This window comes from Balaenoptera ricei, chromosome 2, assembly GCF_028023285.1.
Source record: "Balaenoptera ricei isolate mBalRic1 chromosome 2, mBalRic1.hap2, whole genome shotgun sequence".
In the NCBI taxonomy this organism is placed as follows: domain Eukaryota; kingdom Metazoa; phylum Chordata; class Mammalia; order Artiodactyla; family Balaenopteridae; genus Balaenoptera; species Balaenoptera ricei.
Genome location: NC_082640.1, coordinates 178,596,108 through 178,884,465, shown reverse-complemented (window position 1 = coordinate 178,884,465; position 288,358 = coordinate 178,596,108). Strand labels below are relative to the sequence as shown.

Here is a 288,358-nt window from a genome sequence, read left to right as displayed (position 1 = left end):
GAACTTTCTAGGATGATGGAACTATTCTCCATCGTGAGTGGGGTCATGATCACTCAGGTACCTACTTTGTCAAAACTCATCAAACTGTATATTTGATTGCATGAAAAGGATATTTCAGTAAAATTGATTTAAAGTAACAGAGTAAAGGCGAAGGAAGGATTGGGAGTTTGGGATTAGCAAATACAAACTATTATATATAGGATAGATAAACAGCAAGGTCCTACTGTATAGCACAGGGAACTATATTCAATATCTTGTGATAAACCATAATGGAAAAGAATATGAGAAAGAATATATATGTGTATAAGTGAGTCACTTTGCTGTACAGCAGAAATTAACATAACACTGTAAATCAACTATATGTCAATAAAATTTAAAAAAACAAAGTAAAAAGTCATATTCGTATAAATATTGGGGTTTGGGGAAATGCCAATTAATCATACCTCTTTTCTCTTGTGTTCAGAAACAATTGAGAAATAGATCCAGGAACCAGACAGACGGAGTTTTTTAAAATGCCAGGTTTATTACTGAAATGGCCAGATTAAAGAAGGCAGCTAAGCCATGTGACCACAGCTGGGGTCCCTAATCCCCTGCCTAAGAAGGCAAAGCAGATACACTCGAATCATACCATACATCCATCACACTCCAGCACTGGGCACAGAGAGATGGGGTCTTAATTTGGAATCTCTGATGGCAGATCTTGAGACATGGACTTAGGTGAAGGCAGTTTATTTGGGAGGTGATCCAGGGAAGCAGGGATGAGGAGACGGTGGGGAGAGTGAGGCAGGATGGAGGAGGAGCCCCCGTGTCGGCAGGGTTGGTTTCCTCTGAGGCCTCTCACCTGGGCTTGCAGACGGCCGTCTTCCCCCTGTGTGTTCACATGGTCTCCCCATGTGTGTCTGTGTCCTAATCTCCTTTCCTTATAAGGGCACCTGCCAGACTAGATTAGGGTACATCCTTGGGACCTCATTTTAACTCCATCACCTCTTTAAAGGCCCTATCTCCAAATACAGTCACCTTGTGAGGTCCTGGCAGATGGGATTTCAGCATATGAATTTAGGGGAATGCAGTCTGGTCCCTAATACCAACTTTGAATCTGTTATGAAGAGTGGGCTGGTTGTTCATTTGGTTTGGGGGTTCACCAGATGGAGAAAGGCCTACATGGGAGCCTCTGGGACGGGCAGTCTCTCCCACAGCACTTCCTTCGCTCCACTGCTCTGAGCTGAGAGTGACCTGAACTCACAGTGGGGTTTTAAAATTTAAATCCCCTTGCAGAATATTAATCCCGCCCACCTCTTTTTCCTATTTGGGATCCCAAAGGGCTTGACAGTCATTGAGACCCGGCCATTCAATCTCCTCACAGGCGAGCTTGGGTTCCCAAGGTGTAGATGGTTTGGAGGGGCTTTTATTTGTGTTTTAATGTGTTCAAACTCCAGAGCATTGCCCCGGAGCACTGGCGGGGCCTGAGCTCTTTCTGTTCCACCTGCCCTTGTCCCTGGGCTGTGGGGAGGGGTCACCCACACCACTTCATCCCCCCGCAGCCACAAAAGGCCCAACACGAGGTGGGGATCAAAACAAGCTAGGCCCAGCACTGCCAAGCCAAACACAGAGGAAACAGGGTGTGAGCCCAGCAGAGAAGCCAGATTCCCCTGGAAATCGCTGCTCCCCTGCTTGTCTGGAAGGCCGACTCCCATAAAGTGGCTCAGGAAGGCCCGAAGGACCCTCATGGCCCTCGTCTTGATGGAGATGCCAATAAAAATCTCAGAACATCCAGCCTGCAGGCCCCGAGGCTCTGCCCTGGGGCCGTAAACCAGGATATGAGCAGCTGGGGAGCTGGGAGGGAAGAGGCCTGTCCCGAGAAGGCCCACCAGCCAGCCGCCCACAGGCCAGAAAGTAATGGAGACACCGTTAGGGAAAGAGGCCAAGGTCAGCGAGCAGGAGGGGAAGCCGCCTGCCCTGCCCAGGCCCTGCTCCAAAACCAGACCAGAGCCGTAAAATCCAGGGGAACTTCAGGAAGGAGTAAAGACCGCCCAGCAACTGCAGGTTCTTGGAGAAACTTGGGAGGAACTGGCCTCAGGAAGCAACCAGAGACCCCATGGTTGTAAACTCAACTCTGAGGACACCCTGGGGACCCAAATGCGCTCAGCGACAGAGGAGGATGAAATGTGTGTGTGTGTGTGTGTGCACGTGCAAATCTGAATCCACGGGCACTGGACCTACCAGTCCTATGTGTACGTGAGCACATATTTGCATACACAGAGTGGGTGTTTTTGTGTGCAGAGTCACAAGCACAAATGTGTGTATGTATGTGTACATAGCGTTACCAGAGTTAGCAAATAAATATATAGAATGCTCACTTACATTTGAAATTTAGACAGTAAATGAAGACTTTTGTGGTATAAGTATTCCCAAGTGTTGCATGGGACATGCTTAGACTAAAATTATTCATTGTTTACCTGCAATTCAAATATAAGTAAGTGTCCTGTATTTTATCTGGCAGCCCTATGTGTCCATGAGTGTTCAAATTTAGGGTAGCACAAGACATTTGAGACTACAGAAGGGGGTCTTTGGTAATGAGGCCAAAAATATACATTAAATTATATTATATTATATTATATTATATTATATTATATTATGCTGTTATGCTATGTTATGTTATGTTATATTACATTATTAGCATGATCGTCCTCATAAGTTCTCCTAACAGGCAGTTGGTTACTCTTTGTAAGAGGAAGATTGTTTGCCTTGTATGGTGCAGCTGTAACCTAATACATTTAACTTGCAAATTAATCTACAGGGCCTTGCAGAGAGAGAAGTAACACGTGTAAATGGCATGTTTGTGTTTCCTGCAATTCCACCTAGTGAACCGGACCTCGCATAAGTGAGTTCTGGTTGGGAGACATAAATCTGTGCTCCCTCCACCATCTCAGCCCTGCCACCCCTCCTGGTGGGAGCGCTGGTCATCCAGGGGTCCTCTAGGGTTTAAATACATCTATTTCTCTGCCCTGTGACGCTGAAACGTAAGCCAGCTCCTTTATTCTCGGCTTACCAGGGATACAGACACTTGTTTGAAGGGAAATGGGGGAAAGCTGATTTGTACCCTCTGGAGTCCAGAGAAACTGACTGTCTAATTCAAAGACTTTTTTTTCCCCTTTGAAAATGGTCTCAGCTGGCAAACTCCCAATCACTGAGCGTATCCCCAGATAATGTATTTAGTGCCATGGCTACACCCCGGCAAACATTTCCTGAGCCCTTCTGTAGCCTGGTCCTGGGTGTGGGTAGGAACGGTGGGCTTCATACCCACACCCAGGCCTGGGCACGCGGGAGAAGGGTGAGGCTTCACCTGGCGGTGGGTGTCAACCCAGACTGGCCCTACGAATCTAGTTGAGGGGTCTCACACTGGCAGCCTACGGACCAAGTCTGGCTGGTCAGCAGCTCACAGTAGTTTTTAGATGTTTGAATTTGAATGCTCGTGGGCAGGGCATGTGCCCTCCTGATTTTCATCCCATGCCCTCTACCCCCTAAGATCTTAGGATCAGCGGATTCTCTTACGTAGGTTACCTGCCTGCTCCTACTCAAGACTGACTCCCTGGAGAGGGCACTGGGTCCCAGAGAGACGGGGGCCCACAGCAAGGTCAAGGCTGGGACCCGGGTCTCCCGACTCCCAGGCCAGGGCGGGACTCTGTTTCCCTCTCCACTCCGCAGCCCCTGGGCTATGCAGGAGTGAGTCCCACTGGCTCAGGAGTGCCCAGGTGGGACAGGATCCACCCGCCCATGTCACCTTGGGAAACCTCCCCAGCAGGTAAAGACCTGGGATGACACTACCCTAGGCTCCGATTAGGTGGAAATCAAAGAATTATCCAGCTGTTTATAGATCTTTACCTAGTTCCTTCACTTAAATTCACTGCTTGGAATTTTTGCTTTGCAAAACAAACTCCTTTTTTGGTATATAGGGATCTCATGAGAGGTCATTGTTAAATTTTAGGAATTTTGAGATTGTTGATACAATCTCAAAATACAATAAAAATTAAGTTTATAAGCTTATAATTATATTAAAATATTGGTAACAGATACTCAAAACATCATTTTCTGATTATTTCACTACATTTTACTATGCTCTTGGGGTTAGTTTATTGTAGGTGTATGGTGGTGATATTATGTAATCGTGTGCTACTCACATCACTTCCAACTTCAGGTTCAATCAAGTCACTCATGTTCTGAGCTTGAGATCATCACTGTAGGAGCATTTACACCATGGAAATCAGTAAGTGCTAAAAATGAGAGTCTGAATTATTGCTTTATTCATGGTCTAGACATAAGAAAGTGGTGGAGAGACTGTTAATAATATTGTTACAAGGTGATTTTCCAAAAAAAATAAAATCATGACTCTCATCTAGATATAAAATAAATACAAGTGAAATATTTTACCTAACTCATTAATTAGTGAAGAAATAGTAAGAAGTTACTATTACTGGTTCACATGAAGATTTGCATTACAGTGATTTATATTTTCTACCTAACAAAATTTATTTGCATAGCCATGGACATAAAACATTTGCATTACTCTCCATTTTCTACAGGTTAATGTATCTGCCGAGTCGTAAAATACAAACAAAGGCACATACCTCTGTATGATGAGACAATCCCTGGAGGGTCCAGAGTTCCGTTAAAAGAATATCCAATCATCTCTTTTACCCATTTTAAAATCTCCCACAATTTTTCCTGACAAGATTAAAAGTGCATTTCATCTCTGGCTGTTACATTGTGAACAGCACAAAACAACTGAGAAAATGCCTTTCTGGAATTTGAAAACTATTATCCATTTCCGCAAAGGAGAGGCTTACATCATTGATGAATGAGTTAAGTTCTGACACGGCCTCGTTGTTTTATTTTTGTTTTACTAATTAAGGTAAATGAAAATATCAACCAACATTCATATCGGAACTATACTACTTCATTAGTGATGTGAGCCACTTCTTCGCTGAACTGCATAACACTCAAACATTTACCTGTGATCTGTTTCGTCAAATTATGATTGAAATGTAACCATACATTGGTTACAGGTACAAAAGTTCAGCCAACATTAACAGGAATATTCTGTGGGAATCTAGTGGCTATACAGAATTTACAATAAGGGTTATTATATACTTTCTTATTTGTAAATTGTGTGCTACACATCCTTTGTATCAGTAAAATGTAAAATAAACTTATATATATATAAATGTTTGCATACTTTTTTTTCCTAGAGAGCCAGTTGTTAAAAATTTACCAGCACGCCATTGATGGAGGACATCCAGACTTCCATCTAGATCATAGGGTTTTAATTTATGTAAGTAAGAATATTTTATAACAGGAAGTAGTGCATACACACACACACACACACACACACAAACGATCACACCTAAAACAGCGTATTCTATTCTATTCTATTCCATTCCATTCTTTAAAATATCTACCATTTTATCATGACCTATTACTGATTTCAGGAAGATCCCAACCTGCAGTTTGAAAACTTCTTACTAAACTCACCTTTAGCCCCACCCCCTCCCAATCCTCTTCTTGTTCACACATCACACTCACTCCTATTTGAATTTTAAGACCCAGCTCAGGGGGGAATTCCCTGGTGGCGCAGTGGTTAAGAATCCGCCTGCTAATGCAGGGGACACGGATTTGATCCCTGGTTGGGGAAGATCCCACATGCCGCGGAGCAACTAAGCCCATGCGCCACAACTACTGAGCCTATGCTCTAGAGCCCGCGAGCCACAACTACTGAGCCCGCAAGTCACAACTACTGTAAGCCCACGTGCCTAGAGCCTGTGCTCCGCAACAAGAGAAGCCACCGCAATGAGAAGCCCGGCACCGCAACGAAGAGTAGCCCCCGCTCGCCACAACTAGAGAAAGCCAGCGCGCAGCAACAAAGACCCAACGCAGCCAAAAATAAAAGACCCAGCTCCAATGCCTTCTTCCCCACCACTATTCAGCCTGACCTTGAAGAGATTAGTTCTCTCTCCACAGGGTTCCATCATTTTCTACACAACTGACTATCACAGTATTTCTCACACTGCTGCAATTTTATGGTCTGGCCCTCCCGACTTCAACTACACAAAGATGGGAATGCTCTGGTACTCACCTTTGTAGCTTCAGCACTTGGCCCAGATGAGGAACCTAAAAAGTGTAAGATGAATGAGCCATTGAATGAATGAAAATGACAGTGCACTGACTCTGATGGAAAGACAGTCTTCAGTCATGTGATCACTTGTGATCAGCCCCACAGAAACTTGTGGAAACCAGCCAGAATTATGACACCCAATTTACTAGACAAAAAAACTGAGGCACCAAGGAGGAGGAGAGTGACTCAGAGGGGCAAATACAGGCAGCCTCATCCTTTGGCAATCCTGTCAGCAGAAAAGGAAGGGGAAACAGTGGTTATGATTATTTTGCAGAAGAAACCAGCAAATTCCTTCCACGCTGGCTGAAACAGGAAATAAAGCGGACTGCTGATTGGTATAGCTGTTGGAAATAAAGATGCATCACTTGGAACTCTAGAAATTAGTAGGGTCAAAAGACAAACAAAATAACCAAACACACACACACACACGCATTTAGTTTCTTAGGTGATGGTACCAATAAAACAGATGCTAATCCGAATCACATCTATTATTTTAGCTTTTAATTATCCTGATGAAAAATTCCAGCCAACAACTTTCCACACTGTTGATTAAGCTGACATGGCTCTGGTTTTGGTGTGAACCGTGTTAGCTATGGTTACTTGCATTTTATTTTTAATTGCATTTAATTGCACTTGCATTTTATTTAATTATTAATAAAATGCTATTACTTATTGAGGATCAACTATTATATGTCAACTCTATAGTCTCTGGTAAATCTCACATCAACTATATGAGACAGTTACTATCGTTAAGTCCATTTTACAGAGAGGAGACTGGATCCAAAGAGGTCCTTCAGCCAGAAACTGGAAAGCTGGGATTTGAGCTCAGCATTCCAAAACCAGGGTTTCTTCCAGAACACGAATGCCTAGAGCAACAACACGTGTGCTGAACTCAGCAGTAAATATTAAAGGGGTGTGTAGGAAAGAGGCTACACTGTCTGCTCCGCCCCACGTGTGTGTACAGAGGTCAAGGGGAGGTACAGGCACAGAGGGAGCTCCAGGTGACGTTCTAAGCAGCCATCCTGACCTGTGGCCTGGCTGGTGACCTTAACCGTGACCCCCCGCTCACTGTCTGCTCACTGTGATCGCAGGTGGTTGGGGTCAAGGGCAGCCTATCCCACGGGGGGTGTGATGGGAAAAGCACGGGCTTTGAAGACAAACAGAGCTGGGTCTGAATCCTGACTTTATTATATATTCACCAACGCAGCCTTCGAGCTGGGACTACCTCTCCCTAAACCACTGAATCCTTGTTATAAAGTGTGGGTACATAAGACCTTCCTGCCAGATGTACTGTGAGATTAAATGAGATGGGGTGGGGTGGGGCACGTGGGCGATGCTAGTTCCCTTCTGCGCCCCAGCCCCGAGGAGGGCGTAAGCACACGAGTGCAGCCCTCCTCCCTGAGACAGGGGACCGACCGGCTGCACAGAGGTTGTCACAGGTGTGCGGGGACGAGGGACCAAGCCTTTCACCTGCCCCACGCTGCGGGATTGTTACCCATCCTCATGGCCCAGGAGGGAACTGGTCGTTATTTCCCTTTTCATAGGAGGCAGCTGAACCTGCAGCTGCGGGATGGAGCACAGCGCCTTCTCCTCTGACGGCTCCAAACCCCAGGCCTTCCTGGACGCTTGGCATGAACTCGCCACTTCTGTCTATCAGCCAGGCTGCTATTTACTAAATATTTTCCTTTAAGTCTACCTGGCGACTTTACTAAAATTCACCTTCGGAGGAAACTTTACTACTGTGAAAAGACTGCAGCCCTAACAAAGTATCGATGACAGGAAGCCGAGGTTATTAAATTGCAACCTGACGAGCCATCACCTGCCCATGGCTCTGAACTTGGGCCTGCCCGCTCCCAGAGGGAGATAAGTGAAGGTCAAAGAAGTGTTCGGGACAGAGCATCACCCAGCAGAGACTCTCTCCTTGACTTAACCAGAGGTTTGAAAGCAAACTCAAAGGGGAAAAATTATTTCGTGTTGTGGTCTGGTGTTATTTAAAGCGACAGTTCCTGTGCCACCAAAGTCACCTCTGGGCTTCCAGAGTCAGCCCACTCTTTGGGAACCGCTGACAGACACGTTCATATTTAGGACCTGGGACGCTGAGTGGCCTGCCCCGTGGCACACAGTTGGAGGGCAGAGAAACAGCATTTGTGGCTGGCCTCTGATGCTAAGCCCAGCTAACCCTGATGCCCACGGGGTCTGCAAATGCTCAGGGAAAGATGCAGAGGGCTTCGATTGCCCAGGAATTCTGTTTCCGGCTGTGGCAGATACAAATTTTCTCCCACGGATCATCCCGTAAGTGGGGAGATCCGGAGCCCTGGTGGTTTAGCAGTGACCATCTCCTACAGCGGAGATGCTTCAGCCCTCATGGCTGCTAATTTAGACCAGCGTTTCTCAACCTCGGCATTACTGGCATTTGAGACCAGATAATCCTTTGTTGTTGGGAGGCTGTCCTGTGCATTGTAGGATGTTTAACAGCATCCCGGCCTCTACCCACCAGATGACCTCTACCCATCCATCCAATTGTGACAACAATAAATGCCTCCTGGTGGGGCAAACACTCCCCACCCCTTTTGAGAATACTGCTTTTGATTGAATGAATATAGTTTTTAGTTCCTGGGGGAAATTCTAATATTAGTGAGGTTTTTAAAACCTTTTAAGAAAAAAGATGAGAAATTTGCAAGTAGTATTTATCATTCTTACCACCTGAAAGTAATCTGCCTAAAGACTGATAAGCACAGGGTGGGGGAGGGAGTCATTTATTATTTATGTCACTTGAGGCAAACTAAAAGTTAAGAGAATGGACCAGAGGCAGAAGAGAGGGGGAGGGGAAATAAGGAGGGAGGGAGGGAGGGAAAGGAGCGGACATTTATGGAACATCCACTGTGTGCCGGAGGCTGGACGCACCTGGTCTCCTTTAACCGTCGTGAAAATCCCCAGGGGAAGGATGAGGAAGGGAGACTGGAAAGGTGGAGCAGGCGAGGGCCAGAGCTGGGATCCTCTGGTGCTGGGAAACCCACGCTCGCTGCCCCGAGTGGAGAGAAGAGGAAAGTGTCAGTCCCAGGACTTGGAGGGACTTGATGTCTGGCTAGTCCAAGCTCCCCAAGCTCAGAGCAGTGATGGGACGTCCTGGCAGCCATCAGCTGATGTGACTAGAGCTGAGTTTGTCATCAAGAGAGCAGAGAGGTCCACTTAGTGAATGCTCTATGCCTCCCTGAAGCTTCGCACACCCCATGAGACAGACACTCTCCTTACTCAATTAAGGGAAGAGGAAGTCATTACATACACTGAGCTAGTCACAGCGCCGGGAGGGGGCAAAGCAGGCTGCAACCCACATGGTCCATCTCTTTGTCCTCTGCTCCAGACTGCGGCTCAACAAGATAGTCCTTCCCTGAAGTTATGCACAGATGGGGATGGACCTGGAATGAGGGCATCTGAAACCACTGGATCCCTCATCTTCTCTCCCCATCTCCTTTCAACTTAGCAACTCACTGACTGATCGCAGACAGAAGCTGATGTCTGATGGAGCAGCCCTTTGGACCTGGAAAACCATAGACCACGTGCAAGTCACTCCTCGGGTCAGGAGAGCCCATAGTGTTTCTAGCCATGTTGGGTGATAGAGTCTGGCTGCCAGAGTGAGGACCACATTTGCTTGTTTCATTAAACAGCAGGAGAGGAGTCAAGGCTCCTTCCTGACTGGCCGTCCTGACATCAGAGCAAGTGGACCAGGAGTCCCATTACTGCCCTCGCCTTCTGTGGAAATGCCCAGGGGACTAGAGAAGGTCACCATTTCTAGTGAAATTCTACCTGGGTGGACACCTGCCCTTCTCGAGGCTTCTCTGAGTGCTGCTGGATGCCTAGGCTCAGGTCTGCTCCATGACGAGCTTATTAAATATTGGCTGAAAGAGACTTGAAGAAAGACGAACACTACCCCTTTCTGTGATGGAAGAACTTCTCAGCAGACGAGCCTGTGCCCAGACCCCTGCCCGGTGCCCGTGGAGGCCATTGCTCTGCCTACTACATAGAGCCAATGGGTCAGATGATAGCAGATTTCTCTACTTTTGTTCTCAAGAGGAGAGATGCTGGCATTAAGTTAGAGAAACGGGAGAATGAACCGGGTTGAACCAAGAAAGGCAGTCCTTGGCAGGATGTGGCTCCTCCGGCCGACACAAAAGGATTCACCTGGGAAAGGGGCCAGCTCAGGAAGACCTTTGTGAGCGGCTCCTTGGCTGGAAGGATCTGCCAAGCCAGCCAGTGGAGGTGCCAGCCAGGCCCGGGTCACTCCTGCAGCGGCACCAGCCATGCCAAGGTGGCTGGGCGCCCCCTCCAACTCTGCAGACTGTCCAGGAGGGGGCACTGTGGCCGCCACACTGGCGGAGCTCAAACACCTGCCTCTGTGTGGGCTCTGCCCCTGCACTCCCCAGGGGTGGGGCCCTGTCTCCAGCCCTGCAGCAGGCTCAGGGAGCTGGTGCTTGCAGGCTGCCCAGCCCAGGCCTCCCTAGCAGCCCTGCATCCTTAGGGCTGATAACAGTAATCATCATTACAGCAGCTGTTTACTGAGCACCTATTGTGTGCCAGGCGCTTTAACTGTGTTACTTCACCAAAACTTCACAGGAAGCCTCTGGGTTAGGTATAATTACGCCCATTTTACAGATGTGAAAGGCAAGGCTCAGAGGCCACACAGTACAATGAGCATCAGAGCTGGGGTTCTGTATCCCAGGTCCCGGCTCCTTCCACTGACCCGCACAGCCTCATATCCTGTCATTCCAGCTGGGCTGTCTCTCCTCTAGGATCCACGGTTTCCTTGACCAGCTGGCCCAGCCTTCAACAGCACCCCCAAATACAGTCATGTAGATTCTGGGCCCTACTGGGGAGAGGCCAGGTTCTAAGTGGCAGCATGACCTTGGGCAAGTCATGCCCCATCTCTGACGGAGCTTCAAATCCCCCATCTGCAAAATTCATCTCCAAGGATTGTTGGGATGCCAGGGAGATGATGTCTGGAAGCACAGAGGAAGGACTTTAACTTCGCCTAAAGAATCCAGGTGGCTTCCTGGAGGGGGTGATGCCTCACCTTGGACCTCAGGACCCACTAGAGTCTGGCCTGGAGAAGTCACTTGGTGAATACCTGCAGAATTTGGTTCTTGTGTGAATGCTTATTGAGTGTTTCCAATCTGAAGGTGAGGTCCCTGTGATCATGCCACCTGCCGTCCCCAGCAGAGCCTTGGGTGCAGGTAGGCACTGCCTTCTCCTCACCTGCTCTGATAGGCAGAGGAGAGAACATCATCTTCTGCTCCGGGAAACATATGGCAATGTCTGGGCACATTTTTGATTGTCACAAATGGCAGGGGTAGAGGGTACTGCTGGCATCTAGTGGGTAGAGGCCAGGGATGCTGTTCAACATCCTACAATGCACAGCACAGTACCCACCACAAAGAACGACCTGGCCTTTGTACTTGAACTAAGATGCCCATCTTGCTGAGGGTGAGAAGCCCATGCTAGTCCAGCACTTCTGCCTCCTAATATTTTACTGATGGGGAAACTGAAGCTTAGAGGGGGAGATGCCTGACCTGGCTATGTTGAGGCCCACATGTGTCACAGTTCTGAGAGTCCCCATATAACCTGGGCAACGAAGCCGTGACCAGGAGCCCATGTTCCTGGCCCTGCGTGCAGGCTGGGCATGTGTTATCTCATTTAATCCTCACAGGCAGCTTGTGAAGTAGGTACTAATATAAACCAAGCACAGAGAGGTTAGACAACCAGCCCAGGGTCACACAGCTATAGCAAACAGAGCAGGGAGTTGAATCTAGGACTTTGGATTCAAAGCCCACATTCTCTGCATTACCTGGCCTGCCTCAGGCAGAGCTCCCATCAGAAACACAGCAGCCTTGTTTTCTAAAACAAGGGAAAGTATCCTTCCGGGATCTTCATCTCCATTGCTCTTAGGGTCATAATCATTGCGCTCCCGTCGTTTGGGGACTTTCCAGTCCTTCTTAGAATCAGCCGCCCTCATTTGGCCTTGGCCAAGCGCTCTGGCGTCTCTGAGCCTCAACTTCCCCACCTAAAAACCGACTCCAAGGCCAGTGCCTGCAGGACCTCTCTAAGGAATGAGATCACACGTGCGTGGTCCCGCCCCAGCCGAAGACTAACCCGGCTCTGTCCCCTCTTCCCAGCACTCCTTGGTAGCGGCAGTTCTGGTTCTGGTTCTGGGGTGAGCGGGTGGGTTTTATCCACAGCCAGGGTGAGGGAGTCTTTGCATATTTGTGTGGGCGGCTGAGTAGCTGCCCCGCGTTTGCTCCTGAACAAAGAATCCTCATAGCTCCTCGCTCTCCACCCGCCTCCAGGGCGCTCGGAGCCGGCTCAATGGAGCGCCTGTGGCCCTGCGAGCGCGCATTGTGCATTGTCCGAGGCCAGACGCAGCCACTGTGGGTCCGCGATCAAGGTCATGCCTGGGGCGCGCGTTTGTCTCAGGCCCTGGGCAGTGGGGACTTCCACAAAGAAAGCCTTCCCGGGCCCCTCGCCGGCCCTCATTAAGGCACCCATCGCTGGCTGACTGTTCTCAAACAGAGAGGGCAACCCTTCCCAGCACAGGCAAAACCCCACATTCCTTAACGGAGCCCTGAACTGAAATGACCCAGGAAACCAAGGCGGAAGGAACCCCCCGCTGAGGCCAAATGTTTGCTTTTCACTGAACCGGAACAGCACTTGCGAGCTTTCCAAAGTCATTCACTGGGAATGTTTGTGCATTTGTTTATCCGTCGAATAAATACTGGCCACTGTCCTGTGGCTCAGACCCAGTTCAAGGCATGGGGGTTACCTAAGCAGGGAGTAAGACGTGACGTCTGCGTCAAGTTATCACGGCAGTGTAAACAGATATGATGACATATTGCAAGACACAGCGGCCACGTCCACACTCCTAAGTGCAAGGGCAGCGCCTGGTTCAGTGTGTTCAGTGGAGAAAGGCAGGTGGAGGAAGCTTCGAGAAAAGGAGAGAGGGAGGGAGGCGGGCACCCTAATAGAGTGTGACCAAGTGCTAGAGGAACAGAACGGGGAGGCCTGCTCACTCTCCTGGCAATCTCAACCTGAAGCAAATGCGCATTTCATCTCCTTGAACTGCAGGGAAGTACATAATATGAGAATGGTAAGAGAAGCTGTTGAGTTTTCAAAGGTCCGGAAGCTATCCCGAGCAGAGGGCCTGGTGGTGGTTCATTAGTTCATCCGCTAATTCATCCACCATTCTTCCATTCAGCCAGCATTTAGGGAGCGCCCTAAGCCAAAATCTGTTGAGTCTTAACCCCAAGCCCTTCCAGTGTCCATAGCAATGCAAAAGCAACTCCTAGGGAAGCAATTCAGGCCTTGAGGCTCAAAGAGCTGGGTTCAAATCTCACAGCAAGTGACTGGAATAAGAAATTTATTTGAGGGCTTCCCTGGTGGCGCAGTGGTTGAGAATCTGCCTGCCAATGCGGGGCACACGGGTTCGAGCCCTGGTCTGGGAAGACCCCACATGCCGCGGAGCAACTAGGCCCGTGAGCCACAACTACTGAGCCCGCGCGTCTGGAGCCTGTGCCCCGCAACAAGAGAGGCCGCGATAGTGAGAGGCCCGCGCACCGCGATGAAGAGTGTCCCCCACTTACCGCAACTAGAGAAAGCCCTCGCACAGAAACTAAGACCCAACACAGCCAAAAATTAATAAATAAATAAATAAATAAAGGAGTTCCTTTAAAAAAAAAATTTATTTGAGCTTGTTTCCTCACTTGTAATGCTACCTGCCTTACGACAATATCAGCAGAGTGAAGTATAGAAAGAGCGTGGATTTATTATTTTAAACATTTATTTATTTATTTATTTATTTATGGCTTCGTTGGGTCTTTGTTGCTGCGCCTGGGCTCTCTCTAGTTGAGGTGAGCAGGGGCTACTCTTCAGTGTGGTGCGTGGGCTTCTCATTGCAGTGGCTTCTCTTGTTGCGGATCACGGGCTCTAGGCTCACGGGCTTCAGCAGTTGTGGCGCACGGGCTTAGTTGCTCCGCAGCATGTGGGATCTTCCCAGACCAGGGCTCGAACCTGTGTCCCCTGCATTGGCAGGCAGATACTTAACCAGTGCGCCACCAGGGAAGTCCCCAAGAGTATGGATTTAAAACTTTGTGTTTGGCCTGACACTGTTACCAAGCTTCATGATGATGCCAGGAGACTCTGAAGACTGGTATTTCCAAAGTGATGAGTCACATCGGCCATCTGGGAGAGACTCGAGATCAAACACCAAGCATCCACCACCTATTTGGGTCATGTCAGTGGCCCAGGGAATGTTCTAGGACGACTGCCTGGTGAGACAGATCTTATTTTCCAAAGGTGGTCACAACAGTATCTCCCATTCCACATGCTTTGCTATAGTGTGACTTTTCCACTCTCCCATCAGGACGTGGAGTCTAGTTCCCCTCTCTCTGAATCTGGCCTGGCCTTTCTGACTTGCTTGACCCATAGCATGTGTCTGGGATCTAGAGCTAGGTCATAAGAAACCATGCGGCATCCACTGGGGTCTCTTGGATTGATCTGGGAGTGATCTCTCTCAGGACACAGCCACCACGCTGTAAGAAGTCCCCGCATGGACAGCCCATTTTGGGGTGCCCTAACTGCTCTCCCAGCTGACAGCCAGCATGTCATCATGCTGTGTAAGCCATCTTGGACATCTGCAAGGTAAAGCCTGCAGATAATTCCAACCCAAGCCGAATTCTGATATGCAAACAGCATGAAAGACCCTAAGCAACTGAGCTGAGCCCAGTCAAATCATGAGACACGCATCAATATTTTAAGCCACGAACTGTGGATGGTTTGTTATGTACAGCAATGGATAACCAGAACCCCTGGGAGTGGCTTTCAGGGCTCTTTGGTTAAAGAGAACTAAGGATGAGAAATTAATCAGGGCCCCTCCTCTGGGCTCCCAGAGCCTCCAATATGATCACGGTCAGAGTACCCCGAATCCAAATCATTTGTTTACTTGTCTCTCTCACTAGACTGTGAGCTCCTGGAGGGCAGGGAGGATGTTAGGATTCTGGGGTTGCTAACAACAGAGAAACACTGGTTTACTTATGTAAAAACAGAGTTGATCAGGAGAATTTGGGAGAGCTTGAAGAATCCCAATAAAAATCTAAAACTGGATTCAGAAAGGAATGAGGGAGCTCTAGGCTGCAGGGACACATGGAGAGTCTTTTTAGGTGCCAAGGCCATAAATAAACAATAGCCCTTTGTCAGCTTCATGTCACTCTGCTCCATATGCAAATTCCAGGGGAAAACTCTTGGGTCACAGAAGGACAGTCCCACCTGCATGACAGCCCCACCAAGGCTGTATCCATTAGCTGGGTCTGTTCCCTAAACAAAAGAATGGGGAGTGGGTACTGAGCAGGCAAAGCTGGGTCACCTCATTCACCTTAGCAATCCCAGTACCTGGCTCGATGACTGGCACATAATAGGTGCTCAAGGAATATTTGTTTGATGAGTGAACAAACAATTGAATGAATAAACGTGCATGAATGAATGAATGAATGAAAAAATAAACGAGTGGACGCCTGGATGTGAATGGGCAGTGTGCTGGCCTTTGAAGACAACCTGCCAGATATTACAGCAGGCTTTTCTCTTCCACCAGCCAGGATTTTCTCTTCTCAGGAGAGTTCCCAAGGCTGGATTCTAGAAGGTATAGAATTCTAATCCCTTTATCCTCTCAGTTTAAGAACATTATACACTTTGAAAAGAGTCTGTGATAATTCCTGAAACCACTCCAAGAGCAGCAACTCCCTAGCCCTGCTCGATTTTGAATTAAGTTTTCAAGGGAAGGGCAGTGAAGCAGACAGATGTGAGGAAGAGTCAGCTCTGAGGCCAGAAGCTGGGAAGTCCGATGTTTCTTTTGTGGAATCAACCACCTATTTAGCAGAAGGCAGCTGCATGATGCTTGGTCTGCTGGAGGCCATACTTCACTGAAGGCAGGTGAATCATCCACACATCTGCCCCAGCGCTGCCCATAAAGGATGTCAGATGGTGCCTCAGCCTTTACACGGTCTCCTGAGAGTAAATGGATGGACTTCATTAACCTGTAAACAAGATCCTGCTACTTCTGTCATTTGGTACACTCCCAGGCACTCATCCTGAGTGTATAATACAAAGTGGACATACGAGAGAAGTGTTTGCAGTATTAAACAGAATCTCTGATGCCTTCATAATTTGTTAGAGCTTATGCAATGGAAGAAAAATTAAGAAGCAAATTGGCTCAGTATGTATTAACACCTAGAAACATCCTAATTTGTTATCTAGAGGTACCTTAAGTTGACAGCTGTTCTCCACACAGGAGGAAAAGAAAAAGGGGAGGGAAAGTCATTTGTGGTGAGCACCTACCATGTGCCAGAAGCTGTGCAGGGCACTTTCATCCCTACAGTAATCTGGAGATTCATGTCAGCCCCATTCTACAGGTGAGGAAATTGAGTCCAGAGAGGTAAGGTACATTGCCAAGGTCATGAAACTGCCAGGTGGCAAAGTCAGGATTTTTACCTAGATCAAGTCAGACTCTGTGGTCTGTCTCCATTTCATTACATCACACTGCCTCCAAGGAGTAAGCAAAAGAGGCTTTTCAGCTGGAACTCAGCTTATTCATAAGGGACCTTATTGTAGTTGTGGCTCGGGGGCTTAGTTGCTCTGCAGCATGTGGGATCTTCTCGGACCAGGGCTCGAACTCATGTCCCCTGCATTGGCAGGCAGATTCTTAACCACTGTGCCACCAGGGAAGTCCCAATTCTGGTGATTTTTTATGGTTGTTCCATATGTCAAATTTCATCAAAGTTTACACTTTAAATATGTATAACTTACTGTATGTCAATTATACATCAGTAAAACTGTAAATTACTGTATGCCAATTATACATCAATAAATTATTGGATGGGCTTAAAGCCAATTGAATACAGCAGAAGAAATGATCAGTGAACTTAAAGAAAACATATTGTTTCTACTGAAGAAAAAAATAGAAATTGTCCAAACTGAGAAACTGATATTGAAAAACAATGAAGAGAGCCTAAATGATCAGCAGGACAGATCCAGCAGGTTGACAGATGTTCAACTAGAGTCTTCTCATAAGAGGAGAGAGATAAGGGGTCAGAAGAAAAACACAGGAAGAGATAATGGCCACATTTTTCCCTTTTCAAATCTGCAACAAACTAGAGATCCAAAAAAGGTCAACAAACCTCAAGCAGGAAAAATATGAATAAATCCACATCGTAGTCAAATGTCTGAAAACCAAAGGTAAAGAGCATATAGAATAAAAAGCATGTAGAATAAAAAAAGGATACATTCAGCATAGGGAAACAGCAACAGGAGTGATGGGTATGTTCTCAATAGAACATGGGAAGACAGAAGACAATGGAATTGCAGCTTTAAAAGTGCTAAAAGAAAACAACCGCCAACCTAGAATTCTATATCCAGTAAGAACTTTCTTCAAAAATACAGAGAAATAAAGACATTTTCTGATAAACAAACACTGAGAGAATTTTGTACCAGCAGATTCACACTACAAGAAATGTTACATGAAATTCCTCAGGTTAAAGAGAACTGACACAGATGGAAGTACAGATCTAAGGAAGAAAAGAAGTGGACTGAGAATGTTAAATATGTGGGTAAACATAAATGACTATTCTTAAAAAACATTTCTTTAAAATATGATTAAACATTTAAAGCAAAAAATATTTAATTGTATTGTAGGGTTTATAACTTATGTAGAAGTAAAATGGTTGAAAGAAAAGCACAGAAGGACAAGAAAATAAATGAATTTATGCCATTGTAGTTCTTGCATTACATGAAGTGGTAAAATATTAATTCAAGGTAAACTGTGATAAGTTCAGAGTACATATTATAATACCTAAAGTAGCCACTAAAAGATAATATAAATCCTAAAGTGTAAATCAGAGGGGAGAAAATGGAACGCTAAAAAATACTCTATTATCCCAAAAGAAAGACTGAAAAGAGCAATAAAGAAACAAAGAGGAAAAGAGACAAAAAAGAAAACAAGTAGAAAATGAAGGCTTACACCCAACCATATCAATAATTACTTTACATATAAAATAAGCACTCCAATTAAAAGACAGCAGCTGTCAGATTGGATTAAAGAGTAAAAACAATAAAAAAATAAAGCAAGACCTAACTCCATGCTGTCAACAAGATAGAACTTGCGATATAATGAAGAAAACAGATCTGTAAGTCTAATGACAGAAAAAGTACATAACATGAAAACATTAAGCACAAAAAAGCTAGTGTGAATACAATAGCAGACAAAGTCAAGTTTAAGACAAGATGTATTGCCAGAGAAAAAGAGGAACATCTCATGTTAAAACCATCAATTCATAAAAAAATCATAACAACCTTCAATGTATATGTATGGATAATAGAGCTTCAAAACAGGTGAAGCAACAATTCAAAGAATAAAAGGGAGAAGTAGGCAAAACCATAATCATAGTTGGAGGTTTTAACAATTATTTTACCAGTAACTCATAGAACCAGGGCCAGGACTAGGGAAAGGCAAGTGAGGCATTCACCTTTGGTGCAAAATTTAAGGGGCACCAAGAAACTCTGTAATCAAGGTAAATGGTATTTTAAGGCAATATTTTAAAAAATCAAAATTAATGCAAAAAATCCACAAGGAACGAAACATCAAAATGTTAAATAATGACATCAGTGTTCCTGATTTTTCCTTTTGCCTCGGGCTACAGTATGGATCAGAAAAGCACCATCACTGATTCTTCTTTAATATTTTTATATTTTCCTCTTTCCATGAGTCAGAAGAAGTCACAAAGGGAATTAGAAAATACTTCAAACTGGATGATAATGAGATATATCATAGTACGATCCGAGGGATGCAGCTAAAACACTTAGAGGAAAATGTACATCTATAAATGCTTATATTATAAGAAGAATAAAGTTTTTTTTTTTTAATGTGTTAAGAGGCGATATCCTTGCCTTGTTCTTTTTTTTTTTTTTTTTTTTTTTTATTTATTTTTGGCTGTGTTGGATCTTCGTTTCTGTGCGAGGGCTCTCTCCAGTTGCGGCAAGCGGGGGCCACTCTTCATCGCGGTGCGTGGGCCCCTCGCTATCGTTGCCTCTCTTGTTGCGGAGCACAGGCTCCAGGTGCGCAGGCTCAGCAGTTGTGGCTCACGGGCCCGGCCTCTCCGCGGCATGTGGGATCCTCCCAGACCAGGGCTCGAACCCGTGTCCCCTGCATTAGCAGGCAGATTCTCAACCACTGCGCCACCAGGGAAGCCCCAGAATAAAGTTTTAAAGTCCATGATCTATGCTTTCAGGTTAACAATCTAGGGGGAAAAGAGCAAATTAAACTTTAGCTAACAGAAATTTAATTATAAAAATGAGTCTAAACCAATGAAATAGACAGCAAACAAACAATAGCAAAAGTCAACAAGGTCAAAAGTTGTTTCCTTGAAAAATTAATAAAACATATAAATCCCCAGCTAGATTGATAAAGAAAATAGTGAGAGGAAGAAACCAACACAATTTATCAATATCAAGAATGAAAAAGGGAGCATTGCTACAGATGCTATAAACATTAAATGGATAATAATGAATAACGTTATGCCAATGAGTTGGACAGCTTAGATGAAACGGATAATTACTCAAAAAGTGAAACTATTAAAACTGATCAAGAAGAAATAGAAAAGCTGAAATTATTTGGTCCTGATGTTGCACGCAGATCCCTTTCCCTCTGGCTACGGGCTTCGGATAACTTCTCCAGACTCTGTACGTATATCTTGCATCTCAGGGTTCCCTGGCATTCAGCCCCTCCTCTGGGGGATATAGTAAATAAATGTTGTTATTGATCGTATTTTATTTTATAGCTCTATCTCATCTATATTTATTCCTTCATTAATTCAGCAAAAGTTTACTGAGCATCTACTGTCAGGCACTGTGCTATGTATTGGAGATACAATAGCTAATTGCATTAATTAGTGGCGAATTGAATTTGATCATTTGTTCATTCTTATCAAAGAGTGGGCCTTGGATCCTTGGCGAGTGATGTAGCCCATCATTATGATATTGTTTCTTTGGAGAAATCAGATTCGGTGGATGTTATTTCAAGGCAGTATCTTTGCATTGGAAATGAAGTTTATTATAAACTTGAGGGTTGTCTGTATTCCATTGAGGCAGTAGAGACACATGTGATATGATTTAGAAAGCTTTTTTTTTTTTTAAAAGAATTTCACTTTATTTATTTATTTATTTATGGCTGTGTTGGGTCTTCGTTTCTGTGGGAGGGCTTTCTCTAGTTGCGGCAAGCGGGGGCCACTCTTCATCGCGGTGCGCGGGCCTCTCACTATTGCGGCCTCTCTTGTTGCGGAGCACAGGCTCCAGACGCGCAGGCTCAGTAGTTGTGGCTCACGGGCCCAGCTGCTCCGCGGCATGTGGGATCTTCCCAGACCAGGGCTCGAACCCGTGCCCCCTGCATTGGCAGGCGGATTCTCAACCACTGCGCCACCAGGGAAGCCCTAGAAAGCTTTTTAACCAAAAAGACTTACAAGGTGGTCAAGGTTTTAAAGGAACTGTCAGTTATCTGAGAAATAAATATCTGTGAAGGCTGAGTCTGGACCAAGATGCTTCTGTATTGCCAGTGCCACGTGCTCCACCTGCTGTGGTGGCGTCCCGCACGTCACAGGTGTGATGCTTCGAAAGTGGGGGGCAGAAGGAGGAGCTGGGACTGAAGGGAAGCAGAACTGAAATCCCAGCTCTGCTACTTACCAGCTGCCTGTGTCTGAACGAGGCATTTCCCATGCAACCGCCCCGCTCAGGGCGCTGGAGGATTGGAGGAGAGCACGCAGGTCTCAGCGCGGGCACAAAGGCACCTTAGCAGATCTGCCCTGAGTGTGGCTTCTGCTGACCCAGCCACCTTCCCTCATCTGGCCCCTGGGAACCAGAACAGCTAGCCAGGAGGGTCCCAAGAACACCTCCCGACTGTGCTCTGGTCCTACACCCACACCTGCTGCAGCACCCATTCACGCAGACTCTAGAACCACTGTAAACTATTAAGAGGAGAGGGAGGTACTCGTAGGTTTAGAACAATATCCACGTCTTTACCTGAACGTGCACTTCACCACCTGTAAAGCCTACCCCTTGTCTCATTTGATCTTTATAACCACTTCCTAAGACCCCAGGGTGAGAATCGCATGTCCATTTCACAGAAGGGAAAATCGTTTGTCAGAGGGAAGTAGTGACTTGCCCAAGGACCCACAGTCATGGGCACAGCTGGGACTCCAGACCTGCCCGCATCTTTGTCCTCCAAGCCTTTGGGCTGCACCAGATTCCGATGTTCCCCTCTGGTTGGGAGGCTGATGTGCAAAATTGCTGTAGTTGCTGGAGGCTTAGCTGGGACATTTTGTGTGTGTGTGTGCCATATAATGGTCACTTGTAAATAGCCCTGGAACCAGGTGGGGCCAGTAAAATGTTAAACAAATAAGGACTATCTTTAGAATCTATAGGTCGTTTCCTGGAGTTCTGGCCAAGCAGGTCTGATGGAGGGGCGGGGTTACCCCTTCTGCTGTAAAGGAGCTCAAAGCAGCCCTTGGGGGTGGTGAGCTTCTAGGGATGGGCCTTTGGTTTCCTCTGCAAACCTGTGTAAACATCTGAAAGCTGTCCTAAGGCCAGAGCAGTGTTTCTCAGGGTGACACAGCTGGAAGGAAACTTGTTCTAGGAGGGGGTACTGATGAGAAGGGGGGGCTGAGCAGCTGCCCTAGGCTGAAGATTTCCCACTGTGTGCCATCTCCCCAGCTCCTGCCTCTGTCCCCCAGGCGACGCAGCTGACAAAAGCACCCAGTCTCCATTTCCCAGGGGCTTCTGTTTCTAGACGCCTTGTTAGTTTCCCCCTACATCTCTAAGGCTGCTGGACATGTGGTTGTTTGGCTTTTTCTCTACGCCTACATGAAATTTGCTTCTTTTTGCTTCTTTTCAGAAGCAGAAATCTGAGGCTCTTCCTGCAATCTCTCTTCTCTCCAGCCCCACTCCAGGGTAAATTTCCAACATTTTGCATCTGCTGAATTCCTCCTGGCACCTCCATCCCAAGTGCAGGGTCTGTGCACCCAGATCCACCCCAGGACTGTTGCACTGCCCTGGGTCTCACCCAGTGGGATCCCCAAAGCCAGCTTTGTGGGGGGCCTTAACCATCTCCACCTCCAGTCTCCACCAGCCTCATTCCTCCCAAGCCACTCCACATCAATTCAGGAGGAAAACAGCCTGCTTGTCATGGGAACAGCTTTAATACAAGTATCTTATCTCCTCCATTCTCAGGAAGACCCATCAATCTGTCCTATGTTGAAGTTCTGGAGCTGCCATAAGCCCCCCACCACCTCCAATCTATCCTCTCAACACCCTTGTGCCTCAGTTTCCTCATGTGTAAAATAATAAGAATAATAGGTCCCACCTCATCTCACTGCTGGAAGGCCTGTAACTGTGCCATGACCTGGCAGAGCTTGAAGGTGTAATTATTAAGCCACTCCATCACCCCTTCTACAGCCTCGTTCAAACCTACTCTTGGGGGCTTGCTCCTGCCACTGGATGAAATCTTGGGCAGTCCTTGTGGCTTATCTGCTCACTCTTGGATAATACCACTACTGATAACAATCTGAGGGTCACAGTGGTCTCCTGGTCTCATTTCGGTAAATATCATGTTCATTCAATATAATAATCAAAACTTTTAACTTCATTCAAAGTTAAAGCTTCTGGGGCTTCCCTGGTGGCACAGTGGTTGAGAATCTGCCTGCTAATGCAGGGGACACGGGTTCGAGCCCTGGTCTGGGAAGATCCCACATGCCGCGGAGCAACTAGGCCCGTGAGCCACAACTACTGAGCCTGCGTGTCTGGAGCCTGTGCTCCACAACAAGAGAGGCCACGATAGTGTGAGGCCCACGCACCTCGATGAAGAGTGGCCCCTGCTTGCCGCAACTAGAGAAAGCCCTCGCACGGAAACGAAGACCCAACATAGCAATCAATCAATCAATCAATCAATAAATCTTTAAAAAAAAAAAAAAGTTAAAGCTTCTCCCTGCTTTGGCTAGGGCCTGATGCAGGGAACGAAGGGCTGGAAGCACTGTGGTCCCTGGGGAACGTTTCTGCATCCTTTGTCCCATTATCGACACAAGTACAGTTGAACTGTCCCCTCCTCTGTTGCCAAAGCCACTTCAAGCAGCCTCTTAAAGCCCTTGAGGTTTCATAAGGTCGAGTCAGACACCAGCCCACTGTGTCTCTGAGGTTGTCAAAGACACATCATGCTCTCTGAGATCTCCTCAAAGCCCCTCCTGACTAGCCTTAGATGAGAGGAAAGCACCACCCACTTCTCCTGATTGGAGGAGGGGTTAGGAGCGTGGAGGTGGGAGGGGGCTTCACGTACAGGGACTTCTTCATTGAAGAACTCCTATAATTTCCTGGCTTTTCCTTTCTGTTCTGGGGTGGATGAGCGTTCAGAGGTCACAAAAATCAGTTGTCGGCCCGCTCCTTGGCAAGCTCCACCCAGGTGGTCTGGAATCCCCTTTAGAATGTGGGAGTCTCTTCCTTGGAACCATCATTTCAGGGCCTTGATAAAAACAGAGAATAAAATAGTTCCGCGTAAACACTACAGGATATAAGGTTCTCTCCATTTGAAAGGGCCTACTGCACAGCAAACACACAACAAGCGTTGCTATTCAACTAAGGGAATAAATGTTAGCCAGGACTTTTATTACTACTACTAATTAGCATCATGACCTGGCCAGGCTCAGCTCTTGCAAAGCTTCTCTCTGCTTCTCTCCATTTATGGTTGAAGCTTTCCAAATGCCTTGCAGTTTCTTGCCTTTGCCCATGCTGTTTCATCTGCCCTGGATGCCTTCTCATCCCACTCTCAGTCTGGAGAATTAACGCCTTCCTTCTAGCCCTTGTCAACCCATGGCCACACTGGCAGACTGTTCAACCTCCCCAGATGAAGCTGACCCCTCTCTTATTCTGATGCTCCCTGAAGCATCTAATCTGCCTTTATCCTGGCACTAATCCCACCCACTGCATGGTCTTCACCTGATGTCATGCCCCCCACATGTACACACACACACACACACACACACACACACACACTCACACAGAGGATTTTGAACCCTGGCTTACGCATTAACATAGCTCTAGTGGGCCTGTACTTAGCAAGGATTATTGAATGAATGATTGATGAGTGAATGTAGAATGGATACATCAAAGGTCAAAAACCCAATCCATCCATCCATCAATCAATGTACTAGGAGAAGAAGTGAAATTTTCCTCAAAGAATTTTGCCCTAAGTTACCACCCCTGCTGAGCATTTGAATGAGGACTTGGTGGCTAAATAAGGCTTGGGGATTTTCTCTGCATAAAATTGTATCTAGATTTCACTACCCCATTCACCCAGAAATATAGACTGGTGAGTGGGAGCAAGGGTGTGGTTCACCTCAGGTCTACACAGCAAAGCATCCAAGCGTCCTGAGTCTGGCAAATCCCAAGGTCCCGAGACTATTACAGTCGGTGCTTTGAGTTGTGATGGTCGCTCCTTCACTTTTCACTGGGGTCACCATTCTCGTGATTCAAGAGGTGTGAGGGACCTATTCCCTGTACTGTACTAATGACCGTGATTATGAGCTCTGCATCTGACATTGATCCCTGACAGTTTGACAAGTAAATTCACTTACCTAGTCTCACTTTTAGTCAAGTCTTTAGAACTTCCAATTTGCCAAATCCACTGGTCAGTTTTCACCCTCATCTTCCTGGCAGTATTTAACATGGTTGATCACTATTTCCTCCATCTTGAAACACTTTCTCAGACACCACACTTTCATGGGCTTTCCTCCCACTTAGCTGGCTTCTAATTCCAGATTCTGTCCTCCTTTGGTCTTTCCTTTCTTTTCCCTTCCCTCCCCTCCCCACCCCTCCCCTCTCCTCTCTTCTCTTTTTTCCTCTCCTCTTCCTACAACCACACCCTTAGTGACCTTGTCCATTCTCAAGGCATTAAATATCTTTTTACACTGATGACTCTAAAATATTTATCTCCAGTCCTGTCCTCTCTTCTGAGCTTCACAAAGCCAACTGCTTATTTGATATCTCCCTGCCTTGGATATCTCAAAGTTTAGACGCTTGATTCCCACTTCTCATCTAACCACATTAAGGTCTCCTGGCCTTGTTCATCTCAGTAAATGACAGCATTGTTCATCCAGACCAATAACCTCACATTGTCAGTCTTACCTTTTTTCTCCCCCTTCTACCCACATTGGCAAATTCTGTTGGCGATGTCTTAAAAATATTTCTGGCATCTGACTGCTTGTCTCCTCCCTGCTCCTGCCCTGGTCCATGTCACTGTGATCTCTTGCCTGGATTATTTCAAGAGTCTCTTAACTGGCCCCCTTGCTGGCCCACTATGTCCCATTTGTTCTCGACACAGCAGCCAAAATGCTCTTTCAAAACAATAAATAATATCATGCCACTCCTTTGTTTACAGCTCTAAGGTGATGTCCTCACCAATGCAATAAAGCAAGAAAAATATATTAAGATTGTAAAAGAAGAAGCAAAACCATCATGATAGAGTCTGGTCATGCGAAACCTCAAGATGCATTTTGTTGTCATTTCCTTTCAGTCTCCTCTGATCTGAAATGGGTTCTCATTCTTTTCTATCTTTTATGTCCTCAACAATTCTGTGGGATGACCCTCAACCTGGGCCCACCTGATGTGTTTATTGATAAGATATATTGTGTGTTCAGCTTTAGTAGAAACCATCAAAAAGTTTTCCAAAGTGGTTGCATTTAATATGCCTTCCCACCAACAGTTTACTGCACATCCTCATAAACACTTGGTATTTTCTGTTTTGTTTAATTTTAGTCATTCAGGTGGATGTGTAGTGGAATTTCAGATAGTCTGAATTGACATTTCCCTGATGACTAATGATGTTGAACATCTTTTCATGTGCTTATTGGCCACTTGGAAGCACTCTTTTGTGAAGATCCTATCCAAGAATTTTACTCATTTTAAAAATAGGTTTGTCTGTCATTGATTTGTATGAGTTTATTAAACATTTTCAATATGAGTCTTTAAATGTTGAAACTAATACAATAAAGTTTCTAGAAGAAAACATAGAATATCTTCATGATCTTTGTGTAGGCAAAAATTTATTTAAATTGTTTAGGCAAAGACTTCTTTAAATTAATATAAGAAGCACTAACCATGAAGGAAAAGACTAATAACTTGAATTACATTAAAATCAAGAACTTCTGTTCACTGGAAGATGTTTTTGAGAGTCTAAAGGCAAGCCATAAAATGGGAGAAGATACTTGTAATAGGTATATCTAATAATGACTTTTTTTTTGGCCATATCTACTAAAGTTGACCATACAAATATACTACGAACTCATACTACATATTCCTGGATACATACCTAACAGAAATGCTTACATACCTGCATCAAGAAACATGAACAAAAACATTGTTAGCAGGATTATTCCTGATAGCTCCAAACTGGAAACTACCCAAATGACTAGCAACAATAGAATGGATAAATAAATTAAGGTATAGTTATATAATGGAAAAATATATAGTGATGGGGGAAAAAAGGACCTAATTACTATATATATGAATGTGGATAAATCTCATAGACAAGGTTCGTCAAAAGAAGATAGGCACAAAGAAATATGTACTGTATATTTCCATTTATATAAAGTTTAAAAATAGGCAAAACTACCTTTTCACTTTGTAAAAACTTATCACTGATGTGTTTTCTTTCTTTTTTTTTAACTTTTATTTATTTTTGGCTGCCTTGGGTCTTTGTTGCTGCATGCAGACTTTCTCTAGTTGAGGTGAGCGGGGGCTACTCTTCATTGCGGTGCACGGGCTTCTTATTGTGGTGGTTTCTCTTGTTGTGGAGCACGGGCTCTAGGCGTGTGAGCTTCACTAGTTGTGGCACGTGGGCTCAGTAGTTGTGGCTCCCGGGCTCTAGAGCGCAGGCTCAGTAGTTGTGGCGCACGGGCTTAGTTGCTCTGTGGCATGTGGGATCTCCCCGGACCAGGGCTCGAACCAGTGTCCCCTGCATTGGCAGGTGGATTCCCAACCACTACGCCACCAGGGAAGTCCCGACTGATGTGTTTTCTTAACATTTGTATAATTTGTAGTATGTGATATACCTTGATTAAAATTAAAAGAAAGACAAACAGCCCTCTAGTGGCTTCCCATCTTACTCAGAAGTCCAAATTCTTACCAAGGCTGTATATGTTTGGCCCTGCCCAGATCACTGACCTTAAATTCTACCTCTCTCCACCTCATTTACTCCATTCTAGCTACACTGACCTTGTGACTGGTACTCAAACACACAAAACTATTTCTCACTTGTGGCAAATAGCATCACTGTTCCCAATTCTTCACCTTCTCTCTATTCATGCCCTTTAGATGTGACTTTGCAGTTGCTTCCACTAGAGTTAAAGTGTATTTAGTATATTTCTCTGCCCCATTAATGTTAACCTTGACCATGTGATATGCTTTGATCAATAGAATATGGGTAGAAGCCACAGTGTGCCAGTTCCAAAGCTAGACTCTACGAGAACTCATCTCTTTCTGCTCATCCTATTGCTCTCCTGCCTCCAACTTAAGAACATGCCCTCCTTAGCCTGCTGATCCAAAGAGGATGAGAGACACAGATATGTACCTTAGAGCCAAGCCCAGCTGAGGCCACCCTAGATCAGCCACCTACTAGCGGATCTGCAGAGGCATCATCAAGAATCAATAATTGTTGTCTTAAGCCACTGAGTTGGGGAAGGGGTGGTGTTTGTTATGCAGCATCATTGTAGTGATAGCTGACTAACACACCACCTCAGGGTCATTACCTTCTTCCAGAAAAGTTTGTTCCCCAAATACTCACATGGTTCATATCCTTATTCTTGTCTTTGTTCAAATGCATTTCTGCAGAGGGGCCTTGCCTACCTATTCTACCTAAAATAGCCCCATTCCACCCCCTCATTCCTCTCCAACCTCTTGCCCTGCTTCATATTTCTTCCTAGCACTTATTGCTACCCAATATTTTATTAACTACTTATGTATTTGTTCATTCAGCCTTCCATAAAAGAATGTAAGCTCCGCGAGGACAGGGTCTTCATCCCATTCATTACTGTATCCCCAGTGCCTGGAACAGTGTCTGGCACTTACTAGGAACTCCATAAATATGTGTTGATTGAGCAAAGGAATCTGTGTCCTTTCCCTTATGCCCACCCACAGTGTTTCTAGCGTCTGAAGAAACTGACTGACCCAAATGCCACGTTCTTTCCTCTGCTTACCAAAGTAGGGCTGGCACAGAAATGCAAAGTGCCCAGCCATTAAGTTAGTGGAAGGAAAAAACCGGAAGCAAAACATCTGCAAAATTCACAAGCTGTCACACCAGCCCCTGGGAAAACTCTTCCATCATGATGGTGATTGGGTGTGAGCTAGTGGGTGCCCAGGGAGCCCAATTTCTCAGTCCATCCTTCCCAGAGCCCTTTCTCTGCAAGAGAACATGCCCCAGGCAGGAAACTTCAACCCATCAGTGCAGCGCTGTGCGTTTGCCAAACACCACCCCCATGCCTGATATTTCCAGAGTCCAACCACGGGCCATAAAGGGGATTGAGTGCCAACTATGTGTCTGGCCCTGTGCTAGGTTCTTTGTGAGGTTTATGACACAGTCTTCCCAACACCTTGCCAGGTAAATATCATCATTACTGTTTACCAAGGAAACCACAGCCAGGGTGGTTAAAGAGCTAGTCCAAGGAAACTGGCAGAGCAAGGATTTGAACCCCAATCTGGCCAAGGCCAAAGCCCATGTGGTTTCCACCACATTATCCAGTCCTTCTGCACAAACAGAGTGGGGTGAATGCTCTCTGAGCTGGTGAACTTCAGGGCCAGCGTCTGAGCTCCCAGAGTTTTAGAGTCAGCACTTTGATATACTCACCACATGTTCCTGGGTCTGGAATTCAATTTTATGGAAGCATCACTTTGACCCTGACCTGCTCACTCTGAATTATTTTTGAGGTCTTAGGTAGATAAACAGACAATTCTCACTTGTAGCTTCAGATCCCAGTCTCCTCTTGAAATGCTTAAATAAAGGTGAGGGAGTGGCACCTACATAGCACCTATAAACACAGGTGCAGACATAGTTATAAAGATGTACAATTGGAAAAAAAGAAAGGAGGAAGTGGCCCTAGAACTATTTAGAAGGAACTGACATAGAAGGAAGGCAGAGAATAAAAATTACCTAGGCTTCTACAAGGAACTAGCACAGCAGTTTGCAGAGTTATGTATACAGAAGTCTGTGGCAAGAAGAAAAGAAAAATGCAAAAAGTTTCTCATCAAATAACTTTCCCAAGTGCAGTGCAAAGGTCTCTTGCTGTATGCCCAGCACACCTCAGCCCGGAGGGCAGCAGTGGGCAATGCGGGGTTGGTGTGTCGGGGGAAGGACAAACTCACTAGAACAGGCAGTTCAGGTCAGTGCTCACGGGCTTGGGAGATGAGAAGCGGTGGGTCCTGAATCAGCCCTGAAAGAAGGAAATCCGCATGTGACCTCTTTGTGGCTCTGCAAGCCTCTCAGCTTGGTGACCCAGTGCAGTGGCTAAGAGCTGGTGCAGGTATTTATTATTGCATGTAAATAATAATAATCCTTGTGCTTCTCGCAAAGAGCCTTCCCATTTGCATATTGTTCGTTATTTGTCTACCCCAGTGGAATATAGGCTCCATGATGGTGGAGAGTGAAGATGTTGAGTCCTGGGCTGCGTGCTGAGAACCTGCCCAGGGCTGGCACACAGCAGGAGTGCAGGAAAGGCTTGTGGGTGTGAACAAGTGTACACTCAGGGGCTGGGGCAGACTCTTTGATGGGATCAACCCTCGGTGGACACTGGTCAGCATGCAGCCGAGGGCTCTGCTATCTGCCAGTCGTAAACTCCTGACGGCACCATCAAAAGATTCAAGGTTCAAGGCCAATGACATCTCGTCCTGGAAGCTTTCCCATCCATACTAGTCAGAATGAATCCCCCTGCCCTGTGCGTCCAAAGCTCATGCCGTGGCCTTTATCACTCCACTGATGGTGGCACTCCCCTTTCACAGATGCTAGGCGCTGTGTCAGTGACCTTCACGAATCTTCCCCTGGCGGAGTGGGGAGCCACAGGACGGTTGGAGCAGAAAAACGTCGACATCTGGATGAAGTCTTAACAGGATCCGTCCAGCTGCTGGGCTGAGCCTAGTCTGCAGTGGGCGAGCAAGGACAGACACAAGGAGACTAGTCCAGAAGCAACGGCAATAATCTCGGTGCGAGAGGACGGAGGCATGGAAGGTGGGGAGAAATGGCTGGATGGTGGAATTATTATTATTATTTTTTTAGTAAAACTGACAGGGTGTCCTAGGCACAGAGAGAGTACCCAAATACTGAGATCTGGAAGACTGTTGGGAGAGCCAGTTTTGTAGGAAAAACAAGAAAGTCAGTTTGGGACGTGTTGAATTTGAGATGTCTGTTAGACATCAAGAAGAGATACCAAGTAGGCAGTTGGATCTATGAGACATAAATGTGGGCGTCGTCAGGGTAGAGTTGATATATTAAAGCCAGGAGCCTGCATGAGATCACCGAGAAGTGAGTGTGGTGGAAAAAAGAAAACCAAGGAACTGATCCCAGGGCTTGACTACACTAAGCTGAGCCTGGCTTTGTACTAGCAGCTGTGGGAGGGCACGGATTTGAATGAGACCCAACTTCTGTCCTCAATGAGCTCACAGCCTGGTAGGGAAGATGGAGCTTGCATCTCACCCACAGATATAAGGAGCTGTGCAATGTGGAAAGAACTCCGGCCCCGAGCCAGGCAAACCTGGACCGGACCCTCTCCCCCCAGCATCCCCTCTCCCCTCCCCACCCACCGGCCATGGCTTTCCCCTGCTCTAGCCTCCGGCTCCTCCTCTATAAACTAGGGATAATTATATGTCCTGTCAGAGAAGATGCGGACAGATTTAGAGAAAGGAGAGGTGCTTGGCGCAAACACGTGCTCAGCGCCCTGTGCTTTTTATGATTTGCTAGCACGTTTCCTCCCCCGGACCCTCAGCTCTGGAGCCCCATCTTAGCACATGGAATCAGTTGAGTTTCTAGAGGGCCCAGTCCCCAGGAATGGGCCCCGGGACTCCCTGTGCCCACCACCCAGCCTTCCTCCATGGCTGCCGCTGCCTCGTGTGGGCTGGGGACGTCTGGAGGCAAGGTCAAGGTCACGCTGCCCCTTGGAGTAATTGAAGATGACAACAATATTTCGTGTCTCACAGAGACTGGTAGAGATCAAAGGCAGCATGAAGGAGCTGCTGTGACAGGCAGGAATTCCCTGGCAAATGCCACCAATTACCCCAAATTGGCTGCAGTTACAGCTATTACCATTAAGGGCTGCCTGGCTTCCCCCAAACTGCCGTGGAAGCGCATTTCTGACAGCACGTGTAAGAGCATCCCCGGCAGGGCTGGGGGGAGGCCCAAGAGAATCCCAAGGTGTCCACCTACCACACTTCAGGCTTCAACTCGGATTGCTGACCCAGAGACAAGCAAAGGGGAATCTGGAAATGTTCTCTGGACAAATAGGAAGCGGAGGTCCTGGAAAAATATGTGGGGAGAGAAGCTGAGTTCTAGTGCCCAGCAAGGAAAATAACCATGGGCTCTGGACTCTGTCTTCATCGGCTGCAGCTGTGCCTCACCAGAGAGGCGGGCATCAGCCCTCTGCCCCGGGTCCTGACCAGAGGGCACGGCTGTAGATGTTGTGCCAGAGGAAGGCCTCATTTCAGGCATGAGGACAAAGCAAAGGTGAGCTTGACAGGATACAGGAGCCTGAACAAAGGTATAGGGCCCTGCTGGTGTCTGATGCCGCCTCACTGCCTTCTGGTCCTGGCAGTGGCTTTGGGGAGAAGGTCCTGGGGAAGATGGGCAGCCAGAGAGTGACCCCTAGAGCAGCGTGGGGTGTGTATCAGAATTCCAGCAGGTACCAGGGACAAGGGAATGGTACAGGAGCAAATAACTCCTTCAAGGCTGGACGTAGTGGAAAGACTGTCATCTTTCTAGACATGAAACATCATGGATCTGATCTCTGCCTCTAACACCTATGAGCTGTGTGACCTTAAGCAAGTTACCTAACCTCTCTGAGCCTCTGATTCCACATGTGAAAAGTGAGCAAAATAATACTGACAACAGAATCATACAGGATGGCACCGTAATATGAGTCATGAAATTATTATTGCTGCTAATAAAAGGTCCAAGGCTAAGTGCTGCTTGGTGATCTGAGTGGTGTCCTCACTGTCTATAAGAAACACATAGACTGCTGTTTCTTGTGCTATCAATCACCTGGTCAAAGAGGATCGAACGCATCATCCTGAGAGTAAAAAATGAAATGGCTTTGGGTTAGGATGCTTTGGGCTGCAAGTAACAAGATGCCTACTTGACAGTGGCTTAAACAATGAAGATAATTATCTCAGTCAGCAGCTGAGGGGGTTGGTTTAACAGCTCAACAAATCAGGAATCCAGTTCCTTTCTATCCTCAGTCTCTGCCATCTCCAACCTGCCATCTCAGCCAGTGCCATCTACGTAGTTTTTGTAGGCCAGTGCAATGGAAATGCAGGGCCCCTTATTTAAAAAGCAGGAAAAAAAAATACTGTAAAGTATACCACAATATAAGACATTTTCCTTTCTTTCATAGTCTCTTTCTCGACCTGTCTTGGTGTTTTTATTTGCTATTTAATGCTGTGCTTCCTCCTGAGGGCCCAAGGGCGGCTGGGGGTCCTGCCTTGCAGCTGGACACACTGACTGCCAGGGTCCCCTCCCCCAACCATAGACTGACACTTGGTGACCAGCTGGGACGTCGAGCAGCAGGAGGTGGGGAGCAGGCAGCCAAGACTCCCCCTGGGAAGGCAGTGGGAGTGGGGAAACCAAGGCTCCCAGCCTCCAGCACACGCTCCATCGTCCCAGCAGACTTCACTTACAAAACACAACCTCAAAGATAAAATTATTCAGAATTTGGGCTTCCCTGGTGGCGCAGTGGTTGAGAGTCTGCCTGCCGATGCAGGGGCCACGGGTTCGAGCCCTGGTCTGGGAAGATCCCACATGCCGCGGAGCAACTAGGCCCGTGCGCCACAACTACTGAGCCTGCGCGTCTGGAGCCTGTGCTCCGCAACAAGAGAGGCCGCGATAGTGAGAGGCCCGCGCACCGCGATGAAGAGTGGCCTCCGCTCGCCACAACTGGAGAAAGCCCTCGCACAGAAACGAAGACCCAACATGGTCAAAAATAAATAAATAAATAAATAAATTTATTTAAAAAAAAAAATTATTCAGAATTTTAGGACGGCAACCAGAGCATGAAACCCCAAGCATGGGGCTCTTCAAAGTGACTGCACTGACCACACACCCTCGAAGCCAGCCCTGGCCTGGGCTCTGCCCCTAGCGTCTTCACCTGAAGACACCCACAGGTAGGAAGAAAAGGGGCTTTTCCCACAGCCTCTCACTTCTTTAGGGGAAATAAGTATTTCCCTGAGACCCCCTAGAGGCCAATGAGATGAAAGGGAAACTTCTGTCATCTCATTGGCCAAACCAGCTCATGTGGCCACTCATAGCCACAGAGGAGTCTGGGAAAGGGAGTATCTAGGATTTCCAGCTACTGGAAGAGGAAGTGGGCAGGGAAGAAAAAGGTTGGCAGCAGCTGCTGTGTAGACAATCAACAGTGTAGGCCACAGGCAGGTATGGGAATTGTTCTTCAAAGCCAGCTCCTGTGACCTAGATCCGCTTCTGGCTGGTGGGTCATCAGCTGTAAGGAGTTCAGGTCCACTGGCCAAAGGAAGGGGCACAGGGCACTGAATGGAGACCAAGCAAATACCACGTGTCGCGTTCCCGGACACAATGCATCGTTCTCACCCCAAACTACGGGACAGATGGTGTTAGTCTCACTTTCTGCTGATTCGAAAGCTGAGACTCACAGCCTCAAGTAAATTGTCCTGTGTCACATGCTAAGTGAATTAAGTGTAAGGGTGAGAACGTGAACAGGAATTTCTCTGATCCCAAAGCCTCTGTCACAGCCTGTGGCTGGTCCGGGACATGCCGAGGGTAAGAAAGTTCAGGTGACTTGCCCGAGGGGTGGGGGCCAGGGCAGGACTCCAAACCAGGAAGGGTGTGAGGGAATGTTCTTCAGAATGCTAGAGCTCAGTCAATATCGCCCCATTGTTAAGTAAAATGAGGAAACCTGTCTCAGGAAGGTCTCCACTTTTGCTTTCAAAAATTTGTGATTAGCTGAGGACTTGAATAGCAAAGTACTTTGCTGACAGGAGCAGTAAAGATGTTCCATGAAAAGCTGACAGAAGAAGGTGTGGTGACGGGAGCTTTGGGGCTTCCCAAGTCTGCTTCCACTGGATGCCTTCAAAGCTCTGCTCCAGCACGTTGGCCTCCACGACAGCTCCACGACAGCTCCACGACAGCTCCACGACAGCGAGGCCACGTGTGTTCCCATTACCACCCTTTGCTGATGCCATCCCCACCCACCGCTCACAGAAGGGCCTCCCCAAGGCCAGCCATGTGGCATGGTGGGAAGGGCACTGGCCCGGCAGCCTGGCAACGTGGGTTCTTGTCTTGACTCTGCTACTAATCCACTGAGGGACCCTAAAGACTCACTTCCTGTGTCAGCCAGAGTCTGGGGGATGCAAGCAACAGAAACCCATCTGGCTACCTCAGGCAAAAAAGGGCAGGACCGAGAGGGCTTCAGAATGAAAAGGAAAGTGAAGGACCAGACTGTGAAGGCAGGATAAGGTTGCCCAGGGTGGGGATGGGGCTCGACGGGACTCCAGGCAGCAGGAACCAGCAAGAGGGTCTCCTTTGCAGGCTACCTCACCCTCCTCTCCGGGCTGTTTCAGCCTCAGCCATTTTCAGTTTTTGAGATAGAAACTCCAGGGGTTGAGAGAGAGAGCCTCTGATGGGCTGAGCTAGACCAGGGCAGGACGTTGGCCAAAGGACCTTGGCCAGATGGACCTTGGCCAGAGGATGTGGGTCTCTTCATTGATAATCTCACCAGCCAGCACATCACAGGGAAGAGGCAGTTCCTCCCAGAGAAGTCAGGACACTATTATCAGAAGGAGTGGTCAGAAAAAATCAACTCACGTCTACTACACTCCCCCTCTGGAGTCTCAGTTTCCTCATCTGTACAATAGAGACAATGATACCCATCTAACTGGAAGGTGGTGCTGATTCAGAGTAGCTGTGCATGGGACTTCCCCGGTGGTCCAGTGGTTAAGACTGCATTTCCAATGCAGGGGGCGTGCGTTCGATCCCTGGTTGGGGAACTAGGATCCTACATGCCACGCAGTATGGCTAAAAAATTTTAAATGAATTTAAAATTTAAAAACAAACAAACAAACAAACAGAGTAGCTGTGTGTGCCCTGCACAGGGTAAAGAGCCCACAGGGTGTCGCAAGATACTGTGACCATCCCTCACGCGGATGACAGCCGGATGGCTGTGCATCTGGGACTAGATAAGGGCTAGGTGTTCATGGCTGCTTGTTTGAATCCAGAAGCTATTTCCTTCCAGGAAGAAAGAGGTGAGCCATACGGATATTCATTCTCACGCAATCCTCACGGCCAGCCTGTTTTCCAGATGGGACCCAAGTCGCAGAGGACCTAAATAGCTCACTAGTGGTGGTCACTGCTGGATCCAACTCAGGTCTGAGTGGCTCCACAGTGACGATGGCAGGCACAGCTCAGGGGCTGCACGTCCCAAGTAAGCAGCCTGACTTCCTGGCACCAACGGGGCCACCGCCTCCCTCCAGGAGGACCTCGTGCGGAATTCCTCAGTGAGGCTCCCTGGGCCCTACGGATGGTTCTGCTTATCCATTGAAAGAGTATTATGTGGATTCACTTGAAGTCGTTTTTGGGGGGTGAGCAAGTTCCCAGATGCTGGCACGCGGCCTCCTCCTCACTCTTCCTGAGAGGGATGAAGCTTTAATTTTTGCTTTTCTTAAAAACTAGTGGTTCTGGGGCCAGGAGGACACGTATAGGCAAGGTGCAGACAACTCTTGGTTTCCGGATGCACATCAACCTACATCAGGAAATGGGCCCTCGTCACAGGTGGGGGCTGCCAGAACCCTTCTAGGCTGTGGAACATCCTGGTGGAGAGCTAGCGAGAACTCTGCCTTCTCACCAGGGACCCTTCTTCGTATTTAGCAGCATTTAAGAAACAATCCCCCCATCGCTGCCGATTAAGAGGGACATCAATTTGAACGGAGAGGTGTTACCAAAGTTTGGCCATACGCCCTAGCTGGAAAAGGTCACCCCTTCTCGTGTGTCTGCATTCTTTTCCTTCCCAAATTAGGCACGGGTGTGTGTGGGTGGCAGCCTCTATCACTTCATGGGACCTGGGGTCCTCCTGGCAAAGATATTCCGTGGCAATAATATTCGTTCCACTCAGTTGTAGAGGGCTGTGGGTCAGGAGTGGAGCTACAGATTTTTCTGGTCCTGAGGTCTCACCTAGAAAATCTGGGAAACATGATAATCCCTCCCCCAACCACAAATCCCCCTCATATGATGTCCTTTCTCAGGTGTTATTTCATGACCGTGTGCATTTCCAGCAATCAAACAGAGTTGGGAGCATGCGAATTGCAACTTGTAAAATCAAAGAGAACATTTGAATGGAGGCCCAGTCCTCTTGGACTGCAAGGTCTCTGCCAATCTCTTCACCAAAGATTTGCTGAGGCCAAGGGAAGAGGTGGATGGGTTTCTAGCAAGCAAGGAATGGAGAAGGGGAAGGGTCATACCATGCCCATCAGTCTTGTTTAAGTTCCATGGAAGGCTTCGTTCATGTTGATCGGATGCATTGGTTAGATCGTTGTATTTTATAAATGCAAAAATAAAGTATTGATAAGAAGAGTCTTTCTACATTCTCAGTGGAACACCCACGCTAGTCATGGTGCCAAGACCTGGGGACAAATGGAGAAATAAGAAGAATGCAGGAGATGAGCATGGATTCATTTCTTCATTCGTTCATTCATTGTCACTCATTCATTTCCCCAACGAACTTTAATTGAGGGCCTACCAAATGCCAGGCAGCTTTCTAAACACTGGGATCCAGCGATGAGCAAGGCAGACAAGATCCCTGCCCCCAAGGAGCTGTACCTCCGGGACTGCAGCACCAAGGGCATGGAGGAGAGAGAAGATGAACAGAAGCAAATAGATCATACCAGCCCATTAAAAGAGCTAACAAAGAAAGACCCAGGGTAGTGAGATAGTAGTGGGTTTCTTATTGCAGGTTAATGCACACAGATGTTACAGGTACAGAGACACATGTGTATGGAGTCCAATTCTCCTGGGGAAATGGGGCAGGAAAAGCTTCCTAAAAATAAGTACCATTTTTGGAACCCCTATTATGTAGCAGAAGCTCTGTCAGGTGTTTGATGTGTGTTTTCTTTAACCCATACAACGACCACAAGGTGAGCATCATTGCCCTGCTTTGCAGATGAAAAAAACTGAGGTTCAGAGAAGTTGGGTCACTTGTCCAAGGTCACACAGCAAAGTGAGGCCAAGTGAGGGAGGACCTCAGGCCAGTCTGTCCCAAAGGGCATAGGCTGTCCAGTCTCACTCTTTTTGCAGAGGTCATGAGACCTGAGTAGGTGTTTACCTACTGGGCCGTGGCTGCAGAGGTGGGAAGGGCAGCAGAGGGCGAGTCAGATGAGCAGAGATGGTAGGTGTGTAAGTGCCTGGTGTGGTCCAGGAGCCCCGTGTGGCAGGGAGCAAGCATGAGAGATGGGGGCTAAGGCTGGAGGGCCTGGTGAGAGCAGGAACCCGTCTTCAGCGCCAGAGCCATGGAAGGTAGGAAGTCAAGGAGGGACATTTGTAGGTCTTTTCCAAACTCAGCCACCTAAGCCCGCTTTTGCACTTGCCTCCGGCTCCCAGCTGCAGGATGGAGGCTGCCCCATGTCATGGTCTGCAGCACAGCCTCGGCCGGCAGACAGTACAGCCGGGTTCAAGTCCCAGCTCCATCCCCTCCTCACTGTGAGGTCTTGCGGAAGGGACTTACTCACTCTGTACCTTAACTTCTTCCTTTGTGACATGGGGTGTCATAGTGTCACAGTGAGTTGTTGTTTGTTTGTTTGTTTTTTTTAATAGAATTTTTTAAAAAGGAGTTGTAGATTCACAGCAAAATTGAGTGGAAAGTACAGAGATTTCCCATATAACCTTTGCCTCCACACCTGCACAGATCCCCCGTTATCTGCAGCCCCCCTACCAAGTGGCCCATTCATTTCAGTCAATGAACCCACGCTGACACATCATCATCATCCAAAGCAGATACTTTATACTAGGATCTACTCTTGATGTTATACATTCCATGGGTTTGGACAAACGTACAATGACATGCATCCATCATGGTAATATCATACAGACTAGTTTCACTGTCCTAAAAATCCCCTGTTCTCCACCTATTTATCCCTCCCTGTCCCTAACCCCTGGCAACCACTGATCTTTTTACCATCCCCATAATTTTGCCTTTTCCAGACTGTCACATAGTTGGAATCCTACATTGTGTAGCCTTTTCAGATAGGTTTCTTTCACCTAGTAATACATAAGTTTCCCCATGTCTTTTCGTGGCGTGATAGCTCATTTCTTTCTTAGTGCTGAACAATATTCCATCGTCTGGATGGACCACAGCTCATCCACTCACCATGGTGAGTTTTCAACAAAGTAACACATAGACAGCATGGAGAGTGGTTCCTGGCACATCATAGGCACAGAGTGAGGACCACTTACTGTCCTTTGGGGCATCTGTCAAGTGCCCTACAGGGCAGAGTGGCCCTGAGGCATGCCTGACCCTCTTCTGAAAGCTGGACCTCGAGGGAAGGCAGGATCCGAGGTTCCTAGTGATCTCAGAGCTCCTGTCTAGCAAGTGGCACGGGCCCAGCTGGAGCTGTGGCCTGAGCACGCCTCTGAAGGTATGAGGCCTCGGGGCTCACAGGATCCTTGAACTTGGTTCACGCAGACAGGAAGGACCTGTGTGGTGTCGGTCAGCAAATGAATTTCTTGCACACTGATAATCTCACCACTGAGAGAGCATTTGCGACAGCGCCACTGCGAATTAGCTAAAACCTTTGGGACCAATTCAACAAACCCTATTTGAGGCTTGCTGTTCTGTGGAGCGGGATTCCAGATTATGTTACTTTGACGACCTGCCCCAGGGCGTAGGTTAGAGTTAACCAGCACACCTGTACTCCTCCGGCAGTTTATACGGAAGCTCAGCTCTAAAGATGGTCGCAGACCTGCCACAAAGGCTTATTATGGAATCTATCCCGGCGGCGTCCACCTGTTCCCTCTGCCTCTCCCCTCTGTCCTGTGTCTCAGGAACTGGCTCTTTCAACAACTAGCCTCTGCTGTAGAACAAAGTAAATCAGCTATATGTATACATATATCCCCATATCCACTCCCTCTTGCGTCTCCCTCCCACCCTCCCTATCCTACCCCTCTAGGTGGTCACAAAGCACTGAGCTGATCTCCCTGTGCTATGCGGCTGCTTCCCACGAGCTATCTATTTTACATTTGGTAGTGTATATATGTCCATACCACTCTCTCACTTTGTCCCAGTTTACCCTTCCCCCTCCCCGTGTCCTCAAGTCCATTCTCTACGTCTGCGTCTTTATTCCTGTCTTGCCCCTAGGTTCATCAGAACCATTTCTTTTGTTTTTTAGATTCCGTATATATGTGTTAGCATACTGTATTTGTTTTTCTCTTTCTGACTTACTTCACTCTGTATGACAGACTCTAGGTCCATGCACCTCACTACAAATAACTCAATTTCGTTTCTTTTTATGGCTGAGTAATATTCCATTGTATATGTGTGCCACATCTTCTTTATCCATTCATCTGTCAATGGACACTTAGGTTGCTTCCATACAGCAGAAACTAACAAACACAACATTGTAAAGCATTTATACTCCCCTAAAGATGTTTAAAAAAAAGGGATGGAAGACTTAATGGCTCAAAGTGTTTAAGCTCAACATTTAACCAATCATTGGTTAACCTTTAACCATTCATTGGCTAACCAACAAGCTATATGATGCAGGGAGATCTCTAAGAAACAAGTCTTAAAAATGAAAACAAAAATGTTAATACATTGTGGCTAATAATGAAGGAAAAGAGAGCCCGAAGAGTTATTAGTCCAGGCAAGTCACTAAACAAATAAGCAAACAGCAACAAATGCCATCCTTGGGATCAGAATCCAGATTTGCAACATTATCTAAAATATCCAGTAATCAACAAAAGATTATGAGATGTGCACAGAAAGAGGAAAAGTGTGACCAGATATACAAGAAAATAACAGTCAATAGAAACCCTCTCTTACAGACCCCAGATGTTAGATTATCACAAAAACTTCAAAGCAGCTGTTATAACTATGTTCAGAAAACTAAAGTGAGTTAATGATACTACATTGTACATTTGAAAGTTGTTAAGAGAATAAAACAAAAGTTCTCAGCAGAAGGAAAAAAATATGTAACCATGCATGGTGATGGATGTTAACTAAATTTTGTAGTCATCATTTTGCAATATATACATGTATCAAATCATTACATTGTATACCTAAAATCAATACAGTGTTATCTGTTAATTATATCTCAACCAAAAACAAATATTAAAAAATAAAGTTTAACGAAAAACAAATAAACAAGCAAAAACAACTAGTCTCATTCCCTGGGCAGGTTGCAAGCCTGGCTGGAAGCTGCCTGTGGAGGTGGGGAGGAGGGGGCTGGGAAAGCAGTAAGGAAGGATAGGGTGTGACAGAAAAGCCCTGGCCTCAATCAGGGATCCCAGGCTGCCCTAATTTGCTGTGTGGCCTTGGAAGCCTTTTCCCCTCTCGAGAATCAGGTTCACCTCTTCTCTGAACAAGCCACTGGGCTCCCTCTGACACTCCAACGGAGACAAGCTTGCTCACCTCCCACAGGGCATTGCCCAGGGAGCTGTAGGTCTGCCCCAGTGCCCTATTCATCTCAGGACCCCTCCTGGCTGGCCAGGAGAAGGCAGGTTCCTCCTTGCTCCTGTTGGCTGCCCTCCATCTGCTATCACCCGGAGGGCAGAACCCAGGTCCTCCAGCTCCAGCATCCATGAGGGCAAACTGGATGTCCCCCAGCTCGGGGCCTCGCCCAGCAACGAACCCAGTCCCATGCAGACAGAGGAGGACGCCTCTTCCTTCAGGGGCATGCAGTCTCACTGAGGGCATCGCAGTTTGGGGAGACTTGAGCCAAACTGGCCTACACTGAGTCCCCACATCACCTCTTCCTGGCAGGTGACCATGGACGGAGAGCTTCCCTGAGCCCCTTGTTCTCATCCATTTAATGGAAATATCAATACAGTCATCCTAGATTTCTCCTGGGGCTGGTCGGGTGTTGAACTGAGATTGTGAAGAGGCACGTGTTCGTGACAGTGAATGCCAGGGATCACTTGAGCCACGCAGATATTCAGAAGAGACGGAGTGGAAAGTTGCTCGGGTTGGGTGGGGACCCTTGAGCCGTTGAAGGAGCCAAGGGCTAAGAAAGCAGAAGAGAGAAGGTGGGAGGGCAGCTGATGGGAGGAAGAGGATGGGCCAAGACGCAGAGGCTGACCTGAGAAGAGTGAGTTGGAGGGATACGTATGGTGCCCAGCCTCCCAGAGACGGTCCAGTCTGTCCTCTGCCACAGAAATGCCTCCATTTTCCCAGGACTTCCTCCCTCCCTCCCTCTTATGCCCCACCCCTTCCTCCTCCCTCCCTCCCTCTCTTCTGTATTTCCTTCTCTTCTTTTTACTTCCTTTTCCAAATATTTATTAGTATCCATCGTGTCCCAGCCACTGTGCTGGCCACGGTGACCACACACCAGCCCCTGCCTGTACAGAGTTACAGGGAAATGGGAGAGGAAGGTCATGAACAACTCACTGTAAAAATAGTCAATTACAGGGGGGTGAGCGCCACAGAGGGCAAGTTCAGGGAGTGTGAGAGTATATAACAGGGAAGCTGTTCTCTGTGTGGGGTGAAGGCAGGGCAGATTGTTTGGAAGATATGACCATGATTCCTCCCATCCAGAGGTGGAGTTTATTTCTTTACTTCTTGAATCTGAACTTGGTCATGTGACTTGCTTTCGCCAGTGAACATTAGCAAATGTGACACACGCAGAGACTTAAGAAGCTCTTGTGTGTTGAGGCGTGCCCTCTTTTGTGGCCCTTGGAATCCTGAGATCATGATGTGACAAGCCCAAGCGAGCCTGCTGGAGAGGCCACATGGAGGAGGACTGAGGTGCTCCCAGCAACAGTGTGACAACTGCCACACACAGGAGGCCACCCTGGGGCAGCCAGCCCAGCCAAGGTGCCAGCTAACTGCAGATACATGAGTGAGCCCAGGGGAGACCAGCACTAGACCGACCCAAATTGGCAACTACAGAGTCATGGGCTCATTACTGATTGCTGCTTTAAGTCACCACATTTTCAGGTGGTTTGTTACACAGCCAGGACTGACTGATACAATAGGAAAAGGGTTTCCTAATGACAGAAGGTCTGGGCTAGATCTGAACAGGAATTAACCAGGGAAAGACTAAGAGAGGGCAGAGAATTCCAGGTAGAGCAAGGGCGTGTGTAAAAGTGTTTTGGCAGGAGGCAGAGCAGCACTTTTATTTTTGAACACTTTATTGAACATACACCCTGAAAATGCACAAATTAGTGAACTATCACAGAGTGAATAAACACTTGTATAATCAGACCCACAAAAGAATCATAACATGACAAGCACCCCAGAGAACCCCCATGTCCCTTTCCACCCACCACCTCTCTCCAAAGCTGTCCACTATCCTGACTTCTGTCATAGAAAGAAGTGTTTTTGAACTTATGAGTTTTAAACTTCATAGATGGCTTCTGAACCTTTTTTTTAGAAAGTTGAAGTATGGTTGATTTATAATATCATGTTAGTTTCAGGTATACAGCATAGTGGTTCAGATTTTTGCAGATTACATTCCATTTTAGGTTATAAGATATTGGGTATAATTCTCTGTGCTATACAGTAAATCCTTGTTGCTTATCTATTTTATGTACAGTAGTTTGTATCTGTTAATCCCATACCCCTAATTTATCCCTCCCCACCTCCCTCTCCCCATTGGTAGCCACGAGTTCATTTTCTATGTCTGTGAGTCTGTTTCTGTTTGTATATACATTCATTTGTATTATTATTTTGATTCCACATATCAGTGATATCATACAGTATTGTCTTTCTCTGTTATTTCACTAAGCATAATATTCTCTAGGCCCATCCATGTTACTGCAGATTTTTACTGGTGGACCCTGCAGTACGCCATCCTCTGTGTCTGGCTTTCTTTGCTCCACATTAGGGTTTTGAGACCCATCCTTGCTGTCTTTTCATTCTTGTTGGTGAATTCCGTCATTTATCCATCCTCCTTCTGATGAGCATTTGGGTTGTTTTGCTTATTAAGAATAACCCTGCTGTGAATACTGTTCAAACACATCTTTTGAAGAATATATGTGTACATGTCTTTTCGGTATAGACTAGCAATGCAATTGCTGGGTCGCGGGGTTCGCCTATAAAGCAAGTCTTTCAAGGAACTGAAGGAAACAGGTGGCTTGAACAGGGTGTGCATTAGGGGAGGGGTGAAACCCTGTAGAGTGGACTTGGGAAGGAGGCTGGTTTTCATGAAAAGTGCAATGGGAAGCCAGGGAGTGACATGCGATCTAAGATCGCTCTGGGGGCTTGTGGGGAATAGGTTGGGATGTGAGGTTGGGGACTGTCGGGGAGCAAGGAACCTAGCGGGTGGGGGGTAGAGGTTGTGTGAGGGGGAGATGCTGGTGGCCTGGACCAGGACGCCTGGGGAGGTGGACACAGGAGGCTGGTGTTGTGGTTATCTAGTGCTGCGCACACAACTTAGTGGCTTAAAACAGCGATGCCCTTTCTCCCACAATTTTGGGGTTGATGGGGCTCTGCTGGGAGGTTCTCACTTGGGGTCTCTCCTGAGGTTACAGTCAGATGGTAGCCGGGGCTGGAGTCATCCAAGAGCACAACGGGGCTGAAGATGAGCTCCTGTTCGGCGGCTTTTGACTCCCGTGCCTGGTGCCTGGTGCCTGATGGCTGGAGCAGCTGGGGGCTGGTGAGGCCTCTTTCTTTCTCTCTCTCTCCTCCTCGCCATCCCATGACTAGCTTGGCTTCCTCACAGCATGGCAGTTTCATATTAAATGGCAGCTGGCTCCCCCCCAGAGCAAGAGTTCTTTTTTTTTTTAATATTTATTTGGCTGCACTGGATCTTAGTTGTGGCACATGGGATCTTTGTTACGGCGTGCGGGATCTTTAGTTGCAACATGCGGGCTCTTAGTTGTGGCATGTGGGATCTGGTTCCCTGACCAGGGATCGAACCCAGGACCCTTGCATTGGGAGCGTGGAGTTTTGACCACTGGACCACCAGGGAAGTGCCCAAAGTAAGTGTTCTAAGAGGCCAGGACAGGAGCTGCAAGGTTTCTTATGACCCAGCCTTGGATGTCCCAGAACATGGCTTCCACCATATTCTCTTGGGCAAGCAAGTCCATCCTAGGTTTCAGGGCTTATATTACTGGTTTAGATAAAGGCTTTTGCCCTTACTCCCTAAGAATCGACCTGTTAAAATCCATTTCAACAGCATAAAACGTACATAATTTTCCAGCAGAACCACACTGAGGGTTCTTTACAACGAAATGCTGCCATTTGAGATGCTCAGGGATCAGAAGTAGAAATGCCTCCCAGCATTTCACACAAACATAAGAAACCTCCCTGCAGGGGACAATGGACACAGTTTTTCTGTTCCTGACCTAGTAGGAAAAACTTGCCCCCCAACCCCCACCCCGTGGTCTTGTTTACCTAAGGCTGAAGTCATTCCCCAGTGAATCTCCAACATGAATTGCTCTGCTTAGTAACCTGGGCCAGTTCAAAAGAGTCTACAGCTGCAGCCATGGAGAAGAAAAATCAGACTTGGTTTCTGCACTACATCTGGGGTCAAGTCCTTTCTCTGCTAACCTACGACCTGTGTGACTTTGGGGACGTTACTGAATATTTTTTTGTCCTTTGTTTCCTCATCAATAAAACCAGGATGATAATCGTACCTCCTTCAAAGGGTTTTTGAGAGGATTAAATGAGATAATGCAAGGCACTTTGTACAACCCTTGGCCAAGAGTGAATTTGCGGTGAAGGTTAGCTGCACAGCAGACAAGAGACGCACAATAAGTTTGTTGAAACTGATTTGCCTGTGCAGGGACTGTCGGCTCCAGAGGAGTTGGTTCAGGGATTTTTATCTGCACTAAGTTTTGGCTTTTAAACCACCCTTCCTGGAATTATCATCAACGAAGTTTTCTTTTGTTTCCAAAATGTTAAATTCTATATATTTCCCCAAGGCGGTTGCAAGCACCTTATATAGGGTGTTTATTCTCCCTCACAGCATTCTGTCTCTCCCCACATGTTCACATGGCCAACATCTCACACTTTATGGGGGTAAAAAAGTTTTCATCATTTGCTTTACTGGAAAATGTACACTCCTTAAATAGTGTTCTAATGCCTGCAAAAAAAAAAAAAAAAATTAGCAGCGCTGTCTCCAGGGAAGCATCCTTTGACTATTCAAACCTGGAAGAAATGAAGGGTTTTATTTGTGGAAATTGGGACATTCAGTGCTGTATACTTAGGGAAGCAAGATTTTTCTTTAAACCATCCATCAACACCTCCACACACCAAAAAGTAATAAAATCCCAGAGAATACATTAATATTTTACATTATGGGTAATCTCCCAAATTCAGGGGCAGTTTTTCTTCCGAGTGCAGTTCATTTTATGCCATAGAAATTATCTGAATCTTACTGAAGCATCTTTTCTCTAACTTTGATCTCACAGCAATTTTGCCAGGTAGCAACTCTGGGCCCCATTTTACAGATAAAACCCCTAAAGGCTCAGAGAGGTTAAAAACTTGCCCAAGGTCCCACAGCATGAGCCTCTACTATCTGCCCACTGTCCACTACACCACACGTCCTCCCTCCTTTTGCTTGGACCCGAATTCCTTCTGTTTCTCAGCATCTCTCTCTGCTACCAGCCTTGGCATCATTTCCCACAGTATTCCTGGAAGTGGGTAGAAATCAATGGGGAAATTTTAGCAGGAAAAAACGAGCAGACAGACAGACACTTGGCATTCCTAAGGCATAGAAGAGACCCTGACTCTTGAGGAGCCCAGGGCTCAAAGAGTTTTTAGAGTTACGGTTTGGTGAAGTTAAATACAATTTGTTTATTCATATACGCAACTAAGTTTTAATGAGCACCTACTATGTGCCCAGCATGGAACTGGGCTCTGGTAAGACAGTGATGAATTAGGCAGCCCTGTTTGCACAGCATTCTTGAGAAATTTGCAGTAAAGTGGGCTTAAGAGACATGCACAAGTACAAGAACAGGTGCCACAAAATCCCTTAGCCAGCCACCAGGTACTGTCAGTTCCACTCTCTGAATAGCCTGAGAATCCATCTCTGCAGCAGCTGCTCTGGTGTGGGCTACCACCGTCTGGCACCTGTGCCACTGAGACCAACAGGGTCTCCTGAGCTCTGATCCCTTCCCACACTGCAACTCAAGGGACAATGTGACCCGTTTTCATCCTGCAAAATCTCCTCTCTGCCCTTACAACAAAGTCCAAACTCCTGTGCTGGGACGTCTCCTCACAGGCAGATTCTCAGTCTTGTCCTCTGTTGGGTCCTCATGCAGGGCCAGGCCACAGGTGGGCATTCAACCAATGTTTGTTAAATGAATAAATGAGGCGGGGGAGGGGGGGAGGATGGTCTTTACCTTACAATGCAGCCTTATGACATCATAATGCAGACGCCCTGCCCAGAAGATGACCTTGGTCTATTTAAAGGATGATTATTGGTTTATCTAGCTAGGATTCATCACAACCTCTTGACTGGACTTAATATGAAACTCCTAACAGTTTCCCTATGCTGACAAGTGCTATGGCTTTAATGGAGCTATGATTTTTAAAATGTTATATAAACATGACAAGGCATAGGCATTTGGGATTGATGTGAGTGGGCAGTGAGGGCTACAGGACAAAGTCTGGTTTTGCCTTACTCTGTGATTTTGGACAGGTTACTAAGCAGTTTTAAGCCTCATCTAAAAATGATCCCTGCCTAGCTGGCCTAACAAGGTCACTGTGAAGACCAGATTAGCTCTGGTTGAGAAAGGACTGTCCAAACCCTAAAGGGCTGTGCGCACAAACGGGGCCATGACAGTGACCAGAGAAAACAGCTTCCCACTATAGGATGTCGCCAACACACTCCTCCCCTGGAAGTGGTTGGGAGGGTCCACCAGGGTTATCTTTGTTGTTTGTCTTCTTTCCCAGTGGGGTTGTGGGTGTGGTGATGTAAACCATCTGTCCAGATGATCTGCGTGAAGTCATCAGTCTCCACTAGCAGAGACAGGAAGATCACTGCGCCAGATGTTTCAAAGTCCTTACGTGGGCAGGGATGTTGGGTTTGATGATCTCTGAGGTTCAGACCAGGGATTCTCTGCAATTCTTTTCCCTTCCCTTGGCAGAAGTCAGTTTTAAACAATGACAAGGATTCTAGCAGAATTGGGCAATTTCTAGAAAATCCGTTTCTGGAAACTCCCGGGAAGCCAAGCCTTCAGGCAGAGTACTTTTCCTTCTCCAAAATAAAAGTGCAAAAGAAAAATAGTACTGTTAATTCATGCAAGAGGGCAAATAACCAAATCCCCCTTGGAAGTCACAAGGCCCTCTCTCCCAGACAGAACTCCAGACCCGGGAGGCTGCACAGGCCTGAGGAAGGAAGGGACATTTCACAGTGTGGTACTTGCCTGGTGCCCAGTAGCATGGGTTTTGCCCATTACCAATATACAAACATTTTTTGATCGCCTCCCCAGAAGTTTGCTTGGGCCCAGGACTTGGGGGGGGGGGGTCAACTGTTCGTCATTTGGTCCCGGCTTTCTGAGTTCAGGCCAATAATTAGTCATTTATTCATCCATTCACTCAATATCGAGACCTGTCTCTGTGCCAGGCACTGTGCTAAGTGCTCAACTAGAGAAATTAATGAGACACAGCTCTTGGTCTCAAGTAGTTCACAGTTAATGGGAGGGGGGGGGTAACCATCAAGTAAACATAATTGTACAGGAGTAATCTAGGTAAAGGTGAAGGGCAGGGAACAGGGAAGGGAAAGGGCATTTCAGAGGGAGGAGAATGAGTAAAAGCCTGGAGGTGACCGGGTGTGGCCATGACCTGCCGTACGTGGTCAGAAAGTGTAAAACCAGGATTGATGGCCAAGGAGGTGGCACAGGGACCAGTCGGGGAGGACCAGAGTCCGAAGACACTGAAGGGTAGAGCGCTGATACTGACACATTGGTTCAATGACTATTCAAGTACCTTGTAGCGGCCAGCCTCACGCTCAGGGCTGACTCAGGCTCCCATCCCACTTTCAAAACCACCTAAAACTCTTTCCATTTTGATGCAAAGAAGGAAGTTCTTTGGGCTGGTGATCCAACATCCAGTGCACAGTTGGGACTCCATCAATGGTGACCGGGGCCCCTCCCTGCCAGGGGAGTTGTTGCCACCTATGCAATATTCCCCAAAGATGCAGCATCTCATTCACAGGAACAGACATCGTTGTATCATGAAAAATGGCCCATCCCTGCAGCTAACATCCACACCGCTTGTTTAAAGCCTTCTGTTCCCTGAGATCTTAAGGTCAAGGAAGGATTGATTCTCTTGGTTCTTTACTTGGAAAAGAATATGACTTTCCGCCCAACTTCAGCCCATAACAATTATGCAAAATAAATTGAAGTGTAAAAACAGGAGATGGCTAGCCGATGGGGCAAAATTAGGTACGGTTTGGCTTCTAGCACCCTACTCTGCAGACACTGAAGCAGACCCTGCCCCCTGGAGTGTGAAATGACCATGCACTTTTAAATCAAATCGGGGAGAAGGCAGCACCAGCCTCAGCCTGGGGGCATGTGTTCAGACACCCGTGGGTCCCCATTGGTGTCATGGGGCCTCCACTGTGCTCCCAGACCCGCAGATGAGGTGAGCTGGGGCAGGCTGGGAACTCCTGGAAAGGGCCTCCAGAGGTTAAAAGAGAACGTATTGGTTTTCTGCCTGATTGTAAAAATATGTGCTCGTGGTGGGAAACTTGGCAAATGGAGAACAAGGAGAAAGCAAAAAGCAAGCTAGAGCTCCGCACCCTGACAGCAGATTCCCGTTCGCCCTCTGGATAAACGCCCCCCACGGCAGAGGCAGTGCACGCGGGCAGCCATGTCCCTGGCTGTGCCACGGGGATGTCTCCACTGACCCCCTGCCCGAACTGCTGTCGCAGTGGTGGTTCCCTTCATCCTTCAGGCTCAGCTCCAAGGTCAGTCTTCAGAACTTCGCCGACCCCTCTCCCCATCCCAATTACTTATCCCAAGAGGATTTTTCCCTTGAACTCACTTCTGTTTGCAGTTGTCTGGTTTCTTGTCTGGCAGTCCACTGTTCCCAGGAATTTGCCTGAGGTAAGACTTCTTCAACTTAGGGCCATGCCTCAAAGGCACAGGGTCTGTCCATCAGCGGGGGCTCCCTAGTTATTTGTTAATTAGGAAGTAGGCCATCTGGGTTTCCAGTATTTCAGTACCACGAATACGGCAACGATGAACACGGCCCATGTACATAAATGCTCACTAAGCCCTGCCCGTTTTTTCTCTCTTGGAATATCTCATATATAAGCCATTCTCCTCTCCTCTCTCTGTCTGTGTGTGTGTGTCGGTATTTGTTTTCTGGAAAGGGTCAGAGTACTGAGCTGGGGGCTGGGACCTCACGTCCCTAGCTCATTCTTCAGCCTTCGGCAAATTCCAGGACTCCAAAGCCTCCTTTTTTCTGTGTTTTAAAAACCAGTAAAGAACTCTGCCTAAGGTATGAGTTGTGAGCACCAAATAAGATAAGATCCTGGAACTCTCAAGACTCAAAAGAAACAGTGAAGAAACACACACACACACACACACAAATACACCCCACTGGAAAGGCCCATACTCATTTTTCACTTTCAGTAAAGGCCCAGAGAGGGTCACTTGGAGATTCAGGGTCACTTCCAAGATTCACTTGGACTGCATGGGGTACCCTAGCTCCCGGGGTGTCAGCTGCTTCTCCCTCCTCCCCAGAATCTGGGGTCATCTCTGGACTGGATCCCTGGGGAAAAGGTTCCCAATATCCAGACCCAGGAAAGAAGTCTTTCTCTCCACGAGTCCCCAATCTGGAGACAAACGAGCGAATCCCCCCAACATCATCTCCACACTCGCTGGCCCCCTACCCAGTTCCTCTCGATGCCGGTAGGTGTCCTGGGTGAGGATGGGCACGGCTTGGGGGACCCCCCCCTCCGCAGGGTGCTGCCTCCCCCAGTTGTGCTGGGGCAGAGGACCTGGGGTAGAAGTGTGTGGGTGTCAGGTTCTCATCTGGGACGGGGCTGGGGTGGGAGGAGGAGCTGGGAGTAAGGGTGAGAGGGGGCGGGGGCGGGCCCGGGCCCCCCCCCCCCGGGTACCCGGACCCGCGGGCTCACCCCGGGTTGCGTCACCCGGCCCACCGCCCCCTGAGACATCACAATCGGAGGGCCGGGACCCCGCGCCTCATTACCAACCCGTCTGCAACCAAACAATCCAAGCAACAGACACCCCGGAAAAAAAAAAAAAAAAGAAACCAGCCGGAGTCCAGCCTCCCTCCCCGCCCCTCCCCCTCGCCCCCCGGGGCCCCCGCCCCCGGATGGGGGAGTGAGCGCGAGCCAGGCGCCCCGCGCCCGTCCGCTGCCCGCCGCCCGCCCGCGGCGGGGGCGGCTCGACCGCGCGCCCGCCCCGCCCGCGCCCCGCCCGCGCCCGCGCTCCTCCGGCTCCGCGGCGCCCTCGCCGGGTGCGTGCCGCTTGCACGCCCGCCCGCCCGGCTCTCCGCGCCCGCCGCCCGCGCCCGGCCCCGGCGCCCCGGCGCCCCGGCCCTGCTGCCCGCGCTTCATGGCTGCGCACGAATGGGACTGGTTCCAGCGCGAGGAGCTCATCGGACAGATCAGCGACATCCGAGTCCAGAACCTTCAAGGTAACGCGCCGAGCCTCCCCGGAGAGGGGCGCGGATCGGGGGAGCCCGGAGCCCCGGGAGCGGCTCCCCCAACCCCCACCGAGGAAGCTCCGACCCGCGCCGCCCCCTGCCCCGTCCTGACCGGGTCCTGTCACTTACGGAGGGGAAGGGGGTCGAGACACCCTCCCCCAAACCCCGGCATTGCCGCCCCGGCCAAATGAACAGTGGCCCAGGGGGCGGGGAGGCACACGTGTGTGTGTGTGTGTGTGTGTGTGTGTCGGGGGGGAGCATCCCATTTGCTTGCGGGGGGCGGGGGCGTCACGATTCCCCCTCCAGCCGCAGCTGCGAGTTTGGAGAAGTTTGTACTTGGGCCCTTGGGGGCGGCGGGCCAGGTCAGGGAGGGGAGGAGAAAGTGAGATTGCGTGTGTGCGTGCGTATGTGTGTGTTTGTGTGTGTGTGCGTGTGTGTGTGTGTGTGCGCGGCCCAGGTCAGGGAGGGGAGGAGAAAGTGAGATTGCGTGTGTGCGTGCGTGTGTGTGTGCGTGCGTGTGTGTGTGTGTGCGCGGCCCAGGTCAGGGAGGGGAGGAGAAAGTGAGGTTGCGTGTGTGTGTGCGTGTGTGTGTGTGTGCGTGTGTGTGCGTGTGTGTGTCTGAGTTCGCACAATTCCTAAGTACCTCCGGGGCTAGGGGAACTGAATGGGGCGCGGCGCCTTGGGGTGGACGCGGGAGAAAGAGGTCAGAGGCACGGATCGGTGGGGTCAGGCGGCCTCTTTGTTGGGGGAGCTGCCCCTCTCCTGGCCTGGGGGTCACCGGGGCGGGGGTGGGAGGGTGCGGTAAGGGCGAGAGGCCTGCCCGCCGGCGCGGGACGCTGGGACCTGCGTCTGCCTTGGGACAAGGTGAAAGAGACTCTCGGGAGCCGGCAGGTCTGACAAGGGCTGGTGGTGGGGGGGGGGGGTCTCCCGCCACAGATGAAACGAATCTATCTTCCAGAGGAGTTTGTTCATTGTGGAAACTTAGAAAGCACAAACATATTTAAAGGAAAAAATTCACCAACAATCACCCCATAACCCATGCACCCCCACCCCCCCACACACACACGAAGAAAGCCGCTTTTCATGGAGGTGTACTTCCAGCCTCTCTCTTTTCATATGTGGACTTTGCAGAACTGGACAGAGTTCCACCTTCCGCCTCTCTTCACGCACATAGACCTGGACAGGGAAGTTTAGAAGCTTCCTCTGCGGGCTTGGGCTTCTAGAGATTGCAGGGTCAGGGGGCAGCTCAGAGAGAGCTGGGAGGCCTGGGCAGAGAGGGGGTGGGGCGGTGGGTCCCCCCTCTCATCCCAAGCAGGTGCCCTGCCTTTACTGCTGGAGGGCAGAGAGCCCCAGAGGGCAGGGTGCAGTCTTGGGGGGTGACTAGGCAGTCAAGTTTAAACATTACACCTGATAAAATGTTTCCTGGGAGCCCACATGGCCTGATCCACCCCTAGGCTGGGCAAGGACAGTGCAGGCAGAGGTGACCTGCAGTGGGGAGGAGGGGAGCCTAGTGCACTGGACACTGGAAACTGAGTTTGCTCTGGGCTCCCCTGATTTTTTCTGCTGTGATTTGTGTAAAGCAAGGAGGATTGAGCTGGAGATGCTGAAAATGATCTTTTTCGATAAGCCTCACGTCTGGGTCCTGTTGCCTGAGAACTGACATCCTATTTTGGGGGTGGGTGTTAGTATCTTTTGCTGAGATGGCATCTGGTTTGGGCTGTCAGGTTTTGTGTGTGTGTGTGTGTGTGTGTGTGTGTGTGTGTGTGTCTTAGGCAATCAGTGGGTGTTTATTAAGCACATACGAACCAATTCTTGGTGCAACAACTTCCTGCACTCCTCAACTCTCGGTAAAAAGGAGATCGACTTTTGTGAAGGGATGTTTAACAATATGAGCAGCTAGTTACACCTGGAACAGTGAGAGAAGGCTTCACTCAATGGGGACAATTTGAAATGGGTCTTGAGGGTTGGGTAGGAGTTCACTGAGTGGGCTCCTCTCTCTCAGCTCCCAGTGAACTGTCCTCACTTTTAGGCAATTGCCAATGGCAATTTGAACATCAATGGGCTTTGCCGTTTAAAAAAAATAAACTTTTAAACTTTATGTATATTAATGATTATGTACATGTATACAAAATATGCATTAATCTCAAGTACAAGCCCAACACATTTTTATGTATGGATACACCTGTGTAACCACTGCCTAGATCAAGATGTAGAAGTTTTCTAGTACCCCGGATGGATGCTTTGTCTCCCTTCCCACTCCCCCCCTCCAACAAAGCAGCTACTATTTTTATCTTTATTGCTGTAGTTTTGCCTCTAGAACTTCTTATAAAATTGAATAGCACAGTATATATACTCTTTTGAAATGGTCTCTTTTTGCTCCACATTATGTTGGTGCGATTCATCCACTTTCTTGCTTGTATCAGTAGCTCCTTTTTTAAGAGAGTTTTTATAAAACTACTGAGGCAGTTTTACATATTGTAAAATTCAACCTGCTTTAAGTTTATAATTCAATGATTTTTAGTAACTCTGCAGAGTTGTGCAAACATCCCAACAATGCAGTTGGGGAACACTTTCATTACCTGCTAACGGCCCCTAGTGCCCAGCATCTGTGTCAGTCTCGCTCCCAGCCCTAGATCCGGGCTGTCCATAGTTCATCCAGTCTGTACCACAGTTTGTTCATCTGTTCTTCGGTGAGGGACGTTTGGGTGGTTTGCAGCTGGGGGCTGTCCTCAGTGGATGGAGCTGTCAGTCCCGGCGGGCGCTGTGGAGTTGCTGCCCAGCGTCGCTGAGGAGGGGCTAGGAGAGGCGGTGGGCCAGGAATCTGTCTTGTCTCTCTCCATCTTTCCCTTGGCATCCCCGTCTCTTAAGGATGCTAAACAACCATTTTCTCTCCTTGTCTCTGTGGTGCTCAGGAAGTCCAGCCAAAGGGCTGGGTCCAGAAGGCAGCCCTCGCCATGCTTAGGACGTCTGCCCAAACCAGCTGGTGGGTGTTGGCCGGCCCTGGACGTATCTGGGTGACATGTGGGCCATGGGTGGGGGGCCTTGTTCATCTGAACTCGGCATGGGTGGTAGTCAGGAGTCCAGGCAGAAGGGTTGTTTTTCAAACTCTGTGCTTCTTTCGCGAGCACAGGTAGAAGCAGTTGTCGTGGTGATGGGACGCTGGGTACAGGGGAATTTCACAAATCTGCCATCATAGGGACTGAGGCGGATCCTCAGCCTCCATCAGGCTTTTGTCTGTGGCCCTGTAGGATTGTGGAATCCATGCAAATATGACTGTGCTGTCACCAGACCATCCCCCAGGTCGGGGGGAGCAGGGCAGAAAGCGTGGCCTCTCCCAGGAGGGCTGTGGCAACTCGCTGTACCTGACACAAGGGCACATGAAGTCCTCTTGATGTGCTCACTTCGATGGCTCATAAAAGTGTCTGTAAATGAAGGACTCCCTGGCAGGGAGCATGGATGGCCATCTGGGCGAAGCTGCCTGTGCCACCCTCACAGGGTCCTTCGCAAGGAAACGGGGGCGGCCCAGCCGTTGACCTTTTCGGAGGGGAGAATGTGGAATTGCGGGATGTGGACAGCCTCCGCCCGGTGGCCCCCACCTCCTTGGAGCCTCATGGGGTAGAGCTGAGGTTGGAGGCGGCGCTTCAGGTCTGTGCCTTAGTTCTCAACTGGGCTGTGGGCGGCAGGGGCTCCGGTGCCCTTCCGATGGCAAGGCTGCTTGACTGCCCCGCTCCCTCTTTGACTTGGCCTGAGGGTCCAGCTGAATGCTCCACCAGTTCCGGGCTCCCCTGACTCTTGGTCCAAGGCAGGTGTCAGGCCAGGGTTTGGAAGACGCTCCCGTTTCTGTAGGGAGCCTCCACCACCCCCAGGATTCACAGTCCTTCTCTGCTGAGCTTAGCAAACATGTGCCAAGCATCTAGCATCGTGCAGACACCAGGGAATGCAGACTTGGTTCTTGTCCCTGCCTTGAAGGAGCGTGAAGCCATCACGGCACCCGGCCAGACCGGGGTTGGGATTTTCTGCTTCTGGCAGCACAGACGTCCGTTCAGTTCGGGACCGTCTCCTGTTGCTCTGGCGCCTGCTGGGTCTGATGCTGTGAACTTTGACCTCATTGTTCCGAGCGACTTGGCCAGAGTTGGAGGTGGACGGAGTTAGATTAGGCTGGGCACACATAAGGCTTTCCCACTGCACCTCTGGGGCAGCCAGCTAGGTAGGGGTGTCCGGTGCTGCCAGCTGGGCCCCGCCGGCTGGAGCTCCCTGAACAGCCTCCCTTCCCCTCTGCCTCAGCGTCTCCCTCAGTCAGAAGTTCTTGGGAAGCGGTACCACCCAGGGTTAGCAAACAGAAACTGTGACTCAGGGCACTTGGAATTGACTGCCAAACAGAGGTAGTAACAGTGAACCCGACTTCCAGCAGCCTGCGTGCCAGGCACGGCGCAAACTGCTGTGTTTAATGCTTTCTGCAAGCCTTTGAGGCTGTTTCAGAAGTGGAGAGGTAGAATGACTTGCCCAGGGTCATGGGCTTGTAAGTGGAGCTGGGCTTTGAACCTGGGGCAGAGTAAGCTGCCTTTCTCATCCCACTGGCTCTGTAAATCTTGGGCAAAGGCGGCACGGGTGAAGGAGTTGGTAGCCTCAGGGTTGGGAGCTGGGAGGGCCTCTCAGAGTGGGGGCATTGGAACCAGACCTCGAGGGCAGAGCAGAAACTTGACTGCATGAGTTCTGTGCTGCACAACCCGGTAGGCAGGAAGGTGGCTGGGATCTCCTGAAGGCAGGCTCGGGGGCAGGACTGTGCCTGTGTGCTCAACATGGGCCTGTGCCTTGTTACCCACTTCCTCCTTTCCTTCCACCGGCCCAGGCCCAGCCTAGGCCCTCCTCACGCCTGCCCAGACTCCGCAATGACCTCTTTATGGCTCCGGGCCTCGTGTCACCTCCTTCAAGCCACCCACCACCCAGCCACCAACACACGTCCCTGCTAATGCCTTCAGCGGGTCTCCACGGCCAACCTGCGGGCCCAGGGCAGCTCCTGTTCACCCCGCACTAATAGCATCATGCCCACGAATGCCGGCATGTAAGAAAGGTCAGGCTGCACTGGTTTACTGGGTCAAGTCCAAGCCCCTTTGCCTGACGGGCGAGGCCCTCTGGGGTCTGGTTCGAGATGCCACACCAGCCTCCCCTCCCACTCCCCGCACCCAGTACCCTCCCCTCCCAGTCCTTAGATTCTTATCTCCAAACCTCTAGACCTCCTGTGCAGACAGCCACGGGATTAGGGATGTCGCCGTGGTCAAAGTTATCCAGCCGAGAGGGAATCTTTCCTGCTTCTGTCTCCCTCAGCTCTTCCAAGAGCACAGCACAGCAAGCTGCTGGAGGTTTCTGTATAAAAACCAAAGAAAATCAAATTCAGAGGTTTCACTGTCCTCCAAGAACTTGCTTCCCATTAGGGTCCAGCCCAGGGGCTGTGTGCTTGGTTCTAAAGGATGAGTCAGCATGTAGAACATTGCTTTCAGCCCCCCAGCTGGAATCAGGTCACTGGCTTTGAGTTAACTCTGGATTTTGCCCACAGAAGGCTGTGTTCCAGCCCTGGCTGCATCCCTCCCTCCGGGTGTGGATTCTTCTCGAGCAGCCTTTCCAGGTGGAGCATTTGAGCAGCTGGGGAAGACACAGCCAGGACAGGGCAGCTGAAGGCCTGGGTCTGGGTCCTGGCTTTGCTGCTGACTTGCTGTGGGATCCTGGGAAATCTCTTCCCCTCCCTGTGCCTCAGTTTTCACATCTGCAAAAGGAGAGGGTTGGACTCTCAGGGGCTCACATGGCCCACCCCCGCCGAAGGTGGTGTAAGGAGGATGGGACCTGGACAGAGATGCCCACGTAAAGCCATCGTCATCCCAGCCCCCGGAACACATGGGTGGGTGGCCGTCGTGTAGCTCTGGGCACCGCTGAGCACAGCTGCCTGCGTTCCTGAATTCTTTTCACTGCCAGGTGCAGGAGACTCACTACCACTAAGGGTTCCGTGTAGAAAAGGTCACAGTTCCTGAGCTCTGTTGTAAAAGTACATGTGGGTAAATGATGTACCTTCTTGGTTTATTCTTGGCTGATTAATTATGGTTTCTATGAAGAGCCCAGGAAAGGCCTGGGACAGCTACTCTGAACCAGCTGGGCAGAGTTGAAGGTGCCCTCGGGGAGGTTTAGGGACCTGCCCACGGTCCTGGCAAACTGGGCAGAGGGGGGCACGTCCTGCACATGCACATTTGTGCTGAGGAACGTTCGAGACCAGGTAAAACAGAAGCCCCTCACCGAAAGGGCTTGTCAGCCGTGAGAGGGAAGCCCTCCATCCAGAGGGCAGACCCCGGAAGAGGTTTCTCCCTGAATCCCTTGTTAGTGGCCACGGTCGTGGTTGACCTTGACTCCTCCATCAGAGCAGTCCCGTGGGGTGAGGTGAGGCTTCTGAGCAGATCCAGCGCTCTGGGGAAACAACCCTTTGCCCAAGAGGCCCAGATTACGTTAACTGCCCTCCCGGACCTGGGGAACACTCTGGCATTTAATTTTTGCCTGGAACAGCTGAGGCACTGGCATAGTCCTGCCCAACAAGCCAGAGGTCACGCCTGCTCCGCTTGAGAGGGGAAGAGAGAAAAAGAAAGCAATTCTCTTTTTAGTGGTTGAACCATTAAAAGTAAACTCCCGGTTCCCATAGAAACCTTTTCTTATTTCCCCCACCCCCTCCCCGCACCTCTTATTTTTTAAAACAGTGGTGGATTGTGTCAGTCACAGAAGGAATTAGAGGCAGCATCAAAAATCACAAGTGTGGCTTGAAAGAGTCTTTCACAGTTTTTTTCCCTCACTAGTCTGTCTGCTTCGCTTTTATTAATTTTTTTTTCCTATCAGAGCAGGGATTGGTGAACTACGTACGGTCTGAAGGCTAGATCCAGCCGGCTACCTGTTTTGGGGAATAAAGTTTTATTGGAACACAGCCATGCCCATTTGATTGCATATTATCCAGGGCTGCTTTTGCACTTACAATGGCAATTGAGTAGTTGTGACAGAGGAGACCCACGAAACCAAAAGTATTTACTCTCTGGCCCATTTGGAATGTGGGAATCCAGAGAGCCTCCTGTGGGGTGGCAGGGACCTTGTATTCTAGACCCAGACTCGGGGCACATGACCAGTAGGAGATGTTTGTGAATGGTCGCTGCATGTGTAACAGCCCAGCCTTCTTTGCAGAGGGCTGATGCACGCCTGGAGTGGGTTCTGTGCCCGCTTTAGAAATGGGCTTCCCCACTGGAAGCCTGGCCATTTGTTCAAATAATAGTTATTGAGTCCTCCCGGTAATGCTGGGAGCTGGGATGGAGAGATGGATGGGACACTCTGGGAGTCCCTAGAACACAGCGGACACGGGCATCCTGAGGCTAAGATGAGCATCTTAGGACTGAGGATGCCAAGGTGTGTGCAGCCAGGAGTGTGGGGGGAGGGGAGGCGTGATGCAGCCTTAAGGGTGGTGGCCTGGAAAAACCTGTAATCCCAAAGGCAGGCAGTGTGGAACCAGGGGGTAGGGGAGTGTGGTAGGGGTTTGGGAGGGGCCTCTCTGGTGGGATTGCAGCCAGGGTTGGGGGGGGCCAGTGCAGGGGGGTGGGTCCCAGAGGACCCACGCAGCTGCATTCCCCTTGACTGCTTCTTGGAGGTGACGGTCGAAAGCCCCGAGGACCAGGAAAAGCCAGGGAGGATTTGGGGAATTTTGCAGAATCCCTGGAGTCATTCTGGTGTCAAGCAGCTCCTGCAGAACTGGGGGATCTAACTGGAAGACATTGGGGATCTGATGACGTCATGCCCCACTCCTGCTTCCCCCTCCTGGGGGGGCCCTCCAAGTAGGCAGGAGCCTTTGCAATATTTATATCCCTTTTAAACTATTTTTAATCTTCTATGGTATGACATACTTAAAAAGCAGCAGCGTTCTGTGGCCTTCTCGCTGGGAACTGGGGCGAGGTGGGGAGAGGGCACAGAGATGGCCCGACAGTTTGGTGGTGAAATAAGTTAGCCCTCGGATGGGCTCCTCCACGGGCCCCTCCCTCACCTCCCGCATCCTCAAGCGTCTCTCTCATCTACACCTTTCCTTTCTTGCCTGCTTTCGTGAACCTTCCCCTTGTCAGTTGCTAGGACCACTGTTGTCCTGCCTCCAGCTTCCCGGGTCCCGCTTCAGCCCTGAGATCCGGAAGTCTTTCCCTCGCCAAGTCCGTCCTCTCCCCAGACTCCTCTTTGCCCTCAGGCAGAAACCCTGCTGTATGTTCTGGGCACCCTCACTTCTGTCCTTTCTGGAATCAACCAGCTGCACCCGGAAATCATCCTGTTTATCCCACAAACCACTCCTTTCTCATCCCTGTACCTTTGTCTGCATGGCTCCTTCTGCAGAGAATGACCGTGGCCGCACCTACGGCAGCCTCCCTATACCCCGCCTCGGGGGAATTCACAGCCACCTCCCCTGGACATCCTGCCGCCCAGCCCTGAGTAGGTCCCTAGAGGAGTGCATGCATTTTTGTCCCGCCAGCCCCCAACACGGGGTAGGTCACCAGAACTGTTTGCCAAACTATTGTCGGCTGAACTATCCTAATCCTAACTATCCACATCCTAATCCCCAGAACCTGGGAATGTGTTATCTTCCTAGGTAAGAGGGACTTTGCAGATGTGATTAAGTATAGGATCTTGAGATGATCCCAGGTTATCCAGGTGGGTCCCATCAATCACAGGCATCCTTATAAGAGGGAGGCAAGAGGGTCGGAGAGGAGATATGTTGATGGAAGCAGAGGTCATAGCGATGCCGTTGCTGGAAGGAGCCGTGAGCCATGGAATGCAGGCAGCCTCTAGGAGCTGGAAAAGAGAAGGAAATGGATTATTTTCCTCGGGCCTCAAGGAACACAGTCCCGCTGATAATTTTGATGTTAGCCTGTCAAACCCATTGTGGACTCCTTACCTCCAGAACTGTAAGATAATAAATTTGTGTTGTTTTAAACCTCTAAGAATGTGGTAATTGGTGACAGCAGCAACAGGAAACTGATACATGAATGAATTACAAGTGGCTTATCAAGCCTTCTCCTTTTTCCTGGAAGAAACACATCTGGGGGACATTTGCACACCTGGAGTACCCTTTAGGTTCTGTGGGAGTGTGATGGACACCCAGGGTGGTGGCGCTGAGCTGAGTTTGAGCCAGGAGTGCAGAGACCTGGGCTCTGGTCACAGGGTTGGCGCTGCTCGGTTGTGGAACCTGGGAAGGCTGCCTGACCAAGGGCAGCAGGGCAGGACTTGAGCGGACAAGAGAGGGAGCCTGCCTGGGCCTACAGAGACTCTCCGCCCAGAGGTCCAAATGCAGCAGTGCTGTGATCTGAGGTACACACCGGGCTGTGAATAACCAGGGGACGACGTCATGGGCTGGCCCTGTGGCCTATGTCCTGTGGCCCTGGCGGTGTGGATGGTCCAGCAGGAAGAGGGTGATGTCACAGCAGCCTCCAGGTACATACCTTGTTGTGTGGACCCTGGGATTCAACACGCTCCGGCATCAATAACATCTCTGTTCTAATCCTTGTGTTGTTTTAGAGTTGAGATACATGAACTCTGGAAATGCTGATAACCCCGAGTGAGTCAAGTCTGGAATATTTTGGATAAACATTCTTCTATCTCATGTGAAATATCAAAGTCTATTCAGAAAACAAGAGAGCATCATTAGAGGATTGGCTGATATGCAGTTCCTGATTTTTGGCTACATTACATCAAGCATTAAACATACAATTATGAGGAACTTAAATTCCCAGAGGATGGAAGGAAAACCCTAATCATGCCTCACTGTTTAAGTATGGTTGAATGACATCATACTGTACGTCTGTTATTTCATTTATTTTCCTGAACTTCCCCTCTCTGCTTAGTTGAAGGTCACCCCATAACCTTCATTGCTCTGGTTCCATCGGCTCCATGGTATTGTTTATGAAACCAATAGTGATCATTGATAATGACACTTCCATTTTTTCTCTTTCTACTTATTTTTATAACACAAGGATGAATTGCAATCGAATGTTCCAGTAACTCCCCAAACACGTGGTACAATGAAGATGGCAGTGTAGCTAAAAGGCTCCCCTGTGCTGTAGCTCGGCCCCTTCCTTGTCAGGGTGATTTAGCCAAGACGCAGCTTGAGTGACTAAAGAGAATTTGGGGCATTGCTGTCGTAAAATGTATAATATAGAGTACAGGTTCTATAAAAATCAGCTAAGTCAGGGGTTGTCTTAATTGGTTATAGGGCATTGATGTTGTGATTATGGGGAGTCTGGGGGATGGGGGTTGACCCCTTGCTGGATCCTGCACCGCATCTTCCAAATAACCCCTGTGGTGGGCATTATTATCTATCCCCCCAGAAACTGAGGCTGAGCAAGGGTGTCGTGAGTGCCAAGCTACTGAGCTAGTAAGCGGTAGAACCGGGAATCAGAACCAAGTCTGGGAAGAGGGGGTAAGTTGCGGGGAGGGGATGTTAAGAGGGGAGACTGATGCGATGTGGACTTGGGGGAGGGGAGAGACTTGATGAGCCCTGGCTCAAGGCCCCGCTGGCTGTGGACGGGGCACTTCATTTGCAACCCAGGAAGAAAGCTGGGCCAGGCTAAAGGCTGTTTGGCAAGCAGTCAGCCAGCCTCGGGTATTGCTTCTTATCAGAGTGGGCTCGGTGACTCTGCTGTTTATAGTCACGTACATACCACGCTCCTCACACTGGGACAAAGTCAAGTCTAAATTCCTAACTGGTGATTCCCAGGGGCAGATCTGGGAATTGCAGGGACAAGGATCCCCTTTTCAGAGGTTGAGAAGACGAAATCCTTGTAACCTTGAATTATGGCAGAAGTGACTGGAGGCAGCCGTGGGAAACCAGCCTGCCATCCTCATCCTGGGCCGTACTATGGCCATGGCAGATTATAAAGCACAGTCATCCCCATTACATCATTTTCATTCTCCTGGAACCCTCTGAGGCTGGTGTCATAGCCCCACTCTACAGATACAGACACTGAGGCCCAGCGGAGTTCAACCACTTTGCCCTGTCCCACAGCTAGTGAGCAGCAGTCTGAGGTTTCCTTCCGCACTCTGGTGTCTGGGACTTTGGACCTGCATACCCACCAGCACTTGCTGAGGCTGGTCTGTGCAAGGTTATTCACTTTCCCTTCATGTACACAAGGGACTGTGTGTGTGGAGCTCTCCCTTGGAGAACCAGTCTGGCCTTTGAGCCTGACTCTGATCTAAAACAAAACGAAACATGATACCTTCCAAATCAAAGCTGAGGGCCTTGGACCTGGGTGGCAGTGTGGTGGCAGGCCTGGGTGATGGCCTCTTGAGTTCCCAGAAGTGTTGTGGGCAAGAGCTAAGTAGTGGCATGTGATGACTCACTTGTGGGGCGGTGGGGGGATGAGGTGCCATGATGCCACAGGACCAATAATGGTCTGGCAGAGGGGGAGGCCAGGAACCAGACAAGTGTTACCCTTGATAGATTGTGACCACCCAGGGTGGGCACTGCTGCACTTGGATTTGTTATTAGTGGTGGCTTGTTGACTGTTGGTTTGCCCTGGTAGACCAGAAGGCTCATTGGATCGGTCCCTGGGGCCTGTCCTGTCCTGTCCACCACTGTGTCCCAGGGCCTAGCCTCCTGTCCCAGGCTCAGTGTGTGCTCAATTGATATTGGTTGAATATATGAATGGAGACTCAAAAGGAAAGTGTAGATTCTGGGATCTGGCAGAACTGGGGTCTAAGTTTTAGCCTCTTTTTAGTATTGCCTAGCTGTAGATAGTCTGAGCCTGACAATATCTTTTTGGTGAAGAGGGGCATAAACCCAACTTCTCTTAGTTGTGAGAACATTCGGTGATGTCACATGTCTTCATCAATGTCAGTTTCCCTCTCCCTTGCCTTTTCCAAGTCGTATGAGACTATAGTTCTCCAAGGTTTATGTGAAAAACAATGGTTCCCCCTTGTTACCCCCTTTTCCAGAGGCAATCGCTTGCAAATTATTTTAGTGCAGCAGTCCACAGCCTTTTTGGTACCAGGGACTGGTTTCGTGGAAGACAATTTTCCCACGGACCGGGGCGGGGGTGGGGTAGGTGGGGGGATATGGTTCAGGCGGTACTGCGAGCGATGGGGGGTGGCAGATGAAGCTTCGCTCGCTTGCCTGCCACTCACCTCCTGCTGTGCCGCCCGGTTCCTAACAGGCTGCAGACCAGCACCGGTCTGTGGCCCAGGGGTTGGGGACCCCTGTTTTAGCGGATGATTTTGGTATTTTCTTCCATGTCTGTAAATAACATGCATGTATTCCTTTGTCTTGAGTTTTTGGTTCTAGGCTCCTATTTCCTACTATGGAAGGTAAGGACGTGGGTCTCCTTTTTACCTCCTTTAACCTCAGCTCTTTCCTGTCCTCCCAACTTCCTGGTATATTGTCATCATAATTTTGGTAAGATCAGTAATTGGGGTTTACACTGTTCCTACTAGATCAGTGAGATTCAGAGCTTCGTCGTGGAGTAAATTATGATCCCCTCTCCTGCTGTACTTTCTGGTTTCCTAGGAGTTAAAAATTGTCTATTGTTGCTGGCATATGTGCTTAAATTCTTCCTCAAAGTCTCTTAGTGTTCTGGACAGCCCCTCACGTTGTTTGGATGCATCAGGTAAATTCTCTCCATTTCCTCTTCCCGAGCACTTCAGGATCCTCTGACCTGTCTCCAGTCTGGACTTATTGTCCCCCAAACCAGGGACCTGGCTGTTACCTGCTCCCTCTGTCACCATCACCTGTGGTTCCCTTCTCTCCTGGGTCAGATCTGCCATTTCCTGTCTGCCTCGTATGGCTTCGTCCTTTGAATACAGGAGCACATCCTTCCTGAGAAGGTGTGCCTAGGGGATGAATTTTCTGAGAACTTGCACGTGGAAAAATCAGCTTATTCTCCACTAACTCTTTTTTTAAAAATATTTATTTATTTTTTTGGTTGCGCCGGGTCTTAGTTGCGGTTCGTCGGCTCCTTAGTTGTAGCACATGAACTCTTAGTTGCGGCATGCATGTGGGATCTAGTTCCTTGACCAGGGATTGAACCCAGGCCCCCTGCATTGGGAGTATGGAGTCTTAACCACTTCACCACCAGGGAAGTCCCTCCACTAATTGTTGATTGCTAGATTAGCTAGGCATCAAATTCAAGGTTGGAAATCATTTTCCTTCCGAGTATTGAAAGCCTTGCTCCACTGCCTTCCGGCTTCCAGGGTTGCAGTTGAGAAGCGTGAAGCCATTTTTGACTCTTTGTGTGGCCTGTTTTGTTCTCTCTGGAAGCTTATAGAATCCTCTTTTTGTCCCCAATGCCCTGAGACGTCAGGGTGACCAGCTTTGGTGCTGGCCTCTTTTCATCTGTCATGCTGAGCTCTTCTTAGTGAGACTCTTCCATCTGGAACTATGTCGTTTGGGTCTGGGAAATTTTCTTGTATTATTCCATCATGGTTTCTACTCCTTGGTTTTCTTTAATCTTCTAGAACTCCTTGTATTTGGATATTGGTCCTCCTGGACTAATCCTCCAATTTTCTTATCTTTTTCTATTTTCCATCCCTTTTGCTTTTTTGCTCTACTTTCTGGGAGATTGCATCAATTTTATACTCCATATTTTAATCTACCACATTTTTAATTTGCAAGAGCTCTCTTATTCTTTCTTTTTGAATTTTTTTTAATATAGCACGTTCTTATTAGTTATCTATTTTATACATATTAGTGTCTACATGTCAATCCCAATCTCCTAGTTCATCCCACCACCCCCCCTCCACCCCCCATGAAGAGCTCTTTCTTATTCTTAAGAGAAGTCCAGAATCTTCTCTTCCACACTGACAATAGTGATGATGGACAGTGGTGGCCGGGGTGATGCTTTCAAAGGCAGTGGTTGAGAGCACTGAGCCACGTGGCCTGGTTTGAATCTCACCTCTGCCACTTCCTTGCTTTGTGACTTCGAGCAAGTTATTTAATCTCATTATTCTTCAAACACCTCGTCTGCAAAATGCGAATAATAAGACTGATGTCTGCCTCAAGAGCTGCAGTGATTACAGGAGAGACTACACAGGGAGGGTTGAGAGCTGTCCATGCACAGTGGATGTGCTGAAATGTGTGTGTTCCTTTTGCCTCTCCCTCTGTTTACTGCGTTTGTTTGGAGTGGAGCTTTCACATTAGAAACTTCTTTCTTTAGCTGGCTGAGTCATTCACAGTCCTTGGTTGGCTACTCATATTTAAGAGTTGGGAACTAAAAAGAATCCTGCAGGCTGAACACAGGGGGCAGGGCTCCTTGACTAGAGCTCCTCTGATGGGTGCCCTGTGGGTTGTGTCACAGGGAACCCCGATGTCACTATTTTTAAGTCTTTCCTGCTGGGTGGGCAGACTCCCCACGGAAGGGTCTTACAGTCTCCTGTCTGGAGGGTGAAGGCCGAGCTGCCGGGGGTAAGGGCTGGGGGTCTGGGAGCTGAAAGAAGGAAGAGGGCTTAGGGCAAGGAGGTCCTCTGCATCCAATATGTGTAAAATCACTTAATCTGCCTGTTTTGAGTACAATTCACACTAAGACCTTCTGTTTTACCCTCTTCAGGGAATAAACTTCCAGTCTTGTGCCCGATGGAGGAGGGACGGTGTCCCCAGCTAGGAGACTTGTGGGAAGGGATACCAGGGCCTGTCTGGTTCTTTCCTCTAATCCTCTTTTTGCATTCCTCCATCCCAACCACATTTCTAGAGATACCTGTCACCACTCTTTCCTGAACCTTTGGGACATCCGCGTTGTACGTTGGGTTGGTTTTTGTCCTTTCTCGCTGCCACTTGGATATAGATTTCTTGAGTTTGGTAAATCAGGTATCAGAGGCTGGTCTTCTCTCCACCCTGCAGAATTTGTCCCTGTGTCCCCTTCTATCCTTTCCATCCTGGAAGGTTTCTATTCTATATACACAATACATCCAACAGACAAGATCCCTTTACTCTAGGTTTTAGTGGAGTTTCCAGATGGACTGGAGTTAGAGCCCGTGTTCTGTGTGTCCTCTTCTCTGAGAAGTCACTCCCTCACCTTTCCAAGTGTCTCGGGACAGCCGCGGAGGAAGCTGGCAGGCGGGTGCTGCGTTCACCTTAGCCTTGAAGGTTCCAAGTGTGAAGATGCTTGACTTGGCCATGTTCCCTTCCCTTTTGACTGTTTTCCAGAGCCCGCTGCTGAATACTTGTTACCAGGAGACCTCGGGAAAATAGCAGGAGGGCTTCAGTCACCTGATGGCTGTTTTTCCAGCCACACACTATGGTTACCTGGGGCTGGGGACCCAAGGCCTGGGGGTCAGGGATCTGGGTGGGTGGAAGGACTTCCTCCCATGAACTTGCCACTGAGATTCCCCCAGGCCTCAACACCCTGATCAGTGGGCTAAAAGCTCCTCTCAGCTTGACAGGTGGGGTTTTAATCAGAACCCTGGAGCTAACCTTTATGCGCTTGTTTTTGCTGTTCTTGTTTTAAAGCTGCAGCCTCTGCTGCCCACGGGTTGCCTTGGTGCCTCGGGAGACAAAAACCAAACCACTGAAGGGAACAGGTTGTTTGGTTTCTACATTATTTGATGTTGGAACCCTTCCTGCTTTTATAAAACCGTCCCAAGCCCAAAGCCACAGGCTACCTGGGGGAGAATTGGCTGGGGCCAGGCTTTGAAAGTTAAGCTATTCTTCATGGCAAGATTAAAGGTTATCCTGCCTGAGCCTCCATCAGACACTGCCAGGCTGACTTGACTTGATAGTCTAGATTTTTGAGTGGGTTGGATTACCTGGGAGGAGGAGCACAGGGGAAACACCCTTTGAATAGTCCAGTAAAGACCGAATCAATACATGACCCTCCAGAACCCCTGAAATGATGCCTCTATCCCGCAGCCCTTATCGAGTAAGCACAGTTGATCAATAAGAACAAAACCAGAGAAAGAAGAGCCTGCTTGGTCTACAGCAGAATGAGGTGTTGGAAACCAGGGGTGAACTTGAATTTTAGCTCCTTCTCTTTGTAGCTGTAGGACGTTAGCCAAATTACGTGTCCCTGTGGAGTTTTGATCTCTTCCACCTGTAATGTGACTTCAATCGCAGGAATGCCCTCCCGGGGTTGTTTGGAGGATTCAGTGAAACTGTGAATGCTGAGTGCCCGATACTAATCAGGACCTTTTGAATAAATGTTTCTTTTTTTTAATTTAAAGTAAAAGAGGAATTGTGTTGGTATGGTGGTTGATGTTTGGGTAGGGGTTCAACTGAATGGCATGAATGAATCCATCACTTAGTCAATATATTGAGGTCAGATTTGGTGTCTATACTCAGGGATCACGTCATGGAGACCACAGGGCAGTAGTTGACAAGCACTAAGTAAGTTGTCTAGTTGGAGGCCTGGAGTCCCTTGGAGGTGGGCGAGATGATGGGGGCCGAGCCATCCAGCAAGGTGCTGGCCGTGTAGCAGGACCTTGTGTTGGGTGGAGATTGAGGATGGTTAGGTGGAGGTTGACAGGGCTGGCTCTCTAGGCGAGGGAGGAGGTTGGTACAAGCCAAGGTGCAGAGGCAGGAATGTGCTGGAGTCTTCAGAAGGTGACTGGTCCAGCCTGGGTGGGTGGGAAAAGGGCCCAGAGGGGACGGTGTTAGTGGATCCTCATTAATAATGAAGTGCCCTTTTGGACTCATTTTTTTCTCTGCTGCCATTTCACCCTGGAGGCATGGCCTGGGCTGGCCTCTGGCCAGTATTCCACAATGTGTAGGTATTGGGGGGCTGCTATTGGGTTTTGGAGCAGATGGTCCTCCTTGGGTGGGATGTTCCACGTGTTACAGGAGGTTTAGCATCCTTGGTTGAGCCCACAGAAATGCCAATCATGTGACGATCGAAATCTCCTTCCACTTGCGGGAGTGGTACCACCCATTTGAGTACTAACAGGGCACCATGTATGCAGATGAAAGGGGGAAGCTGTGCTTTTCCACAGAGCCATCTCCACTCTCGTACACAGAGGAGCTATGGTAACTACGTGTGCCCCTCACTCAAAAGACTCTTTGAGAGGAAACTCCAGCTTTGAGGCTCTTGGAAAATCAATGGTTGATGTAATAGTTGTTCTGTGAATTGTGTCCATTATAACCAAATCCTCACCAGTTCTTGGAAGAGTCCAGCAAAGTGACGCAACAATGCATGACCCTTTGGACTGTTCCGTGGAAAATTACTTAATGCGTTAGGTGCAGATGCTGCAACGTTGATTTGTTTTCCAAAACACTGCCTCTTTTCTCTCCAAGTCAAACCAACCAGAGCCCTTCTGGTTCTTGAGTGAACTTCACTCAACGGCCACTTACAGCAGATGTTTGTTGAGTGCCTGCTTGGTGCCAGCTGCTTTCCCAGGCTCCAGGGAGATACAGCTCTCGTCTCTGGTCTATGGCAGGGTATCGGTCCCCGCAGTCCCGCCAGGATATAATGATGACTGTGGTGGCGGACAGTCGTGAGAGCGTCCAAGAAGGGAACCCTGCAGCAGGTGCCGTGAAGGGCTTTCAGACAAGGTGACATTTTAAGCTGAAAAGAGAAGGATACATGGGAATTAGCCAGACGGAAGTGGGGGAGGGACATTCCATGCAGAGGAGACAGCTCACCCAGAGGCTGAGGCGGGCAAGAGCATGGCTCATGGACACGGCTCTACTGACTGGAGGGGACGGGGCGGGGGGCTTGGGGGCTCTATTCAGTCTGGAGCACCTCGTGTGCGGAACCCTTGAGCCCCACCCTGGGTGAAGATGTCTTTGGAGTTAGAGGTAGAGCTTCTGGATTTTTCCCATTCAACGAAGCAATAGATCGGGGCGCTGGGCCATTATCACAGGGACCAAAAAGTCTATGATTCGCTTTCTTTCTTTTTTTTTTTTTTTGGCTGCACTGCGTGGCATGTGGGATCTTAATTCCCTGATCAGGGATCGAACCCATGCCCCCTGCTTTGGAAGCACGGAGTCTTAAACCACTGGACCACCAGGGAAGTCCATCACTTGCTTTCAGATAGGCTCAGCTCTGAAGAGGGGCTCCCCACCGCTGATAGAACATGGGTTAGCTCTCACACTGGTTCCCAGAGTTGGGGTGCCTCGGGCGCAGCAGGCACTGTGGTACTGGTGCCCTGTGGGTATGTCCTCTCCTCTCGCCACGCCCATCTCTCTCATTTCCTCTTCCTGCCCTGACCCAGTCCAGGCAGATCTGCCTCTGAGACAGACTGCTCCTTTCAAGCTTCATTTTTCTGGGTTGGGGATGATGAAGATGCAGATGATGAAGGCAGTATATTCACCACCTGTATCACTGTCATGTCTCCATGTTGAACACCGACTGTGTGCCAAGAACTCTGTTGGGTATTTTATATTTAATTCTCACTGTAACTGTATGAGGAGGGGAATTGAGGCTCAGAGAGGTCAAGTACAATGTTCATGGTCACACAGCTGGTGAGCAGCCAGGTCGGAATTTGGCTTTGGATATTTCTTGCTCCAAAACCTGTTGTTCTTTCTGCTAAGCCACCCTCATCCCCCAGCTGAGTCAGGCACTGCGATCAACAAGCACATGGCTCTGGCCTCATGCAGTCACCTCTTTGGACCTCAGTATCCGCAGTGTAAACTGAGGGGTGAGCTGCCCGCTACGGTAGCCACCAGTCACCTGTGCCTATTGAGGCTGTGTCTAGTCCAGATTGAGATGTGCTGTGAGGGTAAAATGTAGAAGAAAATTGGAAAGACTTACAAAATTGGAAGACTTTTGGAAAAAGAATGTAAAACATGAATAGTTTGAAAATATTTTGGTTTAATGTTGAAATGAAAATACTTTGGATATAGTAGGTCAAATAGAGTATATTATTAAAATGAATTTTGCCTGTTTCGTTGGACCTTCTACAACATGGCTACTAAAAAATGTAACATCACACGCGAGACCTGCATTGTATTTCGACTCGGCAGGGCTAGGTTAGACTACGATTTCTGAGAGCCTTTTAATGCTTCAATGTGCAGACTCTGGGGCCTGCATCTCTCTTCTTCCTGTGCAGTGTCTTTAAGCCCCAAGCCCCCTTTGACCTCCTTGCCCTATGGTTGACTCTCTAGGGGGGGCTTTTATCCTGTCTCCTGCCTGACTTCTGACTCCATCGCAGGAAAGAAACTCACCTGCTCCAGCTTCACCCTCTGCCCTGGACAAGTTGTTTCACCTTTCTGAGTCTCAAGTGCCTCAACTTTCAAATGGAGGCGAATCTTGCCCTCCTCACAGGGTTGTTCTGATAAAGGATGTTGGTAAAGCCCCACGCTAGCAGGAGCTCTGCACACACCCACCCCCTACTCAACATTCTGTAGCCGATGTTTGTCACCCTCCCAACAGATTCCAGTTGCGGTTGTCAACGTCCCTGCCATGGATGGTGTCCATTTCATTTCTCTAGCAGATTTGCTGGTGATGGGACGCCGCAGAGACAAATGAGCCACCCGCCCCCTGCTGATCTGCTGGTCCCGAGTTGGGGGGGGGGGGCGGTGGTGCTGCCCTGCCCTGTGCCCCGGAGGCCAGGATGTGGGTTGGAGTCTAGATTTGACTTTGCACCTGGTGCAGGGAACTCAGAGGCTTCTGAGCAAATGGATCAAGTACGTACCTGGAATCCTCTCTCCGCTGGCCGTAGATCCCATGCTGGTCCATCTCTTTGGGCTTCAGGGGGCTCAGATCTAGAAGCTCTGGGGTTGAAGAGTTAAAATGGTCATTAGGGTGCCAGTGGGGCAGTTCTGGTGGGCAGTGGTGATGAGGGGGCAGGTATAGGACAGAAGGCTGTGCTGTCTGAAGCAGAGCCCTCACGTGCCACAAAAGCCATGGGCTCCAGGGCGAGACCCCTGACCTCCCAGGCCCTGTTCCCCAATGTACTTAGAGGAAACCAAGTCCTGCCTTATTAATAATGTATGCAAAGCCCTTGGCACGGTACAGCGGTGTGTATCTGCTGGGTTAATCATCTGTGGCAATTGCTGGTTTTGTTTTCACAGGGTTATAAAAGTCAGACCATCACATTTTGGGGCCACCACCCTAACACAACTGCCGCTGTTAGTTTTGTGTGCTCCCTTCTGGTCTTTTTCATATGAGTTTGTATTTTTCACCCTTGTATCCCTTACCCCTCTGAGTCCTGCTTTTTCCTTTTCCCTGTCGCATCTGATCCAGCAACTTCTTCCGTGCTGTTGGTGCCCTCCCTGGCACCCCGAGCTGGCGCCCCTGACCCCTCTGCCCTCAGCATCGTGTCTCAGCTCTTGTCCTTTCATTGTCACTCTGCCGTGACTTGTCTGCTCCTCCATCAGACGCGAGCCCTTTGCAGGAGGGTCTGGTCTGAGCCACCTCCATGGGCTGGTCCAGCAGTGCCCATAGAATGGACACACTGTGTCCCACTGAGCACCCGGGCCGGACTTTTCTTAACCAGCTCCCTCCTGGGAGGTGTGAGGTTGCCCTCCAAGCAGAGTTGCCTTCTTGAGCATCTGACTCTGTACAGCCGTCTCCACTTTGGGGTGATGTGTTCTCAGGATAGGGTCCCTGAATAATGATGACCAGGTCAAACATAGTGTGGCTCTTGATCAACATTCACGGTGAATTTTCATCTTGGGACCGCCTCTGCCCTTCTTTTTGGGAGTGGGGTTCTGGATCCCCCAGACTCCCTTCACTTGGCACTTAGGCAGAAAAATGAACTGTTAAGCCGGCTCTGATGGGAGAGGGTCAAATGAAGAATACAAATGAAGCAGAACAGTCCAACCAGAGCTTGAGTGGACCCAGCTGGCACGGGTCACGGGGCGCTGACTGACGGCTGCCCTGGGAGAGCCAGGCATGCAAGCCGAGGAGTCCTCCAGGGCAGCCTGAGCGGACAGAGCCACATGGGGCAGCTCCCTGAGAAAGGGGACTGTGCGGGCAGGTGTAGCTGTGGTGAGGAGACAGAAGGAGGCGGCGATACACCAGCAAGTGTCAGGAGTGGGGGGTGGGATGAAGAGTATGGAGCTCAGAGCCCGACGGCCTGGGCTGAATCCTGGCTCTGCCTCGGAGCTTGTTTCCTCATCAATAACATGGTGCCGCTGTAAGGAGTGAGACCTGGCATCCAGCTGGTGACTCCACCAATGGAGCAGGTTACTGGTACTGAAAACAATTCCCCTGTAGGCTCCTGCAGGGGGGGAGTCGGCCTCGTGCCCCGTGGAACAGAGGTTCTCAAACTTTAGGTCAGTGGATGATGTGACCCCCAGGGGACGTCTGGCAACGTCTGGGGACATTTCTGGTCACAGCTGCAAGGATGCTCTTGGCACCTAGTGGGTGGAGCTCAGGGATGCCGCTCAATGTCCCACAATGCACAGGGCAGCACTCACCACGGAGAACGATGCAGCCCAGAGCGTCCACACGGCCTTTGACGCCTGGGCATCCTCCGGAGGCCTTGCTGAACCTCCGCTGGGCTCCACCCCCGGGAGGTCTGGGGTGGGGCTGAGAATTTGCATATCCAGCAGGTCCCCAGGTGCTGCTGGTCCCTTGAGGAGATGGATCCGTGAGCCAAGCGCACAGCCATCACCTAGGCTCCTAGCTGACGCTCTTTTGGGAGCTCGCAGTGCGCCAGACGCGGCGTAAAGGGATCACCTGCATTTCACGGCCATCCCCTAAGAGAGCTGCTTTTATCAGCTCCCCTGTTTTCCAGATGAAGAAACTGAGGCTCAAAGAATAGGATTCACACTAAGTCTCTGGACACATCACCCCCTGACAGGGGGCTGAGCTCTCCTCTGGAAGGGGCCGCCCTCAGCCCAGCTGCAGCCTTCTGGCCCTGCAGCTGCCAAGAGGTGAGATCACCCGCTCCTTTGTCTCTTCCCAGTTCTGCTTATCAGCCTCACAGAGGGAGGAAGGGGAGGATCCCTGGGCTTCGGTCCCAGGCTCCAGAGGAGAAGGGGGAGGGGGGCCAGGAGGGCACAGGAGGAGGCTGCCAGGGCGCCAGCTCTGCGGACCTCTGGTCTCCCGTCCCGGCGGCTGGGCAGGACCTCAGGACTCAGACGGGGGCGTCGCTTGGCCTGCCCCCTGCCCGGGTGCTCCCGGGGGCTCCCCCCGCCTGGGGCCCCTTCATCCCCCTTTGTGTGGTGGGGTTTGGTGTTGGCAGCTGAAGGCTGACGGGCCCTGGGAGGACAGGAGACGCCGGTGTGTACATGGCAGTGCTGGTCTCGGGCAGCACCGCTCCTCAAGCCAGGGTTTCAATCTTGGCGCCTCCTGTGACTTTGCACGAACGACTGTGTCGTGGGAAATGCGGGGAAGTTCTCCTACCTCCCTCAGGACTGGAGTGCAGATTAATTAATGCCCACCATCTCTGTAACCCAGACCCGATGCCCAGCAGTCCCTCCAGAATCAGTAGCCACTGGTTCTAAGCTGATGGGAGGCCCTGGGACCCAGACCAGCCTCCTGGCCTCAGTCTCCTCACCTGAGATGGAGGTTTGAAATGGCTGGCCTGCCTTCCTCACAGAGCGGTGGGAAGGTCTGATGAAGCCTCGATGAGAAATGCCCCTCCTTCTATACCCCACCTGTCTACCTTTGCCACTCACCATCTCCAGGCAGCCTTCCTTGATTTCCTCCCCCATCCTGCTTCCAGTGCCCCAGTGCTTAGCCCTCTGTCCTTGAGTGGGTGCTGACAGCCCTCCCCTCCGCGTTGTGAGTCCTTATGGGGCCGGGGCTCTGCTGTGGTCCTCCTGTGTCCCCAGTGCCTGGTGCAGAATGAGTGCTCAACAAACATTGCAATGCATGGAATGGCAGGATGAGGGACCTGGTGCCTGAGGACCTGGTGCTTCTTGCTCCTACTTTCAGAGCATCTCCCCTTCTGATGTGGATCCCAGTGGGGGCTGGGCACTGAGGAACCCAGGAAGTTCTCTATGGGCTCTGGGTTTCCCCAGCGGCTCCCTCCTGACTTGGATGAGCCTCCTTGGGTTGGGAGAGGGACTGGGGGGGCCACAGGGTGGACCCTGGGCAGCCTCCTCGCCCCACCCCGACCTGTTGGCTCACCAAACCATTAGTGCTCCGAGGACAGGATTTTGTCTTGTTCATTCACTGATGCTTCCAGAATGTTTGGAACAGTGTCCAGTACATAGAGGACACTCGAAAACATTTGCATGAATGAATGAATGAATCCTGGCAAGTGCTGGAAGTGGCTTTCTATGGCTCATAGAAATACCTGGAACCTGATGGTAACATAGGAGCTTTTTTTTTTAAGTTATTTATTTATTTATTTATTTAATTTATTTTGGCTGCATTTGGTCTCCGTTGCTGCACGCAGGCTTTCTCTAGTTGAGGCGAGCGGGGGCTACTCTTCGTTGCGGTGCGCGGGCTTCTCATTGCCATGGCTTCTCTTGTTGCGAAGCATGGGCTCTAGGCTCACGGGCTTCAGTAGTTGTGGCACATGGGCTCAGCAGTTGTGGCTCGCAGGCTCTAGAGCGCAGGCTCAGTAGTTGTGGCTCGCGGGCTTAGTTGCTGCGCAGCATGTGGGATCTTCCCGGACCAGGGCTCGAACCTGTGTCCCCTGCATTGGCAGGAGGATTCTTAACCACTGCGCCACCAGGGAAGCCCCATAGGAGCTTTTAAAATACGTTTCCTTCCAAAGATACCTTGGAGTCAGGAAAAACCGTCTGGAATCCCGTACTGGCCACTCTGGCTGTGTGACCTGGGCAGGTTATGGCTCATCTCTGAGCTCTCTTTGCTGTGCCTTAAAGTGAGGATGAAATACCCAAATCCCTGGGGGGTTAGGTCGGCTATGCTTGTTGTTGTGCAGCCATCTCATTTTATGTTTGCTTCTGCCAACTTGGCGGCCCCTTCTTTGTGGGTATAGATGTACCTTTGTGAGCAAAGCATATGCTCCCCTGTCATGGGTCCTCCTGGGTTACCCTGGGGCCAGTGTTTCAGCCCGAGATTTCCTAGCCTGGGTGGAGAGCTTCTTCCTCCCTCCTACAGGTTGTGTGTTTGGGGGAGGTGACACTGACAAGTGGGGGAGTCGCATTCCTGTCACCAAGGTCACCATCTCTTTGCACGACTGACCCCTTCCTCCCCCCGGGGACCCCGGGCTGGTGACTCTGTGGTCCCTTGAACAGTCTGTGTCTTCTTGTTCCAGTTTGTCTCCAGGAGTGGCAGGCGGGACAAGAGAAGGTTGTGGTGGCCAAAAGGGGAGCCTTTCTCAGGCAGTGGGGGGTGACCTGGGACAGGCCGAGCTGAGTCCAGCACCTCACCCTCAGGGAGATCTTTCCGTCCATAACAAGAGAGAACACAGCCTCCCCGTTGTGCTTTGTGGTTAACTGGGGCACAAGACTTGTTGGGCGTTGGGCGGGGGGAGTGGGAGAGGAGGAGGGCTGCAGGCAGGAACTGGTGGGGAATTGGGTGCGGTGGGGTGGCCAGGTGGGCTGGGTCTGGGTGGTGATGGACCTTGCAATTGGAAGGATTGTCTAGGATGCTGTGCCTTGACAATGGTCCTCTCTCTGCAAGTGCTGGCCAGGCCTTGGAGCAGCTGAAATGTTCCTACCTTGTCTGTGGGAATGCAAAATGGCACAGCTGCTTCGGCAAAGTTTGGTAGTTTCTTATCCAGTGAAACATACACTGCGATTCGACCCAGCAGTTCCCCTCCTTGGTATTTACCCGGAGTAATGGAAACCTGTCCACACACACAGCTATATGGGAATATATGTAGCCGCTTTATATCGTGTGCATGGACCCGACGCGCATGCCCTTCAGTCGGTGAAGGGATGCAGGCGATGGTACCTCCAGACAGTGGAATGCTGCTCAGCCATGAGAAAGAAAGAGCTCCTGGTATACGTAACACGCCTGGATCTCCAAAACACGCTAAGTGAAGGAAAAAAGATTCTAATGGCTCTACTTCTGATTCCATTTAAATGACATTCTGGAAAAGGCAAAATAATCAGAATTTTAAAATGGCCTTGTGTTTATCAGGGGCCAAGAATTGGAGGAAGATGTTTGGCTACCATGGGGCATGGAGGGACTTTTGTGGGGTGATAGAATATTCTGTATCTTGAATGAGGTGGTTCCATGATTTTATTCGTCGAAACTCACAATGTTGTACATGAGAAAGAGTGAATTTTACTATATGTAAATTATACTTCAATAAATCTGACTTTCAGAAGAGACAAAGAGAGTGAGAGGGACGCCACAGACAAGCTGAGAATCTCTGTGTCACAGTTGTTTTCATAGTGCTGCTGTGTCCATTTATACAGGACGGCACACAAGTGGCCTTTTTTGGTCCTGTGACCGCTGATGTAAGTAAGCGCTTTCTAGACTGATCTTTGAAATCTCTTCCTCATAAAAACCACAGGACCCCACTGAGCTCTGGGCATAGATTTACCTTGTAAATGAGACTTTACAGACTTCTTTCAAGCCTAGTAAAGTGAGACCCGCAGGGAGGGCCGCAGGGAGGGCCACAGGTAGGAGTCTGACAGCCACCCTTCCACTCCAGGCTCCACAGGCACCAAGCCTGGGAGCACACTAGCTGGCCTGCCTTTGCTTTCTTTGCCTCTGAGAGAGACCTGGGGGTGACGCTGGATCTGTCTTGATTAGGTTTGGCTGCGAGTTACTGAAAAACCCAAATAACAGTGTTATAAACAGACATGCGTTTCTGCGCGGGCAGCCCAAAGCTGGTAGTCAACTGTCCACCACAAAAATCTGAGGGACCCAGGCTCCCTCTAGCTCATCGCACTGTCATCTTCCAGTGTAGCTCTGACCTCACAGTCCAAGATGGCTGCTAGAGCACCAGCCATTGCATTAGTGTTTCAGGCAGCAGGATGGAAGAAGGGACAATAAAGAAGGGTCAAGGGGTGAACTCTAGCTCTCTGTTAGTGGAAGTTTCAAGAAACTGCCCCTTGGCGTTTCTGCTTTCATCTCATTGGCCAGCATGTGGTCACATGGTTGTAATTAACTGCAAGGGAGGCTGGGAAATAGAGTCCGTGGTGCCCACCTAAGAACAGCGGGTCTATTTTTATGGAAAAAAGAGGGAAGGGATATTTGAGGTGAGGGGCAACCAATAGTCTTTACTACAACTCTCAGTTTTGCCGTGTCTTTGCTGTGGGGCCTTGGACCAATCTCTAACCTCTTGAGGTCTTACTTTTCTCATCTGTAAAATAAGCACAATAACTCCCTCCTCACTTGCTGGTTTTGGAAATGAAACAAGATAATGTATATAAAATCCCTGGGGCACAGTTTCCCCATGGTAACCATTTTTATTACTCCCACTGTGTTTTCTGTAAATGGTCTCTGGTTATTAACATCTGGGCTAAGCAGGCACAGCGGAGAACACCATAAAGAAGGGACACACTTTGCAGATACCCAGGATCCAGTTATCCAACCAGATTTACTCAGCAGTTAACTCTGATAGGCCCTGGGGACCAGGCTACTATATCCTAGTATCACTGCTAACTTACCCTGTGGCAGGCCCTGTGTGCAGGCAACGATGCTCTTGCCATCCCTGCTGGGCGCAGGGGGAGCCTGAAGCACTAAGAGGCTTAGGGACTTGTCTAAAGTCACATGGCCAGTGAGAGGGGGGGGGATTTGAGCCTGGGCAGTGTGGGGCGGGGTCCAGGTTCTCTCGGTGTGTCGTGGGTGCCCGTGGCTTTGTGCAGGGACGGACTGTGCATCAGGGCAGGACGGTGGGGCAGGGGGGCAGGTGCGTTACACGGGGCCATGGGAGCCTCAAGATCAATGCCCCCTTGAAAGAAAAGTAGCCGGGTAGAGAGATGGTGTAGGCGGAGGGTGGAGGGCACGCCAGGCAGGGGGAGAAGGTGACGATGATGAAGCGAGTGGGGTGTGCCGTCGGCAGCGGGCTAGAAGAGGTCATGGCGATTTACTCCATTTCCGGTTGAAATGCTGGTCTTCAGAATAATTACTGCATGCGGGCGGCGTGTCATCGACAATGCGGGTACCGAGTGATGTGAATCCCAGCCCCGCCGCTTGCCGGCTGTGTGACCCCTCTGACCTTCTGATTTGTTTTTCCCCCCATATCATGGGCCCTACACCAAGCCTGGTTGAGAGGAGTGGGAGTTTCCACTCAGGAGGCACCTGGCACCTCTTGGCAGTGGCCTGTTCTCCCCTGGACTGTCCTGGCCGTGGCCCTCACTGGCTCTGTGGCCTCCTCTGCACCCGGCTGGGGGTCTGCTCTGCGGATGAGCCCCCTTGCATGTCAGGGTCCATAGTGTCCTCTTCCTTGGGTCCAGAGCCAGACCCTTGTCCTGCCTTTAAACAGGCCCCCTGTGCCCAGGGGGTCAGCCAGGTCCTCAAGGTGGGAGAGGGTCCCAAGCCCCCCTCATTGCCACATCACTGACAGTCACATTGCCATCAGTGCCTTTTCTCTGCAATTCCCTCACTCAGAGACCGGGGAGGAGAATTTTGCTGCATTTAAAAGCCCCAGGATGGGGGCTTCCCTGGTGGTGCAGTGGTTAAGGATCTGCCTGCCAATGCAGGGAACACTCCAGGAAGATCCCACATGCCGCGGAGCAACTAAGCCTGTGCGCCACAACTACTGAGCCTGAGCTCTAGAACCCACGAGCTGCAACTACTGAGCCTGCATGCCACACCTACTGAAGCACGCACACCTAGAGCCTGTGCTCTGCAACAAGAGAAGCCACCACAATAAGAAGCCCGCGCACGGCAACAAAGAGTAGCCCCCGCTCGCCGCAACTAGAGAAAGCCCACACGCAGCAACAAAGACCCAACACAGCCAAAAATAAATAAATAAATAAATAAATTTATTTTAAAAAAAAAGCCCCAGGATGGACCTCAGGCTGCTGACAGAGTTCCTCTCCGTGTGCTAGACCAGTGGTTGTCTGATATTTTCCTCTTTTCACTTATGTGTGTTCCCCAGTTTCTCTACAAACAATATGTTGAGTTTTTACTAATAAGAAAAGCAAAGGTTTTGAAGAATGAGCTTCCAACATTTTGCCTGGTGCATGGGAGGCATTCTTCAGGGCCCCGCCCCCAGTCCTGCCTTCCCACAGACACATCCACCCCACTAGATCATCTGTCTCCATTTTAACCCACCACTGTAGATGAAAATGGAACGTATTAAAACTCATGAATAATTCACATCACAAAAGGAGTATCGGCTTTACAACGTCTGCTTTCAGAGTTCATTGTCTGACAAAGGCTGCCTAGAAAACCTAAAATGTTAGCCAGCCAGAGAGTGGAGCTACCCATTCTGTGCAGTTGTCGGCAGGTCATTCTCTCCTGGGCCTGTTTCTTCACCCAAAAAAAATACAGGGTTAGATTTGGCTGCCTGTTCTGATCGATGGTTTGTGCCTGCCTAGGTAAGGAGAGGGGCCAAGTCTGGGCTTGGTGGAATGGCGTGCTGGGTTTGATTAGCAATGTCTGCTGTGATGCTGGTTGGGGGTATTTAACATGAGTGAAGGATTTACTGTCCCAGGACTAGATTATCTCAGAAATCTCTCTCTCTCTCTTTTTTTTTGCCACTCTGTGCGGCATGCATGATCTTACCCACTGGACCGCCAGGGAATTCCCATCTCAGAAATCTCTTTGACAGTCTGTGTATCTATGAGCCGTACCCAGGGCCAGCCACATAATTGGTAGAGTCCAGTGCAAAACAAAAACTGGGTTCTGGCTGAGAGTGGGGACATCAGTCTCCTTCCCAGGAGCTCGCTGCCCCAGGCCCTCAGACAGGAGTTCCCTCTAGGCCAGGATGGGGCCAGGGCCATGCTTCATGCTGGCTGCGGGCCACTCCTTCTGTGCCTGCAGATGCCCAGGTCCCCAGCGTCCCAGCTGCAGACCTGTAATGCCTCTCCCCCTGTTCTCTCTCTGCTCTTGGGCCCAATGCCGTCTTGTCTTTGGCACCCACCTCCCTGACTGTAAACCTTCCTCCATTAGCCCCCTGGTGACTGTTCTAGAACCATCAACTTTGGCAGCTCCATGAGGAAGCTGGCCTCAGTGCCTGTGACCTAAAGGAGGCAAGAGGAGGCTTTCAAAACTGCTGCCTCCCAGGAGCGGGGGCGGGGGGAGGGGAAGCCTGCCAAGACTTGGCTGTCAGGTGGGCCTCACTTGCCCGCTCTCCCTCCCTCCCAGCACATCTTGATTGGGCATCTGCTATGTGCCAGACACGGTTCTAGGTGCTGGGAACACAAGGTGGGCCAGACAGACGAGCTCCCACTCCTCTGGAGCTTCACATCCTAGTGGGGGATACAAGCTGTAAACAAGCACACAAATAATCAAAATCTGGATGTTAGAAGTGCCTGGAGGAAAATTAAGATGGCTTTAGGGAAGGAGGGGTGGGGGGAGGGGAATGTGGAAGCCAAAATATTGGACCCCAAATTAGTCCACATTCTAACTCCTGGAACCTGCAGATATGTGCCTTTCCATGACTAAAAGGCCTTTGCAGCTGTGACTAAGAGATTATCCTGGATTATCCGGGTGGGTCCAGCATAATCACAGGGGTCTCTCTAAGTGAGAGAGGGAGGTGAGAGGTCAGAGTCAGAGTGATGCAGGTTGAGAAGGACTTGACCAGCTGTTCCTGGCTTTGAAGCGGGAAGAAGACCACAAGCCAAGGAACATGCGTGGCCCTTAAATGCTGGAAAAGGAACATGGGTTTTCCCCTAGAACCTTCAGAAAGAATAGAGCCTTGATTTTGGCTCAGGGAGTCTCATTTCAGACTTTTGACCTCTAGAACTATGAGATAAACTTCTGTTGTTTTATGTCACCACGTTGGTGTTGATTTGTTACAGCAGCCAGGGAAAACTCATACAGGAAGCTCTTTGTGGTCAGGGGAAGGCTCTGAGGAGATGAGCAGTGAGCAGTAGCAGCTATGCAAAGATTTGAGTAAAAAATACTTTGGGCCTAGGAAACAGCGAGTGCAAAGGTCCTGGGGTAGGAGTCGTTTGTGGGTCGCTCTTCTGTCATGGCCAGCCATCACATGGAGTGACCTGGTCCTTTGATCAACATGAGAACTCTGACCTTTGCCCCACCAGGCCTCTGTCTTTGCTCATGTTTTTCCCTCTGCCCTGCATGCTCTTTCAGCCAGCGAATTCCTAAGCATCCAAAGAGGCCCAACCCAATGTCTTCTGAGAAGCCCCTCCTGACACCACCCCTGTACAGACTAACAGTTTCCCCCTTTTCAGGCCTCGGCTCTCATCATCCTTATTCTGCTGCATCAGTCACTTGTTTATACATCTGTCCCCTCTGCTGGGCCATTCCCCAGGAGGAAAAGCTGTCTCTTTTTCTCCTATCTTTAGCACTTGGTACAGTGCCTGGTGTGCAGGAGGTGAAACATTTGTTGAGTACCTGAGACCTCTGACCTGTGAACTGATTTTTCTGAAGCCTCCTGCTTACCCTCTCCAGCTCCCAACCTCTTGGATTAGCCTGAACTCACCAGCTTGTGGGCGTGGCAGCGTGAACACATTTTCCCCCGGAGACAGTGTCCTCCACCCTGTAATCAGGACAAAAAATGCCTTGAGCTTATCACAGGGCCTTATCAGCCAGGAACCCAGCAGGAAACTCACAGGGGAGAGTCTGCAGGGTTTGGTGAAGGGCTGTTTACAGGGGTGGGGCGGGAGAAGGGCCCCAGCAAGGGAGGCGCAGCCCTCGGGGACTCACAGCAGAGATGGGGAGCTGTTACAGGCAAGGAGAAGGGTGCAACTGTGGGAACCCCCCAAAGCCGTAGCCTGGCGAGGGGCCCCCGGCGGGAGCTGTGGGCCGAGGTGGGTGAATGCAGCCCTGGCTGAAACAACAACTGGGGAGGCCAGCATGAGAGCAGGGGGATGAATCATCGGACCCCTCTCCACCCCCATCTGGTCCTGCCAGCATCTCCCAGTGGTCAAACCCAGCAGGTGGCCAGAGGACAGGGGTGCCCAGAGCTGCAGGCTCAGAGGAGGGGTCCGCCTCCCAGATGGGGCATGAATTGGAGGGAGGGGTTAGGCAAATGGAAACTAAACGGCACAGGAACGTGCATCCTAATCCTCAACCCAGCACTTTAAAATAAGCATCCTTTTCTGCATGTTATTATAGAGCAAGAGTAACTTGCCCAAGATCGAGCTGCTGGGAAGGAACAGGCGAGGGAGGGAGCTGCAATGTGGATGCAGGTCTGTCTCCCGGGTCTTTCTGCTCGACCTGACCCTTCCACCCAGTTGCCAGTGGGCTTGGGTCCCTGAGCACCCACTGTGTGCAAGGTGCCTGCCGGACAAGCACCCCAGCCCACCTCCTTCCAGAGGTGTTCCGGGGTTCAGTGTCTTAGAGCCTAGCTTTCTTCATCCTTGCAACAATCGCACTTTGTGATTCTACGGTTGGTTGTGTGTTCTTGCTTCCCCAAGGCAAGCAGGGACCAGGCATCTTGCTCAACACTGTTGCCTCATCCAGTGCCTGGCGCATAATAGATGCTCAGTAAATACCTCTGGAAATATGAATGCATCCTACCCATTCATTGCAGGTCCTTCAGCAGGCAGGCTGAGCCTGCTGTCCTGGCTGCTTGGGGTGTAGTGGGAGGGTGTTGCCTGGGGCAACAGGGCAGCTCTTCAGGGCCAGACTTCTTGCCTCACCCTCCTCCTCCTCCCTCCCCTCCTCCTCGGCATCCCATTGGTCTGTTCTTAGTGGGGGTGTGGTCGGCCCACCCCCACCCCCAGCCAGGCGTGGGACTGGCACCCTCCCTGCTGGCATTCAACAAGCTTTGGCTGCAGCATTAGGTGAGAGACTAGTGGGAGGGATTTTTTCCTCTTCCTTTCTTTATGCTTCCGCCTTCCTTACCACTTGGAACCCCAGGGCTGGTTTCTGAGGAAATCAGGTTTGTCTGATAGCCCCGAGGAGGGAGGGAAGGAGCCTGGGCCCCATTCTCAGCCTCGCAGCCCGGGGATGTGTTGTCGCCACGGATTTCTTTTTCCATTTCACAAAGCAGTGAGGGCTTCCTGGGGGCAGTGCACCAGTATGGCTCTGCCCTTCCCCACTGGCATTGATGCAGAGCCAGTTCAGAACTGTTCCTGGGCATGGTCCAGAGGGAACAGTGAAGACCAGAGCCTGGCAAACTTCCCAGGAGAGTTTCAAAAATATATATGTTCATTTGATTTGATTTAAAAATAAATTAGAGAAAGCTTTGAAAATAGGGGGGAAAAGAAAGAAAAGTACCTTCAAGCCCATTCACTCTGATATAATTATTGTCATTTTTATGGGTTTTTTTTTTTCATTTTTAATCATTTCCCAAATACAGTTTTATTTGTTCTCACGGCCATAAAAGGCTACATGCAAAATTGCATTCTGCTCTGCGTCACTCACCGACTTCTTTTTCCTGGGACTTGGTTGCTTCCATCTGGTGATGTCTGATGGCTGGTTAGGTGAGCTGGGATTGAATTCGCCGTGGCCTTGGAGAGGCACAGACTCCGGGCCTCCTGTCCCCACTACATCCTGTGCTCTCACAGGCCTGACCTCTCCGAGCCTTATCTTGCCCTCCCAAGCTTGTCTGTGCTAATCCTCGATTTTTCTCCTGCTCCCAGCAAATCCTGGCTCCTGGGAAAGCTGGTGTTTTTAGCAAGGTGGGAGATGAGGCAGCCTGGGAACCTGGAGAGCAGGTGAAGCCAGCAGCCCCCCTCGGCCCCCTGAGTGGGCAGAAGGGAAAAGCTGTTCTCAGGCTTTTGACCTGAAGCTACTTAAAGTCAAGGGCATCATCTCCTGGGAAGGAAAATCAATGTGTAAGACAGTAAGGCTTTCGCCCATAGCAAGCGGGGCGGGGAGTCCTGGGAGGGCAGGTCTCTCATTACTGGTCTTTGTTTGTGTTGTTGTTATTTAAACCATTCTAGGGGAGGTTATGGCATCTCTGGAGGCTTTTAAAAATAGCACAGTTTCTGGTTTTAAAAGTAGCACATGTCCACTGTATAAAATTTGGAAAATATCCAAAATATAAAGAAGAAAATAAAAATCATCTCAAATGGCACCACCCAGAAATGACTACAATTAATATTTCCTTACATTTGCTTCTCAGGCTTTTTTTTCCCGTAAATGTGTTGTTGGTTTGAGCATAAATGGGTTAACGCACAGTCACTTGGACCTGCATTCTGGTCCCAATGTCACCGCTTACAAGCCGAGTAATAATTGAACTAAAGACTTCCCTCCATGCCTCAATCCCTTTCTCTGTGAAATGGGCCTAAAGTCAGACCTCCCTCACGAGCTTGCAGTGAGGCTAAAGGACATGTTGGGCCCCAGCACAGCGCCAGGCACACAGTAAGCGTTCAATAAATGCTTGTCGTCGCCGTTAGCAATTTTGGTCAATCGTTTACACAATTTTGGACCCTGCTCTTTTTCATTTTGTATTAAGATCTCAGAATTTCCCTGTGTCTTAAAAGCTGAATAAACATCATTTCTGTGGCTGGTGAGAGTTCTCCCTATGACTTATTTAGCCACTGTTGACCATTCAGGTCTTCTCCAGCTTTTCACTGGTTTTGATACATCCCACTGTGATGAAGTTCCTTGTCCATTCATTCATTATCCGGGTTTCTGATGATCTTTAGGACAGATACGGCCGTGCAAACATACTGGGTCACAGGCTACAAGAACGTCTTTCTGGGGCTCCCGATAACGCGAGACCACATTACTTTTCAGGAGGGTGATACCGCTTTACATTCCCTAGACGGCTTTGCTAGGACCAGTCTCCCTCCCCTCACCAGCATTCTGTGGGGTTTGATGTTTATTTGCACAAGTAACCATCCCCAACAATGCCTGTCACCAGGAGCCTCTGTGGAAGAGAGGCAGACACTCTGGCCAATAACATTTCCAGGGAGGATGCAGGTGTCCGTTTTTTGCTTTTTGTTTTTTTTCTGGCATCGGCAGTATGCAACCCCAGTTATTAGCTCCGAGAAGGCGAGAAGGGCAGGAGCTGAGGGGACAAGATGATGCAGATTGGCATGGACAGGGGAGGCATCTGTTTACAGAGCCATCGCTAGGCAGCTGGGCTCCCATTTAACGTGGCTGCAACAGGTGGTTTCCCGGGTGGCGAGCCAAGTCCCAGGCAGGCAGGAGGCGCCACGCCTCCCGCTCAGTGAGTGGATATTGTCATCAGTAACCAGGGACACGGAGGCGGCTCCGGTCCTGCTCCAGCCAGCTAAAGCCTTTCCCAAGGTGGTTTCTTTTTAAATTGTTCCTCTTCTTTTGGGTTGGAGCCTAGCACATAGCTAAGAGGCTCTTCATAATAATGACAACTACAGCGAATATTTCAGAGAGCTCCGCTCTTTCCAAGCATGTTTTCCTGTGATCCCCCCTGCAACCATATGGGATGCATGCCCCTGGTAATCCTAGTTTCTGGGCATCATTATTCCTGGACTGCTGAGACTTACTGGTCCTGTACCAAACACCACCCCCTGCCCCCCGCCCCCTGCCAATGAGCTCTTGGAATCTGAGCAATACAGACAAAACAAAACAAATATAAAATAAAATGACACCCATTTTACAGATGAGACTCAGAGAGGTTAGCTTGTGCAAGCTCACCCAGCTGAGAAGGGGCAGAGTCAGGATCTTACCAGCATCTGTTTGTCTCCAAGATCTGTGCTTCTAACCTCCACTATAACCTCCACTGTATACTCCCTTCATACAACTGGTGTTACTGGGGCCCCACTGGGTGGGGCTGGGAAATTCTGAGAATAGCAAAGCTGATCTGACATTCAGTACCTCACAGCATCTTAAGGAGGTGTGTGAGTTTCCTATGGCCGCTGTAACAGATTACCACACACTTCGTGGTTGCAAAGAACACAACTTTATTATCTTACTCTTCTGGAGGTCAGAAGTCTGACGCGGTCTCACTGCCCAGGGACCAGCAGGGCTGCATTCCTTCTGGAGGCTCCAGGAGAAAATGTGTTTCCTTACCTTTCCTAGCTTCTAGAGGCCACCTGTGTTTCCTGGCTCTCCGCCCCTTCCTCCACCCTCAACGCCAGCAGTATCTAATCTTCTGTCTCTGACTCCGCTTCCATTAATGGCTTTCTCTTCTGTCTTCTGGGTCAGATCTCCTTCTGCCCCCTTATTATAAAGATTTGTGACGACATTGGGCCCATCCAGAGAATCCAGGAAAGTCTCCCCACCCCAGACCCCTGCATCAGAGACTCTGGGTGCGGGGCCGGGCAGTCTGTGTGATTTGGATGCGCGCCCAGGGTTGACAACCCCTGCACTCTGGGAATGGGGACACGCACAGACCCTTCTCTCCCTCTCTGAGTCACTGAAAAATACGCATCCGGCTGCTGCCTCCTGATGCAGCTGCCTCCCCAGAGATGCCGAGGTCCCAGACCTGTGCTGAGGAGGGCAGGCAGGTTGAGGCCGGCCCCGCACACCTGGCCCTCTGGCTTGTGTGATGCACTGGGCTTCGGTGGAGACTGACCACGGGGCTGGGTTAGGAGGTCACAGAGGCACTGCCAATCAGACAGAGGGTTTGTGGGCAGAGAGGGCTGGCGTGGGCGGACAGGTTTTTGTTTATTTGTATAGGTGCAGACATGATGCTCAGATCCACAGGATTATCCTGGTTTGCAAAGTCAGCCCATCAGAATTGCCTCTCACTCTTTCTGCAGATTCACAGGAGAGGAGTGTCCAAGGGGAGGTTCAAGGAGCCGGCTTAGGCGGGTACTGGGATTCTGGGAAAGGTGATGGAAGCAAAATGCAGCAACCCTGGGGGAACATGACCTGGGAGGCAGCTTAACGTATAGCCACTGGCCCTTTTTTTGGCTAGTTGCTCACGCTTCCTCCCAAATTATAGATGTGCCTTTTACGTTGCGTGTCTGTCTATCTGCAAAACCTCGTGCAGACTTTCTGTGGGTTCACATGGCAAGCGGAGGGTGATGAATGAAACCTCAGTGATCCCAAATGATCTGCCATGAGGTCTGGGCCTTTGAACTTGCTGTTCCCTCTGCTTGGAGGAAAGGGGTCCCCCGTCTCCAGACACTTCATCTTCACGTGTTTAACTCCTGGGTATTTTATTTTATTATTATTTTTTATTTGAAAATATAGCATTTTTATTTTGGAGGGTAACTTTTTTTTTTTTTAAACGAAAGTGCATAAAATTAAGCATTTTAAAGTGTACAGTTCGGTGGCATTTAGTATATTTACAGTGTTGTCCAACCATCACTGCTATCTAGTTTCAAAATATCTTCATCACCCTAAAAGGAGACCCTACACCCATTAGCAGTTAATCCCCACCCTCACCCCCAACTCCTGGCAACCACTAATCTGCTTTCTGTCTCTATGGATTTGCCTATTCTGGATATTTCATGTAAGTGGAATCATATGATATGTGGCCTTTTGTGTCTGGCTTCTTTCATTTTGCATAATGTTGTCTGGGTTCGTCCCTGCTGTACTGTGTATCAGTGCTTCATCTGTTCTTATGGATGAATGATAGTCTACAGTATGGATATTACATCTCCCCTGCCCATTCTCCCATCTCACTATCTGGGACTTACTATTTTAAAGTAAATTTCAGACATGGTGCCATTTTATCCATAAATATTTTAGTATGTTTCTTTAAAAGATAAGGACTCTTTAAAAAAGCGTGGCCACAATATCATGGTCACACCTAAAACAATTCATGATAATTCCTTAATATCCTCAAGGAGCTAGAGGAAGCAGTTTTTCAGCCTGGCATTTGGCACGCAAGCTTACCTCGTCTCCTCTCCTCCTCCTCCCCCAGACCGAAGATCTCACATCGACTTTATCATGTGGTTCCACGTGGATCAATTGTCAGTGGCTGCCTGAGGGCGCAGTGCAGAAGTATTTTGAGGTCAAGTCTGGGATTGGTGGGAAAGTGCGTTGGTTGATTAGTGATGCCTGCCATGGGCACCAGTGGAGGATGTGGTAGCACCATGGACCCTTTACTTTAGCCACATATTTTAGAGAGTCTCTCTGCCTTTATTCCAGGAATCCAGGCACCTGTACATGCTCCCTGACATTCCACCCACCCTCCCATCCACCCAAGATCTTGCCCTGTTTAATACCCAGCTCAAAGTCCACTCTTCTGAAAACTTCCCAGGTCCTCCAGTCATAATTAATCTTTAACTCTGTTGGACTTTATGGGTCCTGTCCTATGTCTCCAGAGGAAGAAGCCATCTTCCACAATTTACTCAGTCTCCCCAGCACTGTATCAACAGCACAAAAAAAGCTAGAGTATTACCCAGAAGCCTCAGCATTCAGACGTGGGCCCTGCCTTCCTGGCTCAGATTCATATTCTGTCTCTCTCTCTCTCTCACACACTCACACACACGCACGCACACACACACTCACACACACACACACCTGAATTTCATACTCTCATTTCCTGGAGAGAATTCGATGACCTAAAGGAATGATTCTAATGGGTATAATTTCAGGCACCAGCTAAGGATAGGTGGTTTAGGGTTTAATTTTTCATCCTATTCAGAATCAAACTCTGAAAGCTGTGGCATCATGCAACAGAAAACAACCCTGGAGCTGAAGCCCCAAGAATTGCTCCTGCCCCGGCTCTGCTCTGCGACCTTGGGTGGGTTGCCCCCATCCCCTGGTCATCTGTGTCTTCCTGTGCATAAACGGGCATAGGCTCCATGATCAGTGATCCCCCTGCCAGTGGAGGGCATCTGATGGCCCTCCACTCCGCCTCCGACAAAGAAGGGGCTAGTCCTGCTGAAGTGAGGGCTTTAAGCAAAAGAAGCAGGGAGGTGGTTAGAAATTACCCGTCTTCCCTGTCAGCACCCTGTTCTGGCCTCTTATATGCCTGGCTGCCCCTGACCAGGAGGAACGTAAAAACTTCCAGGACTGAGGCAGGAAACGCCCTGGAAATCGGGTCTCCTGACTCTGCCCCAGATCCCCAGGAGCCACTTCAGTGCCTACCTGCCCCTGCGTACTGGACTCAGCTGCCCATTTAAGCCTGCCCCACCCCATTCCCCACTGCCTCAGGGTCAACTCTGAACAAATCTTTGGGACTTTCCTCAGGTCTGACCCTTCCCACCCCCCAGCCCCCAGCTCCTGCTCTCGTCCAAGCCCCCATCACATGTGCCTGGACTGATACAGCTTCCTAACTGGCTTCTTGACCTGTGCTTGCTTCCCGCCCCAGCCTCCTCTCCATAGGCTGACAGAGTGATGTTCTGACAAAGTCTGATTTGGCCATTCCCTATGGTTCTGTAGAAGTCCAAATCTTAGTGCAAGAAAAACCGTTGAAGATCTAGCACTTGGCTTCTGCCCATCCTCTGCCCCTGCAAGACCAAACTGCTCATGCTTTTTTCACATACTGTTCCCTGCACATTCTTTTCTCCAACAGCTGTGCCTGGTGAACTCTTATTCATCCTTCAGAACCCAATTCACATATTCTCATCTCATGCAGCTGATGCTCTGAAGAAAATTACTACCCATGACCAGGGACACGCAACCAAGTCCAGAAGGTGTGTCCCACAGCAGATAAGGGTGGAGCAGTTCTCTGGCAAATCGGGGGCTGGAGGAGCACACGCCTACCCACTTCCCTCTCTCCCTTCATCTGCCAGTGTTGGAGTAGCCCATCTCTGTGCAAGGAAACAGCGTGTTGTCACAAACGGGGGTTGGAAGTCAGAATTTCTAAAACTTGCTTCCAAATGTCCATACGTGGATAGAAAGATTTCAGCTAAGAATGACTTTGAATGGGTCCATCTTAATTTCAAGCCAAGATATGTTGTCATAGCAGATTACAAGAAATCTCAGAAGTATTTCCCAGTGATAGACTTCATTCTGGTTCTGCATAGTAGATTACTTGTGTGTGAGCATGAAATACCTGCCGCCTATTTCCCCTGGCCTGATGGAGCATCTCTGATCAGAGAGACCACTTCGCATTTTCAAGACCGAGGGATTCGTGCATCCAAAGGTCTCCTGATGCTGGCAGTTTCAGACTGACCCAGAACACTGCCCGGGAAAGCGCTTATGTATCCTTTTAAAGCTTAGCCCCACGAGGCATCACCTCCTCTGGGAACCTTCCTTGATTTCCCCCAGTCAAGGGGGTGAGGAGCTTACCTCTCCTGGAGATGGTCACTTGGGCTTATTTGCTTTTAGACCATGAGCTCCTGGAGGGCAGGGAGGATGTGTTTTCATCTTGTTCTTTCTTGTGTCTAACACGGTGCTGGGCACAGAGTTAGTGCTCAGGGTTTGTTGAATGAATAAGTAATCACTCGTTGATTGATTAGTCTGGATTTGGGGGAATCCCTGGCCCCAACCTGATTCTCTATGCTTTGCCCTCATCTCCCCATTTCATTTTTTCACTTCCTATTTCTCTTCTGCTCTTGACTAGCCTAACTAATCTCTAATCACTGCCCTGAATTGCTGTACCAAAATGACTGCCACTTTCTATTTGAAACATCAGAAGGAAAGTTAGCGAGCTTACCAAGATTTCCATCAAAAGGAGTTTGGATCATCAAGAGATAAGCTTTGGCTTTCTAGAGCCTGCGTGACTTGGAATAGCTCTGTCCTGATGACCTGCCTAAACGCTGTTCTTTGAAATGATTCAAAGGGGTCACAGGTGGGACATGAACTTGCACCTAAGACTTTGGCTCCTGACTTGCTCACATCCCCAGAATGTAAATTAATCAGAAGTCTGACGTCTAAGTTTGATTCTTCTTCTTCTTTTTTTTTTTTTCTGCCCAGAGATGATCACTTTTAATATTTTATAATCTACCTTCTTTTCTAACTTATTTCATATTATATTGTTTACACCTCCAAGTGAATAAATATACATCTTTTCAACACCTCTAATGGTCACATAATATTCTTTTTTTTTTTTTTGGTTGCTAAATTTTATTACAAATACTTGATCAGTATTGAGATTTCATAAAATTTACAGTCGAAAAAGTAGTATCACATATGCAAATTGTTGCTAACATAAACATTTTCCAATAATTACATTGAGTATCAGTTTTTTAAATTTTAATTTTAAAATAATTGAAATTAATTAAATTAAAAATTCAGCTCCTTAGTCACATTAGCCACTTTCAAATACTCAGAAGCCTCATGTAGTTGGACATGCAACACTACATACTACAGGCAAAAATAAAATAATTTTACAAAATAATGTTGAATGAAAGAAGCAATGTGGAAAATAGTACATATAATATGATTCCACTTATATAAAGTTCAAGAAGAAGCAAGACTAAACTGTGTTGTTTATGGCTGATAGAGAAAAGGCAAAACTACATTTAAAAAGTAAGGAAATTATTATTATTTTTTTCACACACACACACTGTATTTTATTTTTACAAGAGATAAATAGACTGACACCAAGCATTGTACATGGATGACCACAAAAAAAGCAACAATGATTGCAATTACCAAACATGAAACACACTCATACTATGTCATAATATTGACATTCAGTCCAGTAATCCTCCACTGTAACAGCTCCTTTACTTTGCAGTGAAAATTGATTTGTATATTCTTTGCCTCTGAGTCCTTGTGGGATTTTTTTTTTTTTTAATTCAGACAGAAAGTCACAAAAATGATTCTTCTTTTTTGGCCTGGCCTAGGTCCCCACCTGTGAGATACTCTCGGTGGCCCGGGACTGGGGGAGAGGGGCACTTGGCAAAGGCTTCTTGGCACTAACTCCATTTTATTCTGAGAGCACCTTGAGAAGGCCTGTCCCAAATGCTAGCCTCTGGTTAAGGCCTTGATCAGTGGAGAAGATAGTGAAGGGTCCCAGCAGCAGGGGCCTCGACACTGTGACAAGCCCCTCCCGCCCCTTATGTCCCTGTATCCGTGACACCAGGAAGTACCAGTTCAGGACCCCAAGATAGATTCCCTCACCCACTTCTGCCTGCCAGGAGGGGATGATGAAATTGATACCCCCAAAACTTTTTTCTAGAGCTACTATATATTTCAATCCCTATTAATTAAAAAAAAAGTGATTATAGAATATTTCAAGCATTCACCAAAGTAGAAAGAATAAGACAGTGAACCTTTTCCCCTCTGCAGCTTCAGCAGTGATCGAACTGCTCGTGTGTCACCTGTGACCCCAGGCCTCCCCTCCCACCTGCCCTGGTTGTTTTGAAGCAAATCGCAGACCTCAGATCATTTTTGTCCACAGATATTTTAGTAGAGAACTCTGAAAGAGACTCAGAAATCCTTGGAGGGTTTAGATGGATCAGTGCCGCTCCTGCCCCACCAGCCGGCCCGGCCCCAGCGTGAGCTCCCCGGCCTCTGCTACACTACTTCCCTTCAGCTTCCGCCTGCCCTTCCACCTCCCCGAACAAGCGTCTTCTTGTTCCTGCCTTATTATTGCCTTTCCGTGGGATGTTTCTGTTCTAAACATCCCACAGGTGTCTGTGGTACTGAACTTGACACAGGGATATAGAGTGAATCTCACCGAAAAGATACGTACAACGTGCCTGACCTCTTTCAGAATCCACGCTCACCTGTGTGTGCGTGTGCATGTGATCATACAAATCTGCCACCCCGTCCCCTCAGGTCTCTACTCAAATGTCACCTCTTCAGTAAAGCTTCCTTTGCCAGGGTTTCTTGACCTCAGCCCTAGAGACATGGTGGGACGGATAATTCTGTGTCAGGAGGGGCTGTGCTGTGCATTGGAGGATGTTTCACAGCCTCCCTGGTCTCGGTCTGCCAGATGCCGGTAGCACCCTCTCCCCAGCTGTGACAATCAAAAACGTGTCTAAGAATTGCCAAATGTCCCCTGCGGGCAAAATCGTGCCAGAATGAGTACTATCGACTTTAATTTTAATTGGGAGAAATAAAATAGCACCGCTTTTCATCCATCCCCCCCTCCACCCACAATCTCCATCCCCCTTCCCCTTTCATGTTTCATTTTTCTCTTTGGCCCTTATGCCCAGCTAACAGACTAGACATTTTACGTATCTATCCTGTTGATCGTCAGCCTCTCCATATCAGACTTTCAAGTGTCACGCATCTGGGACTTTTATCTGCATCATTTGCAAGATATCCTCCTATGCTGTTTCCCCAGGGCCTAGACCAGTGCCTGACCCATAGGAGGGGTCAGTAATTGTTTGTTGAATGAACAAGTGATCATTTTATAACAATACTGCGAGACACACACAGGAGGAAGAAGGCAGTCAGGGGCTCCCCCACAAGGAGCTGCAGGTTTGGAGACATCCTTCCACGGCAGCGTTCTGGGACCAGCTCCCTGGAGCTCAGGACACGCCTCCCTCCCAACCAGTGGCCAGGGCCATGTGCCCAGGTGTCCGGGAACCTGACAGGAAATGACGTCTGGCCACCGCTGCCGGGCAGAGACGCAGGCAGCTTCCTAGGGGGTATGTTTGCTGACTACATTATGGCATGATGACGGCTAATCACGGGTCCATGACTGCCAAGCGTGGGCAGGGGTGGCAATTAAAATACCGGCTGGTTTCATGGTCCTGGATGCCTTGAGAAGTTAGAAGGGCGTGGTTAGTGCAGTGTGGGTCTGATGGGGAGAAAACAAAGAAAACAGGCGTTTCCAAGCAGAGCAATGGGGAAAAAAGACCAGAGGAGGGAGAGAGGGCTATGGGTGTGCAGATCTGAGAGCTGAGCATTTCCAAGAGGAAACAAGCTGGAGCAAAAAAACAGGGGGGCAGAGGGACTTCCCTAGTGGTCCAGTGGTTAAGACTCTACACTCCCAATGCAGGGGGTGCGGGTTCAATCCCTGGTTGGAGAACTAAGATCCCGCATGCCACATGGCATGGCCAAAAAATAAAATAAAATTTAAAAATTTAAAAAGATAAACAGGGGGCAGGGACTGCACTGCAAATGCGGGGAAGAAAAAGTATAATAATTGGGAAATAGAAGGATTGCAATAAAGGATGGGGTGAAACTGATCAGTAAGCCAGAGCCCTAGTCATGAACCCAAGAAGAGAACAAGGTAAAACTCTTCCTTATCTTTCTCTGCCATAAACGTGCCTAGAGAAAAGGAAGTAAAATAACTCTCAAACCACGTGGGTAAAGAATCTGTTCTCTATTTATCAACTGGAGTGGGTAAAGCGTTCAAAATTGGACAGCTGAGCTGAGTTCAGAGTGAGATTCTGAGTGCAGGCTTGGCCGGATGGAAGACGGTTCTGTAGGAGGCCTTTGCGAGGGGTTCCGAGGATGGCATGCGATCATTTTACTGTTGGGCCAGCTCTGGCAAACAGAAATTTGTAGCTGTTAGTATTGTTATTGACTAAGGTGTGTAGTCAGAGCGGAGACCAGGTAGGTGAGGGCAGAGGCGGTATTTATAGAACCACAGGTCAAATGCCCACTCACACTTACCCGCCCTGCCCCAGGCTAAGATAGTCAAGGTTATTAAATTCCCTAGACGTAGCAGTGAGTGTATGGGTGCACTAAGTGTATGATTGTTACCGATCCGTCCCAAACACCACTGAGCCTTTCGGGGCCTTTCCTGAACACACTCGTTGTTTTGGGAGTATTATTTATTTAGGTGTGAGCCAACCTCAATTGGGGTGCCAGGCCCAATCAGATGGCAGAGCTGGCCATGTGCAGCTCCCAGTTATAAAAGTGAACTATACTCCCATAAGCACTGCCACCTCCTCCTCCTTGCTGATAGGCACCAGGCCCCGATGAGACACACGGATGAGGAAGCCTCCTGAGCAGGGGTGAGGGATGCCTTCTCCCAGGTGTGTGACCTCTGATGGGATGGGGTGGGGGGGATTCACTGGTGCAAATCACCCCAGAAATGTCCTCAGAGCAGACGCCCACACCATCCTCCCTGCACCTCTGGGCCTTCCGGACATCCTTGGTGGCTTTTCACCTGCTGTCCCTCTTTCTGGAACCTTCTCCCACCATTCTGCCAGCCTCTGCAGGGCCCAGTCCTTTAGAGTCTGCCAATTGGGATATTATATGTGCATTTGTTTATAAAGGGCTAAAATATTTCTGGAAGAAATCACACAAACCGCAACTAAATCATTTGCTTTGGGGGAGGGAAATTGGCTGGAGAGAGAGGGATGGGAGACTTCACTTTTATTATTTCATAATTCACTTTTATTATACTTTTTGAATTTTGAACCAGGCGACGGTTTATTCGAACTTACATTGTGAGGGAGTCTTTTCACAACCTCGGCCCCAATATTTTCCCTTCGGAGCACTAATGAGCAGCTTATAATTATTTTATGGATTCCTTTGATTTGGCCTTTCTTCTCTCCTCTAGAACTTGAACTCCACGCAGCCAGGGCCCAGGTCAGCGTAGTTGTTTGGTATCTGGTACAGGCCTGGACACACAGCCTGACTTGATGGTTGGATAAATTAAGAAAGAATGAACTAACTCAGGACATGCGGCTGGTGTATTGTGGTACTGAACTTGAATCTATAGCCACCAAACTACCCACTTTAAACACTGCTCCGGATGTCAAGGAGCTCACGGTTGTCCATTGAGTTTACTGCTGAAATGCCCGAGATGCCAGGCCCCCCAGTACAGGGCCTGGCACCTAGTAGGTGTGCAGGAGAGATCTGTTGAGTGTGTAAACGGACAACTTCATCTCCCCTCATTCTGAAGCGTTTTGGAGTCTCCCTCACCCATTCTGTTCCCAGGCCCCACTGAGGCTTGGGCGTTGTCTGTTACAGCAGTGAGCATGACTCTTATACCCCCTCATCCTCTCTTCCTACAGTGGCCTCCCCTGCCCTCGCCTCCCCAGCCAGCAGCCTCCCAGCAAACTTCTCCTCCATCTCAGCCCCCCCTCTTCTTCACAGCCTGCTCTAGCCCCCTGCTCATCCTTCCTCTCTTTATTTTTCTACTGGCGGACTGAGTACCTCACTCTACCCAAGGACAATCCCTGATTTAACATTTTGACATTTTTCTTTCCACACTTTTCTCCATTCACCTATTTATATTTAAAAGAAGACAGGAGTTTTAAAAAACTTTTATTGGAGTGGAGTTGATTTACAATGTTGTGTTAGTTTCTGCTGTACGGCAAAGTGAATCAGTTATACATATGCATATATCCACTCTTTTTTAGATTCTTTTCCCATATAGGTCATTACAGAGTACTGAGAAGAGTTCCCTGTGCTGTACCATAGGTCCTTATTAGTTATTTATTTTTTATATACTAGTGTGTATATATCAATCCCAATCTCCCAATTTATCCCTCCCTCCCCCTCTTTCCCCCTTGGTGACCATAAGTTTGTTTTCTACATCTGTGACTCTATTTCTGTTTCGTAAATAAGTTCATTTGTACTGTTTCTTTTAGATTCCACATATAAGCGGTATCATATGATATTTGTCTTTCTCTGACTTACTTCACTCAGTATGACAATCTCTAGGTCCATCCATGGCATTATTTCATTCTTCTTATGGCTGAGTAATATTCCATTGTATGTATGTACCACATCTTCTTTATCCATTCTTCTGTCCATCACGTTTAGGTTGCGCCCATGTCCTGGCTATTGTAAATAGTGCTGCAATGAACATTGGGGTGCATGTATCTTTTCGAATTACGTTTTCTCTGTATGTACGCCCAGGAGTGGGATTGCAGGATGATATGGTAGGTCTATTTTTAGTTTTTTAAGGAACCTCCATACTGTTCTCCATAGTGGCTGTATCAATTTACCTTCCCACCAACAGTGTAGGAAAGTTCCCTTTTCTCTACACCCTCTCCAGCACTTATTGTACGTAGACTTTTTGATGCCTGGTGTGAGGTGATACCTCTTTATAGTTTTGATTTGCATTTCTCTAATAATTAGTGACGTTGAGCATCTTTTCATGTGCTTTTTGGCCATCTGTGTGTCTTCTTTGGAGAAATGTCTATTTAGATCTCCCACCCATTTTTTGATTGGGTTGTTTGTTTTTTTCATATTGAGCTGCATGAGCTGTTTGTACATTTTGGAGATTAATCTTTTGTCGGTCTCTTTGTTTGCAGATATTTTTCTCCCATTCTGTGACTTTTTGTTTTGTTTATGGTTTCCTTTGCTGTGTAAAAGTTTTTAAGTTTAATTAGGTCCCATTTGTTTATTTTTGTTTTTATTTTCATTACTCTAGGAGGTGGATCAAAAAAGATCTTTCTGCAGTTTATGTCAGAGAGTGGTCTTCCTGTGTTTTCCTCTAAGTGTTTTATAGTATCCAGCCTTACATTTAGGTCTTTAATCCATTTTGAGTTTACTTTCGTGTATGGTGTTAGGGAGTGTTCTAATTTCATTCTTTTACATGTAGCTGTATAGTTTTCCCAGCACCACTTATTGAAGAGACTGTCTTTTCTCCATTGTATGTTTTTGCCTCCTTTGTCATAGATTAGTTGACCATAGGTGTGTGGCTTTATCTCTGGGCTTTCTATCCTGTTCCATTGATCTATATTTCTGTTTTTGTGCCAGTACCATATTGTCTTGATTACTGTAGCTTTGTCCTATAGTCTGAAGTCAGGGAGCCTGGTTCTTCCAGCTCCATTTTTCTTTCTCAAGATTGCTTTGGCTATTCAGGGTAAAAGAAGACAGTATTAATGCCCATCAACAAAAGAGCAGATAAACAAATTGTGCACTAGTCACACAATGGAATAACATGATACACAGAAATAATAATAATAAAAAAAGATCAGACTATTGAGACACACAATAATATGGATGAATATGGAATATTAACAGAACAAAAGAAGACAGACACAAAAAAGACGCTGTACTCTGTGATTCCATTATATGAAGTTTATCTGTGGGAATGAGAGTCAAAATAGTGCGTACCTTTGGATATGCACTGGGAAGGGGCACAAGAGAACTCTCTGGGGTGATGGAAATATTTACATTCTTGATCTGGGTGGTGATTATACAGATATACATATAGGTTAAAATTCATTGAGCTGTACACTTAACTTTTGTATGTTTTGTTGTACTGAAATATGCTTCAGTTGGAGGAAATAAAAAAGAGAGTCTTGTGCTCTATGTGCTGCTCTGTTCCCTGACACTTTCACCTCATTTGTTTAAGCATACTGACATTGTGTAGATCTGCACTGTAATTTTAGTGGCTACATAGTATTCCATTGCATGGATTCATCTGTATCTTCAGACCAATTTTGTTCCCTGGTAGAAGATCCTTCTGAAATGATGTAAGAGGAGAAGGAAAACCCAGTATCTTTGGCATCATCTTTGTGCTTCTCAGGGATATGGTTCTGCAGACAGGCCAGGAGAACGTGGCTGCTGTTCTGGGATCAAATTGTTCAGAATATTTTGGTTCAACAGGAATAACTTATAAAAATGAGCCAGGTTCATCAACATTAAAAACTTCTATTCTTCAAAGGAAAGTGAAAAAACAACCCACAGAATGGGAAAAAATATTTGCCAATCATGTATCTGATAAGAGACTTGTATCCAGAATGTATAAAGAACTCTTATACCTCAATAGTAAAAAGACAAACAACCCAATTTAAAAATGGGCAAAAGATTGGAATAGACATTTCTCCAAAGAGGATATACAAATGGCCGAAAAGCACATGAAAAGATGCTCAACATCATTAGGGAAATGAAATAGAAACCACAGTGAAATACCACTTCACACCCACTAGATGGCTAAAACCAAAAGGACAGACAATAACAAGTGTTGACAAGAATGTGGAGAAATTAGGACCTTCATACACTGCTGGTGGGAATGTAAAATGGTGCAGCTGCTTTAGAAAACAGTTTGGCAGTCACTCAAAATTTTGAACAGTTACTATATAATCTAGCAATTCCACTCATAGGTGTATACCCAAGAGAAATGAAAACATACATCCACACAAAAACTTGTACGTGGATGTTCATAGCAGCATCGCAGAATTATTCAAAAACTGAATGTCCAAATGTCCAGCAACATGAAATGGATAAATGAAATGTTGTGTATCTGTACTATGGAATATTATTCAGCAGTAAAAAAGGAGTGAAGCAATGATTCATGCTATAACATGGATGAACCTCGAAAACATTATACTAAATGAAAGAAGCAAGTCACAAAAAGCCACATATTATATGACTCCATTTACATGAAATGTCCCAAATTAAGGGAGGCAGAAAGTATATTAAAGTTTGCCTGGGGCAGGGAGGGGCATGGGGAATGGGGAATGACTGCTAATGGGTATAGTATTTCTTTTGAGGAAAGTGACCTGAAATTAGATTGTGGTGACATTTCCACAACTCTGCACATATACTAAAAACCATGGACCTGTACTTTAAATAAGTATATAGTATGTAAATTATACCTCGAAAAAATGAGTGAGGCATTTGACAAATATAAGGAGGAATTAATTATTTTTCATTGAATTACCTGGAAAACACTGAATTAGGTGATGATGGTCAACAAAGACAGCATTAACTGGACCACGGTTTGGCCAAGATGTGGCACGTTGTAGGGGGAGGGTCCCCACCGACAGCCTGAATCCTGGGCTTGTCCCTCCTTGCAGGCTGTTTGACCCTGCCCAAGTCATCTTACTCCTTGGGTTTTGTTTTCTTCTTCATAAAATGGAAACCAGTGTTAGGGGAATGCCAGCTACTCTAACAGATAAGCCCATACATCACAGTGGTTTCACGTAGCAGAAGTTAATTTCTTACTCATGCCAAGTCATACTGCCCTCCAGCCGGTAGATGGGATGGGAGAGAGAGGGCGGATGACCAGGCCGGAAGTGACACACATCCTTCCACCCCATCCATTGGCCAGAACTCTGTCACATGACCCCAGCTAGATACAGGGGCCAGGAGATGCAGTCACCTCCCAGGAATGTCTCCACACTTTGAAAGGGGAGCCTGAACCTTGGTGGACAGGCAGCTGGGCTGGGGGATACAGGAGGGGAGCCTGGGAGTCGAGGCCACATCGTTGTCCAGTGGGACCATGAGTACAAGCCCTGTGGCGAGTTGAAAGGCACCATATGAACACAAAGTGCTGTAACCTTTATCATGAGTCACGAGCTGGGATGAAGTCCTTTCAGTTCTGCCAGTGTCAGGCCATCTGACCACCTTTCAGGAGATCTGCCAATCAGAGGGGAAGCATATTTTTACAGGAACACCTATGAACTCCCAAATCAAAAGACCGTAGCATTGCTTGCTTCCTCCACTTCGTTCAGGTCTGAAGCCGAGGACTAGATGTGACCGTCCCACAAGGCTCTGCTGTCTCAGACACTGATGGAGGCTTCTCCCCTGGCCTAGGCGTGAGCTGGGTTTCACCAGGAGATGGCTCACAGCTGCGAAGAGGATTGTGCTGTGGGGCTGTTGCTATAGAGGAAATCTGATTATATTCACACTCAAGTTTATTCAACCAGAGTATTCTTTTTCCTCAAGGCTGGAGAATGTCACAGGGAGGCCCTCCCTCCCTCTGCCTACTTCAGGCTACTGGAAGGCCAATGTTCAAGAGGGCCGTGTCTGAGCGTGAAAAGAATGCCTTGTTCCTTCTGATCCCAGCCAGCTGCTCGGAATATGATTCACTGGAAATGAAAATGAGAAATTGATATGGTTGGAGCAATGGCGAACGGTTGCAGCCAGGAGGTCTGATTCGCAGGTAGTGACTTTCTCCACTTTCCTACACTCACGCATGCCACAGTGCAGCCCTGTGTGTATTAGGGTTCTTCAGAGAAACAGAACCAACAGAATGTGTCTACATATAGAGAGAGATTTATTTTAAGGAATTGGCTCATGTGATCATGGAGGCTGGCAAGTCCAAAATCTCCATCAGGCTGGAGACCCACAGAAGAGTCGCAGTTCAAGTCCAAAGGCCATCTGTGGCAGAATCCCTTCTAACTTGGGGGAGCTCAGTTTTTGTTCTGTTCCAGGCCTTCAACTGATTGGATGAGGCCCACCCATGTTATGGAGGGCATTCTGCTTTCCTCAAAGTCTCCTGATTTAAATGTTGATCTCATTCAAAAAGAACCTTCACAGAAACATCCATAATGATGTGTGACTACATATCTGGGTGCATGGCCCAGTCAAGTTGACCCATAAAGTTAACCATCACACCGGGTTTATTACAAACATGCTCACAGAAGTGGTGGGCTGGCCTGCAAAGTGCATGGACGCCAGGAAGCTTGGGTGTGAATCTTCCCTCCTGAATTTTCTAGGGAGGTAACTGTAACCTCTCCGAGCCTCTGTGGTCTTGTAAAAATACTGGCCGTTTATTGAGCCCCTTCTCTGACCAAGGATAGTGGATTTGTGATTCTCCCCAGGTTTAAAGACAGGGCATTTAGGGGACTGGCTCAGGGTTGGGTTATACAGCTGCTTGGTGAGGAGTGGAACCTGGAATCCAGGTCTGACCCCCACCCCTGGCTGGTGCTCAATCAGTAACAGGTTTTTTTTCAAAAGGCCCCTTCGGGGATGGTGGTGTTCATTCTGGACTTGGAGAGTCTAAGGCCATAATGATGTTGGTGACAACCTTCTTACTGGTGTTTGCTGTGCCGGCCATTTGTCTACGCTCTTCCCAGACACTCATTCAGTCCTCATGACAACCCCATGAGGTGGGAGTGGCGATGATCCCCAACTTTACATCCTGCCACCCAGAGGACCAGCCACGTGGCCTGCGGCATGTTTCCTGACTCCCTAAGCCCAACTTCCTCAACCAGAAAATGGTGAGAAAATCTGGAAAATAAACCTTACCTTGAATTTAGTAAGATTGGATAAGATAGTATCTCTAAAGTACGTGTAGCAGACTGCCTGCCTGGCACACAGTAAGCGCTCAAGAAACAGTTTTCTTTTTCTTAATTTATTTATTTTAATTTATTTATTTTTGGCTGCGTTGGGTCTTCGTTGCTGCGCGTGGGCTTTCTCTAGTTGTGGCGAGCAGGGGCTACTCTTCGTTGTGGTGCACAGGCTTCTCATTGCAGTGGCTTCTCTTGTTGCGGAGCACGGGCTCTAGGTGCCCGGGCTTCAGTAGTTGTGGCTCACGGGCTCTAGAGCAGAGGCTCAGTAGTTGTGGCACACGGGCTTAGTTCTCTGCGGCATGTGGGATCTTCCCGGACCAGAGATTGAACCCGTGTCCCCTGCATTGTCAGGCGGATTCTTAACCACTGCGCCACCAGGGAAGACCCAAGAAACAGTTTTCTATTTTTATGAGGCATTTAATAAATGCCAAGTGGATATCTCTTGGCTGAGTCTCTGCTCGCTCTAGATCATTTTTCAGGTCGTAGCTTGCTGAGCTGTCCTCCGGTCACTGGAACGTATTTGTCTTTTGTGGAGGGAGATAGGGTTGCTCTTCTGGTAAGCAGAACAGTTGCGACAAGGCTAAATATTCAGTAGTCCGGCTAAAAACTGGGTTAACCACAGGGCAGATACAGGGCCCTGAGAAAATGTGGACTTCAGGAGAGTCACCGGAGCCGGCTCTGAGACTGGCTTTAATGCTCTGGAACAGGTGATGACACTTGATTGCTGATGCCCCGCGCGAGGTGGGGAGACACGTGGAGAGTTCAGATTGATTTCCCGGGACGTTTGGGAATGCAGGCGGGGATGCTGGCTGAGTCCCAGCACCTGTCATCCAGGCTTTTGATGCTGGCTCTCCTGGGCCCTGAGCCGAGCTGCTGCTCGGAGGAGGAATTCCTAGGAAATGCATCTGGAGAAGGAGCTACTTGCAGGTTGTCAGGATTCATTCCTTATCAGAACGAAATTGACGGATGCTTTAGGAGGCCTGGGAGTGAGAGGACGGTGATGGCTTCCAGGTTCTTGCTGTGGATGGGAGACGGGCTGTGGGGATTCCCATGTTACCTGGGGGGATGGGGAAGCCAGCACACCTGCAGGCAGCCTAGGGTGGCCAGGGGCGGAAGAGCCACCTGCCCAACAGCAGTTATGTGCTTTGCTGGGCCCACTGCGGAGGCACAGGTCTCAAGACCCTGGTGACTCTCAAACTGTGGAGAGTGAAAGGGGAAGCTGTTAATTACATTCCATGCACATTGTTCACGGATTCCGTATTTGCACTTCGCCTACTCGCTAACTTTATTTGTAGCCCCCAAATCAATACTCGTGGTGCTTTCACGGTCATTTGCAGACACCCACAGAGTGGCAAAAAATTTGAGTATCTAACGCACATGTTCCAGCTGAGATGGAACAAAGCATCAGTCTGTCTTCTTGTTTCAGTTCTCATGCTGTCAACAAATGTCCTTTCGAGGTCTAGTTAGTGCCACATTTTTAGCATTTTTGTGCTTTTTGCTGGTGATCTCATTGTTTAAAATGCCCCCCACACATCGTGCTAAAATTCAAGAAGGCTGTGATGTACCTTAAGGAGAAAATACACACATTAGATAAGCTTTGTTCAGGCGTGAGTTATAGCAGTATTGGCGCTGAGTACATTTTTTTTTAATACATTTATTTATTTATTTATTATTTGGTTTTGGCTGCGTTGGGTATTCGTCGTTGTGCACGGGCTTCCTCTAGTTGCAGTGAGCGAGGGCTACTCTTCGTTGTGGTGCATGGGCTTCTCATTGCAGTGGCCTCTCTTTTTTGCCGAGCATGGGGTCTAGGCGCGCGGGCTTCAGTAGTTGTGGCTCACAGTCTCAGCAGTTGTGGCTCGCTGGCTCTGGAGCCCAGGCTCAGTAGTTGTGGCGCACGGGCTTAGTTGCTCTGCAGCATGTGGGATCTTCTCAGACCAGGGCTTGAACCCAGTGTCCCCTGCATTGGCAGGCGGATTCCCAACCACTGCACCACCAGGGAAGTCCCCTGAGTCCAATGTTAATGAGTCAACAGTATATATTAAGCAAGGTGTCTTTATACAGAAACACACATAAAATAAGGTATGTATTGATTGGTTGACAAAAATGTGGCCAGAGGTTCTCAGGAACCCAAACCCGTGTTTCCTCAAGGAGCAAGAATTCAGTACTTGCTAATTCAGTGTTCGTGGTGACTTTCTAGAATGTAACTACTGTGAATAACGAGAATCAACTGTATTACCTTTGGTCAATAGGAATAAACTGGGTCATATAGGCACTTAAGACCTAACGCAAAGCCACGCCTTCCAGGAAGCCTCCTCTGGTTTCTCCAGCCTCCGGAGATCTTTCTCCTACCCCATCTCACCCCACAGTATGTATTATTTACCACTGATTTGACACGTGACATTGACTGTAAGATATTAGTCATTTTCCCCACACATTTATCTTACAGAGTGACAATGGCATGAGCTTCTTGAAAGCCGGGAATGCGTCTGTTATAATTCTTTGGGCACTGCTCATAGTAGAGTGTGTTTGAGTCTTTCTGCAGATATTTGATTCATTAATTTGATTTGCATGTTGGATTCATCCTTTTAATGAGCAAATAAATGCAAGAGTGATGGAAGGAAGGAAGGAAGGAAGGAATGATGTGCTCACTGAATGCCAGGCACCCACGGGAGGCAGTAATGATGAGAAAGTCACAAGACAAAGAATCCCGGGTGCTGCAGTTGGGGAACAGAGAGGAGGCGCCTCCCCATCCTAAGATGGGCAGGGTGGACATCCAGAGGAATTTCATGAGTAGGTGGAGAAGGGCAGGAAGGGTGTTCCATGCAGCGTGAACAGCATGTGCAAAGGCCCAGAGGCACGGTGGGCAGGCGTGTTAGGGAGCTACAAGACGTGCAGCAGCAGGGGAGAGCGGGAGTGAGGAGAGGGGAGGACAGGCAGGTGGGCCGGGCCCCCGCGGCCTCGCATCTGCACACTGAGGAGTCCTGAGTTAGGAAGGGCCTTTGGGGGGTTAAGCACTCAGGGGTTTGCGGTTAGGCGTGATGCTCTGGTCCTTAATTGGCTCAGCAGCACGTGCACATGATTCAGAACAGGTATCCACCCTGTGCTGGCTGGTGGGGTCAGAGGACTAAGGTGTCCCAGGGGCTCAGGGAGCTCACGCCCAGGAAGGGGAGGCACAGGCAAGTCAACTCCTGTCCCAGCCCCACCGGCTGGGTGTAAAAACAGGATCCCCAAGCAGGTCAAGATTGTGTTTTTCTGTCCTGCTCCCAGCAGCTCTGTGGGAACTGCGGCCCGGCCCTGCCCTCTCGCTTCCTCCCAGCTGGTTCTTGAAACCCCAGGAGGGTCTGGGCAGAGGTGGGGGTGGGGCATCCTCCTGTGTCCTGTGAAGGACCCTCTCTGGCACCCGCTGGGCTGGTCCATGCTGCCCTTCCTCCCTGCTCTGAGGTCAGGCCAGGGGTGGGGGCAGCTGGTGGACGGCCAGGGCCCAGCCAGCGTCCAGCCAGCATCCGGCCAGCATCCGAGCTCTCCGCTTTGTCCTGTGTCACAGCCACACATGGTCACCTCCCTCCGTTCTGCCCTCGGGGGGGCGCTGTCCGGCTCCCACTCCTTTCCCAGCCCTGGTGGGCCAGCCGCTCATGCCTCCAGGTCCAGGAGCAATCCCTGAACAAACACACACACACACACACACACACACACACACCACAGACACACACACACCACAGACACACACACCACAGACACACACACACCACACAGACACACAGACACCACAGACACACACACACCACACAGACACACACACCACAGATACACACACACCACAGAGACACACACCACATACAAGTACACACACTATACACAAACATCCACATACATCACATACCCTACACTACCTTTACACAGCCAACATACCACACACACTACTCACACACATGCACATGCACACCACATGTGCTACACACAGCAGACACACAAAAATACCCACACATGGCGTAGCCCCTCCAAACACACGACACGTGTGCTATACATGCCATACACATACACTCCTCACAGGTGTTGCTTCCCAGCACTGTGTCTTTCGTCTCTTGGAGCCTTTATCACAGGCCCCTTGGCCTGAGGCTCCCCGCCAGCGCTTGTTACCATCGGCCGCACCACACGGGGCGGGCACCTGCCCCCCCGCCGGACTTGCGCTCACCCCGTCCCTCCACACTGGGCTCTTTGGGGGCGTCCAGTGAACCACGGACACTTCATTCCCTCTTCTCTGGGGATGAGCCCACACCTGGAAGCTTCTTCGTCTCACGTACGTAGAGAGCCGGCTGGCTTTTCCCACCAGCCCTTCAGCTTAGAGCAGTCTGTTCAGGAAAGATGGAAATGTGTCGCCTCCTGTCGGAACATTGTTGTCAAGGAAACAACGGGCTTCCTTGAAGGACTAGCGAAGGACAGAGAAACTTCTGCAGCTCTTGGGGCAGTGTGACTGTTAGAACAGAAAAAGTAGCTACCGCTGCAGGCATGCCCATGACGCGGTTACCATGTGTGCCTGCTTTTTCCTTCTTGTCACAACACGCCCTGCACCCTGGGGCCACAGGTGTTGCTTTAGTAATTGCACAGGTGGGAAGAATGAATGTCAAGGCGTCTATTAGTTTGTTAGTGCTGCGTAACAAAGTACCACAGGCTGGTGCTTTAAGAACAGAAATGTATTTTCCTACAGTTCTGGGGGCCAGAAGTCCAAGATCAAGGTGCCATCAGGGTTGGTTCCTTCTGAGATCCATGAAGGAAGGCTCTGTTCCAGGCCCCGCGTTGTAGACCGCCGTCTTCTCCCTGTGTCTTCACGTGGTCTTCCCCTGAGTGTGTGTAAGGACACCCGTCCTATTGGATTAGGACCCACCCTAATGACCTCATTTTAACTTAATTATCTCTGTAAAGACCCCATCTCTAAATACAGTCAGCTCTGATATCCTGAGGGGTTAGGAATTCAACATACGAATTTCTGAGGGGACACAATTCAGCCCATCACAGAGAAGTTAAGCAAATTACCCTTGACCGCACAGCTGGCTGGTGGAGCTAAGAGAGAAACCAACATCCCCCAGCTGGCAAAGGCCATGCGGGGCCAGAGCAGAACCCAACAGCAATCTTCTTGGAGAGGGCTGTCTCCCTGGCTCTGTGGGCATTGCTGGGGGTGAGGGGACTTGATGGGAAAGGATGGAGCAGAACAGAACCTTTCCATCCCTGCTGATGCCTTTATGTCCTTAACTCCGGAGATGCCCTGCATTCCAACCAGAAGGACCCATAGGGTCAGGCATGGAGACTGTTCCCTCTGTTGCACATACCCAACAAATTCTAGTTCTGGAACTCCAGCAAGCGCCCAAGCCTTGTTTCTTCGTTGGTGAGATGGTGATAATAACACCTGCTTCTTAGGACTCCTGGTAGCAAGTGACAGAAACCTGATTGGAACTAATCTAAGCACAAAAGGGAAGGAATCTACTTTTAGGTTTCAAGAAAGAGGAACCAAAGAAGCCACTGGCAGGGTCGGGGTGAGGCTGAGCCCCAGGAGTAAAGGAATCCGTGACTCAAATATCACCAACTGTTTTGCTCCTCTCTGCATTTTGACTAGGTCTCTCTTATGCCCTAGACCAGCTTTCTCCACCAAGTGGGAAATGTGGTCTCCATGAGCCCCCAAGTTCAAATATCATGGCTTCAGTCATGGGAGGTACATCTCTGATGCCCTCTGTAGTCCCAAGTCCAAAGCTCCCAGGGAAGTAGCTCATTGGCTCAGCTGGGCTCCCGTGGCCTTTAAGTCAATCTAACTGTGACCAGGGAGGGGCAGGGTCCTGAGACATGGCAGGGCCAGAACACAGTAGCTCCACACCCCTTATAACCATGTGGCAGGGGCAGGGGCAGGGGAGCAAGTGGGCAGTCTCCCAAAGACAGAGTTTGAACACAGCATCGTTGAGAAAATTAAACAAGCACTCTTAGCTCACTGCCTGACTCTAGTTAGCTCCCTTCTACTCCACCCACCCATGAGGTAATGCCAGTTAATTGGAAGAGATTAATTTGAATTAATGAGGTGCAGTTCAAATATTGTAAACACTTAAGCACAGAGTTACTCTATTAGCAAAACATTTTCAGTGGCTCCTGCTGGGTCTTTGTCAATGAATAGACACCTTATTTACAGTTGGCATCCTTCACATCCAAGAGAATGACTTGGAATCTACTACTTGTGGAAGATAAAGAGGGAAGAGAGAATAAAAACAGTAACAAATAGCTCCTCGTCTAGACACAGCTGGCAGCAGGTCCTCGACAGTTGTTTCACTGGATGAACAAAGTATAAATCATCTGTTTTACTCTGGCCTCTGCCTTGGTTTACTTCTCAAATCTAATTCGCAAACACTGCAACCGGGATGAAAGATCACACGTTCCAATTCAAGGAATCCATAGGAATAATGGCCTCATTGTATATTTGGTCCAAAGGAACCCCTTGGGTGGCATTCAAGGCTCTCTCACCGAGTGTCCCCCCTACCCCCATTTTTGCCCCACTTCTCCCTGCCCAGGAGCTGGGGGCTGACAGGTCTCAGAACCTACCTTTTGTTATTGGTCACGCTTCAGCCTTCTCTGTCCCCCTGCAGGGAATGCCCCCCCCTTCCCTCTCTGCTGACCTTGGACCTTCAAGTTCCTGCTCCAACTCCACCCCACACGGGAAGTTCCTGATCGGAGGCTCCATCCACCACAAGAGCCCTTCTCCGAGCCTTGAGTTTCCCTGTGTCTGTGTGCCCAGCAGGGTGCTGATCGGGCCCTTGTAATCAGCAGTTTTTCTCTCCTGCCAACACAGACACACATTATGCGTCCAGTGCATTGTTCAGTTTCATTTTTAAATGAATAAATGAAGGAACCAGGAGCCACCTGGTCATTTCAACGTCTTGAGTGAATATTTAAGAAATGGTTGGATATATGCCCAGAAGTGGGATTGCTGGATCAAATGGTAGTTCTGTTTTAAAATTTTTTTTGAGGAACCATTACACTGTTTCCCATAGTGGCTGTACAATTTTACAATCCCATCCACTGTGCCTAAGGGATTCAGTTTGTCCACATCCCTGCCAACGCTTGTTAATTTGCTTTTTTTTTGGGAGGGGGGTGTGCGATTTTGAGTTGCAATTCTCTAGTAATTAATGATGTTGAGCATTTTTCATATGCTTGTTAACCATTTGTGTATCATCTTTGGAGAAATGTCTCTTCAAGTCCTTTGCCTATTTTTTTTTTTTTTTTTATGAAAGAATGGAGAGTAAAGATAGCACATGAATATAACAGTTCTCTCATATGTCCTTGGAATTTGTACAGGGTTTTAGCCACTTTTATTTTTATTTATTTATTTATTTTTGGCTGTGCTGGGTCTTCGGTTCGTGCGAGGGCTTTCTCTAGTTGCGGCAAGTGGGGGCCACTCTTCATCGCGGTGCGGGGACCGCTCTTCATCGCGGTGCGCGGGCCTTTCACTATCGCAGCCCCTCCCGTTGCGGGGCACAGGCTCCAGACGCGCAGGCTCAGTAGTTGTGGCTCACGGGCCCAGCCGCTCCGTGGCATGTGGGATCTTCCCAGACCAGGGCTCGAACCCGTGTCCCCTGCATTAGCAGGCAGATTCTCAACCACTGCGCCACCAGGGAAGCCCCCTTTGCCTATTTTTAAAATTGGGTTATTTGTTTTTTTGATGTTGCTGTTGTTGAGTTATAAGAGTTCTATTTATATTCTGGATACTAACACTTTGTCAGATATATGATTTGCAGATATTTTCTCCCAGTCTGTAGGTTGCCTTTCACTCTGTTGATTGTATCCTTTGATGTACAGCAATTTTAAGTTTGATGTAGTCCCATTTAGACAAATGGTATCTTGTTTTATCTCTATTTACTTCTACTGTGAGGTAGAATTATTTTAATGTTTACACTGGAGTCACATTTTACCCAAAAGTTGGGTTCTAAAAGTTAACTGCTAATGCAAAAAAGCAATATTCCTTTCTATTCTATACCATTAAATTTTTTTTTTCAATCAGTGAATTTTTATTTATTAATTTATTTTTAACATCTTTATTGGAGTATAATTGCTTTACAATGGTGTGTTAGTTTCTGCTGTATAACAAAGTGAATCAGCTATACATATACATATATCCCCATATCTCTTCCCTCTTGTGTCTCCCTCCCTGCCACCCTCCCTATCCCACCCCTCTAGGTGGTCACAAACCACCGAACTGATCTCCCTGTGCTATGTGGCTGCTTCCCACTAGCTATCTATTTTACGTTTGGTAGTGTATATATGTCCATGCCACTCTCTCACTTTGTCACAGTTTACCCTTCCCCCTTCCTGTATCCTCAAGTCCATTCTCTAGTAGGTCTGTGTCTTTATTCCCGTCTTACCCCTAGGTTCTTCATGACCTTTTTTTTTTTTTTTTTTCTTAGATTCCATATATATGTGTTAGCATACGGTATTTGTTTTTCTCTTTCTGACTTACTTCACTCTGTATGACAGACTCTAGGTCCATATACATCCATGTTCATAGCAGCATTATTCACAATAGTCAAGAGGTAGAAGCGATCCAAATATTCATTGATGGATGAATGGATAAACAAAGTGTGGTATATATGCAATAGAATATTGTTCAGGCTTAAAAAGGAAGGAAATCTTGGCACATGCTACAACATGGTTGACCCTTAAGGACATTATGCTAAGTGAAATAAGCCAGTCACAAAAGGACAAATACCGTACAATTCCACTTTTATGAGATATCTAAAGTAGCCAACTTCATAGTAACGGAGAGTAGAATGGTGGTTGCCGGGGGCTGAGGGGGAGAAGAAAATGAGCCGTTGTGTTCAGTTTCAGTTTAGCAAGATGAAAAAGGAGATCTGCTGCACAACAATGTGAATATACTTAACACTATTGAACTGCACACTTAAAAATGATTAAGATAGTTTTATGTTTTTTTACCACAATTAAAAATAAATATAAAATAATTATTTTAAACTAAAGCAATTAAAAAAAAAAAAGAGAGATGGTTGGGAAGAGAGGTGTTGGGACCTCACTGGGTACTCGGCCAGCGCGCAGGGCAGATGCCCTCCCAGGGGCACAGCAGGTGGGGGTTACTCTAGGCGGCTGGCCTTTCCCAGGAAGCAACGAGCTCATAAAGGAATCATTTTCTAAGTGTTAAGCCCGGCAATTCTCTGTTGAATCACAAAGCGACTGAGTGGTGGCAGTTTCTTCAGGCAAGGTTCACCGTCTCTGACAACACCAGGAGAGAGTTCCTTCCCACTAAACACTCATGAGCTTGATCAGATTGTGCTCTTTTGTCAGTCGAATTGGATTTAAAATGATGTAGGGAGCTCCATGAAGTCCTTCCTGATATGGCAACTCACAACCTGGAAAGGTAGGCACTGTGCGTCCCATTTTACAGATGTGGAAGCTGAGGTGCCCATGAGATTGCATCTGAAACACGCTCCACTTAGTTGTTTCCAGTTTGGGTGGTTGGGGGGGTCCCAGTGGACACGAAACTCAGGAAGGTTGGTGTCGGGGAAGTTGTCTGGAATTCACCCTCATTTCTGACACTAACTGCAAAGTTCGAGGGGTTCCCCAAACCACCCTCAGGTTTGATAATTCATTAGAAAGACAACAGAGCTCACTGAAAGCGGTTCTACTCACGTTACCCTCCTGGCACTGATGTGTGACAGTACACACAGACATCACCCACTAGGGAAGCTCATGTGAGCTTCAGTCCCCAGGGTTTTTACTGGGCCTTCGTTAAGTAGGCATGATCGATCAATCGATTGATTGATTGATTGGTGGCCCACGTGGTTGCACTCAGTCTCCAGGCCCACTGGTACTATGTGACCCACAGCCCCCATCCCAGGTCACACTGTTGGTCTCTCTGGCGTGGTCAGCCCCTGCCCTAAACGAGAACACTCCTGCTGGATGGCGTAGGTCACCTCCCAGAAGCCACGGGCAAAGGCTAGTCCTCTCTTTGGCCAAAGTCAGATTCTATGCTACTCAGAAGTGCTGGCAGGAACCAGCTTTGACTGGCCTGATGGGTGTAAACGTGCACACCGTATCACAGGGCTGGGGCTGTCCCATCTGTCATTACCGCCATGTGTCAAGTTCTAAGCATTCTGTAAACACCTGCTCTCACTGCATCCTCATGCCAACCCCACGGAGCTTTGGGCCGTTCCCCCACTTTACAGATGGAGACAGTGAGGGGAGGCACTTTGCCCAGCAGTGCAGAGCTGGCACGTGGTGGCATCAGAATGCCTCGGGCTTTTACTGTTGCTGTGTTCATTTTTAAACTTTTTAAAAACATGAGTAAGTTGCCGCCCGACTTCAGATGGCCTGCTCACCACCCCTCCGGTGCTCCTTTGGTAATTTCCAACCCCTTGGAGAAGGAAGGACCACCCTGAGTGCAGTGGTCTTGGGGCCAGGTTCAGCCAGAGCTGGGAGGAAGAGACACAAAGCCATAAAGCGGCCAGGAGGGAAGTTATTTTTCAATCAAGTTGGGCTTTTCCTGCTAATCCTTCCCCTCTGCAGGGGCCGAGGGCAGAAAACTCTTCTCTGCTTGAAGACTCCAAGGTCTGGCCCCGGCCCTTGGACCTGAGTTTAGAACCTGGCCTGCAGCTTTGAGAATAAGCAAAAGTAAAGGAATGTCTCAGAAAACCACCAGGCCCGGAAGAGTTCCAACTGCTCCTTATGAAAGAAGCGATTGAAGGGAGGGAGGAGGGGGCCCCCCACCAACAAAGACCCAACAATTGTCTCTGTGACACCGCTCGCTCTAGAACTTAGAGCACATTTGCTTAAGACGTTTAGAATTCCTTTTTTGTCCTCCTGTCTGATCCTGAACACAAAATTCCCTCACCTCTCTGAGCCTCAGTTTCCTCATCTGTAAAATGGAGATATTAATACCCACCTCACAAGTGCCCAGCACAGAGCCCAGAACTCAATAAATATTGGGTCCTAGTTTTCACAGTTGAGGGTAAGAGAGGATCTTTGTGATTTTAATGCCAGGATGTCAAGTCCTTGTTCTGTAATAAATGAGTTCTATTTATAAAATTGAAGACATTCTGGATTGGACACATAGGGAACAAATGTGTTTAAAAGAGTACAAAGACCACTTGACTGGGAGATGAGTCTCTTTTACTACATCTCTGATTTTATAGGGTTGGTCAGTGAGAATACAGGATTCAGTTTTACAGCCAGAGTGATTGGACCCCATCCACAAAACTAACATCAGGGGGCAGAGGCACCAAGGTTTTCCAGAACACAAGATGGCGGGTGGTGGTTTTATCATCATCACCTGAGAACTAAGAAGATGGGCATTGTCTTTGGCCCTTCAGTGCTCTCCCACTCCCCCCCACCCGCCCCCTCCCATGTGGGATCGCTGTGTGCAATCGCCAAATGCATATACCACATAGGAAATAAAAAGGGCCTCAGGAAACCTAGAGGTTAGAGAGGGTGATGTTTGGTTCCAGGTGGTCCCTGGAGCAGATTTCCTGCATTGTCATTAAGAAGCAGCCCTCTCCTAATACCTTTTCAAGAGCTCATAGTCTTTGCCACCTTTTCTAACACCTTCCCAAACTCCCTGCTGCTCCTCCAGCCCGCCCCGACACATGCAAACATCGGCTATCATCTCTGAGGATTTTGTCCCATGCCCCCCCCATGTTGTTCAGAGGCCCCAAGCAATATACAGTATTCCTGAGCCTTTGCTTATGCCTTAATGTATTGCAGTCATTCGTTCTTTGCACCCTGCGGTTAGAGACAGGCTTCCTGGCTTTGCGAGGTGACCTGCAATATGGTTAATCTGCAGGGTTTTAGAACCTGGATGACATATCCCTAGCTCTTCACAAGTTGGAATTGTTTCTCATTTCTCACTCGGATTCAGCCGCCACCATTTACTGAAGTTGGATGATTTTTTGAACAGAACATACATGTTAGGGGGAAACATAAAGGAGAGAGAAGACATCGTGGAAAACCTGGTGCCTATAATGTGGCCCCTGAGCCATCCTATCTTGAATCATTTTCCTCTGGCTTTGTAAGCGAATGAACGTGAAAGAGTTTTGCTACAGAAATGTAAGGACCCACAGGTGCTTATGCATAAATGTGCTTACTACTGAAGTATTAACAGCACCCCCAAACTTGGAACTAGCCTAACTATCCAACAATAGGGATATGGTTGAGTAAGCGTTGAAGAGTTTACACTGGGTTTATCACGTCATACAAGAGGATGTGTATTGTGTCAGTTAAGATCATGTTGAGCTGCAAGTAACAAAAACCCAACTTACAGTGACTTCATCAAATAGGATTTATTTATCTGAAGCCTGGAGATAAGCAGCTTGGGGCCAGTTCTGGGGCCCAGTAGAGCCGTCGTGGAGCCAGCTGCTTCTATTCACTGCTCAGTCATTCCTAGCAGTGGCTGTTATGTTTCCTAGCTTCATAGTTTCGTGACTGGAAGCCAGAGGATTAAAGGCAAAGTAAACCTCAGCCTTTTCTGCTCCCTTTTACAGGGCACTCCTGGAAACCCCACCCCCTAACTTCCTCTTCCACTTCATTGGCCAAGCTTTGTCACATGACTCCCCCAGACTGCAAGGGAGGCTGGGAAGTGATCTTTTTTTTTAAAAATTAATTAATTAATTTATTTATTTTTGGTTGTGTTGGGTCTTCGTTTCTGTGCAAGGGCTTTCTCTAGTTGCGGCAAGTGGGGGCCACTCTTCATCGCGGTGCACGGGCCTCTCACCATCGCGGCCTCTCTTGTTGCGGAGCACGGGCTGCAGACGCGCAGGCTCAGTAGTTGTGGCTCACGGGCCCAGTTGCTCCGCGGCATGTGGGATCTTCCCGGACCAGGGCTCGAACCCGTGTCCCCTGCATTGGCAGGCGGATTCTCAACCACTGCACCACCAGGGAAGCCCCAAGTGATCATTTTTAAACTAGGCAGATTGCTGGCTCAAAATCAGCATTCCGTTAGTTGAGAAGAAGGGAAGGACGAATGTTGGGGCGGCAACCAGCGGTTGCTACAGTCTGCTCCATTAGCTACCCACCATCCATACATACCTTTTTCCATCTCAGAACTCATATGAATGTTCCATATCAGAACATTCCCAAGGAAAAGTCAGAAAATTTCACTCTGAGCCAGGGCTCAAAATCCAGGATCATGAAGAGCTCTGCCAGTTGCCTATCAGGTTTGAAAGTGTCTGTCTGGATCCTTGTACCTATAAACAAAGAGACAAGTTATTTGCCCCCTCTCCCAACACAGCCAAGACCCAGTGATGGAGAAGGGGCAAGATTGATGACATAATAATAATGACAATAATAATAATAACTACTACTACTACCATTCAGGAAAGGTGAGAAAAGATCTTGAGCAGGCAATCAACAGCGCCCACCCCACAGAATACCACGTGGCATATATAACATGGTCGAAATTATGTTCAAACAAGCAAGCAAAAATAAAAAACGTGTAGAGGAAGAATGGAAGGAAATAAGCTTGCCTTGGAATAATTGAATCCATGTGACTTTTTTCTTTCCATTGTATTTTCTGATTTTTTTTGTGTTTTAGGTATCCATTAATTTTAGAAACAGAAAATTCTTTTGTCAGATCTGGCATTTGGAAACATTTCCCCCAGTGGTATTAAGGACAAAAGATGAAAAAAGATTGCACTATGCACAGGGTTGGGTACATAGCAAATTTTTTAAAGTAAAGCTTAAAATTTCTATCACGTGTATGCACATCATTTAAAAAATTAAATATACAGACAAGCTTGTGATAAAAGTTGTAGTCTCCTTCCCTAGCTGTCTGCACTTTCAGGCCCGCTTCTACCGGGAAGTGCTTTTATAGGTTTTTAGACTTTTGAAGATAGGGTTCTTCCTGGGTAGAAGATGTGGTTTCGTGTGGGAGAACTGACAAAACATATGAAATCGCTAATAGCACAGCCTCGGAAAGTAGGCATCCCTCTGCAGAGGGACCCGCCAAGGTGGCACACAGCGTGGCAGGAGGTGGTAGTGACCTAAATTGGAAGGACTTAGAATAGTTCTGCTAATGAGCTCCGCCCTGGTTTACTGCGAAGTCTGGGAGTGGTGGTGGCGTCCGGTGTCCCGGTCAGGGTTGAGGTCGGGAGGCAGTGTGCCCAGCAGGCTGGGTTTGACACAGGCTCTGGGGCCAGGCCTGAGTATGAAACCCGGCTCTGTTACTGACCACATGGGTGGCCAAACTCGTCCCTGCCTCAGTTAGTGCGTCTGTAAAATGGGAATCAGGAATGTTCAAGTTAAGGACTGTTTGTTGTTGTTGTTTTTTTTAATTTTTATTTATTTATTTATTTATTTATTTTTGGCTGTGTTGGGTCTTCGTTTCTGTGCGAGGGCTTTCTCTAGTTGCAGCGAGCAGGGGCCACCCTTCATCGCGGTGTGCGGGCCTCTCACTATCGCGGCCTCTCTTGTTGCGGAGCACAGGCTCCAGACGCGCAGGCTCAGTAATTGTGGCTCACGGGCCCAGTTGCTCCGTGGCATGTGGGGTCTTCCCAGACCAGGGCTCGAACCCGTGTGCCCTGCATTGGCAGGCAGATTCTCAACCGCTGCGCCACCAGGGAAGCCCTGTTGTTGTTTTTTTAACATTTATTGATGTATTTAAATTCCCTATTTCTTCTTGCCCTGATTTTGGCATTTTATAATTTGCTAAGAATTTATTTTAGTTATGTTTTTGAACTTCCAGAATACAATTATTTTATCTTCATAACAATGTGTTTGAATCTGGATCCAAATAAGGGCCATACATTGCAATCCGAGGGGGTCCCTTGAGCCTTTCTTAATCTATCGGTGTCCCTTCATCTCTCTCTTTGAATTTGCACTTTGCTTGTTGAAGAAATTAGTGGGGATGCTTTTAACTGCAACCAACAGAAACTCACAAGAGCGTGATTAAGTTAAAAAGCTGCCTTTGCTTTAAGAAAAGTACAGGGGTCCCACTGAATCCAAAGGCCAGGGTGTGTGTAGCAGGGCCTTGAAAATAGGCCAGAACAGAACTCTCCTTTGTACGCTTTCTCCCTCTCCATCTTTCCCACCCCATCTCTCATCTCTGTGTCTCTCTTTCTTCCTGATTGACCTGTTTGCTCTCCAGTCCGAGTGGCAGCAAATGGCCCCTGTGCCGCTTGCTCCATTCAAGGGACCAGTCAGATGGAGGCTGGAATCAGACCCAGTCTGATTCCCAAGAAGGAGCTCAGGCCCAACCCTGATCCAGTGGCCGTGTCGTTGACTTTCAGGGTCCCACTGCCTTTACCACCTGAATCAATGCCCAGGGAGGGGCGTCCCCATACCAGGGGGTGCCCTGCAGGGCGCTCTGGCATGCACACCACCATGACAGTACCCGTCCCCTAGGGTCACGGATCAGAGAAAAGAGATGAGCCATGTGTAGCACAGGGCACACGGTGAGCCCAAAAAATGTGGCAGCTTTAGCAACAAAAAGCAGACACCAAAAACTCTTAGGAATCATGAAGATTAGTTCACGCACAGTGGTGTCACGTGGCACGGCGCCCCTTTTCTTCCCGAGGGGAAGGTGGGCCAGGTGGTGGTCCTTTTGCAGTCAGGCTTGCTCTCTTGATACCTGAACCTGGGAGAAATCCAGATCCAACTCTCACTGATAGAGCCATGGTGATCTGTTCCACCAGAGACAGATGGTCGTAAGCCCCCCAGGCCAGCGCACCACAGCGTTGGTCCCCATACTGATTCCTGGGTAACTTCATCCGGGCTTTCTTGGTTCAGTCCTATAGATTCCACCTGAGACTTGGCTCACTGGAACAGCCTGAGCGATACTGTGAGCAGGAACTGCAGGTACAGAAAGGGAGAAGACCTAGTTTGTGTTCCTAGAGCCACACTGGTGAGGTTAGATGGACAGATTGGGGGTCAGGGTCGCAGCTGGGAAGTGAGTGATCCAGGCTGTATCAGGATGAGCCTGGTGGTTTTGGAGGCCAGATGCAATGAGTGCCGTGGTAGGTGGGTTTTCCATTGATTGATTGATTGATTGATTGATTGATTCAACAAGCATCTCTACTTACACACCAGGCATGGGTGGGATGGAGGATGGTAAGACACTCTGTTTACTTATGGATTCACTCATTCACATGTCTGTTCATTCATTTATTATACTCTACTTTCTTGAACAAAAACATTTAAGGTAGTTTACCTGATCCATAAAATAAAGTTTAAAAGTTTATAAACAAAAGAATCTGTATCAAATTCAGTTGGCCCTCTATATCTGTGGATTCTGCGTCTGTGGATTCAGATAACAAATATTCCAAAAAACATTTCCAGAAAGTTTCAAAAAGCAAAACTTGAATTTGCCACGGGGACAACTATTTACGTAGCACTTACATTGTATTAGGTCTCGTAAGTAATTTAGAGATGATTTAAAGTGTATGGGAGGATGTGTGTAGGTTATATGCAAATACTGCAGTGTTTTATAAAGGGGACTTGAGCATCCACGGATTTTGTTATCCATGGGGGTCCTGGAATCAATCCCCTGCAGATAGCAAGGTATAACTGTAATATTTTTGTAAAAATTGAGGTCCAGGGGAAAGTTAGTATCCAGACATGCGGGCCACAGTTCTGCTCATTTGTTAAACTTGGCCTTCAAGTTTAATGAAGAATTTCCTGAAGGCAAAGTGAAAAAGGAAATTGAACTGGTTATGAGATTCCTCCAAAGAGGAATATTTGCAGTGGCCCCTGTCCCTTTGTATAAGAACCTGTTCAAGAATCTGTTAGTGATATGGTTATGTCCCATCTTTTTGTGAATTAGTGTGTTTCCATCTCCTACATAAATATACGGACCCATTTTCAAGTAAAAATTCACCCCTAACCAACCTGTTACAAGAAATAGTTTTCATAGCGTATCTAGTTGGAGGAATTACAGTAGTTATCAGGAGAGGTAGCAAAACCTTCTTCCAGCTCACCAGATTTTCCAACAGCCTGAAAAAACATTTACCAGGGCTTTCTAGCCAGAATCTCAGAACATCTGTGTGTTTTTAGTTTTCCTCTAAAACGTTAAGATTTGAAGAGCTGGAAACGTTTGGTACCCCATCCCACTATCGGTCAGCTCTGATGGCCTAGCTTCCTGATATCAAACCGAAACCTGTCATCCTCTAGCTCCTAACTTGTACCCACTGCACTTTCCCCTTTGCCATAAGACAAGCTTTGAGATCATGGAAGCCTGATTTTGGAGAGGTACTGAGTGCCTCATCCTGGGACACATTCAAGTAGACCCTGGACGACTGCCTCGATGGCAGGGTTGGATGAGAAGCTACCCTAAGTATTTAATGGCCTCTCCAGCCAGAACACTGAACTGCCGAGTGCTCTGACAGGCAGAATAATTCTGGGTTCCTTGCGGTGCTAAGAAAATGGGTGAGGGAGATTACTCTCCTTGGACAAGGTTTAATCTGCTAAGAAATTTTGCCTACGGGTAGCTCTGTTTGATTTTTTTTTAAGCCTGTTTCCATTTAAACTTTACAAAAGAAGAAGGAAAAAAAATAATGATTGTGTGGGGTTGTTTTCCTTCTCCGTGTTTGCTCCCTTGGATTCTTCAGACAAAGTGGATATTTAGCAGGGAATGAGGAGGGAGAGGCTAGGTGATAGGACTTGGTTTGAAAAAGGCCAGCTGCTGAAGAAGGAAAATAAGGACAAGAATTATTTAAAAGTCTGGTTGCCCAAATGTGACTTTTCTTACAGTTTTGGTGATGGGAGGAGAAAATCCAAGTGGATTTCTCTGACTTGCAGGGACCAAATACTCAGTTTTTCTGCTACTCTTATTTACCATACACCTTCTGCCCCATCCACCCCACCACTGCTGTTTGCTTTTCTTATAACAGTAAACAGAATGCAAACAACCCCCTGCTCCTGAAGCCCCAAACTGACTTTTAAAAGTTGGGCCGTGAAGGTTATGGCCACCAGCAAAGTCTAGAATGGCTGATTAAATCAGGCAATGGGGCTTGTGAAGTCTAGAGCAGGGCTTGGCAAGCTGTGGCCCACCAGCTGTTCTTACAAATAAAGTTTTATTGGAACACACCATGCTCGTTTGGGTATCGCCTTGGCTGCTTTCTACCACCATTGCAGAGTTGACTAGTTGCCAGAGACCATATGGCCTGCAAAGTCTAAAACATTTACTATCTGGCCCTTGACAAAAAAAATTTGCCAACTCCTGGCTGAGAGCAGTGGTTCTCAGCCCTGGCTCAGTGTCAGGATCACCTGGGGAGCTTTAAAAATGCAGATGCCTGGGCCCCGCCCCCAGGGATTCAGATTCAATTAGTCTGGAATGGAGCCCAGGCATCTCTGATTTTTTTTAAAGATTCCCCAGGTGACTGTGAGGGTTGAGCATCACGGGTCTAGTCTCAGTGGGTTTTGTAGGATTACCGAACTGGAATTTGCCATTCTACAGGGTTCTACTCAGTGGCAATGATCTGCCCTTGACCTCAGTGTGAGTGCAGTCCTTGAGGTCTGAACCATTATGGCTGTGACATAAGGGAGACCTTGCAATGACAAAATGCCTCCAGTGACCCTGGGAACTAAAGGTCCCTGAAGAAGGTTGAAGGTGACCCACATTACCTTGAGGTGTGTGTGTGTGTACACTCTGGCATGCACACACACGTGGGCATGCACAAGTGTGTGCATTTGGATGGTCTGTGTATATAGATAACCTTTGTCTGTTTTCAAACATATGCATTTCAAAAAGGAACCCATGGTGTGTGAAGCATTTGTATTTGTCACATTGGCAGCCTCTGGGCTCTCAGGCTAATAATTAACAGGAAATTTGGAGACACTTCCAGCTTCAGGAGAATTTGACACCTCTTGCCTTTCCCCATCATAGTTTCCAATGTTACCTCTCCTGCTCAGGGCGGGAATTTCTATTCACACTGGTGTCACTTTTCGTTGGTAGTTTAAAGTTGTAAATGGGAATTTCAGGGTTTGTTCTGTCCCTGGCATTTAAAGCAAATATTAACCACCTTGAGCTACGCTGTGTTGGTCTCCCACGTGGCTCCCAGGGCCTTCTGCCCCTCCCAGCAGCTGTCCCCTCCCGCCTGCTCTCCAGGACACAATGCTGTGTCTACTGCTTAGAATGGCCAACTCATCCCAGTTTGTCTGGGACTTTCCCAGTTTTAGCACTGGAGGTCCTGTGTCCCGGGATCCCCCTCGATCCAGGGCAAACCAGGGCAGTTGGTCACCCTAATTCTAGAGAATCTCGCAGCTGATTGGCCTTTGCATGTACATAAAAACATTGGTATTTGAAGGGTGAGTGTGGGGCTTTATTAAAAATGCAAATCAAGGTCATGTGTATGCAGCTGAGCATTTTAATCTCCTTTTTAAAAAAGAGCTGAACCCAAGAAGTCAAGCTAATTCTTATTAGGCCTGTTTAAGCTCTGTTCGGGGACAAAACACCAGGTCAGCCTGTATTCTGCCGAGCTCACCTGGGTGTGAAACCGATTCTTTGTGAAGGTTCTTCAATAAGATGTTTGCTTTGAAGGGTTCCACCAGCCCAGCAAGGTGCCATGGAGAGGGTATTGGCTCACCAGGCTAGACTCTTCCCTCGGCTGTGCAGCCAAGCACCGGAGCAGGTCACTTCCCCTCTCTGAGACTCAGTTTCCCCATCTGCACCAGAAGCACCATCGCTCACCTGTTGAGGTTGCCGTGAGGATTCAGTGGCGGAGTATTTCTCCCTGTGCCTGGAAGAGGCTGCAGAAATGTTGACTTTTCCCTTCTCCCCTTCCTCTCTGGCACAGGGGAGGCTGGTTCTCACTTAAGGCAGGTATAAGCCTGGTTGGCCAGTTGCTATAATAACAATCCCCAAAGGACTCTGGCTTAACTCAGTGAAGGTGTATTTCTCACTCACTCAACAGTCCCACAGTGGTATTCCTCATGGGGTGGCACTACTGGGTGATCCCTGTCCCAGTGGGGATTTGGGAGTCCAGACTCCTTCCCTGCTATGGCTCGGTCCTCCTCTACATCCTTGGCACAAGGCATGAAGCATTGGCCTGGCCTTGTCTGAAAGTGGCATGCTTGCACCTACCCGCGTACCGTTGGCTGGAACGCAGCCATGAGGTCCCCACCACCTGCAAGGGAGGCTGGGAAATGTAGTTTGGCTATGTGCCCATGAGAAAAAGGAAACAGGGTTTGGCAAACACATGGGAGTCTCTGTCACAGGAAGTGCGGCTGCCTAATTCAGTGGCTGTGAGGACCCAGTGGAGACACCCCCCTACGAATGAACATCTCTCTCTATTTCCAAAGCAGGATTCTACAAGAAAGTTGTGATCAGTTTTACCCAGAAAAGGGGTCTGGCTTCAGATGAGCTTGGTTGAGACCAAGTGAAACGCGTCTTTATTGCAGGACTTATCAGAGCCTTAAAAATACTGATCATATATATCCATGAGAGGAAACAGAGGATGCACTATTTCCCAGCTTTACTGGGTTCCTCTTTTGAAAGGCCTCTTAGAACTAGTCCTCTGCAGAATGTGGTTTGGAAAACACTGTTTTAGAAGTTACTCAAGTTAGTATTCAGAAGCCAGGATACTTTCCCGAAAATGCTGGTATTAGAAAAAAGAAAATCATCAAAATCTGTGGTCCACAAGGGAGAGTTCAGTCCCCCAGGAATCACGGTCTCCGTAGTATGGGAAGAGAATATGTTTCTATCTTGCTTCCCTTCCTTCCTTCTTTCCCTCCTCCCCTCCCTCTCTCCATCCTTCCTTGTGGGACCTGGCAAAGGAAGCCCATGAGGACGGGGTCCACATTCTTATTTTCCATGGTTGAGTGTAAGCATCAACCCATTTGCTTCCTGGATGGCTGTGTGAATGATCTGTCTGACACCACTTAAAATCTCCGTCTCCGTTTCAACTGGATGTGTCCGGGCAGTCTGCCTGACTTGGTCATGTCACCTGGTCTGCCCATCTGGGTGGATGTTAAAAATCCCTTTTCCCAACCTTGGTTTTTATGGCTGGCTGGCGTCATCTGTCATAAATCAAGGTGGACCGAGGTTGAGCACTGAGGTTAGACAGGATCACTCACAGGAAAAACTAGAGTGGGTTTATTTCTTTATGTTAGTCACAGGCACCCGCCCTGTATATATATACATATAGCTTAAAACTTAATTTGGTGTGTAATTGGGACTAGCTCTTTGGAGCCCTGGGTTATGTGTTTTGGAGCAGCTAAGAAGCAGGGGCATGGTGGGGCAGGACATGGTATGTTAATTGGTGGCCTCTGGGACCTGTGAGATAATTGGATTTAAGTCCCCAGTTTGAATGAGCTTGGCAGTTTTATTGGAGTCCCCCGGGTGCATACTGGGGAGACCACTGGTTCGCACCGGCTGGAGCCTGGACTCACTCTTGGTCCTGAGGCCCATCGGCACATCCCCAGCCCCACAAGGGACAAAGGAGAAAAGGCAGCAGAGGAACTAGAAGGGGGGTGAGAGGGCCCTGCCAGCTCTGTCTGCCACTTCCCTGCACACCGATTGGTAGGGGTTGCATGCTCCTTGGCCTGTGGTCCCAAGGAGGGTTTTGCATTTTATTACCAAAGTCTCAATAAAAGGGACTTGGGTCAGAGCAAACATTGGGGGAGGAAAAACAAAGGAAATTAAATGCAAAATCACCGCTGGTGCAAACCACTTGGAGGCCTCGGCTTTTAATACCACCAGAGCCGATGGCGGGAAGTAGCCCCCAGGAGTCGGAACCGAAGGCTGCTTGCCTGGTATTCCTGAAGTCTGGCTCCCCTCCTGCTGAAAAAGAAATTGCCGTTTAATTTGTTTCTGAGTTTTATTTCTCAAATGAACCAGCATGGGGCCATGTAATGAGGTTGTGTTTCTGGGAGGTGTTGAAAGATGGGGAAAGGAGTGAAACCATGAGGTGGGGGACCCGGCCTCTTCGGGGGGCGGCCTCAGGCTCCTGGGGGTCCAGCAGTGCCAAGGGCTGGGCGGGGGCCAGGCATGCAGGAGCTCCCCCCGAGGGCTAGCTTCTTTGTGTGCTGTCCGTGGGGCGGCGAGTGCCCTTGAGCCTGGGTTAAAGATCCCCGGATGATGGAAAGAGCTGGCACAGCTGAAGGGAGCCAAGGGGGACACTTAGAATGAGTGGGGGTCTGAGCCATGGAAGCAAGAAGGATAGTGGCTTTCCCAGCCAGTGGAGGAAGTCAGCTCAGACCCAGAATGGGAAAGTGTATGTGAGTGTCTCAGGACGTCGCTCATATAAGGTGGGGCAAGAGGTTTCTGGACCAGGATGCTATCGGAGGAACCCCTTGAGACTGTCAACGTCGGGGGCTGTGGCTTCCCCCTGGAGCTGAGATGGGCCTCTATACAGACCCGGGCTTCTGGCGAACAAGGCCTGGGGCGCAGCAGCCAATGCGTGCCAGGGTCCTGCCCTCACACAAAACAGGAGTAAAACTTGAAAAGTACGGGGCCTCCTGCCACCCTGCCTCCTGGATAGAGAGGGGTGAGTGGGGGACTTCAGTGACCTTTCCACTGGGGACAGGGAGGGCCCACCAAGCTGTCACCAGGGTAGCCACGCCCCGTCCTACAGAAAGCGGTCTGTAGGGCCCACGTATGGGTCCCTGGAATGCTATGAACTGTGAGAAGAAACAAGTCTGTTTACTGAGGTCCTCTGTGTGTCCGACACATACACACACACACACACACACACACACACACACACACACACACAGGCGTCATCGTCTCATTTGGTAGGGGAAGGCATTGTCTCTATTACACAGAAAAGAAACTCAACTTCAGAAAAGTTCAGCAGCTTGTCACAGGTTAACGATAACAGCTACAGCTGCGTTTGTTCAGCACATGCGCTGTGCCCGGCTCTGGGTGAGGGCTTTGAGCTCCTGGAGGTGCAGCCACAGCTGGCCCCAGCCGCCTCCCTCCCGCCCGGGCAGTGCCCCTGCAGCTGGAAACAGGTGCCCCCAGCTGCCGCATCTGGATGGACGTCGAAGGATAAGCCTCCCCTGCGGGATTCTGCTCTGCGGTCCTCCTAGGCGAGCTCTGATTCATCTCTCGGGAGTATCAGAGCAACTGCGTGAATTTAGTGACTTAAAGCATTATCAGGAAGAGCATTTTTGACAAAGCAGGAAAGGACTTTCTGTTGCCGGCGCCAATGAGCAATACAGTAGCCAACCCGGGAGCCCTATCCGTGTCTCCATCTCAGGGTGTGGGGTGGCACTGTGGGCCTGGCTCCAGAACGCTGGCCCTTTCTCCTCCACCAGGTGACGTCCCGTTGCCATCTCTACTCTGCCCAAAGATGACCAAGGAACTGTGCCACTTGTCTCTTCCCAGGAAGACCCAGGTTCTTCAGCTGTGTACTATCATAACCCCCGAGCTGGTTCATTTCAGATTCCCAGGCCCCAGCCCCAGAGAGTGTGACCCAGTAGGTCTTGGCTGGGGTCGAGGAATTAGCATTTTAACTGTCACCCCAGAAGCCCAGAAGCTCTTGATATTAGGGATCTGTGGGCAATGCTTTGACGAATACTGAGTCTTTAGGTGATCACGTTGCAGTTGTGTACATGAGCACCCACGTGCATTAACTCTGAGCCTGTGTGTGTGTGTGTGTGTGTGTGTGTGTGTGTAGTTCTAGGAGGATGGTCATTAAAATGGCAATACTGGTGATCTCTGGGTGTAATGATTTCAAGAGATTTGAGATATATTTCTCTATGCTTTTCTTTCATCCTTTCTTCCTTCCTTCCTTTCTTTCTTTCCCCCCTCCGGGCAGCTTGCGGGATCTTAGTTTCCCAGCCAGTGATAAAACCTGGGTCTACAGCAGTGAAAGTGCCAAGTCCTAACCACTGGACTGCCAGGGAATTCCCTCTCTATGCTTTTCTATATTTTAATTTTTTATGATGAGCATATTATTTTCATCAACAGATAAAGCCATCACGGCTTTCCCAGGGGTGGGGAAGAGCAGACTGTTATAGAGGAAATATGATATAGGAAGTAGGTTTGAGGGAAATGTGGACCTACGGAAAGACAGCCACAAAGGTAAATGAGTCTATTTTAACTCCCAGAGCTAGTATCCCTTTTTCTGTGGCTTCCAACCCCCTGAGCCTGCAATTGAGAAGGAAGGAATGTCACACCTCCTGTTTTCAAATTGCCTGTTCTAGGCAAAGCCGGTGCCGAAGTCATGCCTTGGAATTTGGGATGGTGGAGTTGAGCCAGAAGGCTGGGCCGCCCCGTCTGTGCGAGCCCTTGGAGTCCCGGGCCTGGCAGCCCCTTCTCCTCCACCCCCCCTGATGCTCGAGCACCCTGGCCGGCCAGGCAGAGCTGGGATGGCGATTTTACAGCGCTATTATTACTCCGTGCTGCCCAGTAAACCCACACCAGGCCCCACAAGCACTCCGCAAGAAGGCCAGACCTTTCCTGAGAAATGGTTTCCTACACCTTTACAACGTGATAGGTGCCGTGGACAAAAGGGGCCGTTGGGTTTATGGAAACTATATAAAGTTTATAGTCTTGGCAGGGCCAGAAGTAGAAAAGGCCTGCGGGATGGGGGTGGGTGTTTGGAAATGCAGAAGGCCCGGAAAGGGCGGCCGACCTTTGTGTGGAGACGCCAGATAAAATACCCCAAGGACACGCGGTGTGCCATGGGGCTGGGGGAAAGGTGGCCCTTCTGGAACAGCTGTTGGGAATGCCGTTCTGGCAGATCCCTTTCGATCTTCACAGCATTCCTGGGAGGGAGGCACCGTTATCCCCATCCTGCAGAGGGGAGACTGAGACAAAGGTATTTTGAAAGTTCTGACCTTGACCAAGGTCAGCTAATGGTCTAATGGTGTGTGGCCCTCAGGTGGGCCTTCTGGGGCAGGCTAAATTCTCGCATTCTCTCTCCTGTGTATTGAGCGGCGTGTCCTAGTTTCAGGAACAGAAAGTATGGTCTCCGTACCCTATTTCTGTTTGGGACTCATCTGCTATTTGTGACTTAGTCTCACAGTCCCCTGGTGTCTTCAGTCATCACCTTGCCCTCCTATGGCTCCACTGTGCTCTTGAAGCTGATTTGTGCCCGGATTCACCCACTGGCCTTGGCTGGAATGGAAGTGAAGCCACCCAGAGGTTGGCTGTGGATCAGGGCAGGGCTAAAATGCTGTCTTTGCCTTTCAGGATCCCTCCGTGTCCCAATTCTATGGGGGGATCATCTTAGGGCCCCCAGAGGAGTCCCCCGTGGAGTCTGAAATCACCTCCTCCCATCCCATCAGCTCTTGCAATTTCTAATTCATTTCTCCTTGTTTATGTGCCTTGCGGCATCCGTGTTTTCTCTCTCCTATTTGGCTGTGAATTCTTGGAGTGCAAGATTCCATGAATGCTTAATTCTTCATCTCTGATTTTGCCCACAGGGTTGGGCATAGTTCCCAGCAAGTAGTAATCATTGAGTAAGTATCAGCTGGAAGGCTGGCTGAATGGATGAATGGATGGATGGATGGATGGATGGATGGATGGACTAATGAGTGGGTGGATGGATAGATGGATGGATGGATGGATGGATGGATGGATGGATGGATGGATGGACTAATGGGTGGGTGGATGGATGGACTAATGGGTGGGTGGATGGGTGAGTGGATGGACAGATAGGTGGCTCAGTGGGCAGATAGATGAGGCATATGTAGACTAACTGACACCCACTTCCTCATTTACACCCACTTCCTCATTTGCACCCTTTCGCACAGTTAAACTAACAGCCTACGCCTGGTTCTCTTAGGCTTTCACTGAATGCACTTCTGTTTCAGGAGACAGACTTTGCTCTCTCTGAAGCCATATGGAGAAACCAGCCTGAGTGTTTGAATGTGTGTGTAAATACTTTACAATCCCCATAAACTTGTTTAAAGACAGGTGGGGGGTGAAGGTATAAACTGGGGCAGCCTTTCGGGAGGGCAGTCTGGAAGTAGCTATTAAATTTTCAAATGTGCCCACTACTAAGACCCAGCAGTTCCGCTTTTAGTCGTCAGGCGTAAGAACTATAGTCACACGTTTGTGCACAGAGACTCCCATGCCAGGTTGCCTGTGCCAGGGTGCTGGCTACTGCACCCCTCCACACAGTAAAGAACCAGAAACAGCCCATGTCCATCAACAGCGGGACAGACACTAAACTATGGGAAGACCCACACTATGGAAAAAGCTGCAGAGGCAGAAAAGTCTCTCCCATCTTCTGGGAAGTTCTGGAACTCTGTAACTCATGGCCCTCAGCACATGCCCCCCTCCTGGCCCCGTTTCCATCAGCTTCTTTTCCTTTCTCCCTCCTCCCGCCTCCCACGAAACACAGTTCACTAGAATGAGCTCTTTCATCCTTATGCCTACTAGCCAGTGACCTTCCCTGACAGAAAAAGAGGAAAATGAGAGAGAAGCAGTTATGTGCATAATTACTGTCTGCTGGCTCTTCAATTAAAAAGATTGAAAGGCACAATATTAAAATTTGATTTATGGGCACCACTATCTACCTAATAATGAGGCTGCGAGAAAAAAAGAACCACAGTCGCTAGAGAAAACCGTAGCCTTTTTTTCTCCGCCAGGAGATAAATTGCCTCTCATTTTCTTATTGCTAAAGAAATATGAAATGGTTTTAAGCATATGTGATATTTTCTTCCAATATGTTGAAATCCAGAACTTAGTAATTTAGGAGTCCTCTGGCTCCGACATTTCCAGGAAGCTTCCTGAGAGGCGTAGCGTCTTGAGCTACAGGGGCTGCTACCATGGTCCCCGGGGCGCCCAGACCCAGGCACTGGCACCACCGCCTATCACGGAAACTCCCTCCGGGTCCCCGGGCGCCAAGCCAGCGGATGCCACAGAGCCCAGGAGCGAATGGGGAAAGCACAGACTCTAGTTCCAAGTCCTAATTTTGTGGCTTATTAGCTCTTTCATCCTCAGTTTCCTCATAGGAACAATACGCTTACTAACTGCGTGACGCTGGGCAAGTGCCCCAGTTTTCCCAACTTGAAGGTCCCTCCCTGTGAGGGTCGTAGGAAGGATTAAATCAGTGAATGCATGTAAAGTGCTTAGATGGGTACCTGCCGCATAGCTGGTGTTCGGTAAATATTTTTTAAATCATTATCATTACTACTGCAGATGCCTTTGTCGTAATTTTTGGAAGAGATGGAATTCAAACCCAAGCCTTCCATTTCCAGGGTGCTGGCTGATGAGGGGCAGACAGACAGATGCTCAGCTCTGTCTCTCTCCAACTGATGTCCGGGGCAAGTCAGGGTACCTCTCTGAGCTCCATTTTGTTCATCTATAGAATACTAGTTTCTACTTCGCAGGTGGTATTGTCAGGATTAAAGATTATTGGAAACAAAGTGTCCAGGACACAATTAGTGCTGGGTAGATAGATGGCAATAACTCTTGAAAAGGAAAGACCTTTCCTCCTAAGAAACCTGTTTGGGAAATTCTGTCCTGTGGGAGAAGGGGTCTGTGTCTGGTTGACGTCATCCCTGCTCACTGGGGCTCTGCAGAGCTCTCCCCTCCTGTGGGGCACAAAGTATTCCCTGGCTCTAAAAATAACTGCTACAAAGGAAAAAAAAAAAGAGCAGCTATTGTGCCAGGAACCCTGTTGAGCTTGACCTGCAGGATCGCAGGTGAGTCTTATGGCAGCCTGGAAGTGGGCTGTCACCCATGTACCTTCATGGGGAAGATCAGATATGGGGATAGGCGACTGGCCGAAGGACACAAAGCTGGGAGGTGACCAGGCTAAGAGTCCAAGCCAGGACTGTCAAATTCTTTCCACCACACATTCCCGAGCCCCCTCCCGATTCCTAATCACTAACCTCCCCTCCTTTCCTCCACCCCAGCGCCTCTGACCCGTCACTACCGCCAGGCAGGTGTGTGGCACCATCACCTCGTGCTTTAAATTTGTGTCTTCCCACCGGTGCTCCTTATGCTGGAGAGTCAAATGCCCAAATGCTCACGTTAGCTTGTGCATAAGATTTTGTTCTGTGTGTCTGAATTCGTGGGTCTTTAATCTATTTAAGATGCTCAGGGTTGGGCTGGAGAAAATGGATTCAAGGTGCTCCCCAACCCCTTGCCAGCCTCCTTCTGGGAAGGTCTCCATCCCTATATGGGACCTCCAGGGCTCCCCATCCTACAGAGATTCCATAGATTCTCCCCTTGGGAAGAGGAGGGTGGGATTTTGCATGTATTTCTTTGCACCCAGCTAATGGCACTTCTTTGTTTTCAGTTGAGAGGGAGAACGTGCAGAAGCGGACTTTTACTCGATGGATAAATCTCCATCTGGAGAAGGTAAGCAGGGCGCTCGGCTTGTCGTTAAGTGGTGGCTTCCTCCATAACTGAGAGCACAGTTCAGTAGAGTGGGGGTGAAGGTGCTCTGTGTTTTTGTTGTGTTGTTGTTTTTCATTCATTCATTTAAACATCTGTTGAGGGCATTCTCATTGCCAAGCGTCAAGCTCAGTGCTGGGAACATGAAGGTAAGTAAGACATGGGGTTCTGACCTCCTGGGGTTATCAGTCTAGCTGGGGAAGGAGAGGGTCCATCTTTAAATAGGAATTGCTGAGCAAAAGTTCGGAAACATTCACTATTGAACAACCCAAACATGGGGCTGGGGGGATCTCGACCTCTAGTCTGGGGTGGTCGGGGAGGCTCTCGTGAAGACCCATTTATAGGTATTTGGGTTGATTCAAGCAAAAACTCCTCACACTTTTTAACCAAGCCAGATTCCCTGTTTCATCACGTAATGCTGCTATTGGTCAACAATATTATCTGCTTGTTTGGGTGCATCGAGCACACATCTCCTTTAATCCTCAAGACAACCCTCCTTACCCCGCACCCCATCCTGTTACGAATGAGGAAACAGAAGCCTGGAGACATTGAATCGCTTCTCTGCAATCCCACGACCGAGAAGAAAGCTCTGCCTGTGGCTTCTCCTGCATATTCCATGTCGTGACCCCTCTTCTCCCCTTTTTCTTTTTTTGCTAACATACTCTGGCCAGGCAACATTGAACCGCATTTTGTCTGCCAGCTTCTCAGGCACACAAACCCTAAAAACAAAAGCAGCTGAACTGGACACAAGGATGAACAGCAGAGAAGGGGCGGGATGTGAAATGGATAAATAAACAGCTCGGAGGAGGAGAAATCCGAGCCCTCCTCACCACTAGGTTAGCCCCCCGACAGAGAACATTCTAAATTGCCTGGGGCTGGGGGAGGAGAGATGATTATTCTTATTATAAGAAAGCTGATTTATCAGGATTCATTTTACTCACTTCACGTCTTCTTAAATTCCACTATCTGGTTCTCCAAATAGACCCAGCCAGTAGTCTCATGTCTTTCAAAGCTGGTGGTATTCAAGTATCCTACTTCAGTGAGTTTAGTACCTATATTTTCTTCTCTCCTCTCCTCTTAAAAGGCACAAGAGTAATATTAACTGCCCTTAGAGTTAACCCCAAAGAAAGGTTCTTGGAGGAAATCACTGAAATGATTAGAAAGCAGAGAAAATAAATGTGGTTTTTTAGGAAGTGGAGCTCTTGACCGAAATTTTAATTCACGTAGTGTAAACTTTAGGCCTATAGTATTTCCCGAGCAGACGCTTGACCACCCACACTTCTGTTCCCCACCTGTAGAACGGGTTACACTCGACCCAGGAGGCTTCTGAACTCTTCAGGGCAAAGTCTCTCTATATCATGGATGAAGCGTTATAAATCACTTGCCAGTTGTTTTGACTATTGGTGCATTTTCGGCAGTGCTCACACAGTGAAGTGTTATTTTTGGGAAAAAAGGAAAACCGTTCCCAAAATCTGAGTTCACTGAACTCCTAAATTAATGCCTGATGTGTATCAGGGTAGCTGGAAATTCCTCCTGGCGGACGGAGTTTAGTCATAGTGTATTTCTTTCTTTTAATTAAAAAATAAATACAGAAAAGTACAGAGGGTAATAGAGCAAATACCCTCGCACTCACTCACCACCTCCCCCAAACGAACCTCTGTTAGCATTGATCGCATCCAGAATTTTCTCCGTGGCCATGCTTCTGCTTCCTTTTTCGGGGCAGGTGGGTAGCACCCACTCTACAGATAAATCAGATAGCACCTAAAACTGATTCGTAATAAACAGGGCAAAATTCACAGCCATGTTTCCAACCTTGAGACTTTCAAGAACAACTTTTCATGTAAAGGAAACCCAGGAACTCCTTGGGGAAGTGGGCTTAACTGCAATTTGAAGGCTGTCAGAAATATTTACGGGGTCTCTGGCTTCTGGAAAAATTCCTTAATTTACCCAAGGAGTTAGATCATGAAGAAACCCCTGGCGGTGCTGTTTACTCGGCCATACCAATCTCATGAAGCCCATGGAACGTCTGGGGCCCTGAGGAGTGTTTTCACTGGAGTGGGTTCAATTTCTCCTCCTGCCATCTTGCAGATGGATGCCGGCCAAGGCCCCGCTCGCTGCTGCTGGGCTGAGGCTCTTACAGACACTGTCAATGGAAATTATTCTCCAGGTTCAGCTCAAAAGCAAGGTTTGGCCACGGTCGGGGCTTCTAACTGGAAATTTTGTGAGTTCATCTATCAGGGGCTGTTTTGTTCAGGTCTTGCGTTTCTGCCCCACGTTAACAGGAATAACATTTCCATAAGAGTCTTGGTAACCTGATACCGTCATGCTCTGTGTGGAATGTTCCTGCAGAGCAGCGGGGAGTTTGCAAAGAAAATAATTTGCCTTTGGGTTCAAAGTTGCTGTTGCCCTTGAAGCAAAGCCCTTTTCTGTGCACCTGTGGGTGGAATTGCCCGGTATTTTGACTAACTGGGAGTCAGGGGGCTCGTATAAGAGGTAAGGAAATGCCACCTTCCCGAATAAAAAAAGAAAACATGGGCCCTCCGAGGCTTTCACGGGGAGGAGGCCTTCCCGGAGAGGAGGGCTTCCCGGAGGAAAGAGTGCCTGGGCCACAGCTCCAAGATTTCCCTGGCTCTCTGACTGGTGACAGCCGCCATTCCTGTCCCCCAATTAATCCGGTCTCCTGTGGGAACACCCCCCTTTGTTGTCCCCAAGAGCAGTAAGTGTTCTAATGCTTCCAAATGTCCCAATACCAGAAAGTAAATAGAGTTTATGCTGGGGGGTTAATTAAAAATGCAGGTTCCTGGACCCTGTCCCCCAAGATTCAATAAATCCTAACCATCCTGCATTAAAGGAGTTTTTTATCAAGCTTGTTTTAGTCAACAGAAATCTTTCTTTAAGCAAAGTCTTCCTGGAACCCTAAGTAAAGGCCAATAAGAGCTATCGAAGGGAGTGCCGTGAATCAGCTTCGTCTGGGACCCCCCCCCCTGCCCTCATAGGCCTCCCTGAAGTGCTCTGCTGAAGCTCTGTTCTGGGAAGCACAGTTTGGAAATCCCTGTGCTGGGACATCTGCCCAACAAGTTCCAGCCGGCCCCGCGGACCCCAGGCCACACCCAGCCAAACTCTTGGTGGACACAACACAGGTCCCTCAGACCTCTCCAGGTCAGAGAGGAAAGCAGGGGGCTTCTGACGTTTTCCACCCAGATTCTCCTCCACAGATCCCCAGTGCACCCACTGCCCACAGGCCACCTCCAGGGAGAGGGGATTGCTACCTCCTTGGATGGGCCCTGCTGCCTGTAGGCACATCTGGATGTACCGAAGTTTTTTCTCCAGTGAAACCTGCAGTTCTGAAATTGTTTTGTGATTTACACAGGTCACTAATCGGCTACTTTCTTTCCCCCTCTTCCACAGTGCAACCCGCCTCTAGAAGTTAAAGATTTATTCGTTGATATACAAGATGGCAAAATCCTAATGGCTTTGTTAGAAGTGCTCTCTGGGCGAAATCTGGTACGTATGCTCCAGAAGGGTTAGGAAGAAGTTAAAATGCAAAGGAAAACATTGCCAAAGGGTTCTTTTCCGTACAGATCTATGTGTATGTACATATACCTGGCCATCCATAAATCCTATGACGGGAAACCTGGGAGGGTGACATTCCTTTCTCGGTGACTAAGACTGATATAATCATGTGTAACTAAGCAAATATACTTTCACAAGTAAATAAATAAATGCCCCATGTTTTCTGTGAGTCCAAAGCTAAGGATCATGACTGAATCATGACAGTTTAGCTGGCCAGCCATGAAATTACCTAGAATGAGAGCTAAGAGTCAGGAAGATGGAGAAGAAAGGCATCTTATCAGCCAAAATCTATAATCCACCCCGAGGCTAAAACTAGATACACAGAATTCTAGAACCTTCTTGTGAGTATGACCAAAATTGAATTGAACCAGCTGATCTTGGGGTTCCTTCCACTTTGGATCTTCACCAGCTCCATGTTGCCTGTATCTGCTGTATATAGGTCGGTCCTCTCTCCCCAATTCACAGAGCAGGGTTTAACAGCTTCTACACTGTTGGCATTTTGGCTGGGGTAGTTCTTTGTCATGGGGGCACTGACCTGGGCATTGCAGGATGTGTAACAGCAAGCATCCTTGGGTCTCTATCCACTGGATGCCAGTAGTAACCCCAGGTGTGACAACCAAAAATGTCCCCAGGCACTGCCAGAGGTTCCTTGAGGGGTCACAACGATCTGGTCAGAATACCAGTGGTGTCAATTTTGAGAAACCGGCTCTAGAGTCCAGTGTTTGATTTGGCCCAAGTGACCCAGCGTGGCTGATACAAAAGTGCCGCGATGGGGAATAGCTCAGCCCGTGTGGACCTCTCTGGAGTTGTTCTTTTTTTTTTTTTTAATAAATTTATTTATTTTATTTTTGGCTGCGTTGGGTCTTCGTTGCTGCATGGTGCGTGGGTTTCTCGCTGCAGTGGCTTCTCTTGTTGCGGAGCATGGGCTCAGTTGCTCCGCGACATGTGGCATCTTCCCGGACCAGGACCTGAACCGTGTCCCCCTGCATTAGCAGGCAGATTCTTAACCACTGAGCCACCAGGGAAGCCCATCTGGATTTGTTCTTAACTGTAGCTTTAAAGTCAAGAGTCCCTACTTCTGTTCTCAGATCTAATGTGGCTGGAGTCCTATCACACCCCTTCCTTGCCTTTGCTTTCCCAATAGCCTCCCCACTCCGCCGCGAGGGGGCTGTGCAAAGTGATCTTATGAATTCTAATGAAGGGCAAAGCCACTGCAGTAAAAGGAGTACAGTAAGTCCCCTACATATGAATGAGTTCCGTTCCGAGAGCGTGTGTGTAAGTCCAATTTGTTCATAAGTCCCACAAAGTTAGCCTAGGTACCCATCTAACACAATCGGCTCTATACCACTGCTTTTAGGCTTGCTTCCGGACATCCTGGGCTTGAAATAAGGATACTGTACTACTGTACTCTATACAGTACTGTACAGTAAAGTACACAAAAGCACAACCACTTGTAGAGGATGCACGCACATGGCAATGTAAGCCAGACACGTGAACTAACTTACGTGACTGGACATGCAAACGCACATTCGCGTCTTTGAAAGTTCACAACTTGAAGGATCGTATGCAGGGGACTTACTGTATTTGGTTTCTTTGCACATCTCACAATGGGCTGGCAGCATAGTCTCTAATAGGCTTCCTGAAAAAGCGCGTTCTAGCCCCTCGTTCTATGTTCCCAGCAGCCCAGTCTCGCACTTTGTTGCCAGGGCACTGGTCAGGAGCTACCATGTCCTTGCGGGGCCTCTGTTGGGAGTCTTTGATCCTGGAGCCCAGCCAAGAACATCCAAGACCACACCCATTAGCTTGCCTGGCAGTTCACACCGTGTGGAAGTGATACCCACTGGCTTGCCTTATAGTGTAAAGCACCCACCTGGAGGAGCGGGGATGAACTTCAGTTTCAGGATGAGTTTCCTCTGCCGGTGCTCCTAGTGGGTACGACTAGCATTGTCAGAGTTTTTACTTCTGCAAACACCTCTCTCTCTCTCTGTCTCTGTCTCTGTCTCTGTCTCTCTATGTTTCTCTGTGTCTCTCTGTGTCTGTCTCTTTCTCTGTCTCTCTGTTCTCTGTCTGTCTGTGTTTCTGTCTCTGTCTCTCTGTCTGTCTCTCTCTCTCTCTGACCTGGGATAAATGTCCACAAAGCTCTTGGCCAGAAAACAGAAACATCTGCGGCCGCCAGGGAGGACTTACCGGATGATTTAGCAGCTGTGGGTGACACCCCCGGCTGACGCTTTCTGCCCTGACAAAAAGCATCAGTGCAGTGAGAAGAACATGTCACCGACAGTCTCTGGAGGAGGGAGGAGTATCAAAAGCCAGGAGCTGGGTCAGAGAGAAAAATTTGATAAATCTGTCCCTTGTTTAACCCCTGGATTCCCCTCCTTCACCAACTCGAGTGAGTTTGGTCCCAGAAACCATAAATAAGGTGACCGTCGGGGGCCCCTGAGGCTACGGTTGTGTGTCCTGGGGCCCCGTGCCCCGTTTTGGATGTGGTCCGTGTGGGCTGTGCTATGAGCCCCAATCTTCTCTTGAGAGTAATGTGAAAAAGGTAAAGAAAAAGACAAGCACATCCAACGGCACCGCTGGGGACTGAGTGCCTGCCTTGGCTTAACTGCTTGTTTTGTTCTGGTTTGTGTTACAGCTGCACGAGTACAAATCCTCATCCCATCGTATTTTTCGGTTGAACAACATAGCGAAAGCACTTAAGTTTTTGGAAGATAGCAATGTAAGTATTTGAAACACATCTTGTTAACACAGACTTCCCTGTGACAAAAAGGACATAATTTGAAGTTTAATGCTCGTCACAAGAGATGTGAGCAAAGGGGACCCTGCTGAGATGGTCGAATGAAACTAAGTTGAAATGTAACAGAACTCACGCAGCTAATCCATCAGCCGGAGATACAGCCCCTGGCTCCCTGCCCGCCCCTCCATCTCCATCAGGCTCTCAGATGTTCAGAATTTAGTTGACATTTCTTTTTCATTTTGGGGGATAAGAGCATGTCAGGGTGTAAAACTTTTTCTTAGAACTCAGAATATGGGAGAAGCAAGGAGGAAAAGGGGGCTAAATGAGCCGGGGGAAAATTACATAATTCTGTCCCCTTTGATATAACTTTCTAGACTTAAATTAGCCTTTTCTGTGTTTTGAACTCTGCTTCATGTCCTTCAAAACTGGGAAGGAATGGCCCTAGAGGGATGAAATTTCCAAAGTTCCCCTTTCATTAAGTTTCGCTAATTAGTGACCACGTGGGTCCCTGCATTGGGAGGGGGAGGGGCCGTGCAGTGGTGCTGGCACTTAGCAGCCCTGGGTTTCATCCCAGCCCTGACTCCCCCGTCTTCCAAGTCATTCTGTGACTCCTTGGCATCCTTTCAACACATTCCTTTTCTGCTTAAATCAGCCCAGATCAGATCCTGTTGTTTACCGTCAGGAACCCCAAACAAATTGCACTTTGTGATGATCTACTGTACATGCCGATGTGTCGGGCAAGCTGAGGGGTTTTTACTGCACTGCCCCCCTGCCCCCAGCACAGCCGCTGGAAGGAACTCTTAGTGTCACTCATTCAGATTCTAAGGCCTGGGCTGAGAAGCCTGGATCCCCACCCATGTCCTGGCTGCCAAGGGCAGAGTAAAGCACCTTTGGCTTTTGAAGAGGGAGGTGTACTCTGTCTCCCGTACTGTGGGGAAAGCCCCAGACCTGGGAGGGAGTTCAGGTGGTGACGGCCAAAAAGCACAGCTCTGGTCATCGCAGCATCATTCATAATAGCCAGAAGGCGGGAACAACCCACATGTCCATCCGTGGACAAAGGGATGAACAAAATGTGGTCTGTCCATGCAATGGAATATTATTCTGCCATGAAAAAGAATGAAGTGCTGATACAAGCTACAGTGTGGACAAACCTTGAAAACGTTATTAAAGATGCCGGACAAAAAGGACCACTTCTTGGATGGATCTAGAGACTGTCATACAGAGTGAAGTAAGTCAGAAAGAGAAAAACAAATATCGTATATTAATGCATGTATGTGGAACCTAGAAAAAATGGTACAGATGAGCCGGTTTGCAGGGCAGAAGTTGAGACACAGAGGTAGAGAACGGACATGGACACCAAGGGGGAAAACTGCGGTGGGGTGGGGATGGTGGTGTGCTGAATTGGACGATTGGGACTGACATGTATACACTGGATGTGTATAAAATCGATGCCTGATAAGAACCTGCAGTATAAAAAAAAAAAAAAAAAAAAAAAAAAAGACTACACATTCTGAAGCCACTCTACCTTGTTTTTTATTTCTGGTTTCTCTACCTTCTAGCTGTGTAAATCTGAACAAGTTAATTAACTTCTCTGTACATTAGTTTCACTCCTTAAGATGTAATAATAATAATAATACCCAAAAAAAAAAAAAAGGACCACTTCTTCTATGAATCGATTCCTATGAAACGGCCAGCAGGGAAATCTCTCGAGTCAGAAAAGAGATGGGTGGTTGCTCAGGGTTGAGAGGGGTTGGGGGATTAGACAAGTGACAGTTAAAGGGTATAGGATTTCTTTTTGAGGTGATGAAAATGCTCTAAAATTATGGTGGTGCCAAAAAACCATGGAATTGTATATTTTAAATGGGTGAATTGGATGGGATGTGAATTGTATCTCTCAATAAAGCTGCTTTTAAAAAAGCACATCCCGTTTCGTGAAAACGCTGGCCTCTCTGCCGAGTCAGTTTCGCCATCCGCCTCGGTGCTGACGGCACGTTCAGGGCACCGCTGCCACGGCTTCCACTCCTGGAAAATGATGTAGACTCCTTGAGCCTCCATTTGCACATCTTGTTACATAGAGGTGATAAGAGCCAAACCTACTTCAGAGAGTTGTTGAGGATGGAATGTGCCCGTCTAGGTGGGGTTTAGCCAAGTGCGGGCACAGGGCACAGGGCGTGGGCTGCGTTCGTTAGCTGTGGCTCTTGCTACCTCTCCCAGCTCCATAGCTCCACCGTCTGCTCCTGGAAGGGAGCGTTAGGCGTGGCCCTTCTGGGCGGTGTCCACCCCTGAATTCCGAAACGCGTTGTTTTTATGATAACGTGGGGCCTTGGGACCACTGCCTGGGATACTCACTGTTCTTCCTTCCAGCTTGTGAACCCCTAAGTAATTTCCTGCTCTGCCAGCTGCCACGTGTTGATGGCTCTGTACTGTAGGCAGAACTCTCCCCGTGCATTTACAAAGTGTCTTCTGTGGGCCCCGGGCTGTGCTCAGCCTTGGGGACATAAAGCTGCATTAGGAGCGCATCTCTGCTTCCAGGAGCTTAGAGTCTCGCAGAAGAGGCCTCAGCGGACAGCAGGCTACTCATCACTGCAGGGGCCCAGGGAGGAGCAGTGATCCTGCAGAAGCGAAAAAACAAACAGCCCGGGAGCCTGCTTGGGGGGGCGTTGCAGGTAGGACTAGCCCATGCTCAGGGGTGGCAGGCCTGGCCTTCTGTAATCCGCCCCTAAATGTTTCCCCAACTGCAGTAGCTGCCTTATGGTGCAAAAGAACATTAGGGTTACAAAAGAACATTAAAGCTCCCTTCTCCTTCATTTTTTATTTAAAAATCTGGAAATATGCCAAATGTGGTTGTGTTATGTCCGCTCTTTGCCCCACTGGCTCCCGTGGCCGGCAGGTGAGACAGGTGAATGGCCCCGTGGGGAGGGGAGCACCGGTGAGTGAGGCAGGTGGAAACAGGCATTTTGGTTGCGGTCTCTATCCCATTGCCAGAATCCACAGAGCGCTCCTGGGCCCTTGTTGGCCCCTTCCTGTCCCACTGTCCCAGCTCGAGGCAGGACGGGCCACCGTGGCTCTCCTGAGCCAAAGGAGTGCCCAGAACTGGGTGGTCAATGCCAAGCGGGTGCTGGAAGGGCAGCGGTCAGGTCCCATTTGCCCCAGGATTCAGGTGCTGTTAGTGTGGCCAGCCGCTGTCCCTCCCTCTCTCCCCCGAAACTATGAGGCTCAGAGCATAGTGTTCACTCCTGTGTCAGAGACCCGCTGCCCCACAGGACCAGCTCTGTGACCTCCGGCAGGTCATTCAACCTCTCTGAGCCTCAGCTTCCTCATCTATGCAATGGGTATAGTGTGAGCATTCACTAAACTAACCCATGAAAACCACTGGGCAGAAGTCAGCACTCCCCAGAGAGGGCATTACCGTGATGACCATTATCACTGCCCCACGATGGATGTGCCAGCCAGAGGGGGAGAAGGAATATTCCCAGAAGCCAGTTGGTCCATTTATTGTCAGTGTGGTGAAAACCACCAAGTTAGCGGGAAGAGGAGGAGGAGGGCATTGTCCCCGAAGCTTCTGACTGATGTCTGGCTGCTAACATCGTCTGTTTGCCAGGGGGAACCAAGCAGTGGCTGGGCACCCGAGGCAAGGTCTTCGGGAATATCCGCAACCCCCGCCTTCCCTCAGCCAGGCTCCCCGGTCCCTGTGGCCAGCAGAGTGCTTTATTCTCCAAAGGTGGCGGTTGCTCCCCGCCCCCCCTTCCCTCCCTGTCCCAAGAGGGTACACCATCCTATTCCCCACATCCCTACAAGGCAGCTCTGTGATTTCTCACTTTGGGACACTTTCCATGAACCTCAGCTCAGAGGCCATGCTGGGCTTCCTCCAGGGGGTAGTGAAGGCCAGGATTGTCACCTTGACTAAGTGCTTTGATGTGACTCCCCCCATGCTGGGATGTGATCAGTGAGCCACAAAAACGGAGGGAGCTGCCAGAGCAGAGGTCCAGGGTACAGGATCAGCCACAGACCGCAGGTGATTCATCCCACGGGACATGTGGTCATGATGTATATGGACGGACTGTTGGGCCTGAATTTGATTGGCTTTGTTGTTCACAATATTGACAACTTCCTTCAGCCTCTAACCCGCCAGTGGTGAGCTTGTGCTCTCTGGATTATTCTCTGGGCATCAACCTGCAAAACAGACCTGAGCCAGGGCCTCAGGATTCTCACCTGTGATTAGGAAAGCCCAGGCCCTACTGACGGTTGTGGTCAGAAACCCCTGATAAACTGGTAGGATCAGAGACCCATCTTTTTTTAAAGCCCCAAAGGAAGGAGAGAAATAAGTTTGTGTGAGACGCTCTCTTCGTGTTTTCTTTCCCAAGTCTCCTGAGCAGAATTTTGTGAATCAAATTTGGATTTGAAAGTTTACCTTGGGACTTCCCTGGTGGTGCAGTGGTTAAGAATCCGCCTGCCAATGCAGGGGACACGGGTTCGAGCCCTGGCCTGGGAAGATCCCACATGTTGCGGAGCAACTAAGCCCGTGCGCCACAACTACTGAGCCTGCGCTCTAGAGCCCATGAGCCACAACTACTGAGCCCACGTGCCACAACTACTGAGCCCATGCGTCGCAACTACTGAAGCCCGTGTGCCCAAAGCCCATGCTCCGCAACAAGAGAAGCCACCGCAACGAGAAGCCCATGTATGGCAACGAAGGGTAGCCCCGCTCACGGCAACTAGAGAAAGTCTGCGTGCAGCAACGAAGACCCAACGCAGCCAAAAAAAGAAAAGAAAAAATTTACCTTGACTTACTTGATTTCTCCTCTCCTCCCCCTGAAGAATGGAGTTTACATTTGCAAAGGGTGGTAAAGAATGAAGAGGTGGAAAATGTGACAGAGATGGATGTGGCCTGCAGTCCTCAATATTTACTCTCTGGCTCTTTACAGAACTTTGCAGACCCCTGATCTACATACTCAGGTTTTGTTTGCGGAGTAAAATGATGACTTAGGGCGGTGGCCCTCAAACCCAAGCGTGTAGCAGAATCACCGGGAGCTCTGGTTAAAATGCAGATTGCGGCCCCTCCCAGGGTTTCTGATGCAGTTGGTCTGGGGGAGAATTTGCGTTTCTAAGGAGTTCCCAGGTGATAATACTGTTGCTGGTGGTCCAGGGACCACACTTTGAAAACCAGTGCCTCAGGCATTCACCAAGGGCAGGCATCCTGTGGTCAGAACAGAGTTAAATAAATAACCAGTCTCTTAAGGGTTTCTCAAACATGCCCATTTGAACCAGTCAGTAGGGTATTTTGTTGCAGAAAGATGCAGAAACGCTGGGTAGCAGCCTTATCCCCACACACTATTTCTAATTAGTAATGGATAATTGTCTAAGCTGTCGTGGTCCTTGATCGCCGATGTCAGTGCTCTGTGTTTGTCCAAAGACGTGTTAAATCTGGAGGTTTGGTGGTGTTCGTGTAGTACACAGACCGACCTTGGGCATTTACCATCTGTTCTTGGAAAAGGATGACTTTCTTACTAGTTGTGTGTCCTGGGCACGTTACATTGACTGCTCTGGAATTTCTTTACCGGAAATATAGAAATAATAGAAGAATCTGTGATGTGGGGTTGTTGTGAGGATGAATACTTGTAAGGAGCTTAGAATAGTGTCTGTGCATGCTAAGTACTATGCACGTGTTTATTAGACACACTTACATACACTTTTGCATGTTGGGGTCCCTGAGAGGTGGCCTGGGGCAGCACCGAACAGCACAGGTGAGAAAGAGAAACAGGCCCACGACGACGGCATCAGTAAATAACATGTTGCATCCTATTTGGACACTCTCGTTAAGCTTATAAATTGCTTCTCTCCAGGTAAAACTGGTTAGCATCGACGCAGCAGAAATAGCAGATGGCAACCCCTCTTTGGTTCTTGGGCTGATTTGGAACATAATCCTCTTCTTCCAGGTAAAATCATTTCTTTCCTATAACACACGGTAATGATCTCCAGCAACACAAGAGTGGAGCTGGATGGAGGGAGACAGTGAGATTTCATTCCTAACAGATTTCGACTTTTCTGTTACCTGGGAAAGAACTAGAAGAACCTGGTTGCTAAAGATTTTGAATTCCTGTGATTCTAAAAGTGATGTGAGCTCTGTTCTCCTCTTGGTACTTGAAGAGTTAAATATTTACTTCGAAAAGTAATTTTGTTTTAAAGTGTCACAAGAGCTGAGGAATACTTCCAACCAAAAATTGAACTTGGTAGAGTTCTTTTCCTAAAATGACTTGTGTTCATCAGAGACGGTTAACGAGCCTGTACAAAGATAGCTCTAGGAAGAGGTGTGTGTGACAGGAAAGACCTTGTTTTTCCATCCTTAGCACCCTCAGCCCCTATCTGGAAATGCAGATTTTATAGAGCAAGGACAGGGTCTGTGGCTGGAGTATGAAGGGGATATTTCAAATTGTGCTCAAGTTCTTTTCCCTGAGTAGGAGGGAGTGAGCTGATGTTTTATCTTCTAAAATCCCCCTCTTTTGAAATAGAAAATCATGGCTCATTGCTTAAGGGGTCTCCCAAGCGTAAAAATGATCTGCACAGAGGCTCATGCTTACACTTCAGAGAAGAATGAGCTCAAACAAGGCTTGGAGACAATAGCCCTGAACTTAAAAAACCAAAGGCTCCCTCTGAGCCTCAGTTTCCACATCTGTGAAATGGTAGCAGTGGTCCAAATATGTGGTGAGCACCAAGAGATGCTACGTGGGAAAGCCCTTTGTCAGTTGTACAGTGTCATATACAGGCTTCAGTTACTGACGTTTGTTCTTCAACTCCCTGATAGACTGGAAACGTCCTGCAATGTGTAAAAAGTCCTTAACTCCACTCTGGATCGTCATTCATTTATTTGGTAAATGTCTAGTGAGTTTCTCCCACGGGCCAGGCTCTGAGCACACAAAGTCTTGCTCTCATGACTTTCTGGTATCTCAGACAAGTCAGTCCCATGTTATAGAATTCTGTGGCGCAGGCCATGATCAGCATATGCACAGAGTGTTGTAAAAGCTCCAAGCTGGGGCAGCTGTCTCAGAGGGGGCAGGGGGGAGGGGAAAACTTCCTGGATAAAGTGACACCAGAGCAGGGTTTGAAAGGATGAGGAGGAGTTCGCTAGACCAGTGCCTCTCGGACTTTATTGTGCATACCAATCACCTGGTATGGGGGTGGTACTGAAATGCAGAGTCTGATGTCATAGGTCTGGGGCGGGGCCTGGGCTTCTGCATTTCTCACAGGCACCCCACGGTAGGAGCACATTTGGCGTAGCCAGGAGTTCAGTGTTGGAAGGAAGGGGCACCCAGGCAGCAGGACCTGGGCGAGCAGAGGCGGTGGGGCTTGAAACAGCATGATGCACTCCGGGAGCGACGGCCACGAAAGGACGGGGTAGGGATAGGCGGAGTCAGGTCAGCAAGACCTCTTCTGCAGCCTCTGGCCAGAGCTAAAGAGACTCCAGGAAGAGACGGTTTTCCCTGCAAAGCATCACTGCACGCACCACAAGCCACAAGAAGCAGCCAGGCCATCATGAGTACTGCCCTGACCCCTGACACACGACCCTCAGGAAGGGGTTTCTCCCGATCTGGAGAACCAGTTCTGCACAAGCTGGTCCCTCCAGCCGGGGTCCACGAGGGACCGTGCTGGGTCTGCCTCCGGGGTCTGAAACGCCGTTTTCCTTCCAGATTAAAGAACTCACCGGCAACCTCAGCAGAAATTCTCCATCTTCCAGCCTGTCACCCGGCTCGGGGGGCACAGACTCAGACTCCTGCTTCCCACCCACGCCCACCGCAGAGAGGAGTGCGGCGATATCGGTGAAAGACCAGAGGAAGGCCATCAGGACACTGTTGGCGTGGGTGCAGAGGAAAACAAGGAAGTAAGCCGCGCGCCCTGTTCCCCGGCACCCCGTGCTGCTGCCAGGCAGGGGGAGGAGGGCTAAGAGAAGGGGCATCACCGCTTACTCAGCTATGTGCCCGGCGCCTCACATAGGCTCTCAGAAAAGGGAGTTCTGTCAGTTTCTGTTTCTGCACACAAAACTGTACTCGCCCAATGTTTGGTTTGCAGAAAGCTGATGATAGAATTTGAATAGAAATCCCAGGGGCCTTCAACACATTAAATCCCAATGTGGGGATGGCCCTTGGATCCTAATAACATGGACACATTTATTATTAAGCTTCTGGGTATCTTTCAGAGTCTGTACCTACTTAAAAATGAGTAACAGTAAAGGCTGCAACCTATCAGAGTCAGGTCTGGCCCTTCCAAAACTGAGACAGCTGAACTGAAACCAAGTTCCTGGCCTTCTGTTTAACCCCTTCCAGATTGGGGAGACCCTGGTGAATCTCTTACCTTTCTAAGCTGCATCTGTAAGATGGTGACTTACCATTCACCCCCTTATGGGAGAGTTAGGGTTAAATGAAATCAACTCTGTGAAAGCACCTTGCAGAGTACCAGCACTTAGTAAGTGCTCAGCAACAGATCCTGGCTCCCCAGTGTATGGAAATAAAAGATGGCAGGAAAAAATAAAAGATGAGAGAGAAGTTGGATCTTTGGGGTTTTGATTAAGGAGTTAAGCGTGAAAGAGTTGATTAATGTGAGCAACCAGTATGTGGTATTTTAAAATAAATCAACCAAAAGTGAGCTCATTGCCAGGAGTTAGGGTGGCTATAACAGAGAGGAAGGGTCTTTGCGGGGAGTAGAACAGTCTGTATCGCCATTGTGGCACTGGTCACAGGAATGGGTGCTTGTGACAAAATGTCATGGCACTTACACCATCCCCGTGACACTGAAGCCAATGAAATCCTAATTCGGGCTGTGGTTTTAATAGCCCTGTACCCACGTCGGTGTCCCGGTTCTGCTAACACACGCCAGTAACGTAGGATGCTGCCGTTGAAAGAAGCTGGGTGAAGGGTCTACGGGGGCCCTTTGTACTGCTGTTGCAACTTCTTATGAATCTCAAATGATTTCTAAATAACAGGATTTTTTTACAAGAGAGTTCAGGGATCACAGTTGAGAGATTGACGGGGGGCGGTTGTGGTCTCAAGGGATGGAGTCCAAAGGAAATTAGTGCCTGGCAGGATTATCTATCTTTGTCACTTTTAATGTTATGATTTTATTTATATTAATCATGACATTAGCTATCCCTTAGCGAGTGGCTTTCATGTGCCATCTGCATTGCACATTAGATCGTTCACGTGACGTGGCCGTTTTGGGGGATTCAACCTAATACTTGCCCGTGACAGCTGCCCTGTTTTATAAATGAGTTTGAGGCTTAGAAGGTCTGTGACTCAAGGCCACAGCACCGGAAGCACAGAGGGGCAGCCGGAGTGTGAACTTGGGTCTTTCGGGCTCCATTTTTATTACACAACGCGTCTATGTTTGCTGCATTTTGAACATCACTGATAAAAGGAACTGTGTATAAAATGACTCCTTCATATATATGTGTGTATAAAAATATATATATCTGGGAACTGGGAAACACAAGGCTATTATGTCTCCTCGTGTGACGTACACCTTCCTATCCTGTTTGTCTGGAAATGGAAATACCGATGGTTCAGTGCAGCTATCCCAATCCTCAGGGCCTGGGGCATGTTGGCCTCCCCAGGTCAGCAGCTCCCAGCCCCGCTTGGAGGCCAGCGAGGCATCCCCGAGTCTGCTTACTGACCTGCACTGAGGCTGCTGCTTTTCCTCAGGTATGGCGTGGCGGTGCAGGACTTTGCAGGCAGCTGGAGAAGCGGGCTGGCTTTCCTGGCAGTGATCAAGGCCATCGACCCCAGCCTGGTCGACATGAAGCTGGCGCTAGAAGACTCCATGCGGGAAAATCTAGAGAAGGCTTTCAGCATCGCTCACGACTCCCTTCACATCCCCAGGCTCCTGGAGCCAGAAGGTAGATGTGGTTCTCTCTCTTTCTCTTTCTTCGTAATAATTTTTTTTTTTTCATGTATGTAACACCTGCCGTCCAATCTGGAGAATACAGAAACATCTAATGAAGTCATTTTTATGTCTCCTGTATTCCTGCCACTGAGATCATTTTCCCAGTATTTTTCCTTACATCTAATTACAATTTTTTTTCCTAATTGGGATCATTCAGTGTATGTACGGTTTTGTATCTTACTTTTTTTAAACCTAACGTTATAATTGTGACATAAGTATTTTGCATGCTGATAGGAGGTCTTCCTTACATATTTTTATTGGCTGCATAATGGTCCATTTAGTGGGTGCACCAAAATTTACTTAGCTCTTTACTACTGGTGGACATCGAGGTTGTTTCAGAATAGTCATGTTTATATGTAACGCTGCAATGAACATCTTATTGGTTAAAGCTCAGTGTGCATCTCAGATTATTTCCTCCAGGACCAGGTCCCAGCAGCGGAATGACAACAGCTAGAAAGTTCACACCTTTTTAGGGCACTTGGTTATCTCTGTCAAATCGCCTTCCATGTGGATTAGGCTAATTTAGGGCTCCCTCTGGCAGCGTGTGAGGGTCCCAGCTCAACAGACTCACCGATGGGGCAGGCAGCGAGCTGGCTGCCGGCAGGGAGGGATTAAGGCAGTTAGGGAATAACAGAATCTTGGGCACAAGGAGAGCTGGATTCTTCATTCCAGCTTCTCTGCTCATCAGCCGCTTGTGAGGCTTCACTCAAATCATTCCCCTTCTCTGGGCCTAGATTTGCTGAAGTGTACAATAAAGAGAAAAAACCTCCCTGGTCTGTGGGATCCTTCACCATCAAGCAACCCAAGATCCCATGTAAAAACCGCGTGTTCTTGTTGGTGGGAATGTAAATTGGTGCAGCTCTTATGGAAAACTGTATGGAGGTTCCTCAAAAAATTAAAAATAGACAATCATGTGATCCAGCAAACCTTCTACTGAATATATATCCAAAGGAAATGAAATTTAAAAACAAAACAAACAAAAAAATACAACCTCAGGAATTCCCTGGCAGCCTAGTGGTTAAGACTCAGTGCTCTCATTGCTGTGGGCCTGAGTTTGATCCCTGGTCAGGGAACTAAGATCCCACAAGCTGCACTGCATGGCCAAAAACCCCCCAAAAACAAAAAACGCCCCCCCCAAAAACCCCCAAAAAAACAAAAACAAAGGAAATGAAATTGCAGTCTTGAAGAAATATCTGCACACCAGTGTCCACCGCAGCATTACTCACAATAGGCAAAGCATGGTAACAACCGACGCGTCCATCAGTGGATGAAGAGATAAAGAAAATGCTGTGTGTATGTACAATGGAATATTATTCAGCCATGAAAAAAGAAAGAAATCCTGCCATTTACCACAACACGAATGAACCTGGAGGACATTATGCTGAGTGAAGTAAGCCAGGCACAGAAAGACAAATACTACATGATCTCACTTACACGTGGAATCTAAAGAAACCAAACTCATAGAACCAGAGAGTATAATGGTGGTTACCAGGGGCTGGGGGTTGGGGGTGGGGTGGGAAAAGTAGGGAAATGTACAAACTTTCAGTTATAAGATGAATGAGTTCTGCAGAGTCTAACATACAGTATGGTGACTATAGCTAATAATACTGTATCGTGTACTAGAAATTTGCTAAGAGAGTAGATCTTGAGGTTTCGCAGCACACCAAAAAAACCCAAAAAACAAAAAAGGTAACTCTGTGAGGTGATGGATGTGTGAATTAACTTGATTGTGGGAATTATTTCACAATGTATATGTATGTCAAACCATCATGTTGTACGCCTTAAATATATACAATTTTCATTTGTCAATTATACCTCAATAAAGCTGGAAAACAATTTTTTAATTACAAATGTTTTAAATAAATAAAATAAAAACCGTGTTTTGCATGTCCTTCTAACTCCTGTGTCTCTCTTAACAGACATCATGGTTGACACGCCAGACGAGCAGTCCATCGTGACTTACGTGGCTCAGTTTCTAGAACATTTCCCGGAGTTGGAAGCCGTATGTCTGTTTTCCTTACCTATAATTCAGAAACCATACATTTCCAGCAGCTGGCCATCACATGAAGCTCGGGGTTCGGGCTGTGTTGTTCTGTGTGACAGCCGTAAGGATCAAAACTCAATCTCAAGTGCCTTGAGCGTTGCTTTGCCACTTTTTCATTTCAAAACCATAGATAACATGTATGACATTTAAAAGCAGAGTGGGAAGTTAGGCACACCTCTTACAAACCTCTTCCCATCCCAAACTTTATTAAGATTAGAAGAGATGCCCACTTGTAATATGAATCAGCTACTTGATTTTCTTTTTTTAAAAATTAATTAATTAATTAGTTTTTGGCTGTGTTGGGTCTTTGTTTCTGTGCGAGGGCTTTCTCCAGTTGCGGGGAGCGGGGGCCACTCTTCATCGTGGTGCATGGGCCTCTCACTGTCGTGGCCTCTCTCGTTGCAGAGCACAGGCTCCAGACGCGCAGGCTCAGTAGTTGTGGCTCACGGGCCTAGTTGCTCCGCGGCATGTGGGATCTTCCCAGACCAGGGCTCGAACCCGTGTCCCCTGCATTGGCAGGCAGATTCTCAACCACTGAGCCACCAGGGAAGCCCTGCTACTTGATTTTCTAGATGTCAGATGGAACATTTTAGCAGTCTACCAGATTTTATCAGAATGTGAAAAATTCTAATAGGCAATGACCATTCAAAAGCATGCCTTTTTATTTTCAGAATCTGAGTATACTTGGTGACAGATTTTTTTGGAGCAGAATCAGACCTTTTAGAAGTTGTCATGGCTCTGTTGAACCTCCAGCCAACCCATGCATACGCCCAAGATGATAGTAACAATGATCACAGGGATAACGACAGTCCTTCATTGAATTTATTGGAAACCTGCTGAACACCTACTGCTGGCTCAGGGGAACTTAGCAATAAACAAGATGGATGAGGTCCCTGACCTTTTGTAGCTTTGTTCTAATAGAGAAAACAGTTGACAAGTCAGCAAACACATCATCATTTCAGGTAGTTAGACGTACTAGACAAAAAAGAAAAAGCATAACGAGCTAATACTTGCAGGGAGAATGGGCTGCTCTTTTAGCTGGAGGCTTGTCAGGTAACCATCCCTTGTGTCTCTGGGCTGACTGCCACCTCTGCGATTCCACTTGACTTGGTATCATTATTTTCATTTTGCAGAAGAGGAAACAGATACTCGAAGAGGCTTAAAGAGCTCTCCAGGGTTGCCCAGCTACCAAGTGCAGAGCTGGGGTTTGATCCCAGTTCTCTGCGGTTGCAAAGTTCAGGCTTTTAGATTCCTTACAACATATGCTGAAACTGAGACCCCATTTTGCATAGCTCAGAAGAGCCAGACTGGGTCTTCCCCAGGATGTGGCTTTCATTCCAGTCCCTACCTATGTGTGTGTTTCCCATCTGTTTCTGGCCCACAGATCACTTTCCAGGGTGCTTTAGAAGCAGGCATTCCATGGGCTGGAATGTCAGTTTTTCCACTTGAAGCTGTGTGACCTTGAGCTGCTTACTTAACCTCTCTGATACATGTCCGTATGAGATGCCATCTATAAAATGGAAAGATGACCCACATTAGAGAGTTACGTGAAGAATAAATAGATACATAAAGTACTTACTCCTGTGCGTGGCACAGCAGTTGATGCCCAGAAAATAGTGGTGATATTATTTTGTAATTTAATCTTCATAGGCCATTACTAAATTCTGAAATACTAGGCACCAGGGCTTTTATTAGCCCTGAGCTCTTAAGCTGTAGGCAGAGTTTAAAATTAACTAAAATTTATGATATTTGTGTGAGTCAAGGTCACGGCCGGGATTCAGCAGATCTGACACTTGGATCTCCCCAGTGCTGGGGTCAGAGACTAGGGCTGGGGCAAGAGAGATTGAACAAGATATGATACCTGGAGTAGGTCATCCTGACTCATGGAACACAGAACAGCCCATTTACATCCCCAGGGGAACACAGATGAGCCACCCCAGCTAATCTAGACTCCCATTAAACCGCTGTTTTTTTTTAAGCTTAACAATTCAGCTGAGTTTAGTACATTTCAGTAAACATTCATTAAGCCCTGACCGTGTACCAGACACTGTGCCTGGCTTTATGGCCCGACATATGGTTTATTTGGGTAAACGTACCATGTGCACTTGCAAAGAATGTGTCTTGTGCAGTGAAAGCGTTGACAGTCTTTAAATATCAATTAGGTTGAGTTGGTTAATATGCTGTTCTGATATCCTACAGACATACTGACTTTTTTTTTTGCTTTTCCTTTCAATGAGTGTGAGGGAGAAAAGTTAAAAATCTCTGGCTTATGCTTGTGGATTTGTTGCTCTTCTTAGTTCTGTCAGGTTTTGCTTTATGTATGTGGAAGCTCTGCCATACATGTATACACATTTAGGACTGTTGCCTCTTCCTGATGACATCATTTTATTTTTATTTTTATTTATTTATTTTTAATTAATTAATTAATTAATTCACTTTTGGCTGTGTTGGGTCTTCGTTTCTGCGTGAGGGCTTTCTCTAGTTGCGGCGAGCGGGGGCCACTCTTCATCGCGGTGCGCGGGCCTCTCACTATCGCGGCCTCTCTTGTTGCGGAGCACAGGCTCCAGACGCGCAGGCTCAGTAGTTGTGGCTCACGGGCCCAGTTGCTCCACGGCATGTGGGATCCTCCCAGACCAGGGCTCGAACCCTCATTGGCAGGCAGATTCTCAACCACTGCGCCACCAGGGAAGCCCTATTTTTATTTTTTTTTGTCTTGTAGTATCCTTTGTCTGACAGGAATATAGCCATACCAACTTTCTTATGATTAGTGTTTGTGTGATACATCTTTTTCCATCTTTCTCCTTTCAGAGTATGCTTATGTTTAAAGCACGTCTCTTGCAAATAGTATAGAGTTGCTTCTTGTTTTTTATCCATTCTGACAAGAATTAGTGTGTCATTTTATTAGTGTATTTTTTTTACCATTTACTTCATGTAATCTACCATCTTGATTGTTGTTTTTTATTGGTCCTATCTGTTCTATGCTCCTTTGTCCTTCCTTTCTAACTTTTTTTCTGATTATTCAATTACTTTTTGGTTTCCATTTTATCTCCTCTGTTGGCTTTAAAACAACATCTCCTTGTTTTATCTTTTTAGTAGTTTTCCTAGGGGTTATAATATTCATCTTGAACATAACTCAGTCTACTATGGATTACTATAATACAACATTAAATAAAATGCATATTTATATATTTTTATATATGCAACTATTTCATTCCACTCACCTCTTCTCCATTCCTTTGTGCTTTTATTGTCACTGACTTTCTTCTGCATATGTTTTTTTTTTTTCTGCATATGTTTTAATCCTCAATGCTTTGTTATTATTTGTGCTTTAAACAGGAGACTTTTTAAGACAACTTTTAAAATAGTCTTTTATATTGGCCGTACATTTACCATTTCAGGTACTTTTCATTCCCCCCTTCAGCTCCAGGCTTTCATCTGTGATTCTTTCCTTCAGCCTGAGGAAAAACCTTTACATTTCTTGTAGTATAGGTTAAGCAGTTATTTTAGACTCTTTATTTACTAGTTCTAACCCCAAGTCATCTTTGGGTCTACTTCTAATGACTATTGTTTCTCCTGATTATGGGTCTCTTCTCTTGCTTATTTGTGTCTTAAATTTTTTTATTTTATGCCAAATCTGGTGTATAAAAGAGCAGTACAGTTGAGGTAGATGACATTCTTCCCCCAGAGAATATAGCCCTTTCCCAAACAAGGACCTATAATGAGGAGCTGATCATTTTGACCTTCTCAGGAGTTGATAAGGGTTCTGTTGCAGTTTTATTTAATTTCAGCCCTCCAGTTTCAAGTAATTGTATAATGAAGTCAATCCACTCTCCCTACCAGTGCACTGGGAGCCAAGCTCTGCAGTACCACCGAGATTGCTCTCTGCTTTTCAGCCCTGCTCTCAGCTGCTGCATCTTTTTGTTTCTAACTGAAGTGTAGTTGATTTACAATGTTATGTTAGTTTCTGGCGTACAGCAAAGTGATCCAGTTACATACATATATTCTTTTTCATATTCTTTGTCATTATGGATTATTATACAAGATATTGAATATAGTTCCCTGTGCTATACAATAAGTCCTTGTTGGTTATCTATTTTATATATAGTAGTGTGTATATATTTACCCCAGACTCCTAATTTATCCCTCCCTTGCCTTTCCCCTTTGGTAACCATAAGTTTGTTTTCTATGTCTGTGGGTCTGTTTCTGTTTTGTAAATAAGTTCATTTGTATCATATTTTAGATTCCATGTATAAATGATATCGTATGATGTTTGTCTTTGTCTGTCTGCCTTATTACTTCACTTAGTACGATAATCTCTATGTCCATCCATGTTGCTGTCAATGGCGTTATTTCATTCTTTTTTATGGCTGAGTAATATTCCATTGTGTGTGTGTGTGTGTGTGTGTGTGTGTGTGTGTGTGTGTGTCTGTGTCTGTGTGTCTGTGTGTGTGTGTATATATATGTATATATATATATATACACCACATCTTCTTTATCCATTCCTCTGTTGGTGGACACTTAGGTTGCTTCCATGTCTTGTGAATAATTCAGCTGCATCTCACTTAGCAAAACTCCCTGTGTGGGAGAATTAGTATATGAAGAGAACTAGTTTTGTGCTTGGGCCCCTTCTAGACTCAATCTCTCACGCCAGCCCACACAATCAATAAATATTTAGCTGATCTTTCCGTATCTCGGATGAGTTTGCTCTCCTGTCCATGCCCAGACCAGGCAGCGGCCCACAGGTATGAAGTCACTGACAATCTCTGCTCACCTAGGAAGGGCTCATCCTTCTCCAGAGTTCAGTTCATTGATGTGTCTTTGCAGCCATAGCTTTAAAAAAACACATTCTTTTAAACTTTGGTGTTCTCACATTTCAGCAGGAACAGTAGTCATTTGCCAGTCTACATCTGCATCAAAACACTTCCATTCCTTCTGAAGTGCTTTTTCCACTTTGGTTTTTGTGTTTTGAGAGGGGACGCTGCGTGGCACTTAGACGCTCTGCTGATTTCACGTTGCCCTGTATTTCTTGGCAGGAGGATTTTGCGGATTCCGACAAAGAAGCCCCTATTGAATCCACCTTCGTTCGCATCAGAGAAACCCCTTCTGAACAAGAAAGCACCGTCTTCCTTCTGACTGAGAACGGGGAGCGTGCCTACACCGTCAACCACGAAACGAGCCACCCGCCACCCTCCAAAGTCTTCGTCTGTGACAGGCCTGAAGTCGTGAAGGAACCCTGCGTTACCAGCCGGGAGCTGGCAGACAGCTCCTCTGAGTTCATGCACCAGATCGTTGACCAGGTTCTCCAAGGGATCCCAGGGAAGATTGACAGCACCAGCGAGCTGGCTCCAGAATCTTCCATCTTATCATCCACAAAGGACAACCAGAGGTCCAACTCTCTGCCAATCAAGAAAACTGTGCACTTTGAAGCTGACACCTACAAGGCTGCCTCCTGCAGTAGGGACCCTTTCTACAGTCCAGACCTTCGCTTCGAAGGAAGCCCAAGAGAGACCAAGGAGTCGTCCAGGCAGGACGGACAGGTCTTGGCAGCTGAGGTTGCTGAGGAAACACCGACACAGAAGGCCCCAGAGATCCTGGAAGCAGCCTCCAGTGAGGCCCCCAGCGACGTGTCTTCGGTGGATGGTAAGGTCAGTCATCCTCCGACTTCCCAGACCTCTCCCTCCTGGAATGGGGCGTCGGAGAGGGCAGCTAGCCCAGGGGAAGAGGGCCGTTCCCCCTCATCCCCGGGAGAGGATACCATTGTGGCCGATTCCATGGAGATCAAGGTTAAGCTGCTGACTGTAGAAGCTATGGGTAAGGAAGACTCTTTCGAAGGCATACCATTAAAAGCCTCGAAATTTAACAGCGACCTCGTAGATTTTCCCTCCACCAGCCAGGCTTTCCACGAGGTTCCTTCGCCTCATGAGAAAACACCTGCCGAGGAGGAGGTGTCAGAGGATCGTGCTGAGAAGTTGGGTAAAAGGAGAGGTAAATCTGCACACAGGAAGACAGGTTTGGATGAGCCCCCCGTGAAGCCCAACCAGCAAGAACCTCACAAGGACCCTGGCCCAGAAGACCAAGGCTATTCTTTGGCCCCTGAGGAGGCACCGGTGGATAAAAAGCCAGAAGTGTATGAAAAGGCCAAGCACAAGTCCCCCCGGCGCCATCGGGGCGAGGAGGAAGGGGAAGCCGAGGGCCCACGGGGCCTTGGGGGAGAATTGCCTTCCAATCCACCAAGCAGCAGCGTCAGCTTGGAGACCCTCCACAGCCCCAGCGAAGAAAGCCTGGATTTCAAGCCGTCTCCACCGCTCTCCAGGATCTCCATCATCTCCCATGACCTTTTCTACTACCCGCATTATGAGATTCCCCTGGCTGCGGTTTTGGAGGCTTATGCAGAAGGCGTGGAGGATTTGAAAAATGAAGAAGTGGACCTCGAAGAGCCAGAGGGGTATCTGCTGGACCTGGGGGCCAGGGAGGAGGAGGCCGAGGAGGCCGAGGCCTCCCAGAGCAGCTGCAGCTTCCGCTGGCTGGGCAAGGACCACTCCCAGGCCAGCATCGCAGAGGATGCCAGACCAGCCTCGGAACCCACTCCCCCATCCCCGCAGGAGGACCACCAGCCAAGGGAGGCCGCAGAGAGTGTCCCCGTGCAGGGCCATCAGGTACTTGACTGTGGGTTCGGGAACGCTGAGTGGGGAATTCTGTGCTTCTCCTAAGCTCAGCTTCTTCCTCCATAAAATAAAGAAAGGCAGCTTCCCTCACAGACATCCCAGGTCCAGAATTGAAGGAGACACTCACTCAGGCTCAGGCAAGGTCAGGGTTAGCACCCGAGAGGAACACTTGTCAATTTTGCACCCTGGGTGCCTCGCTGGCCTCCCCCTAGTCTGGGCCCTGCCCACAGGCTGCCAAGGAGATCAGATGAGGTCATGCTTGAGGTGCTTGAGGGTCCAGCATAGCAGTAGCAGAAATCATTTTAAGTAGTAATCGCAGCTCTACCTAGCAGGCACTTAGTGAACTTTACCGCCCTCCCCGCAGCAGCCTGGGAAAACCAAGCCAGACCTCACACTGGTCTCCAGCCTTGATTTTTAAAGGCCTTTTGCCTGTTGAGCGCTATTGTTTGGCTCCTGTGGTTAGGAGTGGGTTGTGTCAACAGGGCAAGGCGGACGCGCACTTCTGAGCCAGAGCAGCTGGGCACATGCTCCTCTGCCACCTCGTGTCTCCATGTCATCTGGCCCAGCAGCTTCAGAGGGGCCCCCCCAGAGTGAGCAGTGAGAGGGTGTGGGGAGCCCTGACTGCGTGTCCCTCTGGGTCCCCCTCCCCGCCCTCCCCTCCGGACAAGCCCACCTCCTCCCTGCCTCCCAGCCTGCCCCTGGGCTTTGCTGGAGCTGGTCCACCATCTGGACGCCCTTCCCCACACTTGGCTTGGCGAGCACTTACTCATCTTCAAAGCCCAATGCCAATAGCAGCCCCTCCCGGGAGCCTGCCCAGCCCCTCTCCAGGCAGAGCGGTCACTCTTCCATCTAGAGTGATAACATTCTCGACGGTTCTCTAGTGGACTGCTGCTGCTTTCGCGGGTTGGGATTTTCTCTCCTGGGAGAGAGGGAGCATTTGTGTATTAATCTCTGGGCTCCAGAGGCCAGCCTGACAGGAAACAAGGTGCATTGCATGACAGTTTGGGGTATCAGGGGAGGGCAGGTAAATTAAACCCTGAGGTGATGGAAAGTCAGGACAGGACCCAGCGGAGGCCCAGAGGTACCCGGAGGGGTGAGAAAGCCTTGCCCTGGGGAGGCTGCAGGAGAAGGGGAATCTGAGTAGCCTTAAAAGACATTTAGGATTTAGATGGGCCAGAAGCGGTAGCATCATTTATGGGTTTGCCAACTCCAGGCGGTGGGGAGTAGCTGCCCGAGCACGGCGAGCAGAGTTCTCTGGCACTTGACAGTCCAGAAGCCACGTGTGCCCGGACCTGTCCTTTGGTGCTGAGCACCCACTCTCTGTCCGTCTTCGGCTGGAGAAGAGGGCTGGGTGTCTCCATAGGTGCGAGAGACCTGCCTGCCACCTTCCCTTCTGCCCAGGGGAAAGGAACCTCGTCCTGTCCTCCTGCCCCTAGCCCTCTGTCTGCTGTCTGTCAGAGCAGGCTTGTCCTGTGGGAGACCGGAAGATCCGGCGGGGTGAGAAATGCCCCTCAGCGACATCAGGTCTCAGGGTCCCCAGGTTGGGGGGGTGACAACAGCAACTGGGGTGATTCTCTGGATTATTACAGGCCAAAAGCTCTTTTAGAACAAAAGAAAGGGGCCTGGGGTTGGGGAGAGCCTGAGGTGCCTTTCTGCCCCTCTGTGTGACTTAGAATGGCTAATGAGCGCCTGAGTTCCCCTCCCCCAGTGATGGAGTGCGGCCTCTGGGCACGCAGATGAGGCACTTCATTCTCTTCTGCGCTCCTTCTGAAAGCAGGCTGCGCACCTGTGTGTGGCCAGAATGTGGACAGGTGATTTGGGACGGGGTTGGAAGAGCCCTGGGCTGGGAGTGGGATCGGGAGACCTAGGTTTGAATCCATCTTACACTGAGCTGGAGGGGGAGAGCTTGCATTTCTCGGGTCCAGTGTGGGAGCGATACTGGCGCCGCCCGCATCTCTCAGCTCTGATCTGCTTCCTCTGGCGCTCACCTGTCCGACGAGCAGGTGCCCACTGCTCCCAAGCACACCTTGCCATTGGCTCCGGAGTGTAGCCCTAGCCTGGATCCCCGTGAGTGAGCAGGGGCGGGGGAGGGGAAGGGGTGCAGTCCAGGATGACTTGCCTCCAGGCAGAGAGGGTGACAGGGGGTGGAGAATTTCTCTGATACCTGGCCCTTCTTTAAAAAGAAAAGAGAAAACTATCTTCTAAATGGACTAGGAAATGTTAAGTTCTGCTTCTAGACTTTAAGAAAATAAGCCCTCTCCTCATTTCACCTTTCAGAAAAGGTAGCATTTGCTCATTGATGATGGAGGAGCAACTGGCCTTTCAGATTGCTGAGAGCGGTTTTAATTTCTGCAGGGAGCTTTGTTCTCCTGGACTGCACGGCCTGGCCACTCTGATCCTCTTATTGGGACACCTGTTGAGCAGGTTTTTCCAGCCCCTGTGAGAATTCTTGAGAGGTGCTGCTAGCAATTCTCACGCTTCTCGATTTCACGTGGGAGTGTCACTGGGTGGGTTTCAGAGTGCCTGGGGTGGGGGGTGGAGGTCAAAGAATCTTCCTTATCGCATAAATGCTACAAAGGTGGCACTACCATCCACCTTCGGCCAAAAGCACAGTGAAGATTCATCTCTCCAAACACAGGAGCCACCTTCACACCCCTTGGCCCACCTGGCCTCTAGGATTTGTTCCTCTGTTTAAGTGGATGATGGTTGTGTGAAGGGTCCAACCATTGTCCACTGTGAGGGACATCCTTTATAGGAAGCACTGTGGTATAGTGGGAAGAGGCTGATAATCATTATACCCATTTGACAGACAAGGAAACCAAGGATCAGAGAGACAGTCAGTTGCTCAAGGTCAGATAGCTGACTTAGCCAGGATTTGAAACCAGGTCTTACTGACTGTAAAACCCATGCTGTTTTCGATCCATCAGTCTGGAGCATTTGGAACTCTGCACAGGGAGCAGGAGTTCGGGTGGGCTTCTCCTCCGTGGTGGGCTGTGCTGGAAGGAACCCATGGAAGAGGCAGGATTGGAAGGGGCGCCCTAGCTGGGCCTCGGAGTCAAGGTGGAGAAGGGCGCTGCCGGGTGGTGTCACGCACTCAACATCTCAGCAGAAAATTCTGATTTGTGTTTGGTTGTCTTGTCCTCCAGTCCCAGGAACTTCCAAACTCGGAAAACTTAGCAAACCCATTAGAAGAAAAGGTAATGGAAGAACCGATCAGCAGTAAAAAAAAGGAAAAAAGAAAACATGTGGACCACGTAGAAAGTTCAATATTTATAGCACCCGGAACTATTCACTCCTCAGATGACCTGGAAGAAGACACCCGTGACCACAAAGTCCTTTCCAGGTATTTTATTAACGACTTCTCACCCCAGAGCCTGAGCTGGGAAGCTACTCTCTGAACTCATCCCATTTCCGGTTTCTGATTGGATGGGGGACGCAAGGGTGGGGCTGGACAGCAAGGAAAACAGATTCAGGCAAAGTCCTCGTTCTTCACACCTGGGCTCCCCACCTCCCGCCCCCAGCCAATATCAGACCTGCCCGTAATCAGCAAAACCAGAAGGACTTTGCCTTCTCTCCTCGCTCCAAGTAGCTCTGGGTGGAAACTGGCAGTGAGCAGAGAGGTGGCTGAACCGTAGGTAGGGGTCGGGTATGAAAAGTAATAGCTTTGGAGACTCTGCCGGCCGTCTCTGGCCCCTGATAACCTCCGGTCAGGCTAGGTAGAGACCAAACTTAGCCTTTTATAAGCATCTTACAGGATCAGAAGGGAGGCACTGCATATGCGTGGAGGGGACCATTTATCACTGTCGCATGGAAACTGGACTTTAGTATGACCGCTTCACCCACGAGTTTGGGTCCAAGGCAGTAAGGATAGTCGATTTACCACAGGGGAGGAGGAGGCAGGGAGGATGGTGAGCTCTAAGTGCTAGGAGCTTGTGGCATACATCTGCTCTGTCACTCTGAAGCCACTGGATGGTCCGGATTTGTCCCGGGGAAAATATGTAGCTGCTGAATGTCAGAAGAGCCTGGTCTCTCCCCATTATCACTCATCATCACAACGATCACCGTTTACCAGCCCTTATGTATCAGGCATTTCCCATACATTTGTTCATCAATTCTTGTGGGCACCCCAATAGGCAGGTAGGTGGGATTGTGCATCATTGGGAAGCTTGGGGGGTACCTCCCAGCTTAGGAGATGGCGGAGCTGGGGCCTTGGACCCAGACCTGTCAGATGCCACGGTCCACGTTCCTTCTGTGACCCCGCGTTGCCTGTGCTGGGTGAGCCGTGCTGGATGCAAAGGGAAATGATTGAGATAGGCACGGGGGGAGGAGTGGGGAAGCCCACACAGGGAGAGCCGGAGGAGAGGCCGGCCAATCTGCTGCTTCCCACCTGCCCTCCTCTTGGCTCCCGTGCTGAGCTGTGGGGGGACCAAGGGAGAGCAGACGGGAGCCCGGGGGAGCAGTCTCAAGGCACCACGGAAGGCTGCTGCCACCTTAGCCCGTGACTCCCAGAGTCCTTCTCCCTGCCCTTGGCTGTGACTAGCCAGCAGACATCTATGTCTCAGGTGCCGCTGGACCCGACCCCGCTCTAAGTGCAGATGAGCACTTCCTGGCAAGTGGTCCAGGGCTGTCATCTACTCAACCACAACTCAGGAGGGGCCACTGGTCATTTGCCAGACTGCCCCGCTTCTCCCTAAGCAGGTCAATCCTCACCAGTCTTTGAGCGGTCACTATGTGATGGAGACATGGGGACTTCGGAAGAGGTCAGCCATGGCTCCGCCCTCCAGGGTCTCCCAGCTGGAGGGAGAGGAGACGTGCTCCATCTGTCCTGCTGGGACTGGGTGGGCACCTTAGGTGTGAGAGGCAAGTGAGGTTTCACGGTGAGACCTCAGAGGCAGGCAGAGAGGGTCAGGGCAGCCTAGGTGCTGAGATGTCATTTGAATTCCGCCTAGAGGGATGAGTGGGATTTGGGTTTGGGAGAGGGAAGCAGGGGACTTTCCAATGGAAGAAACAGCCTGAGGAACAGCTGGCATGTAGCAGGCACCCCAGGTAATATTTGTTGAATGCGAGGGGGCACGGGAGGAGAGACCAGGGGGGCATGGTGGGTCAGAGCAAGTGAATTGGGTGCGTGCTGCTTCGGAAGGACCAGCAAAACCTGCCCCGGTGAAGATGGGACCGTGGGGGAGGGATATGGAAAAGTAAACCGATATTTCGGCGTCTGCGGGCGTGAGGCCTGGCTGACCTTTCAGTGCAAAGGTTTTACTCTGATCTCCCAGTTCCTCCATCCCATCTCACTTCAGGCAAAGCTGTAACTATTATGAAGCATTTTAGCCGAGGTAGAAGCTACACGCCAGAAATAATTGGAGAGCATAGAGGGGCGCTCATGCCCATGAATGAATGTGCACCCCGGCGCCCGTCCTGTGCTCACGGCCATCTCACCCGCCATCCCCGTTTTCAGAGAGGTCATTGCTTGGCCGAGACTATGGAATGGGACAGAGCCCCGGCATCTCTTCCCAGGGAAGGCACAGGATGTTTTCCTGGCTGTCAGTCACCCCCTTGGCTTCCCGTTGGTGTCAGCAGAAAGGCCGCTGGTCCAGAACCTGCAGGACCCCACCCCTCATGGCCTGTCCCCAGCCTCATCTCCGTCCACCCTCGGTCACCCTCTCCCCCATCCCTAGCACACTAAGCACCCTGGCCTTAGTTGAGGTCCTGGAATGCCCCCCCAACATAAGTTCCTTCATCCTTGAGGACCCTCTGTCCCCTGCCTGCTCCCATGGGTCTCAGCTCCACTACCACTTCCTCCAAGCAGCCTTCTTGGATTCTTCCAGGCTGTTTTTGATTCCCCTTTTTGTGTTCTCATAGCCTCTGTTCTTTTTCTCCGCAGCATTGATCAAAGCAATAATTTCTATAATCATTTATGGAAGGATGTATTTATCACCTGCTCTTCCCCTAGACGTGTGAGCTAGCTCCCTGGAGGTGGGGTGGGGAGGGCACACCAGCATACCCCAGCATTTAGCTCGGCACCTGCCTTATAGTCGGCATTCAAAGAACAAAAGCTCTTTGCGGGGGGTGATAAGTGAATGGTCCTCATCATGCTTGCTGAAAGAGTGAAGTTCAGGATGCAAACGTGAATACGTCTCATGTTGATTTTACTGTAACACAAAAACCACCTTCGAGAAAGCATACTGAAAAAAAAGGGGGAGAAGGAAAAATGAGATCCCCCCCCCCTCCGGGGATGAGCTTTTTTACTAGAAAACATTACAGATACGTGGTCTGGGTGGGGAGTGGAGAGTGGTCCTGCGTTTCCAGGACCACTTGTTGAGTTGACTCTTATGGACACTGTTGGGTTCCAGGCACCAGTGTCTATTTTTTTCTTTGTAGGTGCATTTTGTTTCATTTTTGTGCTGTGATACCAGCCAGGAAAAACTAGCACAGGCTTTGGATTGAGGAAAAGGACTGAAGTTTCCCTAGGCCTAGCCCCGCCCCTGGCATGTAGTAGGTGCTCAAAACCTGTTAGCTGGAAACGTGCCCCAGGAAAGGGAAGAGCTTGGGGATGTCTGGAGGACAGCCATGGGCGGGAACAACAAGGCTGCCAATGATGGGAATAAACTCGTGGGTCAGGTGCCTCTTTCCTGGACCCCATAATGCCACATAGTAGGTCTGCCTTGAGGAAACTGACATGACTGTCTCTGTATCAGGCCCATCCACATGCAACACCTCTTTCTCCTGTGGAGCAATAAGACAGGGCCACTTTGACCTGCAGTAGGCTAGTATCCCCGCCAGCTCCATGAAGTAGGTAGGGTGGGAATGATGTTCCATTTCACAGATAAGGAAAACTGATCAGGGATGTAAATATTTGACCAAGGTTGCCAGTTAATCAACCAGGAGCCAGGATGACAGCCCAAGCCTCTGGTTGGGTATCTTTTTGCCTTAGCCCTGAGTGAGCCAGCTTTATTAGAAGATCAGAGAAACACATCAGCCTCAAAGATATAGTCAGAAAATTAGCCTCCTCGTGTATGAAAGGAAAAGAGGTGGTCCACCCAAGAGCGAGGCAGTCAGCAGCGTTGGGCACAGCAAGGAGCACTGCAAAGGGAGTCCGGGTCCCAGGTCTCAGCCCAGGTCTGACTTTAGCTTGCAGAGGACATCTGGTGAGTCCCAAGACTTCGGGATACTTAGAAAAAGAGATCCCTTCCTGCCCCAAGATCCTATGATGTTTAAGAATATGTGGTCTGCTTTCTATTTGAAATTCTTTCTCACTGTTTTCTTTTTATTTTTTCTTGTCGCCGAGGGCTCAGTGTGTCTCTTTCACATCATCCTGCCGTTTGTAAGCACACTCCACCCCGGGGGGGTCTACTGGTACCATGTCTCATTTCCGTCACTAGGTCAGAAATCAGAGCTTGCCTACATCCACACGTGGCAGCCTCGGGATGGGGGCAGCAAGAAGTTCTTGGTGGCACCAATTCAAAACGTGTGTTTATTTTGCAGGACAAGTCACAGTGACTCCAGCATTTACATTCGACGACATGCTAATAGGTCTTTGGAATCGGTTAGTATGTGAATTTCTTCTTCTTTCATCCGGCCCCTGCTCATCAATTCCTTTCCATCCTTCCTCCTCCCCAGCCCAGAGCTTTGAAATGACTGACATGCAACAGCTATGCTTTGGGATAGAAGACAAGCAAATTGAAACCTTGTCACTAAGCATAGTCCAATCAGATGTGCAGTTTGGGCAATAGGGGATGTAAATAAAGTGATGATTTTAAAGCCCAAAGGCATCTTTGTCATAACAAACGCATCCAAGACCCCACCCCTGCACACGCATCCAGAAAGATCACGTTCAAAGACAGAGGTGCCACATAAGCAGAGGATTCGCTTTGTCTTCGCAACCACTTAGCTGTGGATGTGTTGGGACCCAAAGCCCTGGGATCCACAGCTTGCCCTGATCCAGGTTGTTATGGGGGAGGGGACCCTTCCGTCCGCCCGTGGGAATAACGTAGAATAATACTGCATAGTCATTTTACTTCGGAACTAGATGTTTGCAAGATTGAGAAAATCATTGCATGCTTGACTTTGTATGTTTAAAATCATTTCATTTTCTGTTTCAGAGATTTCATCTTTACTAATTGGGTTGCGGGGTTTTGTTTATAAATTTCACTGTAGGAACATTTTAACTGTGCTCAGTTGAGGAACGCAGCAGATCTGGATGACAGAAGAAACCGAATGCTAACCAGGTAGGTGGCGGTACTCCAAGCTTGGTGGGGCTTAAAAGGATATTTTTTCTTTAATTATGCAGCCTACCTTCTGGGGGTGGCTATTCTCCAACGAGGCTGTGTTGGATAACAGTATTAATAGTCTGGGCTCATGAAAGAAAATATCCGTTCTGGAAAAAATGAATGGAAATTGAATATGAGTGGGAGGGGAAAGTAGATATGAATTCATGTTGATGGGCAGGGCATGGTTCAGAAAATGACTCGGTTTAAAGACAGGTCTGGGTCATGAGCCTGTAGCTGTATTTAGATGACACAGTGGTATAAGCTGGCCCTCTGAGGCAGAGCCAGGCGGAAGAGGTAGGGACGGGATACTGTGTGTGTTCTAAACGCTGTAGCCCCTGACAACTGTGTTCATTCTGTGTCGCCACTGCAGGTACAATACTCAGAAGCTCACTGAGCTGATTTTACAGTTTTATGGCATCAGAACAGACATGAAGAGGGAATGCAAACATGCCAGGATGTCTATGAAAGTATTTCTTACTGTTGGAGAACTAAATGACCTAGACTAAAAGTGTCGAATTGCTGTAACACCGCCCATTTAGAGCATAGGCAGGCAGAGAAATCTAAAACTCTGACAACTCTGAGATGCCCCTATCTCTGTTAAAGTTATTGAATTACTTAATTTAATTGATTTCTTTTTAGTATTTGCCACGGGTTGAATTAGCTTGGAAGGACTTAGATTATTGGAATGGAAAGACCTTGTCTGAAAATTGCCCAACACCCAGGAGTGTAATCTTTACAGGTCCACCTGTCTGGCTACTAAAAAAAGAGGCAAGATTTGTTTCCCTCCCCTGCCATAAAATGGAAATATTAATTCACCTTTTCCACCAGCCTTGACATCCTCATAGGAAAATAGTACTTTTAGCTTTTATGAGATAGAGTCTTTGAAAATTGAACCCGCAAGGTTGAGAAGTGCAGTCGTGTTTTCCATGCTTTTGAGCATTTATTACCCTTGCGATAAAAATATACAGTTTAAAATTTCTCTAAAAACAGTTTTAAGAAGGAGAAAGAAATTCTGTCCGTTGTCTGTTATCTGCGTGGGAATCGCTCAGTTTCCAGACCAGGGCAAAGGTTTAATCCCCTCTTGGCCTGGCCTTTCATTGTATCAGGAGATGGTCTAGGGAGAAGGAGGTAGTTTTCGCTTCTCATAATCTCCATCACCCTGATGACCCTGAGAAGCCCCAAATGACCCTGAGAAGCTTACACTCTAGGTTCTACAAATGCAGCTGCAAGCAGAGGCCCCCACGCCCAACTGCAATCAGATTATGGCTTCTGACCCTTTCCTGTCTCCACCACACAATCCCCTTCTGGGCTTTCTCCACCAGGCAAAACTAAAATGTCACTTCAGCACTACCTTCTGTTAAAATAAGAGAAGAAAGATACATCTGACCAAAAGCTGGTAACCTGGTAATTATTTGCAAGGTTAGATTCCAAAAACAAAAACAAAACCTTGGTGGTACAGAGGTGTGTCTTTTTGTTGCTGATGGCTGTTTTTAAATGATCTGTCATCAGGGAACCTCCATTTCTTTCTTTAGATTCCTTAGGAAGTCCCCTCTATTCCTAGGGAAGGACAAAGAGCCATCAGCTTCTAACTCTGCGTTAAGGGCACTGTGATGTAAGGGAAAGCATCCTGGACTGGGTGTAGACCTGGCCCAGGTCCCAGCTGTATCACAAAGTCACTGTTTGGCCTTGAGCAAGCCCCCCTCCCACCCCCTCTCCATGAGGCTCAGTTTGCCCATCTGCAGAATGGGGCCAACAGCTCCTCCCTCTTGGCGCTGTGAAGATGAACTGAGTGGGTTTGAAAGCTCAAAGCACCCCGGGACCCAGCCCTCCGCCTGGGTCTGCACCTCACTGGGAAGCCCTCAGCTCTCCAGTTGGGCAGTGAGGCTGGAGTACAGGGAGGGAGGGGGCTCCACTGGGCTGGGGACCCACTTGTGACTGCCTTGGTGTGTCTCCCCTCCTGCAGGAAGGCCAACAACTCAGGCGAAGCCAAGCTGCAAGAGATCCACAGCCCACAGAGCGACTCCCTGATGCAGTTCGTCCAGCAGCCAGACGTGATGTACTTTATCCTCTTCCTCTGGCTCCTGGTTTATTGCCTGCTGCTCTTCCCCCAGCTGGACATCAACAGACTCTGATGCGTGCGTCTGCATAATAAAAAGACAGGATCCTGGCCAGGGGTGGGCGGTCTCCTTACTTCCTTTTATTGCCTGTTCTGGGTGGGGCACTTCTGCAGATGGTGGAGGACCTCCGAGGAAACTTAGACTCCCTCTCTCCACTTTTCTTTTTCACGTTTCCTTTTTCTCCTGTAAGTCCTAAGCACGCTTTTCTCTTTGGCTATGGACTCAACGCTCAGGTGTGTGGCCAGATCCTTGGGTGGGGTTTGTTTGAGTGCCTTGCTCTGTCAGGTATTAAGCTTTGTTATTAATACTCATAACTGGGTCTTAGCTCGCCCCACGTGCTGGTTTTTAAGGTCCCAGATGGACTTGAGTTTCTCGCCTCCCGATGAGAAATAGGATGGATGCCTCAGGGAGACCCCCACTGGGAAGAAAACTGCCCTACTTTCCTCCGAGAGGGGAGTCTGAGTGAAGGTGCTGGGGGTCCACGCACCTGTTGTGGTCTGATGATTGGTCGTTTTCTTTGGGGGGATATCAGAGCAGCACAGAGCTGCCGGGTCCAGCAAAGGGCGTCCATGAACGGCAAAATTCGAGGAAAGTGAAGGCTAGGTCGTGAGCTGCAGTGCACACTTGTTCACCCTCGTTTTCTTTTTTGTGGGGGGCATGCATTTCAATTTTGCTTTTGCATTGATTGAACTGAGGTAAAGCTGTGATTTTCAAACCTTTCCCATCTATGGAATCCTCCTTTCAAGTGGATTTTCAGGGGCCAGTCTAGTTGATACATGAAAAGCAGAGCTTTGGCTGACACAGGGCAAGGCCTGGGATCCCTCTCGCTTTGCCCGGGCAGCTCCTGGCTTCCACTCGTGCCTCCTGAGGCATCTGTGCTGGTACCCAAGGCCCTGCAGGGCACTGTCAAAAAAAAAGCCCCCGAAAGCCCCGAGGAGAAATGCAGAAGTGGCCTGGCTGAGAATGAGCTCTGACTGATGTTAGAGCAGGAAGTGGTCCAGCACGTTCCTGCTCCGAGAGAGCTTTTGTGCACACCTGCCTCACAATGCGAGTCTCAGCACGGGCATCTTTTGTGGTCAGTTATGATGGGTTTCTTGAAAAGGAACAGGGTTTCTGGAAAGCACCCCGAGAAGCAACCAGAACAGGCAGGTGGTGCGAGGACAGAGGTATCCACCTCCCCTTCCATCTTCCTTCTGCCCTGGGCTCCCTCCGCTCCCTGCTTCCTGCCAAGGTGCAGGCCATGCGTCCCTGTGTATTACTTGCTCCTCCCATTATCCTCCCCCTCAGAAAGCGTGTATATGGTGAGACTTATAAAACCACAGCCTATTAGGTCAGGAGGGGCATTCAGACGGCATCTGCTCTGCTGAACCCAGAGAGGCAGAGCTGGTTGACCAAGATCACACAGCCAACCAGGAGCGGACTTGCAAGTGTACCCAGGCCACCTGATGCCCCATCCAGAGCTGTCCCCTCTTTTAGGGAACTTCCATTGGACCCATGAATGTCCTGAAAAAAAAATAATAAAATGAATAGATAAGAATGTCCTCATTTAAACAAAACCAGAATTTTTAGGTCAACCACCGACCTTTGTTTTTTCTCGTGATTTTCCCATGAGGAAGTTTTGTTCACTTTCAGGCTCATTGCCTGTTCCTTCTGGAATACCCTCGACAGCTCTAACAGCTTGTCAGCTGACACACCAGTTTTGTTGTTACTCCAGGAATCACGCTTCTCTCTCAGCAAGGCAGGGATTTGCTTATTTCAAATGGGGGGGGTCTCAAGTTTACAGAATTCCAGCATGGCCAAAAGAATTGACGTAGCGCATCTGAGTCGATGACAGCCAAAGCCTGGCCTCTAACCCACTCTGGCTATAGGCTGCTTTCTCTCCACGAGCGAATCTAAGCCTTCCCAGCTGAAAGCTGTTGGGAGTTTGGAGCGATTCCATCTCGAAGGCCGAGTGTCCCATGGAAAATGAGCTAATTAGTGACCTCCCTGGCATCGCTGAAAGCTGAAAGGTACAGATAATAAAGACTATGTGTGTGATATTTTATAACCCTGGACACCGTGCGGTCCTCACCTAAATTAGATGCTTGAAAAGCCAGGGAAGAGCTGACCCGAACGTTAATCATTTCATTTTACGGGTCTAGACCTTGTTCAGAAAAGTCTCTGCAGGTTTCTTCTCTCACCCATTACAAAGTGTAATGTTGTTTAAAACCATCTACTGGCAAGAAGCCTGAAAGTCATTTGGTTCAGGGTGGCAGCAAACTGATTTTTTTTTAAAAGAAAAAAAAAAATCTCACTTGATTACAGGCGTGTGTGAAAGAAGTCAGATATAGAAGGTGGGTAAGAAGTCTGCAGGACAAACCACTCCATGGTTTGTATTTAAGAATTTATTTTTAATTCTTATCCAAGTAATACATGTTCATAGTTTAAAAAGAAACAAATACTATAAGACTTTTAATGAAAACTAGTAATCCCCTATGGGTTGCTCTCTAGAAGTAACACTTTCACCTCTTTTAGCTGTTTCTTCTAATATTTACCTTCGCATTTCTACATAACATGCTTATACTTCTTTTATTTTAAAAATTAATCTAGAAACATCTACTGGCTTGCTACCGTGGTAGAGAAGGAGCTTGCTCTTACCCATACCGTGCTTTGTTTTTCCAGTATAGTTAGATATGTTATTTGGTACATCTCTCTTCATTGTGGGCATATGAGGACTGTTTACTTGTGAGCCAAGTAGTGTACTATAGTTACACGTCCTTTCTCGTCAAATTTTTTCTCCCTCCTTGATGATGATGATTGATGATGATGATGATGATTTTGGTGTGGCACATCTTAGAAAAGAACATGGGAAGTAAATATTATTGTAAATAGTTTGAGATTTTGCATAACTTAAAATATCCTTATTCTGCCCTTACCCAGGTGTAGCTGGATATAGAATTGTGGGTGGAAAATAATACCCTCCCACCACCCCCCAGCGTGGATGTTGAGATTCCTGATGCCGTTCTGATTCCCAGGCCTTTAGCTGTGACTTGGGTTTCTCCACCCTCCCAGGAAACATTTAAGATCCCTTCATTCTTAGTGTTCTGAACTGTCCTGATGGTGTTGTACCCTTGATGGTGTACCTCGTGCTGGGTTCTCATGAGAAACTTCTTAAATTTTCTTGTAATTGTTCACATTCTTTCTTTCTGTACCACCTGTTGTTCCAATGTTGGACTTCCCAGGCTAGACTTCTAATATTTTTTTATCTTTTCTATTTCTCATCTCTTAAATTTTTTTTTTTGATCTGCTTTCAGGGGTAGTTATTTAGCTTTATCTTCTCAATATACCTGATGAATGTTTTATTAATTTTTAATTTCCAAAACATTTTATAGTGTTCTGTTCTTGTTTCATGGGTGCAGAACTTATTTCTCTGTGGATGTTCATGATAGTGGGGTTTGGGAGAAGTTCTTTTCTGCTCTCTGTTTTGCCTTTATTTCCTCTAAGTTCCCTTTCTCTTAGTCGCACTCTCTGTCTTTCACATTACAAGTTTTCTTCAGATATCTAGTGATCCGGTGGATCAGTTTGTATGTAAGAATGATACATCAAAAAATGGATAGGAAGTTCTGTGTATCAACTGGTGGATTTTTCTGTAGGGTCACCAGGTGGGCACCTGCACTCTTCATGGGAGGACCACTCATATCAATATTTGCAGGTCTTTTCTCATTGTGTTTCCTTAGAGATATTTCCACTTCTCTCCTGCCTGAGATAAAGGGACATACGCAGAGCTGCTACTAGCCTATGCAGGGCCCTCATGCAGTTTCAAAAAGGGCATTCCCTCTGAGTGGATGGATGACTTAGAAATAGGTGCCCCTGTGTGCAGAAGCCACCCGTGGGCACTTGGCCAAACTGGCAGAAGGCATCTTTTGCCTCTTTCTCCAGGGAAAGGCTTGAGGAGCAGAGTAAGGGCTAGATTTTAACTCCCAATTGCCCCCTTAGCCAAGCACCTTTGTGCCGTGCACGGACTGGAGGGCCGTACCCAGAGATGCCGGCGCACACCTGAGTGCCGGCACATACCTGAGTGTCCGCATCCTGACTCTGAGCAGGCATCTCATCACGATCAGTGTGTAGACTCACTGAATCGCTCCCGCCTCGCCGTGCCTGGTGTCCCTGGGTTAGAGCTCCTCTGCTTCCCCCCGAGGAGTCGTCTGCTGACGCTGCTTGGTGCTGGTGCCTCTCCTCTGCCCGGGCAGTGCGTGGTGTGGGGATTCCTCGGCCCTGCTCCCGTCTCCCTCAGTTCTGCCCCTGCCACAAATGGGTTGGCATCTCTCGCCTACTGTCATCTCCTCTTCATCCCTTTGTCTTTACGATTCCATCACTTCCATTCCTTTGCTCTTATTTCCGTGGGGTTTCACCAGGGAAGACACCATCTTGCATCGCAGGTCCCACGTTCGCTCTCTCCCTGCTTGTTAGGTGGCTCGCTGCCCTGTGGACGCGCTTGTGAACGCGCCCTGAGTCCTGCTGAGCCATGGTCTGCGAGCGCCTTCATATGATGTTGGGCCGAGTGAGGAGAGGCGAGAGAGCACCTGGAGCTCCCTGGATGCCACGGTACAGATAGGATTCTCCTTCCTTCCCTCCTTTCCACCTCCTGCCCCGACACAACTACCTTAGGGCTCCCGCTCCCCGCCAGCTTCCTGGAGTCCTGCACTTTCTAGGGTTTCTTTGCCACCGTCACTTCGCTGGGGAACAGGCGGTCCGCACTGGTGTCAGCCCGCGAGCAAACCCGCTGCGCCCTTTGTGGATGGCTGTTTGGAACTCTGTGAGCAGTTCCTCCTGGTCAAGCCCGGCCTCTGTCGGGAGTTGGGGCTCCCACCAGGACTGGGGACCAGGGGGTACCCCACTCCGTGCCCCCTGGAAGCCACCCTGGGCACAGGCTGCTTCTCCCTTTCTGGGGTTCAGCGGAGTTTCCCCAGCTCTCTCTTCCCGTCCCCGTGCAGTGCTGGCCTGATCTTTGTGAGGGTCGAGCTCGTAGAAGGCGGACGATTTGGAGGCTGCCTGCCTGTGTAGTCGATCTTCATAAATTATAGGTTATTTGATAGCCTTAGGGATCACGTCAGGGTCTAGTGCCTCATTTAGGAAATGAGAAAACTGACGATCGGGAAGGAGAAATGACTAGTCGCACTGCTCGTTAGTGCCCTCGGGAGGGACGTCTGGATGCCAAGTTTCCTACAGAATTCCAGCCTCCAGCCCCTGCAGCTAAGCTGCACTTTCCTCGTCACCAAGGACTCAGAACATCGCAGAGCTGATCTCTGAAACACAAGCCAGAGTAAACCAGGAAAGGATGTATCTCTGAATATCAGAATTCACGATGGCTTCTTTGTTAAGAGTTGTTCTCTTTCCGTGGTCGTGTCACTGGAGAGCAGCCCTGTGACACACTCTTTCACGCAAGCTCGGTTTTCCTTAACCCTCCAGAAGGCCCACTGCAGTTTGGAGCCGTGGCCTCTCTTTCCTTTTGGCTTGGAGACCTTCCCAGCAATTTCTGTTCACGTCCTAAAGTCCCCGAGGTGGTCAATGTGGGAGTTTCAGATCCACGTGGCTCCTCAGAACCTTCCCAGTGATACTCTGGCCAGGAAACAAGAGCCCACGAAACCCTCCGGGTGCAGATGTGTTATTTCTCTTGCCCTGACATTGCATCATCTCTGCTGACACCGCCTTCGGGGCGAGACTTAGCGTCCTGGGGCTGCAGCTGCTGTCTAGAGTCCCCGCTGAGTATCAGGCTCTTCCTCCAGCCTGTCCAGCTGCTCTCAGGATGAAGGCCTTGACCTGGGCTGAGCCGCTGAAGGCTGAGAGCTGGCGTGAGTGATAATTCGCTTATTTGCTGGCAATAGCTGCGGACTCTGCCTTAACGGTTAGCCGGTGTCAGGGAGCCAAGAAATGAGACATGGGTTCTTTGCTGGATGTTGAGTCCCATAGATCTTTTCGGCTCTGCCTCTTGTCAGGCGCTTTGTGGAGGAACAATAGTCAGCGCAGGGAAGTGAGCCCAATACCCGTGAAGCGTGGATTCTGCATGCATTGCGCCCAGAATCTTCCATTCCCATCTCATGCACACCCCGTGGCTTCAGGCTCCAGGTGAGCCCTGGCCCTCCTTGCTCTGACGTGTGACAGCACCACAGTGACCTGCAAGCCTTCAAAGTCCTCCACCCCCGTGGGCGCGACCAGCTTGGGAAGGGGCAAAGGCCTGGAGGCTCTGAGCCCCTACTTCCCTAGGGTCAGCAGAGGTCATCAGAGTTCCGGGGCCCCTCTGACTCTTCTGGAATTGCCGGACCCCTCAGCGGCGGGAAGACCGACTTAGGTGCTTATAAATCGTTCTGAGAACCTTGATGAAAACCCAGCCCTGGGCTGTAGCACCAACAAGCCAGAAGAATATCCTCGTTTATGGGAAGAAGACAGCCAGTATTTTATGCTGTTTGACCACATGGTTTTAAACACACACACCACTCAGTAATCTACCGCCCTGATCCCACTGCTAACTTCAAAATCCCTGACACTTAGATGTCAAAGCCAACTTTCATCTAGCAGGAATCTCTTTAACTGAAACTCCACCCGCCCCTTCTTTTTTATCACTCCCTTCTCCCTTCTCCGGGAGGTTTTATGGAATAGGGGAAGAGGGCAGGTTCAGGAATCAGCCAGATCTAGGTTCAAGTCCCAGCTCTGTCTCCAGGTCTCTGGATGACTGGGCAAATTACCTCTCTGAGCATCTTCTGTACAGAATCGACACTCAGTACATATTTGCTGAGTGAATAATAGCTTCCTTGTGAGCTCGTTATAATGTCGTAAAATGCTCAGTAGCTCCGTGTCTGCATGTCCCTCCTCGCCAAGCTTTGACTAGACCTCCTTTCAGTTCGTTCAGTTTACCATCGCTTCTTCTAGCCTCTCTCCAATCCGCCTCCATCTTGCCAGCTGCTCTCTCAAAGCTAGCTCATGCCTTTTACGAGAGGAAGCCAAAGCCAGCGTGTACCCACGAACTCACTGGACCCTTAACAACAGTCACGGGAGGTGGTTCTTTCAGAGAGGAAGCTAAAACACAAGAAGGAAAGATAACAAGGTCATAGAGCTGGCAAGTGGCAGAACCATGATCATAGGACTCTTCCTTCCAAATGCTGATTTCCACCCTAGACTTTGCTGCTTAGAAAATAAGTCACGCCTTAACGCGATTCTGATTGTTGGTGACTTTGGCCTTGTTGGCACGTGTGGGTGGAAATCTCAGAGTTGGGCGGGTTTAGCAGTCGCATTGCAAACCCTCACCTGGCATTCTTCCCCTTCCCAAGTTTCTGCGTACTTTGACCCCCCAACCCATATCAACACTGCTTAAATATCTCCTTCATCCTCATTTGGTAAAAATGACTAATACTGTACATCAACTATACTTCAATTAAAAAATAAATTTAAAAAATTTAAAATGACTGAGGACACCCCAAGTTCAGGTTTTAACCTAAGGTTGCAAATTGACAACCAAAATGACTGCGTCTAAAGGGTCTTTAGCAGCATAACCTCAGTGTCTAACATCCAAGATTGAATGACTTTAATTAACTGCCCCCAGGTAGTCACTCTTCACTTCTTCTCACACACGCTTTTCAGAGTAGAAGTGAGGCTTCCTCCTTCAAAAAGAAAATCTCACTGTGCTGGGCAGAGCACAAGTGAAATAGGGACGAGACCATGGATTACTTGGAGGAAGTTAGAACTGGTTGGCCTGTGAGATAGGAATCATTATTTTTCCTTTGTTTTGAATTGAAAAGTTGTGATTTTTGCATTGTTGCAGAAAGGAATAGAAAAATGTCTCTTAATAGGTTTGTTTTCCATTTGCAAAAGTTCAGACTTCTTTTAGACCCACCGGAAGTCAGTAACAGCCTATTCTCTGTAAGACTTTGCTATGAGGACAACCACCACATGCCTGTATTCTTAAATGTCATGCAAGGATTGAAACACTGTTTAAAAGGAAACTCTGGGGACTTCCCCAGTGATTAAGACTCCACCTTCCAATGCAGGGGGTGCGGGTTCGATCCCTGGTCGGGGAACTAAGATCCCACATGCTGCCTAGTATGGCCAAAAATTAAAAAAAAAAAAAAAAGGAAACTCTGAATGTGTCTGTAACCTAGAGAGTTGACATTGTTCCGAAGTAGGATAGCACTGGCCTGGTCATCAGGACCCCAGGTCCTAGCTCCGGCCCACCTGCTGTGACACCTTGAATAATTCATTTACCTCTCTGGGTGGAAAGGTGGAAGACCTCCTTTTGAAAGTCTTTCCTAGGTTTAAAAATCCAAAGGTTAGCAAATTAGTTTTGTTTTCTTTTTAATCCCAGTAAGTGGCCTGTTTGCTTAGAATAAATGCACCTCTGCATTTGTAAGTGAATTCCAAAGCTTAGGGCATGGCTTCCGGCTTTAGTATCTGAGAAAGGTGCCTTTGGAAAGGGTTTGGTAAAATAAAAGGTAGTCTGTTGAAGGTGTGGGGTGAAAGTTTGGAGTAGAACGTGGGAGACCTGCTTCCTAGGACTCCCAGAACTAAACTGGTCTCCTTAAATTAAGTCAGCATCTGAGGCAATTTTCTTGGATTCCTTGAAATTCACAAGTTCAGCTGCAGGCATATATAGATGTGAACAGCTGGACCTTTCTATCCTTCCCATCTTTTTCCCTGTCCCCTCGTAGACTCGAAATAGATAGGCACAGAAATTCCACTCGAATCAGAGGCTGCTTGCATTCTAGCACTGGATCCCTGAAGCCAAAGACTGGCATGTTTGTATAGAATGTCCCTGGGGTGGGAGTGGGACTGGGGGAAGGGGTGCCATGAAGCAGAGACCCTGTCTCCTTGAAATTACACCCTAAGTTAGCTACCTGCATCACTTGCATTGGTGTTGGTAACATCAGCCAAAGACAAAGAGTAAAAGAGGAAGGATGGTTGTTCCCTACCGTACATGGTCAGGACCAATTATTAAACCTGGAAGCAGGAGTTTGTTCAAAGTGTATTGTATTGGATGATGATAGGTATTTATTTTTTCAAGGTCTGTAATACGTTTAACAGATTTAATGCTACAGTTTCTTGTAATGTCATGGCAGGACTTAATTGATAATGTTTGAATATTTTTACTGAGAGCTCTAAGAGAACTATTGAAAAAAAAGCAAAATGTTATTTTGTAGTACAAGAATTATTTTGTCTATTTAGTACATACATAGCTGTAGCTTTGTAAAAAAGGTATCTTTGTAAAAAAAAATTGTATGAACATGCACTCTTATTTATTGACTATTGTAAATGAAGATATAAATGACTATTTGCATAATTTATACCTGTGGGAAATTAACTGGAGTATTTGTTATTTGACTGTTTTCTATTAAGGACTATTAGGCTTGGTGCTATGATGAATGGTCTTGTAAAATTACATGTAACCTTAAGAAAAATTTTGAGTATAAATTTCATGAATTGACCAGCTCATCGATAATTCTTATTTCCACGTATGTTCGTGCCTTTGCCAACGAGAAATGATTCTATCTTTCCTTTGTCCCAACAAAGAGTACTATTGCCAGGTAAAAGTGACACCAATTGGCTGTAGAATTGTAGAGACTGTAGGGAATCTACCCTTTTTAACTATTAACTTGTCTTGAACCTTTGCAGGTGAACCTCCAAGAAGGAACAATAATGGTAGTGGTGGTGGCAGTTATTGTAGGAGTGATGGTGGCTCTATGGCTGTGGAGTTATGCTACCTGCTTGGGTTTGAATCCTGGGTCTGTCTCTTACCGACTGTGTGATTTGTAACAAGTTACTATAGTAGCCTGGGTCTTCCAGAAAACAGAGCCTGAGTCAAACCTTATGTGCTTATGCATCATTGCTGGGGGGATGGGGGCACGGGTGCAATCCCAGGGCAGCAAGAGTGAGGCAAGGAAGGAGGGAAAGCAAATCAAAAGTGGTGCAACAGGTATTTATCGTGTACCTACTAGGCATCAGGCACTGTTCTGGTCGCTGAGAATAGAGTAATAAACGAAACCAAAGTCCTTGTACTCGGAGAGCTTACATTCTAGTGGCGGAGAGAGACATAAACAAAATAGGTAACATATACAGTGTGTCAGATACCTATCAATAAGTGCTTGTAAGAATGATCAGGACAGGAGCACCAGTTTGGGGGTGGATGGGGAGGTGATATAGTGTTAATAATCAGGAGAGGCCTCTTTGAGAGGGAGACATTTGACTAAAGACAGCTGTCTAAGCAAAGGGAGAAGCAGGTGCAAAGGCACTGTGGTGGGATCATGGCTGGTGTTTTTAGGGGGCGCCAAAGAGCCTGGTGTGGCTAAAGTACAGTGAGTGAGAGGGGAGAGAAGTAGGTGAGGACTTTACTGGGGCAGGTCAGGTAGGGCTGTGTTGGATGTTATAAGGACCTTGGCCTTCACCCTGAGTGAGCTGGATCCCCTGGAGGGTTTTGAGCACATGTTGACTTACATTTTAGCAGGCTCACCCTGGCTGCCATGATGAGAGTAGACTGGGGAACAAAGGCAGGGCATGGAGGCCAGCTAGGAGGCCACTGCAACAATACAGGGGAGAGATGACGATGGTACAGACCAAGGTGGGAACCGTGGTGGTGATGAGCAGTGGTTAAATTTGGATATATCGATACTATGAGAGCAGACCCTCTGGATTTGCTAATGGATTGGGTGTAGGGTGTGACAGAAAGGGTCAAGGAAGGCTCCAAAGTTTGGCTTGAGCAGCAGGAAGGGTGGAGGTGCTCTGGGCTGAGACGGGGGAGACATGGGAGGAGAGGTTTCAAGTCTGAACTTGCCACGCTAAATTGAGGTGACTGGTAGATGTCTCCTTTCCCAAGTGTACACGGTCCTACAGTGTGGGGAATGCCCCAGGGGTGACTGGTCACCTGCCAACCCCGGGATGGCCCAGCCCCGATGGCCCCTAGCTGCTCTGCTGCTATGTCGCATTTGAGGCTTGGGGACTCCTGATGGGTTTTGGAAGCCCAGGTCCCCTGTGTACCAGGAGGCCATTCCCGAGGAGCCCCCAGACTGGGTGCTCTGTCACTGCCCCCAGCTCTGCACCCCACCCCAAGGCGGGCCTTCCCTCCTCTCCCCCTGCAGTCTTTAATCTTTCGAACGTAGATGCCAGAAGGCCCGTCATAAACCTCCCTTGACATGTGCAGAAGCTGGTCCGTGCTTGAATGGAGAAAGTGTAGGGTGAAAACACATCGAACCATCTGATCATATTAAAAAGGGTGCGGGAGGGTAACATGATAGGAAGAGAGACCCTGCACTTGGATCGCTGAAGCCTGTAACCAGCTGTGCATAATCATGTTTGAACTTGGGGGCTTGAGTCTTAATTTGGACAAGGTGGCGATACTACAGAAAGCTCAAAGGAAGATGGGGTGATATTTTTATTTCCATTAATTGTCTTAACACGTAGGATTAGTTTTAGCTGCCTCTGACAGAAAACCCACAAAAGCAGTGGCTTACACCCAATGGAAGTTCTACTCTTGTCTCTCTGAGAGAGAGGCCATCGACCCAGGTTGGCTGGACAGCTTCTCGTCCTTCCCGCGGCCCCCAGTGTTCTTCTAGCTGCATCCTCCCTAGAGCACCATCTTTGTCCTCGTGGTCCAAGATGGCGCCCGTCCATCCAGACCACACATCCGTGTCCTGTGCTGTGGAACGGAAGGAGAGGCGGAAGTGGGCCCCCCCGCCTGTAAGACTTCCCAGAAGAACCACACATCAGCTTTCATCCCATTGCCTGAGCTGAGTCCCTGGTCACAGGTGCCAGGGAGGCAGGACGTGGGTCCTTGGACCAAGCACTCCGCTCAGTGAATTGCTAAGAGGAAGAGGGCTGTAGGACAGCTAGCAGCTTTGGTGACACTTGGCTCAGTCCTGCCTGTCAAGTTGGGCCAGATGTGGGCAGTTTCTTCCTTACACAGTCTTGTGTGGAAGGCCTCCTTGGTCCACGGGGCTCGGCGTCGGTGATAAAGACAGGAATGAGATCAAGTCCGTCCTTGGAAAGAGCTGTCTGACGAGCCGGAGAGGAAAGTGATGCCTATGGAGGGCGGCTACCTTTTCTTTCTTTCTTTCTTTCTTTTAAATAATAAGCATGAACATTTAATTAGAATTTAATTGCATTGGAAAACATGGAGAAAAATCACACCACTGGATAGACAGTATCACTAAAAAATCATGATTAACATTGCCCAATGGGCGCTGCTACCATTTCTGGAGCGCTCTCCCAGATGCTGGACTAGAAACTCATTGCACGATCATAAATCTTTCAAAACACCCCGTGGGGTGGTGGCCACATCCTGCCCACGAGAAGGGGCAGGAAAAAAATGAAGGTGGGGAAAAAGGGGGGCTGGAAAAATGAGGGTGGGAAAAATGATTTCATTCACATGCTGCCCAGCTGAGTTAGAATAAGAACATGGGGCCACCAGACTTTTCCCATCACGTCAGCCTGCCCTCTGTGCCCCCCGCCGGAAATGGCCCCCGAGAGAACGTGAACTGAGGCACAGGGTCCACGGCTGCTCCCAGACAGGGCTCACAGAGGCCCGGAGGGAGAGAGCAGCTGCCATTTCCGGTCTGAGGCCCACGTCCTGCCATGGGGCGGAAAACTGGACAGGGGAGCTTCCCTGGTCACCCTGTATCAGGGTCAGCTCTCCTAGGGACCCCAGGTAAGTCTCAACGTTCCCAGGCCTCAGTTCCTTCAAATGTGAAATAGCAATAACAGCCCCAAGGCAAGGCCTGAAATGAGATACTGTCTGTGAAAATACCCAAGAAATAACCCAAAGACAAATGTTCATGATATTAGAAGAGCATCCTTCTTTCTTTCTCCCTTAAACAACAGAGTCCTAAAGTTCCAATTATCTTTGTCTTATAACTCAACCCCCTCCTACCCAATATTCATCATTGGCAGACGCTTTTGTGCCACTGCCATAACCCTCGAAATGTCCTGACAGCTTCAATGTTCTAGATAGACAGCAGCGTTTCTACCCTACACTTCTCTCTGGCCCCGGGCAGCGATGTCCCAGCTACTGAGATTTGGCGTGAAGGGGCAGAATTAATTCACGTAGAGAGCTCCATCACTGCCGACAGTTTGAGAATCCTTGTGTTAAGTCAGCCCTACTGGGTTATATTGGCCAGTCTGTAGTGACCACGAAAAGAAACTAAAGTCTGAGTGTAGTCTTTCATCTTGTAAGTTGATTGTCTCTTTGGGGGCGGGGGTGGGTACAGTTCGCTTTCAAATCACATAGGTGCCATTTTATGTGAAATTACTCGCTAAGAAATACCAACATTAGCTCAGTCCCTGGAGACCCTGGAGGGTCCCAGACGACACCCCTTGCAGGAATGTGCACCCAAAGACGGAACCTGGTGAGCACGGAGGACCGGAGCCCCGCCCATCTGAGCACAGAGTTCCCTAAAATCAAAATCTAGGCCTTCCCAAGCTATCTGGTAAAGGACTTTTTTTTTTTTTTTTTTAAATAAATTTATTTATTTGTTTATTTTTGGCTGTGTTGGGTCTTCGTTTCTGTGCGAGGGCTTTCTCCAGTTGCGGCGAGAAAGAGCGGGGGCCACTCTTCATCGCGGTGTGCAGGCCTCTCACTGAAGGACATTTTTAAAATGTATTTATTTCCAATCTATCATAGACCAACTTTTGTAAAATACAACACAAATTAAATACCCCAAAAATGAAATTAAAAAATGACATAGGGGCTTCCCTGGTGGCGCAGTGGTTGAGAGTCTGCCTGCCAATGCAGGGGACACGGGTTCGAGCCCTGGTCTGGGAAGATCCCACGTGCCGCGGAGCAACTGGGCCCGTGAGCCACAACTACTGAGCCTGCACATCTGGAGCCTGTGCTCCGCAACAAGAGAGGCCGCGATAATGAGAGGCCCGCGCACCGTGATGAAGAGTGGCCCCCGCTCGCCGCAACTAGAGAAAGCCCTCGCACAGAAACGAAGACCCAACACAGCCATAAATAAATAAATAAATAAATAAATAAATAAATAAATAAATAAACCCCCCCACCAAAAAAAAAAGACATAAAAAATACAAGTCCTAATTTTTTATTATTAAATTCAATAGACAAAAAATTATCCTGTTGCATCCCTGTAAGATGAATTTACCTCGTAGAGGCCCAGGGACCTGCAGGAAGCCAGAGACAAGCCCCATGAGTAGCACTGCCTGAAACCACCTGAACCTCCTACCTTCTAAAGGGAAATTATCATCTTTGTTTTTGTCTCAATGCAAGCACAACAGTTTTTCATGAATAGTCACTGCTTATCTAAACTTCTAGGTCACAGCTGACTGGTTTATTTTCTACTAATTTTCAGTTTGCTTGCAAAGAGTACAAGGCACTTGAAGACATGTGGTCTAATTTTGTTTTGATGGTATCCCTCTAAGTTTCATAAAGGCCTGTGGTATTTCTTATTTGACTGATGGTATAGCTGGACTGAGAAAGGTCATTTGATCTGATGAGGATGGGGGACGAGGGGCAGCCCCACTGCAGCACCCACCTGAGGTAGCTGACACCACACAAGCCCATCCGCACCAGGGCTGCCCAAGTGCCCTGGGAAGTGGCTGATGAAGGAGTCATAGGAGTTTTGTCCCAACCAGCCTGGACCGGTCCAGCCATGAGCCTCCCTCACCGAACACAGCTCTGGCAAGTAGGCCGGCCCGCCACTAGAAGAATTACATCCTGCCAGGGCAAGGCACTGTCTAGGGCCTGTGGCTACCAGAGATGCAGGAGATTTTGTCCAACTGTCACCCTGCAGACACAGGTGAACGCCTGGCTTCAGTAAGCCTGCATCCTCCAGGATCATCAAGGCACCAGACAGGACTGAACCAAACCAGACTTCTCCCCACCTTTGAAACACTCAGGGAGGCCTGGACACAAACTGGGGAGGGGGTCAAATCCCGAAATGTCCTCCTATGTATGTCATGTGAAATAGTAGCTGGCGTTGCACTCCAGGGACCAATGAGACCTGTAACCAGAGATGGACACCCCATTACATAGATGCTATGGGAAAATGTTTAGTTTTTCTAAGTCTATCAAAAAGTAGTAGCTTTCACTTTTAGCAACTGTGTGATAAGTGGGATAAAAGTCTAGGCTGCCCTCCCCTTCCCTAGCACATTCTATAACTCATGTTTCAAAGTCATTATTAAGAACTAATTCATGGACTTCCCTGGTGGCACAGTGGTTGAGAATACGCCTGCCAATGCAGGGGACACGGGTTCCAGCCCTGGTCCGGGAAGATCCCACATGTCGCGGAGCAACTAAGCCCGTGCGCCTCAACTACTGAGCCTGTGCTCTAGAAACCGCGAGCCACAACTACTGAGTCCACGTGCCACAACTACTGAAGCCCGCGCGCCTAGAGCCCCTGCTCTGCAACAAGAGAAGCCACTGCAATGAGAAGCCTGCGCACTGCAACGAAGAGTAGCCCCCACTCGCCTCAACTAGAGGAAGCTGGCACGCAGTAACAAAGACTCAATGCAGCCAAAAATAAATAAAGTAATTAATTTTTTAAAAAAAGGAAAAAAACCTAATTCATCCCTGGGTCTATGGCCCTGGTAGATGTGGTCTCCACATCATTTAGGGACTAAATTCAGCTGCATGTTACGGAAATCTGGCTACGATGCTTTCACCACACAGGGTTAATTTCTCACACAGGACACTGAAGCAGTTGGTCCTGAGGTGCAGCGGCTCCATGATGTCATCAAGGGCTCAGGTTTCTTCCGTCTTCTATTCTGCCATCGTAGCATGTGGCTTCCCCATCATGGTCTCTTCTGGTCACAAGATGGCCTCTGCAGCCCCAGCCTCACATCTCTGTGCCAAGAAAGTAAAAGGAAACTACAAGCAGAAAATAAAATAGACCCCGCAGACTCTCATGTAAAACCCATTAGCCGACACTGTGAAATATGGCCAGCCCTGGGCTGCAAGGGAGGTTGGGAAATGTAGTTCTGTAGCTAGGAATTTTGCTGCCGCGTGAGAAAGAAGAATATGTTGATAAAGAAAGAAAGAACAAATCCTGGGGAGGACTGTCTGCTCCAGCCTCCTCTTATCCATCTTGGGAAATGGATTTAGCTCATTATTTTCCCAATGGAACAACTGATGATAATGACCACTAATTAAGTATCTATCATAAACCAGAAAGGTTGTTAGACACTTCACGCTCATGTTCTCCTTCAACCTTCACAATAATAACCCCGAAGGTAGATTATTATCCTCCCCATTTTATAGATGAAGAAATAAATGGAGACTGAGAAATATCAAGTGCCTCGTCCAAGGTGGCACACAGGCAATTGATGACAATATCTAAATTTTAACCCTGATGTCTCTGTCCCTAAAATCTAACTTTCCACTGTAGCTGAACATACATCTTGATGATTGCTTCAGAGGAAGGGCTGGGGCTGAGAGATTTTCATGCTGAAGATTATTCTTCGAAATTCAGCATCTTTTGTATCCTGGCTATGTTCCTTTGCTGCCTGTCTCATGGGTTAACTCACTGATATAAACAATCTGGTACGCAGTCTCAGATGGCCATCTGCTTTATTTTGGTTTCCACAGATATTTTTGTACCAAAACTCCTGTAAACACAAGTGCTTGAAAGTTCACTTGTCTCTTGGAGTCCAGTGGAACCTGAGTCTTAAGGAAATTGATCAGTGAGAAGCCTTAGTTCCAAGCAAAAGAAGTTTATTCTGGATGATTAAGCAGAAAGACGTAAATTAAGATGATAGGGATGGAGTAGGAATAATGCTGGGGAGGGGCTGGGGAGGGGGTTGTTTATTTATTACGTTTGTATAACTAGCCATAAAGTCCTCCAAAATAAACTAAATAAGTAAATAAAAGCATATGGGCTTGTTCATAGAATTGTTGGGAGGGGTAGAGAACCAGGTTTGAGGCTAAAGCTTGGAGAACAATACCCAATTTGATGAGAAAATCTCTGCAGGGGTCCTGCCCCACTGAGCCCTCAGGAAAGGCACCAGCCCCTGCCCCCCGCTGCCCATTCAACACAAGGAGCTCAACCTTGCAGGCCCCCACCATGGTTGCCTCCCCCAAAGCCAGATGCCCCCATCACCACCACACCAGCAGCAATACAAGAGCCTGTTTTCTCACTTTGCCCCCTTCCATATCAGTTTTACATGGGTGTGTCCATGCCATACGCTAGCTTCAATTCTCATAAGAGTTCTCATTCTTATATTGGGAGCAGGACTCCGTAGGCGGGAATTTCTCTAGGTGTAGAAAGACCATTCAAAAGATGAGGGACGGGTAACACGAGGGATCCTTGCAGTGATGGAAATGTTCTGTATCTTGACTGTATCAATGTTAGTATCCTTGTTGTGATATTGTACCATAGTTGTGCAAGATGTTACCATTGGGAGAAACTGAGTTAAGGGTACAGAGGAGCTCTCTGTATTACATCTTACAACTCCGTGTGAACCTACAATTATCTGAAAATAAAAGTTTAACTATAAAAGGCATTAAGAGAATGAAAAGACAAGCCACAGGCTGGAAGAAAATATTTGAAAATCATATCTGTTAAAGGACTTGTATCCATAATATACAAAGAACTCTTAAAACTCAATAAGAAAACAAACAACTCAATTGAAACTGAGAAAAAGATCTGAATAGACACCCACCAGTGAAGATATACAGGTAGTAAATAAGCATATGAAAAGATGCTCGACATCATATGTCATTAGGGAACTGCAAATTAAAACAACATGAGATACCACTACATACCTGTTAGAATGTCCAGAACACTGACATCACCAAATGCTGGCTATGGCTAGCCATAAGGCTATGGAGCAACAGGAACTCTCATTTGTTGCTGGTGAGAATGCAAAATGGTACAGCCACTTTGGAAGACAGAGTGGCAGTTTCTTACAAAATTAAACATAGTCTTACCATAAGATCCAAAAATCATGCTCCTTGGTACTTACCCAAGTGAGTTGAAAACTTATGTCCACAAAAAAACCTGTACATGAATGTTTATAGCAGCTTTATTCATAATTGCCAAAACTTGGAAGCAACCAAGATATTCTTCAAGAGGTGAATGGATGAGAAAACTGTGGTACATCCAGACAATGAAATATTATTCAGCAATATAAAGAAATGAGCAGGAATTCCCTGGTGGTCCAGTGGTTAGGACTTCATGCTTTCACTGCCGAGGGCCTGGGTTCAATCCCTGGTCGAGGAACTAAGATCCCACAAGCCATGGGGCACAACCAAAAAAAAAAAAAAAAAAGAAATGAGCTATGAAGAAATGAGCTACGAAGTCATGAAAATATAGGGAGGATTCTTTTTTTTTTATATTTTATTTATTTATTTATTTATTTATTTATTTATTTATTTATTTATTTATTTATTTATGGCTGTGTTGGGTCTTCGTTTCTGTGCGAGGGCTTTCTCTAGTTGTGGCAAGTGGGGGCCACTCTTCATCACGGTGCGCGGGCCTCTCACCGTCGCGGCCTCTCTTGTTGCGGAGCACAGGCTCCAGACGCGCAGGCTCAGTAGTTGTGGCTCACGGGCCTAGTCGCTCCACGGCATGTGGGATCTTCCCAGACCAGGGCTCGAACCCGTGTCCCCTGCATTGGCAGGCAGATTCCCAACCACTGCGCCCCCAGGCAAGCCCCCAGGGAGGATACTTAAATGCATATTGCAAAGTGAAAGAAGTCAGAATGAAAAGGCTACATACTGTATGATTCCAACTACATGACATTCTGAAAAAGGCAAAACTATGGAGACAGTAAAAAGAACAATAGTTGCCAAGGTTCATGGGGAAGGGTAGGAGGGGTGAATAGGGGAAACACAGGGGATTTTTAGGGCAGTGAAACTATTCTGTACAATACTCTAATGGTGAATATCTGACATTATACATTTGTCAAGACCCATTGAACTATACAACACAAAGAGTGAACTTAATGTAAACTATGGTTCATCAACTGTAACAAATGGATGCAAGATGTCAATAATAGGGGAAACTGGAAGGGGGAGTAGCGTATATGGGAACCTCTGTACTTTCTCCTCAATTTTTCCCTAACCCAAGAACTGCTCTACAAAATAAAAAGTGTACTAACTTTTTAAAAAATGTAATTAAAAACAAAAGATGAGGAACAGCCATGATTATAACAGGGAGTTACTACAGAATTACCAAGAGGGGTTAGAGGGGTGCAGCATTAGAGGATTAGAGGAGTCGAACAATCAAGTCACATAAGAGAGAGCATGAACTGTAAATAGATACGCGGGTGGAAAGGGCAACCAAAGAAACGTAACTTACAAGTGCTACTTTAAGCATGTTAAATTTATAAAATGTAAATAAAGGTATTATTTTACACGTGCTAAATTAGCATACAATTTCAAATGCGCCCTGGTGTTCACCAAGCTGTGAGGAATGTGACAGGATAATAATACCTAACCAGTGGCAGTTAGGTAGGTACTGAAGAAACACTTCTGCTTGTAAGTGTGGTGAGCAAGAGCCACACAGATGTTCATGCCCTTGGACCAGAAAATTCTAGAGGTTTATTCTAAAGAACGTTTCCTGAGGACCTAATTCAACAGACGTTATCAACTTATTGTGGGATATTATACTCAGGAAAAATGGCCTTGTCTCCCTAATAAATTGATGACATTTTAAAAAGCAGGTGTTGGGGAGATGTTACAGGATAAAGGAGACTTATAACAACAAAATGCAGTGTATGGACTTTGTCTGGACTCTGATTTGAATGAACAACTATAAAAAGCCTGGTGGGGTTTTTTTGTTTATTTGTTTTTGGTATCTGGGGTAACTTTAATATGGACTGGAAATTAGATGATATTAACAAATTATTAATATTGTAATGTATAAAAATGGCAGATGATTATGTTTTTAAAAGTCATTACCAGAGAGGCATTGTGACGTATTTATGGGTAAGATGTCATGCTAAAGATAATCCAGCTTTTATGTACATACACAGTTGGCCTTCTGTATCTGCAGATTCAACCAACTGCAGACTGAATTCCATCTGCGGTTGGTTGTATCCACAGATGCAGAATCCACGGATACAAAGGACCACTGAACTATGCTATTTTATTTTATTTTATTTTTTAACATCTTTATTGGAGTATAATTGCTTTACAATGGCGTGTTAGTTTCTGCTTTATAACAAAGTGAATCAGTTATACATATACATATGTCCCCATATCTCTTCCCTCATGCATCTCCCTCCCTCCCGCCCTCCCTATCCCACCCCTCTAGGTGGTCACAAAGCACAGAGCTGATCTCCCTGTGCTATGCGGCTGCTTCCCACTAGCTATCTATTTTACGTTTGGTAGTGTATATATGTCCATGCCACCCTCTCACTTTGTCCCAGCTTACCCTTCCCCCTCCCCATATCCTCAACTCCATTCTCTAGTAGGTCTGTGTCTTTATTCCCGTCTTGCCACTAGTGAACTATGCTATTTTATACAAGGGACTTGAGCACCTGTGAAGTTTTGTATCCATGGGGATCCTGGAACCAATCCCCAGCAGATACCACGGGACTGTATTTTACCACAATTGTTTTTTAAATCCAGACAAAAAACTGTAGGTTGTGGGGAAGTGAGCAGGATGAAGCAAGATTGGCTAACAGTTGAAGATTTATGATGGGCACCTTGAAATTCATTATACATCTTTTATATGCTTGAAATTTTCCATAATAAAAAGTTTTAAAACATCCTACTGTGGCATACTATTAGCAGTACCTTACTATCTGTTGTAGGTATTTAGCTCAGCACCTCGCCTCTTAGTAAAGACAATTTTCCAGCCTTCCTTGCAGCTACGTTCAGCCTTTCCTGTTACCAACATCCTACACCAGAGAGGTACATTTGTTACAACTGATGACACATCATGATCATCCAAAGTCCATAGTTTACATTAGGGTTTATCTCTGGCTTTTAATAATGTCTATTAGTTGTTCCAAATGCTTTTAATCAGAGTACAGTTTTTAGGGAAACTCTTCAATAACATTTTCTAACAATTTATAGCTAACAAGGATAAACAGGGCAAGTGAGTCCCATGGCTTTTAATTTATTTAAGCAAAAAGAACTGATTAGTAACTGCCGAAATGTTAAAAATTTCACATGATATATGAAGTACAGAGTAGATCACAGTGGAAATATATAGCTCCATCTACTGTAAATACTTTGAATTGGATATCTCTGAGTTTTGTACTTTATGGATCTTAGTTTGCTTTCATGATGAATTTAATTTAGGAGTTTTGTAAATGATTTCACGCTCTGAGCATTTTGCAAGACTCTGAGAGATATAAACATAATTAACACGAGGATGCTGGCCTCAGGAACTCTGAACAGTTGAACAGTTTTAAGGCAGCCTCCAGCCCAGGCTGACATTCGGTGATATGCCGATCCTGTGTTGCCCAAGAAGGGCTGAGGTTTGAAGATATAAAAGGAATTACTCTGCTTTCCCTAAAGCCACAGTCATTGGGATGGGATGAGATTAAATGACCCTCGGGAGGGGAAAGGACTTTTGGAAAGTGCTGGAGAGGTGAGAGGGAAATGGAAATCTAGGGGTGAGGGTAAGGCGAGGCCATGGTGTTCTCAGTTACCCTCAGCTGACCAGCATTTCAGGGTAACAAAAGGACATGGTCAGAGGTGATGGTTCCACGCAGGGCCAGGTCACCACACCCTGTAATAAGTGCTAGAATAAAAGTATATGCGATGTGCCTTGAAAGGAGAGAGAAGGAAGACTTCATTCTGCTGCAGGGAGTAGGGGCTGGAGCAGAGAGGCATCAGGTCTCGGAATGGGGTGACCTCAGGAGGCTTTGTAAGGGCACAGGAAGAGAGGAAGGGCATTTCAGGCAAGAGGAACAGCATGAAGTACTGCACAGAGGTGTGAAATTTCATCATGCGTTTAGAAAACAGGGTAGGCTGCTTGGCTGAAGCTTAGTAAGATGGTGGGGCAAGAAGATACATAAGCAGGGACCAGCTTCTGCAGGACCTGGAACTCCAGGGTGATAAGTTTGCAAACACTGGGGAGCACTGAGAAATTCCCAGCAGGGCAGAGACAAGAGAACAGTCATCTGGAAGCAAAGCGGAGGTAGACTGTAGCGGGTTAAGACTAGAGGTCAGAGAGACTGGTTGGGAAGCTATTATAACGAGTTCAGAAGAGAAATAGAGGATTAGAACCAGGGCAGTGACGGTATAAAGAGGACGAAACAGAATCTCAGAAGGAGTTCAAATTCACCTCTGCAATGGATGGCACTAGGCCACTAACTGGACTTGGGTGACATCTTAAACAGGACAGGTTGTTCAGAGAAGGAGTGCTCAGGCATTTGATTATGATCCACCTGTTGGCACAGTAAATGGCACATAAAAAGTGTTCTATCCACGTAATCTATTATTATTACCGCTATTATTACTATTCTTATTTATCTCAAAAACTAAGTCATCTTTTGTTGATTTTTTCAGATACTCATTTTCATAGATACTTTGTAGGAAAGTTATATAACTGGCTTTCTTTATATTAAGCAAAATACAATCACTAGAATCACAGAGATCACTAGAAAACCTGTTTTATTGCATACAAGATCATTAAACCTTAAATCAGAGCCTTGGTTACTTAGTCTATTCAATGTTGCCCCATAAAGCAACTGCAAAGCATTAGGGTAATACTACACCTAGTTTACCTTCATCTCCTGCCCTCACACTGGCCTGAGAGCTTCCCAAAGTCAGACACTAGGACTTATTTGCCATTGTGTCCCCAGTCTTTAGGGGAATATTAGAATATGGCCAGTGCTCCAAAGACTTTTGTTGAAGAATGAATGAATAAATAAATGGATGGATGGACGGATGGATGGTTGGATGAATGGATGGATGGGTGGATGGAACAATAAAAAAATTAAATCCTTGAAAAAAATCCCTTCTTTTGGATTAAATATAGTGTGTGTCATACTTGAAATTGGTCACATGATTCAGCCAAGGGAGGAGTGGAATGAATCCTTGCCAGACACACTGGAACCCACAGTGAACAAGGGTCAGTCAGCTGCCCACCCAGGAGCAGCTGAAGTAAAGCCACCTACATCCCCCATCTCCAGAGCAGTTTTCTCAGCTAGCAAGATTCATCAGAGAGGGCAGGTTTTAGCCCAAATAATTTAGATTCAGTTTCCAGTATTGTTCAGATTTTTCTGCAGACTTCACAGAACTTTTGTATTGGGATATCGATACCTCTACCAGAATAAAACCCCAAATGCCAGTGATCTAAACAAGGTACAAGGTTATGTTTCTCACCGAAGTTTAGACTCAACGGTGGCTCCAAGATACTGGGATTCCAAGCTCTTTCCATCTTGAAGCTCTGTCATCTTCAACATGCAGCTTCTATCGTCTTGTCTAAAACGACAGATCTGGTTCCCTACCACTGTATGCCCTACCCTATTTTAGTCCCAAAAAAGGGAGAAAAGAGGAGGTCATACCTAAAGGTTTGACCCAGAAGTTGCACACATTATTTCTGTTCACATCTCGTTAACCAAAACTTGGTCACATGGCCACAACTAGCTACCAGGGATGCTGGGAAATGAAGCATTTAGTTGGCTATCCATGTGCCTCCCTAAAACTTCTATCATTCTAGAGCAGGGGTTGTTAGCCTTTCTTATGCCATGGACCCCTTTGTCAGTCTGATGAAACTGCTTCACAGAATTCTCAAACAAAATTTTAAATTAAAAAACGTTTAAAATATTTGCATTAAAAATAATTGTGAAAGTAGTTGCAACCGTGCTTCTTATTATTGCATTGATAACAAATACGGCAGCAGGTTTAATCACCACGATAACTTCAAAGTCATGATGAGCATAAACAGAACTTCAAGGTATCTGCGATCGTAATGTGATATAAAAATATCTGTGATTCCTTCTGGTGACAAAGTCACAGGCGGTATTAATCCTACCGTGGCCATCACCTACATTCATAGCTGAAGGAAATGCTAAATTTCAGTTAGAGGGTAGTCAAAACAAAGATGTGATTTTTTTTCTCAGCCTGGTGCATGGACACCCTGAATTCTACTCAAAGGCTTTTTGGGGTCTGTGAACCTAGTTTAAGGACCCTCACTAATAGAATAAGAGAATGGAGACTGGGTGGCATTAACAGAGTGCGCCACAAGCCCCATTTCAGTACATGCCCGGGGTCTGTGATCAATACTCTCTGTATTAATGAGGGTTCAATGAGGAGACAGAAACCAAAGAGGAATTTGAAAGGGAAATTTTTTTTTAATTTTGTAAATTTATTTGTTTATTTATTTTGGGCTGTGTTGGGTCTTCATTGCTGAGCGCGGGCTTTCTCTAGCTGCGGCGAATGGGGGCTACCCTTCGTTGTGGTGCGCGGGCTTCTCATTGAGGTGGCATCTCTTGTTGCAGAGCACGGACTCTAGGCACGCGGGCTTCAGTACTTGTGGCACGCGGGCTCAGAAGTTGTGACTCGCGGGCTCTAGAGCACAGGCTCAGTAGTTGTGGCTCGCGGGCTCTAAAGCACAGGCTCAGGAGTCGTGGCACACGGGTTCAGTTGCCCTGCAACATGTGGGATCTTCCCGGACAAGGGATCGAACCTGTGTCCCTTGCATTGGCAGGTGGACTCTTAACCACTGTACTACCAGGGAAGTCCCTGGAAGGGAAATTTTAATATAAAGAATTATTAACTATAACAGGGACTGGTGTCACGAGGGATTGACTATTAAGAAGAGAACGCTAAAGGATAGACGAATTGCAGGTATAAAAAGGGGTGAGAGCTGATATCTGGAAATTGTCAGAGGGCAGGGCAGGCTTACTGGATGTCAGAGTAGCTGCTGTGGTGTCACGCTGGCAGAACTTGCTGGAAATCCATCTTCTAGGTGCTTGGGAAAGCTATTCTTGGAGAGGTACCTCACGGAGGCACTATGAAACCACCAGTGGAAGGTGCTGGGTGCTGGGTGCTAGGCGCTGCTGACCACTGTGCCCTGCAGAAGCCAGGCTCTGGGAAAGCTTCTTACATTGTGAAGGAAACCAGAACGTGTCTCCCCAAAATATGCCACTTTGGCATATGGATTATTTTGAATTACAAGCATTCAAGAAACGGCAAGTATAAGGACACTCTGACCCTCCTTTTTTCTTCCTAAAAGCAGGAGATAAAACTCCTATGTGAAAGGTACCCTCCCTGGATGAGGAGGAAAGAAGACATTCTTAGCAGCGCAGAGGTAGCACCAGAGGAATCTGCAAATGAACATCAGTCCATTCATTTCCTCCTATGTATTTACCCTCCCACCTTCCAAGTTTGCCTTCCTTGGGAGCCTGAAACTGCTTTCCTTTGTCCTGTCATTTCTCTACAAATTTATTATTTTTTATTGAAGATGCCATATCTTTGGAATTCTAAATCACCACTTTGAGTTACTTTTGGTTTAGGTTTCTCCCATGTGATGTGTGCTGAATGTTTTAACAAACTATTTGTTTTCTCTTGTTAATCTGTCTTTTAGTACAGGGGTCTCAGCCAAGAACTCAGAAGGTAGAAAGAAAATTATTTTTCCTCCCCTACAGCTGCAAGGCTGGGCACTGGGAGAGCTGGGAGCTGGGGGCCCTGCCTGCCTTGCTGTAACTGGTAATGCTCTAAGCTGGATGGCTTGCCAGTAGTCCTTGTTTGATCACCAATTTGAAAATTTGCTCCATATTCCAGCCTTGTTTGCCCCCAATCTATGGTTCTGGGCTTCTGCCCAAGTTCTTAGTTTGTCTCCTGGTTCTCTAAGCAAAGGTTCAAAAACAGCCCTGGATCCTGCCAACTAGGCTAGAACTTGGATACTTTGCCCAGCCTTTTCTATCTCATTCCTTGGAGCCCCATACTATTATCTAAGTATCCTCACTTACCAGTTGGAATCTAATCACAAACTAGAAAATTATGAGAAGTCGTGATGCTGTCTGAGAATCTTATCTGCTACTGGGCCCCACGCAACAGATTTAAGTCCTCTTGGACCAAGCCCAGACCTGTCAACATCTTTTGCATCCTGGGAACCTCACTGACTCCAGTTTACAGGTGCCCTACTCTCACAAACCCCGACCCCCATCCAGTTCCTACTCTCTGCCTTTTCCCGTTGGTCCACTGCTGAGACCCATGATGACTTGCCATTAAGGGCATCAGATAGCCAACTGCAAAGGTGGGAAGCTCTAAGACTAAGACTAGCCTTAGGGAATGCAGAGGAGTTTCTACTGTTGTGGTTTTTTATGAGATGTATAGAAATACCTCCACCTAAAATATTCTTTCCTTCTGCGGTTCCCCTGTGTCATCATTCCTCCACCCCAAACACACACCTAGCCCCCAGGCTCTCTCAATACTGGAAATACTATCATTTATGATTTTCCCTTTTGGAGTGAAAAATCATTGTGATTCCAGAAATCTCTTTCAGAATACTAATACATACCCCTGAGAGGGATAATAACCCATCATTATCTATTAAAACTTTGCAGTGTCCTATTTCCGTCTCGCTTTCAATGAGCTGTCTGCAAATGGGGCCCTGAGGAGATAAATCACAGAACACACAAGTGTGTGTTGACTATACACCCAGCTTGCCTAGGACAGTGCCAGTTTACAAGTATTGTTCTGATGTTATTTTTAATAGTGTCCTATTTCACTATTGCCCAGGTTTTGACAATAAATTAAATAGTCACCTTGATGAAGTGGGATGAGTCAGGAGCATGCGTTTTTACTTGGGGAGGGGAAATCTGGAGGAAGGATTGAATTTACCAAGGAGCAGCATGAAGTATTGGGAAAAGGTTGTTGGAGAGGAAAAAATGCCATAAAGAGTGTTGAAGACAACTTTGTCCACTTTAGAAATTGTCCTTACAAATCTCCCAGTGTCTCCCATATGTCAATGAACCCGGAAACATTATGGATTGGCTTTGGGAGAGCATAGCCTAGGGGTAAAAAGTCTAGTGACTCAGCCCTTGAAGTCAGTCTTGGGTTTAAATCCCAAGTCCACTACTAACTGGCGTCTATGTCCTTAATTACCGAATCTTCTATTGATAATCTGTGTCTTTGTCTATGAGCCAATTTATTTGCAAAATTGGGGTAACAATAACGGCCACTCTAAAAGCAGCACTGAAGGTCAAATAAATTAATGCATGTAAGGTATTCGGCATAATGCTTGGGGCATAGCCATCACTTGATTTCATCAGTTGATACCACAGTAGTGGGTATCTTTGGGATGGTTTGTCCACCTGTCATTCTCTGAAAACCTCCTACCTCACTGTGGTAGGCTGAATAATGACCTCCAAAGATATTCAAGTCTGAATCCCTGGAACCTATGAATGTTACCTTATGTGGCAAAAGGCACTTTGCGGATGAGGTTAAATTAAGGATCCTGAGATGGAGAGATTATCCTGGATTATCTGGGTCAATGCTAAAGGTAATTATAAGTGTCCTTACAAGAGGGAGGCAGAAAGAGATTTGACTACAGAAGAGGAGAAGGCTATGTAATGTTGGGAACAGAATGATGCACTTTGAAGATAAATGAAGGGGCCACGAACCAAAGAATACAGGTGGCCACTAGAAGGGGAAAAAGGCAAGGAGATGGATTCTCCCCTCAGAGGTTCCAGAAGGAACCAGCCCTGCCAACACATTGGCTTTAGTCCGATGAAACTGATTTCAGACTTCCGACCTCCAGACTTGTAAAAGAATACATTTCTGCTGTTTGAAGCCACTGAATTTGCAGTAACCTGTTACAGCAGCAATAGGAAACTAAGACACCCACCCATAGTGGGAGACTCAACAGCCTTGTTTCTTTCACTTGGTCTAAGAGTGGACACATGACTTAAGCTGGGCCAATCAGATTCTTTCTCCCAGGTTTGTGGAATTTTGAGCTGGGACTTGTGGGTGTTAAGTCCTATACACGGCAGAATGCCAGAGAGATGGTGTGCGAACTTCTGCGGTCAAGGTTCTCATACCTGTCCTGCTTCCTGCCCACCCCCCAGATTATTCAGCAATCCTTCGGATACAACAGGGATATATTGTGGGATTTAACAGTATCCTTCCAACAAAATCCCTTTGTCAATTAAGGTAGCAAGTTTTGGTTTTTATTAGTTGCCACCTCCCAAAATTGATTGATACAGACAAGCTGTAATGAACAATCAACTAAGAAAACAGCGTGTCTGCAACAAATCACTGGGCTGCAGCCTTTCTGGCAGCACCAGTTCAGGCTTCTGTGGCTTTAAAGCAGACAGCAACGGTTCCCGCCAGAAGCCGCTCTGCAGCACATCTGAGCTGCAATGCCATTCCCAAAGCAAAACTCCTAACAATGCTGGACTGCTGAGGAAGTAGCTCACCTTGGCCTGGCACAGTCAAAGGGGGCCTGGCGCAGCTCATTTTGGGGGGAGGCCTCAAGGAAATGTCAATTTGAGTCAAGATGCACATTCTTGAGACGCTACTGGATTTTTGCTGAGAGACCGTGGGTGGGAAATTGGAGAAACATTTCCACTGCTCAGTCGCCAAACCTCACAGGAAAGACAAGACGTGGATAGTTTCACCACCCTAAAAACTCATGGTTCCACAGCGCATGCGGTGGAGCTCTGCAAAGTGGGTCTACTTCAGGAAGGAAGCCTGCAGCTGAAACCTGGGGCTTCACGAGAGGCGGCCACGGATGAAGCCTGTGGAAATGCATTTGTTTCTGCTTCCAGCCTAGTCTATATTCTTTGGTATCTGTTCAAAAGCTGGTTCAGTGACGGTCACTTTGAAAGGACAGATGTCTTTGCCTTCAGGGTTCATTCGTTCAGCAGGATTTTACCGAGCTGTTGCTTTGTGCCTGGAATGGTGCAACGTGCATGAGGCACAAAGAGGAATGTGACACATTTCCTGCTCCCAAGGGGCTGCCAGCTCAGGCGGGGAGACACAGCGCAAAGGGAGGGGTGAGTGCCACTCATGCAAAGACTTGAATTCTCTTCTCTCTCTCTCCCTCTTCGCTCCCCTTCTCTGTTTCTTTCTTTTTACTTTTGCTGTGTATGGACTTTGGAGATACAGGGATAAGTAAGACACAAGAACCACTATTTGTGTCCTTGAGGAGCTCGGCTTAGCGGGAAAGTGGGCTGGGGGACCAAGGAGGAAGCATGAACTCGCTTTGGAGGAGAGGAGTCAGGGAAGTGACGTGATGAGGTGATACTCAAGCAAAGTTTTGAAGAACAAGGAGCTCTGCAGACGGAGAGAAGAGAAGGTTTTCCAGCAAGTACCTAGAGAATAACTCCGTTAATAAGTCAAAACACAGGGACCCAAACACCCTGCCTTTGGAAAGGAGAGTGTTTTCCCAGCAGCACGAAGAGGTCAGTGTTGCTGGAACCTAGGCAACAAGGAGATCAGGGAGCAGGATGGGAGGCCAGAAACCCAGATCGAAGCTGGGTCATGGGGGGCTTGAGTGCCATGCTCAAAAATTTGGATGGGGTGCAACTGAAGAGTTTGAGCAGTGAGACGAGCCAATCAGATCTCTGTGTCAGAAAAAAACTGGTCTAGAAGCAATGTGGTATATGACATAGAGAGAGGTGCCCCTAGATCTGGAAAGAAATGAGTTTTTAGGTGCCAGAGATTTCAGGGAATTCACACCTAATAGCCTCTCTTTTTCTTCTGAATTATTAGGTAAGAGAGAAGATTATAACAGGACACTGAACAAGCAAAGGAGGTGGCTGCCGCCAGTGTTCAGGTCGGGATGGCATTCCAGGGGTCAGTTATGTGCATCCTGAGACCTTATTGATGGCAGAAGCATTGTATAGTGTTATGGGCTGGACTGTGTCCCCACAAAATTCGTATGTTGAAGCCCTAACCCTCAGTACTTCAGAATGTGACTGTATTGAAGATAGGGCCTTTAAGGAGGTGACTAAGGTATAATGGGTAAATAATGGTGGGCCCTAATTCAATGAGTGGTGTCATCACAAGAAGAGGAAATTAGACATACAAAAAGAGACACCAAGGGTGTGGGTACACGGAGGAAAGACCATGTGAAGACACAGGGAGAAGGTGACCACCTCCAAGCCAAGGAGAGAGGCCTCAGAAGAAACGAAATCTCCTAACATCTTGATCTTGGACTTCCAGCCTCCAAAACTTTGGGAAATAAGTTTCTGTTGTTTAAGCCTCCCAGTCTGTAGTATTTTGTTATGGCAGCCCTAGCAAGCTAATACATACAGTATGTCAAAATTCTCCCAGATACTGGATGTACATAGGAGAGTCTTAGTCTGTTTGGACTACTATAACAAAATACCACAGGCTCGTATGAATGACAGAAATTTATTTCTCACAGTTCTGGAGGCTGGAAATCCAAAATCATGGTGTTAGCATGGCCAGGTTCTGGTGAAAGCCCTCTTCTAGGTTGTAGACTGCTGATTTCTCACTGTGTCCTCACATGGTAGAAGGTGAAAGCAAGCTCTCTGGGGCTCCTTTTATAGGGGCACTCATCTCATTCATGAGGGCTCCACCCTCATGACCTAATCACCTGTATAGGCCCACCTCCTAAAACCCATCAACTTGGGATTTCAACACATAAATTTTGGGGGACACAAACATTCAGATCACAGCAGGTAACTACCCTGGTAGTATTTTTATTCTGATTTGCTTGGCTCATGTCACACGGGGAAGAAAATCTGTGAGGATGAGAACTAAGAGGAAAACCCATAATAAATTTAATTTGTCTAAGAAAATAGGTTGGTGAGGGGTAGTGAAGAGAGAAAGAATGATAAAGTTATTTAAAATCAATTTTAAAGTCTGTAGTTTTGTTTAACCACATTAAAAAAATCTGGGCAAACTTGATTTTGTAATTCTTAGCTCCTTTGGAAAATCGTTTATCAGAAGTACTAACACCGCGTGAATGTTGTTTACTAAGTAAAATGCAATAAAAATTAAGATTACGTGTTTTCCAAATGAAAAAGAGCTGATGCTAAGGTAGAGGAAAATTGTTTTATTCCAGTTGGTGGGAAAAGTCAATCAAATGCTGTGACACTGATGTGAGTACCCATGGCTGTAATTTTTCTGTTGTTTTATTTTCCCCTGTAGGAGTGAAAAGACACTGAAACTCTGTAGGAGAGCTATTCAAGGTACTGGGAAAAGCAGAAAGTAGTTTTAGATAACTTCCTGGCAAAAGATTGCATACTCTGAAGGTCAAGGTTCTTCAGTTCTAAATTAAACAAGCCTCAGGGATTCAGTATTGATGTGAAGGCAAAAGACATCATTGAAGTAAAAGTCAACCTGAAAAAGGAGATGCCAAGAAATACTGAGTTAATTTCACTTAAGCCTAAAGAGAGGCATGATATAATTATGATCTGGGGCAAAGAAAAAGATATTGAATGTGCCCCAACTGGTATATTTTTTTCCCACATTTTATTCTAACTGAAGATTCTATTTGAGTAGATTAAGTTTCATGTTTAGCTGTTTTAAGTATTTTGTTAAAAACAAAGCAAAATAACAACAAAATTTTAATCCTGTGACAAAGACTGCTAATCTTTTTTTTTTTTAACATCTTTATTGGAGTATAATTGCTTTACAGTGGTGTGTTAGTTTCTGCTTTATAACAAAGTGAATCAGTTATACATATACATATGTTCCCATAACTCTTCCCTCTTGCATCTCCCTCCCTCCCACCCTCCCTATCCCACCCCTCTAGGTGGTCACAAAGCACAGAGCTGATATCCCTGTGCTATGCGGTTGCTTCCCACTAGCTATCTATTTTACGTTTGGTAGTGTATATATGTCCATGCCACTCTCTCACTTTGTTACATCTTACCCTTCCCCCTCCCCATATCCTCAAGTCCGTTCTCTAGTAGGTCTGTGTCTTTATTCCTGTCTTGCCACTAGGTTCTTCATGACTTTTTTTTTTTCTCCTTAGATTCCATATATATGTGTTAGCATACTGTATTTGTTTTTCTCTTTCTGACTTACTTCACTCTGTATGACAGACTCTAACTCCATCCTCCTCACTACAAATAACTCCATTTCGTTTCTTTTTATGGCTGAGTAATATTCCATTGTATATATGTGCCACATCTTCTTTATCCATTCATCTGATGATGGACATTTAGGTTGCTTCCATGTCCTGGCTATTGTAAATAGGGCTGCAATGAACATTTTGGTACATGACTCTTTTTGAATTATGGTTTTCTCAGGGTATATGCCCAGTAGTGGGATTGCTGGGTCATATGGTAGTTCTATTTTTAGTTTTTTAAGGAACCTCCATACTGTTCTCCATAGTGGCTGTATCAATTTACATTCCCACCAACAGTGCAAGAATGTTCCCTTTTCTCCACACCCTCTCCAGCATTTATTGTTTCTAGATTTTGTGATGATGGCCATTCTGACCGGTGTGAGATGATATCTCATTGTAGTTTTGATTTGCATTTCTCTAATGATTAATGATGTTGAGCATTCTTTTTTTTTTTTTTAAATATTTTATTTATTTATTTATTTATTTATTTATGGCTGTGTTGGGTCTTCGTTTCTGTGTGAGGGCTTTCTCCAGTTGCGGCAAGTGGGGGCCATTCTTCATCGCGGTGCGCGGGCCTCTCACTATCGCGGCCTCTCTTGTTGCGGAGCACAGGCTCCAGACGTGCAGGCTCAGTAGTTGTGGCTCACGGGCTTAGTTGCTCCACGGCACGTGGGATCTTCCCAGACCAGGGCTCGAACCCGTGTCCCCTGCATTGGCAGGCAGATTCTCAACCACTGCGCCACGAGGGAAGCCGATGTTGAGCATTCTTTCATGTGTTTGTTGGCAATCTGTGTATCTTCTTAAGACTGCTAATCTTAATCACAGTTAGCAAGGCTTTTTGGTCAGGTAGAAAAACTCTACTGCCTGGCAATGTTCTAATTGCACCTTCAACTTCCTAGAAAATAGAGCCTTGGTGGTCTTGAAACCACAACTATAAAAAGGGAGAGTAAAACACTTACATTTTTACCTACCAAATATGTCTAATTCAGCTACATCTCTCTCCCATTAAGCCTAACCTCATCAAAGCTACCACATCTTTCACACTATTGCAAACAAACACTTCAGTTTTGCTCTTCTCCATTTTCTACACTGGCTGAATGAAGTTAACTTTTTCAAATGTATATCTGATCACGTCACCTTTGGCTTAAAAACTTTTCTATGGTTTCTATGAAACAGTAAACCCTTAACATGATACACACGTCCCTTTGTGTTCTGGTGCCATTTTCCTATCTCTCACCTCTTGCTCTCTGTTTGGGTCAATACTGGGCTTTTCAATTCCTTGAATGAGCCGTAACTCCTTGTCTTTGGGTTTTGGGCAGCCTGTTCCGTCTACCTGGACTGTTCCCTATCCTTTACCTGGCTACTAGTACTTCAGTTCCCTGGAGCCCTTTTGTAGTCAATCCCCTCCTCCTCACCTTTTGCCCCCAGCAGCCACAGATGTGATTTCTTTCCCTATAGTTTTGCCTTTTCCAGAATGTCGTATAAATGGAATTCTACAGGATGTAACCTTTTGTGTCTGGTTTCTTTCACTTGGCATAATACTTTTGTGATTCAACAGTGTCACTGCCTATATCAATAGCTCGTTCCTTTTTTTACTGTTGCATTGTCTTTCGTTCTCTGGATGAACCACAATCTGTTTCTCTATTTGCCAACTGATAGACATTTGGGTTGTTTCCAGTTTTCGGCTATTGTGAATAAGGTTGCAATAACATTCACATACAGGTCTTTACGTGGACATTTGTTTTTATTTCTTTAAGGTAAACATCTAGGAGTGAGATTGCTAGGTTATATGGAAAGTATATATTTAAATTTATAAGAAATTGCCAAACTGTCTTCCAAAGGGGTTATTTGAATTCCCATCAGCAATGTATGAGAGTTCTAATTGTTCTATATTCTGGTCAGTCTTTTTAGCCATAAGGTTAGTTTTTTTTAGCCATTCTAGTAGGTATGCGATGGAGTTTTAACTTACATTTTTCTAATGACTAATGATGTTGAGGAACTTTTTATGTTCTTGTTATTTGTATATTTTCACAGACAATGCTTCTGTTCAAATATTTTGCCCATTTTTTTTAGTTGGGTTGTCTTTTTTATTATTGAGTTGTAAGAATTCTTTATATATTCTGGATACAAATAATTTATCTGGTACATACTTCAGAATTATCTTTCCCAGTCTGTGCTTGCCTTTCATTTTCTTAGCAGCATCTTCCAAAGAGCAGAAGTTTAAAATTTTGAGAAGTCTAATTTATCAATTTAAAAACTTTTCTGGTTTACAGTTTTTTCGTATCAAAGAAACCTTTGTCTAACCCAAGGTTACAAAGATTTTCTCCCATGGTTTGTTCTAGAAGTCTTACCCTTTTGGGCTTTACATTTAAGCCAATGATCCATTTGAGTTCCTCCTCCTCCTCTTTACCCTCTCCAATCCCCCTACTCTTCCCTCTCTTTCTTCTTTGTCTTTAAATGTCTAATTGTCCCAGCACTATTTGTTGAAAAGACTATCCTTTCTTCATTGAGTTGCCTTGCCATCTTTGGGAAAAATCAATTGACTATATATGTATGGGTCTTTTTTGTGTGTGTATGTGATGTTCTGTTATTTTCCATTGATCCAGGATGTTTGTCCTTACATCAGTACCATACTACCTTGATTACCGCAGCTTCATAGTAAGTCTTGAAATCAGGTAGTTGCATCTTCCAACTTGTCAACTTGTAAACTTCTACCCGAAAAAAGCCTGATGGGATTTTGATTGGAATCTATAGATCAATTTGGGTAGAACTGACATTTTCATAATACTGAGTCCATGAACATGGTATCTCTAATTATTTAGGCCTTCATTATTTTCTCTCATCAATGTTTTGTATTTTTCAATGTAAAACTTGTGCATGTTTTGTTAGATTGATCCCCAAATACTTCATGTGTTTGATCACTGTGATATTTTAAAATTTCAATTTCCAATTCTTTACTGATGCTATATAGAAATACAAGTGATTTTTGCATATTAACCTTGTATCCAGTGATCTTGGTGAACTCATGTATTAGTTCTAGAAGGTCTTTTGCAAGTTATTTAGAACTTTCTACAGTTTTCCTTGCTTCTAATTTTCACTTTATTTGAAAATAATTCCAAACATAAAAGATGCAAAAAATTTGTGATGTTTAATTTTATGTGTTAACTAGACTGGCCTAAGGGATGTCCGGAGAGCTGATAAAACAATATTTCTGTGTGTGTCTGTGAGGGTGTTTCTGGAAGAGATTAGCATTTGATTCAGTAGACTGAGTAAAGAGACCCCTCACCCTTACCAATGTGCATAGACATTATCCAATCTGTTGGGGGCCCGGATGGAACAAAAAGGCAAAGGAAAGGCAAATTCCCTCTCTTTTCTTGAGCTGGGACGCCTACCTTCTCCTGCCCTAGACACTGGAGCTCCTAGTTCTTGGGCCTTTGGACTCTGGGACTTACACAAACAGCCCCCTGGTTCTCAGGCCTTTGGACTCAGGCTGAATTATACCCCTAGCTTTGTTGGTTCTCCAGCTTCAGACAGCAGATTGTGGGAGTTTTCCATCTCCATAACTGCATTAATGGAGCCAGTTCCTAGAATAAATCTCCTCTTATGTCTGTCTATCTATCTATCTGTCAATCGATCAATTGATCTATCCATCCATCCATCCATCTATTATTCTATATCCTATTGGTTCTGTTTCTCTGGGGAACTCTGACTAATACATAAGAACAAAGAACTCTCATATGCCCTTCACCCAGAGACTCCATTCACCTTTCACCGGTGATGCCAATAATATCTTTCAGTGCAAAAAGTGCCAAACCAGGATTACACTTTGTACTTACTTGTCATGTATCTTCAATTTCCTTCATTCTAAACCTGTTTTTTAGTCCTTTTTTGACCTTCATAATCTAAAATTTTTGAAGATTATAGGCCAGTCATTTTGTAAACTATCTCTCAATTTGGGTTTGATGTTTCCTATTAAGATTCAAGATACGCATTTTTGGCAGAAATACTGCAGAAGTGACGCTATAGCACCAAGTGTCGATTTGTCCCATCCCTGTGACATTAATGCTCAGAGACAAATCTGGATGTCTCTGGAGACTCGTTTCCTTCCCTCTTTTCATAGCAGAGGTGAGAGCTGGCTGAGCTGCACTGAGCAGGGCTGTGGGGAGACAAGACATTGGGCTGGGTAGGCAAAGCTGTTCCTAGGACCCTCTGAGCAGACCTTTGCCCTTGGTATGCTTATTTCCTAGCACTGGACACGGGGTTTCCCCTGATGTATTCCTTGCTATTTAGAGAAACTAGGAATTCCCTAACCCCAGTTAGGCTAACATATAAATATTAATGCAGTGTGGGCGTGGGGCACGCTTTCTGTTTTGGGCTCTGGCTCTGTCTGTCCGTCTGGCTGCTGGCTAAGGCAGGCCTTGTCCTGCTGGAACTGTGGCCTGCAAACTTGACCGTGGTACACACACAACAGCTATGCCTGGACTATGTTGTGTCGTAAGGAAAGTTCAGGAGATTGTGTGCATCCTGCCCCTTGTCTGCATGTAAGTTTCCCTCAATAAGCCCCATGTTACAGCTGCACCACATGGCACTAGTGGGGGGTGTGTCTGCGACTCCTTGTATGTCAGTTAACTTTGAATACTTGAGTAAGGTGGTGTCTGCTAGATTCTCTTTTGTAAAGTTCTCATTTTTTAAATAAGAATTTTATGGGGAGATGCTTTGAACCTATGTAAATATCTCAGTCTTTGTTCAACTTTTACCCACTAAATTTAGCAAACACTGATATTTCTTGTCTGATGATTGCCAAATGATGATTTTCTAATTCCATTATTCCTGCTAAATTTATTAGTTGCGATCTACTTTAAGCAAGAGTTATCTTTCCCCCCTATTTGGTTATTCATTTAAAAAACATCAGTGTGGACTCACGGCTTCTATATTATTCCATGGGATAGAATCTCTTACTATCATAATTAATTTTGATGCTAAAATTGTCCCATATTTGGCCAGCGGGAGCCCCTTCAAGCTGATTGCTTTGTCCTTTTGAAATTCTCCATCATTCCTTGAGCATTTTCATAGTTTCTAGCACAATAAGGTGTTCCAGGCTTATTTATATATGATGCTTTCACATGTATATTTATTTTTATATCTATATATATTGAAAACTTTGAATTCACATCAATACTTACAATTCTGATCCAATCACTCAAGCCTTCTTGCTGTTCCCCTTTCTGTATTTTAATGCCCTTCTCCAACAGTGAGAAATCTGGCTCGCCTTATTCTTAACACAGTTTTTCTTTGCGAAGTCTCCCTGTACATGATAAGTCACCTGATTTTGCAGGACCGACTCCGCCCCCTGTTTGGGCTCTGACCCTCACACTGAGCTGACTTCCTAGCTGAATATGGGGGTGCCTGTACTCTCCTATGTAGATGGAAGAGTAGAGAGAACCAGTCACTAGAGAGAGATGCACAGATGAGACAGGCACACAGAAAATAATCACAGAAGAAGGACACAGAGAGTACCTTCTGGGTTCCTGGAAGCTTTCCAACTCCTGTTTCTAGCCTTTTGCTAAGATGCAGCTGTATGCCTGCTCGCAGCTTTTGTGAGAAGCTCCTACATCCTTATGATAAATTCTTCCCTTTTGGTTAAGCTACTTCAGGTTGGTTTCTGCTACATGCAAACAGAGGTATATTAAACAAAGGTATATTTATATCTTAAACAAAGGTATATTTATATCCTGGCTTGTTCTACAAAAAATAAAACAAATTGTGGAAATAATCAGGGAAAAGGGAAAATAAAAAATTAGCCCACAGAAAACGCATACCACACAGTACTGTACTGTTGCTTAACATGCGCTGAAATATTAGCTCTAAGATTTCCTGTGATCCAAACAAAGTGTGAAACACTATCCCTTACAAGATTTTATGTCTACAGATGTAAAACAAACCAGCAACTGGAGCATGAATAGATAGACCACTGGAAGAAAACACAGAATCTAGAAGTGAACTCTTCAACAAATGGCCAATAAACGGCAAACTACGTAGCCATCTGGAAAAAAAAAATTTGGATTATACCTCACGCCATATACTGAATCAGGTCCAAGAGGATCAATGTTTAACTGCAAAAGACTGGAAGTCAAAATGTCCATCAATAGAGAACTGGTTAAATAAATTATAGGCATATCCCTGCCATTAAATGTTATGGGGACTGAAAAAAACAGCGAGGAGTTCTGTATATATTGCTATAGACATCTATTCTTGATATACTAAGTTAAAAAAATAGCAAGGTATAGTAAATGTGTATGGCACACTATCACTTTTGTAAATGAGGAATGTCTTGGCTTGTACTGCATAAAGAAATTCTCTAGGAGAATGAGCAAGAAACAGTGGTTACCTGTTTGGAGCATAGGGACAGGTGTGGGGAGAATTGTTTTTACTATATACCTTTTTTATGCTTTCTAATTAATGAACCATACATATATACCTCTTTTTAAAAATTCAAAAAAATGGATGAAAATCAGACAAACCTGCTGATGGAGTAGCTCAGCTAGTCTTGACAGACTGAGAGGACTCTAGGAGGGGATGGAAATTTTACCTGCCCACAAATTTCCACTGTAGTGAACCCCAGTGCCTATTCCCACCCTAAGATGCCATCCTTCTCATAAAGGATTATCTCCAGAAAGGCTTTATTTATATTACTGGGGAGGTCTTCTGCCTACAGTTCAATATAAGCGCTGGATATACATAAGAAAAGTTATTTTTATGGAGGTCCGCCAAGTGCATTCTGACTACTTCCTAATTTTGCCCACGAACATTCTGTTTATGTGAAACGTCTTGCCAATTCCCAGTAAATATATGACCAAAATGTGAGCATCGTAGTGATTGAATATACCAGCCCTGAAGCCAGACCGCCTGGGTTCAAATCTCAGTTGTTCACTTATTAGCAGCTTACTTGCTGGAGGTTATGAATTGTCTTCATCTGTTAAAATGGGGGGCAATCACAGCATCTATTCACAGGGTCCACATAACAATCCAAGCTTAGAACAGCCTGTCCAATAGCAATATATACGAGCCACAGAAGACATTAAACACTTTCTAGCATTTACATTGAAAAAAAAATGAAACCAATAGGTCAAAAATACTATGACTTCAACACGTAATCAATATAATAAATATTGAGATGGTTTACATTCTTTTTTGGTAAAGAACACATACATCTGATTTCTAGCTATCATATCTCGATTAGGTCTAGCCATATTTGAAGGGCTCAGTAGCCACACGGAACTGGCGGCTGCTGTATGGACCAGCGCCGCCCTAGACATGTCTCGCACGTAGCACGTGCTAAGGGCTAACTCTTAGCAAAAGCGTGGCTGCTGCCACCACACGTCGTCTGGAGCAAAGCAATCTATCAGGTGAGTCATCCGGAAGACAGGCCTACATTTGGGGATAAATTAATAGAACTTTCTTTTAGCCAGTCACTTACTGGATCTCTGTATTTTAATTCACAGCTGCAAGATAAACTACACGGCTCCGACCTATGCAAATGAACAACTTACATAAATGGGGCCGCTGCCCCCATCTCATTTTCTGGTTATCCCCGTTCCGGGGTGGGGCTGGGGGGTGGGATTAGTTGTCTCCCCAGATGCGGAGGGCCCTGGACCACTAACGCAGGGGAAAAGCAGGCGCGGGGGACGGTCCTTTAAAAAAGGTGCGGGGGCGGGGAAAGGAAAGCCGAGCCCTGCGCACAACAATTACGACCATGGGGAAGGGCCTCGTTTAGGGGGCAAGGGCCTCGTTTAGGGGGCCGTGGGTGCCAGAAAGGGCAACAATGGAGGCGGACGAATTCCGAGAGCCAGCAGATTCTGCCGACTCAAGCGAGCGTCCGCAACCCCCGCGCGCGGGCCCGGGATGGTGGCGAAGGTGCCGAGCGGCGGGCCGTAGAATGTCCGGATCCCGTCCCGGCTCTGGGCCGCAAACACCGCCTGGGCCTCCGCCGCTCGCGTCCACTGTCTCCCGGCTCCTGAGTGGCTGGGGGGCCGGGATTAACCTTTCACCGCCGCGCTCTGTCCAATCACAGGCTCGCTCTCATGCCGGCGCGGGGCTAGTGGAGCGTGGGGGCGCGGAGGGGGCGGTGCGGGCGCCCGTGGTATTCTCCAAGCCGCTGTGCGCCGTTGCCGCAGGCCGTGCGCGGGCTGCGGGCGAGCAGGGCGCTGCGCAGTCTCCGCAAGCGCCGGCGGGAGGGGTCGCGGCGGAGGCGCGGCGCAGCGCGGCGCAGGCTGCTTCAGGCCCAGGTGAATGGAGTAACCTGACAGCGGGGACGAGGCGACGGCGAGCGGGAGGAAATGGCGGCGGCGGTGGCGGCGCCGGGCGGCACCGGGAGGCCTGGGCTGTGACGCGCGCGCCGGAGCGGGGTCCGATGGTTCTCGAAGGCCCGCGGCGCCCCGTGCTGCAGGTGAGGCGGGCTCCCGCGGAGCCGCTTTGTGTCCGGGTCGGGGAGCGGCCCCGCCTGGCCCCGCGCCTGCCTGGGCTCCGAGGCCCGCGTGGGCGCCCGGCCCGGGGCCTGCGGTGGCGAGACTCGCGCGGGCAGATGGCGCGGCCTCGCCTGGTCCCGGGCGGCGCGGCCTGCGGGCCGGGCGTCCACGCCGCCGGGCTTTGCGCCTCCCCGTCCCCAGCGCCCATCCTGAGTCGGTGCTTCCCAGGGACTTTGTGTGGTCGCCCTGGCACCGGACGGGGACGCGGGCGCCTCCGCTCCCGGAGTGGAGCGGGTCCTCGCAGCTCGCTCCCGGCCCGCGGAGAGCGGGGGTTTGACAGGTCCGGTTACGCACACGACGGTGGTACGGAGTCAGCCGCCGCGTCTCGGGAGCATCCTCGGGAGCCTGCTTGGTGGCGGTGGCCGCGCTGGGCCTCCTGGGTGGACACCTTCGAGGGGGCGGGAGGAAAGGAAGCCGGGCCGTCCGCGCTGGCAGGAAAGCGCGAGACTTCGGGGCGCGCCCGGCGAGGATTGTTCGTGTTTATTGGCAGGTGACCAGATCTGGGTCCCCAGGGATGGGTGGCCGAGGCCATCTTTAAGCCCCTCCTCTCCGGTGTTTTTGTGCCAGCACGCCTGGACTCTGCAAAGGAGGCTTTCTTGAGGGTTTTCAATCTTTGGGGAAATCAGTGTATGTTTTAAGTTGGCACGGGCAGATTTTTTGTAGATTTTCCAGAAAAGCGGAGCTGCCCCATGGCTTTGCCCGCACTACAGAACTAACAGACCACTTAATGTATCTTTAATGGCCTGAAGATTTGCGAAGACTGAGATGAGTGGGGCTCCTTGCTGTAGAGTGTTTAGTCAGTGCTTTTGTGAAGAAAGTCATGCTTACGGGGACACGTTACTTACCCAGATGATAAGTCTATTGTTGTGACTATCACGGTTTAAAAAACATTCATCTGATTAAAGAATATTACTTTGAAGTCTTTGCTTCTTGACGTGCTTTGGTCTTTGACTTTTCTGAATCTTCACAATCCTGATTTTCAGTTGTCTTCGTGTTGCTTCTTTTTCAAATGCAGCACACTCAGTGAATGGAAAAGGGTACAAATTAGGAGTCACTCGGAAAATACTTTTTAAAAATGTGCTTCAATAAAAGGTTAACTCCATTGCAAATATAGTGGCGTAAACATTAAATTTTTGAAATAAAAATACCGATCTTAACCCAGAGCTCCAATAATTTATTAGAGGGTGGATGATGGTACAAGATGCTGATTGAGGCTGCTAGTGAATAGTAATTTTAGTGTTAATATCTTTGGGAACTAGGTTGCTGTAATCAGTTTATTTTGCAAAGTGTTGTCTTTAAAGCTAGCTAGTAGCTATCTGTGGCATATGTATATTATATGTAATATATGCTGTATATACTTACATATATAATTATTTCAAAATTTTATTTTAGGACATAGTTTATAAAACTTTAAAGATTAGAAACACTACAAAGATTGCTTTTAATATGATCTTTATGAACATTTAAATGGCAGTGTTGGTTAATGGATTTACTCAAGGCATCAAAACGCTGTTTTAAGAAAAGATGTGCACATTTAATTTGGGGAGAAAAGACCTTCTTTTCCTGTAGTTATTTTAATAAGGGCTTGTTTTACTTTTTATGCTGTCATCTCATGATTAAAGGTTAAGTTCTGTCTACTGTATTATATATCTGTGGCACCGTGTGTGTGTTGTAAAGTGAGGTGGTTTTGCCATTGCTGAATTTTATTGTCTTGATTTAGAAGACATTTTATTTTGATGTGGCTCATGATTCTTATTTGATAGTGATTTTGTGGTAGTATATAGTGGGTAGTACTTTTGAGTGTAGTGCTGCCTTCAAAGAAGGATGACTTTTATGGCATTGAGAGATTTATTCCCTGCCACTGTCTGATGTGTGAGATGGCTTGTTTCGTTTGAGAAAATAGGTATTTCATCAACATTCTCTCCCTTGTGACCCTAACATCCTGTGGTCATTACTTGTGGCAAAGGAGAGAAGGGAAAACATTTATTCATAAGAACTTCCTCCTTACTGTGTGCCAAGATGTTTCAGGTGCTTTTATATGTGTTCTTACTTAATCCTCACTGTGACCCTGAGACAGACTTAGTATTGTCTTATTTTATGCGCAAGGAAGCTAAGACTCAGAGAGTTATGAATCTAGAAGTGGCAGAGCCAGGATTGAATCATGGTTTGATTTCAAAATCTTTGCATGTGGGCTGTCTTCCTTACGTTGCATTGCTGTTCCAAGTGGATTTTAGGGGAAAAACCTGTGTAACTTGCAGGTAAGTTTTTAGTTAATACTTGTTAAGTGAATGGAACTCTGTCTTAAATGTTCAGGTGACCTTTGGTTATCTGAATAATTAAGATTTTTTTACCTTTGTTGTGGTAAAATATAACAAAATGTACCACTTTAACCATTTTTAAGTGTACAGTTCTGTGGCATTAATTACGTTCACATTGTTTGCCTACCATCACCACCATACATCTCCAGAACTTTTTCATCTTTCTCAACTGAAACTCTGTACCCATTAAACACTAACTCCCCATTCCACCCTCCTCCCAGGCCCAGGCAACCACCATTCTGTTTTCTGTCTGTATGAATCTGCTACTCTTGGAACCTAATTGAAGCGGAATTATACAACATTTGTCCTTTTGTGACTGGCGTGTTTCACTTAGCATAGCATCTTCCAGATCCATTCATGTTGTAGCATGTGTCAATATCCTTCCTTTTTAAGGCTGAATGCTGTTTCATTCTATATGCATGCACCACATTTTGCTTATCCATTAATCCCTTGATGGACGCTTGGGTTGCTTGTACTTTTTTGGCCTTGTGAGTGATGTTGTTATGAACATAGTTATACAAATACTTGTTTGAGCCCCAGCTTCCGCTGCTTTGGCGTATACCCGGAAGTGGTCGGATTGTTTCTAGATCATCAGAACACTGGACTCAGAACTTACTGCAGTATGAGTTTTCTCAGGGTTTTTCCAGGTGGTTATACTTCCCTACAAATAGGAACTTTTTGTTAATAGAAGACTTTAATCTTTTTGAGGCCCAGGATTTACTTGTTTTTATGATCTCGGTTCCTTCCAGCGTTTGGCAAGTAACTGAATTCATTCAGCTGACCCATCGTGGAGCCATGTTCTGCTCTGTTGGATGCCAGAGGAAGGTACTGGTCAGGTCCCTGTTTAACTTGTGTAAATAGTAAGTTGGAGTCAAGTGATTTATCCTTGTGCTCTGCATTTTGGACACTCAAGAGTTCAGCTCATTCTCAAAGCCCGATGGATGTATATGTTTTATTATTTGTCTCCTTTGAGAAAGGATTTGAGATGGTCTTATGATAGACAGATGTTTGAGAGGACAGTGAAAATAGTGGTGAAGGTTGAGGGGTAGAGTGTGGAGGGAATTAGATGAGAAGCTCTGCGCAAGGATAATTAGCGTCTGCATGTCACTAAAGTTTTTTTTTTTTTACTATTTTATTAGTCAAAGCAAAAGAGGAAACAGGACTAATTATAGTTGGTATTGATTAATGAAAGGAAGTATAGCAGTTAATCAGGAAAAGCAGACTTTTCTCTTGTATGATGAATAAGCATTTGAATTCTTATGTAAAATGACATTAACAATATATGGAGAAAACGTTTTACATTTTATAAATGATGGAGAAATATTTTTCACATGCCATTTTAGAGAAACTGGATAAAGGCCTCAGGCATAATGGAAAAGCTTTAGTAATGTAGGTATACATGTTCTGGTGATTTGATTCATTAGAGTTTAGTTAATTTCTCTTTCAGACGATGTCCGTCATATATCAGTTGTCTCATTCAGGCTTTTGACAGATGCTGAGTAATCCATTCACAATGTACTCTTTTCTGGATAGTATAGGCAGTCAGGATTTTCCAGATTCTGTCTGCCAGTCTTTAGGAATGTGTGTTGGTCTAAAAAGTAGGATTGCTTGTATGGTGGTATAGCCTTATTTTTGAGGTCCAGCTGATGAAATTGAAATTTTCAGTCATGTAAGAAGGCCTTTGTTAAAATAAATTTTGAGTACAAAATGGCTTTCCTGTTTTCCTAGAATTGTCAGTGAACTGTTGGTTCTCCTTTAATATGCAAATTTGCTATACATTTTAAGTAGGTGGCTAAGAAGATGCCACAAGAAGACATCGTCTGAGGCTGTCAGTAAGACTTACTAGAAATAAGACACGAAAGACTTGAATTTTGGCCTTACTGTTCTGATTTTTGAAGCTCATAGTGACACTAAATGTGCTGTGTTAAGGTTCATGGAATGGTAAGGATTAGTAAGGGTAGAATAGAACGGTGCTGGCATGAAGAGGGTGCTCATATTTGTTGAGTGAATAAATTATTTTTATATTAGTTTTTAAAGGACTTAGAAGCTAACAGTTTTATGGAAAATAATATTGCTTGTATATTAAGGCTTTTAAAAAGATCATTACTATTCCGATTTTGGACAAATCATGCTGCCTCATTCTTCATTAGTGACGACTTACTAGGTACTTAGAGACATTGTGGATGGAGAGAAGTAAGAATTTCATAGAAGAAAATGGCTATGAAATTGGGAGTTTTCCTGGTATTGTAGGCTTTCTCATTGCTGAAGCTGGCGAACCCTGATAGCTGTTGTGGTTGTTCTTTTTCAGGTGACAGCTCAATGTGTGCAATAAAGTAAGAATTTAGAAAACACATTTGGAAATTCTTTTTTGATTAGAATATGTCAGCAAACCAGTTCAGAATTTTAAAAATAATGTGCTTAAAGAACTCAGATAATGAGAGAAGGATCTCAGTTTAAGAACTGATCTTTGACATGATGTAGAAAGGTTCTTTGATTAAGGAGTTAGATCAGTAACCCTGTTTGAAGGGAAAGAGAAAGGCAGTAGACTTTGAGATATTTTGAGATTTTTTTTTGAGAGGGCGACTTTACCATGCTGAGCCCAGAGCTTCGCGTGGCCCCTCCTCTTGCCCATCCTGCTACACTGCCATCACTCGTGGGTAGCTCTGATTAGCGGTATTTTAAGCTTTTTCCATTTTGCAGAATTAAATATTAGTATTTTATCAAAGCATTATAAGGATGTTTAAGAGCAAGTCTTTGGTGTCAGGGAGACCAGGGTTCAAATTCTGATTCCTCCAGTTTATAGCTGAGGAGCACAGGGTGTCTGGCACCCTTTCTGAGTCAGCTCCCTCATCTGAAATCCCGTCATAATAATAGTACCTACTTCTTGAGGTTGTGAGGAAAAAATGAGTTTCTTAAACTCTTAACCCAGTTCTATCACATAATCACCATTTCATAAAATTTAGCTGATATTATTTTGCTTCAGATATGTACATTAGGGGAAATTTTGCTCTATTCTTTATGTGATTTGATGATATTGTGATTTCCCCCAGAATTAGGAATATTGAGATGTTATGCTTAGCTTTAAAATGGAAGATGAAAAAGAAAAGAGGGCTTGAGTGCAATATTTCACAGACAGGTATTCTATATGAGGATTGTCTGTATTGGATCAAATGGTTCAGCTACCTTAGTTGGGTCCCTGTAATAGTGACCAGGCATAATAGTGCCTTAAGTATTGCTAAATTTCCCTATATAACTATCATTCTTCTATTATGTATGAATAAATGCATCATCCTTGAATCTATATTTTGAAGCAGCATAAACTTTTTATATATATATATATCATATGTACTTGATATAGTCCAGTGATTCTTATTCTTTGGAGACTCCTGATTTGACAAAAGATATGAATCTTATCCCCAGAAAAATGTGCATGTGCATATTCAGAATTTTATATACAGTTATAGGAGGTGCAGGGACCCCTGCTGAGCCCCATCCTTACATGCTGATGTAGGCTATATGAACACAAATAAAGACAAGTAATAGGTTAACCAAGGGTAAAAAAATTTCAGACAATTGAAGCAGACATGATTGGTGGAACGAATGAACAGTGTAAAATAACGAGTGGTTAGGAAACCTGTGTTCTAGTTTGGCTTTGCTTCTAAATAACTAGATATGTTAAGGGCAGGTCACCCTGGCCTTTCTAGACTTAGTTTTGGTTTTCTCACTTTTAAAATGAGAACATTTGTAAGGCTCCAGGGTATCTTATAGTCGGTAATCTTTGAAGCACCTGTACAATTCAGGGACTTCTCCATTTCAAGCTGAATCTAAACTACATGTGAGACTTGGGAAAGAGAGGCTGCATTTACTGAGCATTGAGGTTTGTATGTAGTGACTATAAGAAAGTAGGTGATGGAATTGTGAGCTGTTCTGAGCAGGAAAGGTAAGGTGAAAACCATGGGAAGTAAGGCTTGGAAAGTAGGTCAAGTCGGATTGTGCCTTGAAAGGACGGCCAGATCTTTCAGAGACAGTTGAGTCTTTTCGTCTTTTATCTCTGCATCTAGTACAGCTTAGTGAATGATTGTGAATGAATGAGAGTCTGATAGGAACTGTTTAAACTCTTGATCTGATCAATATGATGAAGAGCAAGTACCCCACTGAGAGGCCTCTGGTACTATTAAAGAGGAAAAAAGTGTTTGATAGGCACCTTCGTATTTTAATTTTAAAAGCTTATTATATTTTGTACGGGACTTCCCTGGCGTTTCAGTGGTTAAGATTATGCGTTCCAGTGCAGGGGGTGCAGGTTCCATCCCTGGTCGGGGAGCTAAGATCCCACATGCCTCACGTCCAAAAGGCCAAAACATAAAACAGAAGCAATGTTGTAACAAATTCAATAAAGACTTTAAAAGTGGTCCACATTAAAAAAAAAAATCTTAAAAAAAAAAAGCGCTTATTATATTTTGTGTATAACACTACCGGGATTACCTGCCTTTTTCCAAGGGTCTTGTATATTGTATAGCTAAACATTAAAAAGAAAAAAACCCCTAATTTTAAAATCTTTATTTGTACCTGTTACATATAATAAACCCAAGTAATTTATTTATCTTAGACCAAACATAATTTTGGTGTTCAGAGGAAAATGCAGAATTTTGTTGATTAAAAACATACGAACAAATAATAGAACAACCTATATTAGGCATTTAAATGTAGTATGTACATTCTACTGGAGTTAAGGAAAGCTATAATTTCCAAATGCTATTAGTGCTTAAGAAGAGTAATTCTTTATTGCTTATATAATACATGGACTTTAGTTTCCAACCCTTCTTCAATAAAATATGTGAAATGAAGCATTGTCAAAGGGTGCTTTCTTTTGGGGATAATTTGTAAAAAAAAGTTTTGTTGACATATGACAGAATTCTGAAGGAGAATATTTATTGTTATTATTTAAAATCAATCTTTGTACATCTCTAGCTTTTCTGTTGCTGAACATTAGGAGAATTCCGGGAAGTTTTTTTCCATATGAATTGGGTCCATATTTTGGCCAGGAGTAGGGAAATAAATAATTTTCCTAAGGCCTCTTTAGCATGCACACGCTTATACATGTGGACATGCACGCATGTACCCACACATACATCTACACATGCAAAGCATACACTTATACATACATATATACATGTATGAAATCTGTGTCTTGCCTCAGCAGCAAATGCTCTGGCAAAATGCTTACCTGTGTTTTCTATATTGAGTGAAGAAAAAGTTACATGGTACATTGTAGTTTCTATAATATTAATTTATCTAGTTTATTTCACTATGCCTGAACCTCCTTTATAATAATCTGTCTTAAGGTAGCACTTAATTCATTTCACTAGAGAAAGAAGTCATTATGTAGTTTCTGTGTCAAGCAGTAAATCACGTTTAGTCTTCAGCTAAATGTAATAAAGGTACTGAAAAAAATGGTGAGATATATAGTCTGTTATGGTGTATTTATTGAGCACCTAGACTAGAAAGGCCAAGAGAAATATCCGTAGTCAGGGCTGATTTCAGTTGCTAAGGCTTTATAATTAAAGCAATATTTACTTATATGTGTTTATGCAGATTCAGTTAAAAGTAAAATATTCAGTGGGCATCTGTTAATCTTAAAATGGGTCCATTCTTTTTCAACCCCCTGAGGAGATCAAAAGGAACATATCCAGATACATATTTTGACCGGCAGATCAGTGTAAATAGACACTTCCTTTGAGACCATAGTGTTTTGTGTATTGTGGAAATAAAAATAGGAACCAGACAAAATTTTAAGCAGAATTCTACCTCTCCCATTCATTAGTCAAATGGCCTTGGGCAAGTTATTTCAAATCCCTTTAAAATGGAGATGACAACTTGTCTTAGTGTTGCTTTGTGGATTAAACCAGATAATAGAATATAAGTGCTCAATAAAGGTAAATTTTCTCCCTTTCCTTCTTTACTCTGGGAGCTTTTGATATTTCATACTTGCCATGGTATATGAAGAATTTTTACACATTGTATTAAGGATTGTTTACTTCTCTTTTAAAATAAACTTTAAGTGAAATCAGTTTCAATTGATATACAGGAAAGTACATATATCGCGGGGGCATACAAAGTGAACGTACCGGTAACCAGTGCCCAGATCAAGGAACAGGTATGACCTGTGTTTTATAAGGTCTTCTCAGTGCCCCCTCCCAGGCACTTCCCTCTCTCCCCTCCAGCCCCCACCAAAAAGAGTAAACACCATTCTGACTTAATTACTTTTCCTTATTTTTAATTTTATGTAGTGAAATTATATGGTAAGGTTTTGTGTTTGGCTTTTTTACTTAATATTTTAAGTGTGTGAGATTCATTCTGTGTTGCATCATTGAGTTATAGCACTTAGTTATGTGATATGTCAGCATTTACTTATCTGTTATATTGTTGATGGAGATTTGGCTTGTTTTCAGCTTTGGCTATTATGAATAGTGCAGTTCTGAACATTCTCGTGCATGTCTTTTGGAGAATATTTGTACATATTTCAGTTGGGCATACACTTAGGAATGGAGTTACTGGGGGGTACATGTATATTCAGCCGTAGCAGACACTTCCAGTGTACAGTGCTGCCAGTAGTGTGTGAAAGTTCTCTAAGCTCCACGTTCTCCCCATTATTTGATGCTGTCTGTCTTCATTTTAGCTCTTCTGATGGGTGTGTGGTAGTAGCTCTTGGTGGTTTAATTTGCATTACTCTAATTGCTGATGAAGTTTATTGACCATTTTGGTATCCTGTGCTTTGAAGACCTTTGCCTGCTCTGTGTTTGCTTGTCTGCCTTTTTCTTATTGCTTTGTAGCAGTTGATTATATATCTCCTGTTCTGGCTTGGCTTTTCACTCTGTTAATCAGTTCACTTTCTAAACAGACGTTCTTAATTTTAACGTAGTCCAGCTTGTTAGTTTCTTTCCTTATAATAAATTTTTGCTCACCCCAAGAACAGGAAAGTATTCTTCTATTTTTTTCTAATAACTTTATTTTACTTTATACATTTAGATATCCAGCTGGCATTGATTTTGTGTATGATGTGAGGCAGGAGTCAAGATACACTTTTTCCAAAACAAAAACAAAAACAAAAACAAAAACACTTTTTCCACCTAGATACATAATTAGCCTAGCTTTTATTTGAAAAGACCATCTTTTTTCCCTACTGTGCTACAGTATTGTTTTTGCCATTAATTAAGTAACCTTATGGGTGTGGGTCTGTTTTTACATTCTGTTCTGTTGCATTGTCTGTTCTTGTGCCAGTACCCATGCTGTTTTAATGAACTGATTTTTATTTATTTATTTATTTATTTATTTATTTATTTATTTATTGGCTGTGTTGGGTCTTCGTTTCTGTGCGAGGGCTTTCTCTAGTTGCGGCAAGCGGGTCCACTCTTCATCGCGGTGCGCGGGCCTCTCACTATCGTGGCCTCTCTTGTTGTGGAGCACAGGCTCCAGACGCACAGGCTCAGTAGTTGTGGCTCACGGGCCTAGTTGCTCTGCGGCATGTGGGATCTTCCCAGACCAGGGCTCGAACCCGTGTCCCCTGCATTGGCAGGCAGACTCTCAACCACTGCGCCACCAGGGAAGCCCCAAACTGATTGATTTTTTTTTTTTTTTAATTTATTTATTTATGGCTGTGTTGGGTCTTCGTTTCTGTGCAAGGGCTTTCTCTAGTTGTGGCAAGCGGAGGCCACTCTTCATCGCGGTGCGCGGGCCTCTCATTATCGTGGCCTCTCTTGTTGCGGAGCACAGGCTTCAGACGTGCAGGCTCAGTAATTGTGGCTCACGGGCCCAGTTGCTCCACGGCATGTGGGATCTTCCCAGACCAGGGCTCGAACCCATGTCCCCTGCATTGGCAGGCAGATTCTCAACCACTGCGCCACCAGGGAAGCCCCTGATTGATTTTTGAATATTAAGCCATCCTTGCATTCCTGTGATAAACCATAGCTGTTCACGATGCATTATCCTTTGTATATATTTCTGAATTCAATTTGTTAATATTTTATTTAGTGTTTTTACGTTTTTTGTTTGAGAGACAGGTCTATAATTTTACTTTCCTGTACTGTACTCAGGTTTTGGTGTCAAGTTCATGCTGGTCTCATGTAAAGAGTTGGGAAGTATTCCTTCTTATTTCTGTCTTCCTGAAGAGCGTGTCTTTGAGATTGGGGTTATTCTTTAAATGTTTTGAAGAATTTACTAGTGAAGACATCTGGGCTTGGAGTATTTCATAATCAGTTTTCAATTCAATTTCTTTAAAAGCTATAGCCTTCTTCACATTTTCTCTTTCTTAGATGTTAATTTTGGTAAATTGTATTTTTCAAGGAATTTGTCCGTATCATCCACAGTATTCTCCAGAGTAAGATATAATTGATATTAAAACATAACCGGATAAAACTTTGCTCTATGTGGAAAAAATTACAACTTTTTAAGAGTCATTTAATGATTTAATATTAAAAAAAAATACTCTTTGTTGTGGTGTATGGAAGAATAGAAGTGTTTAATGTCACTGAAATTAGGTTTTTTATGTCCTTAGAATTTAGGCACAAGTATGATTTATATGGACAAATTTAGTTCCCTGAAAACTAACAGAGTCAGTTTCATGAAAATGATATTCAAAAGCTGTTGGTATGTGACATCTGTAATTAGATTGGAAGCTAAATTTTTAATCTTTGGCCAAAGTTCACTCTGGATAAATTTGACTAATGAATTATAATTTAACATATTCTTTGTTGGTCTTGGAAGGATTGTTTCTAAGTGATAGTAAACAAAAATAAGTAGTTAAGGTATGAAACAGTAGTATATTAAAAACTTTCCGGGAGGTGGGGGGCAATCAATATTCAAATGGCCTCTACCTAAGAGTTGCCTATTAGTGGTGAGACTTGTCAGCCTTTCTTCCATTTATTCAGATAGATCCTGCTTGTGCCTGGTACTCGGATTGGTTCTGGATATATGGATTATGTATATTACATTACTGTCTTTTAACTGATATTGTTAACTTTGTGAAAATGTGACACTGGAGCTGAGACTTGAAGATCGAGGAGCAGATGGCCAGGGGATGGTGTGTGCGAAGGCTCTGGGGTAGGAAAGAGCTTGGTGGAGGGCCTAAGGCCCTGTGACTAGTGGGAGACGGGGGAGTTACCCAGCCCCAGTCAGGGGAAGGGAGAGGCAGGGTCACACACAGGAAGGATTTTAGATTTTATCCTAAGTGCAAGGGGAATTCATTGAAGGTTTTGAGCTGTCTTGCTGTCCTGGTTTGATTCATCACGTTCCTCGTACCCTGAGTCACCTGGAGCTTTACGCTCCATGAGTACTCTACTTTTGATTTTAATCCCTTTGTTTTTTTTCTGGGACTGATGCTTGTCGGTAGTCCTTGGCAAGAGGTTGAGTTTGGCAAATGACAGCTACTTCTTCTGCTCTTAGTGTTGGATACTGTGTCTCTCAGTCACATTGTCTATTTGCCATTCAGACAGTTTACTTACTGAGTAGGCCCCTTAGAGGTTCCAGACTTTATCTTTGCAATCATGTGTAAGCAGATATATATGGGGTATCCTGGTGGCTTTGCTCATGTTCAGACAATGTAGGATTAAAAGCACTAGCTTGCAGGATACGGTAGCCGCCAGTTTTGTCCTTTGGTCCAATGTGGGTACTTGCCTGTTTTTTTAAAGAGGACTCTAACAATTCTGGAAGGTGGGACCAGTTACAGTTTTGGTTCTTGCTCTTCTTCCCATTCTCAGTAGTCCCAGAATTTGTGAACCATGTAGCATACTCTTAATTGACCCTCAAGGAGAGGCTCTGAGAGTCTTTTTGAGCATGGTTCCCGCAGTCTCTCACCTCTTCTCCCCAATATGTGCAATTCCTTTTTCCACAACAAACATCTTACCTATTTTTTTTTAGTGATTTGCATAGTTGACTTAAGCTAATGAGTTAAATGTATGTGTTGTGGATTATGTAGGGGAGAAAGAGGAGCCAAGGGGCTGCCCTCTGTGTAGGTCCCATTATAGAAATGAGGCTGCGAGTGAGAGGTGATGAGGTCATTTGCCCGCAGTCTTAGAGCTAACGGTTCATTCACCACTCTGACTTTGGAGCCTCCTTCCTTTCCTCTCTTATCTGGATTCTTTCTATAATATATGTATATTGGGTTTAATTGTAACATAATTGAGTGAAATAAGAGTTGTTACCTTAGGAGACTGCGTTTATGTTGATGCTGCTTCTCTTTCTTGAAGCATCTCTGGAATTCCTGTAAGAATGGTTGTGTGAGGGGGTGTTTTTTTAATTGTATTTAGCAGTAGCAGATCTTCATCTTTCTTCTTAGATTAATTGAATTTTTGGAATTTTTGGAGAAGTTCCTTTGAGAGCCAAGTGCGGATCTCCAAGTGGAAATGTTCCGTAGGCAGTCGGGGATAGTGGTTTGGAGCTAGAGATGGGGTGACCAGCCATCTTGGTTCTTCCGTGGTTGGACTAGGTGGGTGGGTGGTTCCTGGGACAAGGGATTTCAGTGCAGCAACAGGGACAGCTCCAACCAAACCTGTATTCATAGAGGCAAGGATCGTAACCAGGAAAAGGAATGTCCCCTGTGAAGGAAAGAGTAAAGTTCAGGAGTCTCTTACTTTGTTGTGTTCAGATGTTCTTGTCTATGGGCCTTGATAGAGAGTCATTCTTAGGCTGAGATTAAGTACGTGACAACCCTTCGTGTATGCTGAGACTAAAAAGGCCCACAGGACGAGATTCTAATCCCTTTAGAGCTGTGTATAAGGCCCTTTATGGTCTCGCCCCTGCTTATCCTACCACTTTCATGGTCTTGCTGTTCTCCTCTGGGACACGGCGCTGCAGCACACAGCTTGTAACCCCCTCAACTCGACTTGCCTGGTTTCTGTTTAAATGCTGCTTCACATGCTGTCTCCTTGTCCCCATGAGGTCCTTTGTTATCTTCTCCCTAACCAGTGCTATTACTACACATTCTTCAAAACTGAGCTCAAGTTCTCACATTCTCCAGAATACAAGTTTGCATTAGGGATGTCTTGCTTAATAAATACATGTTGAATGAATGAACAGATAATTTAAGGGGCAGGAGGTGCAATGAGAGTTTTTTAAGTGGGGAAAACCACTTTAAATATCACTTTTTGTACTACTCATCTGTGGAAGCTGTGGTACACTCGTCGTGGAGTGACAGGGAAAGCAGAGAGCATGAGTGGTTGCACGTGTCTGTGGTGTAGGCTCTGCCTCTCACCCGGAACTTTGATATGTTTGCTTCCTGACTCAGCATTGACTAAGCGTCCATCCATAATCATCGTACGTTTCTTAGGCTCATTTTGTCTCAGAACTGACCTCTCTTTAGTAGTGAAATGTTCGCATTGTAGCATCTTAAAGCAGCTTGACATAGAGAATTGTGGGCCCTTTTCCCTCATGGATGTTTCTTATGTGTTGTAAAAGGTAGAATTGGGTAACATTCTAGCACCTGTTGAACAATATTTTTGAGTGAAGTACAGAAACTTGGAATCAAACATTAACCTTAAAACTCACCTTGAAAGCTAGTGGTGTATTAAATATTTACCTTTCTGAAAACAAAATTGCAAAGTGAGGGTCATTATAGGTAACTTGAAGGGCAGGGGCGGGTATCTGTGCCATTTTGATGTGTTGGAATGTTGTCTTTTTAAGAAGCATTCCAAGTAAGTGGGCCATTGGCTGGCAGCCTAGAATTACTTTCTATATGGAGATTTGGGTGGATGGAATTTGTTAAAATGGTATTTGACCTGTATTCAACTTCAATTTTGGACAAATCTCATTTTAGGCATAATTACATTGAAATGTAAATATAATATGTTTATGTTACAGATTTTAGAGAAATGCAGAAATTTGTTTGGTTCATAGAGTAGTGCAGGAAAAGAAGGCTGGTGAATTTGTGGTTTAAGTTATAGAAACGGGGGTAAATTTTACCACATTCAGTGGCTTAAGAAGGGAGTTTTTTTCCCCCAATACTTAAGACAGAGTCATATATCTTTATTGTCTTCATCCTCAGTTTAAGAGTGTGTTTAATTCTGAAAGTAATAAAGTGTTCAAATTGTAGGGGATTTTAAAATGCAGAAAAGTTTTAAGGAGAAAGAAATTACTTATGGTAGTAATCCCAGCCTCAATTTTGGGTGGAATTTTCTTTCCCTCCATTCCTCCCTTCCTCCCTTTCTTCTTTTCTTTAGTTTTTAACTTGAGGACACAATCAGATCTTGCTGTAAATAAAAGATTTTTCATTGAATCCCATAACATAAGCATTTTTGTTTATTATAAACTGTCATCATTTTAATAGCTCAGTTGAACTGTAGTTCATATAAAGTGAGCCATCCATGTTTTACCAAACCATTCCCTCATTCATTGTTAGACATTTAGAGTTTTTTGGGGAGGTGGGAGGGACATTTTTTGCTATTATAAATGGTAATGCTGAAGAGTGCATATCTGAATGTAGTTTGTGTTAATGTTGTAAGCTAGATTTATATGCAAGGATTTCTAATTAATAATGACAGATATGACAAAAGTGAAAATGGAAATATTTCTCTTGTGCTGTGTATTTAACTAAGACTAAAAATTCCAGTGTTTAAATTCTTGAAATTATTATCCCTTTTCTCTTTGGTCTGTCACTCTTTGGTTTGACCTTAGTCTTTTCGTAATCTGTATTCACCAAATAATAGTTGATAAATCCTTGAAATATTTATTTTATGTACAATGGGTATTTTGGATATTTCTTATCTTTTTGTTTTCTCTTTTCTTGCATTTTATATTTTCAAAACTTGTCTGATGATGATGATGACGACGACGACGGTTACTTGCCCAGCCGTGTACCATTTCTTTGCCTAAGAAACAGTTCAGTCATGTTTGCAGTGATGTCTGGGGAGCCAAACAGAAGTAGCACGTAGTATTTTTTGGTTTTTGCTTTTAAAGAGAACTAGTGGACACAAAGGTGTTTAATTTTATTTTACATTATATACCATGTTTTGTGATTTAAATTTGTTTGATTTTCATTGTACTGTAAATTCATAATGACTAGGTAGTTTGGAGTTTGTGGTTTTTCAGGTTCATCTGATTAAAAATACTGTATAAAATCTTGTATAGTACTTTAACTTTGTATGAGAATACTTTTTTTATATTGAATCTTAGGATTGATACAACATTTTAGGTTCTTTAAGGAGTCCCTTAAAGTCTTAAGAATTGTATGACAACAGTGGTTGTAGATAGAGATGGTAGTGTGGTTTCTTTAAACTACCGTATATTGAACATTTTCTGTGCAAGCACTTTTGCTCTACCAAGGTTAATATGCGTTTAATTACTTAATCCTCATAATAGGTGCTCTATTTTATAGGCAAGGAAACAACCTTAGAGAGAGGTAGTGGAGTCTGATAAACCTTGGTCTTCCTGACACTGGACTCTGCTAGCATTCAGATTATTTTAAATGAAAGATACTTAAAAGGAAAGAAAGAGAAAGAAAAGACTGCTTTCTCCATCCCCAGTGGCCTTACCCAGTGTCCCTCCCACATCAGAGGGCCTCGGTGAGGAGGGAATGACTATATTCCAAAGTATTAAGAGGTGAGAGCAACGGCTTGACTTAGGAATTAACTTAGAACAGCCGCCTCTCTTTCTCCTCTAACTTTAATTTAGAAAAGGGAGGTTGGTGGGAGTTATTTGTAAATACCTTGGATCCCTCTTGTGTGCAGATTCCTTTTTAGGAACAGGAGGGGGTGTTTGCGCACTTAAGCTCTGTCTTCATTTTTAAAACTGCTCTCTCCAGTGCAGTTGAGCAGTATATTTTAGGATTTCTCTACTGTTTTAAGTTTCAAGAAGTGGATTTTGTTATTTGGCGTGAATACTTTTTGAGAATTGGACTTTTTTTTTTTTTTTAAAGCTAATGTTGGGGAAATATAATTAAAAACAAAATCTCCTCCCAACCCAGAAAATCTCTCCAAAAAAGTAGAAGGGAAGGAAGAATTTTATTGAGTCAGCATTAAACCAGAATGTGATGTGTATCTCAGGCTATCCACTAAAGAGATCGCAAAGACAGAAATCTTATTCTTTTGTATAGCTAAGTGGTTACAACACTTTACACCCATGTTTTCAAGATAAAATTGCTAATTTTCTCATATCTTTATGACTGGTGGTAGGTTTTGCAATTTGGAGTCAGTTGCCAAATTAGGCCATCCTAGGAAACTGGGAGATTGGGCATTATCTTTCTTGGTGATGACATATCTTAAGGAAACATTCCTGAGAAGTGAGACTGGCTAGAGGCTTATTTGGCTTTTATAAAGATTCAAGTACAGCAGAAAAGGACTGGGAAAAAAAAAAAAAAGGAGGGGAAGGAGTCTCTTTCCTTTATTTTCAAGCGGGAGAATTGAACCGCTTATGTTTAATTTGCCCTCACGTCAGCAACCTGTATTATAAACCTGTTATTTTATATCCATAGCCAAGGATGCTCTTAGCATTTAGGCTTTGGTTGGAGTTAAAATTAATGTCTTGGATCTCCATAGCGTATTTGTTACTGTATTAGAGACTAAAAGTTCTTCAGACGTTTTTTAGTTTTATCTGTTAGCTTCCAGGTGTATTTTTGAAAGTGTTTTAATGTCACAATATTGATGTTGTGTGGGTGTGTTCTTTTGTTCACTATGGAACTTCATGGTAGTTGCACATTTTGGGCTTCATGAGAGTAGGAATGAAATCTGGACAGTAATATTTGTAAAGTTAGTAGTATCAGAATCTGTGACACATAATACAATGAATGATTTGGAAGCTTTCTGTTACCAATTTTGAAAATATGCACGAGGAAGCTCTAGATGCCTTTAGACTTCAGACTAGGAGGGTTAGCTGTCTGTTGTTACAAGCCTTTGAAAGAGTACAGCCACATACGGGATTTAGATGCTAATTAGGTTAAGTTTGTTGGTTTATACTAGAACTTGACTGAGCATCTGGTATGTGGCATGTCTTTTTCAGAGTTATCTTAAAGGGACCTATCAAACACGAGTTTTCATGTATGTAATTTAAATCGTAGTCATCAATTAAAATTAGAAAACTTGACCTATTGGCTCCGTAGTATGAACATAAGTTGTCATTGTACTTGGCATGTTAACTTTCTAATTTATCTCTATATAGAATTGTCTAGGGAAGTAAGTTGGATAACTCAACAATAATTTTGTAATAGTGGAGTTGCATTAAATTTTAAAGGATTATCAGCTTATTATTTTGGCTACGGTGTTTCTAGAAAAGAGGTGAATATGAATTGGACAGATGTCGAGTGTGACACATCAGGCCAAGTTGGTGTATTGCATTTGCATCATACTAGGTGGCAGTACAGAATGGAATTAAAAGTCAAAGCATGAGGTAGTTTTTGAAAACACGAACTTACTCATTAGGAGAGTAAAGGGTTATAAGTTCATGTAAAGCATGATACTGACTTACTGTAGTCTTTTAGTATTTTTAAAGCCAGATTTTACTGGGGGGAAAATGTAATTTACTTCCAGGAATTCTCCTTATATCTAACTGGATTGTACTAACAACTTTTAAAAATTCCCAATTGTAATAGAACATAATAAATACTAATTTTTAAAGGGCAGCCCTTTCATACATATACTGTTTTCTTGATTCCCAATAGAGAAATACAAAAATTGTTTTTATCAGAGATCTTATTCTGATAAGATAAATATCAGAAAATTTTGTCAAGTAGGAAATTTCTTAAAGCTGTTTTTTAAAAATGAGTTGTATGTTCTAAAATATTCTCTCTGATTGCTTTTAGGTTACCTAGGGTATGAATTAATACAGACTTGGAAACTGAAAGAACTTAGAATCAGCATTTTGAGGTAAATATGTACATACTAAAGTAGTGTTAAGGTTTCCCCATTCTGCTTTGTTAACTTATTAGCAAAACCAATTTGTGTATGAAATGAGAAAGTTTAACCTCCACGCACGCACTATAGACTAGACTAGACTAGACACAAATAAGTGAAAAGAAACCACTGCCAATTTGTTTTTCCTGAGCTTGTGGTAGTAGAGGCATTGCAGTTAAGGAGCATAAATGAAATCCGGTATCAAATCTAAAAAAAGCAACATTTGTTGATTAAATCAAGCTTTTCATCTCAAGTACTTTACGCTTCCTTACTTTTTGACTTATAATTTTGATTTTGATTTATAATCTCTTAGGATTATTTAGGACCTCCCCTAAATTTAAATTTCTCCACAGTATTGACATTGTTGAACTGTTTTCTTAAATTTTTATTCATAAATGAATTTTATAAAAGAGTTTATCGTTAAATTGTTCTTTGAGTTTGTATTTTTAATTTCCTTTGAGAAATTGAAATTGCTGATAGATTTCATACTTGTAGTGAAAACTTACTGCCAGGTGATTTGGATTACTCAGCCAAGTACCTCTTCTGGTGATCTTCTTTACTTCTTTTGTATATATGAATTTAGGAAATAACACATCTCTATCCTTTTATTTATTTATTTTTTCCATTTCCCTAATCACTATCTTTAGAATTTATGTACTTTGTTTGATTTCCTTGTATTCATTTTTAAATCTTTCCTCTAACTTTTCTCAAGGCAGCGCACGCCCACCCCAGTCTCTGGGAATTAGGCATGCTATTGTTATAGCTCATTCTCTTGTTCTTTGTTTTAGAATAAGACTTAGTATCCTAAAATAACCCAAATGTCTTTTGTTTAAATTTTAATACAAAGTAATGGCCTTTTATTCAGCTTTTCATATCCATAAGGCTTTCTTGTAGATGCGTTTATATTTAGTTTAAGTACAGGAGTCTTAAACTTGGCTATTTTTGCATTTATTTTTAGAGCAGAAGCTTGGGTATGCTGTGATTTTCCAATAAACTGCTATCACAATGTCAAAATGCAGTTCAGACAACAGCAACACAGAGATCTCAAACATTAAGACGGTAAATCTGGGCTTTATCATATGTGGAAAGAGGAAGAGAGTTTTTATTCATGTGTTTTGCTAAGTTATTTCTAAATGAATCATACGAAAGCTATGAAACAACCTCACTGCTTTCATGAGTGTTAATTGTTTGACCAGAAATTTGAAATCTGTGATTGGAAAATAGTCATGTGGATTACTCTGTTGGCTCTGCTGAAGCAGTTAACCTTAGTCAGTTAATCTGTGAAACTATAGAACTTTCACTTACCAGCAGGGATTCAGAGCTTTTCATTAAGACCAAGTTAAGAAAAAAAAAAATCTATTTAAACATGCCAAAGAAAGTAAAAATTGGCAAAATTATAGGTTTTTCAGTTTTCATATTATTGGATTACTTGTTGAGTTTTTAATGTTGGATTTGCTTTCTTCAAATAGATAGTGTATCGCTGGGGCCAGTCACTGTGTACAAAGTGAATGAAAATTAATTTAAATATTGTGACCTTCTGGAAATGTAATGGGGAGGGTTCAATTGCCGTCCTCCATTTCCCTGCAAATTTTCTCTCTTGTATCCACCCTTCAGGGTGAGTAGGAGTGGGGCAGGTATGGATTTCCAAACCAAATACTGTAGAAATATCTTTTGAACTATGATTTTGTTCTGTATGGTATTGTGTGGACATTCATGAATCTCTGATTCAGTTCATCAGATATTTATTTAAATGTACATATGGTACATTATACCAGGAAATTTAAGAGCTGCAAAGAATGAGACACACATCTTGTTCTCGTGGAGCATGTTTGCCAGTGTGCCAGTAAAAGAATAAGTCGTGTATGTATGTGTCTCTGTGAATATATGCAATGTAATATAAGTTATGAAAGGCAAATAGAAACTGTTTGAAGGTTTTTACGTCACGCACGTGGACAATATTTGCATTTTACAAACCTGTATTTTTTGTTTGCCATGTCTGGGGTGTGATTTGGTTCGGTAGGTGGTAGAAATATGTGTGAGACATACAGCTCTTGTACTCAAGGAGATCCTAGTCTAATGGGTCGTATTTATTTATTTACTTTTTAAAACTCTTTATTTGGAAGTAATTAATTTCAACCTGACAGAAAATAAGATTAGGACGAAGAATATGTGCTTTACCTATTTTGCCCCATTTGCTTTATCAGTTGCAGCCATTCTCTCTCTGTATATCTGCGTGTAGTTTCTTCTTCTGAACCACTTGAGAATAAGTTGCATACGTCATGACCCTTTTACTCCTGAATATTTCACTGTCTATTTGTCAAGAAGAAGGAAGCTCCCCTACATAGTCATGGTGCGGTTATCAACTCAGTGAACGTAACGTTGCTGTATCTACAGCCTTATCAGTGGACTCTGTAATGGTCTTTATGGCATTGCTCTCAGGAAAGGATCCAGTCTGAGGTCAGTTACTGCGTTTAGTTGTCATGTCTCTAGAGTCTTCTTTAATCGGGAACACTTTCATAGTTTTTCTTTGTACTGATACTGATGATTTTGAAGAATATAGTTCCCCCTTAAGAAAACGGAACAACAACAACAACAAAAGGAACATTCTTCTATTTTTTTAGACTATTCTAAAAATAGACTTTATTTTTAAACTACTTTATATAGTCTATAATGAAGTTTTAACTAAGTGTTTAAATATTTATAGAGTATTTTTTTAGACTTTATTTTTTAGACTGTTCTAAAAATAGAACATTCATTTACTTTTTAGACTATTTCCTGGCACTGTCATTATTATGAATGTTGTCTACGTGAAAAGAAATGATGACAGTGGTAAGAAGGAGGGTTCCCGCTGTACTTGGTTTCTGGAGGTGGAAGAAGTGTGTTTGCGGGTTTACATTGCTGCCCTCTTTTCTCCTTTTAAAATTTCCATCCACCACCAGGATTTAGGCTCCTTTCCTGATCCCTTCCTCCATGTCTTTGTTTGGTCTTGGATTAACATTTGGGTTGGGTGAAAAGTGAGGTGTCAGGCTTAACAATGATAAGTCATCCTACCAGTAAGCAGCCTGGAGTAATGAAGGAGAAGTACAGTTGTCCTTCAGTACCCACGGGAATCGGTTCCAGGTCCCCTGCAGATGCCAAAATCCATGGAGGCTCACGTCCCTTGCATAGTACAGTTGGCCCTCCGTATCTTTGGATTCATCCAACCAACGATAGATTCGACCTGCGGGTGTGGAGCCCGCGGATAAGGAGGCCGTAGAGCTATCCCAAGAACGGTAGGCAGGTGGGAAGTGCCTGCAAATCTCTTGGGCCTTCAGCGTGACCTTCTGGATCTTAGGAAGTTAGGTAAAACAGCCTTCCGCTTCAGGTTCTCTGCAGCGGTGTTAAGAAGCTTGAATGATCAACCTGAGGGTGTTTATCCTGTGGGCCTGTAGAATTGAGAGAAGTGAATGCTGAGTGTAAAAGGGGTAAAAGGAAAGGCTGTTGGGACTTTGATTCAGTAGAGAGTGAGTACATTATTTCTCATGAAAGACATAGTTCTGCTTGACCCAGGCAAAATAATGACTTGATAGTTTTTCATAATGTACTCTGGAATGCTGTGCTTGCCATCTTCCTCTGAGAGGGATAATGAGAATGGTTTTGCTGTCTGGTCCACGGACACGCCTGCCTTGCTGAGGTCCTTGGCCCTGCAGCCATTTGCCCCTGTACCATTTACTTGAGATCCTACTTGTATTAGCTGGATGTTGAATTCTCATCAACTGAATTGAGCTCTGAAATCAGAATTTGGTATTATACCTATGCATAAAAGAGACTACTCTTGAGACTTCTTGTTGGATTAGCTGCAACAATTTAAGTCACTGTGTTGTACAATGGTTATAAATTTAACATGTCAAGACATTCAGAGTTTTTGTTGTCAAGGAACAAAGAGTGGGGATTCTTTCTTTCCAGTGTCATAGAGTAATAACAATGAACACTGCAAAGCAGTACAAGGGAGAAAATTCCCTTCTACAAGGCAAGTAAATTCTGCTGGTGATGGACTTTCACGTAGAGATTTGAAACCCTAACCCTCTATCTGCAGGTTAGGAATTTTAAAAAGACTGAATTATTATTTTCTCATTTTACATAATCATTTTTATCTTTGGGGAAGAATATATGCAATATAGAAGAGTGCTTAGATACCATGAAATAACTTTTATTTCACAGAATGGTGTTGCCTTGTTTTAATTTATCTAGGATATGAATAATTTTAAAGATACATATGTAAATAGTTGATCAGCTGTGCAGTTGTGATAGGTTGTCAATTGAGAAGAATGACCTTCTGTGTTTATGGTCCTTTGATAAAATGACCAGATGTTGGCAGGCGTTTGAATCCTTCCTGTGTGCAGGCACAGTGCGAAGTGCCTTCCATACAGTTTTCTCATTATTTTATCAATAGTAGCATCTTAGAATTTACAAAGAATGTTTGAAATATGTTTACGTATGTATTTACATGTTTTGTATATATACACATGTATTTTAAAGGACATCAATACTGTACATATTTTCTCTTAAAGATATATTATGGACACAGTTCTATGTCAGTAAATACAGAGCTGTATTATCTTATGGATTTATAGTATTCTATTTTAAGACTAGACCATAATTTACTTAGCTAATTTTCGATTAATTCATTTTAAGGTTATTTCTTGTTCTTAAGTAATATTGCAGCAGTAAATATTCATGTGTTTACCTCTTTGTGCAGCTGCCTAATTCTTTTAGACAGGTTTCTAGGTGTAGAATTGCTGGGTTGGCGAGTACAGAGTGCTTGACTTTTAAAACGATCCTCTTAGATCACGAAAAAGCTAAAACAATTATGAAGAGTTTGAAAAGGCCCATAGGAATGATACTCTGATGTTTCTCTTGTTTCCGTGCTTTCTTTTGTTTTTAACCCTGCATGGTTGTGTAATGGTATTCTTTTTCCCTTTTGTAGTAAGCTGTGCTAGAACAAAAATGCAATGAAAGAAACACTGGATGAATGAAAAGCCCTGCTTTGCAACCCCTCAGCATGGCAGGCCTGCAGCTCATGACCCCTGCTTCCTCACCAATGGGTCCTTTCTTTGGACTGCCATGGCAACAAGAAGCAATTCATGATAACATTTATACGCCAAGGAAATATCAGGTACTAATGAGAACACTAATACTGGAGCATTTTCACTAAAATGGAATAAATTAGCATATAGTTGACACAACTTATATAAAACTCCTTTACCTTTTCAAGCTTTCCTCTTCTGATTAATTTTCTCATTCCAGATACTTTTTTTCTTAATAGTCCTTTTCTTTTCTAACATCTGCTGGGTAATTGATTTATTTGATAGTTTCATTGGTGAAATTTCTTTTTCTTTTTTTTTTTTTTCCCTGTGAAAACCTCACTGTTCCTTAGTATCTATTTGTGTGTGTCTGTCCTCATGATCTGGGTAGGTTTGAACAACCTTGGACTGGAAGAAGAAGCATGGTTATAGTCATTTCAGTTCATATTGTTCTAGAGAAGTTTTCTGTCCCTGTGGAAATAATTCTGAAAGAAATTGTAAATGCCATTTAGGCACATTTACGCAGCACAGCTATGTGTAACCGGTATTTTAATGCCTCTGATTATTATTCTTATATAAAGATGTAGAACGTATGCTTTTTGAAGGGGCAGATTTGTTGGAGGAAGATTTTAGAAAACGGAAATTTTCTGAATTAAAACAAATCCAATTTTCTAAATTCTGTACTTAGGTAAGAAGTGTATATAATCTTTTTTTCCCACTGTATTTCTAGGTTGAACTGCTTGAAGCAGCTCTGGATCATAATACCATAGTCTGTTTAAACACTGGCTCAGGGAAGACGTTTATTGCAGTACTACTCACTAAAGAGCTGTCCTATCAGATCAGGGGAGACTTCAACAGAAATGGCAAAAGGACGGTGTTCTTGGTCAACTCTGGTAATAAAAAATTATTTTATCAAATTGTGTGGAGGAAAATTGGATGAGATTTTATGGTTAAGCAGATTTTTTCTGTGGGTATTAAGTTAAACTCTTGAAAGTATAGAGAGGTTGATGAATAATGTGTTTGTTGAAGCAGAAATATCATTCTGTCTTATTTCTTAACTTTATAGTATTTCTCTTAAATGTTAGTCATCTTACTTCATAGGTGTTAAACTTCAGCTTTTTTCTAAAACGTAATTGCGTTTAATTCTGATTCTGCATTTCTTTTGAAGGATTACTTTCGGAATATAATCTGATCTAAGTGGTTATTTTTGTTTTTGATGTTTTAGCTTCACAAAGTGTATCAAAAGGTGCTTGATTATGAAATAGGTAACTTTGATTTATGGTCTTGCTATACCAGTTGTAGAAAGAAAGTTAGATGCTTAACTTAAAAGTTAGATATTCAGTAAGAGTTTAAAGTACTGGTTTTTATGTGTTTGGGATTAGGTATTAAAATAAAAAGTATAAAATGTGAACATAAACTGCTCAGGTACTAATATAACCATGTCACTCCTCTTCTTTTTTTTTTTTTTTTTAGATTGTCTCAGCATGTGATGTTCTCATGTGCTTTAAATACATATTAGTCTGTCTTATTTCTTGGTGATACAATCTGATTTTATTGAAGAAAACAAGAAGGGTGGATCTGGAGTAGTTGCCATTCCAACCTAGAAATTATATTCTTAGATTGGGGAAAATCACCTTTAAAGAAGAAAGGTGGTATAAGGCTCTCTGAAGTGAATGACAGAGGGTGGGGTGGTGAGTCTAATAAGTGTGTTTTGGAGATAACTGTGAAAATATGATTTTAAATTGGCTATCTAAAAAATTGGTGGTTAGGTGTAATATATAATAATAAGGATTTCCTTAACTGTTTAATTGTTAGTAGTCCAGAGAGCCATTTAGGGAAGAGTTCTCATATTTACATGGCATATTATATTTGTAATCAGCCAACCAGGTTGCTCAACAAGTGTCAGCTGTCAGAACTCACTCAGATCTCAAGGTTGGGGAATACTCAAACCTGGAAGTAAGTGCATCTTGGACAAAAGAGAAATGGAACCAAGAGTTTACTAAGCACCAGGTAAGACTTGTAGAGAATTTTCACTTAATGAATCTGTACAAGTCCTTGGTTTGTAAGATGATCTGTAGCCTTGGTTGTCTGAATTAGGTTTGAAAACTCTACTTTTCTGTACTTTGTCAGCCTAGAAGCTAGCCCTCATGCATTTTCTTACTATAATCTCATCCTAAAGCCAAATAAATTGCTAACATGTATTGCTCTTATTCGATAGAAAAGAAACAGCCTTTACAGTATGATTTACTTGCTTGAAAAACACAAATTCCTATGACCTGTTTCCATCTTGCAGATAACTTGCTTTCAGAAAGTTTACTCTTGAGTTAAATGTCTTGAAACTGAAGACATTTCTTGGTTGAGATCTTAGCGTCTTTGATGGAAGACTTCCTCATAGACGTTTCCATGTAGCCAGCTTGTGTTGAGGGCCTTTCGTGTGTTGGATCTGAAGTGGTTAAGAGATGCTTCCTAACTAACCTCAAGCAGTCCCCAGTTTGCTAGAATGTCTTACATATTGGGTTAAGCCCTCATTAATAAAGCACGTAAAATCCACAGAATGATTAAGTCCCTATCTTCTTCCAGAAAACCTTGTCAGTTTGATGGGGAAAAACTGTGCGAATTGTTTTGTGACCTGATAAAACTGATAGGTCTTATCATTCAAAATTATGGCTGTAGGAACCTAAAAACCTGAAGTAGATTTAGTAGATTTATCATAAAAACATGGTCTCCATTATCAAAAATTTTTTTCTTGTCTCTTTCCATGTTTTCCTAATTTTACATCTTGGTTCTCAAGTACCAGCTTCCATACATTGAGGATTTGGGTTTTAATTTTTACTGATGAGTTTCTTAATCTTCACCTAAAATACAGTGGTTCCATAATCTGATTTCATAGAAGTGTGTCCAGGCAGGTGAATGGCACGTGTTGTATACTGATAGCAGTTTTATTTTAGGTTCTCGTTATGACTTGCTATGTCGCCTTGAATGTTTTGAAAAATGGTTACTTATCACTATCAGACATTAACCTTTTGGTGTTTGATGAGTGTCATCTTGCAATCCTAGACCACCCCTACCGAGAAATTATGAAGGTAAGTTTTTAGATTTTATCAGTCTTAATAATGCAGGTCAAATTACTGAGTATAAGCAATGTTTTTATAGATCAAAAGCAGTATTAGTTACCAGTTTTGGGAACTTGGTTCCAGTGTAGGAATGAATGAATGAATATTAAATTAATGTTCATTTAAATCTATAACCTATAACATTAAACTGTAATAAATTTATAACAAGTTCTAAATCTATAATAAAAATTTAAACATAATATAAATCAATAAATTATATGATCTGTCATAAGTGAATTACATAATCCATCATAGCATATTTAAATGTTCCTTTTTGATAAACTGAGCTTTTAAACAAGCTACAGTAATTCTATAAGTGATAATTTTAGTATTTGTTAGGTCTTCTTGACATGTTTTATTAGGATGCTGTCTCTTTCGTTAGGGCCTTGCAAAATGAATTCCTTACTGTCAGTATCTTTTGTTATGTTAGCTCTGTGAAAATTGTCCATCATGTCCTCGTATTTTGGGACTAACTGCTTCCATTTTAAATGGGAAATGTGATCCAGAGGAATTGGAAGAAAAGATTCAGAAACTGGAGAAAATTCTTAAGAGTAATGCTGAAACTGCAACTGACTTGGTGGTCTTAGACAGGTATGCACTTAGTATTGACTTGGCTTTAATGAGACCTGCTATGACAGTTTTAGACCTTCAGTCTCAGTGCCTTGCAGATAGTCTCTAAGAGAACAAATGGCTGTTAAAAGGAAAGAGCAAGACTAAGAATTCCTTATCAGGACAGTCATCTTCGAATGCAAGAATCGAACGTTATTTCCACAGAGAGTAACGGAGGTGTTTCTGCCTTAAGAGGAAATGTTGCATAAGCGTGGGCCCATCCTATTTGCTGATGTTGACGAGGACTGGGAACTCAGGAAATCGGTGTCTTTTTCTGTCATTGTGTACACTTTGTTGTTCTGACCCACGTGTCCCACATGATGCTTTGAAAGGGCATTATTTATTTACAGTATTCAATATTTTACAACCTGCTTTAAAATAATAGGAAACACCCTCTAGTTTTGAAAGTGGGTGTGAATTTCTAAGAAGATGTTTATGACTTTGAGGTTTGTCTCTTTTCGAAGGGGTTGCTATTTCGAGTTTCATTAAAACGTGCAGATCTAAGTTGGTGGAAGTGAGCCTATATAAATGAGGTTTTTAAATAAGTATAACTAATTCAGTTCATATTAAAATACCCTTATTAGATATAGCCTTTAACAAGGTTAAAGATTACCAAGCGGTGGTTCTTAGAACAGTTATAGTAGAGATGACTTATTTCTCAGGTTATGAAATTAAATCACACATGGGTTTTGAGTACTGGCTCCACTAATTGTAAGCCATGTGACTTCAAGTGAGTCATTTATTGTTCCTGAGCCTGTAAAATGGCATTAGTGGTTTCAAGGGATTCTTTGATGGTCAGTTACATTGACATGGAAAACACCTTGCGGTATACCTGTCATTTAGTAGGATTTTGGAAAGAGTTCTCTGTGGAGTGAGGTGAAAAGGTAACTTGTAGATTCATGAAACTTACGAATCCAAATGTAAGGTGTAATACAAATCTCATGGCCTTAAGGACATGCTGTTTCTGATTTTCCTGAGCTAAGACAGTCTGTGATGTAGAAGTGAAAGGCTGTACTTTTGCTTTTATCTGACCTGAATTAGATTGGTAGGCCTGTACTACTTGAAGTCTTTAGGAGAAGCAGTGGTATTAGAGTGTTTGGGTAAAACTGGTAAGTAATCTGTTGAGTCTGGCATTCCCTAATTCTCAAAATGTGACTCTTAAAAATTCTTTGGGAATAATGAAAACTGTAGTATTTAAATATCTTTATTGTATTTCTTTTCCTTAATTAATTATTATATGCTTTTAGGATTTTATGTGTTGTTCTGGTTGTCGTATTATGAAAGTCATGAAAGATCCAAGGAATGATATTGTAATTGACGGAAATTTGGGGGAGCTTTCCTTATGAAGATATGTTAAAAACACCTTAAATATAAAATTGACGCTTGCGAATGCTAAAAGTTTTCAAATAGTATGGAAATGGATAAATTTAATGATAACACTTCCTCCCTATGATCTTCTCCCCTCCCCCTTCCCTATTTCTGCTTCTGAGAAATAATCATTATTGAGTTTCTTGAGTATTTTGACTAACATTGTTTCTCATTCTGGATGATGCCTAAGGGGGCAAAAGATGAAAAGCTAAACCTAAAAAACAAAATGAAAAACCTGGGATAATAATGCAGTAACAAAATTCATATTGAGACCTAACAGGCAAACATAGTGCGGATAGAAGGAGTACCACTTTAGGAATGCTTGTTGTGAGCCTGCTTGTTATTCCAAATGGAAATAGGAAGTTTCTTTTTTGGTTTAGATATATAATGGATCGTAATGCTGTAGTGAATTTATTGTGTATTGTGTATTGACAACTTTTGTTTCGGATATTAAAGATATACTTCTCAGCCATGTGAGATTGTGGTAGACTGTGGACCATTTACTGACAGAAGTGGGCTTTATGAAAGACTGCTGATGGAATTAGAAGAAGCACTTAATTTTATCAATGACTGTAACATATCTGTACATTCAAAAGAAAGAGATTCTACTTTAATTTCTAAACAGGTAAGCATATACAAAGTAAGTACGGGGAGTATAATAAAAGGCTTCTATTTATTTTTAATGTTGAAATGAATATTCTTCTAATGAGGCTGTTTTATATACATTTTAGTTTAAGGCCTTACCTTCTTACCTCTGGACATTTTTCATTGAATGTATTGCATTGGGTTGAGTTTACTATTACCCGACAGACATTTATATTATTAAATATAGACCTCCCTGGTTTAAGGAGATGTCATGATTATTTAAGTATAAGAAGTGAGTCCAGTTTTTTTTTTTTTTTTTTTTCTTGGTCAGATGAATTAGTTCCTGATCAAACCCCTGGGCTGAATGAATTCTTCTGCTCTTTCTTTGTATGTAACTGGATATGAGCTCGTCATCCCTGAATAGTGCAGCTTTGAGAAGCAATTCCTCAGGACAGTGGTCTTCAAAGTGTGGGCCCGAGATGAGCAGCTTCCCTCTGGAACTTTTTAGACATGCAGATGACAGGCCCCACCCTTGACCTGCTGAATCTGAAGCTCTGTGGGTGGGGTCCAGCTGTCTGAGATTTGACAAGCCCTTCAGTTATCCCGATGCCATTAAAACTTGAGAACCATTGTCCCAGGACTTTGCAGCCAGTTGTGAATGTTGACACTGTATTGAATCTAAGTCTTAATTCTCTCCTGCTGATTTTTTTCTGGAGCAGCAGTGCCCAGGCTCTGCTCAGCACTTGTCTTCTCATTAAGTCCATGTTCAACCCAGTGTGTCTTTTACTTGTCCGCAGAACTGGCAGTTCCTTAGTTTATAGCCTTACTATGGATTTATATTCTGCTCTGAGCTAGGGTTGTAAGATGTGGCACTCTGGGCATAGATAAAGTTCAAGGAAAATTGTTTTGCTTTTCTTTGATACCTAAAATAAAGTTACATACTCTGTTGCATATACATATATATGTATATTCTGCTACATAGTTCTTTGCATATTTACCTAGAAGTAAATGACTCAGTTGTACTTCTGACTAATCACAGTTCTAAAATTGCTTTATTAATTGTATACAATTGCATCTTTTAATTTCTCTTATTTGATTATTTTCACTGGAGAAAACAAAAGGATGGTTCTGGGCATATATATGAAAAAGTAGAGCTTGAAGAGACCATTGGCCCTTCTCCCTAACCTTGGGGAATTAACCTCAGTGTTTATATTAGAGGGGTAAATTTATTTTGAAGGGGCAGACTAAAGACAACTTAAATCCCAGTTAAACTACATATGAAAATAACTACATGATTATTGTTTAGCATTTGGGCCTTTACATTGTTTTGTAGATACTCTCAGACTGTCGTGCGGTACTGGTAGTTCTGGGACCCTGGTGTGCGGATAAAGTCGCTGGAATGATGGTAAGAGAACTACAGAAATACATCAAACACGAGCAAGAGGAGCTGCACAGGAAATTTCTATTGTTTACAGACACTTTCCTAAGGAAAATCCATGCACTATGTGAAGAGCACTTCTCACCTGCCTCACTTGACCTGAAATTTGTAACTCCTAAAGTAATAAAACTGCTTGAAATCTTACGCAAATATAAACCGTATGAGCGACAGCAGTTTGAAAGCGTTGAGTGGTATAATAATAGGAATCAGGATAATTACGTGTCTTGGAGTGATTCTGAGGATGATGAGGAGGACGAAGAAATTGAAGAAAAAGAAAAGCCAGAGACAAATTTTCCTTCTCCATTTACCAATATTTTGTGTGGAATTATTTTTGTGGAAAGAAGATACACAGCAGTTGTCTTAAACAGGTAAATCTCTAAGATTAACATTTTTTCTATAGTAGAACAGGCAGCTTTTTGTTTTGTGAAGTGATATGTTGTAATAGCTTTAAGAGCTACCAGGAGGCTTATGTAAGTGTCCTGTACTTGGCACCATCATCATAACTCATGTGTTACGCTATACTGGGATTGACAGTATGTTTATATATACAATAGCTTTCCCCAAAGGCTAGATTTGACATGACTGAGGTGTTTTCCCCTAAAGGATGCTAATCTTTTCTAATCCATTAAAATAGAGTGCAAGTGTAGGAAAATTGTTACATTAAAGTAAAGCATTCCTTGTTTTACATAAATTGTTAGATTCAGTTAGATATTTATTAACCTGTGACTGTGATGTGTTAGGCATTGTGTTGAGCTTTTCACACCAAGCTTTCTCCTTCAGGTAATCTTAAAGATAAATTTTATCAGGGTATTACTGTGGCTAATTTTTCTGTGTTAGCTTTTTTCCTTACCAGATGTCGATTCAGGTTGGCACGTTTGCAGTGAAAAGTTTTTAACAACTGGATTTGAAATTTGGATTGGTTCATAGACTACATATTAAAATTTTCTGAATCAGAAGAAAATAAAAATGTTAGGGAGGAATTCAGAGGATATTGGCAAAGGTGACAGCGAATGCCAATTAGGTTGTGAATTCCCACCCTACTCCCTTCTTCAATAGAAGTGTATTTTTCCTGAATATAGACCCAGCCAGCCAAGGAGCTACACTTCAGATTTGTGTCAAATGGTCACTTAATGTATGGTTCTTTTGACTTGTGGATGGATGCTCTACTATTTATAAGGGCCAAAAAGGGTCCTTATTTTGCACTTCAGTCTACTTTTCTACAAGATCCATTAATTGGCCAAAGTTGATCCCTAAGAGCCTTTTCTGCAAGTATTGATCTCTGAGGAGAAATTAAGCTTTGTATCCTGAGGTAATTTGGGATTTTTTTTTTTCAAACTGCTTCTGACTGTTTGGGGGCCTTGAGAACTTACTTGAGTAACGAGAAATTGGACTCTGGGGTAGTCATCTGGCGGTTTTCAGTCTGGTAATTTTCATAGTCATTGGGCCTGATCCTTATGATGAATATGAAGTAAAATAACTTTAGGTAGTGAATTACATTGGAATCAGAAGTTTAAGGTTGGAAAGGGACTTCACTGACTATCTAATCCAACCCACTTACTTTTATAAAAAAGAGAAAGGCCTCAGGAGGAAAAGTGATTTGCTCTGAGTTAAATTGCCAGTCAGTGGCGGAGACAACTCTAGAATCCTGATACTCTACCTCCTAGTTTCCAGTTCTTTGTATAATCATAATGCCCTCGGGTATGGCAGAACACTAAAAACCAGTGCTTTCCAGTGGGCAGACTGCCAGGAGGCAGTCCAGGAGTGCATATCTGTTCGGGTTATTTCTTAGAATGGGGGAAAGGCATTTTGGGGGTCAGAAAAGTTTAGTGTTGGCACAGTTGTAAGCCGAGTGATAGACGTACTCCCTGCCCCCATACAGGATGGTTTAAGAATTAAATAAATTTTCTGGGGCTTGGAGAGAAGTCGGGCTTCATTTTCTTCCTTTCCTCTCTTTTCTGCATGCGTTTTTAAGTGTAGAGATGTATCCGCTTTCACTGCAGGAATATTAGCCTGAAAAGGTTTATCAGAAGTCAATGTTACTTCCTATTGACTTCGAGGATCAGATTAGTTGTGATCAACTTTCATAAAGTGTGGCTGGAATTTAGTGTTGGACGATGAATCAGGAGCGGTTTGAGGGTTGGCTTTATGGACAGCTAATTAAATATACAATAGAGGTCTTGTTCCAGTAAGCTTTTTAATAAGCTTAGAAAAACTTCCTGAAATCCAGATTCTTTCCTTCCATCAGTTTAACGGGAGGAAAAACCCTTCTTCAGTGAACAGTTTCATGGGAGTACAAGCTATTGTAATACACAGGCAGTTTTCTACTCTCCTAATTAAAAAAATAAATCACAGCTACTTCTATATATAATGTAGTATGTGTACAGTCTCTGTTTATAGTTTTTCTTTTGCCTTTTGTGTTTAGGGCTTTATCATTTATAATTTACCTTTATATATTTTTTAAAATTTCAGAACACTCCATGAGGGAAGAAGGTAGATGTTTTTACTATATCATAGATGAGGAAAATAACACTCAGTTTGTGACCTCCTAAAATAATGCAAGTATCAAGTGGCAGAAAGTGGTTTCCACTCTCCAAGTCTAGAGCTCTTTTCACTGTGTAATTTACTAGTATTGTGTGACTTTCACCAGTTTTTCCATTAATGTCCTCTTTTTAAAAAAAAAAATTATGTATTTATTTATTTACTTATTTTGGCTGTACTGGGTCTTAGCTGCGGCACACGGGATCTTTGTTGCGGCATGCAGGATCTTTAGTTGCGGCATGCGTGTGGGATCTAGTTCCCTGACCAGGGATTGAACCCAGGCCCCCTGCATTGGGAGTGCAGAGTCTTACCCACTGGACCACCAGGGAAATCCCTATTAATGTCCTCTTTTTAATTCAAGGTGTACCAGAGTTCATTTAGTTGTTATATTTCCCTAATTTCCTTTGGTCTGTTACAGCTTCTTCTTTCCTTGTTTTTGATGACTTTGACACTCTTGAGGAGTACTGGTCAGATATTTTGTAGAATGCCTCTCAGTTTGAATTTGTCTGATGTTTTTCTCAGGATTAGACTGAGTTTTAGGATTTGGAAGAATACTGCAGATGTGAAGTGCCCTTCTGGTCACTTCGTCTCAGAGGGACTCATGGTATTAACACGGAACATCACTGGTGATGTTAAACTTCATCATGTGATTATGATTGCGTTTGCCAGTTTTCTCCACTGTAAAGTTATTGTTTTTCTCTTTTCTTACTTAATTCTTTGGAAGCAAGTCACCAAATCTAGTTTATCCTGGGGAAGGAGGGATTCAACTTCATTCCTGGAGAGGGGCTTATATATATGTATGTTACAGAAATTCTTCTGTAAGGAAAGTGTGTCTCTTTTATCTGATTTATCTGTTTATATTTGTTGAATCATGTTCTTTTATCATTATGAACTCGTGTTTGTTTATTTTATACTTCGGTTATAATCTGATACTAGTTTTTTGTTTTTTGTTTTTTGTACAAGTTGTTCCACCCTGGGCCATTGGGGGCTGTTTGAGGTTAGCTCCTGGGTCCCTTTGACATGCCCTCATCCTTTTGTTTTTTGAACACTTCCTTACTTTCTGGCACTACAAGATGTTCCAGGCTCATCTTGTATTTTTCTTGCATAGGATCAGCCATTTCTCCAAGGAGCCCTGGTTCCTTTTATTTCTACTCACTTTTTAGGTGTATGTTTTGTGCAAGTTATTTAACTTTTTAAAGCCTCAGCATCTTCATCTGTAAAAGAGTAATAATACCTCCCTCTCTTACTGGGTTGTTGATAAGAGACACTGTATATAAAAATGACAGTCTTACCACCTGACATTGTACTTGGGGAGGCTGTATGCACACACATGCACTGTGACCTTTGGGTCTGTGCCAGCGGCGTTGAGTAAGATACAGAGATTGAGGGTAAGCATAAACTCTTAGTTTTAAGAGTAAGTTATGTCTGCTGAATGTAATACAGTTATATTCATAAACTCTTAGTTTTTTATGTCTGCTGAATGTTATACAATTGGCCGTTGAATTTTAATGCTTTTAAAGTTACATTTTCTTAGTAGTTAATTTTCGTGGAATTTTACAGAAATTTTGGTTTCAGGTGAGTTTGAAATTAGGAAAAAAATAACCAGTTCTTTGCTATACATTGTTTGAGAAGCTCTGTGCACTAGAGAACAGCATTCTTTATCAAACAGCTTGCTTGTGGAACAACTCACATAAACTCAGTATAAAATTAGAAGAAACAAATCAGACTCTGTCCCAGCAATTCTGTGGTACTGTGAAATCTAGGCAGTGTGTGTTACTCAGTAACAAGCTCCCTGACAACAGTAGACCTTGTTTTGTTTCTCTGGAAGCCCATAACTTTGCAGGGATTCCTTAAATTTATCTGATAGAGAAATTTTTCTCTTTAAACGTTATCAGCATAGGTATATAGAATTCAATTATTGCTTACAAGAGATTTTTTTTTTTTATTCATGTGCACATTGTTTCTGCTCTTCGCGGCAGCACTGATGAGTCTTGTTAAGGAGAAGTACATTCACTTGTCGTGCTTCTGCCTCTCAGCCAGTTGACGTCTACCAGATTTATTTTTTTAGGCAAATTAAAATACACTCTTTACCTAATTAGGAGTAACTTGAAATGCATTTTTTTAAACCTCTGTTATGTTCAAATTGATGCTAATTTACATAAACTAAAATTTGGAAGTACATATTATTTCTAAGAGAATTAATTTCATATTTTAGATTTTGGGGCATGCTGTTGGCATGTAGCACTGTTTCCTGTTACTGACATCATAAGTTTATAATAACTAAACGAATCTTGGAACATATTAAAGAAGTTTCTGATTTTGAACTTTTTAAGTACTTAAACTATAGAGCAGACTCTCAAACTAACCTAGACACACAAGTGTTTTACTGATTTGGAGGCAGGAAGATATTCTAGATGGCCCTTCAAGGTTTCTTCCAGGGCTTTGATATTAGCCTGTTTCATGTACTTATTGGGGGAAAAAAAAAAGAATGGTTTGACTTAAAAATGCAATTTTCTATTAGGAATTTATACTATGTTGTATGACTTCAGAAGAACCATATGGAATCGCTTAGGTCAGGTGTGGAACCATTTATCCTGTGTGCTGAGTTTTTGAATGTGGGTATTTCCAAAATAGCTGTAATGGCAACACTAACTGTTAACCTTCTGCACCCATGTAACGTGAGCCCGTCCCGTAGCTCTTTTCCGTTTCTTAGTGGAGGGCCCGTCGGAGGGGACAGGCTTTCTGGGCTAATAACAGAGGTGCAGGCAGAAAGGGGGATGAGCTCGGGAGTATGTCCTCTTTCCTGACAGGCTGGGGTGGGAGCTCTCTTGGCCTTGCAGCGCCGAAGCTCAGTGGCCTTTTGTGCAGAACTGTGGTCAGCGGCCTGCCCAGGGACGTGAGTGTTGGGAATGGAGGTGCTTAACAGCGGATGGAGGGATCCCTTTCCCGAGAGCCGTGCTTCCAGTGGTACCGGGTGCTGGGGTAAAACTACAAGAAATAACGCACTTCTCTTCATGCACAGCTGGAACTCTCTTACTACATGCAGAGGAGAATGAAGTATTCCTTTGGGGTATTTGGTACTTTGCCTAAGTTTGGCCGTGGAGACAAGGGCATGACCATTGCTGCAAGTTCTGTGTGTGCTTAGGGAAGTGCGTTGAGAAAGAGTGTGTGTGGTTTTTTCATTATAAGACTTGGACTAAAGCCAAAATACATGAGGAATCCATGTTTCTCTTTGCCTAGCGCTGTCCCCTCCTGGGCCACATTTCTATGAAGGTCGTCACTGCCAAATTAGAAAGTTTGAGGTACTGTGACCATTTCATTCATCAGTGTAAATCAGCCCTGTACTTGGTGTTACAAGTATTTGGTCCACAGATCGACGCAGAGAAGAGCGACAGTGATTTCTTTTTAAGCTAGTTGAAAAAAAAAATACCAAGACTATTTTGTTAGGTATGTTGGCAAAAGGATATGTATTTCCATTTTAAGGGAGACCTTACAAACAAAAGTTTAAAGTTTTTTCCCTCAGCAGTGCTTAACTTCCAAATGTATATAATTTTCTTAGATTGATAAAGGAAGCTGGCAAACAAGATCCAGAGCTGGCTTACATCAGCAGCAATTTTATAACTGGACATGGCATTGGAAAGAATCAGCCTCGTAACAAACAGATGGAAGCGGAATTCCGAAAACAGGAAGAGGTAACCTAAGTTCAAATAATTGTACAATAACAATTTTCAGAACATATACAAACTCTGCCCATAGGAACTTCCTTTCTTTATAGTTCCTCTGCATTTTTTTGGTAATATAGAGTACTTGTTCGTATAGAAACTAGCCGTCTCCTTTGAGGTAGCTGTATAGTGATTCATACGTTGAGAATCTGTCTGGAAAATCAGTTCTGTGTCTTAATTGCCATCACCCATTTTGTTTTCCTTTATTGGGCTGATGGCACACAACTACATTTTATAGAAAAAGAAAGCTTGCGCAAACTTAACTCCTTTTGACTCCATACGACTCTGAAGCAACAAACTGAAATTTTTTCCTAGAGAGTGTTTTGTTTTCTACTTAAAGTCCTGCCTTGGTTGAGTCCTTTAAAAATAACAATATATTTTAAAGATTTTGGCCTAATTTTTTTCATGCTTTTTAAGATTTTGATATAGGAAATAGCATTGTAAAGATGCTAAAACTTAATATAGTGTTCCAGCTTGCAAATAAAAACTTTTTATTTAAAATTTGTTATTTAACTTAAAAGTAGCAGAATAATTCACGTTGAAGTCATTTCTATGTGATAGCTCTTTGATAATATTCCAAGTTTGGGGCGTCTAATAGCCAGAGTCTGACAGATCAGTCTAAAACCCAACTTACTTTCGTATTTAACTTATTCTGGATTGGGAAATGATGTTACCTTAAATCTAGTATGAAAAAATTTTTCACTTTAAAAAAAAATCATTTCTGATCCCTTAAATGTGTCCCAAGATGCCAGAAAATAAGTAATGCTTTGCTTGTAATTTTTAATTCCAAGTGATTTAGGGATTTTAGTGAAAGAGTTTTGACATCTTTGGAGGGATGTTGGCACAAACTCACAGCCATAAGATCCCATTACGGAGGCTCAGAATAGCAACGGGACTCCAGAAGTGGATTCGTTTGGTCACTTTGGTTATTAAAGAACCCAGCGCCTTCATCTTGAAGGCTGTGATTTGTCCGTGGATGCTTCTGTAAAATAGAAAGGCACTTTGATTTTTCAAGTCATATTCAGTTGAAAATGTCACGTGTTCATGCATCTCGAGTTTTGTGTGATTGTTGTCATCATCTTTAGCCTGGCCTGGATTACGCGTGCTCAAAGTATTGTCAGAAATGACAGTTGTCCCTTAATTTTACTACATTGTTTTCTTTGGAAAATTTCTTAGAATTGCTATCCTTGGTGGATTTTTTTCAGGTACTTAGGAAATTTCGAGCACATGAAACCAACCTGCTTATTGCAACAAGTATCGTGGAGGAGGGTGTTGACATACCGAAATGCAACTTGGTGGTTCGTTTTGATCTGCCCACAGAGTATCGATCCTATGTTCAATCTAAGGGAAGAGCCAGGGCACCGATCTCTAATTATGTAATGTTAGCAGATACAGACAAAATAAAAAGTTTTGAAGAAGACCTTAAAACATACAAAGCTATTGAAAAGGTAAGATTCATGTATTATCTTTAAGTTGTATTTATGTGTATAGAAATAGTTTTATCTTCAGAGAATAGTCTCAACAGAGGTGTGCAGTGTGTACACTATTAGAAAGTTGAGAGTAATTACACAGAGCCAGCAGTATTTTACAATAAAATAGCAGTGAAAATGGTCATATGGATTATTGGGAAAGAAGACCTGGAAAGTGTACTGTTTATGTGGACAGTGTAGTCACAGTTGATTGTTTGAGATGCAGAGTGATTTGAGAGTGATGACATAGCCCCTATACTCATGAAAGACTGGGGATCACTTGTGTGTGTGTGTGCGTGTGTGTGTGTAGGTAGGTAGGTAGGTACAGTGCCTTTTAAGCCTTGTTACCTGTATGGGGAACTTCTCCACATGATTGGAGCTGGAAAGGATTAATTAGGAGAAATTTTCAGCAGCAGGCAACTATGGAGTATTGAAGTGTATTTAGGAGAGATGTTTCATGTCAAGAGAGCTTTTTCTGTAGGTACAGAGGCAGACAACTAATGGCAGAAAAAGCATTTGTTCTCATAAATTCTGTTTTTAAAATGTTCAGATCTTGAGAAACAAATGTTCCAAGTCAGTTGATAGCGGTGAGACTGACATTGAGCCTGTTGTGGATGATGATGATGTTTTCCCACCATACGTGTTGAGGCCCGATGATGGTGGTCCACGAGTCACAATCAACACGGCCATTGGACACATCAATAGGTATGGCATCAAATCACTTGCATGGAAAGCCTGTGAGAATTGCGAGATTTAAGTCTAAACCTATGAGTATTGTGTTGTTTACCTTTTGCAAACAATCACCAGTCTTTCTACTTATGGCTTGTGATACTTTGATGAGAGAAGGAAAAGAAGTTGCTTTTTTTTGTTCATTGTTCTTTTTTGTCAGAAGGCAAAACCAGTATTGCGTAGTAATAAATGTTTAGTTCTCATTGGCAAGGCTGACATAATGAAGGCATGCGTATTTTAATTAGATTGAAATTAATTTTGCAACACTCACTCTTTTATAGATCTTGAAACTTGTTTTGTGTCATGAATGTTGGTGGATGTTGAATTTTCCATTAGCGGTCATGGAAGATTATGATAAATTAACTTTTTTTTTTTTTTTTTTTTTTTTTCGGAGTATGTTCTGTTTTACTTTGTCCTGAGTCGGTGGTAACATTTCTAAGAACTAAGAACAGCAGATATATAGCTAGATTATGTATCAGGATAAATTTTGTGCAGAGGCAAAATAAAGGAACAGAAAACATAAGATTTTCTTTTTAACTTTTTATTTTGAAACAATTTTAGACTTTAAAATATTGCAAGAGTACTACAAAGAACTCACATATACCCTTCACCCAGAGAGACCCATTCAAGTTTCACGAGAATGTTCTTGGAGTGAAAGGGTCCAGTCCAGGATCGTGGGTTGTACCCATTTTCCTCATCTCTCTGGTCTCCTTCAACCTGGAACCATTCTTCAGTCTTTCCTTGACTTTAATGACCTTGCAACTTTGGAAGATGACAGGCCAGTCATTTCTCAATTTGGATTTATTTGATATTTTCTCATGATTAGACCCAGGTTATTTGTTTTTGGCCAGCATATCATGGAAGTGATGCTGCGTTCCTTTCATTCTCTCTAACGGGGTCACTCAGTGTTTATTTGTCCCCTTATTATGGTGGTGAGTTTGATCACTCACGTAAGGTCTGCCAGCTTTCTCTACTGTAAAGTTGCCTTTTTCCCCTTTATAATTAGTGACTATTTCATGGGGAGATATTTTGAGATTATATGAAATTTATTCCTCTTCCCAGTTTCACCCATCAGTGTACGTACTCAATTGATATTTCTTGCCTGAATTGATTATTTCTGTGATGTCTGCAAATTGGTGATTTTCCGATTGCATTATTCTTTCTGTATTTATTAGTTGTCGTTTTACTGTGAGGAAGAGCTTTCTCTTCTCTCCGTTTATTTGTTCCTTTTATTTTTTTTATCCAATGTGAACTAATGGGCTCCTGTTTTATTCAGTCATTTATAGTCTTTTACTATCATTTATTTTGTTGTTAAAATTGTGTAAAATTTGGCTGGTGGGGGCCCCTTCATTCTAGCTTCTATGTCTTTTTAACATGTCACCATTATTCTTTGACCATTTCTGTATTTTATGGCAACTAAGATGTTCTAGACTCATAATTTCCCTGCCCCAGCCTAGATATTGGCTATTTCTCCAAAAGGTCCTGGTTCCTTTTAGTGGAGAATGAGTTGTGTTTAGAAACCAAGATCTGCACACTAGGTGTGTTCATTGCCTCTGGAGTATTACTGCTACCAGGCTGTTTAGTAGATGGAGCTAGAAAATGTTTATACCTATTCACATACACGTTTATATTTATATAAACATTTATATAAATACACGTTTGTAGTTATTTCTGTATCTGACTACATGTCTGTTGTTAACTCCATTTTTTAGTAGGACACCAGAGGGTTTATTCCAGCTTCCCTTTTTTCCATCTTTGTTCCTGGCTTTTTTAATAGTGAGGAATCTAATTCCCATTGTCCTCAAAATAATTACTTGACTGTTCAGTCTCCCTGTATGTGGCAGTCTGCAGGGCTGCCACCATGTTTAGGTGCCCTCATTGCGCAGGTCCTGACCTTGCAGGGTTGCTGCCCATTCCACTGCCCTCCTTGCATGCGTCCTGGCCCCTGCTGGGTTGGCTTCCTGTCCCAGCGCCCTCCTGACCTGGGCCCCGGCTCCCTCCCTCGAGGCTGGCTGCTTGCCCTGCTTGCAGTGCTCTCCTTGTGCTGCTGCTGGGTGGTCGTCCTGTTCTGCTGCCCTCCTTTGTGTGAACACTGGCCCGCTTCTGATGCCTTCCTTGCGTAGACCCCAGTAGTTGTTGGCAAATGTAAGATCATTAAGGAACAAACACTGGCAATTTATTCCCCTAACGGATTCTGAACAATACTTCCTGCACAGTCCAGTCATAGCACTAGACGTATATGGCTATTTATATTCAAATTTCAATTTTAATGAAAATTAAATAAAGTAAAAGATTTAGTTCCTTAGCTGCCCTTGCCACATTGCACGTGCTCAGTGGCCTCCCTGTCAGACAGCACAGATACAGAAAGAACATCATTGCAGAACGTTCCATTATGTATGTAAATGTACTACTGTTCCATCTTATTGAAAGTTTGAAGCAGTGAAGCTCAGACTCCACATATAAATACCAATCCAGTAGAGGGGAAGAGGGGCATAAAAAAATCAAACTTTAGAATGTGAATATCAGTAAAAATTCTTTCCTCTGTTTCTCAGTTGTAGACTCAGCATCAGAATTTCTTTTTCTTCACAGATACTGTGCTAGATTACCAAGTGATCCGTTTACTCACCTGGCTCCTAAATGTAGAACCCGAGAGTTGCCTGATGGTACATTTTATTCAACTCTTTATCTGCCAATTAACTCACCTCTTCGAGCCTCCATTGTTGTAAGTTTAGAAAAAGAAATGATTGTGCCTTAAAATATGTCATTAATGGATTTGTTTTCAGCTTCTCTAAGGCTATGCAAGTTACAGGTAAATTTGGCTTTAAATCTACTTTAAAAAGTAAATTTGTAAATCTCTTTTGTAGTCAACTATATGTTCAAATCTTCAATAGACTGTATAATTCGTAGACTCCCAGAATTAGATTAGATGACCTCTGAAGTTTCCTCTGTAAGATCTTACTACTGTGAACATTTCTGGCAGAATCATTCAGCTGTGGCTTAGATACTTACAGTGACACAGAATTCATTAAATGCAGTTGGGTTGCTCTAGTTATTTCGTTGTTGACTTGAAAATCAGCCTTTGTGTAACTGCTATCCTTAGTCTCAATATGGATATATGAAATTCTTACTAAAATTTAAATTCATCAAAATTGTAAAATCTTAGTTATAAGTATGTAGGTTTTACTGGGCAGGCTTTTTTTTTTTTTAATTATTTATTTTTGGCTGCGTTGGGTCTTCGTTGCTGCGCACGGGCTTTCTCTAGTTGCGGCAAGCGGGGGCTTCTCTTGTTGCAGGGCACGGGCTCTAGGCGCATGGGCTTCAGTAGTTGTGGCACACAGGCTCAGAAGTTGTGGCTCGCAGGCTGTAGAGCACAGGCTCAATAGTTGTGGCGCACAGGCTCAATAGTTGTGGCGCACGGGCTTAGTTGCTCCGTGGCATGTGGGATCTTCCTGGCCCAGGACTCGAACCCGTGGCCCCTGCATTGGCAGGCAGATTCTTAACCACTGCGCCACTGGGAAGCCCTGGGCTGGATTTTTAAAGATGGCTCTTCAAATATGGAGATTAGGATTTTTTAAAACTTGCTGACGTTTTTCAAAATGAAACTTTGTTCTGGTAAATTTCAACTTTAAAGATTTGGCGGTAGAGGTTTCATATATGTTTTACGCACTAATGATAATACAGCTTCATGCATATATAATGGGCACATTTTTTGTTACTTTCAGGGTCCCCCAATGAGCTGTATACGATTGGCTGAAAGAGTCGTAGCTCTCATTTGCTGTGAAAAACTGCACAAAATTGGTAAGAGTGTTTGAAGGGCACATGTAAATAAAAATAAAGTTAAAAACACTGTAAAACAAAAGCACATCAAGGGCTTTATAGGTGCCTAAGGATTTTGCGGGCTGTGAACTTGTTGCTCTTGGTGTGCTTTGGTGAAGATAGATGTAAGTATGATGTAACTGAAGATCTTGTGTAAGATGGAGGAGCTCTGTTTCCCACAGCTTAACAGCTACAATTTATTTGCTCCCATTTCCTGACCTCTTTTAAATATATAAATACATAAAGGTCTTCTAGTAACTGTTGAATCATGAACATTTGTGTTTTGTGTTTTAATGTATTGGTCTCTCAAATTAGTCTATGTTAGTGTACAAATTAAAACGTTTTTTTTTAATGGGAAGACTTGTTTTCCAGTGGTGTTTGTAAAGGGATGACATGTGCTATTTTCCTGTTCATGTTTTTATTTTTTAATCTTAGAACAGAATTTATAATCCTGATCATATTGAATATACAAATGTCAAAATAGACTTGGCTTTAAGTATCACATCTGATTACTTTTGTATTTTTTTGAACATTTTAAAATTATTTATTTATTTATTTATTTATTTATTTATTTATTTATTTATTTATTTCTGGCTGTGTTGGGTCTTCGTTTCTGTGCGAGGGCTTTCTCTAGTTGTGGCAAGTGGGGGCCACTCTTCATCGCAGTGCACGGACCTCTCATTATCGCGGCCTCTCTTGTTGCGGAGCACAGGCTCCAGACACGCAGGCTCAGTAGCTGTGGCTCACGGGCCTAGTTGCTCCGCGGCATGTGGGATCTTCCCAGACCAGGGCTCGAACCCGTGTCCCCTGCATTGGCAGGCAGACTCTCAACCACTGCGCCACCAGGGAAGCCCTTGTATTTTTAAAAGCACAGATGCTTTAGTTTTCATGACTTTTCCAGTTGCTTCCTAACATAGTGCTGTTCTGGATTGTTCACTGATGAGTTAGAGAGGCAAAATCAGGATTGTTTGTTAATTCTCTTTAAATTTCTTAGGCGAACTGGATGACCATTTGATGCCAGTTGGGAAAGAGACTGTTAAATACGAAGAAGAGCTTGATTTACATGATGAAGAAGAGACAAGTGTTCCAGGAAGACCAGGCTCCACAAAACGAAGACAGTGCTACCCAAAAGCAGTTAGTATTGGTTAGAACCGAGTAAAAATCTAGCCTTTCTGACTTTATTTCTTGCTATATCAAGTCCAGATTCCTTTGCTTGGCTTCCCAAAACCCTTGTAATTTAGCCCACTCTGTGGATCTCAGCTCGTTTCCCTCCCTCGTTCACAGCTTCTCTCAGATCAGCCCCTTCGCTGTGATGTGTACACTGTGTACTCTTTCTCATTTCAGACATTGCTTTTGCTTTTCTTCTCAAAAGGATTCCTGGACTCATCTATCAGATTCTATCCAGAGTGCGTTAATTTCATTTAAAGAGACGTTCTTTGTTTCATTCACTTTAGTGTCAAGGTTCTTGCTTTACCGTATGTTTGGAGCTAAAACATAGAGGGTGTGTATGATAAAACAGGCAAGTGCCCGTCCAGATGAGGTGCACACCAGCAGGTGCAAGCACAGTTACTTGTCGGGAGTTAGGATGTGGCTTGACTGGAGTTAAAATGAGTTTTTTCAACATATTGTGTCTAGCGGGATCTGTGGCGTAGTTCTAGCTGTAACCATGCTGGGCTGAAGTACTTACTTAAAAACTATTTGTCAATATTTTTACCTTATAAAAACCCCAAACAGAAGCAAAAATTTGCTGTATACTTTCATCTTGGCCTAAATGTATGATTTTTTTGTTTTATTTTTGCAGTTTTATTGAGTTTTTACTTTTTTAAAAAGTTTGCACCCAGCTAAGCGTTTTCAAGATTCAAAATCATGTCAGTTTTTCAAAAATCATGAATTAAGTTATCCGATTTTCTGAAATGCTTATTTCCTCATATCCAATTTTCCTGCTCTAACATTTATCCTAGAGATTACTGGACGAGTTTCATATGACAAATGTTATCACTAATAAGTGTTTTGAGAAGCATAGTACTGCTTTGTATCCTGTTTAATTAATAGGTGCATTCTGTATTATCTGATATTCTATTAACTATAACTATCCCATAGCCAGCATTTCTGTACCTTTTAACTGTGGACATAATTATTTATGTTATTGAGCCTCAGAAACTGCAAGACTATTGGGTGAGGTTGTATGAATATTGAAAGTTTAGAAGCAATCTTAGTTTAAGTCATGGTTTACTCCTTCAATGAGATGGCCATTAAAAATGATACTGATTTGTATTGACCCTGAAAGATGTTCTCATTGTAGTAACTGGAGATAAAAATCTGGTTATGATACAGTCTTTGTTTTGTGGTTCCATTTGTAATGAAAAATACATATGTGTATATGTTTATATACGTTTATTCTGGAATGTATACATTTATTCCAGAAAAAATCTGGAAGATGATACAGTATATCACGGTGTTAATAAAGGTTATCTTTGAGTTTCAGGATTACATGGGATTTAAAAAATTTGGCTACCTTTATTTTCTGGTATTCTACAAGCTAGTAAAGACTAAGAAACCCAAGAAAGAAAAGAGTTTGTTCTCTAGTCAAAAGAAACAGATCAAATGCACAGTATTGTGTTGAAAGGCCCTACAGTGTTTGATGGTTTTATATACTTTTGCAGACCCAGAAGTGCCGACTTTCCAGTGAGGTTAAGAAATTAGGAGGTCTCCTGCCTTGGATATTTTCTCAGTTTTCTCTCATCAGCTTTTAGTAAAGCCAGGAATAAATTTGTTATCTTGCCAACATCTGGAAAAGAGGTTAATACACTTGAACTTGATGCTTAATTTTTCTTTCCAATCCCAGATTCCAGAATGTTTGAGGGATAGCTACCCCAAGCCCGATCAGCCTTGTTACCTGTATGTGATAGGAATGGTTCTAACGACACCTTTACCTGATGAACTCAACTTTAGAAGGCGGAAGCTTTATCCCCCTGAGGATACCACAAGATGCTTTGGAATACTGACAGCCAAACCCATACCTCAGGTAGACATTTCATAATGACTGTTTATGTTGAACTGTCTTGTTCTTTTTTAAAAAAGGAAAAGCTACTTTAACTATCTTTTGTTACCACAGAATGTTTAATATTTTAAAATTAAGGTATCTCTTCTGTTCCCCTGATACAAAGCACCATTCCTTTTCTGAAGTTAAATGTTTGTAATGGACTGAAACATTTGCTAACCTTGGAGGTGCATTATTTTTCTTTTGTTAAGATTCCACACTTTCCTGTGTACACACGCTCTGGAGAGGTTACCATATCTATTGAGTTGAAGAAGTCTGGTTTCACGTTATCTCTACAAATGCTTGAGTTGATTACAAGACTTCACCAGTATATATTCTCACATATTCTTCGGCTTGAAAAACCTGCACTAGAATTTAAACCCACAGACGCTGACTCAGCATACTGTGTTCTACCTCTTAATGTTGGTAAGGACCCAGACTCTAAAGTGTTTCTGTATACTAGCTAAAAAATGAAACTGTTGCTTAACAATGAGCTTATTGTATATACTACAGAAATATCTTTGATAACTCTGAATTAGACACATATAATGAATATACAGCTTGAGTAAAGATCTTACCTGTATTGTTGTATTTTAACAAGCTAAAGGGTCTTTTTCTTCCCTAAGTTAATGACTCCAGCACTTTGGACATTGACTTTAAATTCATGGAAGATATCGAGAAATCTGAAGCTCGCATAGGCATTCCCAGTACAAAGTATTCAAAAGAAACTCCCTTTGTTTTTAAATTAGAAGATTACCAAGATGCAGTTATCATTCCAAGGTAAGATTTTAAGTGGAAGGCTAAGTGGTGGTGATACTTCGTTTCAGAAGATTCCCTTGTTCATATGGGGAACGTAAGTGACCTGTGACTTTGGCACTGATATTACTAATAGAAAATATAGGTATCTCTTCATGGTGGACCTGTTCTCTCCAGTTTACTTACTTAAAAAACAAAACCTAAAACACTGTTGATGAAGGGATTTTACTTTGTGAAGGTCAGATCATCTGAATGATGTTGATAGGCTTTCTTCTTAAAACCTCCATCCTTTTAATCCCCAAAGTCTTAAAGAATTTGGGTGTAAATAATAGTTTATTAGAATTGTTAAAAGGCATAGTGTTATTAAGTGCAGTGAAAACAGTAAATTACTATGCTTTGTTTCTTATTTTGTAAAAATTTAGGGGATGGAGTTTTTGAGCAATAAAATTAAACATTGCACTTTTTAAAGAATTAAAGTACTGGCTGCAATTCAGTCTTTGGTTTTTGTTTTTGTTTTCTTTTTTCTTTGTGTACTTCAAAGCCATATTTTAAATGTTAGCTAACACCAACCTATCAATATCATAAATGGCACAATAGTACATTTTATGTGGCAAGTGTCTTTCATGTTTAGCGTTAGTAATATACAAAGTATTTACTTGGTTGTTTGGATATTGAAACTTTTCTATACTATTTATACTGATGAAATTAAGAGATATTTAAAGGTGCCATTTAGCTTTCATGTGTTATCAAAGTATAGATATTTAGCACAAAGACAGTAGTAAAATAGGGGAAAATGGGGAGTCAGTTTTTACTTGATATAAATATAGTTCTTCTCGTCTTAAATCCACTTGAAATGTATTATTTAGAATTGAAGTTTCATTAATGTTACTTATTTTTAACCTTTTTGAACTCTTTAAAATCAAATAATTTGCATTTCCATATTAAAAGCAGTTGTGTTTTGAGAATAGTTGATTTAAGCCAGAAAGTCACTGATTGTTTTTCTTTTTTAGATACCGCAATTTTGATCAGCCTCATCGATTTTATGTAGCTGATGTGTACACTGATCTTACCCCCCTGAGTAAATTTCCTTCCCCTGAATATGAAACTTTTGCAGAATATTATAAAACAAAGTATAACCTTGACCTGACCAATCTCAACCAGCCGCTGCTGGATGTGGACCACACATCTTCAAGGTAAAGGAGCTCTAGAAATGACATTTTGATTTTGCTTGTGGCATTATTTCCAGAGGTCAGTAGGCAGGTGTGGAGGTTCACAGTCCGTGCAGCCCACCTGTATGTGGGCTGTGAACTCAGGAGGTCCTTTGCACACAGAGTTGCCCAGAGTGTGGCCCAGTGGTCTGCAGTTGAAATGAGCTCTTCAGGTGACTTGTAGGCACACTGAAGTTTTAGAACCACTGTGAGATTGTACTTGTTTTTGTCTGTTTGATAAAATTATTTTGAAATTTTTATAGACTGAATCTTTTGACACCTCGCCATTTGAATCAGAAGGGGAAGGCTCTTCCTCTGAGCAGTGCTGAAAAGAGGAAAGCCAAGTGGGAAAGTCTGCAGAATAAACAGGTAGTGAGTTAATTGCTACTAGCATAACTTAATGTTTTGAAAGATAAGTTTGAATTTTATTTTATCAAGTGAATTGAGTGATTCGTGAGGTTTTTGGAAGTTGCCCAGCCCTTACGTTTTGTTTGGCTTTAATTAATATGATGTACTGACTTCCATTTGAATGTCTTTTTGGTAAGTGTGAGAGGTTTGGCTTTTATACTTGATCCACTGATAGCAATTATATCATGAAATTATCCATGTAAATCCTAGGATAAATCCCATTTTCCTTAAAGGATTATTTTAAAAAATATTTTTTAGATTTTTTGCTACTGTTTATGATTTTTGTCTTTCTTCATTAGTGAAATTGGTCTTAAGTTTTATTTTTTCTTCTCTTGTGTGTTTGCTTTCTATTTGTCTATCCACAATTTATATTTATCCACATTTTTGCTTACTCAAAGATACTGGTTCCAGAACTTTGTGCTATACATCCAATTCCAGCATCACTGTGGAGAAAAGCGGTTTGTCTCCCCAGCATACTTTATCGCCTTCACTGCCTTTTGACCGCAGAGGAGCTAAGAGCGCAGACAGCCGGCGACGCTGGTGTGGGAGTGAGGTCCCTGCCCGCGGATTTTAGGTACGCCTGTGCTGTGGGCCAGGAAGAGCTCGGCTCCTGAGGTCCTGCTGGCAGAGGAGTGGAATTAAGTTCACATTTTAATTGTATGTAGAATAATTTTTAAAAGATTAGAAAGAAAACGTGGATGCCTATCTAATATGTGAAATAAATGCATCGTTTGACTCATAAGTGAAAATCTATACATTGGGTCAGTCAGTCTAACGTTCTTGGGAAGTTACAGCTGGAGAGGAGAGCCTGAGGTCAAAAACAGTCATTCCCCCTTCAGAGATGGCAGTTAAAGTGAAAATGAGAACAGTTGTTGCCCACTGCTGACATTTTAAGACGCTTCCTTTTTTGTGAAATCAAATGTACATGAAAGAGCAGTTGCCTCTGTGTGGTCTTTGTCTTCATTATTTTCTTCTCACCTATCAGGTCTCTGCATTCTAAAGAAATTATTGGTTTAATCACTCAAATTTATTTTGGTTATCCAGTTGGCAAGACCAAGATGGTTCAGGAAATGAGGAACTTAATAATAGCAATGATCACACCTACATTTATTGAGTACTTACTACAGCGTCAGACACTGGCTTAAATGCTGTAGCTCACGTCAGATGATTTCATTGTTAGGATCCTGTGGCGTAAGAGGTGTTAGTTCCTCTTCCAGGTGTGGAAGCTGAGGTACAGAGATGTGAAGTAAGTTGTCCCAGGTTACCCAGCTAGTTACCTGGCTGGCCTGGGGTCCCAGCCCTCGCAGTCGGTGGCTCTAGGTCCCGTAGGCTGGCCCCAGGCTTCATGAGCTAAGCCCCACACTGTGCAGAGACCCATGTCCCACTTGATGGTTACACTGTGCAGAGTTCCAGTTGTGTTGATTCCTGCCTTGGAAACTTACTTATCTTCTAAGGTAGGAATATATTTATAGGGATCTTCATTTATTTAACTTTTACTCAAATTGTTCTTGCTCTAAGCCTAGCCTTTTTGAAGGATCTGATGAAAAGTTATCAAAATGTCTTTCAGATACCCCAACTTAGACTTCGGGTGGAAAAAATCTATTGATAGCAAATCTTTCATCTCAGTTGCTAACTCCTCTTCAGCTGAAAATGAGAATTACTGTAAGCACAGCACAATTGTCGTCCCTGAAAATGCTGCACATCAAGGTGCTAATAGAACCTCCTGTCTAGAAAATCATGACCAAATGTCTGTGAACTGCAGAACGTTGTTCGAGTCACCTGGTAAGCTCCAAATTGAAGTTTCAGCAGATCTTACAGCAATTAATGGTCTTTCTTACAATAAAAATCTTGCCAATGGCAGTTACGATTTAGCTAACAGAGACTTTTGCCAAGGAAACCATCTGAATTACTACAAGCAGGAAATACCTGTACAACCAACTACCTCATATCCCATTCAGAATTTATACAATTATGAGAACCAGCCCAAGCCCAGCGATGAATGTACTCTACTGAGTAATAAATACCTTGATGGAAATGCTAACAAATCTACCTCAGATGGAAGTCCCGCGACGGCCGCCGTGCCTGGTACTACGGAGACTGGTACGGCGCTCACGGACAGGACGGCTTCTGAGCAGAGCCCTTCTCCCGGGTACTCCTCGAGAACGCTTGGCCCAAACCCTGGACTTATTCTTCAGGCTTTGACCCTTTCAAATGCTAGTGATGGATTTAACCTGGAGCGGCTCGAAATGCTTGGCGACTCCTTTCTAAAGCATGCCATCACCACGTATCTCTTTTGCACTTATCCCGATGCTCACGAGGGCCGCCTTTCCTATATGAGAAGCAAAAAGGTAAGAAAGCGTCCTTTGATTTTGAGCAGTTATATTATTCAGCGTGCATAAAAGTGGTTTCAAGCATCGGATAAATTTCAGAGGCGGAGGAAAGTGTTGCCGCAGGGATGGCCACACCCGACAGGGCAGCTGGAGCCTCCTGTGTACCCGCGTGGGAGTGACAGTAAATGTAGTGTGGAAGTAAGATTGAGGGAAGAAAGGTAACGAAGATAAATATTTAAATGATGATAAAAGAGGCGTCACAAGGCGCCATGCACCTGCTTGACAGGTAACACACAAAACTGCTAAGCGCTCAGAAGGAAGGAATATCACTTGTGATCAGGGGAGGCATGAACAGAAGAGGTGCGTTTGTAGTGTGTAAACAGGGAACATATGGCAGAGCATGTCAGGACTCGGTGAATAAACTGTGGAAAGATCCGAGAAAAGACTTAAGGAGGCGGGTGGGCTGAAGCTGTATTATGGAGGATCTTCAGTGCCAGGCTAAAGAGTCGGCACTGTTTTGAACGAGGTGCATGTTGAGGGTACTTCTTGTGTAAGGGACTATTAATATTAATAAAGCGGTAGTTTTAAATGGTCAGGCTGGAAGCAGAATGCGGCATGAGTTGAAAAGCAAAACCAAACCAAGCTGAGTGATCATTTGGGCCTTTGAAGAAGTCTAAGCTTAAGCAGAAAATGAGACAGATGTAGAGTCTGGCAGCAAGGAGAGCACTGAGGGGAGTGAGATTCAGAGGCAGTAAGCATTTTAGCTGACGCTTACGAGTGCTTACTCTAGCCAGACACTACCCTTGTCACCTTACATATATTAATTACCTAATTTAATTCTGTATACTTCTATTTATTTTATTTTTTTTTGTAATTGTGTATACTTTAATCATCCCCATTTTATAGCTGAGGATACTGAGGCAGGAGAGATTACCTGGTTCAGGTTAACATGGCAAGTACGTGGCACGGCCTAGACAGTCTGGCTTTAGAGACCTCCCTCTTGACCATTACACTGACCTCCCTCTGAAGTTCTCTGTGACACTAGGCACTGCACTGAGTGTTCTGCACACCTGCTCTCTCCAGTCTTCTCTACGTGCCCCTCAGTGGTAGATGACATGTCCCCATTTTGCAGTTGAGAAAACTCTTGCCTAGGGAGTTTCATTGGCTCGTGCGGGTCATCCAGCTGGTCTGGGATGGTCAGGAGCGTGGCTGAGGCCGGAGCGCATAGCCTTGCCCACTCTTCTCTGCTGCCTCCTGGTAGAGAGGGTGATGCAGTACTAACGGCCATGGCAGCTGGGGCGATGACGGGGCTGGTGCTGAGGAAGACAGAAGTATAGGAGTGAGAGTTGGGGTTAGCGTTTTTAGACCTCATGGACTAGGAAGTGGAATGTTCAGGTAGTTAAGAATTTAGGACTTAGATGCAGTCTGGGCAAACAGTCTTTGTAAGAGTGATAATTGAGAACGAATGAGATTTCCCAGGGGTGGTTGCAGGAAGAAAGTATCAGAGGCTGAGAATGAGTATAAAGTAACAGCGTACTCTTAGGTAAGAAAGAAATTATTTTTCCTTTTTGAAAGTTCATCCATTGTCTGCTCAGAAAGCTCTGACTCCTTACGTGCTGCAGAAATCGCTGTCACTCCCGCAGCACGGTGGTGAGGGCCCTTTCAGGGTGCCCCCCGCCCCCAAGTGTCCCGGCGGGGCTGGCGCCCCTGGCTGTCCTTCCCGGGACCCGCGCACACACCTGCTGTTGCCCCTTCCCCGCTGCTCGCCCCGTTTCTGCGGGCTGAGCTCGGCCTGCCCCACCCTGTGCCTCACATGGGCCCTTGCTGAGCTCTTTCTTCCTTTTCCATCCGGCGGACCATTTCTGCCGACTTCGAATGTGATTTCTGTCCCTTTCACGTCCCTGTCGCACTTGACCCTCTGGTTGGCATCTGTGATGCTGTGTTCCCGTGGTGTGGAAAGGGAAGCCAGCGTGTACTTAAGCCGTGCAGGCGGCGTGGGAAAGGGCTTCGGCCCAGAGTGAGCGTCACGGGGGGCTCCCGGCCCAGCCTGCGGGCTCCAGGGACCGCTCCTCTGTCTCGCTGCCCAGCAGCGCCTCTCCGACATGGGTGCTTGTTCAGGGGTATTGAGTTACGTGGAAAAAAGGCTCATGAAGTACTTAAATAAAAAGGAACCCAGTTTTTAGAAAATGAAAATGAGATTGACCGTTCTAGACCTTGGTTTCCAAGTAAAAATGAGATAGAAATATGGATTTGAGTAAATTAAGGAGGAGATGGAGGCCTTAGGAAAAACAGACTAGAGGGTAGACAGTAAAGCTGTTTTATTGATGACAGTAAACATGGAGTTTTTCTTTATTGCCTTTTGCTCTATTTTAAAATGGTTGAACAAAATATCTTGAAATGCCATCCAAAACTAAGGAATAATATTTGAGAAAGCGTTGCAGTCGAAATCATATTTATAGCTTAGGCCCTAGGAACATAAAATTATTTTAGCTCAGTTCAGTGCCAGTTTTCACTTTATAGCTAGAGTTTATGGTATTTCCTCCTTTTATTTCATTGAAAATATTGTGACATCTTGGACTTATGTGGATTTGTATTCTTTTCTATTTTGATAGTCCCAATTAACAATTTGAATTTTATATTATCAGATTACATGAGAATTTAACATTTCCTATCATGAAGAGGTAGAGAAACTATACAGTCTGAATAATTGATGACCAGTTATGGAATATGAAGAATATTTAGCTAAAAATTATGTTAATGCCTTATATGAATTTCAGCAGTGACTGTTGATGGATAAGTGTCTTATAAATTTTTTCTGCTAAAGGTCAGCAACTGTAATCTGTATCGGCTTGGAAAGAAGAAGGGGCTGCCCAGCCGCATGGTGGTGTCAATATTTGATCCCCCTGTGAATTGGCTTCCTCCTGGTTATGTAGTAAATCAAGACAAGAGTAACACAGAGAAATGGGAAAAAGATGAAATAGTAAGTTTTTGGTAACTGGATGGATTTATTTTTTGGTGAAGGGCAGAGTCTTGTTCTATTAATTTTTTGTTTCTTTTCCCTGGTGTGTTTATAATAGAGTAGAAATTCAATATATTGAATTAATTCCTTTAAACAGACGTCTTTTCATTGAATTTAGAACAGTGTTGTAATTTTGATAGAGAACAATTTCTGTGATCTTCCTTTTCCAAAGGCAAAAGGGTATCTGATGCTGTGACTCAAAAAAAAAAAAAAAAAAAAAAAAGCAAAGCTCTGTAACGTTTCACTTTAATATTACATATTACGATTTATTGTAGATCCTTAGCTCTGTTCAGTGAAATGACTTTTCAGTGACCTATGATCTCCAATCTGTATGTGAAATAATTTCAGTAAAATCTTGCTTTTGCAGCTCAGGGCTTTCTCAGGACTATTTCTCCTCTTGTGACCTTAAAAAAAAAAAATACATAAAGGTTGTAGTTTTCTGGAAATAGTTTAAATCTTGCCAATGACTTTAAGTCTCCAAACGTTAGCTGCAGCTGCTTCATTTTGTCCTGTCTCAGAGGCCACCAGAGGGCACCTTGGAGGGCCTTGCGAGCCGGAGAGCTGTGGAAGCAGTCTGTCCAGTGTGGTTGGCTGGGAGGCCATCTCGCAGGCAGTTTCATTTTTCAGACATTTATTTTGCATTAATGATAAACTGGCTTGTTGTTACTTCATTTCCAGGTAGCATGCTCTGTGACTCTATTTTGATTTTTACTTATTCATTGAGTATATTTTTAACTCATGCAGTATTCGACTTACTACAGAAATTGAACTTATCTGGAAAATCATTAGAATATTTTAATGCAAGTTGGGTTAGAAAAATTATTTATGTTATTAATTTAGAAGTAGGTAGAACCTTAGAGGAAGATGTGTAAGATTTTGAGAACTTTAGAGAAAATACTGCATTTCTATGAAAAACATTCCAGTAACACATATCCTGCCTTATAAGTCCTGTTTCATAATATCATTGTTGCTTTAAAAAAAAAATTTAGCATAAAGGTGATGTTAGCGTGTCCTTTTAATTTAAAAAAAATTTTTAATTTTAAGATACAAAGTTCTTATTTTCCTTAACATTTCAAATGACCTGGCACTTTGGTTCTTAGAATACATTAAATACTGTTTATATTTTCATTTAATAATTTCTACTTCTTGAAATGGACCATTATATGATATTGGAAAGCATATGCTAGATCCATTCCTATTCTACCTGCCTCGCTCCTCAGCAAATAGGTTTAAGTGAAAACTTTGCATACAAACGCTGAAGGTGGGAATAACTCAGGTGGAACGTGAACTTGAACTGTAAAAGGAGTTTCATGCTGGTGGTTTTGTTTTTTTGTTTGTTTGTGTTTGTTTTTCTTGGGGGTTTTTTTGTTTTTTGGAGAGGTTGAAGTGCTCTTGGAAACCATTTAGTGAGGTAGAATCCCACTATTTTGCAGATAAAAAAACCCCGAAACCCAAAGGCGTTAATGAACTTTGCCCAAAATCACACAGCTTATTTGTTGATAAAACCCAGCCCTTGCTGTGTGTTTTGCCAGTGTCTGGTTATGGTAGCATCTTACTAAAGATAGATAAGGATTTTTTAAAATTAAAAATATTATTTAGTCTTTTTTTTTTTTTTAATTGAAATCTGGCCTTTTTTTCTTAAGGACCAGATAGTCAAAAACATCTCACGTTACCTTGGGAAAATGTAATTTTTATTACGTAATAGTTCCTAGAGGTGTCCACCATTTTAGGTTTTTCTTTTGGTTTTCTTCCTTATTCTTGAAAAAAATTTGTAAACTTTTTAATTAAAATATACAGACAGATAGTTGTAGATATATGGATGGCTTGGCTCATTCCACTTATTTCTTTTCAGACAGATGCACTGTTTGTATCTCTTTTGAGTCTGGCTTAAAATGAGAATATTTGCAGTATTTAAAAAAATGGTTGACAAAGTTTGAAAACCTTTTTATCAGAATACTCTGCAAAGTTGTCACTATCGAAATTGAACCACACCCTCATTGAAGCACTCCCTCCCACCTTTCCCCCCCAAGTAAAGTCTTGTTTATTTATTTTTGTATTGCACAACAGAAGTTTGGTATCTTTCTAGCATTGCAAAAAAGTTACATCATTACTGAATCCTGGCCCATTATTAAGGTTGTCATTCACAAATAAGCTTTTGCCAAAGAAATTGGAATTAGCAAAGATCTTCTGACAGAAATTGGATTGTTGTGTTTCATGTTAGTCTAAATTGTCTTCTGTTTTTGTCAGTTATGCTATAATCTGTTCCCCTGATTACTCTAGCTCACCGGAAGGGAAAAGCATAATTTCTCAAATTCATAGCTTAGTTCATAGTGATCACTTTTAGTTTCCAAGCAAAGTAGTTTAGTTTTACATTGTAGCGAATGAGCTTTTAAGTGGAAATAGGGACCAAAACTTTATTATGAAACCCCACTGTCCATTTTTAATGTTATAAAGAAAATAATTTTATCTGTTTACATATTATTCTCTTATTTAATTGCAAAGATAATGCTTTTTCTACATCTGGAATTTAATTTTATTAATTTGAAAACCTTTTAAAAAACATTTTAGAACTTTGTCAGCCAACTTGAAGCTCTCTGTGATCAGCATATGAGAGCTTTCCTTGTGTCTCCTGCTACAGTTAGAATTCTTAGCTGAAGTTTTGCCTTGTGGAGGTTAATTTTAAACTTTATATCCATGTATAAAATCCTTGACTTAAAGCTTCATACTGGATAAAGGTCATTTTATAACTTAGAAAATGAACATTCAGAGAACGTGTTTTACTTTGTTTATATGATTAAATAACTTATTTTATGTTAATTGAAAACAAATGGCCATGATTTGAAAGTTGCCTTTTAGTATTTGTGGTTGTCATTTGAAATTATCCATAACCCTTGCTTTTATTGAGTCTCAAGCCCTTTTAAAAACAGCAGCTATGTCTCCCCTCCTTCCCCATTCTCCCTCTTTCAGACAAAAGACTGCATGTTGGCTAATGGCAAACTGGACGCGGACTTGGAGGAGGAGGAGGAGGAGGAGGAGGACCTGATGTGGAGGGCTCCAAAGGAGGACGCGGATGACGAAGATGACTTCCTGGAGTACGATCAGGAGCACATCCAGTTCATAGACAACATGCTGATGGGGTCAGGAGCCTTTGTAAAGAAGATCTCGCTTTCTGCTTTCTCAGCCACTGATTCTGCCTATGAATGGAAAATGCCCAAAAAGTCCTCCTTAGGTAGTATACCATTTTCATCAGATTTTGAGGATTTTGACTATAGCTCTTGGGATGCAATGTGCTATCTGGATCCTAGCAAAGCTGTTGAAGAGGATGACTTTGTGGTGGGGTTCTGGAATCCATCAGAAGAAAACTGTGGTGTTGACACAGGGAAACAGTCCATTTCTTACGACCTGCACACCGAGCAGTGCATTGCTGACAAAAGCATAGCCGACTGTGTGGAAGCCCTGCTGGGCTGCTATTTAACCAGCTGTGGCGAGAGGGCTGCTCAGCTTTTCCTCTGTTCGCTGGGGCTGAAGGTGCTCCCGGTAATTAAGAGGACTGATCGGGAAAAGGCCATGTGCCCGACCAGGGAGAATTTCACCAGCCAACAAAAGAACCTTTCAGGGAGCCGCGCTGCCGCCTCTGGAGCTGGCTCCCGCTCCTCTGTGTTGAAAGACTTGGAGTATGGCTGTTTGGAGATCCCACCGAGATGTATGTTTGATCACCCAGATGCAGATAGGACACTGAGTCACCTTATCTCGGGTTTTGAAAATTTCGAAAAGAAAATCAACTACAGATTCAAGAATAAGGCTTACCTACTACAGGCTTTTACACACGCCTCCTACCACTACAACACTATCACTGGTAAGGAGCCCCAGACCGAAGCTCACTGCTCTGAAAATGAGACCTTGTGTTAATTGGATTGTTCTGTAGAATGATGTAAAAAGAATAATCTATGCATGTACAGCCTTAGAGCTTAGTACGCATGGTGCGGGGAGGAAGCACAAGAAAGTGAAAGAAGCCTTTCTTTTTGGGAGCAGGCACTGTTCCTTAACTTTGACAGTTGGGAGCAGAGCTATCTTCGCTACTCGTGTCTCTGGCATTTTACATGCAGCACAATGAGGCAGATTCGGGCCTTAGTATTTTGCTGTGTTTTTGCCATTTTTTGCTACCCCCTTGTCCTTCTGATACCCGGTCACTGCTGCTTTTGGTTCTTGAATAATTTATTCGTATATTCTGGATGTCTTTCCACATCTTTTTATTGTTCTTCCTGAACAAAAAGGCCCCTCCCTTTAGGGTCTTTTAAAATCTAAAGATGAACCGATTAAAAGAAACTCTTTCACAGGAAGGTTTCATCGCTCTGACTCTGCTGTCACCTCCTGCTTTGCGCCGTGCTCCGTGTTTTTTCCCTCCTTTATTTAATAGGCTCCCAATCCATTCGATTAGAAGGGAGAATAGGCGCCTAAAACCAAAATCGGCTTCAGGTTTCGAAACAGCTAAAGTCTGTATTTTTTTTCTGTGTCAGAGTAATAAGCGCTTGAATTCAGAAAACCAAAGCCGAGTATAAAGTTTGTATAAGAAAAACAGTGTAGGTTAAGATGATCAGAAAAATGTAAAACCAGAAGTGAAAAACTATCTGACTCTGGACTAGAAAGACTGGTGAAACTAAAACCTGTTTTTCTTTGTGGAGAAGAAACGAGGCCTCCTCTTCTACCACGCTCTGCTGGCAGGGGCCCTGGGTTCTAGTCTGCCTCGGCCCCTGCTTCTGAGCTCATCGGCTGTGCGGGGGCAGCTCACTATCTCTGTTCCCGCCTCAGTTTCCACAGTTGAACGGCTTCTTTTTTTAATTTTTATTGCTTTACGATGCTGTATTACTTTCTACTGTACAGCAAAATGAATCAGCTGTACATACACACACACATATATATATGTATGTATCTCCCCTCTTGTTTGGATTTCCTTCCCATTTAGGTCACCACAGTGCATTAAGTAGAGTTCCCTGTGCTATGCAGTGTGTTCTCACTAGTTATCTATATTTATAGCAGTATCAATAGTGTATATGTGTCAGTCCCAATCTCCCAGTTCATCCCACCTGAACAGCTTCTTTTTAATCACTGTGAGAAGATAGAGGTGTTGATCAGCATCGATAACTTCTCACATTTTGACATCGATCATTTTTGCTAAAGGTCTTTGCTCGCCTCCATGACTCTCCTTTCTCAGCCTCTTGGTTTGTGTCAAATTCAACATTTTTCATTCAAGTTGAGAAGAAAACTGTCTTGTACTAGCTGTCATCTCGTGTAGCAAATGTAACCCGGGAGTGGCGAGGCATGGCATCACTCCCACACTTTCCAGAGTGTGAGTGGACAAGTGTGCAGGGGTGACAGCAGAGCATGGGGAAGGGCTGTGTGCAGGGTCTGGCGTTCGTTGCTAGGTGACGGTGTGTGATGGAGCCTTTAGAATGGTGCCCCAGCACCTGCCTGGCCAGCACAGTGCCGAAGGAAGAGGGTTCAGTGATGATGTCACTTGGGAAATGCTTTTTTCTTAACGAGCATTAGTCTTTTGGCCACTTAAAGATTTTATGACCCCAATTTCTATGTAAGAAATATGCTTAATTTGTCATTAGAATTTAATTTCCAGAGGCTTCCATATGATGTCAACTAATTTTGTCACTGAAGAATATATATGAAAGTGAATCCCAATAAAAGTCTTTTCAGTGGGTCTGGGGGAATCAGTTCTTTATCTGAGTTATTATTTGAAAATTGTGTACATGTTTTTGCCGGAGCTCAGGGCTTCACTTTGGATCTTCCCTCAGATTGTTACCAGCGCTTAGAATTCCTGGGAGATGCAATTTTGGACTACCTCATAACCAAGCACCTTTATGAAGACCCACGGCAGCACTCCCCAGGGGTCCTGACTGACCTGCGCTCGGCTCTGGTCAACAACACCATCTTTGCATCGTTGGCTGTGAAGTATGACTACCACAAGTACTTTAAAGCAGTTTCTCCTGAGCTCTTCCACGTCATCGATGATTTTGTGCAGTTTCAGCTCGAGAAGAATGAAATGCAAGGGATGGATTCTGAGGTTAGTGCCATTTTAAGATATGTTGAATTCAGTGTTTAAAATAAGCCTTCCGACTAGGGTTCTCGACATAGCTGTCTAGAGAGCCAGCCGAAGGCCAGGGTTGTGGTCCCCAGCGCGCTCTGCATTTTCCAGGGAAAACTGAACGGGTCGCGGTCTTCAGGGAGGCCTTTTCAACTTGAGCACTCATGCTGTGGTCATTCTGGCGAGGAGAGGGAGGGAGCCAAGGGGCTTTCAGCTGCCTCACCACCCCCAGTCCTTGATTCGGGCTCCCGGCATTTAGGCACGCCGGCGAGGTGCAGCCCTCCCCCTGCCCCCAGAGAAGCTTTAACCTCAGTGCAAGCTCGGCCTGGTTGGTTCTGTCTTTCTTTCTGTTTAAAATAGGTCAGAAGTATTTGCTAATATCTCAGATAAGCATCACAAATGTATATTCTGCTTCTACTTGAAATGGGAAAATCTCATTTAAAAACAAAACTTCTAAATTTTTAAGGACTGGAATTTGAGAGGTTTCTACTGTAAGTTCAGCCAAAGGTTCTTTGGTGATGGAGCTAATTCTAATGTGTTTGTGAACTATTTTGAAATTTTGTAGGAAAGGATTTTGCTGAGATCTTTCTAATCTCCTCTAATCCTTCACTAACATCCATCCACATACCTGGGTACCCAGGAGAGCACTTTCATTTCTTCTTCTCCTCATTCTGATTCCTTTGTTCTTCTTTCTGTAGATTTCTTATAAGTCATGGAATTCATTCATAACTCTGGTAGCCATTTTAATTATTCTTTCTTTAATTTGTACCTTCCTGTTTTTTAATCGCACACACCGTCGTTAGGGAGTAGTGCATTTCCTTGGCTTCCTGTGAGAGAAATGAAGAGCCTGGGTTTTGAGGTGTAGCCACAGGGCAGAAGGGTCGAGCACGTTGCACGGGATGGAGGATGTGCTGAAGGGGAATCAGTAGGCAGTGCCCTTCCTCTCCCCTTTCACCCTTGCACACTCTCCCAAGATTAGTGGTCTGAGTTGGAGCACAGCGAGCAGTGAGACCAGGAATCAGAATCGTCTCAGATATAGTCAGTGTTATTTCCAGTCTCATTCTGTAGAAATATTTAAGCTTAGAAGCTGAGGAATTAGCTAAACCTGAAGTTCTCTTTTGATGACAGTTGGACATACTGGCTTTGTTAGTTTTTGTTCATTCTTTTCCTACCCTTTGTTTATATAAACATATGTATAGAAGTTACAAAAACTGATTGGGAATGTCATGGTCTGGCTTCTCTAACTTACTGTTTGATTTTAAGAAAGTCTCTCCACCTCTCTGGGCCCCAGTTTCCTCATTTGTAAAAGGAGAGAATTAAACTTGATAAGTTTAAAAATTCCCATCTACAACAGTAAGTATCTGATTTTTTCCAGTAGTCAGCATCTATTATATAGAACTTTGTGTGGCTAAACCATCCATTTAGAAATTACTATCCCCCCTCCTTTTTATTTCTCTTTCACAAGAAATGTGTGTGTGTTTTAGAAAATACAAATAACCGAAATTAACATTTTGTGATGTTTTATTGCTAATGTACATAGACATAAAGTTATGTACAATAAAAAATGAAATTATAGCATGCATAGTGTACCATACCCTATTCTTTTCACTTAATATATTGTGGATGACTTTTTCCGATCATTAATAATTGGGATTACAGCTTTCAGTAGCTGCACGCTAGTGAGTACATGGCTATAATGTAATGTGTTTAAACAATCCTTTGCGACTGGACGGTTAAGGTATTTTTTGTTAGGGTTTGTAATAAACATGGATGCGGTAAATATACTTAAATATCCAGTTACCTCCTTAAGATGAATTCCTAGAGGCGGAGTTGCCACATCAAAGAATTATGAACTTTTAAAAGGCGTTTGATACATATGTGAGTTTTTATTCTATTAATTTGAATACCTACTCTGTGTCAGGATCTCTGTCATGGTGAACATGGTTTAGTAAGTGGTTTAGTAAAAGGGGAGCTTGGAGGAAAATATCTTCCAAATAGAATTTCCCTGTGAAAAAAGTGGCAGTTTACACTCCCCAAAGCAGTGTACACCCTTGCTTGCACTGCACTGAGTATTTTGCCTGCTCCTTGCTGAGCCGCCAGGGGGTAGACCTGTTTCAGTGTGCAGTTCTATGATTATGAGTGAAATTTGAAAATTTTTTTCATCAATTTATTGACTATTTCCAGTTTGTGTTAGGGTTGTTTTTGTTTTTATTTGGAAGTAATCTTTTTTCCTTTGTTGAATATAGAATACTAAATAGGGAAGGGCTTTTTTTCTTTTTTTTTTTTTTTTTAAGGTAAGATAATGTTTGTGAAGAACCTATTACAGTATAATTGGCATGTCATAAATGTTTGATGTTGTTACCCTTGTTAAAGATATAGTAAGAGTCGTATCCAAGAAAAGAAACACATCTCTGTAGACTGCCTTTCAAAGTGGCCTTTTTGCTTACAAGTCACTTTTCTCCCTATAATAGCTTAGGAGATCTGAGGAGGATGAAGAGAAGGAAGAGGATATTGAAGTTCCAAAGGCCATGGGGGATATTTTTGAGTCGCTTGCTGGTGCCATTTACATGGATAGCGGGATGTCGCTGGAGATGGTTTGGCAGGTGTACTATCCTATGATGCGGCCGCTGATAGGTACAGTTGGCTCCCCTTCGAAAGAAGCCAGGATCACAATTAAAAACAACCTCAAGAGTATTAATCACATCATTCTTTCATTTTGATTACAGAAAAATTTTCTGCAAATGTGCCCCGTTCCCCTGTGCGAGAATTGCTTGAAATGGAACCAGAAACCGCCAAATTTAGGTAAGCAAAAATACGCAGGGAAAACAATTAACTTACTGAAAAACAAGGGGGAAGAGTTCTCAAAGATGCCATAAACTAATGATTTTGAAAAATATTTACCCTGGGACATGCTCTTATGCAGTTGCTGTTTGTAGCCTGATTGACTTCTCTTTTTGTTTTGTAAAGTAGCGCTGAGTTAGAGAAGGAGCGGCAGCCCGTGCCTGTTGGTAGCATGCAGCAGTCATGACGCGCGTTTCCTTCGTGCCGTGTCAGCTTGTATCGGGGACTCTCAGCCTGAGAGTACATACTTGGTGCTGACTGACTGTAATAATAAATACTTCTGACTTCTAACTCACGCTGTTTGGCTTTGTTACAGCCCGGCTGAGAGAACTTATGATGGCAAGGTCAGAGTCACCGTGGAAGTAGTAGGAAAGGGGAAATTCAAAGGTGTTGGCCGAAGTTACAGGATTGCCAAATCTGCAGCAGCAAGAAGAGCCCTACGAAGCCTCAAAGCTAATCAACCTCAGGTTCCCAACAGCTGAAACCCCTTTTTAAAATTTAAAAAAAAAAAAAAAAACAACGAAAAAAAGCAGAATTAAGGTGGAAAATATTTAAGTTGGAAAGGATGATTTAAAACTGATAGTGAGTGGAATGAATTGAAGGCAGAATTTAAAGTTTGATAACAAGATAGGTTACAGAATAAAACATTTAACATATGTATAAAAGTTTTGGAACTAACTGTAGTTTTAGTTTTTTGCGCAAACACAATCTTGTCTTCTTTCCTCACTTCTGCTTTGTTTAAATCACAAGAGTGCTTTACTGATGACATTTAGCAAGTGTTCAAAGAAATTATTGAGAGTTTTTGTTTTGTTTTGTTTTGTTTTAGTTTAATTCTGTCAGCTTTGCTTAGTGTTCGGAGGCCAAGGAGCTTAAACGTGGAATAGCCCCCAGGGTTCTGTTGAGAGCTCTTGACACCCGACGGTGTGTGTGGAAGTGCCAGTCCTGCATAGTTGATAAGCTGAGTAGAGCGATGCAGTTTGCGAGAGAAGTGTGCCAGTGTTGTCTTTCCTTTCCACATTATAGCGTGTAAGATGATGTTTCCTGGTCGCTGTTGCACTTAACAGTAAGGGACAGATTTTTAATTAACATTGGCTGGCATGTTGGCAAATCACATTTTAGTTTTCTCATGCCATGTTGTCTTGCATAAAAGAGGTTCTTGCCTTAAGAGTAAAACCCTCATGGATATTCTTTCATTTCTGATCTTTTTGGAACAAACTGTTTTACATTCCCTTCATTGTGTTATTATGCATTAGACCTTGAGAGAGCGTGATACTTAAAACCCACTAGTATAGTTGTAACCTAACTTATGACGGGATTATGTGAGAATTTCTGTCATATGTGTACTGAAGACGTTTTCAAAACCGGAATAGGTAGTCTATGGAGTTTTTAAAATACCATCATAAAAATAGTCGTTGGCTAAATACCCAATTTTACTGAAAACCTCCTGCTAGGTAGTTCCGCTGATGGAAATTGTTTGTGGCAAATAATTTTGCCCTGTAGGCTGTTGCTCTAACAAAATAAACTTTAGACATATCACACCTAAAATATGCTGCAGATTTTATAATGGATTGGTTACTTATTTAAAGAAGCAAAACAGAGCACCTTACCCTTAGTCTTCTCACATACATTTCTTACTGTACTTTTCAGAGTGTTGCATGCATATTTCACCTACCAAAGCTGTGCTGTCAATGCCATGAAAGTTTAACGTTTGCGATAAACTGCCGTAATTTTGATACGTCTGTGATTTAGGCCATTAATTTAGATAAACTAGCTCATTGTTTCCATCTTTGGAAAAGGAAGAAAAAAGGCATTTTTAGGCATTTGCCTAAGTTTCTTTAATTAGACTTGTAGGCACTCTTCATTTAAATACCTCAGTTCTTTTCTTTTGCATGCATTTTTTTCCCCTGTTTGGTGCTATGTTTATGTATTATGCTTGAAATTTAAATTTTTTTTTTTTTTTTTTGCACTGTAACTATAATACCTCTTAATTTACCTTTTTAAAAGCTGTGGGTCAGTCTTGCACTCCCACCAACATACCAGTAGAGTTTTGCTGCCATTTGCCCCATTAATTATGCTTGAAATTCAAGAAGCTGAGCAGAGGTGTCTAAGTAATTTCCAGCACATCATTCTGAACGTGATGCCTCATGTAATGCTGCATTTATGTTTGAAATTGCAGTTGAATACTGTACTTCTTGCTTTATCTGCACCACCCACCCCCAGAGAAGCACCTCTGCGCGAGTGCACGCAGAAAACCGTCAGCTCTGCTTTCCAAGGAGACCTGAGTGAAGGGGGCATTAAGCTTCTCCAGCATGATTTGTTGTCTCCAATCTTAAACTTCAGTTGAGATCTAAATTATTAAATGCGCTTGAGAGCAAATCAGTTTGGGTGGACATGTTTTTAAAATATTTAATTCTGATTTGGAACCTTAGATTTCTATTTGGTTTTTTTAAGAAACCTACATGTAAGATCTCCTGGCAATTTAAAACCAAGCAATTGTTGGAGTATGTAACTGTAAATGTATACAATTAACAAGTAAGGCTGGATGTGAATTTCACTTGTGAGGGTGATTTGTGATAAAGTTGTATCACAAATCTCTTGATAATTTATAAACTACCTGATGCCAGGAGTTTAGGGCCTTGCATTGTGTCTAATGCACTAATCCCAGTTTTAAGGGATTCACTGGCCTCCTGGCACCAAAATCAGATTGTTTCACAGTTACAATTCCCGTGGGGAGAAAAATGCCTCAATCTATTTTGTAACCTTAAGACGAGTATTTTTTGTTAATACTAAAAAGTTCAGACTTGGATGAGATTAGGTCACACAGTCTCAGGGGTTCAGATTTCCTGCTACCATTCAAAATGTTTTATCAACGGCAAACTTTAGCTATTGCTTTTTAAATTTTTTTGGTTGGAGGACAATAGCTGATTTTAATTTGTGACTCACGCTTTGAAGCAATCTGTGATCCCCTGGTTACTAAGTTAAAAAATAAAAACTATGAGTTAGACATATGAAATGGTTATGAACGCTTTTGTGCTGCTGATTTTTAATGCTGTAAACTTTCCCCTAGTTTCGTTTATTGCAATGTTTCCCATCCATTAATTAAGGAAAAAAATCACTCTTGTCGCTCCACTTTACCACCTTTTCTGTCATCCTTCTGTTCCTGTGATTGCCATGTGAGACTGAGTGTGATTTGGAAACCCCCCTGGTGTGGTTGTGCGGCCAGCACATGCGGGAAGGACTGGGCAGGCGCGTTTTGAAAAGCAACTGCAGAAATTCCTTACGATGATTGTGTGGAGGTTAGTTGGCATGAACCTTCATTGTAAATGTTTTTTGATTTTTTTTTTTTTTATAATACACTTTCAGCAGTCCTGACTATGCTGCGTTTTGTAATAGCTTTTTTCCCCTCTGTTCTGTTCATGTAGCACAGATAAGCATTGCACTTGGTACCATGCTTTACCTCATTTCAAGGAAAATATGCTTAACTGAGAGGAAAAAATGTGGTTTGGCCTCGCTGCTGTTTTGATTTACCGAATTTGAAAAAGATAATTATAATGCCTGCAATGTGTCATATACTTGCACAACTTAAATAGGTCATTTTTGTCTGTGGCATTTTTACTGTTTGTGAAAGTATGACGAAGATTTGTTAACTGAACTCTTAATTATGTTTTAAAGATGTTTGTTACTTTTTTTTTCTTTTCTCTTTTACATTATGTGAAGTGATTAAATTTAGAATGACCTCTAACACTCCTGTAATTATCTTTTAAAATACTAATATTTTTCCTCTCTTAATAATAGCTTGCCCTCAGAAAGATTCAAATTGCCCTGCCTAAATAGCAAGAGACTGGAGGCTACTTTGGTTCTGTTGGTTCAGTTCATAAATACAATTATTCACCCAGCAGTCGGCTCTTTTAGTCATTACCTGACATCAGCCTGTGTAACTGCAGAGTGCAGAGACTAATCGAGACCCAGACCTACCACAGTTCAGTCTTAAGGCCCAGTTGATTTAAAACTTTCTGTCTTCCTCTGTTAGGGTGTCTAATCCTTTTACACAAAATTTAAGCCACCAAACGGAGACCTTGATGTCTTCATTTCAACTGCATCTGAAGTTCTTTTAGTGCCCCGAACCAGTTTGTGTTAGCTGCGGAACTGAAACTCATGTCTTGTTTATTACCTATATGGTTATTTTAATTACATTTAAATAGGTATATTTTTTCAACCACTGATTACTTTTCAGGAACCTAATTATTTCCAAATAAATTTCTTTATTTTATATTGTACATGAGAAGTTTTTAAGATATGTTTAAGACCAAGAATATTGAAATGATTTTAAAAGTTGTTGGATTCGCCAGTAGCAATATCTAGGGAATTTGCATTGAGACTATTGTATTTTCCACTAGCAGTGAAAATGATCTTTTGAAGCTAACTTGTAAATATATTTTAATCGTTAATTGTTTTTTTTTCCTCTAGTCCATTTTTATTTGGACATCACCCACAATTTAAATTTTATAGATGCACTCAGAATTCACTGCAGCAGCAGGTTACGTAGCAAAAATGCAAAGGTGAACAGGAAGTGAAATTTCTGGCTTTTCTGCTGTCAATAGAGTGAAGGAGAATGACTAAAATCAAGTAAAACTAACACATATATAATTTGATTGACAAAAAAATATTTACCATCACATGCTGCAGCTGTTTTTAAGGAACATGATGTAATTCATTCATACAGTAATCATGCTGCAGAAATTTGCAGTCTGCACCTTATGGGTCACAATTACCTTTAGTCGTTTTTTTTTTGTAATAATTGTAGCCAAGTAAATCTCCAATAAAGTTATGGTCAGTTCACTTTGTGTCCTTTTGTCTTTTTCGTTTCTTGTTTTGATTCAGGTCAAGTTTAAATAGTTGTAGCAGAAATGTCTTTAAAATGTTTTAATTCCATGGTCATCTGAAAATGCATACTTTAATATGATAAAATGTTGTTTACCAAGTTATGCTTCGCATCTACTGGTGGAGTTATCTACTAACAATTGCCTTGTTCTTTTCTGATTTAAATAATACCAGTGTGTTTGCCTGAAATTCTGCCACATTGACTGATGTTTTCCAGGTCCTGGATTATCTATGACACATTTGACACATTCCTTAAGTGAATTTGGTTATTCTGAAGTCAAGTGGACAGAATGTTCGGCTTCCAGGTTTTTAGGACACACTTCCAATATAGTATTGGTTAAGAAAGAATTCCATTATTTCAATCTTTGACCTAATCTTTTTGTAACTCAGTAAACCAAGCACTGAAAGGAATGCCTTTGCTGTAGGAACAAGATGGTGAGTATAAGTTTCTTGGAATGAGAAAAAAAATTCAGTTTTCCTTTATAAGAGTTTAAATTAATCTCTTCCTTTCCCCTCACTCTGACTTCTCTAAACTGAAGGAGGAAAAAGTATACGTATTTTAATCCTGAGGAATCTGGTTGAGTTCTACGTGCTTGCGTTCGTTGGTGTTACTGCCCAGAATTCACTGCGTGGTTCAGGCCAAGCCTGAGAGCCACAGCCCTTTCCCGCCGCCTCGCCCTCCCTTCCTGTGGCTGGAACAGGGAACACAGGCAGGCAAGGCCAGGCAGATCAGCTTGCAGGTTGTGATGTGCATGAAAAGGATCCAGACGGAAGTGAACTTTTTTCTTTTTGCGGATCCATAAGTGTATCATGTAGGTACTGGATGGAACGGTGGGTGCTGGTAGCAGCCCGCTTTGCCGTGGACTGAGCTGTGGTCCCCGCGGAGACACCAGGGGCAAGGGCGTGCCCTCGCGGTAGACGCGCGGCCAGGGGCGTTCCCGACCCGTGTGCGAGGCAATGTGGGGACAGCTCGTAGATCTTTTTTATTTCTCTTTTTTCTTTTTGTGGTAAATTATACAGAAAACTCACCACAGAGCCATTTTTAATTATAGCATTTAATGGCATTAAGTACATTCACATTGTTCTGCAACCATCACCACCATCTAGTTCCAGGACTTTTCTTCATCCCAAACTGAAACGCTGTCCCCGTTAAACACCAACTCCCATCTGCTCCGTCCCCCAGTCCTGGTATCCACCATTCTGCTTTCTGTCTCTGAATTTGACTGTTTTAGGTACTTAGAGATAAGTGGAATCAGACAGGATTTGTCCTTTGGCGTCTGGCTTGTTTGTTAGGGTCCAGCCATGTTGTAGCATGTGTCAGAATTACCTTCCTCTTTAGGGCTGAGTAACATTTCGTTGTATGTGTAATATATAGACCACATTTTGTTTATCCATTCATTTGCCGATGGGCGTTGGGTTGCTTTCACGCTTCCACTTTTTGGCTGTTGTGAATATTGCTGCCGTGAACATTGGTGTACATTTACCTGTTTGAATCCCTGCTTTCAGTTCTTTAACGTATGTATCCAGGAATGGAATTGCTAGATCACACGGTAAATTCTCTGTTTGATTTTTTGAGAAGCTTCCATACTGTTTTCACAGCGTTGCACCATTTTACATTCTCGCCACCAGTGCACAAGGATCCCAGTTTCTTCACATCCTCACCAACTCTTTATTTTTATTTTTGATAATAGCTATCCCAGTGGGTGTGAGGTGGTATCTTATTGTAGTTTTGTGCTTATTGGCCATGTGTATATCTTTGTAGAAATATCTCTTCAAGTCCTTTGCCCATTTTTGAATTGGGTTGTTTTTTGTTGTTGAGTTGTAAGGAGTTCTTTATATATTTTGGATATTAAACCTTTATCAAGTTCGTGATTTACAAATACATTTTTCCATTCTGTGGGTTGCCTTTTTACTCCCTTGAAAATTCTGTCTTGAAAAATTCTGAATTGCAAGACACGTTGGCCTCAAGGATTATAAGGGCTCTCGGACCTATAATAACTAAGGTTTATTGAACACGTACGAGGTGCCTGATCTGTCCTAAATGTTTTACACATTTTATGCCATTTACTCCTCACCACGATTACAGAAATGGCAGCCTTTGGAGGGAAGTAGAGCATAGTGCATCACACTGAGAACTGGGGTCACGATGTCTGGCTTCCGGCACTGTGCAACTTCAGGCAAGTTGTTAAGCCACCCTTAACCCCACGTCCTTGCCTTTACAATGAGGGAGAGTCATTTGGCTTCAGTGAGGGTTGGTGTAAAACGCTGGGCTCAGGGCCCCACACATCCTAAGCCCGTGATGAACGCTCCTTGTTACTATAATCCCCATTTTACAGATGGGAAAAACGAGGCATAGAGAAGGGAAGTAACTTGCCTGAGGTCACAGCAAGTCAGGGCTGGCCCTTGAACACCCATCTACCTAAATCAAAAGGAGTGTTTGACCATCATTCAACAATTCCCTAATTTATGTGTCTCCTTTAAGATAAAGGTGAAATTAAAATATGTGAATGTATGTGTATGTGTGTCATAGATTTTTCACGTTGAGAAGAAAACCAGATGGTGACTCATAATGAACATGGGCGGCAGTTGTGGGATTTCTTTCTTTGTTTTGTATGTAACCCTAGTAGCTCCTGAGGAGAAATTCATGGCCTTTGTTAGAGAGCCCGAGTTAAAACCTACCATTACTCTGTTACCCAACTCACATTAGTCTGAAAAACTAGGGATGCGCCCAGTGGCTGTTTAAGGGCTGTGCATGAGGCCAGTAGTCTTGGTAAGAGAAGCCATTGGTTCCCCGTTTTAAATAACACTCTTCCTGGTCCAACAAGAAATAAGCGTTTATTTTAACCTCTTTGCTTTTTTCCCTCCTGCTTTTGCATTCACTGTATTTTGAAAAGAAAGGAAAGCCCTTTTACCTCAGTAAAGCCACTCCCGTTATGCTGTAAGGTGCCATTAAAACAGGACCAAAATGAGTGAGTGAAGTTGAACTGCAGTCCAAAGTGTGTGTTCTTTGCACGCACGCACGCGCGCGCGCGCGCGCACGCACACACACACACCCTTGCAACAGAAGTGTGGCCCATGATGGCGTTTATGCCGTGCAAAGTGAAGGGGATGTTCCCTGATCTTGGTGACCTCCTCCCAGTTTTCCGTGGTTGGGGGGCCGAGTGTGGTGGTTGATGTGTGCACAACCTCGAATCTATAACTAGGAAGCGATCAGGTGATGAAGCAGTACTAGAGTGCTATTTGTGTCTTGAAATTTTTTTCTAACATTTTTAGGGAATAATTTTTGATGAGCCGCTTACTAGTGCTGAGTGTTGCTGGGTTTTTTGTTCTGAACATTGCCTTTCATTCGTAACACTCCCTACGCACCCCCACTTTCCTGTCAGTGCCTGAATCTGCCTTTGCGATGGAGACTTGAGTAGATCCCAGGGATGTTCGTAGATGTGATATGGCAAAAAAAAGTTCCATGGTTCGCTAAGTTTGGGCATTTATGGGTTCAACATAGTTGAACAGGATTCTTTGCAGGGCTTCTCAGGTCCTTTATTATGCTGAAGTGCCTTGGGCCTGAGAGAGGGCTGCATTTCCCAAACTTATTAGACCACAGACACCTTCACAGTAGATCTTAGGTACCAGCATCCTGAGCAACACACTTGAAGACTTGCCCTGCCAAGCATGCGGGCGTTTGGTGAACCGTGTCTCTGACGGTGCCCAGGAACCCAGCAGCCTGTGGTCGGTCAGCCAGCGTCACATGAAGGTGACAGGCAGCCCGTGCGGGACCCTAAGGGTTTATTCACTGCGTCACTTTGGCTCCCCAGGCGTAGGTGAGTCCAAGTCCTGTTGTCCTGGCTACACGTGACTTGCCGTTGGCAGTCACGAAGTCACGCTCCTGTTGGATGTGTTTTCTGTTAAAGCGAGTTTTGCTCGTGCAGGGGTTGGTCCCTGACAGTCCTAGAGCAGGACACACTTCAGGACATTTGCCTCCTGCTGAGGGCTGCACCTTGGCCATCTGAGGATGATGGATGTTGTCTTCCCTATCATCCCAAGTCTGCAGCTTTCAGGGAGGCCTTTCTATGTGCTGTTGACTCTGCCTAAAGCTCTCCTGGCCCTCTCCCCACCTTTTTTATTCATCCAGTGCGACCCTTCCTTGCAGACAGAGCCGGGCCCCTGGCCCCCTGGGACATCTTCCCATACCCAGCCCACCCTCAGCCCAGGTCCCCACTACAGCCCCCTACCCTTCTCACAGCACATCTCACACCGCTGCCCCCCCTCTCCACACGTCTGCGAGCCTCTGGAATGAAAGGACCGTGTCCTAACCACCACCACCATGTGTTCTGGGTCCCAGATGCCACTGGACCACAGGAGAGCCTCAGTATGTGCTGATCTCAGCCCAGTGCTGTGTGCCCTCTATCTGCAGGTGTTAATGATTCTTCAAGAGACGGAGGAAGGGCAGGGTCAGGAGAGGGGTGAGGGTGGAGGCAGCAGAGAAGAGAGTGGGGAGAATCCCTGCTTTGCACAATGTCTTCACTGAGGGGAATGGGACCTGGGTCCTCCTGACTATCGTGTCTTAGTCTGGGGTGAAGAGTGGGCCTTCTGGTCCATCGGACACAGTTGGTTCATGCAGAGCTGAAAACCCAGTCGAGAAATGTCTGGAAGAACCTGTGCTTTTCCTGAAGATCTGGTTTGAATGGACACTGATCTTGTAACTGATCTTTTTTCTCTTTTTGCTTTGACTACTCGGCAACTCAGAGCCAGATTTGCAGCAGGCCTATGGGTCACCCGTTCACTGAAACATTTGTGGGCACAGTCTGTGTGCGGCACTCTTCCAGGTACTGAGGACAGAGCTGTGAGGGGCACGAAGGCCTCGTCCTCATCACAGGCTGTCACATTCCACGGCCAAACCAACGGGTAGTTGCTTTCTGGGAATAAAACCCTGTGTTTGTATTAGTTTCTCATTTCCCTTTGCCCTCATCCCCCTAAGTCTCCATCCTATCCTGTTACAGCATCTCTCCAGTCGTTGCCACAGATCTTGGGAATAAGATGGGCTGTAACAAGCGTATCGATACGCCTTGGTCCAGGATATGCATTAAGCAGCTACTAAGTATTTGGCATGAAGCTGACCTAAATGAGTTAAGGTAGTTCTTGAGAAGGCCGGTAGCCCAGTAGAGTCACAGCTTTGAACTTTGTTCTGGTTTTGCTGTGACGTCCCAGTGGGCCGGCCTGTTAAATGGGTGCAGCCGCAGCCCACACGCTGTTTTGTGAAGACAAGCAAGGCGACGGCCAGCCGTGTTCTCCCACGACAGGGGGCGTCGTGCTCTCGGTGTTCCCCCGGCTCCCGAGCCCAGGCTCAAATGTGGGCAGACACAGTGGGACACAAGTTGATTTTATGGGAAAGTGTGTTTGAGCTTTAAGTTCTCTTAAGAGCCGTAAGGCCACTTTGGGTTTTGTTTGGTGGTTAGTTATTTTTACTTAACGTTTACCTATTTTGGAATAAAGGGCTGAATCAGTCCTTTTAACAAGCCAGAATTCCAGCTTGAGGCTGTGTTTATAAATAGAAAATCGAGGCTTTCCAGAACTAAAGCTCACTAAAACCAATTCTGTTGACAAAGGGGAGGTACTGTCAGCTAGTGGTCTGAGCATTTCTAGGCATCGGGGATTCCTGGGTCCCAGACACGCCCCCAGGGTGATTCAGCTTTAACCCTCCTGTACCGAGGATGCTGAAAGGAGCCAGTCAGCTGGTGCTCGGGGGCCTGCACTGTGGCCAGGTCATTGGCCTCCCAAGGCCTCTGGCTCCTCTCTATACAGTAAAGGATCCAACAGCTGATAAAGCCACAAAACTTGAACTTGTAAATGCAGAAGTAATAGATATCTGAGTCATGGCTGGTCAAGGTCATGAATTCCTAGAAGCCCAGGCCATGTTCTTGTTCTTTCACTCGACTCATCAGCTGTGCAATCATCCGCGAATGTCGCTTCACCATCCACTACGGTCAAGCCCTGTCCGGGCGCCCGAAGTCAATGGGATTCAGTCAGTTAGGTCTCTCATATTCCAGTCGGGTAGGGGTGGGAGGAAAGACAGATGTGAAAGCAATCTGATAGTTTTGGAGAATAATTGCCTGGAAGACAGTGAAACGAGGTAGTGGAAGCGAGTGGCATGTGGAGTGGTGTGGCCAAGGTTAGATTACAAGATAGATAACATGTATTGAGTGCTTACTGGTCTGAGCACTGTCCCTGTGGTTCATACAAGAGGAGGTTCGACCACCAGTTTACAGATGAGTAAAGATATGCAGAGATGCTGCTGACGTCCTTGAAAATGAGTAAAACACAAGACGCTGCATTCAGGGCTCAGCTTATGGTGGGGACAATTGTGTGTTACCAAATAACTTCAATCCCGTGTCCTCTCCGATGAAGCACTGACCAGGGCAAAGTGGAAAAAAGCTGGAGGATGAATGGAACCTTTACGGAAGGAAGGGGCGATACTTGAGCTGGGTTTTGAGGGATGAGTAGAAGTTCTCACAGAATGTCTCCCTGTGGGAGCTGTTGGTCCGTGGCACCGTGGATATTTGCAGGCTCTTTAATAGGCCACGTAATTCTTTGGCATGATGGATCCAGGGGGGCTCCTGAGACGTGGGTCATGTTATGTGGCCATTTCATAAAGCCCTGAATGTTTTTGAGGAATTATTTAAAGGGAGTGATCACTGTAAGTCTTCAAAATTAACTCACATATTTTAACCCAGATTTATAATGTCGATGTGGCTAATGACATCCCTGCAGACATTCTGAGAGCAGGCTATATTTTTCTGGGTGGGAGCTTTAAACCTGTACTTCTTTCAGCAAATCTCACGGTCTTAGGTTCCTCAGAGGTAAGGTCGCGGGGGTGGGGGCGGTATTCAGCCAAACCAGTGATTCTGAGTTAGTATCACACCGAAATCAGAATGTCTGGGGTGAGGCCCGGGCATCTGCATTTAAAAGAAAGTTGCCCAGATGATCCTAATGTGTAGCCAAGGTGAGGGGCCACGGGAGCAGAAGCAGGGTCTCCCCGGTGTGCTGCGGAACGCCGGTGAGGTCCCTGCTTCTTTCCTCGGCCAGAACCATTCCAGTTGGCTCTGCTCTATTCACTGAGCTTTCTTAGAACATTGTGTGGAAAGAAAGGGCCCTACTGCCGAAACTCATGTTTGAACACCATTGGCCCAGAAGCCTGCTCAGACCCTCTGACTCTACATCTGTGGTTCTCGGGGGCATTTTCCCCCGAGGGCTAGATCTTGGTACCATTTCTGCACTCTGTAGAGCAGCTGCCTCCTCTCCCAGGTCTGGCTACCTTGCCTTGATAGGTGAGCTAATTCCCAAATGTGGCAGCGGCAGCATGTTACAATGAGGGTTTTGATTACCTCGTTGTGAATTACAGCACAGTGCCCTGGTGAAGGGTCAAAGTTATTTGAAATCCTTTGGGATCAAATGTGAGATATTACTAAAATGAGGCTCCACTTAATAGGTGATAAATCTTGATATTGTAAGTTTAATATAGTTTGATGGTTGTAAATCCAGTGAATCTACTGTAGGAATTTGGTGTGTGTTGCATTTATGAAATATTTAGTCAGGTGTTTTTAAAGGTATGATTTTACTCATAAGGTACTAATTTTTATGGGCTTAAGCAAATTTCATATTGGTGTCAAGAAGGCTGCTGTTTGCGGGCCTTTGAAATGAAAAAAGACAAAGGTATTGCAGTGTTTTTTTTTGAATTATAAGAAAGCTCTTCGGTAATATTCACAGTAATAGCCAAATCAAGAAGTGGATTTTAGTATACTTCAGAGTATATTTTAGGATAAGAAAATGGCTGAATAAGAGCAACTTAAAAGTAAGTTTATATTTGATGTGTAGACTGTAAATATGAGGAAGGAGTACACATCTGGGGTGGAAATATGGCCACAGCCTAGATGTTGGGGCAAGTCTACCAGGTTGGTGGGCGGGAGGCCCTGAGTTCATTACTAGTCATGCATGTTTGTTTTCTACTGCTACAAATAACCATGCATTTGATGGGTCAAAACAACATGCATTCGGGACTTCCCTGGTGGCGCAGTGGGTAAGACTCCACGCTCCCCATGCAGGGGGCCCAGGTTTGATCTCTGGTCAGGGAACTAGATCCCACACACATGCCTCAACTGAGGAGCCCACGAGCCACAACTAAGGAGCCTGCCCGCAGCAACCAAGACCCAGCACAACCTAATTAATTAATTAATTGTTTTTTAAAAACATGCATTCATTATCAGGTTCTGTGGGTCAGGAGTCTGGGCACCAGCTTAGCTGGGTCCTCCGCTCAGGTCTCGTGAGGCTGCAATCAAGGTGCTGGCTGGGCTGAGGTCTTATCTGGGCTCGAGGTGCTTCCAGGCTCACATGGTTGTTGGCAAAGTTCATTTTCTTGCAGATGCAGAGCTCCTGGCAGCTTGCAGCTTCAAGGCCAGCAGGAGAACTTCTCTCCCACGTCAGTCCTTCTTGTCGGGGAAGGCTTGGACCCACCTAGGATAACATCAACTGACTCAGAGTCAACTGATTAAGGACCTCAATTACATCTGCAAAATCCTTGCACCTTTGCCACGTAACGTAACCTGACCATGACAGCGACGTCCCATCGTATCCCCAGGTCTCGCCCACGCTCAAGACGAGGGCATTACAGGAGGTGTGTATACCAAGGGGTGGGAATCCCGGGGGCACCGTAGAATTCTGCCTGCCACACCACAGATGTGACCCTACACAAGTCTCTTCGCCTCTTTAGCTTTCCTTTTGATGTACTGTCAAATGGGGATGGTAACTCCTACCTGTCTTGGAGGGACGTTGGCAGCCTCAATGAGATAATGTGTAGGAAATCAGGGGGTAAACTGGGCAGCCCCTGGTGCGGTGCCCAGGCAGTGTGCTGCATGCCACGGGCAGGCAGAGGTGCCTGAGTGGAAGTATAAGATGTGGGGCGTATTACCTGCTTTGGGCTGCAGGTACCACTGAATGCACTGAGTGGATGTAAAAATGAAGACACCATGGACACATCTTCAGTTCCCTTTCATTTGATCAGTGACCTGAATGGGCACTGAAGTTGCTTATAGTTCACTTTTCAAAAGAGTTGCTTTTCCAAATCCTCACAGTCTTAATAATGACCACTGACATCTTTTCTGGATTGGGAACGGTTGCAGTGTCCAGTCGTTTACTTTGACCCCCTGATCTCCTCCCAGCCATTCACCAGGTTCAGAAAGACACCATGATCAACAACCCTGTGATTTGCCACATGAGGGCCATTCAGTGGGACGCATTTGCCCCTCCTCCCCACCTACCTACCCTCTGGCTTCCTGGTACCCCCTCCCCAAAATGGTCCCCGTCCATCACTTTCCATTTCACAGCTAATGTAGAACCCAATTGGAGACAGATAGGGACAGATGAATTTTTACACAGTTGCTGCAGGTCACTGGTTAAGTTATTGGTCAAATAATACTTGCAGTACAGATAACTGCTTTTGCCATTGCAACCTGGCTCTGCACGGCAGTAATTACAAATGCAGGGAAATGGAGGGAAAATCCATCTTATTTAAAAGTGTTTTAGTGTCAGCAAACACACTGTGATGCCATTAAGAAAGTTTTTGTTAAGGACACGCTTGACTTGAGGTTTTTAATTTGTTTGAAGTATTTTGCTAAAACAGAATTATGTTGGAGTTTACATAAAAGTAGAGAATGACATGAAAAGTTTTAACTTAAGCAGCAAAATATAAAGGCTAATCTTATTTAAAAGTAATATGTATGTCTTGATTGAGTGCCCAGATACACTCAACTGGGACTTTTTAGTGGAATCGGGTCTAAGCAGTTACACTGAGTTATACCGAGAAGGTTTCCCTGAGCTTATATTGCCAGACCTGAAATACTCTTGTGGCTGCATTTAATAAAGAAACGAAAGTCTTGAGTAAGGGGATATGATTTTTTATGACAGAAGGAATGCAAATAACTTTTAGTCTCATTGCCTTGACCGGGTTTGGTTTGATTTGATGGAGTTTAATAATGACTTATAACCTGTGCTGACAATATGCAGGCCCGCACAACGTCATTTAACTCATTTATTCTGCTTGCTGTAAAAACAAAGAGATGGCAAATAAATATATGGAACGTTCATTGTTTGTCAGAGGGCCCAAGCCAAGAGTTTTCAGTGACCTTTTAAAATATGGTCCCAGGCTAGTACTAAAATGTCTGTCACTCAACACACACACTTGCATGCTTTGGCCTTTTAACCCATGCATCTTGCGTTTTTCTCTTTCAAATGGGTGTATGAATTTCCAATCAGCTGCGGCGATGTAGGCTTTTGCATCGGAGGATTACTGTAAATTGCAGCCTGACAATTACAATACGCAGGGCACCGGCGAGTTATTAATGGGCTCGCCTACTGATGGCCTTTCAGCACAGCCTCGGACCTGCTGAGCCTCAGCCTAATTAGATCCAGGGGTAGAGGCCCCGGTGGATGAGGCGAATGGGGAGGGGGCTCACCGAGACCCCGCCTCCAGCAGAGGAAGATATCAATTGATTATGGATGGCTCCTGTCCGCCATGTCGGATCTCTAATTCACCTCCTCCTTAATGACTTGTATTGGCTTAAGGAGCTCTGCCTGATTTGACAGCATCAAGCTCAGCTGACAAAGACCAGCAGGTGACTTTAATTGAAGACTTCTATGGCAAGAGATTTTATGCAAGACAGAGCAACAGTTCAACAGACACAAAAGAGGCTTGTAAAAAAAAAAAAAAAAAAAAAAAAAAAAGTCTGCAGCAGTTGTAGAAGGAGACTGGGACCAGACCTGGAGTTAGCTACTTGCTTGCGTTTAGTTTACACTTTTTCACCCCTTCAGTGGTGGGATCAGGAAGGGAGACCCCCTTTCCTACCCCCTGCCCCTGGAAATTCTGCAGCCGTCTCTCCTCTCTTGGGTTTCAATATTTGTCTTTAGGGATGAATTATGTCCAGGCATAAATTATGTTTGACACATCTTGATGCTGGGGGAAAAAATTAAATTTTTCACTGCTCGGAAAAACATTCCCCAGAACATATCACACTCCGAATGCGTCCTGAAAGAACTCAGCATGCTGTTTAGTTTTACAAAATTAAATGGACGGCCTGTCTGAAGCGTCGGAAGGGTGGAGGATAATGATCACTGAGTGAATGAATGAAAAAAAAAAAAGATGACAGATAGGATTGCAGACTTGGAGCGCTGGGAAAGGAGGGGAGAAGGAGGGCTAGGCGGGGTCCAGCCAGAACGCTCCTCACTGGTAGGGTCAGTTAGAAAACTCTTTAGGAGATGCCTTGGTTTTTTGGAGGGTCGAGACATTTAAAGGTATCGTGTCATCCAGGTGGCTGCACGGCCAGCATCTGCTGGGGGCCTCGGATGTGGCTGCCTTCTTAGATACCCTATGGGCAGTTCATCTGATCCAGCCCCTAGGAACTCCGTGTCCTAGTCAGCCAAACATCTTATACTTCGCCTCACCCAACTTCTTACCAGGATCTGAATATGCCAAATATTCTCATACCTCTACCCTTTGCTTTTGGAACTTTCTCTGCCTGAATTTTCTTCCCTCCTCCCTCCTTCTTCATCTTGCAAACTCCTATTCACCCTTCAAGACATAGTTTGGTCACCTCCTCCAGGAAGCTTTCCAACTCCTCCCTTGCCCTCCCACTGGAGCGTTCTGACTCCAGAGCCTGCACTCTCGTCCACTATGCTGTGCTGCCTCCTACAAAGGGGTAAGGAAATATTTGAACATCCGACTAACCAACCAGAACACAGTTTGCACCCCAAGGGAGGTACCAAAGGAGTCCCAGAGTTAGAGAGAAGGGAGTGATGGATTGTGGGGAAGGTGGGTGGAGGCGGAATCGGGGGGCACCTGGGAAGGGAGGTGGATGCTGGGGCAGTGGTAGGAGCGGGCTTTCCAGGAAGCTCAGACTCCGGAAGTCAATTGGGCATCCGTGCCAGACGGTTTAAGGGCTGGGAATGTTGCCCAGAAGAACTGATTTGGAATGACAATGTGATTAGGAAACTCCAGAATCCAATAAGGCTAATAGCCTAGCTTGGTCCATATGTTATGAACAGATTGGCAGATGCCCCAACCCACACCCCAAACAAGCAAATCCATACTCTTCAGCCTCCCCACACACGCCACAGTCACAGCCTCAACTTCCTGGCTTCTGCTCTGCAGAACAACTTTCTCTCTCCACCTGGCTGGCCCTACCCAGCTCTCAAGGAACCCCCCTCCCACCAACACACACACCACCACCACCAGGAAGCCTTCCTGGATTCCTCCTCTTGGCAGAACCATTCCTTGTGTATGCCTGCCACACACACCTATCACATGTTATCAGTCTTACTCTTTGCATTCCTGGATCCCCCTGGCAGCCACTTGGGGGCAGATTCATTTCTGTATCTGTACTCAGGGTGGCCACGTCTGTTGCTGAATGAATGTGAAAACAAAATGGGGGAGCTGATCCCAAAGAGCTATCTTCAGCCACAACTTTGAGAAGTTACATTGCTTTTAAAAAAAACAAAACTTGGAACAGTTCAATGATTATTTGTCAGTGGGGATCTTTATTAGGGAACGAAGAAGCATAGTAATCAAGGTTATCTTATTTGGTTGCTGCACTTCTACTGTGCGATGGGCCCTGTGTGTGTGTGTGTGTTGGGGGGGGGGGTGGGTGGCTCCTGCCACAGAGATGACGCCAGTCCAGTTGGGGAGGTGATGCACAGAGGCAACCAGAGAGTGATGCAGTGAAACGAAACCCATACCCGGACCAGGGAGATGAAGGTGATGGAGATGGAAGTGGATGGAGATGGGAATGGGTAGAGATGGAGGATGAATGGAGATGGGGATGAGGGAGATGAGGATGAGAGCGATGGAGGTGAATGGAGAAGAGGATGGATGGGGAAAGGGGAAGATGGAGATGGAGGAGTCTAGATGGGAGATGAGGGTGGTGAGAGATGGGGGTGATGGAGATGGGGATGGATGGAGAAGGGGGTGATGGAGGTTAGGGGGTAGGTGAAGGTGGGGGTGATGGAGATGGAGGGTGAATAGAGACGGGGATAGGTGGAGATGGGAGTGATGGAGAAGGTGATGATGGAGATGGGATAATGGATATGGGGGTTATGGCTATGGGGTGATGGAGAGGGGGATGGACCGAGCTGGGGGGTGTTGAGATGAGGACGTCCTGGGTCTTGTCTCAGAGGAAGGAGAAGGTGAGGACTCTGAGCTGTCATCCCTGCTGCGGGGATGGGGACGTCTGAGCCCCTGCAGTGCAAGGACCATTACAAAGTCATCTTTGTCTCCCTCATTGTCTAGTCCAGAGCCTGAAACAGGAGGTTTTTCAATGCATATTTAATGAATGAAGGAGTGAATATTGAATGTGCAGAGTGGCTCCTAAATCCACATTCCCGCCCTGACTTTAAGCCCCAGGTTGATTTTCCCAACGCCTCCCCAGCTTTCCCCAAACCCAGCCTGTGCCCGGGTGACCCATTTTTCCTCTGCTTTTCTTTGCTGGGTTGATGGACCTGCTTTTCTCCATCTCCAGAAACGTCAGGCCACCTTGCCCTGCTCCTGTCCTCACCTCTCCCTCGAAATGCCTATCCTCGCCCTCCCTCCATGACCATTCCGGGCTCTGCCCTCCCCTCGGGCCCACCTGGGCCCTCCTCATGGCTCCTAAGCCACAGCCCCGTCTTCAGTCTTCCTCTCCGGCCATCCCTGTCCCGTGCAGCTGGCAAAATTTCTGGACAGAAACAGCTCAGATCACATCCAGCCCTCCTCAAACGTCTTCCGCCTGCTCTCTCTTCTTCCTGCGCCGACCCCACCTACCCCGCCCCCTGGCCTCCTGGCTCACTCCTCAGCTGGCCCATCACCGCCGTTGCCTGGCTCCAGCCTTCCTCCTTCCACCTCCTCTCCATCCACCCGCCTTCACGTGGGCCACACGGGACTAGGCCCCATCCATTTGCTGGGTGATCTGTGGAAGCCACTTAACCCCCGACTTCGGTTTTTGCATCGCTGTGATGAGTGGGTTGTTTGGAGCGAATGGTCGGAGTTGGAGTCGACATGACATAACAGGGAGAAGCATAGCTTTGGACTCAGGCGGGGCTGGGTTCGAACCCAGATTGTTCTGCTTAGCAGCTGTCTGACCTCACCACACGAAAGTGACCATGACCGCACCATAGCAGGAGTTCTAGTGCCCAGCACAGGGCCTGGTACAGTGCGTGTGCAGTAAAGGTGCCTATCCTTACTGAAGTCTCATCTGTGTCTGGAAGACGACTATGCATCCCTTTCCATCATTCCCAAGTGAGGGGAAGGGCGCTGCTCTTGGCTGCACCTCCATTTATTTTGGGGCCACCTTGCATTCTTCTTTCCGAAAGGGCGCAGCCCTTGGGAGCCATGAACGTCCAAGCAGACTGGAGCTGCCAGGCTGAGCTGGGGATGGATTGCTGGAACGAGGCATGGCCAGGTCAGTTGTTCCAGGACTGAGTTGGTCCCCCGGTATCCTCAGCGCTTTGGCCTCCTCTCCTTGCAGCCGTTCACTGGAAGCGCCTCATTAGGCCGCCTCGGGAAAGGCGGCCTGGCCGGCATGTCAGACTTGCTCTGCCCGGCATAACTCAGGCCTTGGCTGGGCCCCTTGCCCTGGGCTCAAGGGGGCCCCCCAGGCAGGTTGAAGTCATCTGTCCCTTCGCTCATCACTCTGGGGAGGAGAGTGGAGCCGCCTTCGTCCCGGCTGGGAGGCTCCTGGAGGACAGTTTGTGAATTTCATTCTCCTTCCAAAGACGCAGCTGTGATGGATGCGTATTTTCTGGCCAAATCCAGCTGAAGTTGGCCCCTGCATTGTGAAGTGTCAGGCTGCAAAGAGCAAGGCTGGGAGGGTGGAGTGTAGGGAAGAGGACGTGGAGAGGGTGGAGGCAGGAAGAATACAGGCTGGAGATTTCTGCACTCAGGAGCTGGCCCAGAAGGGCACAGCCTAGAGGGTGACCCTGTCGGGGTGGCTGTTCCTGCACAGATCAGGGCACTGATGCCTTCACAAGTGGGCCTGTGGGGCCCCGCATAAGGAGGCTCCAGTGAGAGGCGTCCAGAGAAAGGAATGGCCTGTCAGGAGGGCTGGGAGCTGAAACCCTAATCCCCCAGTGGGGTGTGGAGATGCAGCCCAGATTTTAGAGGCTGGGGTCTGTGATGACAGTTTCCTCTGCCCTCTTCAAGGAACGCCCAGACTAGGGGCCCCCTCTCTCCTCCCTCCTTCTCATGCTGTTGGAGTCGTGCAATGTGAAAACTGCATGGGGCTTGCAGATCTTCCAGCAAAGTCCTTCCTT

General features: G+C 45.6%; 2 protein-coding genes across 11 annotated transcripts; both read left to right on the top strand.

The window, feature by feature from the left end:
* Nucleotides 1-51,151: 51,151 nt before the first annotated feature.
* On the top strand, nt 51,152-172,697 carry CLMN (calmin). 3 transcript variants are annotated; one of them, XM_059914936.1, is made up of 15 exons: nt 51,152-51,279; nt 129,937-129,998; nt 133,443-133,538; nt 136,243-136,326; nt 142,188-142,280; nt 144,030-144,220; nt 146,034-146,227; nt 148,194-148,276; nt 153,352-154,974; nt 158,130-158,326; nt 162,466-162,526; nt 163,138-163,208; nt 163,621-163,717; nt 165,218-165,385; nt 169,817-172,697. In XM_059914936.1, exons 1-14 carry the CDS (start codon nt 51,198-51,200, stop codon nt 165,380-165,382), a joined length of 3,099 nt encoding a protein of 1,032 aa, XP_059770919.1. In that variant the 5' UTR covers nt 51,152-51,197; the 3' UTR covers nt 165,383-165,385; nt 169,817-172,697. The 3 variants fall into 3 exon arrangements, with proteins under 3 accessions (XP_059770919.1, XP_059770918.1, XP_059770920.1); XM_059914935.1 differs by having other exon boundaries at nt 165,218-172,697; XM_059914937.1 differs by lacking the exon at nt 163,621-163,717 and having other exon boundaries at nt 165,214-172,697.
* A 32,764-nt stretch (nt 172,698-205,461) lies between these two features.
* DICER1 (dicer 1, ribonuclease III) lies at nt 205,462-272,992 on the top strand. Of its 8 annotated transcripts, XM_059914930.1 has the most exons (29): nt 205,462-205,738; nt 208,885-208,960; nt 223,917-223,980; nt 224,966-225,066; nt 229,801-229,963; nt 230,950-231,080; nt 232,019-232,153; nt 232,614-232,774; nt 234,617-234,785; nt 236,079-236,551; nt 242,281-242,413; nt 243,649-243,891; nt 244,463-244,617; nt 247,231-247,363; nt 248,364-248,439; nt 249,452-249,591; nt 251,303-251,482; nt 251,710-251,923; nt 252,124-252,277; nt 253,264-253,446; nt 253,725-253,830; nt 254,268-254,443; nt 255,437-256,217; nt 259,024-259,179; nt 262,186-263,074; nt 265,023-265,291; nt 267,784-267,946; nt 268,039-268,114; nt 268,470-272,992. In XM_059914930.1, exons 4-29 carry the CDS (start codon nt 225,013-225,015, stop codon nt 268,633-268,635), a joined length of 5,679 nt encoding a protein of 1,892 aa, XP_059770913.1. In that variant the 5' UTR covers nt 205,462-205,738; nt 208,885-208,960; nt 223,917-223,980; nt 224,966-225,012; the 3' UTR covers nt 268,636-272,992. The 8 variants fall into 8 exon arrangements, with proteins under 8 accessions (XP_059770913.1, XP_059770914.1, XP_059770912.1 ...); XM_059914931.1 differs by lacking the exon at nt 208,885-208,960 and having other exon boundaries at nt 205,462-205,577; XM_059914929.1 differs by lacking the exon at nt 208,885-208,960.
* Nucleotides 272,993-288,358: the final 15,366 nt, after the last annotated feature.

Coding starts and splice junctions, on each gene's coding strand:
- DICER1 (XM_059914927.1), top strand. CDS start 229,019: ATGAAAAGCCCTGCTTTGCAACCCCTCAGCATGGCAGGCCTGCAGCTC. Junction 248,440..249,451: donor TGAAAAACTGCACAAAATTG/GTAAGAGTGTTT, acceptor TAAATTTCTTAG/GCGAACTGGATGACCATTTG. Junction 263,075..265,022: donor CCACTACAACACTATCACTG/GTAAGGAGCCCC, acceptor ATCTTCCCTCAG/ATTGTTACCAGCGCTTAGAA.
- CLMN (XM_059914936.1), top strand. CDS start 51,198: ATGGCTGCGCACGAATGGGACTGGTTCCAGCGCGAGGAGCTCATCGGA. Junction 146,228..148,193: donor CAGGCTCCTGGAGCCAGAAG/GTAGATGTGGTT, acceptor CTCTCTTAACAG/ACATCATGGTTGACACGCCA. Junction 148,277..153,351: donor ATTTCCCGGAGTTGGAAGCC/GTATGTCTGTTT, acceptor ATTTCTTGGCAG/GAGGATTTTGCGGATTCCGA.